The sequence below is a fragment of the Perognathus longimembris genome, chromosome 11, assembly GCF_023159225.1.
Source record: "Perognathus longimembris pacificus isolate PPM17 chromosome 11, ASM2315922v1, whole genome shotgun sequence".
NCBI lineage: Eukaryota > Metazoa > Chordata > Mammalia > Rodentia > Heteromyidae > Perognathus > Perognathus longimembris.
The window spans coordinates 38,761,629-39,019,462 of NC_063171.1; the positions used below are offsets into that span (position 1 = coordinate 38,761,629).

The window sequence follows — 257,834 nt, forward strand, 5'->3', positions numbered from 1 at the left end:
CACACAGGGAGATAGAACTGACTGCTGCTCTTCCCTGAAGACCCCCCTAAGTTCAATTCCGGCGCTCTTGTAAGGAAAGGAAAAGCTGATAGGCGACCTTGGCAGGATGTGCTAGCTGTGGCAGGCTTCCCCAGGGCTGAGGGTCCATGAAAGACTCTCACACACAGGAGAACCTAGGGAGGCAGCTACTGGCATCAGGAATCTGGAAAAGTTGGTGTCGTCTGCTTACACCACTTTGGTTTTGCATTAGAGTTTTCATTTTTCTTTGTTTTTCTTAGGTAGATGGTGCTAAAAAGCTCACCTAGGTAGCTGACTCTTAGAAGTGATCTGAGGTCTTACTTGCTGCACTTTCACTTAGCTGCATGACCTTAGGGAAATTACACAACTTCTCTGAGCCTCTACCTGGTGCTGGGTTTTATCATAGGTAAATTTCAGTCTCTCAGTGCCACACAAGGCACAGCTAATGTCTGGTAGTAGTGAGTTTTCTTCTTCTTTCCTTGCCAGATTCTCAGTCTACTCTGAGGTCTCAAATCCTCCAAACCAAGAAACCTCATCAGATCAATTGGGCACCAGGGTAAGCCATACAATTTATGTCATTTCCCCCAGGTAATGTTCTTCCACAGGAACCCCTCCCATCTATTCACATCCCACCCCATATTTCCAAGGTGAGGACGAAGAGCTCCTAATCTGACTGAGGATCGAGAATGAAGAATATCTGGATGGATGGATGCATGGATGGATGCATGGATGGATGCATGGGAAGGGAGTAAAGGCATCTGCTTGGGGGAGAAGAAAGGAGAAAGTAATTCTACAATGACAACTGTCTGTTTAGAAACTCCAGGAAGTATGGATCCACTTACTGTTCTGTTTACCTTAATTTCTAGAGACATCATAGCTCCGGCTGCTTCTATATCCTGATGCTTCTATACTCCACCCCACCCTCCCAATCTGTCAGGTTTCCAGCTGATCCTTTCTGATGCTGAACATTCCCTGGGATGGGCAGGGAAAACAAAGAGACCACGTGACCTCTCCTTACTGGGAATGGGGAAGTGGGAGGATCTATCACCTGAGTATCTGGGGTTCCTTGACTTTCTAACAGCAACCTTCTTTTGGAGTAGTAAGGATTCTTGTTACTACAAGTATGGTCTTCGGACCCTCTGCTACAGCAGCACTTAGAAGCTTGATAGACACAGAATCTCAGGGTCACCAAGTCCATCAGAATCTGCGTTTTGAAGAGGCATCAAATTGCTCTTAAGCACACTAAAGCTGAGATGTGCTGCCATGTACAATTCTTTTTAGGTGTTGTTGTTTTCTTTAAGGCAATTCAGTACATGAGAAAGTTCTATGGAAGCATGGTGGTTAAGTCATCGTGTGCCTTTGGTTGTCAGTTCCTCTCCCCGTGAGCCTCCTCCAGAATTGGGAGAGTTTACTCCAGACCAATATATCCTCTAGATCTGAGAGCCTAATAAATACTGGGTTCACCAGAGAGAGAATCCCAAAGCCCCAAACATATAAGTCTTCCTGCACTTCTGGGAGAGGACTCCCTTAGTCTCCATTAGGCAAATCTATCTCAACTGGAGCTCACACTAAGAGTTCTTTCCTGGCTTCTCCAGTTGAGAACCAACAAAATCCTCCTCTTCCTTATTCACAATCCATTAATTCAGCAAGTGTTTACAGAATACCTGTGAGTACAAGGCCCAGTGCAGGGATGAGATCCAGATGAGAGTAATGAGCAAGACAGTCAGGGTTCCTGACCTCCTGGAGCTCAAATTCTGAAGGGACGCACAGAAGTCAAACAATGGCACCAGTCATAACCTCCTCGCCATTCATTCATTCATTCATTCATTCATTTACTATTATATGTCAGGCTTTTGGGACTCATCAGTGAAAATAACACAGAGAAACCTACTGTTCTCAATGTGAAACGGTTCTAGATACTATTAAAGTATGAGTATGTGAATATGCCACCTCCTCCCCACTCAAGTTTTAGGAATAGCCAAGGATTCTTAGCATTTTTTTCCTCTCTTCTCATGTGGAAACATCCAATCCCACTAACCCCTAAGGAGAGATTGTACCCTCTGTCTAAATCCCCCTGCAAGGCAGGATGGAAGATTCTGTATCCCCTCCCTCTATATGTGGCTCAGACCCATCCCCAGTCCTGGGATGACAATGGAGAGGTCTCCAAAGAGGCTGAGCCCTACCCTGGGTATAGGGAAGCTTCCTGCCCAAGCATCCTTTTCCTCCCTTAACAATTCTCTTCCTTTCTTTTCTTTTCTTTTTTTTTTTTTTTTTGCCAGTCCTGGGTCTTGAACTCAAGGCCTGAGCACCATCCCTGGCTTCCTTTTAGCTCAGGGCTAGCACTCTACCACTTGAGCCACAGCACCATAGCACCACTTCCAGCCTTTTCTGTTTATGTGGTTCTGAAGAATCAACTTCATGCATGGTAGGCAAGCACTCTACCACTAAGCCACCTTCCCAGCCAATTCTCTCTTTCTTTGCTGACTTTCTCCATACCTTCTTTCCCTTGCTCTCAAGTGGTGTCTATTTCTGCCAAGACCCTGCCAGTCCTCTGTCACTTGGCCTGAACATGCACTGCAGCTGCTTGGCTGAGGGCATCCCAACCACCCCCGGCAACTACTGGATCTCAGGTGAGCCTCCTTGCCAGGTTCCCTCTCTCCCCTGCTCTTGAAGCTACCTTGGGTGGGGCCTTCCCAGTCACAGGGTAGCCCTGATATTCCCTTCCCTATCCCAGGTCTGGCCTTCCCTGACTGGGCCTACAAAGCCGAGTCATCCCCAGGCTCCCGGCAGATCCAGCTGTGGCATTTCATCCTGGAGCTGCTGCAGAAGGAAGAGTTTCGCCATGTCATTGCCTGGCAGCAGGGAGAATATGGGGAATTTGTCATCAAGGATCCAGATGAGGTGGCCCGCCTCTGGGGCCGCAGGAAATGCAAACCACAGATGAATTATGACAAGCTGAGCCGAGCCCTCAGGTGAGAGGAGGGAGCCAATGAGGCCATAGAAAGCAGAGTTCAATGAAAAGAAAGGGCTGTGGTTTCTGGCACTCCTGTTTAATTCCCACTCCTTCGAGGCTTGAGAAATATTCTCACATGTGGAAAGATGCCTAATGTCCTACAGGATTAGCTCCAGTCAGCCTTTCTGTCATAGGCATGGGGACTCTGGAACTGTTCCTTCTCCATTGGGTCTCTATTCTCAATCTCAATTTTGCAGGTACTACTACAATAAGAGGATCCTGCACAAGACCAAAGGCAAAAGGTTCACCTACAAGTTCAACTTTAGCAAGCTCATTGTGGTCAACTATCCTTTGTGGGAAGTCCGGGGACCACCTTCCTCGCACTTGCTGCTGGGGGCACCTGCCTTGTGTCGGCCAGCCCTGGTGCCCATGGGTGTGCAGAATGAGGTAGGCCTGAAAGTCGTCCCTAACCCCAGAGCTCCACTAGTAACAGCCCCTGTGCCCATAGGTCCCCAACTCTGCTCTCCACCTTGAGTATCACTAGCCTCCAATGTTCTTCTGCAGCCTAGGCCCTGAGCATCCCAGAACCGGGAATTTAATAGTCCATGGGGTACAGCATCTACCTGTAAGAAAGGGAGACTTCCGGACTAGGCATCATCTTCTAGGAAGGCAGGGAGTGGAGCCCCAGGGGAGTGTCCAGGGCATGCAAGATGGCAGCTAGAACACAGCAGTCACTTGTGTTTAACAACCAGCGTGAGAATATTTCATCATTTTAACAACTGGGTGTGTACTGGAGGAACAGATGCCAGGGAAAGCCCATCCACTCCACCCTTCTCCTCACTTTGCAGCTTCTGCACAGCATGCTGTTCACTCACCAGGCCATGGTGGAGCAGCTGGCTGGACAGCGGATTCCCCGGGAGCTACCAGAGGCCCTAGGGGAAAAAAAGGGGAGCAGCAGCAGCCATCGTAAGTGTTGAGGATGGGGGGTGGGGTAGACGGAGAGGGAATCTAACCAGCGGACAGGCTTCCTCTGGCTGAACACAAGACAAAACAGAAATGAGACAAAGGTTGTGTGTCACTCATTTTCATTCACCCAACATTTAGTGAGTGCCAGCTATTTGCAAGGGGGAGAGGCTCAGAGATGAAAGATGGCCCTTTCTCAAAAGAAGAGGAGAGAAATGCTAGGAACTGATGCTGAGTGGATATCTAGTAAGCACTGTTGCTGGGAAGGGAACAATGGAGGAATGGCGGCTTCTGTAGGAGGTGAAGAATGTGTGTAAAACAAAACAAAACACCAACACCACCACCAACAAAAAAACACTGTAGCAAATCTGGAAACACTTCTGGAAAACTAGCTAGTAGCTAGCTGGCTGTGGTCACAGGGAGTTATATGTGTAGGAGGGTTGAGAGATGGGGTTGCAAGGCAAACCCGTGCCCTGTCCCAGAAGGCTTCAGAAATCATTCTAAAGAGGTTGGATTTTATCCTATAGACAGGGGAGACCCAGAAAGGAGACACATTCTACTATCTTCATGTGATAAACTTTCTAGAAGGTACTCTGATTTACAGTGATTTAATTTAGGATATTTTTTGTTGAACAATGGTGCAAAAGCAGTAGATATTTGATGGAAACCATAATTAGGATTCTGAATTTTTATCTTTTCTGGGATCAGTAATAAAAGGAACATGACCTTGAGAGTAAACAACCAGTAGATAGGTGGTTCACATCTGTAATTCTAGGTATGCAGGAAGCTGAGATCTGAAGATCATGGTTTGAAGCTAGCCTGGGCAGAAAGGTCTATGATACCAGCAAAAGGCCAGAAGTAGAGGCGTGACTTAAGTGGCAGAATTCCAGTCTTGAGTAAAAAAGCTTAATGAGAGCAAGAAGCCCTGGGTTCAAGCCCCAGTACTGGAACACACACACACAGATATACAGACATACATACACAGACACACACACACCCCACCAATAATCTGCAGTGCTGCTAAGCTGTGACATTCTGTGGACTAAATATTAAATGTATTTTTATTTTCAGTATTTTTAACTTACAATGGGCTTAAAATACAAGTCAAGCACTACGATTGTGCTGAGTTGGAATTGGAGGCAGTAGGAGGCTATGTACATGTGTGTGTGTGTGCACATGCATGTGTATGTGAGTGTGCAAAAGCTGGGCTTAGATGGCTCACACTTCTAATCCTAGCTACTCAGAAGGCTGAAATCTGAGCATCAGGTTCAAAGCCAGCCCAGGCAGAAAAACTTGTGAGACTTTCATCTCAAATTAACCACCAATAAGCAATAGGTAGAGCTGTGGCTAAAGTGATAGACTACTAGTTTTGAGCAGAAAAAGCCAAGGGAGAACACAAAGATCTGAGTTCAATCCCCAGTGCTAGCACAAAAACAAAACTAAAAACAGGTAAGAAACAACGAGATAAGAAGCAAGACACACACTGGGGTAAAGGAGGCTTTTTTGAAGAGAGATGAGAAGACGAAGCTCATTTGGTCACTTGCTCATTCCTCTTTTTTTTTTCTGTTTAATTGCCTTCTGTTTAATGTGCTGGGCCCTGTCCTAGGAGCTGAGGACACCAATGCGAACAAGACCATCTTCACAGGGCTCATAGACATAGTGCAGGGACAGTTACTATTAGATATGCAATTATAACTACATTACCACACAGAGGGGAAGCTGAGGGTGCCAAGGGCAACAAGGAAGACTTCCTTGTCAAAGTGACGTGTGAGCTGACACCTAAAGTGCACAGCGATGTCAGCTGAGCTCAGAGGGAGCCAAGAAAGCATGGCAAGGAGAGAGAAAGAGCAGAGGGTGCAATGATCCTGCAACAGAAAGCAGGACCGTGGTGACACATAGTCATAGAGTGGGAGAAGAAGGTGGAAAGGGAGACTCCAGTTGGCTCTTGAAACAACAAAGTTAGATGATTTTGTGGAAAAGATCAGAAACACGTGGCCAACCAGGGCTCTTCTGCAGAGGCCCAAGAATCCCTCCACTCTCAACATTTCATGGAACAAAGACACTGGGCCTTCATTCCACCCCCTATGCAGCTGGGAGCCCAAACTCTATGTCCCCCAAGAGCACAGCTGAGTTGTGGGTGTAAGGCAGCCAGGGGACAGACTGGACTCACTGAGCTTCCAGTCTGTCAAACTGGAGCTACACCGTGCCTAAACGGCTTCTCTGTTCCTCCATCCTACTCACCCTTCTTGGCTGTGGGTGTGAAGCTTCCCACTTAGGGAAATGATGAGAGGAAATCAATTTTAAAGAGAGCCCCCAAACTGGAGGGGCCCCTTTGGACCTCTCACTCTCCCGAACAACATGAAAGGTTTAAGTCACCAGACAGTTGATAACAGCCACAAATCCTGCCTTAGGACTGGGATTCCAAAACACTGCCAGTCTTGACTCCACCCTTTCATAAAAGTGTGTGTTCCCAGGGAGGAGAAGGATGATGGGCAGAGGAGCATGGGTCCTCTAGAGCCAGAGCCAGGAAGCTGAATGTCCTGGTCTGTGTACTTGGCTGGGTGGCTGATTACAGCCCTGACCACAGAAGCTCCCTGGGGCTTTGAAACAACAGCCCCTGCCTTACAAGAAGGACATTGGCCCACAGAGTGTACTTTGGCAGGAGTTCCTGTGTGCTTTCTCATGGAGGACTGTTGTGATGATCTTCTCTCTTCATGGGACCTGAGTAGAGAAACAATGTTCCTATCAAAGCAACTGGATGTATTATGCAATAATTAATATGTTTTCCTAGTTTTTATTCACTAGTGCTCCGCCCAAGTGACCACATTGCATTGATTCTTGCTCTTAGTTAAATCATGTGGATTGAGATGGGCTTGTTGAAATGTAGAAAATCGTGTGAAGTTCTGTGGTCATCTTCAGACACCCCAGGCTGTGCATCCCTCCCACAGGAACCTGACAAATGGGAGAGAAAAGAAGGCAGATTTAGAAAGAATGGGAGGAGGGAAAGAGAGGAGGAGGAGGAGGAGGAGGAGAGCTGTGGGCCAGTATCAGACAAAGGAGGGAAGACAAGGCTTTCCCACCCATGGCCCTGGACCTCACAGCACTGAACTCTGCAGACCCCTTCGTACTGATCCTGCTGCTCGATTTTAGCCAGGAGAAGGGTCTTTATGGATGAGGAAATTGAGACTTACAATTCTGTTATCTGTGTGCTAATTCTGGGGCTTGAACTCAGGGCCTGAGTGCTGTCCCTGAGCTTCTTTTGTTCAAAACTAGCACTCTCCCACTTGAGCTAGAGTTCCGCTTCCAGCTTTTTTAGTGGCTAGTTAGAGATAAGAGTCTTACAAGCTTTCCTGCCAAGGCTGGCTTTGAACTCTGATCTTCAGATCTCAGCCTCTTGAGTAGCTAAGATTACAGGCATAAGCCATGGACACCCAGCTTGAGATGTACAAATTTAAGCAACAAACTCAAGACCACACAACCAGCTAGAAATTTGAGCCTTTGGCTAAAAGGGTGAGGAGAGTAAAGAATGGGTTCATTGAGCTTTGGCAAAGAAATATCCTGCATCCATTCTCTTGACATGTTTTCATTGAGCTCTTCATCTGTTCCAGACTGGCCTGAATCTGGGACATAATGAAATAGATGTAGTTTCTGCCCCTACCAGGATGAGGACACAGACATTAAAGAAAGGAGTGTACAGCTGAGAAAGTGCCCTAAAAAAAGGCACAGGGAGTGATGACAGGAGGTGATATAGGCTGGGAGTCTCTGAAGCATCCCCAAAGACAGACACAACATTTACAGTGAATCTGAAGAAAAGCCGAGGAAGAAGAGAAAAGCCAAGCAAGAAGTAGAAATAAGTGGGAAGTGGGAAGGATTGGGGGCATCTCCAAGAGATGGTGTACCCTCATGGCTTTTTCTCTTTTTCCTTCTCTAGGATTTGGCTCTGCCTCAGCACCATGTTGGCTTGGCTCTTGCTGCCATTTTGGAAGCCTCCAGAGTGAGCTGCCCAGTTTTGCCTCCCTCACTCCTGCTCTGCCACCCCCTGTCCCTCCTGACTGGATCCACCTCCCAGGGACCTTCTTCCCCTCTCTCACCTCAGAGCAGCAGCTCCCAGGGTTTTCTAAGCCAGGCACCCTGCTCACAGGTTCAGGCTGTCCCCCAGGGTCTCGGCATTTTCCAGGGCTCTCCCTACTGGCTGGGCTGGGTCAGGGTGCAGGTGAGAGGCTTCGGCTCCTGTCACTCAGGCCTGAAGGGTTAGAAGTAAAGCCTGACCTCATGGTGGGGGCAAAAGGGAGTCTGGATCCTAGGGAGGGCTTCTTTTCAGAGACCCATGGACAGAGAACTGGGGAGGAAAGCCGTGAGAACCCCAGAGTGGAGTGGCCCTTGGACCCTCCTTAATTGAAGAGAAAAATATGGGGGTCCCCAAACTCCTTCTCTCTTCTTGCTCTCCTTCCTTGTGGTGTTGTACCTTCTCCTATCTGGACACCATTTGAACCCAAAGAAGGATTTACAGAGCTAGGATTGGACCAAGGTAGAGCATTGTAGGGGTGGGGAAACAGAGGCAGGGGCCTTGTCTCCCAGATGTCTCATCAAATTTAGGAGGCATACTTGATCTCAACTTTTTTCAAGAGAAATGAGATCAAGGTTTCCATAATTTGGATCATCCCTTAACTTCCCCTTCCCCCTCACCATTTCTTTATTGTCAAAGTGCTGTACAGAGAGGTTACAGTTTCATATGTAAGGCAGTGAGTACTTGTTACCTCCTCCCTCATTTTCCCCCCTCTGCATCCCCCCCATGAGTTGTACAGTTGGTTTACACCATATAGTTTTGTAAGTATTGCTGTTGCATTGGTTTGCCTTTTTATCCTTGTCTCTCGATTTTGGTATTCCCTTTCCCTTCCCTAGTTCCAATACACGTATATACAATATCCAGGGTACCAAAATCAGTTACAGTGATATCAGGGGTAAAACCACAGGAAAGAAAGACAAAAGAAAAAGGGCATAATTTCACATGGTATGTTGAAAATAACAGCAACAATGATAAACCACTTGTCCCCATACCTTGGAGTTCATTTCACTTAGTACTATCTTATGTGTTCATATGGATATAGCTATTAAGCTATTGTGATATTCTGCTAGGATTATCCTAGATGTGTACTAATTATTCCCAATGAGAGAGACCATAGAGTCTATGTTTCTTTGGGTCTGGCTCACTTCACTTAGTTGATTTTTTTCCCCAAGTCTTTCCATTTTGTTACCAATGGGGCAATGTCATTCTTTCTGGTAGAGGCATAGAATTCCATGTGTATATGTACCACATTTTCTTGATCCACTCATCTACTGAGGGGCATCTGGGTTGGTTCCATATTTTAGCACTGACAAATTGTGCTGCAATGATCATAGTTATTCTGGTGGCTTTGGTGTGGTCTTGCTTGTAATCTTTTGGGTAGATGCCCCAAAGTGAGGCTGCTGGATCATAGGGAAGCTCTATGTTTAGCCTTTTGAGGAACCTCCATACTGCTTTCCAGAGTGTTTGAACAAGTTTACACTCCCACCAACAGTATAGTGTTCCATTTTGGACACATCCCCTCCAGCATCTGTTATTAGTTTTCTTTATTTTTTTATTAGTTTTTTTTTTAATGGACATTCTTACTGGGGTGAGGTAGAATCTCAGAGTTGTTTTGATTTGTATTTCTTTCATGGCCAGTGATATTGAGTACTTCTTCATGTGTCTCTTGGCCATTCTCATTTCCTCTTCAGGGACATCTCTTTTTAGGTCTTTAGTCCATTTGTTGAGTGGGCAGTTGGTTCCTTGAGGATTTGTTTTGGAAGAATTTAATTTTTTTTAGTTCTACATTTTATATATATATATATACATATATATATATATATATATATATATATATATATATAATCTGCCTTTAAGAAGGGAAAAGTCAAAGGTCTCTGCTGGGGAGAGAGGGGCTAGGGGTAGCTTTTCTCCTTAGTCTCAGATGACTCCTTTATTCTCTGGTCTCTTCTTCCCATCCAGGCTAAGGTTTCCAGTCCCTGTCCCATCCCAGGTTACTGACCCCTTGGGAGCTCCCATCCCAGGAAGGTACTTCCTTCAGTCTCCATTAATCCAAGACCCAGGCAGGTGGGTAGAGAGGGGCTGGCTTCCTCATCTCTGTAATATTCCCGCTGCTAACCACTAATAAAATGCCCTTGGCAATACCTCTTAGTTGACAGCCTCCCTCCACCCGTCCCCACCCTCAGCCCCCACCCTCTCCATTCCTCCAGCGCTTTGATCTCCTGCAGAGCAGAACACCATGGGAAAGTGTGGCTAGGAAGAGGCAGAGAGGGCTTGGTGAGGACTTGGGGTTTGAGTAGGACTGGAAAGCCAACCAGCCAATGCACTTCCTCCCACTGTCATCTCAGAAGGAAGCAGGGAAGGGGGGAGAATTCCCAGGAGACATAGGAAAACTGTGGTTTTTACAGAATGACCTTCAGGTCCCTGTGGAAGAGTTCTGGAGAATCCTAAAAGGGGAAATGAGAAAAGAGGCTGTGACAAGTGTCCTTTTTCCTCTGCCCCCTCCCCCCCCATCAATTATAACAATGACAAGCAAAGAAAACTTGAAACATGGGGAGAAACATGAGAAAGAGGGTCTTTAACTCAACTACCGACATACCAATGGCTTGCTGCACAAGCCAAAGCCTCTGAACCACATTGCTCTCTTGTCTCTAGGCTGCCAATTACGCAGCTAGTACTTGTCATTCCTCCTTTCTATGAAAGGGAGCATGAACTAGGATGGCACAGAGAATCTCTCTGCCCATTCTTTGTCCCTATCCCTCCAATTCCTTATTTGCTTTCGGTAGCTTCTCAGTCCTTGTAGCAGATGCATTGCCCATTAATTGAATGTGGAAAAGACCCAGGGTGGGTGAGGTGGGCCCTTACCCACAGACAGGTCAAGATGGGTAAAGAACCCAGCCTCTCATTTTGAAGCTGGACCAAGGAGAAAGGATTGATAAGTTTATCTTACTCCCTCAGTTGAGATGCCAAAAAAGAGACCCCAGATTCTCTTTCCCAGTCATTTCCACTCAGACTCACAGTGGAAACTACTCTCTATTTGTCCCCAAAGCCTCAGGCCCATTCTTAGGGGCTTTTGTATCACCCTGTTCAATTTGGGGAGACAAAGAACAAGTATTGTCTGTCTAGCACAAGGAAGTAGACAGAGCTGGCATGAGGCTTGGGATCTGTTCAGATAGCCAGCAAGGTCTCTACAATGAGGACCCTCACATCCTTGGCCTGACCCTTCCTTATCCTCTTCAGTGGTTTATGATGGCACACACACACACACACACACACACACACACACACACAGTCTTCAAGCAGTGAGAAATACTGTGATGTCTCTATTCTGAGATTTCCCTTTAGGATAGGTGAACCCAGCACAGCCCAAAGCACAGCCCAGAGGACTTGCATCCAGATGGTACTCTCTTTGTTTAGCTAATAGATTTGAGTAGAGCAGTCCTTCTCCACCTTGTGTCACTTTTGGCATTTGGGGGTGCATAATTCATCATTGTGAGGAGCTATTCTGTGCCACCCTGGGTATTTAGCAGCATCTGGGGCCTACACCAGTAGCACCCTCCCCCCAACCAATTGTGACAACACAAAATGTCTCCAGACATTGTTACATATCCCCCAGGGAAAGAAGAAAATGGCCCACAGTTGACAATCACTTAAGTAGGGAATGTCTTGAGCAAATCCAGATGTTCTGTCTGGCAAAAAATGTGCCAGCTTCCCTGAAAGAGAAATTGTAGTCTCTATATTACAAGAGTGCCCTCTGGTGGCCACAGTCAGTTTTTGGTGCCCAGAGCTCCGGACTAGGCTGAGTGGGTTAGAGCCCAGGAAGGGTTCTATATGAGGTGAGGAGGTGAGAACACCTTGGAGTCCTCTGAGAGAAGGAAGAGATGACCTGAAAGTATTCAGAGAACACTCCTATTTCAAACCCCCTACCAAATCATGAACAAGTCACCACAACACTGACCAATGTAATGCGACAATAGACTGCAGATTGTCAGGGTGGTACAGTCAAACCAGTAGTGAACCCCAGATATCACACACTCTGGCCATCAGGGACCACCAGCCTCACTCAGACATAGCATGTCATAGATGCTCTGCCAAGAGCTGTGGAGATCTGGAAAAGCCCGAACAGTCAGCTCACCCACACCCCGCTCCTGGGCAGATTCACTAATGGGATTCAGCAATTTTAAGGAGTCAGACTTCCAGGCTGCATGAATCTTATAGTGTTAGGAGCCAGAAGGAACCTTTTGAGATCATCAAGATCAACCCCTCTAATTTTACAATCCCAGAGAGAAGAATGGACTTGTTCCAAATCATACGTATAGAAGAGCCAAATTTAGAATATAAATTTCCTAATTATCACTTAATGTTCTTTCCATCTTACCATAATCACTTGCCTGGATAGTTTAAGAGGTATTTAAAATTCCATAGAAATAAGGTTTCTTATATGTGGAACGGGACATTTTAGAAGTTATTCTTATGATGGGGAGGAAGCATGCCTGTAGTAGGGCTTGAACTCAAGACCTCATGCTCTTCTTTAATTTCTCTGCTGAAGGCCGATACTCTATCACTTGAGCCACACTTCCACTTCCAGCTTTTGCTGGTAAGTTGGAGATAAGAATTATCTGAGTTGTCTGCTCAGGATAGCTTTAAACTATGATCCTCAGATCTCAGCCTTCTGAGTAGCTAGGATTACAGGTATGAGCCACCAGCATCTAGATTGCCTATGATTTTTACTATGATCATAGTAATAATAAATGTTTTCCTTCTTTTTGCTCTTTTGGCAGTACTAGAGATTGAACTACTTGACAGCCCCTTTTTGTGTTTGTCTCTTTCAAGATAACCAATTCCTGCTTTATAACTGGCTGGATTTCAACCCTCTTATTTGTGCTTTTCTTTGTCACTGGTATGACAGGCACATGCTGCTGTTCTCAGACACTGGTTGAGCTAGTCTCTTCAACTTTAATGTCCAGGCTAGTCTTGAAATGTGATTCCCCTATCTCTGCCTATCAACATGCTAAGATTAGGCTGGGAATATGGCTTAGTGGTAGAGTGCTTGCCTTGTATGCATGAAGCCCTGAGTTCAATTCCTCAGTACCTCATAAACAGAAAAAGCCAGAAATGGTGCTGTGGCTCAAATGGTTGGGTGCTAGCATTGAGCAAAAAGAGCTTAGGGACAGTGCCCAGGCTTCTGAGTTCAAGTCTCAGGACTGGTTAAAAAAAAAAAAAAAGCTAAGATTATATGCTTGAGCCACTGCACTACTTTCTGTGTGCATTTGGGTTCTTGATTACATGCTGCTGTCTTGGGCTGGCCTCTCATTATCCCATGAGCATCAATATTGTATCTCCATAAAGCTGGGTAGTGCCACACTCTCTTGTGACAAAGAAGGTGTTTGGTTAGTCGAACACTTGATTAGCAAATGGAAGAAGTCTTGGAGACTTAAAACCAAAGCAAAATATTTGCTACCCTGTGTTGTTGGCAGCAGTAATCCTCACCTGCTCCCTTTCATTCCCTAATCACTACCCTGACATAGAGCAGAGGAAAACGCAAGCATTTACATGTCTCATATATACACTTAATGTTAAAATGTGTTCTGCATTAGGGTAGTCTGTCTCTCTGTGAGCAATATAGAATGTGCTTGTGTGAAACTAGATAGCAAAGGTCAGTCAAGGCACCTGGCCTCTACACAATCAAGTGATACAACATGTGATGTAGCTAAGCACCCAGTGGCTTATATCTGTAATCCTAGCTACTCAGGAGACAGATCTGAGGATCACACTTCAAACCCAGCCCAGGCAGGAAAGTTAGTGAAACTCTTATATCCAGTTAATCAGCAAAAATATCAAAATGGTGCTGTGGCTTAAGTGGCTCACGTGGCTCTTGAGTGAGAAAGCCTAGGGACAGCTCCCAGGCCCTGTATTCTAGCCCCACAACTGGCACAATAAATAAATAAATAAAAATCAAAAGGCTGTGTTGAAACTGTCTTAAGAGTGAAGAGGATAGGGAAGAGTTACAGAAAGGAAGTTTGATCAGGAAACATTGTATTCATGTGTGAAGTGTCACAAATCTTTCTAACTAACTTATGTTTATAAAAGATAGTAGATGGCTGAGAATGTGGCTTTGTGGTAGAGTGCTTGCCTAAGCATGCACAAAGCCCTGGGTTTGATTCCTCAGTACCACATAAAGAGAAAAAGCCACAAGTAGTTCTGTGGCTCAAGTGGTAGAGTGCTAGCCTTGAGAGAAAAAAAAGCCAGGGACAGTGCTCAGGCCCTAAGTCCAAGCCCCAGGACTGGCAAAAAAAAATAGATACACACACACACACACACACACACACACACACACAGAGCTAGATAGAAGAACTAGAAGCCTGGCCCAAGTGGAAGAGCACTGGCCTAGCAAGCAGGAAGTCCTGAACTCAAGCCCCACTATCACTAAAAATATACATAAAATAAAATATTTTTAAATAAGCAAAGAAACAAAATACCAATCTGATCATACAACTTAAAGTTCTTCAGCAGCTCTCCTGAAAGAAAAGAAATTCTCTGTACCCCCAGCGATGATTCTTGACCTGCTCCGTTTCCGACCTGGACCGGTTCACCCCTCCTTAGGCAAACTGGTGTTCCCCCCGCTCCCGGGAGGTCACCATATTGATACCGAACTTAGTGCGGACACTCAATTGGCATAGCGCACTGCAGCCCAGAACTCCTGGACTCAAGCGATCCTCCGGGCTCAGCCTTCTGAGTAGCTGGGATTACAGACGCGCACCAGGCTCAGTCATGATTCTTTATTTGTATTATAATGCCATTTAAATAGTAATAAACATAAAACTAGGTATAAATATACATATTTACAGCACACAAAACCATAAAAGCAAAATAAATAGGAACAAAACTATAAAGCCAATCCACTCTAAAATAAAAACATTAATTTATTGCAACAGATGATGCTTGATAAAACTAAGGGCTTCTGCAAATGTGATCAGGGAAGTGCCAGTTCTGGCAAGGGGTCTCAGTGCTGGGCACTGTGTGTGACTCACTTCTCCCCTTTGGAACTTGTGCTCTCCCTTTACTCACTCAGCCTGCTGGGAAGACTTTTGTCTTCTCAAAGCAAAGGCATTATTTACATATTAAGTCCTCTTCTGTTCTCATTAGCAGAGACAATTAAAGCACCACTATTTTGTGCTAACTCATCAGGAACACAAAGGCAAATGCAGACACTGAAATCACTCAGCCAGATGCATTATAATAAAGTGCCACCCAAAACTTGAGTTTCTTATTTGTTATTTTATTTTATATTATCATTAAAAGTAGGATGTAATAGTTAAACCTTTCCCCATAAAGTCAATATGCTTCAGGGTAAGACCTAAAGAACCAAGTCCAGGCTCCACACAGCTGAGACCCAGAGGCTCACTACTGTAACACACACACACACACACACACACACACACACACACGTGCTCTGAAGCCACATCCCACCATCCACTAGACCCTTGGGTACCACCACACTGCCTGTTTCTCTGTGCTTTGAATGCCTGTTCATCCCTTTGACAAGGCCTCACTCCACCTTCCTCCCAGATTCTTCATTGTTAAGTTCTGCTGCCAAGTTCATCCTGACCCTTTAGGCCAGCCTTTCCTCTTTGCGGAGTCCTCAGAGCACTAATGACATCCTGTGGATAGGATCCTGAACTGTAGGCCACTACCGGAGAGGAACAACCCCATGGATCTCTGAAGATTCACAGAGCCTGATCGACTGCAGCATGAGAACAACGGCTACTGAACTGAGGTTCAGGCTGTGTAGTATGGAGGAGAGAAGCCCTCTCTGTGAGCTGGCCTGCTATGACCTCAGGCATGTCATTTTTCCACCTTGAGCCTCAGCTGTCCCCCAACTATTGTTGTGGGGTACATGGATCGACAGGCAATGAGACACTCCAATTAGAAAAAAAAAGTTAAAAGATTTTATTGAGAGAGAAAAAACTGGCGCACCAGGACTGCAGGTAGGGATCTCAAGATACAGTCCCAGGCCATCTCAGAAGGCTGCTTATATACTCCCAAAAACTATAGGAATTTTCCCTTTAGCTTAACTATAGGGGCTTGTTACTTCTCAGAGGTGTCAGTCACAACAGGTCAAGCCATCTTGATCTTCACTGGAAATCATCTGACAACCAGGTGGCAAAACAGGATGAAACTCTCCAGGAGGTGTTTACAGGTACGAGATCGATACAGAGCAAAACAAGTTCAAAGCAAGTTGGATAAATATAGGGGCCAGCTTCAGAAAAATTTTACATTGAACACTACAGAACAGTATTAGCAATACTTTATTGTTGAAAGCTAGCATCGCAACAAATTAATTATCTTCATTTCTTCACTATGAAACAGACATTATAGATATATTGGTCCAGGTGCAAATTTGCAAGAAAAATTTTATTTTGCAGCATTGTTTTAAAAACAAAATTTTCATACCAAGTGCTGGTGGTTCGTGCCTATAATCCTAGCTACTCAGGAGGCTGAGATCTGAGGATCGCCCACTGGGAGCCAGCCCAGGCATGAAAGTCGGTGAGACTCTTGTCTCCAATTAACTACCTAAAAACGGGAAGTAGAGCTGTGGCTCAAAGTAGTAGAGTGCTAGCCTTGAGGGAAAGAGCTCAGGGATAGTGCCCAGGCCTTGAGTTCAAGTCTCAAGACAAAAAAAAAAATTAGAAGCCACCTAAATACTCACCTGTAGTGTGCTATAGTGTGCTAGTTAGAGTGCATCCAACAATGGAACATTAGGCACACTCAAAAAGAAAAAGGGAGCTCAGGGCTGGGGATATGGCCTAGTGGCAAGAGTGCCTGCCTCGGATACACGAGGCCCTAGGTTCGATTCCCCAGCACCACATATACAGAAAACGGCCAGAAGCGGCGCTGTGGCTCAAGTGGCAGAGTGCTAGCCTTGAGCAAAAAGAAGCCAGGGACAGTGCTCAGGCCCTGAGTCCAAGGCCCAGGACTGGCCAAAAAAAAAAAACAAAAAAAAAAAAAAAAAAGAAAAAGGGAGCTCTTTACACATTGTATAGAATTACCCCTATGATCTTAGAGAAAAATGTAGAGGCAGCACAGTGTGTGGGAATGTCATCATCTGTCTAAAATGGGGAAACACCTATTTATATTAATATCACATATTAAAATTCTGAAAGGAGCTGGGGATGTAGCTCAGTAGCAAAGAGCTTTCCTAACTTCTGTGCAGTTGTAAGTTCAGTTCCCAAAGCTGAAAAAAAAAAAATCTGAGCTGGGAATATGGCCTAGTGGTAGAGTGCTTGCCTCACATACATGAAGCCTTGGGTTTGATTCCTCAGCACCACATAAAAAAAAAAAAAAAAAAAAAAGCCAGAAATGGTGCTGTGGCTCAAGTGGCAGAGTGCTAGCCTTGAGCAAAAAGAAGCCAGTGACAATGCTCAGGCCCTGAGTTTAAGCCCAAAGACTAGCAAAAAAGAAAAAGTCAGAAAAAATAAATAACAACTAACAATAGATTTTTTATATTTGGAAGAAGAAAATGGGTGGGTAGAGGACAGGTAAGAAGTATATTTTTCACTATATATGTTTCATAAGGTACAGTATTTAGAATTTTTAGGTTATAAGACTATAATTATAAGACCATAGTACTCTGTCTGTGTATGTGCACGCATGCACGTGCATGTGTGCTGTTCTTAGGGCTTGAAATCGGGGCCTGAGTGCTGTCCCTGCTGAAGGCTAGTGCTCTACCACTTGAGCCACAGCTTCACTTCTGGCTTTTTTTGCTGCTTAAATGAAGATAAGAATCTCACAGGGCTGGGGATATGGCCTAGTGGCAAGAGTGCTTGCCTTGTATACATGAGGCCCTGGGTTCAATTCCCCAGCACCACATATACAGAAAATGGTGCTGTGGCTCAGGTGGCAGAGTGCTAGCCTTGAGCAAAAAGAAGCCAGGGACAGTGCTCAGGCCCTGAGTCCAAGCCCCAGGACTGGCCAAAAAAAAAAAAGAATCTCACAGACTTGTCTGCTCTGGCTGGCTTTGAACCTCAATCCTCAGATCTCAGCCTCCCGTGTAACTAGGATTATAGGCATGATTCACCACAGCTTGGCAAGACCATATCACTTTCATGAAAGTTACATAAAGTTCAAAATAAATGGCAGCCAGGTACCAGTGGTTCATGCCTATAATCCTAGCTACTTAGGAGTCTGAGAATTGAGATTCAAAGCCAACCTGAGTAGTCAAACCTAAGAGATTCTGATCTCCAATTAATGAGCAAAAAACTAAGAGGGGATATGTGGCTCAAGTGGTAGATTACCAACATTGAGCAAAAAAAGCTAAGCAAGATCATAAAGCCCTAAGTTAAAGCCTCAGTATCAACACACACACACACACACACACACACACACACACACACACAGAAATGGCACCATTATCTGTCATAACTACATCACAGGATCAAGCAGGAAGTTCAAATAAACATTGCAAAAGCATGTGCTATTGTTATAAAGTGTACTCAATAAGGGCATCTTTATTTTGAAGTTGATTCTGTGGTAGTGTTAATTATTATTTATTTATTTTTGTCAGTTGTATAGCTTGAACTCAGGGCCTGGGTGTTGTTCCTAAGCCTCTGGGTGCTCAAGGCTAGCACTCTAACACTTGAGCCACAGCGCCACTTCTGGTTTTTGAATGGTTATTTGGAGATAGGAGTTTCATAGAGTCTTTTCTGCCCAGGCTGGCTTCAAACTAGGATCTTCAGATCTCAGCCTCCTGAGTAGCTAGGATTACAGGCATGAGCCACCAGCGCCCCACTGTTAATAATTTTAATGATAAACATGTCGTATATCTTCCCTTCTCCATCCCCACAGTCCCTCTAACACATAACCATTAGGAGTATTTCAAGCTTTGCTATTATTTTACATAAAAATAAAAAGAGGGAAGCTTGTGAGACTCTTACCTTCAATTGAACACCAAAATGCCAGAAGGGGAGCTGGCTCAAGTGATAGAGTGCTAACCTCGAGAGAAAAAGCTCAGAGACAAGCACCCAGGCCCTAGTTCAAGCCCCAGGACCAGTTCATAACAAATAAACAAATACAAGTAAGGAGATTGGAAGAAGAAAAGTGACAACTAGATTGATACATGATCTCACAACTGCTTTTGATATAGAAGTTCCTGCACTCAAACCCTGCCAGCAAAGAAACTTATAATATCACCCTATCCAAGTAAAGCCTCCTGCTTCCTCCCTTTTCTTACCAGGCTCCAGTCACACCCCCACTATCTCACAGACCCCTCATATAACCTGAGGCTCTTACACGATGGTCTCAAATACCTGTCATCTATTCCACACATTATTTTCTTCTTGTGCATAGAGTGCATGGTGGGTTTGGTGACCTTCTCTCATGCATCCTGACATTCTCACAGAAAGCTCAAGGCTGAAATCCAAACAGCAGTCTAGGAGCAAGCTCCATGCAGACATTAATGTTGACACATGAAAACTTGAAACAGCTCTAATCATACAGATAGTTCACCTCTGATGGCCTTCTTGCCTCTCATCTCTCTTCGCCTTTGTAAACTGTTTCCAAGAAACCAGAACTGGAGGGAGGAATGCCAAGGTTTGCTTTTGGAGAGTAGCCAGGAAATGTGCAAATGATAGCCCAGTAATTTCCTTAGGAAGGGTCTCCTATGAAAGGGAGTTGTGCGATAAGTCAGTTCAAGGCATGGCTGAAAAGACCTCAAAGGAATAAATACATGAGATCAAATATATTGAGTGCCTACCAAGTGCCAGGCACTGTGTTGGATAAATAGCATGTTAGATGCTGTTCTCCCAAAAGGAAAAAAAAGTCCAAATTGAAAACATTTGCTAACTACCAATGGTGTATATATACTCCTGTCACAGTCTAGCAGGCTACATGACCACAGTGGATGTAAAATTGGGAATAGATGTGCACAACTGGTTCTCATGAGCCAGTACAAGCACACACTGAACAAAATGTCCATAAACTAAAATTCATGAGCTCATAGGATAATAACTTTCATTGAATACTTACTATACACCAGACAAAATAAATGCCTGACGTCAACAGCTTAAAGAAAGAAGGATCTCCTTTAGTACATGGTTTCAGAGGATGCAGTTTGTGATTGTTTGGTCAGAACACCATGGCAAGGAGAAGTGTATGGCAGAGGAAGTTCTCCACCTTGTGAGGGACAGGAAGCAGAGACCAAGAAAGAGATCTGGGACCAGATGTAACCTTCAAAGGCACCCTCCCCTCCCCTCAGTGACCTGCTCTCTTCCTAGGACCTACCTCCTAAGGAATATAGCATCTCCTAAAGTATCACCGTCTGTTGGGAACCAAGTGTTTAACATGTGAGCCTGTGGGGGGCATTGTATACTCAATCCACAACATTCTGTCTCTGGCCCCAAAGGCTCCTGTCCATCACATCATACAACATGCATTTAGTCCATTTCCAATAGTTCTCATAGTCTTAACGGTTCCAACATTGTTCACAAGGCTTAGTTCAGTCTTCCCTGACTCAAGGTCAAACTCTCAGCTGTGAATCTCTGTAAAACAGAAAAATAAGGCTGGGCACCAGAGACTCACACCTGTAATCCTAACCACTTAGGAGGCTGAGATCTGAAGATTGCAGTTTTAAGCCAGCCCAGGTAGGAAAGTCCACAAGACAATTATCTCCAATCAACCATCAAAAAGCCAGAAATGGAGCTATAGCTTAACAGGTAGAGCACTAACTTTGAAGAAAAAAGCTCAGGGACAGCATCCAGATCCAGAGTTCTAGCCCCAGGACCAGCATGCATGCACACGCGTGTGTACACACACACACACACACACAGGTTACATACTTACAAGATACGACAGACTAAACCTTCCCATTACAAAAGAGAAGAATGGAGGAATAGCAAGGAAGGATCAGACCAAAGCAAGATTGAAATCTGGCAGAGCAAACATTAAATCTTGTAGCTCCATGCCCAACATCTGGGACATATGGTGTCCTGATGTGAACTCTAACAGGCTTGAAAGCCTGGCTGGCTTAACGGGTAGCCTGCAGCTTTCCTCGGCAGATCTCCAGGTCCCTGGCATCTCCAGCATCCTGGGATCTCCATTGCAGCAGGGGCTTTACACATCAGGCTCTCAGGGGTTGACCCTTACACACACTGCCAGCCTGACCTTCCAGCCTTCCTTCGAAATGTGGGTGGAAGCCTCATGACTTCACAACACGTGGAGTTTGCAGGCCTGAAAACCCAGCATCTTATAGAAGACGCCAGGGTCTGCTGCCAGCTCAAGTAGTAGCAAATCTTGAAAAGTGATTTCAAAAGCTTCTGAATGCCTGGGTGGTGGCACTCAGCAAAAGCAAGGCCAGGGAAACACTTTCCTTGCTGCCTTCAGTGAGCAAGTCACCCAGGAGGCATTCTCTTTGCAACAAGTCTTTCAAGTGAGCTTGTTCTTTAATACCCTGGAGGCTGATATGGGTGTGGTCTGGCCAATTCCTGAGATGCCTCCAAGGCATATTTCCCATTGTCCTAGATCCAAAGTAGTGGATTCTTCTGTAGAGTGCCACTTTCTTCATAAACCCTGCCTTCCTTATCTTCAGTCTTACAGTGGCTTTTCTGATCCAGCTGCAGGTATTTCAAGTCTTTGGACTTGGCTTTTGGCCACAGCCCAAATGCTAGCCAATCACCTTTACTTTCAGCCTCATGCAGTCTCAGGATATTATGGACAAAACCAAGAGAAGTTCTTTGTCAGAATGTAACACAAATCACCTCTAGTCTAATAAAGTCCTCATTTCCATCTAAAAACAGCGTGAGTTGAGCTTGCGCTGTCAGCACTCCCGTACGCACTTGAGTCTTCTGGGCTCCCACCAGAATCAGCCATTCACTATCACTTCCTAGAATTCCAGGACTTCCTTAGTCCACATCTCCAAACTTTTCAACAAACCAGTGGTGCCAAGGCTTAAGACCCACATGATCATATTTCATCACAGCAAAACCACACTCACGCTGTGACAAAATACCTGACTGACATAAACAACTTCTAGAAGGAGTGATTTTATTTTTGTTGTTGTGTTTGAGAGTTGACTCCATCTTGGTTAGGGAAACATGGTAGGAAATGTTGGGGGGAATAGAGCTGACTCTATCTTGATTATTAGGTCAACATGATCCCAAAATTCTGCTTCTGTAAATGGCTTGCTTAACTTGTTTGTTATTTGCTCTACCCCCATGTCAACCCCCTACATCTGTGCTAGCTTTTGCCTTTATAAACCCCAATTTGAGGACTGCTCAGGGTCCCGGTAGCAGCTCCCGAGTCTACATTGTGTCCCTTGCAGGTCAGCCCGCTTTTCAGTGGTGTAGTTTCAGCTCCCGCGACTGTGCTGCGTCCCTGGCTGGTCAGTTAGCTTTTTGCTTCCCCAATAAATCCATCTTTTTGCTTGAGATTGTCTGAGTGGAGGACTCTTGGAGGGATGAGGAAACCCCTCCCTCAAACCCCATAATATTTCTTACCCTGTAACAGTTGTTGTTGTTGTTTTTACCAGTATTGGGGCTTGGATTTAGGGCCTGAGCACTGTCCCTGGCTCAAGGCTAGCTAGCACTCTACCACTTTTGCCACAGCGCCACTTCTGGCTTTTTCTGTGGTGCTGAGGAATTGAACCCAGGGCTTCATGAATGCAAGATAAGCACTCTACCACGAAGCCACATTCCCAGCCCAGGGATTTTATTTTAGTTCTTGGTTTTAAAAGGCTTGATCCTTGATTGTTTGGTCAGAATCTCATCATGGCAGGAGCATGTGATGAAGAAGGTTCTTCACCTCATGGCAGACAGGGAGCAGAGATAGAGGAAGGGACTGGGGATCCACTATAAACATTAAAGGCAAACCATCAGTGACCTACTTCCTCCACCTAGGACCCACCTCCTAGAGTTTCTAGTTTCTATGACTAGCTGGGGGCCAAGTCAGCATATGAGCCAGAAGAAGGTATTTCATATGTAAATGATAACCATAACTATAAATCCTTTTGATCATAAAAATTACACAGGGTAAAAATATTGTAATCTGGCAATAAAATACCAAACCCCAAAATCTCAAATTGTGATTGAAGTGCCAGACTTTGAAGTCAGGCCCCATTTTACCACGTGAACCCCACTTTACCACGCGAACCTGAGATAAGCAGGCCCTGTGAGCAGACCCAGGACAAGCCCATTAGGGCCCAGTCGGTCTAGAACTCTAACCGCTGGGAATGCTTAACTCTGACCACCCCTAGAATGCCTCAAACCCTGAGCCAATCAAATTTGTACCTGTGTCCTAATCTTGCTTGCTTGAACACCTGATTGTTGTAACTTTGTTCTTGGCCTTTATAAGCCCTGTGTAATCGCAGCTCAAGGCTCCCTCCTAACCTCCACTGTGTCGGCCCCAGTTGCAGCTCGCTTAAATAAAGCCTTGCCTTGCTTTTGCATTTCGGAATGTCTGAGTCTCGGTGGTCTTCTTGGTGGTCGTCTCACGACTTAGCACAACAGTGATAAGTGCTGTGAAGCAAACAAACAGGGTTAGGATTGGTTAGGCATGTTTGCTAATCTTCATAGTATAAATACTCCCACCAGGCCCATCTCAAGCTGCCTATGTGACTTCAATTGGCTTTGAAACTGCCCTCGGTCTCATGAACAAATATGATCTAGCACAAGCCAGCTCTAGCATACCATTTAATACAAGAAGAGGAAATGGGACTGAATTTGAAGAGATCAGAGTTTGCGTGCGTGCTCTCTCCTTTTCTCTCCCTGGGTGGTAAGTGGTAAGAGACATAATGAAACGTGGATACTGGGTCTAACTGGCACCATCTTGGCATCTTGGTAGATGATTGGGATTTTCTGAAAACTCTAAGAGCTGAAACCCCACCCCCACCTCCAGGTGATAAGCATACCGGAATTCCTAGAGGCAGAGGCCTGGACTGGGACAATAGGTTACTGGACCTGCCAGACCTGTAACATGAACTTGTGAGACTTTTTGAACTCTTCAGGTGCCTGTGACCCTGCCCCCTGACCATGACCCTATTTAGGCCCCAGCACCTCAGCTGCTCTGGCCTCTTGTCTCCTGACTCTCCTCAGTCACTCAGGCATCCCTCTTCAACTCTCCATTAGGGTTGACCTGGTTTGTTGAGATTGTTTTTCTGCTCTTTCTTTACTCCCCTCGTGGCTCAGTTTTCTAACAGTATTAAGTATATTTGAGGTCCTACATTTTGGAGGGAACATGTGTCCACTCACAGTTGCCAGCTTTCTAATAAAGATTCCTGATTCAGTCTCTCAAAATGTGGTTTCTCTGTATCTCAGGATCAAATTCTGGTATAACAATAAAAGACAAGGAGAAAACTTCACAGGTGCAGGAAAAGATACTGCTAGATCATTCAGTGTCCCTGTGACTATGGGTAGGAGTTTGAAATTGATTCCATGGGCTGGAAATATGGCCTAGTGGCAAGAGTGCTTGCCTCATATACATGAAATTGATTCCATTATGTTATATGGTAAATTCTTGGAGAAACCACATTTTGAAGGATAAAATCTTGGAGACTTTATTAGAGCATTAGCAGTCTGCAGGCAGCCAGCTGTTACAAAGGCCTGCAGCCCACAAATACCTTTAATACTGTTAGAAAACAGGCTAGATAGGAAAGACAGAACAAAAACAATACCAACAAACCAATTCAGCTCCAGTGGAGAGCCAATTTGGGACCTCATGGTGACCGGAGACCAGCCAGGAGCCAGGACGCAGGACGCAAACACGGAGACATCGGGCATGACATAATAGTGCTGGAGCTGGTCTGACCCTAAATATGGTCAGGTCAGGGGGCAGGGTCACAGAAAGCTCCTAGTCCCAGGCACTTGACTGACAGGTTCAGTAACCTATAGGCTAAGTGCCCACTCCTGTCTCTAGGGATTCAGAAACACCCATCACCTGGGGGTGGGACTTCCCTTCCTCTAGGAATTCGGGCACACCCATCAAGACAAGATGCCAGGTAGTATAACTCAGCATGTGACCAATGGATGGCACTGGCCAGATATGACCTCCTTGCTACAATATACCAGAGAGGACTTAAATCTCAGTTCCAACACCTACTGGGTATGCAACTGTGGGAAAGTTTCTCCAGTCTTCAATATCTTCAGTATCTGCATCTTCTCACACTACTAATACATGAATCTTATATGCAGAGTTTCCTGCCTGGCTAGCTTCAAAGCATGATCCTCAGATCTTACTAGCTAGGACTACAGGCATGAGCCCTAGCACCCAGTTCATATATATAAAGTGTGTCAGGGTATTGTGAAGACACTTGCACATCCACGTTCATTGCTATTCACAATAGCCAACTTGTGGAAACAGCTCAGATGCCCTACAATATATAAGTGAATGGATCAAAAAATGTGGAACTTATACCCAGCAGAATTTTAAACTGTCATTAGAAAAATAATATTATATCATCTACAGGGAAATGGATGAACCTAGAATGAATCTTGTAAGTGAGGTAAGCCAAGCTCAGAGACACAAACAGCACATATTTTCTCATAGATGTGAAGGCTAGACCTAAAATATACTGGGACATGATAAATTACACAGTATACCAAGTATTCACATACAGTGAAACAAAAGGAAGATACTATTAGGGGAAGAATGCAAAGGTTCAATGCCTCTGTGCTTCTGGTCATATAAAATAATATTTAAGTGAACTCTAGGAAATGGAAACAAGGTTTTGTTTTGTTAGTTTATCTATCTTTAGAGGGGTAGGTAATGAGGGGACACAGAAATTAAGAGACAAAGGATAAACAAATGCAACAGTGGTACTCCATAGATGCTACACTGAAAATGAACTATATAACTTGTGGGTGGGGATGGTAGGGAAAACTGGGAGAAATGGAAGAGGTAACATTGTCCAAAAATAAATGCATTCATTTCCTGACTTATGAAATGGTACATCACCTCTGCACATCACATTTATAAAAACAACTAAAAAGAATACATGTTATGTCACAAAAGCTAAGGCATAACTTAAGAGTTGTAGTGAACCATGTATCAAGGGTCTTAAAGGAATCCAATGACCACCCTAATGTATCCACTGAACCTTGCAAGATGGAAGCCTGTGAGAAGGTTCAGAAATATAACAGGGAAGATATCTGGATTATAGACTAGGAGAATAAGTGAATAGTGAAGGTAAAGAACACAGAAAATTATTTCAAGGAATTTGCCAAAGGTGTGTTTTACAACTGAGAGATATTCAAGAACACCTGAGAGGACATATAATACAGAGGGGGATGTTGAAGTTATAAGCAACGAAATTATGGCTTTAAACACAATTAAATCCTCACTGAGACTTGAGGACAAAATGCAAGGTGGAGCCAGGCACCAGTGGCACATGCCCCTAATCGTAGCTACTCAGAAGGCTGAGATCTAAGGATCATGGTCCAAAGCCAGCCCAGGCTCTTAACTCCAATTAACCACCATTAAACTGGAAGTGGAACTGTGGTGATGTGCCAGACCGACGACCCACCCCCCCAGAAACCACCAGGAGCTGATCCAATGCAAGGACAAGAGAGTCATTTAATTCAGCTCAAGCCAGTCCCACAACTGTCCATGGCAGTGGCCATGCGGTTGTGAGCTCCGCCTTCTTGCTGAGCAGGGTTTTTATTGACAGTAGGGTAGGGAGACGGATAACCATAACAATGGCTTTGTGATTGGGTGGGGGCTCACAGGTTTACACTTGACTGGGTAAGCTCTGTCTCTGACTCATTGTCTAGGGGTGTGCTCCTAGGCCTCTGAGCAGGGGGGGCTCAGATAGTGGGAATGGAGTCAGCTTCTGTCCTCTTTTGTTGGCCAGATCTGACCCCCACATTACAGTGGCTCAAAGTGGTAGAGTGCTAGCCTTGAGCAAAAAAGCTCAGGGACAGCACCAAGGCCCTGAGTTCAAGCCCCACAGCTGACCCATAAAAAAAGCAAGGTGGAGAAGTGTGGAAATACAGAGTAACCTTAGGGATGGGAGTGGTCATTGAGCAGACGGTATAGCTCCATCTTTCAAAAACATTTTCATAAAGCCAGTAGCCAGTAGCTTCTATAAGAAAAAGGAAATACACCGCATCACAAGAAATAAAGCAGAGGTAATAAAGACACCATAACTGATAATAAATTTCATAGTTGAATGACTGTTCAACAGCCCCAGCAGCACAGATATAGTGTCAGAAAAGATGAACAAATGAATTTCTCTAGGGTTGAAGTTGATGAAGTAGTAGTTGTTAGGTCTGCCTGGGAGAGCAGCCCCCCGCCCCCCAACCTTCCTCTTCATGAAAGACAGCAAGCAGCCTTACCAGAAATTATCTGCCTGAAACCAGTAATCACCTGACTGTCAATCATCTGACTGTGAGTCAGCAAAGGACCAAAGATTCTGAGGTCACTTCCTTATTTGCTGAGGTCACTTTCAGAACCATCCCAGTCATGCCTTTTTTGGACAGTGAGAGGTTCCCCAGGTTCTGAGATCACTTCCACATCCTCTGTGGTCACACCCTTCCCCACCTTTCCTTATATAATCCCTCTCAACCACAGGTTCTCTCTCTTCCTCTTCTCTCTCTGCCCGCCTCCATCTCGTGTGAGCCACAGTTTGTTCTCCCCACAATAAACTCTTTTCTGCCTGAACCACATGATTTCCTTTCATTGAACCTTATAGTAGTGGATTAGGGAGTTGGGGAGTGTTGCTAAGAGCATTACTGAAGTGATGGGTTATAGATTAAGGCTGACAAACTTATGAAATTACAGGAGTGAAAGGAACACGGAGTTTAGTGAGAGAGCATAGGTACAGTAAGGGTAAGATCTGCCAAGGAAGTTAGAGGCAGGGATATTAGACAAAAGGAAAAAGCAGATGATCACTAAATCTATCATATGTTTAGTCAATGGAATAAATGAATGACTGAGTAAAAGGAACTGTACATAAGATCAAAGAACAAAACAATCTTAAACATTGGAGGTCCTTAAACATTGGACCTTAAGTTATCCAAGTCAGGTACCAGATCATAGATACAACCAGTTATTCCCTAAAAATCAATTCCCTAGCTGGTAGCTGGTGGCTCACACCTGTAATCCTGCTACTCTGGAGGCTGAGATCTGAGGATTCTGATTTGAAGGCAGCCCCAGCAGAAAAGTCCTGGTGAGACTCTGATCTCCAATTCACCACCATAAAACCCGAAATGGAGTTATGGCTCAAAGTGATACAGTGATAACCATGAGCAAAAGAGCTCAGGGACAGCACCTAGGCCCTGAGTTCAAGCCCCACGACCAACAACAAAAGTCAATTCCCTATATAATAAATGGGGCTAGATGACCATGTACATAGATGGTAAACTTACCGACAAGAAGGAAGAGTTATGGTCACCTCTTTAGGCTTCCATTTTTTTCTTCTGGAAAAATGAAAGATTGAGTTAATTCTCCCTTAACTGATCAATCTCACAGCACTAAAAGTCTACCAACTCCCATCCAGACATGATGACCTAGCATTGATCTTGACCTCCAGTGTGATACTCCCTCCATTTGCTGCCCTCATTGCAAGTATTTTCACATATCAATGTTTAGCTTTTCTTTACTCCTTAGCCATGTCCAAGTGCTCTCCCATATCATCATGGGCTGGGCTCTACCCTCTAAACTCCAGAGACTCTGATTTGTGCTTGCCTTGCTCTGTAAGCTAATGTAGGCCATCTAGCTTGACTCATCTTAGCAGATAGGGCGGTCAATCCACTTATCCTGTGCCTCAATAGACACAGCTCTCATCAGATACCTAGTTCTTGGCAGATCTCAGTTTCTTGCCACTAACACCACCATGAAGATGTATACACAGCTACCACTCACAAGGAAAAGTGTGCTGACAACAGCCTTTCATTCTGGTATCTGTGAAACCCAGGACTGCCTGTAGATTGCTGGAGCTTCTCTTTTCATTCAATGCCCTTTTACTCTAATTCACTCCATTTGATGTTTGCTCTTCCAACTTTATTACCCCACCCTACACATTCATTTGGAGCTTTCAATTCCAGCCCTTTCCTTCAGCCCATCTCACTATGACCCTTGAACCCCACCCCCTGCATCCTTAATGTCAACCTACTTTTCAGAAAAGGCCAGTCTCTCTCTCCCTCATGGAATCATTATATTCTTAGTTGAGAATCTCTCCCATCTGACTGCTGTGTTCTTGCCAGCTGTGACGATTAGTGAGGTATGAGAAGAGGCTGTCATCTGTGCTAGTTTCTCCCCGAAACTGCCAAGCATCTTGGGAACTACCAAGCAGGAAGCCTAGCAGTCAGCAAAAAACTGCAGTGGCAGATTCTGTGTAACATCCTCTCAAAATGCAGAGGGAAAAGGCATTATCTGTGTTAAGTCTTTATGTAGGATGTTGTTAATGCCACCAGTGAAACTCACTCAAGTAGATGCAGAGGTGGTAATCAGAATATCGTATCCATACCACTTATCTGTGGCTGCTAAAATTAAATGTGGTGTTTATCCTTTTTCTCCACCTGATAAAGAAAACAGAGTACAATCTCAAACAACTAAAATCAGAAATAAGAGTGGGGGGATATCTACTATACTGAAACAGAGGATTGTAAGAGAATACTATTGAAGCCTTGGATTGCAACAAATCAGCAAGATAAAATGGAAACATATAAATCACTAAAATGGACTAAAAATATCTGAATAGATCTATAACTAGTATGGCGATTGAATCAATAATAATCAGTCCCTCAGAATGGCCTACATTGATTGTACTCCTGTCCCGAGATATTTGTGTTGACCAGCTAATCCCAGCGTCTAATATGATAATATTCAGATAAGGCTTTTGCATGATAACTAGGATTAAATGGGGTTATAAATGTGGCATTCTCAGGAAAGCCTCAGTGCCTTTATAAGATGAAAACTAGAAAGACTAGAGTGTTCTCTTTAGTTCTTTTTTTCTGCCACATGAGGACACTATGTGAAGGTGGGAAGAGATCCCTCCCCAGAACCCAACAATGTGGCCCCCTGATTCTGGAGTTCTCAACCTCCAGAACTGTGAGAAATAAATGTCTGTCTTTTTTGTGTGCTAGTCAATTGTGTTTAAAATGTTTAACATTTAAAATGCTTAAATTTGAGGCTGAGATAGACAGGATTGTGTTCCTAAATAGCCTAGTCAGAAAAATCTTTGAGACTCCAATCTTCAAAGTAACCAACAGGGGCTGGGAATATGGGAATATGGCCTAGTGGCAAGAGTGCTTGCCTCGTATACATGAAGCCCTGGGTTCGATTCCCTAGCACCACATATATACAAAAGGCTGGAAGTGGCGTGGTGGCTCAAGAGGCAGAGTGCTAGCCTTGAGCAAAAAGAAGCCAGGGACAGTGCTCAGGCCCTGAGTCCAAGCCCCGGGACAAAGTAACCAACAAATAACTGGGCTAGGAAGCATGAAACCCTGGGTTTGGTTCCTCAGTACCAGATAAACAGAAAAAGCCAGAGTGGTACTGTGGCTCTAGAATGCTATCCTTGAGCAAAAGAAGCTCAGGCCCTGAGCCTCAAGCTCTAGAACTGGAAAAACAAACAAAAAAACCTGAGCTAGCAAAGTGGTTCAATTGGTAGAATGCCGGCCAACTAAGTATGCAAGCCGAGTAATTTCTATACTAGCAGTAAACAATTAGAAATATATAAATATATTAGAAATATATTCAATGACAATAATGAATCTAAAGGAACAACAACAACAAAAACCCAGATCAATTGCTGATGGCATTAGAGTGGAAAGGGAATCAGGGAAATCAAGTTGGGAGCAAAGAATTAGAAAGAAACAAAAGTGATTTTAAACATGTAATTTTTTTTTGTATGCTTGTTTGCCAGTCTGGGGGCTTGAACTCAGGACCTGAGCACTGTCCCTGGCTTCTTTTTGCTCAAGGTTAGCACTCTTCTACTTGAGCCACAGCGCCACTTCTGGCTTTTTCTATATATATAGTGCTAAGGAATCGAACCCAGGGCTTCATGCATGCCAGGCAAGTACTCTACCACTAGGCCATATTCCCAGCCCTAAACATTAATTTATTATATGTCATTATTTTTTAAAATTTAAAAGAACATTTTTCAGTATTGTTTTGGTTATTGTTTTGTGTGTAAGAGAGAGACAGAGAGCGGGTACTGGGACTTGAACTCAGGGCCTCATGCTCTTGTTTGGGTCTCTTGCTCAGGACTGGTACTCTACCGCAAAGCCAAATCTCCAGCTCGGCATTTTCCTGGTTAATTGGAGATGGAGTTTCACATTTTTCTGCCCAGGCTGGCTTTGAAAAGCAATCCTTCAAGTCTCAGCCTCTTGAATAATTAGGATTGCAGGTGTCAAACATCAGTGCCTTTGCCACCTTCTTATTATTTTTTGTACCAGTACTAGGACTTTTTCACTCAAAGGTTGTAGTCTACCACTTGAACTACATATACCTCCACTTCTGGCTTTTTGCTAGTTAATTGGTTAATTGGAGATAAGAGTCTTACAGACTTTTCTGCCCAGCCTTTTTTTTTTTTTTTTTTTTTGCCAGTCGTGGGGCTTGAACTCAGGGCTTGGACACTGTCCACCACTTCCAGCTTTTCCTGTTTATGTGGTACTAAGGAATCGAACCCAGTGCTTCATGAATGCTAGGCAAGCACCCTACCATTAAGCCACATTCCGAGCCCACATCTTAACCTTTTGAGTAGCTAGGATTATAGACATGAGCCACCTGGCTTTATTTTTTATTTGTTAAAGCAGCTTTTGGGTGTCACACCTTGTTTTGTTTCTCACATTCCATCCTAGGAACTTTCTTTTTTATTAGAAGGGGAAAAAAAGCAACAGAAAAAACATGCACACATACATAAGCAAGTTCCCCAAATCCTAGTCTTCAATCTAAAACTGTTTTTTTTTTCACACATTTTTCTTCACAATTTATCTTGGCACCTTCCCTGCTATTCAATTGGTCTCAGCTAGTAGTGGTGTAATGACAAAGCATTGGTTTCTAAGGTAACCAACCACAGACAAAAATGTACCAAGCTTGAGGATACAGGATACACCTGGGAGGAGACTCCACCCAAAAACAATGCAGATCTCTCCTCAATAGGAGTTAAGTGAGATATCCCTGTCCACTAAATGCCTTGAGATCTTCAAGAGGGATATGGCGATGTATCTCTGGGGAAAATAAGTCAAGGGACACCGAAAAGCAAAGAACTGAAAATAATAAGAGAAAATGTCCTGGACACTGCACCATTAGGAAAAGGACTCTCTAGGAGCTGAGGAACTGTGTCTACCTACCTCAGTTTCTCTTCAATTAGCCCTATACTTCCTCTACTTTTTGAGAAGGTTCTGCCTATGCACTGTTCTTTGGTTCTTTCTTCCCCAGTGTCTGGAATAATGCTTGTAAGGTAGTCAGTACAGCTGATAGTCAAGCACAGACCCTGTAACCAGACAGCCTGGGTTTCCAGCTCTGTGCAAGTAATTTTACTTGTCTGGGGCCTCCTCCCCACCTGAAAATGGGTGTGATGAGTGTATGGACTTCCAAAACTTACTGTGAGGATCAAATGGTTAATACTAGTCATTTGCTTGAAACAGTATTTTTTTTTTACAGTAAACACTATATATGTTGAGTATTATTAGTTAGTATTAAAATTTTATTGGGGACCATTCAACAAATTGAATGAACATAATCATCTAATCCAATGAAAGGATATCTGTAATGGACCTGTACACAGGTGTGTGTGTGTGTGTGTGTGTGTGTGTGTGTGTGTGTGTAATGGACTTTTTAAAAGAGATACTTGGGTATTAACTCAGGGTTTTGAGTTTGCTAGGCAAGTGGTCTACAAGTGAACCATGTTCCTTGGCCCTTTTTACCTTTTTTTTCTTTTTTTTTTGGTCAGTCTTGGGGCTTGAAATCCGGGTCTGGGTGCTGTCCCTGAGCTCTTTTGTTCAAGGTCAGGACTCTACCACTTTGAGCCAGCTCCACTTCCAGTTCTCTGGTGGTTGATTGGAGATAAGAGGCTTGTGGACTTTTCTGCCCAGGTTGGCTTTGAACCATGATCCTCAGATCTCAGCCTCCTGAGTAAATGGAATTATAGGCATGAGCCACAAGTGCCAACCCTTATGTTATTTTTCAAGTAGGGTCTTGAGTTTGTAACTGAGCTGTTCTGGGCTCTGATCCTCCTATTTATGCTTTACCTATGTATCTTGCATAGCTGGGATGATAGGTATATGCTGCCATGCTCATCTTTTCATTGACTGAGATAAAGGTTGGGTGGGAGGTAAGGACAGAGCTAACCTTGAATTGTGATCCTCCTGATCTTTGTCTCCAGAAAGTACCAAGGGGGCTGGGAATATGTCCTAGTGGTAGAGTGCTTGCCTCGCATACATGAAGTCCTGGGTTCGATGCTTCAGCACCACATATATAGAAAAAGCCAGAAGTGGCACTGTAGCTCAAGTGGTAGAGTGCTAGCCTTGAGCAAAAAAAAGCCAGGCACAGTGCTCAGGCCCTGAGCTCAAACCTGAGGAATGGCAAAAACAAAAACAAAAAAACCCCAGAAACTACCAAGGATTGTAGGCATGAGCCACCACTTTGTGACAGAGATTTTAGGATTGGTTATTCTGGCATTCTAGAAAAAAAAAATCTCAGAGGCATTCTAGAAAAAAACTCAGTTAAAAAATAAGCCAATAGGTACTGGGAATGTGGCCTAGTGGTAGAGTGTTTGCCTCATATACATGAAGCCCTGGGTTCGAGTCCTCAGCACCACATACACAGAAAAGGCCAGAAGTGGTACTGTGGTTCAAATGGTAGAGTGCTAGACTTGAGCAAAAAGAAGCAAGGGACAGTGCTCAGGCCCTGAGTTCAAGCCCAAGGACTGGCAATAAATAGATAGAATGATTAATAGATAGATAGATAGATAGACCAAACAATAAGATTTTCTCAGCCTTATAACTAAAGAATACCTTAGCCAGGCACTGATGGCGCATGCCTATAATCCTAACTACAAAGGAGGCTGAGATCTGAGGATCAAAGTTCCAAGCCAGCATTGGCAGCAAAAGTATAATCACCAGAAAGCTGGAAGTGGATCTGTGGCTCAAGTGGTGGAGCACTGGTCTTGAACACAAAATCTTAGGGACAGCACCCAGACCCTATGTTACAGCTCCAAGACCAGCACCAAAAACAACAACAAAACACACCTGAATTTATACCCTCTACATCAGCTTAGTTACTTGGTAGACTGAAGCAAGAGGATCACAAGTTTTTGTTTTTCCAGTCAGGGCCTGAGTACTGTACCTGGCTTCTTTTTGCTCAAGACTACCACTCTGCCACTTGAGCCACAGTGCCTCTTCCGGCTTTTTCTATATACATGGTGCTGAGGAATTGAACCCAGGGCTTCACGTATACGAGGCAAGCACTCTACCACTAGGCCATATTCCCAGCCACTAGCATCACAAGTTTGAAGCTATTCTGGACTACACAGGGAGACTCTGTTTGAAACAAAAACTAAAGCAAAGAAAAAAGAAGAAAAAGAAAAGATTTCTAATAAATAGTCGCATGATCTTTCCAGTGCTGATTTTATTTTGACAAACCTATCCCTTAACAGCACCCCCTGAAGGGCAATAATTGGAATTCAGGGTCCAATTTTTTTTTTTTTTTAAAGAAACTCTCAATTTGCTCTGGGGATGTTTGCCCAAGAATGAGAAGTTGTTTCTCTAGACTTCATAATGTGATCCCCTCAAAATTCTACATCACTACTCTGTTTATTCAATTAAATATTAATTTTCTACAATCCCAGCAAATAAAAGCTAACTATACTTAACCTTTTCCTTTACTTCTCACAGGGATGAATTCTAACCTCAATCTATCAATCAATAGGATTTGAAGCAAATTATCTAAAATTTCTCTGTGCCATAGTTTCCTTAACTGTAAATAAATCTAAACAGGGAATGTCCTACCTATCACACCAGATACAGGGAAAGGAATCATCTATTAATAGAGTTGTGTAGGAAAAGGGCAAAAGAACCATGTGAATTCAAATTATCACTTCCCAACATTAATCCTGATTTTCCTGCCCCACATTTTATAGTTTACAGAGAACATACCTGATCTTATTAAATCCTCACAACCTAAAGATGGCAAGTCACAAAGTTAGAAGGGGATACAGTCCAGAATCGATTAAGTTCTTCGGATTCTTAATACAGTGCTCTTTCCAATAATCAACAGCTTCCTCCAGATCCTTACAACCTAGTTTTGTATTGGATACAATCTACTTTATTTTGGCTTTCAAACTAAGATTTGCAGTTCATTTAAATGGCCAACTTGCTTCAATGACCTCTGTCTTTTAAAAGCTACTTTGTGGGCTGGGGATATGACCTAGTGGCAAGAGTGCCTGCCTCATATACATGAGGCCCTGGGTTCGATTCCCCAGCACCACATATACAGAAAATGGCCAGAAGTGCGCTGTGGCTCAAGCGGCAGAGTGCTAGCCTTGAGCAAAAAGAAGCCAGGGACAGTGCTCAGGCCCTGAGTCCAAGCCCCAGGACTGGCCAAAAAAAAAAAAAAAAAAAAGCTACTTTGTACTCCTCAATAGTATGCACGGAGATTCACTGGTAAGCATAAGGAAATGTACACAGAACAGTATTTAGCTATACCAAAAGTAATTATTTAAGCTTTTCTAATGCTAGTGACTTAGTGCACTCACTCAATCACTATGTCATAAGTCATCTGTCACATGAAATAGTAAGGAGTTTCCAAGAACCAAAGGTAACATCATAGTTGACATTTATTTTCTTCAGTATTATGCCATCCAATGAACAAAAGCAAGCCTGTTAATTGCCACAATGTTTATGTTTGTTTGTTTTTTCTTAGCGACAGGAAGAATGGCCATGAAAATCTTTGCTTTGCAGGCTAGAAGTCTCCTGGGAAAGGCCTGAGATATTGAACAAAAAAGAGATACACATTTTATTTCACAGTGTTCTTTGAGAATGTCTTTTACTTTCAAAATACAAAGCACCCCTGTAATCAGTCCCTTCAAGGTGAAGATGACAAGTTTATGAGAAAGGCACTGTTTTTCTAAGGAAAAACATTTTGTAAATGAATTACTAAAATATTTCCAATTTTGTGACTTTTTATGAAGAAAATCAGTGTTTCACTTATAAAAACTTTTGTCTGAATACTTGAAAAAACCAGGAAACTGAATATTTAAACCTGCTTTTAAAATCTAAATGGAGCTTATTAGTGAATTTAACACTTTTATAAAAATGTAACACCTTTCAATCATTCAAGAACTGATTGACTTTAGATGCAAATTTACTAGTGAATTTGGATTCAGAGCTTTGTATCATTGGTGAACAGGATTGGAAAATGGGCATTGTGATTTATTGAATGCAATCAAGGATATTCTACTTTTTTCCAGTTAAGGCAGACATTTTCACTTAAGAAAAGAAAAAGGTAATTTCTAAAGTGTATTTTATTTATTTATTTACTGGTGGTATTGGGGAAGGAACTCGGGCACTGGAGTGTGTTGCTGAACCTCACCTATAGCAGTTTTTTTATGTTATTTTGAGATAGAGTCTTGGTTTCTACCTAGGTATTCACCTATAGTGCCATCTGCTTATTTAGTCTAGAATGACAGGCCCAGGCCACTGAACTGGCTCCTGCTTGAGAAGAGTTCTGATGGACTCTTCTGCTCAATTTATGTAGTCAATGAGATCTCAGCCTCCGAGGTAGTTTCGATTATTGATTTAAAGTATCAGTAGCTGATTTAAAAATATACTTAGAGGCTGTGAATATGGCCTAATGGTAAAGTGCTTGCCTTGCATACATGAAGCTTGGGTTCGAGTCCTCAGTACCACATATATAGAAAAAGCCAGAGGTGGTGCTGTGGCTCAAGTGGTAGAGTACAAGCCTTGAGCAAAAAGAAGCCAGGGACAGTGCAGAGGTCCTGAGTTCAAGCCCCAGGACTGGCAAAAACAAAACAAAAAAATACATTTAACCTTTTAAAATTTCTACAGTAGGTAGTGTTTTATAGGGTATATGATGTTTTATGAAATGTAGTAAAATACATATACATAATTGTTTAAAAATATTACATATACTAATGCCAGGCATCAGTGACTCATACCTGCAATCCTAGCTACTCGAGAGGCTGAGATATAAGGAACACAGTTCAAAGTCAGCCTGGGAAGGAAAGTCCATGAGACTCTTATCTCCAATTAACTACCAAAAAACCTAAAAGTGGAGCTGTGGCTCAAACCGGTAGAGTGCTAACCTTGAGCAAAAAAGCTCACACACACACACACACACACACACACACACACTACATATACTAGGAAAATATTTTAAAATATTTGGTGACCACTAAGGTACTACCACAGAAATGCCAACATTTGGGAACATTCTCTGCCCAGATGGTATGGGAAGGGAGCACAATAAAACTAGAAGCAATTTGGCCTGTAGTGTCTCAGATGTGGGACAGAATGCATCTTTGGGGTTCTAACCTAGGGATTGGTGGAGAGGCATGGAGTTTGTGTTAGCTTTCTATCACAAACATTTGAGATAATCAACTCATAAAAAAAGAAGCTTACACACATAACTGTAACCCTTCTGTACAGCACCTTGACAATATAATAATAATAAAAAAATAAGACTTACTTTGGCTCTATTTAGAGGTTTCACTTCACAATTAACTGGCCCTATTCATCTGAGTCTATATCTAAACAGCACATTATACCAAAAAAATGTAAGGAAAAGCAAAGCCAGTCGCGCTCCAGTGGCTCAGGCCTATAATCTTAGCTACTCAGGAGTCTGAGATCTGAGGATCACAGTTCAAAGCCAGCCTGGGCAGGAAAATCTGTGAGACTCTTATCTCCAATTAACCACCGGAAAAGTGGCATTGTGGCTCAAGGCATAGAGGGCTAGCCTTGAGCAGAAGAGCTCAGGGATGGTGCCCAGGCCCAGAATTCAAGCCTCACCACTGACAAATAACAAACACTGGAGCAAAAGACAGAGGAAAAGACCGGGGTTGCCAACTCTCTTTGATGACTTAAAAGATCCTTCACTAGGAACCCTTCTTCTCCCTTTTGAAGCTGTCACCACTTTGAACACTCCCAAGCTGGGGACTAAGCCATTGACAGATATTTTGGCCTTCGGTTAACATTTACTATCCAAAACAACAGCAAAGTCCTATTTGCCTGGCTGTACTGGATAGGATGTATGGAAAGCTCTGGGTTTAGTAAGTCCTCAGTCAGTGCTTATCAGTGACTTTTCCCCTCCTTTTCTCTGCTTCGCACAAGTGGGGGCACTCAGGGCTTAGGAATGCACACGAGTACACTTACACGCACACACCTTCCCCCAAATGCGCATGAGTACACACACTTACATGCACACACCTTCCCCCAAATGCGCACGAGTACACACACACACACGCACACACACCTTCCCCCAAAGAACAGGAGGTGTGGAAGACAGCATACACGCAAAACACCCCGTGCCCGTGGTTAGCCTGTCTCTCTAGTTCAAAAGACAAAGTCCACTCCGCAGTCCTCAGGGAAGAGTTCCTTTTTTGAATCTTATTTTTAATCACAACCCGGGAGCCCCGACTCCTATCAGGTGGACACGCTGCGATTCTACGAGAGGGAGCGATGGGCACAGAACTCCCGTGGAAAGCCGCTGCCATCGCATTCGCCCACGGCCCGGTGTGGCACCCGTGCTAATCGAGGACGCATCTGGGGTGGGGGGGTGGCTGCGGCAAATTCTTGGAGACTACTAGAGAGGGAGAGCCACAAGGGAGAGGAGCCCCCCACCAACCCCCTGCCACCCAGCACCGCGGGCACCAAGGCAGGGTGGGTGGGAAGCCGTAAGGAACAAAGGTGGAGTCCAGGGCTGAAGTCGGGGTTGGGGGAAAAGGGCCCCAGGCTGCGGCGCGGGGTGGGACCAGGGTCGCCCGCAGGCCGCACGGAGACCAGCTAGGCCGCGCGGAGGTCCGGGCGAGGAGCGGCGACCAGGGTCGTCGGAGGCCGGGCGTGAGGCGAAGCCAGGGCCGGGCCGCGCCCGGCCGGGCCAGGGTGGGGGGTCGGGCGGCCGAGGGAAAGGCGGTCAGTCAGCCAACCCCGCCCACCCCGCTCTCGCTCGGCTGCGGCGGCGTGAGGGGAAAGGCCGGCGGGCGGGGGCCGGCGCGGCGCGGCAGCACGGCGCGGCGCGGCGAGGGGGAGGAGCCACCGACCACGCCCCCTCCGGAGCGAGGGAAGGAGAAAGGCTCTCGGGGAAGGAGCAGGGCGCCGAGCGGGGCAGGAGGGGGCGCCGGCCGGGCCTGCGCCCGAGCGAGCGGCGAGCCGAGGAGGGGGGGCGGGCGGCGGAAGGGGCCCGGAAGGAGGCGAACGGGGCCGCGACGCTGGGAGCCGGACGCCGCCGCCGCCGCGGTTTCTCAACCAGCGCCCGAACCCGAGTCCCAAGCGGCTGCGGAGGCCGGAGCGCGGCGGCCGGGCGGCCGGGCGGACGAGCGGGGCCGGGAGCCCAGGCCCGGCCGGCGGTCCCGCGCCGGGCGCGGTGGGTTTCTCCTGCCTGAGCTTGGGAAGGGGCGAGAAGGGAGGAAGGAGAGGCCGAGGCGTCCGGATTTTCTGGGAGCCGATGCGGAGGAAAAACCCACCCGAACTCCAGTCCACAATAATTGTCCACAAGGAATAAGGGAGCAGTTTTTGTTTTGTGTTTTGTTTTTTTTTCATTTTTGACCGGGAGCAAAAGAGAGAGAGGAGAGAGAGAGAGAGAAAGGGGGAGCGAGGGGAAGCGAAATCTCCGTTTCATGGAGGCTGAGGCGAGAGAACATTTCGGAGCCTGGATGTGGAGCTGCAGAGCAGCAGAAGTAACTCAGGAAATCGCCTTCCCGAAAAAGGCCGCACGTAGGCTGGGTCTGAGGGTCAGGCTGAGGTAGGTGCAGGGACCTGCAAGTTTAAAGGGGAGAGAGAGAGAGAAAGAGAGAGGGAGGGATATTTCCAGAGGTCCCCTCCGCTCTGTGGGGGCAGTGCTACCATTTTAAAATGGTTAAAAGCCTTTCAGGTGTTCTGTGATTTTTGTTGTTGTTGTTTGTGGGTGATTGGCTCATTCCAGAATTTGAGGCTCTTTAACGTAAAAACTTCCCTTTTAAAATTTTTATTTTTCAAAGAAAATCCACCGATTTTTATTCCCAGGGTTGGGAATGGTTGCACTGGACTAGTAAGGAGTGTTGCAGTGTACATACTATTGTATGGTTTTAATTTATTTTTTTTAATTGTATAAATCACCTGGAAGATTTTTTTTCCCCCAAGTGTCATTTCGGATTTATTCGTCTTATTTTTTTTTCTTCCCTTCCCTCAAATAATTCTGCTGTTGTCATTTTAAACATTGGAGATCAGAGAAAAATTTTCCCCCCACCTTTTGGAGCTTGAGGCTTCCTTGCCAACAGAAGGACAGCTGGGAAAACTGGATTAAAAGGATGGTTTTTATCTGTGTTTTGCAGTTAAGACTGATATTTTGAAGGCACATTCTTTATGTGGTTCATTTTTTTTTTCAGCCCACAGTGCTAAACTTGAAGAGATTTGTGGTTGGGATTTTGGTTTTTAAGAAGGTCATAGTTTTTCCTCTTTTCTTTTCGTGTTTTTTTAAGGGGGGGAGGGGAAAGGGGCCAAGAAAGGAGAACATGTTAGCTGGTAGAAGTAGAATGGAGTTGCAGTCACCCGGGTCCTGAGAACTGGAAGGAAAAAGGATCCAGTCTTCAAGTTGGGTGTCCCTCCTCTCACCTTTCTTAAAAATTGCGACAAGATTTAGTCCTGATCAAGACCTTGAGGCTTCAAGATTCTGGAACCCTGGAGACACCGCGAAACCATGAGTGTAAGGTTACCTCAGAGTATAGACAGGTAGGTTTGCCAATAATTTGGGTTTTCTGCACTTATTAAAGGAAAAGCTGGGAGGTGATGGAGGTGATGGTTTGCATCTTGATAAAGGGTGGGGGAAAAAAGAATTTGTGTGTTGTGGAAATTGGTGGGGTAGAGCATTGATCTCTGGGGACTGCTCTTGGCATGTATGTTTATGTTACCTCTGTGTGTGTCCCTGTTGAAAACATTCTTTCTGATTGGGAGTTTTTAAGCAACTAGCTGAAAAGCCAAGAGAAGGGAAGGGAGAGGGTAGTGAGTCCAGTGGCTTTTGATTTTTGTCTAGGCTAGAGTCTGCATTTGGGTTCCCAACTTGCCAACCTATGGATGGGTAGCCAAGGAGCCTGGTCATGTGAACTCCAGTGGTTGGCTAGGGATAGGCTTTAGGTGCTGGAGTTGTTGGGGGAAGGAGGGCCCTGGAAGGGGCGGAGGCCTCCTCCATGCTGGTTGTTGTGGAATGGTAGGGAATGGTAATAGGGTGGATTCCATTTCTAGAATGGGGAAAGATGTTCTTGGCCCAAGTGATGGGACTATGCAGATCTGAATTCTTACCAATGGTTGATAGAACCCCCAAATGCTTAGGTCCCATTGGAATATCCTCCCCTCTAAGCTTAGAGTTGAAACAGAGACCTGTCAACTGGCTAATGCTCTTGGTTTCATCTTCCAAGTGATTCTTAAGAAGTTTGACTTTGCAAAATACACTTTCTCTCTTCCTGGAGCCAGGAGTTGTTGTAGGTTCTTAGGTTTGATGAGCAGAGACCCTGGGGATGAGTCATCTGAGCATATATATTTCCTCCCAAGAATCTGCCTAGCCTTCTCTGTCACTGTTAACATTATAGTGTTAACATTATATATTCTTTCCTTGGAAGTATAAGTACAACTTTGTAAGGTTTCTCCCTTTTCCCTTCATCTCAGCCCTTCCCTCTCAAAGGCTCTTGAGGGAGGTGTGTTCTTTGGGTGTCCCATACTCACTGAGCTGGTGAAAGGTTGGAGGGTAGAATAAGCAAATGAAAGGACTGAGCCTGTGCAAAAAAATGATAAGGAAGACTGTTTTATTTGTGTGTGTGTGTGTGTGTGTGTGTGTGCGCGCATGCGTGCACACGCATGCCAGTTCTGGGGCTTGAACTCAGGGCCTGGGCACTGTCCCTGAGCTTCTTTTGCTTAAGGCTAGCACTCTACCACTTGAGCCACAGCTCTACTTCTGGCTTTTTTTGGTAGTTTATTGGAGATAAGAGTTTGACGGACTGCCAGTCTGGCTTCAAACCATAATCCTCATATCTCAGCCTCCTGAATAGCCAGGTTTACAAGCATGAACTCCTGTACCAAGCAGGAAGACTATCTTCCAAGAAGCAGTTGCTCGTACTGTCTTGGTTAACCTGTGGTAATTCATACTAATAATTTTGTTTTTACAGTGGAATCAGGCCCAAAATGCATATCATCTATCTCCTAAAAGCTAATCTGTATTGCCACACGGTCCCATTTATCCTATTTTTTCAGCAGTCCTTAGATGAAGAACTTTATTTGACAGTAGAGGAAAGGCAACTACCCACAAAGGATATATGGGTAGTCCCAATTCCCTTTTTCCTATTGGCCTCTCTGTCATTTGACCCTGGAGGGTGGTAACTGAGGTATGTCCGAACAAAGAGATAAAATGCTGTATACAGCTGTCCCAGCTGTCCTTTCCACCTCTTGCAGGTTAGGAATTAGTGCTCCTGCCTTTTTAAGGTTTGGTTGGTAAACTGTTTCTGGGAATTGAGGTGCGTGAGAAGAAGAAAACCGAGGTGTTGAGGAATGCAAGAAGGAAGAAGTAGTAAAGCTTATTGGGTTTAGGTGTATTGAGTGCTGTTCCTCTGAGTTTGGATATCCTCACAGAGATTGTCAGTATCTGTATAGTATGTTAAGGTTTTCCTAAGTGCTTTCATACACTATATCTTTTTTCCAGCCCTGGAGCTTGAACTCAGAGCCTGGGCACTCCCCCTGAGCTTCTTTTGCTCAAGGCTAGCACTCTACCACTTGAGCCACAGCACCACTTCTGGCTTTTTCTGTTTATGTGGTACTGAGGAATTGAACCCAGGGCTTCATGCATGCTAGGCAAGCACTCTACCACTAAGCTACATTCCCAGCCTTCAGTATGTCTTTTTTGAGCCTCACCATGTTTCTGTGAGGTAGACAAATCAAGTTGTCACTTCCATTTTGTGGAAGAGATAACTGAGGCTCAAAGTAGATTCCTGGCTTGCCAGTGCCATCATACCTAGTGTCAGAATTGGGACACAAACCCAGGTCTTCTGATTTGGAATGCCTGGCTGGCCCTTGTTATTGTTCCAACCTGTTTGACTAAGTTTATAGACTCATCCGGTAGAATGTGTTAGGCACCATTTTGCTCTTTGGCAGTAGAGTAGGCCTCTTCAGAGGCCAAGCATTCCCTCCCACTCCGTACCTTTAATTCTTGAAGTTAAAGAACCATGTTTTCCTAATGGGATATTGCAGATTTGAAGGTGGGAACATCTTTGTCCTTCTCTGACTGACTCCCTAGTAAGAGAGTCATTTATGGAACTCAAGTCCCCTTCTACCTATCTCCAACTAGCTGCACTGTATAGCTCATTCTGTTGAACCTTTTGACATTCCAGATCCAGCACCTTACGAATTTTAAATAATTCACTGCCTTATACCATAATGGAGGGACCAATGGAAGGAAATGCTGCAGACATGAAGTTAGAGACTCTTTTCTCTTTCAGCTTCTTAGTTTTCTGTGTAGAGAGGCTTGTATAGATGCTGTAACCAGAAAGTAAAAGTACACAGTCCTTATTCACAAAAAAACATGCAGTCTAGGCTGGGAATATGGCCTAGAGGCAAGAGTGCTTGCCTCACATACATGAAGCCCTGGATTCAATTCCCCAGCACCACATATATAGAAAACAGCCAGAAGTGGCGCTGTGGCTCAAGTGGTAGAGTGCTAGCCTTGAATGAAAAAAGAAGCCAGGACAGTGCTCAGGCTCTGAGTCCAAAGCCCAGGACTGGCAAAAAAAATTAAAAAATAAAAATAAATAATTAAAAAAAAGCAGCAGTCTTAAGTGGGTAACTGGGAAGGAAGCACAACAAACTACCTAACCATACATGGTGATACAGCCCTATAATCTGCTCAGGAGGCTAAGGCAGGGGGATCAAGAGTTTGAAGCCAGTCTGAGCTACATAGGGAATTCAAGGTCACTTTGGGCTACATAAAAAGATTCTTTCTCAAAAAGCAAAACAAAACAACTTCCAAAGACAAGTCTGCCAGTTTGGTGAAAGTAAAGACTGCATTTGGTTTACCTGTTTGATGTTCTTTTTTTTTTTTTTTTTTTTTTTTTTGCCAGTCCTGGGGCTTGGACTCAGGGCCTGAGTACTATCCCTGGGTTCTTTTTTTTTTTTTTTTTTGGCCAGTCCTGGGCCTTGGACTCAGGGCCTGAGCACTGTCCCTGGCTTCTTCCCGCTCAAGGCTAGCACTCTGCCACTTGAGCCACAGCGCAGCTTCTGGCCGTTTTCTGTATATGTGGTGCTGGGGAATCGAACCTAGGGCCTCGTGTATCTGAGGCAGGCACTCTTGCCACTAGGCTATATCCCCAGCCCCCCTGGGTTCTTTTTGCTCATGTCTAACACTCTACCACTTGAGCCATAGCGTCACTCTGGCCTTTTCTGTTTATGTGGTGCTGAGGAATTGAACCCAGGGTTTCATGCATGCAAGGCAAGTACTCTACTGCTAAGCCATATTCCCAGCCCCCTCTGATGTCCTGTGTACCCAGCTAGGTGTTTTTTGTGTGGTAGGTGCTGCAGAAATGTTTGACAAATGTTTGAATGAGTGAACATATCAGGAACTGTAAATTCTTCCATTTTAGGTGGTTTCAGCATTCATATGTTCATTTCTTTTATATATATATTTTATTATCAAACTGAATTACAGAGAGGTTACAGTTTCATACATTAGGCATTGGATACATTTCTTGTACTGTTTGTTACCTCGTCCCTCATTGCCCCCTCCCCCTGTTCATTTCTATATAATCAAAATTAGACCAATTAGAAAAGGTTCCCTAGGTGATGTGTATTTTCTAGAAGATAAAGGATGTAGTAGAAGACCATATGTTTGGAAACATTGTGGTTTAAAGATGACTGTGGAAATATCAATTTGGCAATCTTATATTTAATTTTCTCAATTGGCTAGTGATTCCTTTTTTTTTTTTTTTGCCAGTCTGGGGCTTGAACTCAGGGCCTGACCACTGTCCCTGAGCTTCTTTTGCTCAAGGCTAACACTCCACCACATGAGCCACAGTGCCACTTCTTGCTTTTTCTGTTTATGTGGTACTGAAGAATCAAGCCCAGGGCTTCATGGATTCTAGGCAAGCACTCTAGCACTAAGCCACATTCCCAGTTAGCTAGTGATATGTCCGTAGAATGCAGGAAGTAATTGCCAAGTGATCTTTGTCTTTTAGTGTTTTTCACTTGTTACTAAGAGATAAGATAGTATTGCTGTTCATGCTCCTTTCAGTTTTTGTCCGTGGACAGTTTATTGCCTCTTTATATTCTTTTCAAGACTTCATAAAAATGTTTGATACTATGAGCAGAGATTATGATATTTAATTATTTTACATTAATGATAATATTTTGCTAAGCCAGAAAACTGGCAAGTATTTCTGAGATGGCCCTGAGTTAGATAATTTGCATCCATGATAACAGCTTTTCTTTGCACAAAGTTAGCTCAAATGAGGACCAAATCAGAGAAGTATTGCATTTAAGCCTAGCATTCTTGGTTTGAACCCTGGTTTTCCCCTTCACTATGTGACCTTGGGCCAGTCACATGCCTCTTCTGGCTTCCTCATATGTAAAACAGTTGTATTTCATTATGTAAAGTACTTTCCAGTTCATACTTGTATGCTGTGTGCTATTTGAAGATTGTTTATTGCATATTCCTAACAGGAGTGTTGAGAGGAAGAAATCAGATGCAATAATATACTTCAAATTGTTTTCTAAACTATAAAACTCTCTATAAGGACTGGGAATATGGCTTAGTGGCAGAGTGCTTGCCTAGCATGCATGAAGTCCTGGGTTTGATACCTCAGTACCACATAAACAGAAAAAGCTGGAAGTGGTGCTGTGGCTCAAGTGGTAGAACACTAGCCCTGAGCAAAAGAAGCTCAGGGACAGTGCCCAGGCCCTGAGTTCAAGTTCCAGGATTGGCAAAAATAAATAAATAAAACCTCTATATAAGTTTGAGATGGTAAGCTCATGGATTTGGCCTTATGTACTACTTACTAAGCTAAGTAGACCAAAACAAAATACTGATTTTTTTTTAAGCCGGTCCTCAGGCTTGAACTCAAGACCTAGCCACCTCCCCTTTTTTACACTAAGACTAGGGCTCTATTAAGCCACAGTTCCACTTCCAGCTTTTTGTGATTTATTAGAGGAAAGAGTCATGGACTTTCCTGATGGGGCTGGCTTCAAAACGCAATCCTTAAATCTCATCCTTCTGAATACCTAAGATTATAGGCAAGAGCCACTGGTGCCTGGCCTGATTTTTTGTTTTCTTTTATTTGTTTTGTTTTGTTGCCAGTCCTGGGGCGTGGACTCAGGGCCTGAACACTGTCCCTGGCTTCTTTTGGCTCAAGGCTAGCACTCTACCACTTGACCCACAGCGCCACTTCTGGCTTTTATCTATATATGTGATGCTGAGGAATCGAACCCCAGGCTTCATGTATACGAGGCAAGCACTCTACCACTAGGCCATATTCCCAGACCCTGATTTTTTTTTTTTTTTTGGCCAGTCCTGGGGCTTGGACTCAGGGCCTGAGCACTGTCCCTGGCTTCTTCTTGCTCAAGGCTAGCACTCTGCCACTTGAGCCACAGCACCACTTCTGGCCATTTTCTGCATATGTGGTGCTGGGGAATTGAACCCAGGGCCTCATGTATACGAGGCAAGCACTCTTGCCACTAGGCCATATCCCCAGCCCCTGATTTTTTTTTTTTAATTAAGCAAAGTGAAGAAGCTTTCTTTATTCAGAAGAACACAAGATTACTAAAGAAGAATATGTATATATGTATATATATACATTTTTTTTTTTTTTTTGCCAGTCCTGGGGTTGAACTAAGGGCCTGAGCACTGTCCCTGGCTTCTTTTTGCTCAAGGCTAGCACTCTACCTCTTGAACCACAGCGCCACTTCCGGCTTTTTCTGTTTATGTGGTACTGAGGAATCGAACCCAGGCCTTCATGCATGGTAGGCAAGCACTCTACCACAAAGCCACATTCCCAGTCCTAGGAGGAATATTTTTATAGTGGCCATGGTTTGGTGATGTTACTAGAACACTGAATAGAGGAAAGTTGTTGAGTCTTTTCCAAGGAATTTTGATGAATGGGAAAGAGTTCATCTTCTATGACTCACTTTGAATGTTCAGTAATGGAGATAGAAAGGAATTATTTTGTTTATGTCCTTTCCCTCCTTTCCTGTCTGCTTTCATTCCTTCTTTTTGCTTCTTTTCAAGGGCTAGAGATAGAACCCAGGGTCTCTTGAATACTAAGCAAGTACTTTATGACTGAGCTACATCCTAACCCCAGAAAGGATTTGTTTTGTTTATCTCTAGCCATTCCTTGTTGTAGAAGCATAGGACTTTCCTAATTAAGAATAAATCCAGAACTAGTCAGATGCAGGTGACTTGCATCTGTTATCTTAGCTACTTAGGAGGCTGAGACCTGGAAGATTGAGGTTCAAAGCCAGTCCAGGCAGACCCTGCCCCTGAGACTCCATCTCTAATTGACCAGCAAAAAGCTGGGCTGAGCTCAAGTTGTAGCATCAGCCAAGCAAGCAAGTCAGTTGAGCAAATGGCCCCTGAGTTTAATCAGTCCAAATCCCTGTAAAGTATCTCTTTCTTCTTGAGTTTCTGGTCTTTATAGAGCTCTGGGACCAAGAAATCCCCAGGCATTTATCTGAGCTGCTTCGGTCAGAAGGTTGGCCTTCTAGAACCATGATAGAGATCTAGAGCTACAAATAGTAAGTACTCTGAAGTTCTGAGTCTTTTCCAAAATATGGCATTTGTTCACATCTAGGGATGTAAGATTAGAGATGACACTGGATTTACAGATGAAACATTTGGCGATTAATCATCATTATGAGCAGAAGCAGGCAAAGCTTAATTTTAGATACTCAGAAACATTACTGGTAGAGCACCCTTTAGTTAATACATTTGTGAAAGCTTTTTTTATAAAGTACTGCCAGGCAGAGCCCCTGTCCTTCTGTTTAGGAGCACACACAAAATATAAAAATGCATATGAGTTCATCAAAAATAAAAGAACCAAGCCAGGTACTGGTGGCTCACATCTGTATAATCCTAGCTACTCAAGAGGCTGAGATCTGAAGATCATAGTTCCAAGCCAGTCTGGGTAGGAAAGTCTGTGATTAACCACCAAAAAGCCAGAAGTAGAGCCCTGAACAAAAAAGCTCAGGGACAGCACCCAGGCTCTGAGTTCAAGTCCCAAGAGTAACACACACACACACACGCGCACTAATAGCTTGATCATGGTTCAGGGCCAATTCAGGTAGAAAAGTTCATGTAAGCCCATCTTAAGGAAATGCTAAGCAAAGTGTTGTTCACATGTACCTACCTATATAGGAAGCCTAACAGGTGGGTGGTTCATAATAAGCAAAAAATTAGTGCTGGAAGTTGGGCTTAGTGGTTAAGAGCACCTGCCTAGCCAAATATGAGGACCCTGAGTTCTAATGTCAGTACTACTGAAAAAAAATACAATAAAAATATTTTGTGAAGGGTACAAAGGAAATCAGTATAAAGATAAGGAGAGGGGCTGGGAATGTGGCTTAGCAGTAGAGTGCTTGCCTAGCATGCATGAAGCCCTGGGTTCAATTCCTCAGCACCACATAAACAGAAAAGGCCAGAAGTGGTGCTGTGGAAGTAGAGTGCTAGCCTTGAGCAAAAAGAAGCCAGGGACAGTGCTCAGTCCCTGAGTTCAAGCCCTAGGACTGGGAAAAAAAAAAAAAAAAAGTAAGGAGATTCTAGAAGCTTGTAATCTCTCCAGAATAGAGTTTGGTAACTGGAGTTTGGATAGTGTTCTTTTAAAGATCCAGGATTCTGATATAGGTGAAAGGGTTTTGTTGACTGTGAAATTCTGTGAAGTATAGGATGAATAATTTTAATCTATATGTACTGAATCTGCTTTCATATTTTCATAGCGACATTGCTGCTAAAAATCTGTTTATTGGTTTATTGTTTTAAAACTTACTTGAAAGATGTATCATGCAGCTTGGAAACTTTTCTTTGTGGACTCTATGCTCTTCCTTCTTTTCCTCATTACCATATTGGGGAAAGGCTCAGGCATAGACCTGCAAGTGGCATCTGAGGTCATTCCCTCACTCCTGGACAAATAGGACAAAGAAGCTGCTGATCTGGTCTCAAAAAAAAAAATAAATAAAATATGGCCAGGTTTGATCTGTGAAAGGTGATTATGAGTTTGAGGGAAGAAACCGGCATCCTAATTAGTAGATCTGGGTGCTGGGGCCAGCTTTGCTTTTAAGTAGGTCACGGACCTCAGTTTTCCTTTTTTATGTGTTCTGGTACTGGGGCTTGGACTCCAGGCCTTGCACTCTTCAGTAGCATTTATGCTTAAAGCTAGCACTTTTCCACTTGTGCCTCTTTTAAGCCCTCCATCCCAGCTTTTGGATGGTTAATTGGAGATAAAAAGTCTCTCAGATTTGTCTGCCTGGTCTGGCTTTGAACTGGGATCTTCAGATCTCAGCCTCTTGAGTAACTAGGATTATGGGCATGAGCCTAACCATTACCTAATTAGACTTCACTTTTCTTAGCTGGAAAAATGAGTGAGTTAGGATAGCCAGCCTCAAAGATTTGCTTCCCTTTTGCAATAATTTTTGAGTTTCTGAAAACAGAATGTTTTGTGTCATTTCTTTCAGTGAGCCAAGACTTCCTTTTAGGAATCATTTCTGGCCTTCTGGAAAACCAAGGAAAATGAAAGGAAATAGCTGTTTGATGAAAATGGAAAAGGAAAATGGCAGAACAGGGATGTGGAAATGTTAGACAGAAACTACGAGTCTGTGGCTCCTAATAGTATTGCAGTAGGATTTGGAAGTTATTATTATTTTTTTTTGGCCAGTCCTGGGGCTTGGACTCAGGGCCTGAGCATTGTCCCTGGCTTCTTTTTGCTCAAGGCTAGCACTCTGCCACTTGAGCCACAGCGTCACTTCTGGCCATTTTCTGTATATGTGGTGCTGGGGAATCGAATCCAGGGCTTCATGTATAGGAGGCAAGCACTCTAGCCACTAGGCCATATCCCCAGCCCCCTGGAAGTTATTTTTATGGTCTGAAAGAACACTCAGATTTGTGGTGCTAAGACATTCAGATAGATTTGAGGGGAAAATCATAGGAATTCAGTAGAACCTTAAGAAATCACCTTGCTCTTTCTTCTTGACTCCAGAGAGGTAATAAAGACAGGTTGGGAGCTTGTTCTGTTTTCAGTGATCTCTGTGGAAGGTGATTCCATAAATTCAGCAGTTGTAAAGCATTTTACTGCCTTAATTCTGGCTTTAGTGTGAGCCCTAGGGTCACTAACATCCCTCCATCTTTACTGAATTCATTAAGATTTTCTTCCTCCTAAGTATCATCCAACTAATACAAGGTTGTATGGAAAAAGGTCTTTTTTTTTTTTTTGGCCAGTCCTGGGGCTTGGACTCAGGGTCCGAGCACTGTCCCTGGCTTCTTTTTGCTCCTAGCACTCTGCCACTTGAGCCATAGTGCTACTTCTGTCCGTTTTCTATATATGTGGTGCTAGGGAATCGAACCGAGGGCTTCATGTATATGAGGCAAGCACTTTTACCACTAGGCCATATTCCCAGCCCGGCAAAAGGTCTTTGAAAAGTTGCGGTGGAGTTATTTCAGTCTTTATTCCTCGCTTCTTTCTCTTTAGTATTTGTGTGGAATATAAAGTGCTATGATGAGATGTATACTCACTTGTCATGACCTGGCCTCAAATCACAAAGCCTTCCAAGTGGTAACCTAAAATCTACAGCAGTTAGAAGTCAGTTGGTTGGACTGCAAATATTTATCAAATGGCTTCATGCTCAGCTCAGTTCCTAGAGTTCTGTTAGATAACATACAAGAATGTGGAGCTTCACATTCTTGTTGGGAATGTTGTTAATGAAACAACACGAACATTGTGCATAACTCAATCTTTTTGTGCTCAGTCTTTTTGTATACCAAAAAGGTCCTGTGCCTATACTCCTAGCATTTAAGATGTTGAGACAAGAAGAAGATAGGATCATGAGTTTGAGCCCAGCCTGAGCTATATAGTGAAACCCTAATTAAAAAAAAAAAAGTGGGCTGGGAATGTGGCTTAGTGGTAGAGTGCTTGCGTACCATGCATGAAGGCCTGGGTTCAATTCCTCTTTACCACATAGACGGAAAAGGCCAGAAGTGGCGCTGTGGCTCAAGAGGTAGAGTGCTATCCTTGAACTAAAAGAAGCCAGGGACAGTGCTCAGGCCCTGAGTTCAAGCCCTAGGACTGGCCAAAAAAAAAAAAAAAAAAATATATATATATATATATATATATATATTTCCAGAAAACTGGATAGCTGATGCTAGCGAGAATAGCTAAGTTAAGATTATTTAGGTGGAAGGGAAAGGAGGCGTTCTGGACAAGGAAAACAACATGGGGAAACTTTTGTACAACCAAACATGGTGTGGCTTGGAAATGGTAAGATTGTCGGTGTTTGTAGAGTCCAGAGAGGTGGTTGACAGGGTGCATAGCGTGGGGGGAGAAAGGTATTCACACTTTATGTGGTAGGGAAAGGGGAACCAGGGAAAGTGTATGTATTTGTATGGTGATAGAAAATTCAGATATTAGTTTATAGAGAAAACTTAGATATTACTGTGTAAATTGCAAGAGAGCTTGAGGTGAGGAAGGCCAGCTACTAGTTTTTTGTGGCTTTTTTTTCTTAGCAATCTTGGCAAAAGATGATCAGTTTCTGGATCACAGTGGTAATAGTAGGAACAGAGGACTCAAGGTTCAGAAGACATTTTGGAGCTGGGTGCTGGTAGCTCACCCCTGTAACCCTAGCTATTCAGGAGGCTGAGATCCTGAGGATGGTAGTTTGAAGCCAGCCCATTCAGTAAAGTCCATTAGACTGTTATCTCTAGTTAACCGCCAGAAAACTGGAAGTTGCACTGTTCCTCAAAGTGATAGAGTGCTAGCCTTAAGCAAAACAGCTCAGGGACAATGACCAAGCCCTGAGTTCAAGTCTCATGACCAGTTGGAAGAATTAGTGATGTGTTTTAGAGCTGAATCAAATGTGATACCTATCTTGAGACTAGCTAGCTGACTAGAAAGACTAGAAAGGCAGTGTTATTGATAGAATAAGTCCTCCATCAAAAGTCACTTGGTCTACTGGTACCCAGCAATTCACTGAATACAGCATATTGCTAAGACTCAGGATAGGCCATTTCTTTTTCTTTTCTTTTTTTGGTTGGTTTTGTGGCTTGAACTCAGTGCCTGGGTGCTATCCCTGAGCCCTTTTACTCAAGATGGGCACTCTACTATTTTGAGCCACAGTTCCACTTCTGGTGATTATTGGGAGATAAGAGTCTCACAGATTTTCCTGTCCTGGCTGGCTTTGAACCATGAGCCTCCTTAAGTAGCTAGGATTACAAGTGTGAGCTATCAGTGCCCAGCAGGTTAGGCCATTTCTATGGAATAGTTGGAGTTTTTCTGTGTAGCCTTTTAAAGACAGAGCAGGGGTGGCACAAGACACATACTACATGGATCACACAGTTCATTCTAGGAGATTTTTTAGGAAGTTTGAGGAGATTAGTATGTATTTAATGGATGCATACCCCATTCCCAATTTTCATGTCACTCCAGGGATGTAGAAACCATCCTAGTAGTATAATACAGAGATTGTTGTGTGAGCCCCTACTCAGCCACTAACAAGCTATGTGATCAGGATGATCTGTGTAAAAGCATTTTGCAAATTCTATAGTGCCAAACATATGGTGAGTGTTGTTAAGGCATTTGGTTTGGCAGGAACCCCAGATTGGTCTGAAATTTCCTCAGCTTCCACTGGAAGAACCACAGGCCCATGCTGATTCTCAAATGAAGACTGACAGGCCATGGCTGTAGAAGCATAATGAACAAACACAGGACAGTAGTTAAAAATCTAGTGCCTGAGGTCTTAACCCAGTGCAGATTCTGTTTTGCTTGAACCTCATGTCTTTCCTTCCTAGCTCCAGCTCCCCTAGTCTGTGATTCTTGAGTTCTTTCTTTAGTCCAGCCTACATCTCAATAATAATTTTATGTCTTTTTAACTGATCCCTACCACCCTGCTTTACGTAGATTAACTTTTTGTGTGTGTGCATGTGTGTGTGCCGGTTTTGGGACTTGAACACAGACCCTATATGCTTTCCCTGAGCTCTTGAGCCCCCTTCCTTCCTTCCTTCCTTCCTTCCTTCCTTCCTTCCTTCCTTCCTTCCTTCCTTCCTTCCTTCCTTCCCTCCCTCCCTCCCTCCCTCCCTCCCTCCCTCCCTCCCTGCCTCCCTTTTGTTATTATAAAGGTGATGTACCGAGGTGAGCTTTTTCATTCAAGGCTGGTGCTCTACCAGCTTGAGCCACAGCTCCACTTTTGCTTTTTTAGCAGTTAATTGGAGAAGGAGTTTCATGGACTTGACTGACTGATCTGGCTTTGAACCACGATCTTCAGTTCTCAGCCACCTGAGCAGCTAGGCATGCGCCACTTGAGTCTGGCTCAATTAATCTGTTTTCTGGGTCCTCATTCTTTCCATCCCTTTGTATCAATATTCTTTGTTTCCCTCACCCCAACCCCATTAGTCTTACATCCTTCAAGAAAAACTTTTTGATTGAGACCATCAACCCATCACATTTGTATTACTCAGCCTGCTTTGAATATTCATGCAGCAGTTCAGCTCTACTATCTTTGATTTGTATAAAAGAATTTGTGTAACATTTCTAGCAAAATATCTAGCATATAGTAGACTATTATATTTTTTCACTATGTGTGATTTATTTTTATTGGAAATACAAAGCACTATTAAAGAAAAGATTTAAATAAATTAAAAATTATTCCATATCCCTTACATTAATACAACAAATGTATTTCGCAAATTTGCCTTCCACATGTATAGCTGCTGCAGTCATAGTGGACACATGAGTTCATGTTTTGCTTCTTTAGCATATAGACACACCCATGTTTCTACATAGTCTTCAAAATTATTATTATTGTGCCAGTCATGGGGTCTTGGACTCAAGACTTCACGTTTTTACTTGATTTTTTGCTCAAAGCTGGTGTTTTACTACTTAAGCCATATCTCTATTCCAGCTTTTTGGTGGCTAATTGTCGAAATGAATTTCAGGGACTTTGCTGTTCAGACTGGCTTCGAATCATGATCCTCAAATCTCAGCCTCTTGAGTAGTTAGGATTACAGGCGTGAGCCAGTAGTGCCCAGCTTGCAAGTTATTATTTTCATGACAATATGCATCATTATTTTCATCAGCCCACTTTCTTTGATATGTATATTTTCTTCTCCATTCTTTTGCTATTACAAATGATTCAGACATAAACATTCTCATGCATTGACTTTTTCTTCTTTTACTTTAAAATATATATGTAGAATTTATGGGCCAAAGGGTACAATTGTTTTATGGCCTTGCTATATAGTACCATGTTGCATCCACAAAAAGTTGTATTTATTTTAAAATGCCCTCTGAAATATGTGTATTAAGTAGTGTCTAAAAAGTTTTAAACATCAGAAGTAGTTTTAAACTTCAGTATTTAAAGTGAAAAATACGAGTGTGGAACAGCTGGTCTCATGGAGAGAATGAAAAGTTCAGATGAGCCAACTGAAGCAACGCTTCCCAACTTCCCTCATGTCACAGCACACGTGAACAGTGACCCTGAAGGCACACAGAGAAAGATAGGTAAAGGTGTTCCCAACTCAGAGGCCCATCCAGCTTCTGGCTACCAGGATCCAGAACCATCTGAGGGCCACAGTGCCTGGGTCAGGGCCCTGTGCACAGTCAGGAAACACTAATCACTGGTAGCTTCAGTAACCAAGTGACAAAATCTAGCTATTGACAGAGCTGGGAAATGAACATAATTTCTTCTCATCAATGTGTTCTCATCATGATTGCTCTACATGCCTGTTGGCTCTAAATTTCAACTTTACATGCAGATGTATAACTATACTTGTTTTTTTGTTTGTTTGTTTTGCAAGTCCTGGGGCTTGGGCTCAGGATCTGAGCACTGTCGCTGCTAGCTTCTTTTTGCTCTACCTCTAGATCCACAGCACCACTTCCGGCTTTTTCTGTTTATGTGGTACTGAGGAATCAAACCCAGGGCTATGTGCATGCTAGGCAAGCTATAGTAGACTATAACTACATGGCAGTACTGTTCCATTCCTTGCATGTTTTATGTCTCTGTCTCTGTCTCTGTCTCTGTCTCTCTCTCTCTCTCTCTCTCTCTGTCTGTCTCTTTTGGTCTTATCCTGTTACTCAGCATTCGAGAGTGCATCTTCATTTTTTTGAATTGTCTTCTGGTGCTCGGTTTAGTCCTATTTATGAAAGGTATTTTCTTTTTGTGTATGGGGGGTTCTGGGGCTTGAACTTGGGGCCTCAGATTCTCACTTGGGCTTTTTTTGCCCAAGGATGGTGCTCTCTCAGTTAAGCCACAGCTACACTTTTGCCTTTTTGGTGGTTAATAGAAATAACAGTCGCAAGGACTTTACTACTTGGGCTGACTTCAAATTGTGATGCTCCAATCTCTGCTCAGATCTCAGGCTCCTGAGTAGCGGGGATTACAAGTGTGAGCCACCAGTGCCTGGCTTGAAATGTATTTTCTTTATACACGAGATAGTTCTGGGCTTGACTGTGGCACACACTCTCTCTCTCTCTCTCTCTCTCTCTCTCTCTCTCTCTCTCTCTCTCTCTCTCTCTCTCTCTCTCTCTCTCTCTCTCTCTCTCTCTCGGCAGGACCTCAGCACTCTACCACTTGAGTTATGCTCCCAACCCTTGTAGTTGACATGTAACCCTTGTAGCCTAACATGGCTGATTCCCTACGTGCCTAGCCAAGGGGGACATTCACTAAAGCAGATCTAAACTCTGCTGCCAGGAACTGAGACCATAAAATGCCTGTTCTCATTGGGTGCTAGTCTTGGGTGTTTGGAATATCTTCCAGGGACAAAGAAGCCCTATTGGGGTTGCTTTCAGCTCTTTAGAGTTCTAGGGATTTCCCATTGGCAGATTGGTTTCCGGCTGCCTTTTCCAGGAGAGGTCTGAGGGCACAGAGCCCACCCTGCTATTGTCCTGGCTGCCCTGAGCTGGTTCCCATTAATTTCCCAGAGCAAGGCTCTTAGAAACTTCTCTCCAAGAGACTCCCACTGAAGAGAAAGGCCACTGTTGTTCTAGGGAGGTGGCTGGAGAGAGTGTAGTGAATAGCTGTGTGAATGGGACCTTGTGTGAGACTAGAACTGTAGACCCTCATCTTTGAGCCCTGAGGACAGAGGGAAACACCACTGGGGTTTCAGTGTCTTTTCAGAATTCGGAGCATTCATGCCGTTCTTTCAAATAAGAAGGTTGATGTAATAGGTCTTCACATTCTGTGGTGCTAGATGCTCAGGATCCAGAATGAATATATTGTATACCATCCTTTCAAGTTGGTGATGATTTGTTGTAGGGAGACAGAAGTAAGCTGGAATTGCATAACAACCAAAGTTACTTCTGTAACATCACTCTGAGCACATGTGAGGAACATGGCAAGAGGTTTCCCTGGAGGAAGAAAACTTTGAGGATTCAAAATGAACCAGGCAGGAGAAAAGGAAAATCCAGTCCAGGTAGATATAAAAGCATGTGGAAAAAGAAGCCTGAAGGCAAGAAAAAGGATAGTGTTGTGGGAAGTGAAAGTAGCAACCATCTTACTGTGAGATCATAGAACAATTAATTAAATGAAATTGGAGGGCCTGAAGGTAATTCTCTGTTAGGGGTTTTGAACTTGATCCTAAGGACAATGGAAAATGACTGTGAGATTTTAAATAGGGGGTTACAGATTGGCTAGGCTTCTACAAAAACAAGAACACCTTGACTATAGTGTAAACATTGGATTAAAAGAAAAAAGGAATAAAGTACTGGGGATATGGCCTAGTGGCTAGAGTGCTTGCCTCCTATACATGAAGCCCTGGGTTCAATTCCCCAGCACCACATATATAGAAAACGGCCAGAAGTGGCACTGTGGCTCAAGTGGCAGAGTGCTAGTCTTGAGCAAAAAGAAGCCAGGGACAGTGCTCAGGCCCTGAGTCCAAGCCCCAGGACTGCCCCCCCCCCAAAAAAAAGGAATAAAGTCAAAGAAAGTCAGGGTAGATGAGGTGACTCACCCTACCTTGGATTTACAGAGAAGGATGTTGGGAATATTGTGGTTCAAGGCCAGCCCAGGCAAAAAATTGCCAAACTCAGTCAATAAGACTGGCACAGTGGGGTACATCTGTTGTTTTAGGTAGGCAGGAGGCCATAGGTAAGAGGATTGTTACTTGAGGTCTTCTCCTGGCAAAAACTAGGGACCCTACATAAAAAATAAGGCAAAAAAGAGCTAAACACTAATGGCTTATGCCCATAATACTAGTTACTCAGGAGGATCTCAGTTGAAAGCCAGCCCAGGCAAGAAAGTCCAAGAGACTCATTTCTCCAGATAACCACCAAAAAGGTGGGAAGTGGAGCTGTGGCTAAAGTGGTAGGTAGCCTTGAGCATAGAAGCTCAGGCACAGTGCCCAGACCCTGAGTTTAACTCCCAAGGCTGACACAGTGGTAGTAGTAGTAGTAGTAATGATAATAATGCAGAAAGGGCTAGAGGCATGGCTCATATGGTAGAGTACCTGCTTAGCAAGCACAAAGCCCTGAGTTTAAACCCACAAAAAACGTATGGAGAGAGTGAAAATGGATTGAGACACCATTGTAACATGATATAGCTTCTACAGAAAGAAATGTCCTTGAAGATGGACAGAAATGAGTGATTAGACATTTAATAGTTGTTTTATGGGGAGGGAAGGAAAGAGGGAATATGAAACAAGGATGTGGCTGCTAGGTAGTACTATTTATTGAAAAAGGATTGGTGAGGAGAACATGATTCATAAAGAAAGGAGACTTCTCAGTGTCCCTTTTGGACGTTTTGAAGTGTTTGTGGAGACCTAAGCAACTAGATAGAGGCCTGGAAGTCAGAAGAATGATCTGGGATAGAGAATTATTGTATTAGAGTTTGTCAGCACCTGGATAGGCAACGGGGCTTGGTTCAAGTTGTAGAACAATTGCCCAGTATTTATTAAGTATATATTAGATATTAAGCAGTATTGTAAGCACAAAAAATACACTGGGACTTGTTCATTTTGTTGGATCAAGACAAGAACAATGTAATTATAAAGCATCATTAGTAGTTGTTATGATCTAGAACGTAAAATCTGTATTCATAGCTGTCATGGAAAAGGCAGGAGACTTGATTAAGTAAAATAGTAGAGATTAGAGGCAAAGTCAGTTTTTTTTCTTTGATTTAGGGCTTGAACTCAGGGCCTGGGTGCTGGCCCTGAGCTCTTTGGCTCAAAGCTAACATTCTATCATGTTGGACCACAGCGCCACTTCCAGTTTTTGAGTGGTTAATTGAAGGTAAGAGTCTCATGGGGGACTTTTTTCTGCCCAGGCTGCCTTTGAACCATGATCCTCAGTTCTTAGCCTTCTGAGTAGCTAGAGTTACAGGCATGAGCCACCAGTGCCCGGCTGCAAAGTCAGTTTTTAAGTAAGGGAGGTTATTGATGGGGAGAGGATGGAGGCTTTAGGAGAGAGACATGAGGACAGCGATGACCTGGCTTCTCTGTATCCCTGTAGTACGGTTTATAATTGGTAAAGCATTTTTGCCATTATCTAACAGACATAGTCTGGGCAAAGATTTTTCAGTCCCATGGTATAGATGGAGAAACAAGCTCAGGGATGTTGTTGTGACTTGCCTAAGGTCTATAATGAAGTGACAGAATTGGGGATCTTAATTTTTTTTTTATTTAACCAGTCCTGGGCCTTGAACTCAGGGCCTGAGCACTGTCCCTGGCTTCTTTTTGCTCAAGGCTAGCACTCTGCCACTTGAGCCACAGTGCCACTTCTGGCCATTTTCTATATATGTGGTGCTTGGGAATCAAACCCAGGGCTCCATGTATATGAGGCAAGCACTCTTGCCACTAGGCCATATTCCCAGACTGATCTTAAATTTTTTTATGCCAACAAGCTGTAGCCTAATGCTATTTCTATTTTGTCCAAGGTTTAATGGCAAAAAAAAAAAATAGGTAAGTCTTATGAGGGAGCCACATATCTGAGTTGCCAGACAACAATTATAAAGGAAAACTCTAGGATAAAACAGGTAAACCAGGAATCATGTTTGGCTTTTTTTCTCTCTTTCCAATAAAATCTTCCATGTTCATGGCCACCTTAAGACATGAGGTTTGCGTTTGTCATTCAAGAAGGTACCTCTATTTTTGCCTCCTAGCTGGTTAATGATGGGGGAAGAGTGGCATTCTGAGGCCTGGTAAGCTTCAGTGAGGGAAGAAAAAATAAAATCTCAGCAATATAACTCATCCCTCCATCCCAGCAGTGTGGCATCTTTAGGCTGCTCAGGGGCCTTACCTTTATGTACACTGTAGTACCTGGTATTGTTCAGTGAGCCAGCGACACCCAGCCTTGATTTGCTGCTCTTAAATAACCCATAACATAGGGCTTTGAGAGACCTATGAGCTTGGTTACTTTGGAAAAGCCCATTCCCAATAAAGAAATTTGTGTTTCAGAAGAAGAGTACTGAAATAGTGTTTAATAGGGAGCACAGGATGGGCCAAAGGATAGAAAAGTGACTGAAGAAAAGAATCACCAAAGTGTTGACTTACTAAAGTCTTTTTTTTTTTCTGTAAAGAAGAGTACAGCTGAGGCTCTGTTGATGACCTCCCACTGCCTCCACATTAATACTTAAGTAATCTGGGCTCTTCATGGGAATCTGATTCATTTCATTTCTTGTCTTAGTGATCAGACCCTTGATGGTTTTATTAGGGTACTGTTGCAAGAACCAAGGTGTAAATCAGGCAAAGGGTACAACCCACTTAGTATAATAACCATTGCAGTACTGAGCATTATACATTTATACTTCATATTGTTGTATAGTATTCTGATCATACACTGTGAGGAAGAGCCTGGGAATAATGAGGAAGGCATCTCTCTCCAGGTACTTAGCTTTAATTTTCTCCGTCTTGTACTGTGTTTCCTGCCGTACATTGTTTTTTTTTGTTTGTTTGTTTGTTGTTGTTTTTTTCTTGCGGTACATTGTTTTGACAGCTCTTTCCAGCCTTTGGAATTATCCCCCCTTCTGATACAATATAGCTCCTCCATCTTTCCTACCAAGAATAAGGTGCCTTTTCTCCCCAGAAATAATTAACTGGGGAATCTGCTCACTTATGTAGCAGCCCAGTCTGTCATCATCCATCTCCTGGAGAGCCTTTTATATGAAAACTACAAGATTAGCAAATGAACTGGCTAGGGCAGAAATATTACCATTGTTAGGAACTCTTGTGTTTAGGAAGATATGGGGGGAGGGCTGATGAGTGAAGGGTGTGAGATGGCAGCATGAGTCCTAATGGAATCTGGGGTCCTTTTTTAGCTCTCTGCTAGACTTACACACTCTCTTGTCAACACAGATCATCATCTTAAGCATTTGCATCTGCCTCATATTATGTGGCCCTGGCTTTAGTACATGCTTTGTAGAGGATATTGGCTATCTCCCTGGCTTTAAGGTATCTAACGCCAATTAAGAAGAAGACCTCGGAACCTATTAGCAACATAATGCTTTACTGAAAGGGCTCTCAGCCCACATCTGTAGTGCTATCATCCACCTGGCAGTTAGGTAGAAATGAGGAATCTCCTCCTGATTTTGCTTTCAAGTCTTACCTAACAATTAATTGACTTTAAGAAGAAATGTCTATTGATTGCAGTTGATGATGTCAGCAGTGTATATAGCAGGCTTGGCACCTTCCATACCTACTGACAAGGTTTTGAGGATTAGTGCATTGGGCAGTTTAATTGCTACCGCACCTTCATGACTTCACATTCCACAGCCATTTATTTTGAATCATAATGATCCCTGGTGTTTGTGCAGCACTTCACAGTTTCAGAGTTGAGTGTTTTCATATGTATTTCTTTGTTTTTAGTAAATAGCTTTATTGAGATATAATTTACATGATGTAAAATGCAAAATTTGAAGTTGTAAAGTCATCATTCTTATCTAATTTTCAAACACCTTCAAAAGTAACCTTGGGCCATTAGAAATCACTTCCTATTCTTTTCTCTCCACAACTCCAGGCAGCCCCTTATCTACATTCTGTGTATATGGATTTGCCTATTTTGGACATTTAATGTAAATTGAATTGTGTGGCCTTTGTGTCTGACTTCTTTCATTATATTTTGAAGATTCATTGTGTTATAGCATATTTCATTCTTTATTGCCAATTAATATTCTGTTGTATAGCCAATGCACCTTTTGTTTATCCATTCATTGGTTGATGTATCTTGTGTTTTATATGTTTCCATTTGGAGGCTGTTATGTAGTACTTGAGAACATTTGTGTGCCAGTTTTGTGCAGATGTGTTTTTATTTCTGTTAGTTATATATCTTAGAGAGGAATTATTAGATCTTCAGTGTTTACCACTTTTTGGAACTACCAAAATGTTTTCCAAAGTCATCATCAATTTGTATTCCTACCAGCAGCCTAACTTCTCTACAGTTATTATGTCATTTTATTAGTCATCTTAGTGGATATATACAGCTATCTCTTTGTTGTTGTTGTTGTTGGTGGTGGTGGTGGTGGTGGTGTGTGTGTGTGTGCGGGTATGTGTTAGTATTGGGACTTGAGGGCTTTCCCATAGCTTTTTTGAACCACACCAACACTTCTGGCTTTTTTTGACTGGTTCTGCCTGTCCTGCCTTGAAACCATGTCCTTAAATCTCAGCCTCCTCAGTATCCAGAATAACAGGAGTGAGCTATTAGAGCCCCAGCTTCTCTGTGGTTTAGATTTGCACTTTTCTTTTTTTGCTCTGTGTGTGTATGCACGTGCATGTGTGCACGCCCACCCACACCCACGTACACTAGTCCTGGGGCTTGAACGCAGGGCCTAGGTTAGCTCTCTGAGCTTTTTTGCTCAAGGCTAGCACTCTGTCACTTGAGCCACAGCTTCATTTCTAGTTTTCTGGAGATTAATTGGAGATAAGAGCCTCAGACTTTCCTGCTTGAGCTGGCTTAGAACTTCGATCCTCAAATCTCAGCCTCTTGAGTAGCTAGAATTATAAGCATGAACCACCACCAGTGCTGACCTCTTTTATTGGTTAATAGGAGATAAGAGTCTCATGGAATCTCCTGCCATAGCTGGCTTTGAACCTCAAGTGTTCAGATCTCAGCCTCCTGAGTAGCTAGGATTACCTGTGAGTCACCAGCACTTGGCTTGATTTGCACAGGTTTTTGTTTGTGCTGGTCCTGGGGCTTGAACTCAGGGCCTGCGCACAATCCCTGAGCTCTTTGCCCAAAGCTAGTGCTCTACCACTTGAGATACAGTGCCATTTCTGGCTTTTTTTCTTTGCCTGGTTAATTGGAGATAAAAGTCTCATGGACTTTCCTGTCTAGGTGGCTTCTAGCTGTGATCCTCAAATCTCAGTTTCCTGAGTAGCTAGGATTATAGTCATGAGTCTATAAGTTTTCATTATTAATGATGTCAGATATATTGTTTTTGTTTTATTGAGGAATACAGCAACAAATTAAAACTTACCATGTCTAAGAAAACATTGCCTAACTCAAAGTCACAAAAATTTACTCCAGTATTTCTTCTAGAAGTCTTATGGTTTTACTTCATACAGTCTATTATCCATTTGGGGTTGATTTTTGTAGATAGTGTAAGGTGTTACTTCATACTTTTGCATTTAGATATCTGGTTATTCTAGCACTGTTCATTAGAAAGACAACCAATCTCAATTGTCTTCGCACCCTTGTTGAGAATCAGGGAATCGCAGTTTCATTCCATTGACTTATTTGTCTGTCATTTAGCCATTACCACATGATGGTTTTGTAGGTTTTGAAATTGGGGAATGCATATTCTTTTATTTCTTTACTGGTCCTGGGGCTTGAACTTAGGTCCTGGGCTTTGTCCCTGAGCCTCTCTGCTCAAGGCTAGCTATCTACCACTTGAGCCACCGCACCACTACGGGCTTTATCTGTTTATGTGGTACTGAGGAATGGAACCCAGAGGCTTCATGCGTGCTAGGCAATCACTCTACCGCTACGCCACATCCCCAACCCCAAATTCTTTACTTTTGAGAGTTTTATGTTATTTTCAAGATTGTCTTGGTTATTTACTTTTATTTCTGTTACTGAAGAGTCAGTTCAGCTATCTGCCTTCATCCTTTTGTCTGATGAGACAGTAATTCAGGCAAGGCGTTAAATGTAGTGAAAGTGATAAGAAAGTTTATTAGAAAAAGAATATGGCAGAAAAAGGCTATTTATTATGTGGCACTTCAGCTTCAGCCATTTAGGGGATACAGACTTGAGCCTTAGGTTAGAGGACAAAGGTTGGCATAACTTAGTGTCTAGGATTGTAGGCATGAGCCCCCAACGTCCAGCCTTATCTTAGTTTTTGTTCTTGAAGTCCTAGAGTTGTCACTGTCTTCACATGAGGGGAACAGTCTAGCTCTTTTGTAGAGATCCTCTTGCTCCACGCCACAGTCTTAAGCAATATAGGTAACTGTCCTCTTTTGAAGGTGTCTTCTTTTGGAGGTCCTTTGTCCTATAAGGCTCTGCTGTTTCTAGGGTAGTTTCATGTATGTTTTTTTGTGGGTTTTGGTGGTTTGTTTGGTTTTTTTTTTTTTTGCCAGTCCTGGGGCTTGGATTCAGGGCCTGAGCACTGTCCCTGGTTTCTTTTTGCTTAAGGCTAGCACTCTACCACTTGAGCCACAGCGCCATTTCTGGCTTTTTCTATATATGTGGTGCTGAGGAATCAAACCCAGGGCTTCATGTATATGAGGCGAGCACTTTACCACTAGGCCATATTCCCAGCCTGTTTCTAGGGTAGTTTCAGTACTTTGTCATAAAGATGTTATGATCAATCCTACCTTTTCTGGGACCCAACATGCAAAGTGATTGTAGAGAGAACAACAATACATTTCAGTAGACTGAAAGTGAGCCTTCTATAGGGTAAGAACAGGAGCCATTAACCTTTGGGGTTTGAGTAGTTACTGAAATTACCTGTAAGAAATTGCTGTCCCTGGTTGGTTTACAGGGCTGAGGTCACCTGTGAATAGAGAAGTTTTAGTTACAATACAGTGTCTTCCCTCAGAGACATCGTGATCTTACCTTCCACTTTAAGTGTGTTTTGTGTGTGTGTGTTTTGCATGTCACTCATGGCTAGCTACCTATTATTTCCATGTGAATTTTGGAGTCAGCCTGCCAACTTGAAGGAAATTATAGGCATTGCATTAAATCTGTAGATCAATTTCTGGAGTAATCCTAAACATTCATATCTTTTCACTTATTTAGGTCTTCTTTTAATGATGGTTTTTTAATTTTCAGTGAACAAGCTTAATATTTATTTGCATGTTTTCTGTCAAGTTTTTAAAGTTTTTTTTTTCCTTTTTAAAGATAGATCCTCCCTGGAATTTTTTGCACATTTTATTACTAATGTATAATATATAGTTGATGTATGTATGTTGATATTACCCTGCGACCTTGCTACTTTTGTTTATAGGTTTTAATAGGGTGTTTTATTCTCTATATGTGTATATATTCCTTAGGTTATTCTACTGCAAGATTGTGTCCTCTGTGTGTAGAGGTAAATTTTCCTTCTTCCTTTCCAATCTGAATAGCTTTGTATTTCTTTTTTCTTGACCAATTGCTCCTAGCTATATCCTCCAGTAAAATGTTGAATATAAGTGGTAAAAGCTGCAATCCTTATTTCATTCTTGATTTTAAAGCATTCATTTTTTTCACCAGCTAAGTATGCCATTTTATGTTTTTGTTTTGTTTTGTTGTTAGACTATCAGGAAGAGGAAACACTTTTCTATTCCCATTTTGATGAGGTTTTTCTTATAAAATGCTGTTGGGTTTTGTCAGCTACTTTTTTTTTTTTTTTTGCCAGTCCTGAGTATCTAAACAACCCTATTGAACCAGGGCAGAAAGTTCGTAGCTAATTTTCCATTCCGTGTTTGTTCCTCATGTAGTAGTATAAGAGGCACTGACATACATGCCCTTGCTCCAGGCCTTAAAGCTCTCCGTGATCAAACAACCCATCTTATAACTGTTTGCAGACTTAAACTCTACATTTAGTCTCTAGAATGTAAGCATAGCAGTAGATCTTCAAGCTACAAAGATGAACAAGACCATCCCTGCCCTTGAGAGCTCATAGAACTGCCTGTTTTCCAAAGTGGCAGCTCTGTTTAACATTCTAATTTCCTCTACTTCCTTACCAATATCTATTATTTTACATTATTTTGTGTTGGCCATCCTAGTGGATGTTAAATGGTATCTCACTGTTATTTTAACTTGCATTTTGTAATGATAAAATGGTATCTTTACAGGTGTTTACAATTTGTATATTTTGTTTTGAGAAATGTATGTTCGAATCTTTGGCTATGTTTTAGTTGTGTTTTTTAATTGATTTGTGAGAATTCTTTTTTTGTTGTTCTGTTGGTTGTGGGGCTTGAACTCAGGACCTGGGCACTGTCTCTGAGCCTGTTTGTGCTCAAGGCTAGTGTTCTACCACTTGAGCCACATTGCCACATCTGGTTTTTGAGTAGTTAATTGGAGATAACAGTCTCTGGGGACTTTTCTGCCGTAATTGGCTTCTAGCCAGTATCCTCAGATCTCAGCGTCCTGAGTAGCTAGAATTACAGGAATGAGCAATAGGTGCCTAGCTTCTTTATTATTATTATTATTATTAGCTTTTTTTTTTTTAGCAAATAACAATACAGGGATTTTCATTGTGTTTCTGTAGATATCGTGTACTTTGAACAAGTTCATCCCCTATATTAATGTTGCTTTAATATCTCCCCTCTAACACACACACACACACACACACACACATTTTCAAGCAGTGTGTAAGAGTTCTTTTATGTATTCTGGTTACAAGTTCCTTGTTAGATATATGATTTGCAGTTGTTTTCTCCTATTTTATGGGTTATCTTTTCAGTTTATTCATACTACTTGAAACATGATTTTTTTCTTAATCTTGATAAAGTCTAATTTTTCTGGGGTTTTTTCCCCTTTGGCACTTGTGCTTTTGATAGCATATGCAAGAAACCATTGTCAAATAAACACAAAATTTTACTTTTTTGTTGTCTTCTAGAATTTTACTTTTTAGTTAGTTGGTTTTGTTTTGTTTTTTTGCCAGTCCTGGGGCTTGAACTCAGGGCCTGGGCACTGTCCCTGAACACTTTTGCTCAAGGCTACCACTCTACCACTTGAGCCACAGTGCCACTTCTGGCTTTTTTGTTTATGTGGTACTGAGGAATCGAACTCAGGGCTTCATACATGCTAGGCAAGCACTCTACCACTAAGCCACATTCCCATCCCTAGAATTTTACTGGTTAGTAGTTTTATTTAGACCTATGATTCATTTTGAGTTAATTTGGGAACATGATATGATCATTCTTTTTTTTTTGGCCAGTCCTGGGGCTTGGACTCAGGGCCTGAGCACTGTCCCTGGCTTCTTTTTGCTCAAGGCTAGCACTCTGCCACGGGAGCCACAGCGCCACTTCTGGCCATTTTCTGTATATGTGGTGCTGGGGAATTGAACTCAGGGCCTCATGTATAGGAGGCAAGCACTCTTGCCACTAGGCCATATCCCCAGCCCTGATGATCATTCTTTTACATGTAGATATTCACATGTCCTGGCACCATTTATTGAAATGTCTATTTTTTCCCTATCAAACTGTCAAAGCAACCTTGTCAAAATGAATTGATCATATATGTGAGAGTATATTTTTGGATTCTCTGATTTATCCATATGTCTCTCCTTATGCCATTGCCATTTACTGTAGTTTTGTGCAATAGAATTTGAAATCAGGAATTATGAGTCCTCCAACTTGATTCTCTTCAACATTGTTTTAGCTATTCATTTTCATATTTTAGTGTCAAATTGTTAATCTCTGCCGTAAATAAACCAAAAACTCTAGGACTCTAATAGGGATTTAACTGAATATATAGATCCATTTGTACAACAATGTTATCTTAAGAATCTTAAATCTTTTACCCCATGAACATGAGTCTGTTTCCATTTGATTTATTTCAGTGATATTTTGTAATTTTCAATATGCAGATCTTATTCTTTTATAATTCCTATTTTTTTTCTTTTGTTCACTTCCCTTTATCTTTTCTCTTGCCATATTAGTCTTTGAATTCAGAGCCTTGATATTGCTAGGTAGGTAGTCTACTACAGAATCATACCTTCAACTTCCTATTTGTTTTTGCCAGTCCTAAGACTTGAACTCAGGGCTTGGGTGCTACTCCTGAGCCTCTTTGTGTTCAAGGCTAACACTCCACTTCTTGAGCCACAGTGACACTTTCAGCTTTTTCTGAGTAGTTTATTGGAAATGAATCTCATGGACTTTTTGCCTGGGCTGGCTTCGAACCATGATTCTCAGATCTCAACCTCCTGAGTAGCTAGGATTACAGGGTTGAGCCACTGGTGTCTGGTTCCTCCTGTGTATTTTATTTCCTTGCTTGCTAGCCTACTCGCTCTCTCTCATGTGTTCTCTCTCTCTCGTTCTCTCATTATCTCTCTTTCTCTTTGTTTGTCAGTCATGGGGCTTCTGGGCACTGCTCCTGAGCTCAAATTTTGCTCAAGGCTAGCCTACCACTTTGAGCTACAGTGCCACTTCCAGTTTTGTGATGGTTGATTGGCGATAAGCGTCTCATGGACTTTCCTGTCCAGACTGGCTTTGAACTGTGATCCTCCAATTCTTCTGAGTAGTAGTGGGCATGAGCCACTTGCACCTGGCTTGTATTTTATTCTTTTTTGTTGCCATTAAAACAAGACTTTTTCCCTTTCTTCTTTTCTTTTCTATGTTCGTTCTTTCTTTTTTTTTTGTAGTTCTGAGGATGGGCCCCAGCTCATTTTGCCTGATAGCTAAACACTGCCACTGAACCAAGGCTGTTTTCCCCAGCCCAGAAATCTTTTCTTAATTTCATTTTTGTGTTTTATTGCTAGTATATAAAAATGCATTTTTATCTGATGATTTTGTATCCTGTAAATGCTTAGTATTTTTAATCATTTTATATGGATTCCTTAAACTCTTCTAAATGCATGGTCATACCATTGGTGAAAAGTTTGATTTCTTTCTTTTCAATTTAGATATCTTTTTTTCTTTTTTCTTACCTAATTGTTCTGACTAGAGCATTCCATTCACTCAGTTCAATATTAATTAGAAGTGACAAGAGTGAACATTCTAATCTTGTTGCTTATGTTAGAGGCAAGACAATCAGTCTTTCCCCATTGAGTAAGTTAGCTGTGGATTTTCCTTTGTTGAGGAAAGGATGTGGTTTAACTTGATCAGTGCTCAAGGCAACAAGTTCATGGTGAAAGAAGGCAGGAGAAGTTGCAGTTGAAATTCAGCCAATGTATATTGAATGTTAGGTAGGGCCTTGGGTAGGGCCTTTCAATGGCTGAGAGCTAAAATTACAAGTCCTGGAAGTTAAATTTGTCTTCAGACTTTAAAGCCAGGTTAGCTAGGCACGGGTGGCTAATGCCTATCATCCTAACTACTCAGGAAGCAGAGATCTGAAAATCATGGTTTGAGGACAGCCCAAGCAGACAAAATTCAGGAGACTCTTATCTCCAGTTAACCAGAAAAAGCCAGAAGCTGAAGAGTACAGTGCCAACCCTGTGCACAGCGAGAGTATGAGACCAAGTTCAAGTGACAGTACCATATACACAAAACCATGTTAAGCAGACTCAGCCTCTGCACTGGCTGGCTGATGTGCAAACACAGACACATATATACACACACACACACAAAGCCAGGTTAGCCAGCCTCAGCCTCTGCTTAGTTGTGCCCATCAGTCTGTATGTGTTGATAAGGAGTTCTATATTTAGATCAAATTATTGTTTAGATGTAAGTTTAGAACCTAAGAAATAAAAGAAAACTGTTTATTCTGTGGATACCTTTTTTATTTTTTGCTGGTACTGGGCTTGAACTCAGGGCTTGGGCACTGTCCTTAGCTTTTTTACTTGAGGCTGATGTTGTACCACTTGAGCCACAGCTCCACTTTTGGCTTTTTAGTGGTTAATTGGACACAAAAGTCTGACAGACTTTACTGCCTGAGCTGGCGTCAAGCCATAATCCTCAGATTTCAGCCTCCTGAATAGCCAGGATTATAGGCATGAGCCAATGTGCCCAGCTAGTCTGGATAACTTTTTTTTTTCTTCCATTTTTGTTACAGGGCATTGTAATTGTTCAAAGGGGCTTCACTATGATACTTCACACATGTACCATACTGTAATCAGATTGACCTCTCATCTATTTCCCTCTTCTCTAACCCCTACCTCATATTATTCAGCAGCTTTCAGTGAGTTCAGTTTTGCCATCTTCATTCATAGGTTCAATGTATTTCAGTATTGCTCACTCTTTAACATCTCTAACATCTTTTCATCCCACCTCTTTCTAATCCCTTCAAGCATTCTCACAATTACAACCATGTTATACATATACATAAACACACATATTCGCACACCACATATACCTATGTTATCTGTATTTACATATATGTTTGCTAAGACTTGCTTAGTTCATTACAAGCACCTTTTGACATCTGTTTTTTGATAACTGTTCCTCAGTGAATTCTGTGCACAATTTGCTCTTTTGTGGACTTGGGCTAAACTTCTATTATTTGTGCATTACACAGACTTTTTTTTTAGCTTCTCAAAATTAAAGTAAGTTTCGTAAGAATATGCCTTTATCTTAAGATGTCACAGATATCCAGAACATTTCTTTGTAACAATCGTTAACTATTGGTTAACTATAAAAATCTCTGACCATTCAAGAACCATATTAAGTATGAATATTTTGTTCTTAATAAGCAGATTTTCATAGAGATGAAGGTCACCTAAAAGTCATTTGTTTTTAAATTTTTGTTGTTATTATAAAGGTGATATACAGAGGTGGTACAGCTACATTAGTTAGGTAATGAGTATATTTCTTTTTGGACAGTGTCACTCCTTCCCTCATTCTCTCCTAGTTTTTCCCTCCCATGTCCACCTACAAGTTGTATAGTTTAGTTATTTATTTTTATTTTTTTGCCAATCCTGGGTCTTGGACTCAGGGCCTGAGCACTGTCCCTGGCTTCTTTTTGCTCAAGGCTAGCACTCTGCCACCTGAGCCACAGCACCACTTCTGGCTTTTTTTCTTTATGTGGTACTGAGGAATGGAACCCAGGGCTTCATGTATGCAAGGCAAGCACTCTACCACTAGGCCATATTCCCAGCCCTGTGTAGTTTTTTGTTTTTTTTTTTGCCAGTCCTGGGCCTTGGACTCAGGGCCTGAGCACTGTCCCTGGCTTCTTTTTGCTCAAGGCTAGCACTCTGCCACTTGAGCCACAGTGCCACTTCTGGCTGTTTGCTATATATGTGGTGCTGGGGAATCGAACCCAGGGCTTCATGTATACCAGGCAAGCACTCTTTGCCACTAGGCTATATTCCCAGCCCCATGCAGTTTATTTTTTAACGTAGTGTCTACTTATGACCAATGCTGTATTTGTTCACCCTTTATCCCTCCATTTCTCTGCTCCCCCTTACCCTTCCAAAGACAGATAAATGAACAAACAAGACAAAAGGAAAAGAAAATAGATACAACAAAGAAAAAACCTCTTGTTTCCATTTCCTGGAGTTCATTTGGATAAATATTATTTTATAAGATCAGAGGCACATAGGCATCAGGCCTTTGTCAGGCGCAGTTTTTAAAAGGTATACAGGAATGTTAGTACTAAAATGCCCCTAGAATTAAGTTCAGTCTTACTTATCTATAGGTAATATACCTGGCAATTTGACCTTTCACTTCCTGTGGACTTCATCACCATTTTTATTTGTAACTCTTGGGTGCAATTTAAGGCTAACAATAGCTGGGAGAAAAGGCCTTTCAAGCAAAACCTAGCCTTGTTTTTCTTTCTTTCCCTACCCTATAAAGGAATGAAGCTGGGCTTAGGGGAGCAGTTTTCTTTGCATCCCTCTCAAAGAGGAGGCAAATGGCTCCCAGAAGACAATAAAATTCTCTTAGAAACCGAATAGAAACCCAGGCGCTGGTGTCTCATGTCTGTATTCAGGAGGCTGAGATTTGAGGATCTTGGTTCGAAGCCAGCCTGGGCAGAAAAGTCCCCATGAGATGAGTTTCCAATTAACCACTCAAAAACCGGAAGTGGCACTGTGGCTCAAGTGGTAGAGTGCTAGCTTGAGCACAAAGAGCTCAGGGGCAGCGCCCAGGCCCTGAGTGCAAGCCCCACAACTGACACAAAAAAAAAAAGAAAGAAAAGAAATTGAGTAGAAAGAGAGATGATGCTCAACCCAGCTTCTCCTATTCTCCTAGTGGAATTAGGATGCTCCCAACACAAACACACCCAAAGGCCTCCGTTTAACTTTAAGATTGAGCCCTGGAGTCTTAATTATTATTCTGTCACTAGGGGATTGTGAAAGGCTGACCTTGGTAGCTTGGGCTCTTATAAAAAACATTATAGGGGCTGGGGATATGGCCTAGTGGCAAGAGTGCCTGCCTCGGATACACGAGGCCCTAGGTTCGATTCCCCAGCACCACATATACAGAAAACGGCCAGAAGCGGCGCTGTGGCTCAAGTGGCAGAGTGCTAGCCTTGAGCGGGAAGAAGCCAGGGACAGTGCTCAGACCCTGAGTCCAAGGCCCAGGACTGGCAAAAAAAAAAAAAAACAAACAAACAAATAAAAAACATTATAGGCTGAGTGACCTAAAACAAGACATTTATTTCTCAAGTTCTAGAAGCCGGAGGTCTTAAGATGAGGGTGACAACACGGTCAAATTTTGATAAGGCCCTTTTCCTGGCTTGCAGATGGCTGCCTTCTCACCATGTGTTCACATTTCTCTAGCATCTCTTCTTTTCTTCTAAGGGCATTAATCTCATCATATGGGTCCTCCTCTCATGACTCTCATGATTTTACCATTACCTCCAGAAGGCCCCATCTTCAAATATTATCCCTCTGAGGGCTAGAGCTTCCACATATTATGAAAGGCTTTATTCCTCCCTTTCCTTGTCTGTGGAATGAGGATATTGAGATTCTCTAGCTGTTAACAGTTGCAGTTCTGTGCAAAGTAAATTTGCATTATTTTGTAGTTTGAGTATTTGAGTAATATAAACCAAATTATTTTTCTTTTTTGTTTTGGTCAGTCATGGGGCTTGAACTCAAGATCTGGGCACTGTCCCTAAGCTTTTTCACTCAAGGCTAGCACTCTGCCACTTTGAGCCACAGCATCACTTCTGGTTTTCTGGTGGATAATTGGTGGTAAGGATCTCACAGACCTTTCTGCCTGGGCTGGTTTTGAACTGGGATCCTCAGATCTCAGCCTCCTGAGTAGTTAGGATTACAGGCATGAGCCAAAATTTTTTTATCCATACATTCTCTCAGATAAATGAGAATTAAATAGGGTTCGATTTAAATAGAATTAAGTGTATTCTTTTATTTATTATGTGTTTCTTCACTTTTGAGCATCTGTTATGTTCCAGGAACTGTTAGACATCCTAAAACTATAATAACAGTAAGTAAAAATAGAAGTGTTTGCCTTCCTGGAGCTTATATTTTAAATAAATTAAATTAGAGGTTAAATCAAAATATACTGTATAGTAATGGCTAAAGAGATAAAACAGGAAATGTCAGAAATATGCAGATTGCAATTTTAGATAATATGATCAAAGAAAAGATCACTTCAAGTAGTATTTGCGTCAAGGAGGGGAAATTATGTTGAATTCTACATGGCCAGATTAGAAACTGAGATCCTGCTAAGGAAAAGGAAAGCACCTTAATCCAGAATCCTATACAAACTTGGTTCTTGCCCACAGATACTACCCACTTCCTTCTGCAGTAACCCCTCCTCACCAATCCATCATCCTGTGTTGTGCCAGACACTCTGCACTAATTAATGATTTCACAGTCCTTTTATAAATCTTAACCCAAGAACTGTAATAAGAAGTTCTATTTAATACCCCTGGTGCCAGAGTCTGAGAGAGTCTGGCTGGCTTAGAGTCTATATCAACTCCTAAGTTAGTGTGATATTTAAATAATTTTCTAACGCCCTTCTCTGTGTTTTTCGGTGTTTATTCTCTATTTCCTCTTGTTTCATCACATCTTTCCATGTAGTCCTGTAACCAAATCTTTATTCTCATTCTCTTGCTACTAGTCATCTCTTTCTTTTGTGAATTCCATGTTCCTCCCCTATTTCACTATGCGTTTTCATGTCATGTCTCTATTGTTTTATTGTTTCGTCTTTTTTAACGCTTCCCTTCTCCCTGTATTTTTCCTCCTCCCTTCTATCCTGTCATTCTATCTACGTTGTAACATGTGGAGAACTAGGGCAACACAGGCAAAAGCTCTGTTTATTTCCCCACAGAGAAAGTCATGCATTGGCATATCTGCTGCCTTTCTTGATTCTTAGCTGCCTGCCCATGCAAAATGTCTTGGGGAGAAATTCTGACCCAAGTCAGGATTTAAAGGACTGCTAATCTTGGCCAGCCTGGCCCTGTAAGAGCCTTATCTTCATTCAGTCTGTGGTGCTAAGTTTATGCATCTTCTAGCCCAATCCCTTGGCACATGTATACTGAGTGGATAATGGGAGTGACATTACATATCAGTCAAATCATTAAAGAAGCTGCCAGAAAATGATAAAACTTTTCATCATTCGTCCTAGAGAACTTCAGAATCTCCTGACTTTCCCTACTGTTACCAAGAAAGCAAAGTGTTAAATCTCTATCCATAGCATTCTTCTCTGTCAGGAGATATAAAGCGTGGAAAGGATTCATTTTTTTACCCTCCAAACCTGTTTTTCCTAATCCCCAGAGAGACACAGAAGAAAGATGCCACTCACCTCTACCCTGTGATTATAGTGCTTTTGATATGTTTCCTGGCTTCTTTCTTCCTTCTGCTTTCAGATCAGAAACTTCAGCATTGGAAGGACTCTTGCATTCATCTAATCAGATTCTTAACTCATATCATTGTGTATTCCATCTTGAATATCTACAGTTTCTCTCTGGCTATCTGGTCTCTTAGGTTTGTGATTTGTGTCAGAGCCATTTGTCATCTTGTTTGCAAAACAAATAGATTGAACACTGCTGTGTGTGTGTGTGTGTGTGTGTGTGTGTGTGTGTGTGTGTGTGTGTGTGTGTAAAATTGTGGAACTTGAATTCAGGGCCTGGGTGCTGTCCCTGTGCTTTTATGCTCAAGGCTAGTGCTCTACCACTTGAACCACAGCACCACTTCTGGTTTTTTGGTTGTTTCACGAGCTTTCATGCCCAGGCTGTCTTTGAACCCCAATCCTCAGATCTCAGCCTCCTGAGTAGCTAGGATTACACATGTAAGCTACCTCCACTTGACAAAAACCCTATATTTTATGTGGATGCTGTGTAGGGATGTTTGTGTTTGTTTGTGATGTGTACAGGACATACTTATTCCATCTAGCCAGCAGAGGAGAAGAAAACACAAAGGTATTTCAAAAGTAGAAGACACATTCTTTTCCTTTTTGGAGTTTATAGCCTAGTTAGATTATATTGATTTACTATGTTAAAAAAAGTGTCAAAACAAGTCTTTTTAAACATATAAAACAGGACTTTTTAGATGAATTCTGTTCATATTTCTGGTCATGCTGGATATAACTTGAAATCAATGGTTCGAGTAGGTGTATATTACGTTTTTTTCACCTTGATTTTGTAAGAAACTAAGCAGTAGTACAGAGAATATTTATGAGGACTGAGGTTTTGCTAGTCTTAGGGAAAGGTTAGTCAGGAGAGGCTAAATCAAGGAAGGCTTTGTGGTATTAATGTGCTTTGTTTTTAATTCTTAATATGTTTTAAGTCAAGTTTTGAAGAAATTGGGTCAGGATCAGCTTTGGAGATTTTCTCTGTTTTGTAAGCCACAATTCAGGGCATGGGGGGAAGCTCTCGAATGGCTTTGAGAAACTATCCTGAGAGCCTTCAGCTCTGGCCTCTGAACCATCACTGTTTGACAGTGACGTCCAGTTTCTATTTGGGATGGCACTCCATCCTCATCTTTTGTTTTTTTTTTTTGTTTTTGCCAGTCCTGGGGCTTGGACTCAGGGCCTGAGCACTGTCCCTGGCTTCTTTTTGCTCAAGGCTAGCACTCTGCCACTTGAGCCACAGCGCCACTTCTGGCCATTTTCTGTATATGTGGTGCTGGGGAATCGAACCCAGGGCCTCATGTATATGAGGCAGGCACTCTTGCCACTAGGCCATATCCCCAGCCCCCATCCTCATCTTTTGACCATCAACATTAATGACACCTCCTCAGAGTCCCTGGAGATGATCCAGGGAACTCAGAACCATTGAAGGACTTTTAATATATTTAAGCTGGGACAGGTAGAAATGGCACACCCCCTACAGTGCTGGAAACAATCGAAGCAGCTTTTTATTTTTATTTTTTTTGTCTGTCCTGGTGTTTGAACTCTGGGCCTGGGCACTGTCCCTGACCTTTTGTAGTCAAGGGTAGCACTCTACTACTTGAGTCACAGCTCCACTTTTGGCTTTTTGTTGTTGTTGTTAATTGGAGATAAGAGACTGATAGACTTTCTTGAACATGGGGTACTGTCCCTGAGCTCTTCTACTCAAGACTAGTGTTCTAGTACTTTGAGCTATAGCACCATTTCCAGTTTTCTGGTGGTTAATTGGATATAAGAGGCTCATGCTTTCCTACAGCTTTCTGTGTAGCTAGCTAGGATTACAGGCATGAGCAACCAGCACTTGGCAAGCTTTTGAGTATGTGTGTGTGTGTGTGTCTGTGTCTTGCCAGTCCTGAGGCTTAAACTCAGAGCTTGGACACTGTCTCTGATCTGCTTTTGCTCAAGGTAGCAATCTACCATTTGAGCCACAGTGCCACTTGTGGCTTTTTCTTTTTCTTTTTTTTCAGAATCAGTTGTCTCATTAATCAAGTTTCTCATCAGAATTTTCATATTAGGTGATTTTTGTGTGTGTGGCTTTTTCTTTTTTTGTGTGGTACTGAGCAATCGAACATAGAACCCAGGGCTTCATGCATACTAGGCAAGCACTCTACCAGTAAGCCACCTTCCCAGTCCTAACTTTCTCTCTTTTTTTTTTCAAATTTTTATTATCAAACTGATGTACAGAGAGGTTACAGTTTCATACTTTAGGCATTGGATACATTACTTGTACTGTTTGTTACCTCGTCCCTCGTACCCTCCCACCCTCCTCCCCCTTTCCCTTTCCCCCCATGAGGTGTTCAGTTCACTTACACCAAACAGTTTTGCAAGTATTGCTTTTGTAGTTGTTTTTATTTTTTTACCCTGTGTCTCTCTCTTTTTTTTTAAGCTTTCTTTTTCTCTCTCTCTTTTTTTAAAATGATTTACTTGAGGTTGAGGCAGTTATCAAGCTACCCTGAAAAAATCCACTTGACCCAAGAAATAAGCAGAAACACTGAAAGGAAGAGAAGAAGTACTACATGAAGTATTAATGTTCTGAAGTTTGAAATAGGGGACCATCAATCTCATCACTAGAAAAGCAGTATATTTAGAAATGAAGGCAAGGCCTGGCATTCCTTCCTGTGAGCCAAGTGAGGAGCCTGAGTTTGGGAAAGGCAAATTTCTTCCAGGACCCCTCTTAGAGATTTGTTCTTCTAAGTGTAATCTTTTCTATGTCCTATTTCCATCCAAGACCATTCCCTTTCTAGAGAGATTGAGATTGCTTTTTATTATTTTTATTTCACATTTGGGATTCTTACCACAGAACTCCTTCCCGTGTGGCAGTGTAAAGGACAGAGAGAGAGGAAGGGCCCACACAGGAATTCTCTTTCTGTGAGAATATTTTCTGCTCTTGCTGCCATTCAGCATTAGTTGTATCCATGAGATGGCTTCTTTTCTTACCCCACCCTTTTTCAGTTTCCTGGACATTGAGTAGGGGCTGTAAGACAGAAAGGATGGAAATTCCCATTGCATGTTGCTACTGTGCAGTAGTTGTGATGCGGTTTGGGTTGGAGGATGGGAGCAGTAGAGAGATGGAGTCAGCCCTGGAGGGACAGGCCAAGAGACTGCTGAGCTGATGGTATGGGCCTAATTACTCCTCTGCCTTGAGCTTGCCTGTAATTGTGGTTTCTGGGAGCCAGCACGTCCTGGAAATCTGCTAGAACAGCAGAGATTTGGGGTTTCCGCCTGGGATGGAGTTGAATTTTCCACTTGGAGTAGCTTGCCCAGCACTCATTTTGGTAGGGGGCAGGGTAAATCCCTAAAGCTCAAAAGGGGCAATTAGGAGTCTTAGGACTATAGGCTTTCCTTTGGAACTGAATGAGAGGTTGTATACTCTTGAAATTCTAGATAATTTTGAAAAATTCAGAGAGGCAGAAGTAGCAGGATCTTTTAGGAATTGTATGCTGAAAGTTAAGAGATCAGATTTGCCCCTAACCTTGGGCAAGGGACTTAATCTCTGTTTCTCCATCAGTCTGTTTTACAGGGATGTTTCTAAATAATGGGTAGGAAAATGTTAGACTAATGTAAGGGAGGAACTTAAACTCACTTCTCATGGTGATACTACCAAACATTTTGAGCATTTATTGTGTGTTAAACTCTAATAAATTCTACTATGTATTCATTTCAGTGAAATAGTTACTTTTGCTGCAGATGAAGTTGAAAACAACTAAGTGTTGGTATTAAGATTTTTATGCCAAAGTCTGAGCCTTTGGCCAGCATGTGTATAACTTAGTGTGTACTATGTTTTACACTTGTGCCAGGAAACAATCAGAGCCAGTCTGGCTTGATGTGGATTGGCTACTTAATGGGTTTAGAGTTAGGGTATCTGAGTTCCAGTCCTAGTTATAGATCTCGTCAACCTTTGGATCTCAGTCAGTTGAGTCCTTTATAGTCTCTGAACTTAAGTTTCTTAATTCATTAAGTATTTTCTGGGTTTTTCTGGTTCAAATGATCCTCAGTCTAACAGTTGCCTCCCAGCAGATACCCAGTAAATGTTAGCAGAATCTAAATTGATAGTGGAGGATATTTGCAGAGGATTGAGCCCAGGGCCTTATGCTTGCTTTGTGCATGCCACTGAGCAACATCTGTATCTCTTTTCTTCCCTTATTTTTAGACAGGATTTTACTATGTAGCCCAGACTGACCTCTGCAGGATTACAAGTGTATGCTACCTGAGATCTGAGGTTTCCAAACACTTGAAGTACAGTTAAAAGACAGATCTGTGGTAAATAAATAAAATGAATAGTGAAGGCTTTCTCTACCCCTGAACGCATTAGCGGAGCTGCATGGGTATATGTACCACCTCTATCTTACTTATTAGATGCATGAAACGAAGCAGGTCACTCAACCTTTCACATAGCCCAGTTTCCTCATCTATAAAATGACAGCATAAGTAGCCATAGGGTTGATAGAAGAGTTAACTAGATAAAAATGGCTAAGATTTGTTGAGCTCTTATTGAGTAACAGCCCCTGGCTTGAGCATTTTCTTTTGTTTTAAATACCTCAGTCCTTGCAATCCCCAAAGTGGTTACTGTTCCTACCCCCATTTGTGGATGAGGAAGCTGAGGCAAGATGTTTAAGTGTTCTGCCTGAGATTATGTAACTAATAGCTGGGACATTTACAACTGGGAGGCAGACTCAGGAGCCTATGCTCATAATCATACTGATTTATTCTTCTTTAAAGACATTCTCGCTGGGTACTGTTGGCTCCAACCCATAATCCTAGCTACTCAGGAGGCTGAGATCTGAGAATCACAGTTCAGAGCCAGCCTGGGCAGGAAAGTCTATGAGACTCTTATCTCCAAATAACCTCCAGAAAACCAGCAATGGTGCTGTGGCTCAAAGTGATAGAGAGCTAGCTTGAGTGAAAAAGTTCAGGGACAGCGCCTAGGCTCCGAGTTTAGGCATCATGACTGACCAGAAAGAAAAAAAAAGACATTCTAGCTCTTACCATTATCACTGTCATTGATGATAACTTGTGAGTAAGTCTCCAGTATTTATTGAATGTGTGTTCAGCACTGTGCTAGTTATTGTGAGCTTTGTCAGCAAACTATGTGATATAATTTCTTCTTTTAAGAAGTTTATTAGCTAGTTGGAGGGATGCATGATCAATATGGATAAAACATTGGAAACAACCAAGTGCTGAGTGGCTCAGTATGGACTCAAATATAGTAGAAATGAATTTAGTTACTGAAAAGGTCACTGGGGAAGTTAGAAAAGTTTACTGGCAAAGATAAAAATTGAATTTAGCCTTAGAAAACTGGACTGAAGGCCAAGGGTGCGCTATTTGGAGCACTCAAGTTTGGAAGTAGTTCAGATTTCAAGGTTGGTCATCATTCAACAAACTTTCATTGAGTATGTATTCACATACCTCATAACAACAATTCAGTAATCCATGGACTACATACACAATGGTAGCTCCAAAGATTTTATCTTCTAGTGATGTCATAACCACTTGTATAAGTACTCTGTGTATATGTGTTTAGACAACAATGAAATTGCTCGGTGACACATTTCTCAAAATGTATCCTCATGTTAAGTGACACATGTCTATCTATATATACTATGTGTCTCTCCTAGTAGAGACTTAAGATCTACATTGATTTGTCCAGTTGCCATTTTTTCTCTCCTCAATCCAGGTTTGTCTACTAGAGGTGAAGTTTTACAGATTGGCACTTTCCAAATTGAGAGTAGTCCCTTGTGGACACAATTAAAACAGAAAGTGATTCATTAGTGATGTTGTCATTGCTAATTAAAGAATACTGGAAAATTTTTAAAAAGAAAAAAAAGAAAGTGATTCGTACCTCAGAAATTCAGTACTGTGTATCCAGGTCCTTGGATTACAGAAACCATCTGGTTGATCCATCTCTTACTCTACCCATTACTTCGTAGCGCACACACATATGCAACCACGTTTTAGAACCAAGATTATACTCTAAACCCCACAAACCCCTAGTATACCTAATTTAACCTACTTTTTTTTTTTTTTTTGCCTGATAACAAAGTTAAATCACGTGCTGTAGAACAAATGCTTGCATTCTTTCTAATCTTCCAGGGGGATTATAAACACATCTCCTTGCACCAGTTAATTTTTGTTTTCTTAATACTCATTTCACTGTTCCTTTCAATATCAAAAGTATCATTCAGTAAGAAACACTATATGTAGAAACAGCAGCGTTTGCTGGAAGTAGCAGGACCCACTGCTCTAAACCCCTTGCATTCCCACAAAATGGCCTGGGATCTCCCCCAACAGAGAAGGCAGCAGCTGGTTTCCTCTTTATGTATATCATCTATTTCTGCAGACTTGAAGTGCCTGGCTAGACAGGGCCAATGGGTCATTCTTTTGGTTTGTGGCCTGCCATGTTACACCTTCTATCAGGCAGGCACATGTCTGAGTTGGTTGCTTGGGGTTGTCAGGCTGGGCACATATACACAAACAGTGGCTTATTCCAGTCAGATCTGAGGGATAGAATAAGGATCAGAGATGTTTGTAACAGATGCCTTGCTGATGAAACTGGTGTGGCTACTAGAGAGATTGTATAGTTGAGCCATGTTTGGTGGTAGCAACCCCAAGTTGAATGCCAAAGAAACACAAAATAGAAGAGCCTCTACTTGAGGGTAGGCATTTTTATAAGGACACACGAATGCATGAGTTTCCTTTAAAAGTAACATAGAGGCCAGGATATGTGATTGTAAATCCTAGTCTTACACTAAAAGACTGGGAGTGATAAGCATTAGAGTTAATTGAGAAAGGCTTCCTAAAGGAGGGGATTGTTATAGGCAATCTTTAGAGAATTAGAATAGGAATTTTAGGGAGCTCGCATACCTGCTGGGGAAGAACTTCTCTCACCAACCCACATTCTACTTCTGGCAGGACACCTTAAGTCACCAAGTAAAAATGGAGAAGGTGGGCCTGGGAATGTGCCTTAGTGGTAAAGTGCTTGGCTAACATCCATGAAGTCCTGAGTTTGATTCCTCAGTATCACATAAACAGAGAAAGCCAGAAGTGGCTCAAGTGGTAGAGCTCTAGTCTTGAGCAAAAGAAGCTCAGAGGCAGTGCCTGGCCCTGAGTTCAAGCCCCAGGACTGGCAACAGAATGGAGAGGATAGCATGGAGTATCCTCCTTCCCCACATCACTGTTGGTGGCCCAGGATGCAGTGGCTTTGTTTATATCTGTCTGCATTCAGGTAACTCAATAAAGGAAAGACTACAGGGTCCCTGAGGCAGAAAGAGGATTGCAGAGAAAAACAGTCATTTTACTTTAATCTCACATCACCTCCGCAAGTTACTATTATATGGTTTATCCTCAGCAGTTAAAACCATAAACTAATTATTTTTCAAATTCTAACTCAGTACTTTTCAATTTTGGTATGAATTTAGGAAAGGGGGAAAAGGCAAATCTTAGCCAGATGGCAAGGCTTTTTAAAGTGAAATGATGACATCATGGATTGGCCATTATTCTTAGTTATCTGTGTATGGCCTATCCTTTATTCATGCTAATAACAAAAAATTGAATCAAAAAGTAATTCCATTTATATTAGGCATAAAGCAATGTATGCCTTAATTTGAGGAAACCTGGTCTTTTGAAAGTGTTTAGGAAGGTAACCTTCAGAAAAAATGTTATATTTTTAGGAAAATGCTAGGAGAAAACAGAGTATACCTTTTAATGATTTTAGGATCCTTTAGGCTTTTAGGATAACAATTACTTCAGTACAAAGCATATTCTTCCCACCTTGTCCTTGTAAAAGCTGAGACTTAAAGGTGTCCAGTAGCACATCCAGCATCACACAGTGGTCCTGATGTGGCAAAGACCCAAAGCTATCTCTGCCTTTTAAATCCTGTTCCAGGGCTGGGAACATGGTTCATAGTAGGTTGTTCAAGGCCCCTCATGTAAAATTCAATACCATCAAAAAAGAAAAGAAATTCTCAGTCCATAGGTTGAGACCCCTTATATCCAACCCTCATAAGTTTTTGATCCTAAGACAGGCATTGATTCTCTCACTTGGCTTTTCTGCTCATGGCTGGTACTCTACCACTTGAGCCAAGCCTTCACTTCTAGCTTTTTGCTGGTTAATTGGAGATAAGGGTCTCAGATTTGTCTACTTGGGCTGACACTGATCCTCGGATCTCACCTCTTGAGTAGATAGGATTGTAGTCATGAGCCACCAGCCTTGTCTTCAGACATTCATTCTTTATGGGGGTTTTTGTTTATTTGTGGGGGTGTTTGTTTGTTTGTTTGTTTGGTGCCAGTGCTGGGACTTGAACTTCCTTTGGGTCTGGTCACTGTCTCTGAGCTTTTGTGCTTAAAGTTAGTGCTCTGCCACCTGAGCCACAACTCCACTTTGGCTTTTTTGGTGATTAATTGGAGATAAGAGTCTCATAGACTTTCTTGCCTAGGCTAGCTTTAAACAGTGATCCTCAAGTCTCAGCCTCTTGAGTAGCTAGGATTACAGGCATGAGCCATCAGTGCTCAGCGATGCTGGGTTTCTCAACTCCTTCTTTTTAACCTGCTGGAGATCTGGAAACTGTCTACTGAAGAGTTGATGAGATCACATTCTTACTTTGTCGGAGGGCTGTTCTAAACCCAACTAGGCTCTTTCGAGTGTACTCTTTCCCTCTCCTGAGGTTTCCAACCTCTGCACTCAGTTTCATCCAGCACCACCCCAGCACCCCTCTGCCTATGTGCTGGTCCCACAGGAAAAAAAAACAAAAAACAAAACAAAAAAAACCCAAACAGCCATGGCCTGTCTTTATTTTGTAAGGTCAGTCTTTCAAGGTCAAATTTAGTTTTACGTCATCACTTCCTGAGTGCAAAGAAACATCTGACATACTGAAGAAAATTCATGAAGAAGAAAGAATCATGCAATGTTAAAATAAGAAAGGATGAGCAGTAATCTATCCCAGATCCTCGTTGTAGAGATGACAAAGTACCATGGAAAGCACACTTGAGTTCACATCCTGATTCTGCTCTTTAATATCTGTGGACCTTAGGCAATTTATTTAACTTCTCTCAATCTCATTTTCCTCATCTGTGGAGGAAAATAGCAGTGTTACCTCACCAAGTCGTTGTAAAGATTAAATGAATGCCTGTAACATTAGATGCTTATTATGTATAATTTTCTTCTCTTTTTTCAAAAATATACAAAAAGGCAGAGTTGGTCTAGAACTCAGATGTCTAGACTGCATTACTACTCTTACTGCCATGGCTTGCTACCTTCCCTCCTGATGCAGCAGCCTTGGCAATCCCCAAACACAGGGCTTTGCCCACCATCCCTAGTCAGGTCTTGGATCTTCTTGGAACTTGCTTTGATTATGTTGTCTACTTTCACAGCTGTTCTCCTAGTCTCTATCCTTTTTTCCCCTTTCTGTAGTAAGATTTGTACTCAGAGCGTCACATTTGTTAGGCAGATGCTCTACCTCTTAAGTCATGCTCCCAGCTACCACACCCTTTTTCCAGATAGGGTCTCACTTTTGCATGGGACCAGCCTCTAAACAAGATCCTTCTGAATAGCTGGGAGTGTGTACCACCAAGCCCCAGTCTCTACCACCACACCTCATCTACCCTTCTGTGTTGAGATATTAATCTTTTCCTTGAAGGTTTGGTGGAGGATGTGTTGACAAAAATAAACAAATATGAACTAAATGTGATAGTCAACACTGAATCATCTCTTTGGAGATCTGTAAGCTGGGACATGTTTATTAGAAAACTCAAAACTTGTGTATTTTATGTTGCAAAGCAGGTTATTATTGTTTTGGCTTACTAATTATGTTAATCTTAGGGCCTATTATAACTGGTGTGTGTGTGTGTGTGTGTGTGTATGTATACACTGAACTTGAAATTAGAGTCTGGCTCTTGCTAGATAGACATTCTACCACTTAAGCCATATTCCCAACTCCATTCTTATCCCATGAATTCTTATGATAGACCTGAAGTATACATAGCTAGTAAGATTCACAAAAGGTAAATAATTGGCCCTCGCAGGTGATCATAGGATGCAAACTCATTCTCACTCCACATGATGCTCGTTAATATCAGTTATAATTTCTGGGTATATTCAAAATAATATTCAAAATCCATGTGATTCTGTGCTGATAGAGGCAGGGAGGTTAGTTGGGTATTGGATTTGGAGTGAAGAGAAAGACTGGTAATGCAGAGCAGTGTTGATTTATTCTCTGCTAATTACTGAAGATGGCTGCCACTCCACTCTTTCTCACTGTGAGACAGGTCAAATTGGTGTACTTCCACCTTTCAGGAGGTCACACTAAGCAAACAAGAGAGAATAGTTGTCAACCGTATCGAGGGTGCTTGGCATGTATATACCAGGTGCTGTGAGAGAAGAGTTCCTGGAGGAATGACTGAGTGAACTTCTAGCTTTCTTTGGCTAGAAGAGCCATATCATTAGAAAGATGAACAGATTTCTCTAAACAGGTAAGTTTATCTATGACTAAGAGACCAGGCCAATGCTACCCACTAGAAATAGGATACAAGTGACTATATAATTTAAAATTCGTCTAGAAGCCACAGGTAAAAATATTTTGAAGCCACGCACTAGTGGCTTAAGCCTATAATCCTAGCTACTCAGGAGGCTGAGATCGGAGAATTGTGGTTGGAAGCCAGCCCAGGCAAGAAAGTCCTTGAGACTCTTATCTCTAATTAACCCCCTCCCCCCAAGCAGAAGTAGTACTGTGGCTGAAGTGGTACAGCTCTAGCCTTGGGCAAAACAAACTCAGATATAGCTCCCAGGCCTTGGGTTCAAGTCCCAGGAACCACAAACATACACACCACACACACACTTGATATATTGCATCTAACCCAATATATTAGAAATACTACTATTTCTTTCCTTTTTTTTTTTTCCCCTAGTCCAGGGGCTTGAACTCAGGGCCTGCGCACTATCCCTGAGCTTCTTTTGCTCAAAGCTAGCACTCTACCATTTGAGCCACAATGCCACTTGCGGCTTTTCCGTTTATGTAGTACTGAGGAACTGAACCAGGGCTTTATGTTTGCTAGGCAAGCACTCTTCCACTAAGCCACATTCTCAGCCCACCTTTTTTTTTTTTTTAATAAATAAATTGGCAGTATTGCACTCATTTGTCCACCTTTTGTTTTGAGAATGGGAGAGCTGACACTTGAACATGAGCAAATCACAGCCTTGACTGCAGGGATATGTAGGCTAAGGAACAATGTTTGCCATTCTCAAACCATAGGGAAAATCTTAGCTAAAAGCAGAGTTCGGGGCTGGGAATATGGCCTAGAGAAAGAGTGCTTGCCTCGTATACATGAAGCCCTGGGTTCGATTCCTCAGCACCATATATATAGAAAAAGCCAGAAGTGCTCTGTGGTTCAAGTGGTAGAGTGCTAGCCTTGAGCTAAAGAAGCTCAGGGACAGTTCCTAGGCCCTGAGTTCAAGCCCCAGTACTGGCAAAAAAGAGCCTTCTTAAAGCTTCACGTTGGAGCTGGTGGCTCACACCTGTAATCCTAACTACACTGGAGGCTGAGATCTGAAGATTGAGGTTTGAAGTCCAGGCAGACAAATCCAAGAGACTCTTCTAATTAACCAACAGGGAAAAAAAGCTGAGAAATGTCTCAAGTGGTAGAGTGTCATCCTAAGGAAAGAAGCAAAAAGAGAGAACATGAAGTTCTGAGCTCAAGCCCCAGTACCTACACACACACATATACCTCTACCCTGGGATGGGAGATAAGGGAAACCAACAAGTAATACAGGTTGGGGTTTAAAGTATGGACTTTATCTGGAGCAAAGGTCTTGGCAGGATGGCTCTTTTCCTGGATTTTGAGGGGCTCAGCAATATTTCTTTGTCCCAAACTCAAGAAGATCTAGCTCAGATTATCTTTCTCTTGACCTATCACATATATGCATTACACATTTTTATATGCACATATTATAAACATGTATGCATATTATATGTGTTTATTAAGTGTACCATGTGTATATGAACATATGATATATATTATATACTATGCATGTTATTGCATAATTTTGTTTATTTCTTTTTTTTTTTGGTCCGTCATGGGGCTTGCACTCTGGGCTGGGCGCTGTCTCTGTGCTCTTCAGCTCAAGGCTAGTGCTCTACCACTTGAGCCACAGAGCCACTGCCAATGTGCATGTTTATATGTATGTATTATAAAAGAAAAAAAAGACAGTATCAATGTACCCTATAGCCACAGATCATATAATTAGAGTAGATCATATAATAGGAGCATAGACTTTGAAGTTGGACCAACATTATACACATGTTACTTTTATTTCACTTCTCTGAGCATCTGAAAATGGGAATAAACTCCAGCCTGTTATGTTACTGGTTGGTTTTCCTTATCCTCCAGGGTGGAACTTTAAGCAGTCTCCTGACACCCTAATTTCCCAGGATTCCTTGGCTGACTGCATAGACGGGATAACAGAGGTTGAATTAGAAAATCTGTCTTCAGTGGTACCATGTACAGAGTGTAGATTTGTGGAGAAATTACTGAGAGCCTAAAATATACCCCTCTCCCCCTAAATTTAAGTGGCACTTCAGCTGTGCTGCCAAATTTTGATGAGGGGAGAAAGATACCACTTTTTCCCCCCATGGTATTTGAACTCAAGGCCTGGGCGCTGTCCCTGAGCTTTTTCACTCAAGGCTAGCACTCTACCACTTTGAGCCACAGCGCTACTTCTGGATTTTCTGGTGGCTAATTGGATATAAGAGACTCATGGGCCTTTTCAGCCCAGGCTGGCTTAGAACCACAGTCCTTAGAGCTCAGCCTCCTGAGTAGCTAGGATTATAGGCATGAGCCACGGGTGCCAGGCTTTGAGATGCCACCTTTAAGTCTTTATTTCTTCTAATAACCTCTAGCCCTTGCCAAACTACTTTCCTCTTTCTTTTTTCTCCTTACTTGTGTGTCAGATTTGTGTGTGTTTTTTTCTAGTCCTGGGACTTGAACTTGGCCTGAACACTGTCCCTGAGCTTCTTTTGTTCAAGGTTAGCACTCTGCCACTTAAGCTACAATGCCACTTCTGCCTTTTTCTTTTTCTGTTTATGTGGTACTGTGGAATCAAACCCAGGGCTTCATGCATGGTAGGCAAACACTCTACCACTAAGCCACATTCCCAGCCCCTGTGTGTCAAAATTTAGGCTTCTGAAGTCTTCCTCCTAAATCTGTACTTGTCCTCCAATACCTAGCTGACCTGATAGTCTGCCCATTATTTCCATCCATCAGGCATTTTTCTCCTCTGGTTTGTTCCTGGGTTTTCCTTCTTTAACCTTTCAGAGAGAGAAAAAAGAAAGTATATCACTGTTCTGTTGCAGTCTCCTTGTTCATCATGGTACCTACTCCAGTCTGATTTCTTTTGTAGAGAAACTTTCAGTGGCTGACCATCATTATGCTCCTAACACTAGAAACATAGACTATTGTTTGATTTGCCTTTGGTTGTCTGGATCCCTTCGTGCCCCAGCTCACACGCACACAAAACTGCTGAAGTCAGTGAGAGCTGGCATAGGCCCTGGGTTTAATCTCCCAGCACCAAAACCCACGGAGTTGCCAAGTTAAAAATTAATCTTCTAGCCTTTTATAGGGATATAGGATGCTCAGTTCCTGCCAAAGTGAAAAAGAATAGTGCAAGACGGAAGCCAAAAATGTCAGGTAAAATGAGCTTGTCTCTGGAGATAGTGAGGAGGAATTCAGACCAAGCATGAGTAACTTAATGATACAGTTCGTGTCTAAAGACAGATGAGAGGCTGGGAACCTGGCTCAGGGGTAGAGTGCTTGCCTAGCATGCATGAAGTCCTGGGTTCAATTCTTCAATACCACATAAACAGCAACAAATAAATAGCAACACATAAGCAAATAAAAAGCCAGAAGTGGTGCTATAGCTCAAGAGGTAGAGTGCTAACCTTGAGCAGAAAGAAGCCAGGGACAGTGCTTAGGCCCTGAGTCCCAAGCCCCAGGACTGGGGGGAAAAAAGAGACGGATGAGAGGCTGGAATAAGAGCCATGACCCATTTTGAGAGTCTTTTTCTGCTGGTGATCATGAAGTGTTTATGTTCAAGTTCTGCAGGTTTTCCCCATCTCCTTGCTTATATCTCTATTGCTCACAGGGCCCTTCATCATTACTTCCCAACAGAACCCTCTCCTGTCATGGAAATTATCTACTCTGTACTGTCCAGTAGGGTAGCCTCTAGTAACATGTAGCTGTTATGTACTTGAACTGTGACTAGTACAACTGAGTTTTAAACTTCACTTTAAATTTTAAATAGATTAAAGAAATCTTAATACACGTAACTTGTGGCTTATTGTATGAGGTAACACAGATCTAGATTCTAATACATAATAGAACAACCTCTGTTACATGATGAATGAAGCCAAATCTTTACTTTGGAGGAATGGGAAGTGGATAAGAAATGATGGAATAGAGCAATTTGAGGTAAATCAAAAGTTGCATCTTCTGAAGTTTGCTTTCCTTTCTCCCCTCACCCCCTTTTTCAGTCATGGGGCTTGAACTCAGGGCCTGAGCACTATTACTGAGCTTTTTTGTTCAAGGCCAGTGCTCTACCACTCTGAGACACTTCTGATTTTTTAGTGCTTAATTGGAGATAAGAGTCTCATGGACTTTCCTGCCCAGGCTGGTTTCAAACCTTGATCCCCAGATCTCAACCTCCTGAGTAGCTAGGATTACAGGAATGAGCCACCAACACCCAACTTGAAGTTTACCTTCTTTTATGGCTTTTAGATGCAGTAATAGGGAAAAGAGTAGGACGAAGGACCAATGTAAACAAAACCAGAAACTAAAAACCATTGTAAGAGAAAGGAGAACAGTAGAGGGCAGGAATCAAAACTGAGTACCTGCTGTATAACACTGGAAACCTGAGCAACAAGATCATTTCCACCTTCACAGACCTTCCAGCCTTGTCCAGACAAGGATTTCCCATTGGGTATTTGTGCTTCCGGATGACTAGGTACTGGGAGCTGTGAAAGCCATCAGAGAGATGCTAACCTGACACTGGACTATCCTGTTAGATGTTATGGCTAATGGCCTAGTTTGGAAGAAGGACTACCTTTCTCTTGAGTACAATGAGAGACTAGATTTTGGTGGTGGTAGTGGTGGTGATGGGGCTTGAACTCAGCCTGGGCCCTGTCCCTGAACTCTTTTGCTCAAGGCTAGCACTCTACCTCTTGAGCCACAGCTCCACTTCTGGCTTTTGAGTGCTTAATTGAATATAAGAGTCTCTCAGACTTCGCTGCCCAGGCTGACTGAGCCCCAGTCCTCCGTGTCAGCCTCCTGAGTAGCTAGGTTTACTGGAGTGAGCCACCAATGCCTAGCTAAAATTAAAGATTTTTTTTCTTCTTTATTGTCAAAGTGAAGTATAGAGGGGTTACAGTTTCATATGTAAGGCAATAATTTTAAGTAGCAGTCCAGCACCAGTGGCGCATGCCTGTAATCCTAGCTACTCAAGAGGCTGGAACCTGAGGATTGTGATTCCAGGTTAGCCTGGGCAGGAAAGTCTATGATACTCTTATCTCCATTTAACCACCCAAAAGCTGGAAATGGAGCTGTGGCTCAAATGGTAGTGTGCTATCCTTGAGCAAAAGCTCAGGGACAACACCCAGGCCCTGAGTTAAAGGCCTGGGACAGGAGTGGCACCCACGCATGCGCGCGCGCGCACACACACACACTCAAAGATTTTAAACAGTACAATGGCCTGGTTAAATTTGCATTTTAGTAAACTCACTACTATATTGTGGTCTGTTTATACCCCTGGGTTTGTCTTAGCTTTGTTGTGGTTTTTCTTTTGAATCAGCCATCTCCAATGTCTTGTCTAGTTTATGTCATTTTGTCTTTCTTTGTTCCTCCTTTCCTGCATTGCTCCTTCCTGGGTCCTTTCTTCTTTCCTGGTCTCCTTCTGTCTCTGACCCAAAGTTCGGCCAGTAAAAAGCAGTCTCACCTGTCCAGGTAAGAGGGTAACCATTCTGAGTGGGAAGAAAAATCACTTTCTTTATATTTTAATTTGGTTTTTGAACAGGTTGTATCTCTCTATGGTTCAGAGAGAGTGTGTATATGTATTTCATGAGCGCTTGAACTCAAGGCCTAGTCCCGTCCCTGAGCTTTTTTTTTCCTCAAGGCTTGCACTCTACCACTTGAGCCATAGCTCCACTTCTGACTTTTTAGTGGTTAATTGGAGAAAAGAGTCAATGAATTTTCCTCCTCCAGTTGGCTTTGAACTGTGATCCTCAGATCTCAGCCTTCTGAGTAGCTAGGATTATAGTACAGAGGTGAGCCACCAGCACCCAGCAGTTCAGAATTTCCAAAATAAAAAAGAGAAAATAATGAGGTTTCATCCTCATGCTCTTGCCATCTGCTTTCTTCCTCAGAGGCAGCCAATGTTAGATTTTTTTGCTTCCAGTGATACATTATCTTTTTGCATACATAAGCAAATATAAAACATGTCTAAACAAATTATTTCTTCTCTTTGATATTTGTTTTTGTATATCAACATATTCCATATCATGCTTTTCCCCCTCAACATATCATGGAGATTTTTCCTTATTATATATAAAGTGCCTCCAAGTTGCTTTATATGGCCAGGCTGTGTCATTACATTGATATAAAATAATATATTCAGCCAGTCATCTTTTGTGTGTGTGTGTGTATATATATATATACACACACACAGATATATTTATATACACACATATAGTTTCCATTGCCTTTCCATTACAATTGTGGCTCCATCAGTAATCTTCTATTTAAGTAATTTTCTATAGTTAGAAATAGGATAGAAATTGCTTGTTTGTGAGAGGCAACAACTATGATTCAGGTACTGGCAACTTGTATACTTTTCTAAAAAAGGAGGGCCACAGCAGTGATTTAGGTTTTTTTCTCTTTCTGTAGAGGGTCCTAATTAAAGAAAAGATCAAGCAATGGATCTTTAGGTTGATGATCTGTGGTCCATTAAGGTTTTAGGGGCTTCAATAGTTTATAAGCAAGATGTCCCAGGCTAAGTATGGGAACCAGGCTGATTATAAGGCTGGTATATACTACACCAAACAGACCAGATGACTATTTTCCTATAGTACCCAAAAGATAAATGGAATTTTCAGAGGCTTGGGCTATTGCTGCCCCTGTTTTCTTTTTAAAAGCAGCAGGAAAAAAAAAAACTGTACAAGTTGCCAGTTATACTATAGATTAGTACTAAATACCCAGTTGTTATCCTGAAGATTGCCATTTTGGAATTTTGAGGGACAAAAAATGTAACTGAAATAGAGTTTGAGTCAGATACCAGTGGGTCACAGCTATAATCTTAGCTACTCAGGAGGCTGAGATCTGAAGGGTCAGGTTTAAAGCCATCCTGGGCAGACAAATCCAATTAACTAGCAGAATGCTGAAACAAGATTGGGCTCAAGTGGTAACATGCAGCTGACAGTAAAAAAAAAAAAAAAAAAAACGCCACGCAAGAGCTTAAGACCCTGAGCTCAAGCCCTAGTTCCAGCACAACCTATCAGTCAGTCAGTGAGTAAATAAAGTAAAGGAGTTTGTTTCTGCTACAGTCATTGCAGTGTTCTGCTATGTTCATGAAGGCTTCTGTATGTCTGACCCACTGTGTCCTTTCCTCCCTCCTTTTGCAAATCATCACCTAACACTAACTAGCTTTTTGCTTGTTTGTTTTTTCCCTGTCTTTTTCTTGCATTCATTTTCTCTGCTGCTCCGTTCTGTTCCATCAGCCCCATTGCAGCCTGGTAAGACCCAACAGATGTGTGTGTATGTGCATATCCCCTCCTTGCAGTTGTCTCCTTGTTGTCAGACTCTGAGAAGGACTATTTCCTTCATACTCTGCTAAGTATTAAAGTAATCATGCTTTCCCTGCCGGTCAGGATTCCAGATAGATGGTATTGCCAGCAGCATAGACTCAGCTAAGTACCTATCAGTTTTAACAGGCTGCAGGGCGGGCGGGTCAGTGTCTCATTGTCCAAGACTTAGGGCCCTTTTTAATAGAGCATCTTAAGACTGGTTCCTCCCTGCCCAGCTCACTGATGTGCTTTTCTTACTCCACAGGTTAAGTAGCCTGTCTTCTCTGGGAGATTCCACATCTGAACGCAAGTCCCCTTCCCACCATCGCCAGCCCTCTGACACCTCTGAGACAACAGGTAGAACTATCTTATCTTCTTGGGTGTCAACATAGATACAGAGGTGTATTATACTCATGCAGTGAGATCCATTGCCCCAAAAGTAAAAACCTTAACTTTATGTTGAACACATTATGTGGGTTAGACATTTTGTTACGAGTCCCATATCAGCTGCCTCCTTACACCAAACTAGAAAGTGGGTTTTATTATCCATATTTTACTGATGAAACTGAGGCCCAGAAGAGTTAGGAAACTTGCATAACTCCACACACTTGTTGACAGAATCAGGACTTAGAACTAGTTCTGTTTTAACTCTGGAATCGTGCTTGAGTCAGTACAGTATACAGTTGTTTGTGTACAGTGAGTGACAAATATTCACAGGGATGGAGACAGTTGATAGTCATAACCTTGGTTTCTTCTTTCCTAAGTTTTATATATGAGCAAATCAAAATTACACTGAAAGTCAATCTCAGCCAGAATAGCAGTCATCAATAAAATAAACAATCCTGTAATCCTAGCTACCCAGGAGGCTGAGATTGAGGATCTCAAAACCAGCTGGTTCAAAGCCAACCTGGGCAGAAAAGACTGTGAGAATCTTTATCTCCATTAACCACCAGAAAACCAGAAATGGTACTGTGGCTCAAAGTGGTAGAGTGCTAGCCTTGAGCTGAAAAGCTTAGGGATAGTGCCAGGCCCCAGGGGCCAGTGTTCAAGCCCCAGGGCCGCCAAAAAAAAAAAAAAAAAAAAAAAGGTGCAGGAGGAGAAAGTAATCTTCTTATATACTGTTGGTGGACATGTAAATTAGTGCTGCCACTATGGAAATGACTATGGAGGTTAAAAAAAAAAGGAAGAGAATTATCATGATTCTGCTATTATACCATTTCTGAGATGCAAAGGAATGTAATTCAGCATAGGATAGAATCATACAAGCATACCCATATCTGTAGTAACCTATTCACAAAGCCAGAATAGAGAACTAGCCTTAGGTATTCATCAACTGACGAGTAAATAAAATGTGGTATGTAGACATAATGGAGTATTAGTCATGAAGAATTAAGTTAGGCCGTTTTTTAGGAAAATAGATGGAACTGAAAATAATTGTGTTAAGTGAAATAAACCAGACTAGACCTTTAAAAAAAAGTTGATGTGGGTATTTAAAAAGAGGGACAGTGAAGTGGAGGGAGGTAAATATGATTGAAATGTCTTACATACGTGTATGGAAATAGAATAAGGAAACCTGTTAAAAAATTGTTCACAAAAAGAGAAGGGAGGGGGCTGGGGATATAGCCTAGTGGCAAGAGTGCCTGCCTCGGATACACGAGGCCCTAGGTTCGATTCCCCAGCACCACATATACAGAAAACGGCCAGAAGCGGCGCTGTGGCTCAAGTGGCGGAGTGCTAGCCTTGAGCGGGAAGAAGCCAGGGACAGTGCTCAGGCCCTGAGTCCAAGGCCCAGGACTGGCCAAAAAAAAAAAAAAAAAAAAAAGAGAAGAGAGGGTAACAGTAATACAGAGTGAATTTGACCAGAGTATATCGTATGCATGTATGGAAATATTACAGTAATATAGTACAGTTCTTTTTTCTTTTTTTTTTTTTTTGCCAGTCCTAGGCCTTGGACTCAGGGCCTAAGCACTGTCCCTGGCTTCTTTTTGCTCAAGGCTAGCACTCTGCCACTTGAGTCACAGCGCCACTTCTGGCCGTTTTCTATATGTGTGGTGCTGGGGAATCGAACCCAAGGCTTCATGTATACGAGGCAAGCACTCTTGCCACTAGGCCATATTCCCAGCCCTATAGTACAGTTCTTAAAAAGAAAGTTTACATATGAGTATTTATATGAAAAGGGATTTCTACTCACATTTATCCTCCCCTAGATTTGGCAAGAAACCCACCCTGAGTCCCCTTGCATGATTTATCCAGCTCTGCAAAAATAGTCAACAAGCATTTGTGTTCCACCTGCTTCATCCATTGGGTATAATGACATAAAATTTCCAGTTAGCCCAGTGGGGCTGCTTATCTGTAATATTAGTCTTCAGGACGGTAGCTAGATTTGGCCTTGTTCCTTCTTTGGTCAATATAAACTAGATAAACCAAAAGAGAGGGATCATTTCTCCTTTGGAATACAAAGTAGATCGTAGGTTTGTAACAATCATTGAGGATGTAGCATACTATTGAAATAGTGTGTTTAGATAGGATGAGTCAATCTGAGAAGGCTTCTTGAGGAAGAAACACACTAGGACTTTCCTAGGTTGGCCTTGGCTTATATGCACTAACCTTCCAGTGAGGCTGCTGGCCTGATCCTCCCCTCCCTCTCACCAGGTCTCGTTCAACGCTGCGTCATCATCCAAAAGGACCAGCATGGCTTTGGCTTCACAGTCAGTGGGGATCGCATTGTCCTGGTACAGTCTGTACGGCCTGGTGAGTGCTGCATTCCTCCTGTCTGCAGTGGTTCTTTAAAGGCATGTTGTATGTTGAAAGTGCTAGACTTGGAGAGTGTATGCTTTGGGGAGCCCGGGGGCAGTGGGGGGGGGCAGGAATGAATTACTTTAGGGCTAGTCCCCACAGATGTCTGGGGAAATTCTGAAATGCTGAGCCATTTCATAGCTGCTTCCTCAGTTGGAAAGTGGAAAATGAACTGAATAGCCCTTAGGTCATCAGGCAGATGCCTAATTGCCATCAAAGAGAATGCTTTGTACTAGGTTAATGTTGTCATGGAGGAATCAAAGGCTCTCTTCCTTTCTGCTTATCTTTACATTACCTGGCTATGGGTATACATGGTCACTTTCCTCTAGATTTACATATGGCCTGGGCACACAGGTCCAAATTGTCTTAAAACATATTTACAATCAATTGACTTCAAGTAATAAATTACCAAAGGATAAATTATGTTTGTTGGGCATTAGGTCAGATGAAACATTTGGAAATTTATTTGGGATTTGAGATAGTCATTTCCCTTCTCATTACTTTAGGAAGCCTTTTTAAGGAAAACAAGATTTCAGGAGTAGTCTAAAATACGAAAGTGAAAAACAGATCAGCAGAGTAAGAATTTGGTGAGAAGAGAGTGAAGAGTCATTTTCATGGACAAATCCATTATGTGACCAGCTATGTACAGCAGAGCTGTGAACAGTCATAGTTCTGTTATATGCCAAGTAATAGAATCATTATTCATGATCCTGTGAAGATGACAATCAGGAGAGAGAACAGCAGGTTCAGGAGAGCATAAAGCAGGTATTCCTAAAAGAGGTGAACTACAGTGTAGCAAATAGGATAGGGCCAGAGACATGGAGCATCATAGGCTTGGCATGTAGAATCTGGGAAAGGGCAGGGCTCAGGCTGTCATTTTACCCTAGGGATAAGCAGAGAAAGAAAAATATACTTAAAGTATATTTTATGGAAAAAGACAGGATATGTTTATAGGAAAAGTAAAGAGAATTTCAAATAAATGACCAAAATGAGATATATGGGTCATATAAGAATGAAAATAATTATGACTTCTTATATTTGGGTACTAACTTTTATCAGTGAGAGGTTTGTTTTTCCTATCCTAGGGTAAGGCTTGAAATTATAGTTTCATTCTTTGCTTTCCTTGTTTTTCAGGATTCCTGGACTAGGATGAGACAAAGCTAGTGGCACTGCCAATAACTTGTACTTTTTGCCTCTGTGGTCCATTAGATATAGAACGTCTGGGAACTCCTCCAATGAAGTGTGGATTCAGCCCCCCCTTAACTTTTCCCCCGCCACTTAGGCTGAGCAGAGTTAGACCCAGAGAGAAGAGAACAAAAAAATAACTTGCAATAAAATGTGGGCTGTGGAGTGTATGTGCGTGTGTTTGTGTTTGAGGAAGGAAAGCGGAAGAGATTTTATTTGATTGGCATTAAAATCACATGCAGTTCATGCTATCTTACCCACATACTAGATTACTCACAATTTCTCAAAGTATAGTCTGTGTTCTGTGTATATAATTACTGAGGCCATAGGATGATTGAAATCCTTGCTTCTGGGTCCAACCCCAGAAGTATTAAATCACTTACTACAAGAGGGCCAAGGATATACTTTTAAAAGTCATTTTAGCTATTGGAAGTACCTTATATTCACATATTCTAGCAAGCTATTTCTTCTCTGACTTTTCCTTCTAAATAACTATGTTTCAAGCTATTTGCAGATACTTTTCCATAAGTAGCTTTTTTTAGATGAGGAGAATCTTGAATCCTGTACTGAGAAGCAAATTGGAATGTAGTCATTGCTACATTTTGTTTCCTTTATATACTTTGAAACATCTAGATATGCTTTGCAGGAATTTTGTTTTGATCAGCTGAATATAGCTTACCAGATTTAATTGATCATCATGGGGAAAATTTACAAAATATTTTTATGCTTTTCACAAATCGTTTCAGCTGTAGATGTTTCTTGTGCTTCCTGAATATAAATTAGGTTAGGAACATAAACCATTTAAAACTACATAGTGGTGAAAAACACTGAAACCATCAAGAACCTGAAAAGATCAAAAACAGGATCTTTTAGGCACCTCTTATCTATCATCAGAAACCCTGAATCTGGGCCATTTTTAATGGAGAAACAATACATAATTTGCAACTCTTTTTTAAAAAGAAAATATGAATATCTTTTAAATATATTATTATTAAGGTGTTGTACAGAGGGGTTAATATCTTTAATGATATGAAACTTTAGGATATCTATGAAATTCTCATAGATAAGAACCACCATATTGAAAACTCTTAATCTCTTCGTCCTCTTGTCATCCTCTTCTCCCTTCTCCTTCTCTTTCCCTTCTTGTCTTGGGGCTTGAGCTCAGGCCCTGGATGTGCTGTTCCTCAGTTGTTTTGTGTCCCCCCCCCCCAGTCCTGGGGCTTGAACTCAGGGCCTGGACTCTGTCCCTGAGTCTCCTTGTGCTCAGGGCTAGCACTCTACCACCTGAGCCACAAAGCCACTTTTGTTGGCTTTCTCCCTGTGTATGGTACTAAGGAATCAAACCTAGGGCTTCATGCATACTAGGCAAGCACTCTGCCACTAAGTCACATTCCTAGCCTACGTTCCTGAGCTTTTTTGCTCAAGGCTAGCACTCTCCCATTTGAGCAAGTGCTCCACCTCCAGCTTTTTGGAGGCTAATTGGAGCTAGAGCCTCATGAGCTTTCCTGCCCAGAACCACTAACATTTTAGTCTCCTGAATGACTAGGATTATAAGCATGAGTCACTAGCTGCTGGCCTCCAAAATTTGTTGTAATAATTACTACTTTACTAATTATATTTAATCCAATAATCTTATTTTTTCCACTGGATAATAAGTTCTATTATCAGAATTTTGGAATGTAGCTAGATACATTTAAATAAAGTATACATATTCTTGCCAATTCTGCTTGCCTCCCATCTTGGCTGGCTGTCACACGTCTGGCCTCTGACCTAGATGGAAGAAATAGCAGCTGATGTGACCTTATACAGTCCTCTCTAGCTTAAAGGCCATTGTGTTTCTGGAGCAGAAGGAAGGTCCACCTACCAGTTAGCTGCTTCACACAGAGAAGTGAGATAAAATTTCAAAAGGGATGGCTGCCCAGGGGACCAAATGTAGATTTGGTAGACTTTGGGGGAAGTTCTGGGGTTCTACTGATTAGATCTTCTCCTTACAGGAGGTGCAGCTATGAAAGCTGGTGTGAAAGAGGGAGACCGGATTATCAAAGTAAGTAGTCCCAACACACACTTCACAAAAGAGGAGGCAGGTATAAAGGAGCATTTCTGCCCTTGACCTGTCCTACAGACTTCTATTTGGATACCAGTTGTCATTAAATCAGGTGTTGCTACCAAAGGAACATCATATAAGAAGATGAAGAAACTTAGGTCGGGTGTTTTAAAGTCTTATATTCATAGTCCATTTACAGGTTTTATTTTATCCCCATTTTGCAGATGACAAAATTTAAGGTTGAGAGGGAGGTGCCTTCAGATCTCAGTCTGATGGTCTTTCATACAATGCTGACTTCGGGTCCTTTGCTGTTTAAAACAACTGTGATTTGTCCTGCCTATTCAGGTCTATCTTTGCAACTTGGGGTCCATCGAAGCATCAAGGAAATCCTCTAGGCAGAGACACCTAGTCCTCTAGTAAGGAAGAAGCATATGGGCCAGTTGTGTGTAAGATAAATGGTTGGGAAATATACACCAAAATAAATAAAGTGACTAAAGAAATGAACAGTTGATGACACACATCCCTGAAAACTTAGAAGCTAATGGTAGAAATAAAACATAGCATGTGTGAACAGGAAAAAACTCAGAATGTGACTTTGAGAAAACATGTGACCAGAGCATTGGGAAATGGCTTCCTCAAGAGTGACATTGTAAACCTAAAAAAGAGCCCCTTTTCCAGCAGCATTTCTCAATATTATTTGTCCTTCCAACAGGTCAACGGTACCATGGTGACCAATAGTTCACACCTGGAGGTGGTGAAGCTTATCAAATGTGAGTTGGAGAGGGGTAACAAAATAAGTGACAAGTGGACTGAGGGAAGACAAGAGGGGATCTGCTGACCGAAGAGTCTTTAAAAGGAGACACTACTAGTCTCTCATCAGACATCTTAATTTTTTTTTTGGGGGGGGGGGCAGTCCTGGGCCGTGAACTCAGGGCCTGAGCTCTGTCCCTGGCTTCTTTTTTGCTCAAGGCTAGCACTCTGCCACTTGAGCCGCAGCGCCACTTCTGGCCATTTTCTGTATATGTGGTGCTGAGGAATCCAACCCAGGGCCTCATGTATAGGAGGCAAGCACTCTTGCCACTAGGCCATATTCCCAGCCCCAGACATCTTAATTTTTAACTCATTCACCTTTGCAACTCTGTTTAAACCATATTCTACCAATAACACATCTCACTTAAATATTATTCTATCTCCTTTCCCATTCACAGACATTTCTCTTCACCTGGTTTCTATTTCATGGGGAGGGGAACAAAATAACTGTAGCCAGGAAGACCCCCAAATTAGGTATGCACAGATAATCAAATAGAGGCAACAAATATTGAAGAAGGGGTTAAAAGACTTAGGAAGTTGGTGCACAGCTGTAATTCCAGAACTCAGGAGGCTGAGGCAGGAGGATCTCCAGTTCAAAGTCAGCCTGGGTTACATAGTAAGACCACCCCTTCCCCCTTAAAAATGGTCAGATAAGGTAACCCATGAGGAATGTTCCCAGATATTCAGGGGTAGATTTTGGTTGTGGTGGTTTCTACACGAAGAAAGGAGAAAAACTGGAGCTCTGCTGGTGCTCTGTAGAAATAGTTTAGGGCCTTAAAAGTGAGGATAAACTTAATCTATAGCACTATGAGCTTAATGAAAGGAGAAGGGGAAAAATGCTCCTTTAGAATGATGCTCAAGACAAGCTTCTCTTTGTTCTCTCCAGCTGGTGCCTATGTTGCACTGACCCTCCTGGGTTCTTCACCTTCATCTGTTAGTGTCTCTGGGCTCCAGCAGGACCCATCCCTGGCAGGAGCTCCTCGAATTACTCCTGTGATACCACCACCACCACCGCCTCCACCCCTGCCACCTCCACAACGCATCACAGGACCCAAACCTCTGCAGGTAACGGTTTTCTTGGCTCTTTCTCTTCACTTTAGGGTCCCTTTGAAGATCTCCCCAGTGGAGATTAAATTAGGTAGGGTTGTGATAAGCCGAAACAAACCAGAAGACATGAACACCACTAAAGAGATGAACAAAAGTGAAGCCTGTACAATAGGATGTTCCATGCCTTAATACCTTCCTCCCCTGTAAATACATGGGAAGATTTATCAGATAACATTCAATGTGTTTCCTAAATGTGTGCAAGACTCTCTAGAGGTCCTCTGAGAATGTTTCTCGATGGACAGAGTGCCTTTTCTAGGCATGGACATAGGCATCCATTAGAGACTATAGCCAGTTAAAGTTAGCACAGTGTGTTGTGAAGTCACAGATAGGGAACTGGCTTCCTAGAGAAAGAGGACTGACTACCTGAAGGAGTGGGATGTGAAGCGCAGTCCATAGAGGAAAGGAATCAGAAAAGAGTCAAAAGAGGACAGGATAGAGATAGATAAGCCATGGGAAGTAGGAGTTTCTGATTGTAAAGAAGACCAAGCCATTGTAAAGAAGACCAAGCCATCAAGTCTGTAGAGAAGTTAGAAATTTGTATCAAAGGTGATTACAGCCAGTTTATATGAAGTTCAGGAGTAAAGTCAAAATAAGACTTTATGTTTATTGCACTCCAGCAAGGTACTGAATGTTATACAAAATGTGCTTTTGACTCAGATTCTACTCTCGGATGTTTTCTTACCTAAGAATCAGCAAATCCCAAACAGTTAAGTCTCACTATTACTATATTTTTCCATTCCTAGGATCCTGAAGTTCAAAAACATGCTACCCAGATCCTCAGGAATATGCTGAGGCAGGAGGAAAAGGAATTACAGGTGAGGGGTGGAAGTGTGGCTTAGTGGTAGAGTGTTTGCCTTGTATGCATGAAGCCCTAGGTTCTGTTCCTCAGTACCACATAAACAGAAAAGACCGAAGTGGCTCTGTGGCTCAAGTGATGGAGTGCTAACCTTGAGCACAGAGAGCTCAGGGACAAAGCTCAGGTTCTGAGTTCAAGCTCCAGAGCTGACAAAAAAAAAAAAAATACAGGTGAGTAACTGTGGTAGACAGGCCATTGTCTTAGTGAAATAATACCATAATAGAACAATTTGCCAGAATATATGACTTAATTTAGAGACTATCTCCAATCATTGTACAACCTCAAAAGTAAAACTTGGGGCTGGGAAAATTCTGATGTAATATATTGACATAAACTAATCAGTACTAATAGTACTGATAGAAGGATAGATTATAAATTAAAAATTAATCCATACATCTATGGTCAATTGATTTTTCAACAAAGGTGCCAAGACAATTCAGTGGAGAAAGAATAGTCTTTTCAATACATGGTGCTGTGCTGTCACAACTGGATATCTACATGCAGAGAATGAATTTGGACCCTTATTCTACTCATGTAGCAAAATTTAACTCAAAATGGATCAAAGACTTACATGTAAGAGCTAAAATTACTTATGAAACTCTTAGAAGAAAGGAGATATACCTCTTTATCATGTTGGATTAGCAATAGTTTCTTTGATATGACACTAAACACATAATCTTTGAAGCCATCCCAAGTACACAATATGTGAGACTCTTGGCTTCAGTTAACCAGCAAAAAGCTAGAACTGGAAGCATAGCTTAAGTGGTAGAGTGCCAGTTATGAGTAAAAAGACTGAATGCTAAGCGTGAAGACTGAAGTTCAAGGCCAGTATGGGCATACAAAAAGTTAAATAAAAATAAAAGCACAACCTACAAATATTGGCTATCTTTTTTTTTTTTTGGCCAGTCCTGGGGCTTGGACTCAGGGCCTGAGCACTGTCCCTGGCTTCTTTTTGCTCAAGGCTAGCACTCTGCCACTTGAGCCACAGCGCCACTTCTGGCCATTTTCTGTATATGTGGTGCTGGGGAATTGAACCTAGGGCCTCACGTATACGAGGCAAGCACTCTTGCCCCTAGGCCATATCTCCAGCCCAAATATTGGCTATCTTAAGTTAAAACATTGTTCATGAAGAGACAATATCAAGAAATTAAGCCAGGCATCAGTGGCTCTTGCCTATAATCCTAGCTACTCGGGAGGCTAAGCTCTGACGATCAAGGTTCCAAGCCAGCCGAGACAGGAAAATCCATAAGACTCTTTATCTCTAGTAAACTACTCAAAAAGCCTTAAGTGGAGCTGTGGCTCAAGTCTTTTATTAGATGCTAGCCTTGAGCAAAAAAGCTCAGGGACAGAGCTCAGGCCCTGAGTTCAAGCCCCAGGACCGGCACAAAGGAAAAAAAATTGAAAGGACAGCCTATAGAATAGAAGAAAAATTTACAGATCACGTATGTGTTAAAGGTCCAATTACCAGAATACATAAAGGACTCTTACAACTCAGCAATAAAAAGACAACTCAATTAAAAATTAGGCAAGTGCTAGTCATGTAACTCAATGGTACAGTGTTTGTCTAGCATGTTAAGTCCTGTGTTTGACCCTCAGTCCCCTGAAAACAAAACTTTAGGATGTTCCTTAACACATTGTTTCTTAAAATTGATTTTTAGGGTATTTGTTACAAGCTTTATTCTAAACAAGCACTCATGATTATACATTAATAAAAACACAAAAATGTCGAATTTGAGTAAACAGTTCCCTACAGGAGGCATTTAAGTGGCCTGTAAACATACACCTGCAAGGATTATGCCCACCAAAATGACAAGATACATTTCTTATCATTAGAATGGCTATAGCCAAAATAATGGAAAATGACGAGTGCTGTTAAAGGAGGTAGAGAAATCTGAGAAACACTTGCTTATTTTGCCTACATAGTCACTTACCCATATCCACTCCTCATGGTAGGAATGTAAAAATACTGCAGTTATACTGGAAAATAGACATTTCTTCAAAATACTTAATGCAGATACGATATAACCCAGCATATCCACTTCTAGATATACTCCTAAAAGAATTAAGGCATATTTTCACACAAAAAGTTCCACATGATCGTTCATGCAGTCTTATTTGTTATAGCCAAAAATAGAAACAACCCAAAAGTCTATGAACTGCATAGATAAGCAAAAGGTGGCATGTCCACACAATAGGCTATTATTCAGCCATAAAAAGGAATAAAGAACTGATACATGCTATAACATGGAAGAACCCTGGAAACAGCCAAGAGCCAAGCACAAGTCTGTAAATTGACTCCTTTATGTGCAAGTATAAATATTGACTCTTATATAGTCACATTCTTGGTTATATAAAGTCAATTAGTGATGCTAGAGAGTGGAAGAAGGGAGAAATTAGCAGTCATTGATTACAGGTAATAGCTTTCTTATTGAGGTGATATAAATGTTCTGGAATTTGATCATAGGAATAGTTGCACAGCTGCAGAAATGAGCTTATATGAATTATATATTAATATATAATTATATACATACACATATATACATATGTACATATATGGGGGGGTTGATCTTGGGGCTTGAACTCAGTGCTGGGACCCTGTCCTTAAGCTTTTTTACTCAAGGCTAATGCTCTACCATTTGAGCCACAGCTCCATTTCTGAGTTTGTTTGGGTTTTTTTGAGGCAGTTAATTGGGATTAAGAATGTCACAGGCGGGCTGGGAATATAGCCTGGTGGCAAGAGTGATTGCCTCGTATACATGAAGCCCTGGGTTCGATTCCCCAGCACCACATATATAGAAAAGGCCAGAAGTGGCGCTGTGGCTCAAGTGGCAGAGTGCTAGCCTTGAGCAAAAAGAAGCCAGGGACAGTGCTCAGGCCCTGCCCTGAGTCCAAGGCCCAGGACTGGCAAAAAAAAAAAAAAAAAAAGAATGTCACAGGCTTTCCTGCCTGAGTCGGCCTAGAACCATGATCCTCAGATCTCAGCCTTCTGAGTAGCTAGGATTATAGCATGAGCTACTGCTGCCTGGCTCAATTAAAATAAAAAAAATTCTAAGTGTCATAATAGCCCAAAAAAAGGAATAATTATTTATTCAGTTATCAGAAGGCTTCATGAGGTGATGCCTGAGTTGGATTCAGTCTGCTGTGACTAGAACATTGAAACTAGCAGTGGGAGTGGTAGCTGGAAAGTAATTTGGTCATAAATATGAGGAGCTTGGAGTTTGTTCTGAAAGCATTGGGAATTCATCAAAGGACTTTGTGCAATGGACTAGCCACATTTTCAGATCAATGTTCTGGGCTGGCCTAGTAGTAAAGTACTCGCCTCGTATACATGAAGCCCTGGGTTCGATTCCTCAGCACCACATATATAGAAAAAGCCAGAAGTGGTGCTGTGGCTCAAGTGGTAGAGTGCTAGCCTTGAGCAAAAAGACGCCAAGGACAGTGCTCAGGCCCTGAGGTCAAGCCCTAGCACTAGCAAAATGTGTTAAGTAAAATGACATAAGGAAATGTAGAAGGCTGTTGTATATAAAAGATAAAGATTTAACAAGAACAGGAGTCACAATGAAAATGAAGGGATTACAAAAGAGGACCTTAAAGGCCCTATGGGTACCAGGTTAGATCTGATACCATTGATATGAGATATTCAGACCATGAGATACTCAAATAGACTATCTTCTGGGCATATGGATATGACAGGGCTGAAGTTAAGAGATCTTCAGTCTGAAGAGATGATCATTGACACTGGATCCTGAAGAGACAACTATGGCACCAGGACAGCGAGAAAAATGAGAGAAGAGAGAGCTGAGAACAGACTTGGAGCATAGGCACTTCTGTGGCACACTGTACCAACCTCTGATATTATAGCATTTGCTATTACATTTTATCTTTGAAAGAGTAGCTGTTTGAAATAATGGGGAAGACACTTAGCTATGAATGCTGGTGGATGACTAGAAGGCAAAGAATGGGATAGGGAAGAAGTTCTAAATGTAGGCTACTGTTTGGAAATACTTGGTGACAAAAGAAGAGAGTAAAAACAGGGCAGTGACTCAAAAAATAATCTTGAGTTTACGGAAAGGGTTTTGTTGTCAGAGAACTTGAACATTTTTGTAAAGGAAGGAGTCATTGAAAAAAGGAGACTTTGAGGATCAGTGAACCTCAGGACCAGGAAGTACCCAATATACCTGGAGGGACTCAATTTGTAAGTTATTTAGGCAGCTTCTTTTCTGAGACAGAAAAGCTGGAGATACTTTGAAGTGAATAAAGTTGAGAACATTCTTACCAGATGATATTATCTGCTGGAACTGAGGGCAGGGTTGGGGCTTGATAGGCGTGAAAAAGATAAAATATAACATATAAGGAATTTTCATAAGGTTTTCATCAGATAGCAGGAAATCTCAGATGAGCTTAGCTAACATATGTGCTCAACATCTTTATCTAACCAGCAAGATTTATCAAGTATTTTTGTGGTAAAATACTAATAGCTGCTATATTTTCAAGTGTGTAACTATGTCATATATTTGCTAAATATTTTACATAATCCCATTCAGATCTTATAACAATCCCATTAGGCATATACTGTCTTCTCCATTTTATTGATGAGGATGTACTTGAGTTTGTCCTAGTCTATACAGTGAGTAAGTGGAAGTACCACAATTCAAAGCCAGTCTCCCTCAGCTCCATGCTGTATGGAGTGCAAAACAATGGGTGGGGTGGTACCTGCTCTCTGGAAGCTTTGTGATGATGGGCAGGGAGACTGGCTATTCTAGTCAGGTGTCTTTCTACTCTCCTCCGGTTCTGTTGTTTGTTAGTTTCCTCTATAGTACTTTTTGTATACTGTTTAGACAGTCTGTTTAATATTTCACACTTAAATAGGAGTTGAGGAAGACTTCATTTAGGTATTAGGACTTAGGCCAAGCCTTAAGGTTAGAGTAGGGCAGGCTTTTGTGTTTTCTTTCTCCTGCTGTCTCATGTGTTCTGTTTCTTATTATCCATCTTTTTCTTATCCTAAATGGTGGTGAAATACTGTGCCTCTTCTAGCAGGCAGAGCTTCTCTCTATACTTTCTTTCGGAATAACTCCCTGTTTTCCTCCCCTGATGAGTCATCCATTCTCTACTAACCACCCTCTGCCTTTTCCCCTCCTCCTTTCCCTCCTCACCCCCTCCCTAGCATATCTGTGAGGTGTATAGCCGGAACCCTGCCAGCCTGCTGGAAGAGCAGATCGAAGGTGCCCGGCGACGAGTCACTCAGTTACAGCTGAAGATCCAGCAGGAGACTGGTGGCTTAGTGGTGAGTGATGGTAGGCTAGCTCTAGGAAAGGCACTATGCAGTGGACTGGAAGTAGACTGAAGGAGAAAGCAAGGACAGAAGGCTTCCTGAGTCATGGCAGGACCTCAGGGCTGAGCTAGCAAGTGTTAGTGTTTTACAAAAGAAAACATTAGTGATTATTTAACACCAAAGAGGTTCAGCATTATCCTGATAACAGGAATACTTTGTGAAGAAAAAGCCTGTTTCTTGCACGTCTAGAACTTCTGACTGCTATAGAAAGAACAAATACAAAATAAAGGAGATAATCCGTTTTAGTCTTCTAGCTATCCTAGCTATCCTTCTCTTCTGGGTAGTTTCTTCATAGTAAATGTATTTCTACCCTAATTTTTACTAATCTGGTAGCTTTTCCTACCACATTATCCTTTTTTTTTTTTTTTTTTTTTTTTGGCCAGTCCTGGGCCTTGAACTCAGGGCCTGAGCTCTGTCCCTGGCTTCTTTTTGCTCAAGGCTAGCAGTCTGCCACCTGAGCCACAGCGCCACTTCTGGCCATTTTCTGTATATGTGGTGCTGGGGAGCCCAGTGACTCATGTATACGAGACAAGCTCTCTTGCCACTAGGCCATATCCCCAGCCCCCACATTATCCTTTAAGTAATGGATCTTCTAAAAAAAAAATACAAGTACTTTTTTAAATCACTCATGTAAAGGATCCTTAGTTAGTCGAGAGGATGTACCATCAGCAGGTAGCCACACATTGTGGAAAATTCTAGGGAGGAGGGTTCTTTATGTGTTCTCTTCTGGGTCTACTACAGGCATCTTGTGTCTATCAAGACTCAGTTCTTTGGAGAAATATGAGTGGCTCTGAAGAAATAGTCTTTAGGAGAACAATATTTGCTCAAACCAACAGAAATTATATAAGTCGTATCTACTTTATTTTTTTTAGATCATAACATTAAAAATTTGGGAAATAAATTTAAAATGTTCATTTTCAAAGGAACATCTCATATTACATGGTGGATAGGAGTTCAGGTTGTGGATTTGGAATCTAGATTCAAAACCCAGCGATCGTTCCCAGCAGATTTAAGATTCTTGGGCAAGTTACTGAACCTCACTTTCCTCATTTACAAACTGGAGATCACAATAGAATACAATTCCTAGGGTATTGTCAGAATTGAAGCACATCCTTGGCACAGGGACTAGCGCATGTTTGCTGCTGCTGCTGGTGCTGCTGCTGCTGTGGCCACCATTAATATCCATGTGTTCATAAGATAGTGGATCTGAGACACTGAGCTTGGAATCTGGAGATCTGGGCTCCTACCATGGTTTTTTAGTTGACCTACTGTGTAGCTTGAACAAATAAAGACCTAAGCTTCTGTTTCCTCACTTATGAGAGTATTACTTGTCACTCGGTTACTGACAGATTAACCACAGTGTAAGAGAGTGCTTTGTACATAATAAAGTACTATCAGTGTTACTTCTGTGACAGTGTCTAGGGCAGTCAGCCCCAAGCTGACATCTGTTCTTCTCAGCAAATTCTAGAGGTAAATCCTACACAGCTTTCCTCAATGACTACTTGAGCTTTTTGCATTCTGTACTCCTTAAGAAGTTCTTTCCTGTATCTACCCCCAAATAGGGCAATAAAAGCTTTGAATTCCAGAGCAATAAATGAAGCCAGATTTTTGCATTTTACCAGTGGTTAAGTTCCCTTCTCACCATTAGGGGTCACTATTCTCTCAAATTGTATACTTGGAGCAGTATTTATTCTAATGCATTTTTAAGGCAACAAATCAGAAGTGACCAATAACTATTAAAAAAAAAATGGCTCTGATCGGTGGAGGGAAAGAGGAAAGGAAGAGGCTCACAGAATTTGCCCTCCCTCTGGGCCTTTCTCTTTTAGGACATACTTCCACTCTATGGTGACAGCAGCCAGAGACCATCAGAAGGTGAGTCCACATCACCTCTTTTTTCTCTGGCATATATTTCTATTCTAGCTTTTTATTTATTGCCATCTTCCGTGGGACAGATTCTGGGAAAGAAAATACATAGTATCTGTCCTTAGGGAAACAGAATAATGGGTCAGTGGATTCAGTTGAAATTATTAACTAGCTAGCAACACTGGACATAAGGACCAGGAAGATACTGGGTGACTATGATTAGACAACAGCCTGCCTAGTAGCACTTGACACTTGGGTGCTCAACTTGTGAGAAGGGATAGTGACTAAAAGGATTGGGGATAGGTAAGTTTAGGATTGAGAATAATTGTGAGATAGAACATCAGGAGGGTACATGTCCTGTGTATAGATGTAATGTAGATGAAAGGTAAACGTGGTAAGAGTGGATGGTAGTTGTGCTGGGAGAATCTAGTGGTGGTAACATGAAAGAGCTGAAGAAAAACTGGTAAGAAAAAGGAAGGCGTTGCTTCATTTTCCTGCTCTTTGTGCACACGTTACCAGAATAAAGGTTCTTCTTTCCCTTAGGCTTGAGCTCCTTCCTTTCTATCTAAATTCTTTTTTTCCCCCCTTAGGCCATTTCTCTCTGGATTCCCAGGAGGCAGACAGTGGCTTGGACTCTGGGACAGAACGCTTTCCCTCTGTCAGTGAAGTGAGTATCATCCAGAGGGAGTCCTAACTGTCCCTTCCCCTCAGTTCCTGAGACTTGCTGGCCACACCAAGGATTTAGTAACTATGCTGTGGGTTCCAAAAAAGAGAGTTCACATTTATCTTACATACTAGATTGTAAAATCTGACTTGTATTTTTATCATTGGTCATAGAACTTTGAAACTAAGGAAGCAGGACATAAAACATTTCTCAGTAGCTTGGAATAACACCTTCTTAGATTAATGAAACAAACCTCATCAAAAGTAGTAGTCTCTGGCCTGGGAACATGGCCTATTGGCAAGAGTGTTTGCCACTTATACATGAAGCCCTGGGTTCGATTCCTCAGCACCACATATATAGAAAAGGCCAGGAGTGGCGCTGTGACTCAAGTGGTAGAGTGCTAGCCTTGAGCAAAAAGAAGCCAGGGACAGTGCTCAGGCTGAGTCCAAGCCCCCCACGACTGGCAAAAAAAAAAAAAAGTAGTAGTAGTCTCCCCTGGGTGCTGCTGGTGGCTTACACCTGTATTCCTACCTACTTAGGAGGCTAAGGTGTGAGGATTGTGGTTTGAAGTCAGCCTGAGCAGGAAAGTTTGTGAGATTCTTCAAGTAAGCACCAAAAAAAAGCCAGAAATGGAATTGAGGTGGTAGAGCACTAGCCAGAGCAAGAGAAGCTCAGGGAGAGAGCCTAGGCCCTGAGCTCAAGCCCCAAGACAGACACACACAAAAAAAGAATGAGTAAAGAAAATGATGATGACATCAGCAAAGCATTTACTTAGCCAGATTATATGAATATGTAGTTGAAAACATTTAAGTGCTTAGTGTAGGCTGGAGGTTTGGCTTAAGTTGTAGAGCACCAAAAAAGTAAGGCTTTGAGATTAAATCTCAGCACCCCCAAAAACAAAAGGGAAAAAAAAGGCAGATGTTTAGCTAACAGTTGGAATTTTGTTTCCTGACTACCCCTGTCAGGTGGGAAGAAAAGAAGTAAAGTGGGGGGCTGGGGATATGGCCTAGTGGCAAGAGTGCTTGCCCCGTATACATACATGAGGCCCGGGGTTCAATTCCCCAGCACCACATATATAGAAAATGGCCAGAAGTGGCGCTGTGACTCAAGTGGCAGAGTGCTAGCCTTGAGCAAAAAGAAGCCAGGGACAGTGCTCAGGCCCTGAGTCTGAGTCCAAGGCCCAGGACTGGCCAAAAAAAAAATAAAAATAAGGTGGGATGGTAATGGAAATCCTAAATAAGCTATCACTCACATTAATACTAAATAATCTATCATTTATATTATTTGTTGTTGATGATGAAGAGTGTAGGCTTTGGATTGAGACTTCTTGTATTGAAGCCAGGGAATACATTTTGAACTCTTTGCCCTTTAACAAGCTTCATAATCTCTCTGAATCTTTGTTCTTTGTATGAAAAGTGGGACAGATAATATCTTCTTGAGTATTGTAAGGATTAAATAAGATATCTATATAATCAAGAGTATGGTATAATGGAAACATGATTTTCATTACTAAGTAAACTGACACCTGTGAGTCTTGTGGACAAGGTTCCTTCTCACAGGATTCTCTGTTCTTCTAGTCATTGATGAATCGGAACTCAGTACTGTCAGACCCTGGACTAGACAGCCCTCGCACCTCCCCTGTGATCATGGCCAGGATTGCCCAGCACCACAGGCGGCAGGGCTCTGATGCACCAGTCCCCCCATCCAGTGACCAGGTGAGTAATTGGAACCAATTTGCAATATTCCTTTCCCCTTTTCAGAACTACGGTCTAGAGGCTTATTGCCATTACACAGCTTTGAGTAGTCTGATCAAACTCTATTTTGGCAACACAACTTGGGATAGTCACTTTGAGAACAGCCACTAAGAGAACAAATAGAGAAGAAAGAACCTACTATGAATAGGAATGTGGAAGTCAGGTGAACTCGGTTTCTATGTGAAGACTCAGTGTGTGTATCTGTAGGGAACGTGGTAACTAAGAAGCAGACAGCTGGTCTTTTTTTTTAGTGGCTGATTTATATAGGAACCAGTGTCTCCAAAATACCAATCTTCAGTGTTCTTTTTCCTTTTCCTCAAATAAAACCTTACTAATTGGAACTCTAATATAGAAAACAAATGTTTCAGTGCTCCTGAGATCTTTCTCTTTTTTCTATGTCTTGGAAGTCATTTCGATAAATATTATTTTATATGATCAGAGACACAGAGGCATTGCAATGCCTTTGTCTTCCTCCCCTAAGAGTATCCTCCTTTGGTCTCACTATGTGTGAATGCCTGGACTGAGATCTTTTCCTAATCAACAATTCACTCATCTAACCCACCTATGTCTTCAAAGGTACTTCATGAAGCCTAAGGGTTCTGAAAATTCTGATTTGACAACCTCTCCTCTCAAGGGTAGAATGAAGTCCAGAGTGTATTTCAGGAAGACAGGTTTTGGCTCAAATCAAAAAACTCCCAAGACCACCTGCGCTGTCTAGCAATGGAATGACCTGCCTTGACAGCCAATGAATTGTGTGTCTTCATGCACATGGAAGCCCCTCCCTACTAGAAAATAATGGCATTTGCTATTATTACATTATTTAAAGTAGCACTTAAAATTGCCACCATGATTGGTTTTTTTCCCCCATAGCTAATTGCTAATGTAAACTAATTTTTCCCTTAAATTTATCTATTTTTAAAATTTAAATTTATTTTTAAGGAAATATATCACTACCTTAAAACCTATATTTCACACTATAAATGCATTGTAAATGGGAAATGAATACAAGTTGAAATGACTACAAGCTTAGAAATTTTGTGAAATTCTAGATAGTCATAGAACAGTGTAGATAGAAAGCCTCTGTTTACATTAAAAAGAGGAGGAGAAAAAAGAAGAGAAGCCTTCTTTGTAAGATTTCTTCTGGATGAATACTTGAGAAGCTAATAGTTATTTTCTGTAAGGAGCAGAAATAGTGGCTTAAGGATGAAGGAGGGGTGTCTTTCCATTTCCAGACTACATGCCCACTTCTACCTCTCATTTTGTAGATCCTAAGGACTAAGTTGGGTATGCTGAGGGTGATTGGGCATACATCCTGGTAGGAAGGTTCTTTACTTGGTTAACTGGGGCAGGGATGGAAGAAATGAGTTTAGAGTCCCTTTTCTCCTTTGAATTTTTTTACCCTCTAAAAACTAAACTATAACTTTGGTGTGGTAAGAACAAATACAGTTCCAATGTATTAATAATGCATATTAATATTAATAGTAATTAGTAATAGTGTTAGTAATAATACATATTAGTAAACCTATTCTGTCTATAACACTGTTAGTTGTGGGAGTGTAGAAGTATAGGGTACTTTTTTTTTTTTTTTTGCCAGTCCTGGCACTTGAACTCAGGACTTGGTTGCTGTTGCTGAGCCTCTTTGTGCTCAAGGCTAATGCTTTACCACTGGAGCCACAGCACCACTCTCAGCTTTTTCTGAGTAGTTTATTGGAGATAATAGTCTCACAGACTTTGCCCAGGATGGCTTTGAACCATGATCCTTAGATCTCAGCTTCCTGAGTAGCTAGGATTACAGGTATGAGCCACTGTTGCCTGGCTGTACTCTTATTTTCTGTGATACAATTCTATAATGTTTTATGTGGTACTGAGGAATCAAACCCAGGGCTTCATGCATGCTAGGCAAGCACTCTACCACTAAGCCACATTCCCAGCCCTTTAAAGACTTAAACAATCGTTCCCTCAGCTGCCCATGGCGGTACACACCTGTAGAACTCAGGAAATGGAGGCGGGGGATCAAGAGTTTGAAACTAACCTGGCCTACATAGTGAGACCTTGACTCAAACAAAAATAAAATTCTTCACCCAGACAAAAAAAAAAAAAAACTAATGTTTTTGGTTCTTTTCACCAAAGAGCCAAGTAGAGCCAAATGTTTTTGTCTAGTATATCAATCCTGGAACCCAAGGAGGCGAGAAACTTGCTACTATAGGAGAAGAGAATACTTGGGATATGTCTAAGAAGTACAAGTCCTGCCCATAAGCCTGACCCTGCATCTTTAATTATGTCAGTTAGTCTCTTTCAGTTACAAATGGAGTGTTAGGCTCTAGTCTCCAAAATACCTTCAGAAGAATCATTTCTTTGACTTAATCTTTCTAGTCATAAAGTCAGTGACTATCCACAAAAACAGAAAAGCAGAGGTGTGTTGTGAAGAAAATCTCTGGAGAAGAAAGTATATTAGACTGTGTGAAAGCACAAGTGAGCTAGTTGAGTTCCATAAACAGCCATTGTTGGGGAATCATTGGTAATGATTAAACTGAGGGGAAAATACAATCACGAGCAAAGCTTTGGAAGTAGCTGGGAATGTGACTCAAGTGGTAGAGCTCTTGCCTATCAAATAGTTCAAACTCTTAACACTGCCAAAAGCCAGGTGCCTGTGGCTCATGCCCGTAATCCTAGCTACTCAGGAGGCTGAGGTCTGAGGATCAAGGTTCAAAGCCAGCCTGGGCAAGAAAGTCCAGGGAACTCTTATCTCCAATTAACTACCAAAAAAGCCTTAAATGGAGCTGTGGCTCAAGTGGTAAGCCCCCAGGCCCTGATTTCAAACCCCAAGACCAACACAAAATAAATGGGGGCGGGGGGAGCATGGAGATTTTGAAAACTCGAGAAACCTTTAGGAGAACATTTTTAACCAGGAACCATCTGAAAAGTTAATGTAGTAAGAAGCCTCTTTCGGGGCTGGGGATATGGCCTAGTGGCAAGAGTGCCTGCCTCATATACATGAGGCCCTGGGTTCAATTCCCCAGCACCACATATACAGAAAATGGCCAGAAGTGGCGCTGTGACTCAAGTGGCAGAGTGCTAGCCTTGAGCAAAAAGAAGCCAGGGATAGTGCTCAGGCCCTGAGTCCAAGCCCCAGGACTGGCAAAAAAAAAAAAAAAAAAAAAAAAAGCCTCTTTCATAGGTGATCAATGGCAGTCACTTAGGATTAGGTTTTAATTAAAACTAGCATAAGGAAGCTGGGTGCTAGGGCTTATATGCCTGTAATCCTAGCTATTCAGGAAGCTCCAATTAATTAAAACAAAAAAACAAAAAAACAGAAGTAGAGCTGTGGCTCAAGTGGTAGAGTGCTAAGCCCTGAATTCAAGCTCAGCACTGGCTCCCAACACAAAAAAAATTAGCATAAGGAGGAAACAGAGAAGCAAACTAAGGGATTTGTGGGGGAGGGGCGGAGGTGTGTGTATGTGGGTGGGTACACACCAGTATACCAGTCCTAAGGCTTGAATTTAGGGCCTAGACACTGTCCCTGAGGTCCTGAGATTTTTTTGTTCAAAGCTAGTGCTCTTATCACTTGAACCACTTTCAGCTTTTTTTGGTAGTTAATTGGAGTTAAGAGGCTCATGGACTTTTCTGCCCAGGCTGACTTTGAACCTCTATCTCAGATCTCATAAGATTATAGGCATGAGCCACTGGCTCCCAGCTTAAGAGTTTTGGTTTTAATAGGTAATAGAGACCTACCATAGATTTTTTTTTTTTTTTTTTTTAGCAAAGATAATGATGCTAGGGGCATTTGAGAAAGATCAGCCTCCTCTCATTTTGTTTGTTTGTTTGTTTGTTTTTTGCCAGTCCTGGGCCTTGGACTCAGGGCCTGAGCACTGTCCCTGGCTTCTTTTTGCTCAAGGCTAGCACTCTGCCACTTGAGCCACAGCACCACTTCTGGCCATTTTCTGTATATGTGGTGCTGGGGAATTGAACCCAGGGCTTCATGTATATGTGGCAAGCACTCTTTGCCACTAGGCCATATCCCCAAGCCCCCTCCTCTCATTTTGTTCAAGGAGAAACAGGTCCATTCTTAGGCTCTCTGACAGTTACTAAACCACTGTTACTTGCTATGCAAACAACTCTTGAGCAGCACTGTGGCAGACAGCAGATTTAGAGGGTGTATATTTAGGGAGGACGGTGGCTGTTTGGCCTATTTAGGAAAAAGCAGAGCCCCCAACCCAACAGCACAGCAGGAGCCTCTTGTTTTGTTGCTGACATTCTCTCCCTAGATCTTTTGCAAACAGGAAGAGAGCATTACTTCCCATCTTCATATGTCATGTGACCAGGCTGTTAAGTCAGCTGTGCCCCACCCAGAAGCAATCGGCTTCCTGCAAGTGGAAATCCTTGCATCTGTGCTCTGAGATTTGGGGATGGTAGAGAAGTTCCAGTGTTTACCAGACCTATGTGGCTTTCTTCCATTGAGAAGGTTGAATCTCTGTCCTCTGTAACTTTTCATCTCTGCAACTTGCTTTTCTCCCCAGGCGGTAGATCAAAGCTTAAAGCCTTTAATTATTGGACCAGAGGAAGATTATGACCCCGGTTATTTCAACAACGAGGTAACGGTTTCCTGGTTTTCTCCTTTCTTCATCATTCTGTCATACAAGCTGCCCTTGACCAAAAGCAGTTTTTAACTCACACCAGCTGTGAGAAGTGTGTTGGGGAAGGAGCCTGACTGACCAAAGCCAGGAAGATGGAGAGCATGGGAGAAAAGCTGGAACAGACTGTGCTGCTGTCTCCTGCCTCCATGCCTTCCAGCCATTCTTATCCTTCTGCCTTCCAGAGTGACATCATCTTCCAGGATCTTGAAAAACTGAAGTCACATCCAGCTCACCTGGCAGTTTTTCTCCGCTATATCTTCTCTCAAGCAGACCCCAGTCCACTGGTAAGTCAGGAGCATTAATCTTGTTGGGTGCTTGCTCGTGCTCTGTCCTGTGCACCTGAACTCCAGATATCTAATGCTGCAAGTGAAGTCTGTAGACATAGTCACCTCAAGAACAGAGTTGAAAATAAAAGATGAAATCTGGGTAGAGAAGATTTTCCATTGTGTACAGCACAGCTTCCTTTGACACTCTTATGTCTTGACATTAACCTAGGGAGTATTGAGAAGAGCTGGACCAGACAAATTCATTTTCAGTCAGTTTAGGAAATCTTCTTAGAGAAGACAGGTCTTACAGGGTTTTGTTTGTTTGTTTATTGGAGGTTTGAGAACAATAGCCTTTGCAACTATTCGGTGTTATTATGAAATGCCAAAGGGCATTTCAAAATGCAAAAGTGTTAGCAAGAAGCAATGTGAAGGGATGGAGCCCACTTTGGCCTGGGGTAGTGGATGGAGTTGGCAGCCTTTCCATTTCTCTCATTCTATTCAGTTGAGCTGCTTAGAAATAAAGGGAGTTGGAAGAGAAAATCAATGTTGTATTACTTAGATAGAATAAGCCTCTTGCCAATGACTTGGACTACTGTTTTGTCTTTCTGGAGAAGATACCACATTAGAGGCCAGGATGAGCATCCATTTTTTTGGCAGGGATTCATTGAATACCCATTTGTTAAGCCTCAGTGCAGGTGTTTCACAAACAGTTCAGCAACAGATAGGGCATATCACAATGAGAAATAAAACATGAACCTGCAGGGAATGATGTACAAGTGGAGACGTGATTGGCCCTACAGGTGTGTATGTGGGAAAGGGACGGGATTATTATTTTACTTTAGGTTTCTGCAACGTCTGTCCTCAACACTGTCAACATTTTGGACTAGAGAATTATTTATTGTAGTAGACTTGTTCATTTTAGGATGTGCAGATACATCAGTGGACTCCACCCACTAGATGCCAAAGTATCCATTCCTCCAGTAGTTGTGACAACAAAAATACCTCCAGGAATTGCCAAATGTCCCTAAATCAGTAGTCACTCCTGGTTGAGACCCACTGCTGTAACTCAGTTTCTCCCCCTTCCTCCTAGCTTTTTTACTTGTGTGCAGAAGTATATCAGCAGACAAACTCCAAGGATTCCCGAAGCTTGGGAAAAGACATCTGGAATATTTTCCTAGAGAAAAATGCGGTAAGGCAATTATGGCTTGGACTACAATGTTATATTTGGACTACTCAAAAGACAGGAACAGCAAGCAAGACATTCAGGCCAAGCAGAGACGAGTTTGTAAAGAAACCTCAAGGCTAAAATGACATGAAAAACGTCAGTGAGAGCTATTGATCAATAGAGAGTTATGGGAGAGGAAAAGATAAACAGGACCTGAGAAGGAAGGTGGGTACTAGCAAGAAGGGATTGTACTAATGAGGGAGGAGGGGAGGATGAAAATGGTCAAAATAGGTTTGTCGGCACATATGAAATTAAGACAATGAGATCAAGATGTGTTATACTCATAACCTGACTTAGAATTGTCACTTCTTTCTACAACCTCTAATAATAAAGAAAAAGGAAAAAGAAGAATGAAACCTTTTGCAATTATACTAGGAAAAAGGGAGGGCAAAAAAAAATACTAGAGAGGGGGAGATTGATTGGAAGACATTGTATACATGTATGGAAATATCACAACAAAATCCCCCCTTGGATAACTAATGTATGCTAATAAAAAAAGGAGGGAACCTCTAGTGTGAGAGACTTAAGAATTCTAGAGTCTGTTCTTACCTGTCCTCTCAAAAAAGTCATCTCCTGGGCTGTGAATGTGGCTTAGTGGTAGCTCTGGGTTCGATTCCTCAGTACCACATAAACAGAAAAAGCCAGAAATGGCGCTGAGGCTCAAGTAGTAGAGTGCTAGCCTTGAGCAAAAGAAGCTCAGGGACAGTGTGCAGTCCGACTTGCCATTTCTCCCCCAAGGCAGGAGTCATTTGAAAGACCCCATTGTGATTGAGACAGGCGGACCTCATGTGTTTGGACATAGTTCCAGGGGTGTGTTCAGAATTGCTGGCAAGAGATTTCTGCCTACAAAGGGCAGTTCTCATCTTAACTTCCTAATATGATCAGCTAAACTAAAATGATTTTTTTTTCTAGCAGTAAACTAGTAGGGCTAATGAAATTGAGGGAACTTGATCTTCCTCAATATTTTATATATTTGCTCTCTTAAGTGGGCCTTAAGTCAGGAACTGAGAGTTGTTATGGAACCACCTTGGTATCCAGGTAGTAGGAGAAACTCATACAACAAAAGCCAGAACACCAACACAATGTGAGGACTAGGTAACATATGGCTAGTTTTCCCTGGGTGTAAGGAGAGAAGTTGATCAAATACCTAACAGAAGTTTCTGCCTTGCTGCTAAATTATCACTAGTTTACTTTTGGAACTCACTCATTCTATGCACCCTGATGGCCTTGAAAAAAGAGTGAAAAATCTGTGTCTGCTCTCAGGATATAGTCCCAACTTGGACTATAGCCTCGGATTCTGTTTCTCAAAACCATGGCCTAAAATTCAGGTACACAGTAGAGAGAGGTGAAAGACAGAGGGAAGTAGATGTAGGCAAGAAAGGAGAGAAGATAGTGTTGCCAAGACCTCTGCATCTGCACGTGTCCATTCCTCAGGAACCACCTCACCACTTTCCCCACTCTTCTGTATTGTAGCCTCTCAGAGTGAAGATCCCAGAGATGTTACAAGCTGAGATTGGTAAGTTGACTCGGCTACTATATCTTGCTAGAGCCCTTCTACTGAGTTCTCAGGATGCAGAAGGAACACAGACCTGTCCCTGGATAATTATCCTTCAGTAGGGGGAAAGATTCAGGGTGGTTTCTTCAAAACACTTCACAGTAGTTTCTGAACAAGCACAAACAGGATAGATCTTGCCTAGGAGCTCACTCTGCCACTGACTTCTGCCTTTGCCTCTTCCTAGAACTTGTTACAGAATGACTTGGATTCAGTGTTAGGAGACGTGGGCTAATTACTACTAACCTTCCAAGTGCCCTCTCTGGGTCTCAGGCTCATCTGTACAAAGTGGGAATTAGACTTTGATCAGGGATTCCCAGAATTCCTGAGGGAATTCAAAATACATATACCAAAGCCCCTCATCTCACCTGCAATCAGAATCTCTAGAGGTTTTCTTTTTTTGCTTCAGGGTTTTATTTGGTTAGATGGGGGCACTTGTTTCAGGGTTTAGTTTTGTTTTCTTAAGTTCTCCTGACATAATGTAGCAGCTGGCCCAGAGTGAGGCCCACGGACTAGATGAGGACATTTCTCTAATTCAAGAAGAATTGAGAGGAGGCAGTATAAAGAAGATAACATTCTGAGGAGTTATACACAGGCAGACTCTTAGAAGCTGGAAGTTGCAAGCTGTGTTTGGGAAGGGGCCATTTATAGCATGGATGACAGGAAAGAGAGCTTACATGCAGAGACAATAAAGTGAATGGAGCTTTTAGTCAAAAACAAAATGAGCTGGCTCTTTACACAGATTTGGCTTGATCTGAATGGAGTTAAATGCTGGGACAGAATGAGGGACATCTCTTGGTGTTCATGAAGGGCCTGCCTGTTTTATTCCTGTAATCTGAGCAGTAGAAGGAGAATGAGCCTCTCATAAGTCTGCATGGTTGATGTTTTGTCCAATGAGATGGGCTTCAAAATTTCTTCTAATGGAGCATAAGACATCCAGAAAATGTTTTTGTCCTTGACTTGGACACCAAGATTCCAATCCTGAATTCAAAAATGGCTTGAATGGAATCCAGGCCCCCACTTCTTTTATACTAATGGAGCATTAAGCTACCCTTTCCTCCCAGCATCACACAATGCTGAAGTTCCTTGAGAGACTCAGCAGAAGCAACCTCCTCCCCTGACAACTCATCCATTCTTCTTCTCTGGGCTTCCATTACAGACTTTCGCCTGCGGAACAGTGAGGACGCTCGGGGTGTTCTATGTGAAGCTCAGGAGGCAGCCATGCCAGAGATCCAGGAGCAGATTCACGACTACAGGTTAGCCAAGCCCTCCTACCGCCAACACCATTCCTTTATCCTCAAACCTCTTGGCCTTTCTCATTGTCTCTGTGATGTGTGTTGTCTTGCTCTTTGTATTTGTTCTGTCCCATGTGTATATTTGTCTCCTGCTTTGTGTTTCTGGTGTAGAACAAAGCGCACTCTGGGGCTAGGCAGCCTATATGGTGAGAATGACCTGCTAGACCTGGACGGGGACCCTCTGAGAGAGCGTCAAATAGCTGAAAAGCAACTGGCTGCCCTTGGAGATATCTTGTGAGTCTACAGTTCCACTCCCATCCCCTGAACATACCAAACAAGTTGACAGATGTGATGAGTCTGTTTTCTACTCTCTTGCATTTCTTGCCTGATTCTCCTTCCCCTAAAAGATGAGACTAGCCAAACCCTTCCACTTCCATTTCTCAGGCTAATGGCCCCTGCTATTCAAGAGTATTACAGGAGCCTTTTTCCCTTTTCCCTGCCTCAATGTCAGCACAGCCCTTCTAGTTCATTCCTAGGAATATAAGAAGGATCCTCTTTAAAGCTCCATAATAATTTCATTGCTGAAACAGCAAGCAAGAGGCTAGAAGGACATCATTATTATCATCATCATCATCATTACTCTGTTCTAGTTGAATCCCTCAAGGGAATAAAAGTTCTCACTTCTGCTGGCTTCAAAACTGTGACCAAGAGTATGACCTTTTATCATATTTCTTCCCCGTTCCTCATCAATCCTTCTCCCTCCTCTAGGAAAGTGATTACTCTCCTGCCAGTCTTCTCCCCAGCCATCAGTCTCTGTCTTACAGTCTGAGTCATTTTGTTCTTTCTTTTCTTCCAGGTCCAAATACGAGGAAGACAGAAGGTTAGTGAATCTGTGGTGTGGCTCATTTGCAACTTTCAATCTTGGAAAAGTAAGACTAAGCTATTCTGCTTTCCATGTCTGCCATCCACAGGGGAGTCCTGGCATTTGTAGGATAATGATTTATGCAAGTTTTATTCCCAGATACATGCTCAGGAACCACTGCCTAGGAGCGTGAGTCTTTGTCTCTGCGACAGGATGTCCTCCTAGCATTCCCAGACCAGCTTCTTCTTTTCTACCCAAATTAGTCCTGTGTTTTCTTACATGTCTTTTCCTCTGAAACCACTTCTAAAAGAAGCAGTGATGGTAAAACTGAGCGCCAGAGCCTTGAGCCTATAATCCTAGCTATGCAGGAAGACCAAGGTTCAAAGCCAGCCTGGGCAAGAAGGTCCATGAAACTCCAATTAACCACCAAAAATCTCCAGTTAACTACCACAAAGCTGGAAGTAACACTGTGGTTCAAGTAGTAGAGTGCTGACCTTGTGCAATAATACTCAGCAATAGCACCCAGGCCAAGTTCAAGGCCCAGAACCAGCACCTTAAAAAAAAAAAAAAAAAAGAAGGAGCAGCAGCAGCAGCAGTAATAATGGCAGCACCCACAGAGGGGAGCTGAGTGCAACACATCTTCTCTCCTAGCACGTATTATCTTTTTTTTTTTTTTTTTTTTTTGTCAGTCCTGGGCCTTGGACTCAGGGCCTGAGCACTGTCCCTGGCTTCTTCCCGCTCAAGGCTAGCACTCTGCCACTTGAGCCACAGCGTCGCTTCTGGCCGTTTTCTGTATATGTGGTGCTGCTAGGGCCTCGTGTATCCGAGGCTGGCACTCTTGCCGCTAGGCTATATCCCCAGCCCACGTATTATCATTTTTGTTTTGTAGCCTACATTGTTTATCAGCTTATGTTAAAATGAGTTTGAATTCTGAGTACTGTAGACACAGTAGGGGAGAAAAGATGGATTATAGTCTGTTTCAAGAGGACAGTAAAGCCAGAGCTAAAGCTTTATTGCATTGAATCCACAAAATGGATAATCTGTCTACTGAATTGTGGGCCAAATACATTTTTAAGCACAGAACTCTGGACAGTTTCATTTGTGGCAACTGGAAGCTGCTTGACAGCACTTTTCCATCGCCTGTTGTCAGGGAGTGGAGGATAGCAAAGGCAGTATGCCTTGATAGAGGTTAGTTAACCCTTTCTCTTCCCCAACTGAATTTTACCTGTATACCTGTGGATGTTAGCTGCAGACCTCATATAGTTTTCCTGGTGTACCCATGGCTTGACAAGCCTGAGAATTGTTTGCTCACATTGGTGTTCCCACCTAAGCAACCATCATACCCTCATGGGATAGATTGTGCTTTATTGCTCTTGGGAGATGTGCCAGCCAGTGTACAGCTTCAGACCAGCTTCTGCATTTCTCATAGCTTCTGCTATCCCATTTGCTTATTCTAGACCCCTTTTCAACTCTTAAATGGCTGAGTGGACTGTGTTTGGAGCAGGGTTTTGGCCCTCTACCGGCTGATAGGAACATACTTGAGCTTTCTTATTCATAACACTCTTTCTTTCTTGCAGTACTCCCATGGGCTTTGCTCTAAATACTTACATGAGCCATGCTGGGATCCGCCTTCGCGAGGTACGACCCTCCAATATTGCTGAAAAGACCCAGTCTGCTCCTGACAAGGACAAGTGGCTGCCTTTCTTCCCTAAGGCTAAGAAGGTAAAAGAGCTACTCTAGATCATAACTTCTTTTTTGGCAGTTCTCTGTGCTGAGATAGGCCAGGAAAGCCATTTTTTAGGTTTCTAGCTATATTCCTCTACCTTTGGATATGGAGTCAGTTAGAATCCCCAGATGAGAGCAGGCTTTGCCTTCCTTCAGACCTGACCAGAGTTGAATGAGCTCCTTGGAGAGCAAATATGAACCAACTTTCCAGTTGTTCGTTTAGGACCGATGTTGAGGACAAGAGTAAAGTGATAACAGCCATGTATAATGGGTATTAAGATCTCCAAAGTTCAGTGCCTTCTTTCTCAGCAGAGCAGCAATTCTAAGAAAGAAAAAGATGCCTTGGAGGACAAGAAGCGAAACCCCATTCTCAAGTACATTGGAAAGCCCAAAAGCTCTTCTCAGAGCAGTAAGTATTTGGGGAGCAACAGCCTTGGCTACTCCTTGGGCAGAGACCTCAGCCCTTCACATACCACTATGCTGGAGGAGCGGCTTCCTGTGTTAATGGGAGCCACACGCCTACATTTTAGAGTGCAGCTTTCTCTCTGTATTGCTGCTTTCTTTCCTTGCTGAATCCCTAATGCAGCCTCTTAGAGATAGGGGGTGACTATTTTAGAGACAAAAAGGTTATGCCTATCCCCAAGTCTTAGTCTGAAAACTCAGAGCCAGTTATAACTACTAAATATCCATGTAACATATAATATACCCCCTTCATTCTCATCCATGAGATTTGTCTGTGTTCCTATGGTCTTGTGTTTGGGGAACAAAGGTGAGCCCTTAGTGAGGGTGATTGGGGGCAGGTTTGGGACCCAGAGGTTTCCCTGGTGCTGTTAGTAACCTAAAATACAATTGGCTCTATCATTGATCTCTTAACTAGCTGTGCATCATGCCTCTGGAAACCAGTGTTGGCTCTTCCAGTCAGTATCTTAAGTCCAACCTGTCGTGGTAATTTGTGAAGGGCAGTGGTATCCCTTTCTGAAATCGCTGCACTGGGGGAGGGAAGAAGGAAGGGACTCTTCTAGATCCACTTTGATTTTTGCCACTACCTTTTCATTCCAGCTTGATACAATTTTTTATTTTAATTCTTGAGACATTGATTTGACTTTTCATGGTTTACTTTTGTTTTTGTTTGTTTTTCTTTTAGCATTTCATATTCCCTTGTCCCCTGTGGAAGGTAAAAGGACCATTTTCTTTGGATTTATCTTTGCATTAGCATCAAATTTCCATCTCCCAAATCTTGTCCCTTTTTCATCTCATCTTGTCCTATCCTGTTCTTTTTCTGCTCTTCATTTCTCTTATATGTTCATCCTTGTTGTTAAAGCTTCTCTGTGATACAAACCCCTGGAGGAACCTGTGCTTGTGCGAGCTTCATGACCTTCCTGTCTGTGTAGGTTCCAAAGGACAGGGGTCCTCTGTCCCCAGGCAAGACCTCCTGTTAGTACTGGCAGATACTAGCCTTCTAGCAGTTTCCCCATAGTTTGAAATCTTTTATCTTTAACTCTGTTGCCTTTCCACAGTTGTATCGGTCACTTTTCTGTATTATGACAGAGTACCTAATAGGTTGCAGATCTCAGAGTGGGGGGAAGGGGTAAGATAAGAATGCCACCTGTCCCTTGCTCTTTAATTCAGACTTTGCATGATTTTGTTTGGGGTTCTAAAAGTCTTCAGTACATCAGACAAGTGTGAATAGGTATCTAAAGACCAAACAACCACCAATGCTACAAAACCTCAGCATTGAGAGTTAGGATTATCAACTATCAACACTATTTTTCTGACTGCTAGCAACACAATTCACTTTATTTAGTTCCATTACCATCCATAAACTTTAGAAAGGGAAACAGAGGCTAGTAGTGAAACTTTGCTTTTTAAAAATGTCTTCTGAGCTAAGGATGTGGCTCAAGTGGTAGAAGGCCTGAGTTCAAACTCTGGTGCCACCAAATAAATAAATAATGAAGTATTCCTTCTACGTATTTCCCTTGTTACTCTGAGTAACATAGCAGATCTTGGGGCTATACCTATTTCTTGTCATAGCCAGTATTTAACCCTGTCCAGATCTGGGCATTTTCCAGGTAACTAGTAGGAGAGAAGTCAATGGCTTCCACCTTGTATAACTTCCAGTTGTAGGATGTTTCCAAACTCTCACATCATCCATCACTCAACCAGACAGGTTCAGGGCTATGGCTGCTGAGATTATTTGATTCTAACTTTCCAAATTGGAGTGGTGGTGACAGCCTAAACCTTAAACCCAATCCCTTATACTTTTGCAGAAAAATAATTGCTGCAGCCACCTGTCTCAAGAGTGGGATTGGAGACAGGGAGCAACCAGACAGTTTTTGTTCTCTTTGGCTTAGAAATTTTCCTGTGAAAGTCAGGTTTTGAAATAGGTCTGTAAACCAGTATATTTCAATATGAGAATCTATAAAGTCTGGCTGTGATCAGGCTTGGGCCCCTTAGGATATTTATACTGCCTTCCCTGTCCCACTGCTCTTAAGCAATTGCTCTTAGTGGCAATTGTAGCTCAAACTTTGCTGTAATCTCACAGGTTTCAAGCTGAGCTTTTCCCTAAAGACAAACTCTTCCACTTTTCTCTGCCTGCCAACTGTTGTACCCTGGGTCTAAGTCCTCCTCCTAAGTGACAGTCCTGTATGTCTTCACTCCCTCTTGCCCTCTCTGTCTCCTTGATCCAAGGATGACTCCCTTTGTGAGCTTAGAAAGGAGGCTAGGATTTGAATGCTAGAGTAACATGTTTCTCCACACTTCTTCCTAAGTGATTAATGTCAGGTTTTTTGGTTTGTTTTGTTTTTGTTGCCAGTCTTGGGGCATGGACTCAGGGCCTGAGCACTGTCCCTAGCTTCTTTTTGTTCAAGGCTAGCACTCTACCTCTTGAGCCACAGTGCTACTTCTGGCTTTTTTCTATATATGTGGTGCTGAGGAATCGAACCCAGGGCTTCATGTATACCAGGCGAGCACTTTTACCACTAGGCCATATTCCCAGCCCCTAATGTCAGGTTTTTTAATGATGGAGCACAGAGAAAAGATGGGGGAAGGTAGAACAAGCTAAAGAGTTAAGAGGAAGAAAGAAAAACAGAAACAATGAGCTCTAAAATAGAATGTTCGAAAAATGCCTGATAGGAGTTGGAAATATGACCTATTTCCATTTTTTTTAACTTGTCCTGTTGCTTAGAAAAAGCTTGGTCATAGTTTTCAGGCAGAAGAATGTGAGAGCCAGAAGAAAGCTTCATAGACAATGTCCTTTCATACCCTCTCATTTTGTATAGAAGGAAAGAGTAGCTCCAGGAAAGTTGAGTGACCACCCAGCGCCACGCTGCCTAGTCATAGGAGAGCCAAGACTAGAGCCACATCTCCTGCCTTTTTTTTTGGGGGGGGGGGGGGGGCAGTCCTGGGCCTTGGACTCAGGGCCTGAGCACTATCCCTGGCTTCTTTATGCTCAAGGCTAGGACTTCGCCACATGAGCCACAGCGCCACTTCTGGCCGTTTTCTATATATGTGGTACTGGGGAATCAAACCCAGGGCTTCATGCATACGAGGCAAGCACTCTTGCCACTAGGCCATATCCCCAGCCCCACATCTCCTGCCTTTTGGTCCCATACTGTCCTCATCCATGCTTGCTCACTGCTCTGTCTTCCGGGCTAGAGGGGAGTGAGGGCCCTGAGAAGTCATCTCAGAACAGAAAGCATAGTATCCTTCATTTTCTTTTTGCCTGCAGTCAAGCCAGGCAATGTGAGGAACATCATTCAGCACTTTGAGAACAGCCAACAGTATGATGCCCCAGAACCAGGGACGCAACGACTCTCAACAGGAAGTTTTCCTGAGGATCTGCTGGAGAGTGACAGGTAGCAGTAGCTGAATGGGGCATGCCAACTGCCCAAGAAATGTGGCATGGGCAGGGTTTAATTCCAGCTGCCTTACCCTCTCCACTGGACTATAAGGTTCTTCTATAGGGTTTCTTCTCTCTGTTCCCAACTTCCCCACCTTGGATAGCTTCAGAAAACACACCATCCATTGGTAATTAATCAATGAAAGAACAAACAGAGGTCCCACAGAAACTGGGCATAAAATTTAATTTAGTAAATACTAAAAGTTACTTTGGATTCACTACCTTACTGCTCGATAGCCTCCATTCCAAGATAGAGCTAGGTTATATTATGCAACAGCTAATCAAAAAACAATAAGCAACAAGATAGAGTGCTATAGAGAGAGGTAAAGGGAATTCCTGGGAAATGAAAGGCCCAGACAGGCAAAAGAAAGTCTTTGCTGCTTATAAAGAAGAGAACAAGAGAGGAGATTCTGCTGCTAGCACTTTAGAGATGAGCAATTCAGTTGTGACATGAGATGTTGTCTTCAGCAAAGAGATGTCGAGTTGAATGATTTAAAACAGACTTTTTCTTCCTTTTCAAAAAGAAAAAGTGTCTAGGCTTGGTGGTTCATGCCTGTAATCCCAGACTTCGGAAGCTGAGGCAAGAGGATTGTGAGTTCAATCAGTGTAGCCAGCTAGAACTACATAGTGTGCCACACAAAAAATAAAAAAGAAAAAAAAGAAAACTGAGACAGCATCTTTGCATCTCTTTCAGGTTCTAACTAGAATCTTTGACTAATATTTATACCTGCTCTAGGACTTACTTGCTTTTGACTGTAGCATGGCAGCAATTAAGTCATGTCTAAGTGTCTACAGCCCTCACTTAACAGTGAAAATTGTCTATAGTCAGAAATATGCATACAGATCCAAGTCAGCCTGTATATATATACGGAAATAGCCTTGTGTACAACCAAGTCTGAGAGCCACTGAGATGCAGGGCAGGCAGACACAGGCAAGTCAGTGGTAGCAGTGTGGATATTCATGCCATTTTGCATTTGAAATAACTTATCAACTAAATCCAATTCTTCTGCTTAAAAGCAGTGTTATTCCTTTCTGTTCATATTAAGCCATTATAAACTTAGTGCATGTTAAAAGATTTTTCCCATAGTGGAAATTGACATAAATTTGGGAGCAGAAAACATTGCAATTTTGAAGACTATTTACAAATTTGCATTCATGGCCACGCTAAGTAAATTTGCTAAAGACAAAAGCAGAAGGCTTATAAAGATTTCATTATTGTAAATTCATTTTCAATCTTGGAAGAATAGTATTAGCAAGACAGTTCTGATCCTAGACGCTCAGCAGGTATAAAAATGTCCCAGTTCTAGAAGTCAGTCCCTTAGGAATTTTTGGCCAGTTAGACTCTATGCCTCACTTCTTGAGGCATTGCTCCTTTCTGGGCACTTGCAGAAAGTGTTGTAGCTCTGCAGCTTCATGCCAAGTGAGGTTTGTGGTGCTAATATGACACATTGATGGCACTGGTATAAATGGTTTTTTAGCTAATCTGGGTTAGAATTGTTCCAACAAATTTCTGAGAGGCTGAGTTCAGTAGGAGATCAGTTGGTAGTGTGTTTTTAACCTTGCAGACAAACTGTCAGGCCCCAGGAGGTGAGTTCCATGTCGAATTCTCTGATGAATGGAGATCAAGGCAAGGCCCCTGGCTCCCTTGCTGTAGCAACCTGCTGTGCTATTAAGAGCTCTCCAGATACTTCCAGGCCTTCTCTAGTTCCAGAAGCAGAGCAGGATGTAGATTAGTAATAATATCAGCAAAAGGCGAGTCCAGCAGGGCCACAGCAGTCTCGGGCAGCATCCAGGGGCATCTAGGGGTCAGATGCCAGCTGTCTCATTGCTGATGCACTGCAGGACTCCACAGAGAGCAGCACTCAGTTGTCCACACTTCATCAGGCCCCGGAGATGCACAGTGCACAGTCAGACTCCAATCTACTTATAACCAAGGCTCTTGAAGCACTCACCCAAGCGCCCCTGCTTTCTGGAAGAGAGGGAGTTTGTATAGAGGCCAGTGTGACTTGTCCTTAAGAAGCTTCTGTGCCCAGATGTTCCAGCCACGTGGGGTTGGTGGAGTACTATTAGATGGGACAAGTAAAAATTGGCAAGGACATAGGATCCCAATGTCTCCTGTCCCTCTCTGCCAGTTCACGCTCAGAGATTCGCCTGGGCCGCTCTGAGAGCCTCAAGGGCCGAGAAGAGATGAAGCGGTCCCGGAAGGCCGAGAATGTGCCTCGTTCTCGAAGTGATGTTGATATGGATGCTGCGGCCGAGGCCACTCGCCTCCACCAGTCAGCCTCATCCTCTGCCTCCAGCCTCTCTACTAGGTGGGCAACCTCCAGTGGCTCCACCCACTGCTGTTGGGTCAAGAGTGGGATTCAGAATTGCTGAGAGTTAACATTCCCTCCACAGGTCTCTTGAGAACCCAACCCCTCCTTTCACCCCCAAAATGGGCCGCAGGTGAGTGGTAGACAAAGTAATACTTGTGTTTGGTATTTCTGTAGCCCATATGTGCTCAGACACGCTCCTACTTCAAGTGCCTGGCTAAGTGTAAACCTCCTCTTTATAAGTCCAGCACAAGCAAATTGGGTAGGAGTGGGAAAGACCAAAGCTGAGTTGACTTCCTCTACTGCAGTGGAGCTAAGCTGCCTGTTTTTCCCAGGAGTATTGAGTCCCCCAGCTTGGGGTTCTGCACAGATGTTCTCCTTCCCCACCTCCTGGAGGATGATCTGGGCCAGCTGTCTGACCTGGAACCAGAGCCCGATGCCCAAAATTGGCAGCACACAGTGGGCAAGGATGTGGTGGCAGGGCTGACCCAGAGGGAGATTGATCGGCAAGAGGTCATCAATGGTGAGAACCTGCCTGCTTCCCCCATCTCCATTTCTACGTTGTGGGAGCAGGCCCAGAGCACCTAAAGCATAAGAAGAGGTCAATAGAAATGGGTCCTGAGGGCAGAATTAGATCCACCTCAATTCTAGCCTAGGAGTGAGAGAAACCAACCCCATGTTCTCCCCCAAACTTGGTATGGGGACCAAGTAGTGACTCTAGATACTTCCTGATCTGTTTTCTCCCTGTCTTGTCACAACTACTGCTCAGAGCTGTTTGTGACCGAAGCTTCCCACCTGCGCACACTTCGGGTCTTAGACCTCATCTTCTACCAGCGAATGAAGAAAGAAAACCTAATGCCACGGGAGGAGCTGGCCCGGCTCTTCCCTAACCTGCCAGAACTCATAGAGATTCACAGTAAGAAGCTTGTGCCCTTGGAACTCCCTCTGCTAGCTCTAGCTCATGTCCCAGTTTGCCACTCCCCCGCCCCCAGCCTGGCTCCCACTGTGTAATATCCCCCATCAGTCCTCTGTTGAGAAAAACCCTCCAGCTCCCACTCCCAAACACAAAATTATGATTTGCAGACTTCCTCTCTGGCATTTGTGTCAAAGATCTCTTTGCTCCCAGTCACAGAGTCAGGTAATGTAGCTCAACCCTGGCATTTCTCTTTCATCGCTTCTCACCCTAGATTCCTGGTGTGAAGCCATGAAGAAGCTCCGGGAGGAGGGCCCCATCATCAAAGACATCAGTGACCTCATGCTGGCTCGAGTAGGTTCCAAACTTTTACCAGTGGCAAGGAGGAGATTGGACAAGGCGGGGTTCCATTACTCAAGGCTAGGGAATTTGACAGAGTCCAGGGTACTCTGGGAGCCAGTTCCTGGCAGGGGTTGTGATACCTGGACTGGTGTTATTCTGCCTCTTCAGTTTGACGGTCCTGCTCGAGAAGAACTCCAGCAAGTGGCTGCACAGTTCTGTTCCTACCAGTCAATAGCCCTAGAGCTGATCAAGACCAAGCAGCGCAAGGAGAGCCGATTCCAGCTCTTCATGCAGGTATTTAGTGCTGTACCTCAGTCCCCTCCACCGACTTCACCAAGGATCTCTGACCTCTGTCTTCTCTCTGCTGAAGAGGACACCCAGTGGTGCCCTCTGATCTACAGTCAGTAGCCAGAAGGCCTAACTTGGGTACCATTACTATTATGCACTTAGACTAATCTCAATTTCCTTGTCTGTAAAATAGGAATGCCTGCCCTTCTGTTTTGATTACCCCTGCCTTGTGTTGTTGTCTTCTTCCCACTTTCAAACCTTCCGTAAACACCAAAGGAAGAGCTGCCACCATTTCCGAGTTATTCATCTGGGATCAGGACCTATTTGGCATTTTCATACCCCTCTTTTCAGTTCCCAGTCAACAGATGACTTCTTCCTTTGTCTGTTCCTCCTGTGGTATAGGAAGCTGAGAGCCACCCTCAGTGCCGGCGACTACAGCTTAGAGACCTCATCATCTCTGAGATGCAGCGGCTCACCAAGTATCCCCTGCTCCTGGAGAACATCATCAAGCACACAGAGGGTAGGACTTGGGGAGAGGAGGGCATGGGGAGGGCCAGTTGTGGGGGACACCCAACCTCCTTTCAGATTCTCACTCTGGCATTCTTAATGCTCTATGATGAGAGCAAATCACTGAACCCTTATGTCCTGCTCCTGGTGAGTCTCAAAGAGGAAAATTATTATAAATGTGTTTTGGAAAATACACGGTCTTCAATAAGCAGGAAAAGTGCCAAAACAGTCCCCAACAACCATTGGCTTATATTGGGACCTTTGTGCAGATCTAGAAAAGATCCAGGTGAACCCATAGGCTGGACCTCAAGGATACCTTGGTTCCTCTGGATGATTGTAACGTCATACCAGGGGCGGTGCTAGATTTTAGCCTCCATTCATACCTGTTGGACACTTCTCTGTGGTACACTACATATGGTAAGATTAGAGGGATAAAAGACAAGCTAGACAAGGGGGTCAGGCTGTAGGCTGTCACTGTCCCAAGATCATGAGTGTCTTTTACTCCCTTGGATTTCACACATGGATCAGAATAGAGAGGTATTCTCATTGAGAACCTGTTTCAAACAGACATCATTCTTGCAGTTACCCACAGCAGAACTGTGAACTAGGAAGGAATTCTCAAAGCTGTGGTCTGTACAATAATGTCAGTATAGAATGCTTACTAAAAATTAACCCTGCCATGTGAGGTCTTATCTATACCCTGCTTGCTGGTTTGAGACAAGCTAGTCACAATGGACGTGGGAAGACAGATATGATCTGACTCTGTGATGTGCTTCTCAAGCAGAGCCCCTAACCATTGCCGCTGGTCTGTTTGGTAGGTGGCACATCTGAGCATGAGAAGCTATGCCGGGCCCGGGACCAGTGCCGGGAGATTCTCAAATTTGTGAATGAAGCAGTAAAGCAGACAGAGAACCGGCACCGATTAGAGAGCTACCAAAAACGTCTGGATGCCACTGCTCTGGAAAGGGCCAGCAATCCTCTGGCAGCAGAATTCAAGGTAGGAGACTATAGCACATGCATCCTTTCACATATACTTTTAGGGCACCTGTAGGAGCAGGATTCTAGTCAGGACCTAGAGCGTCTTAGAGACAAGGAATATGGACTGCCTGTGATAGGGTGATACGGTAGACTGGGGGAAAAACACCCTGTTATTGTCACCCGTCCTTGGTGGACAGTGTATATATTCCCACTAAGTAATAGATACTGGAATTCAGCTCTAGAGAATGGAATGAGATAGTACTTGGCGTGATGCAGAGATCATTTGGAGGAAATAAAGCTGAAAGGAAGACTAGGAAAAACGGCATGACCTCCTAGGAAGGTAGACACCATGTCTTAGAGGCTTGAAGAAGACACAGGTCTTGAGTCCTTGGTATATTCCCCAAAGGAGCACAAGACATGTGGTTTCCTTGTCATTCTTTTCTTTTTCTTTATCCCCCACAAGAACATAAGGGCAGCGTTTCCTGCAAATCACTGATTCCTAGCACCATAGGATAGTGTCTGTATACTTACAATTGAGTGATGGTGTCTCCTTAACAGAGCCTGGATCTTACAACCAGGAAGATGATCCATGAGGGACCTCTGACTTGGAGGATAAGCAAGGATAAGACCTTGGGTATGTACCAGGGGCCTGGGAACAAGAGAGGATCCATGGTGAGTGGGTTTCTCCAGAGCCTTTTCCTCTCTGTCACATAAGCCTGGAAGTTGTTGTTCTAAAAGGGTAATGGGATAGCTAGTAGGAAGTCACAATACAAATAAGAGTAGTAACACTGAGCTCCTTAAGCACAGCATGGGAAGGAAGGAACCAGAGAAAAAAGGAATTGGGATCATTATACTCCCAAGGCCTCCTAGTTCCTGGACACAGATATCTGAGAACCTCTGGTCACTGAGGAACGAATAAGTAGCAGAGCATGCCTGAAACCCCTCTTCTCCCCACAGACCTCCATGTGCTGTTGCTAGAGGACCTGCTAGTGCTCCTGCAGAGACAGGATGAGCGGCTGCTGCTTAAGTGCCACAGCAAGACAGCCGTGGGCTCCTCAGACAGCAAGCAGACCTTCAGCCCCGTTCTGAAGCTCAATGCTGTGCTCATCCGCTCTGTGGCCACAGGTACTTACGAGGAGACATCCTGACAAGCCCGGGACTCTAGGGCCAGGATCACTGCTAACTTCCATGCAGCCAGTGATGTGGACCATTCTGCGGTCTTACAGGACTTGTTCATCGTGTTCCTTTCCTCCTATCCTGACCCACTCTTAGCAGAAGATTGGGCAAGGTAAAGAATCTGATAGGGACTAAGATACAAATGGGCCACCCTGGAGCAGGAATGGTCAGCCCTCCAGGGCACTAAGGGGTAGGACTAGACACCTAGTTGATGCTGAGAATGTTGGAACAGGATTGGGAGAACTGGGCAGAAACACAAAACAGGCCTTCTTGCTGCAAGAGTGCCTCAGGCAGAACATGTTTGCAAATAATGCAGTACCTGCAACACAGCCAAGACCAGAGGTCAAAGGTAAGCAAGAAGAAGTGCATTATTCATAAGACAGGCTCAGCGACAGAACTTGGCAACCACATTCTGCAGCTTCATCTCCATCTGTAATGTGTAGGTGATATCTATCCCGCTCTTAGAGTCAAAAGAGATGATGGATATGAAAGATATAAACCCTATGCACCATACACAGGTCAGCTCTCAGTTATTAGACTAGCAGAGCAGTGAAAGTCGCCATCAAACTGCCTCACAAGTGATTCTGATAACTCATATTTATCTCATGCTATATTTTCATCTGTGTTGATAGTCAAGGCTTTGAGCTTGTCCTGGCCCAAACTATAGTCACAACTGCCACCTCCACTGCAAGCCCTCAACCTTTCTTTTCTCACCCAGATAAACGGGCATTCTTCATCATCTGTACCTCCGAACTGGGCCCTCCTCAAATTTATGAACTGGTCGCATTGACATCATCAGACAAGAACACGTGAGAATTGACTGAGGGGTCCAGGGTGGTGTGTATGAGGATTGTGAATAGTGAGGCCAGGGCTGGGCCCCAGAGCAGTCATGGTACAAGGAGCTGGGAAGGAAAGGGGAAGGCAAGACAGGCCCAGAGAAGCCATTAGAGGGTTGTCACTGCAGCCCTGTATCCAGACTTGAAACAAGTGTATTAAGTCCATGCCTCCTTCCAGGCCATCTACTTAACCCCTGTTCCCCAACAGCAGCCATGAGATAGCATAGCTCAGTAGGAGAAGACAGGTTGAGTCAGATGTTTTCTCTCTGACAAAGGAGTTTTCCATCTCCAGAATGTGATTAATACTACATCTTAGAGAGTTAGTTTGAGAGAGAAAACATAGAGTGCCTAGCCCAGGACTTAAGAAGAGGGTTGGTGTCTTTAACAGTTGGTAGCTGAAAGTCATATGAGCACAAGGGAGCAACTGAGGACTGAGGGAAGTGGCTCCCTGCCAGGCAAAGGGTCTCTAGGATGTGGGACTTTGAAGCTCTGGAACAGAGGGACCCACAGCCTTGTCTTCTAGCCTTGTTTGCCTAGCCTTGTTTTTACCACCAGTCTTCTCTTTTCCTGCTGAGCAACAGATGGATGGAACTCTTAGAAGAGGCCGTGCGGAACGCCACCAGGCACCCTGTGGCTACCCCAACACCCATTCACCCCCCACCTCCAGGCCCCCAGGAACCAGTCCATCAGGACCCCAGTCCCAGCAGGTGTGTGCTTAGCCCTGCAGTTCCCCAGCCATTCCCACTGTAAGCTGCTTGCTTCCTGCTGCTTCTAAGCTCTTCACTCCTAGAGTGGATAGCATCAGTAGTAAGCTGCCCCAAGCTCCAGCAGATGGAGAAATATATCCCTCTTTCTCTGCCTTCTGTCCCCTGACTGTAATGGAAACCATACTTGAAGTAGGGTCGCAGGTGTAGAACTGGGTTAGCACCCACGCTCTGTCCTGATCATCTGCCAGGCAGGTGATGAGACCCCACTCCTTCATTGCCTGTTCTACCTGGGGAATCCTGGGATTTCATGGTATCTTGACATTTTGGCTGGTAAAGTCAGGTCTGCCACCGAATGATCTGTTCTCACTATTGGTTGGTTTCTCCCCTCAGGGTAGGACTAGATGACTCAGAAGTATACCAAAGTAAGCGAGAACTTGAGGAGCCACCTGGAGGTAAGGGCCCTGTCTTGTGAGAGTTCAGCCTAGTCTATGGCAGGCACAAATAAGGCGAGGGTGTGGAGTGATGGGAAAGTCCATCAATCCAGAGGTGTGGGCTTTTGCTAAAATAGTAGAGAAGAAACAGGGGAGGAGGGAGTCTGTGAAGAAAGAACAAACTGACACCAGCTCACTTCACCAGACTCTTCTGCCTCCTTGAGTGGCAGGATTAGTGGGGGAGGAAGACAGAAGCTGTCTGGCTGACTCCAAGGGCCTTTCTATGCTTCAGCGAGATGCATGCAGAACACAGAAAACATTAGAGTGCATAGTACACTGGGTCTAAGATGGTCATATTGGGATGGGATGGAGGGGAAGAGTATGTGAAATAGCTTAGGCTCTTGGATTCAGGGGGAAATCTAAGGCTTCTTGGCTAGATTACTGCTCTACTTCCTTCTGTTTATAGTACTTTTCCTTCTAGCTTCCACACCTTCCAGTCTTTGTTGCAATGTCCCCTTTGCAGTAATACCCATAGAACTCACCATCTTCTAACAAATACTTTATTATTTCTCTGTGATCCTTCATTAGAAGTTGAGGTCCCCAAACAGATCAGGGGTCTTTGTTTTGTCTACTGATGTATGCCAAGAGCCTGAGACAGTAGCTGGCCATAGCAAGTGCTTGGTTAACCTCTGTAGAGCTTCCCAGGGTACCCTGTCCTCTTGGATTTACAGCTAGACATGGATGCACTCTATACATACCCTCGCCAATGCCCTGTCCCACCCTCCCCTCTCATCCAAAACAGGCACTGGACCCCAGCAGGGAACCCAAGGAAAGCCAGAGAAGCCTGAGCAGGAGGGCAGTCCAGAGAAAGAGGAGCTGCGAACCCCTTCTCACCCTTCCCTCTGCCCGTATGGAGAGAACATGGACATCAGGACAAGGGATCCTGTCCACCTGGCCCTCCCAGGCCCTCTGTTCATGGAAGGACTCGCTGATTCAGCCCTGGAAGATGGTGAGTGCTTTGATGCCCCTTTCATGAGCCCCTAGTCCCTTAGGAACATTTGATCAGTGTGGATTTAACCGACTCAAAGTTCTCCCTGGGTTGCATGGTTTTGTGCCAGTCCTGGCACTTGAACTCAGAGCCTGGACACTGTCCCTGAGCTTCTTTTGCTCAAACTCTATCACTTGAGCCACAGCGCCACTTATAGCTTTTTTGGTAGTTAATTGGAGATAAGAATCTCATGGGCTTTCTTGCCTGGGCTGGCTTCAAACTACCATCCTCAGATCTCAGCCTCTTGAGTAGCGAGGATTACAGGTAAGAGCCATCTGCTCCTGGCTCTCCCTAATTTCACTAGATGGTACGTCGGCTGGTGAGCTAGAGCTCTCCAGACCTGCTGTGGCTTTGGTAAATTGACTTGACCATGGTATGGCATGAGGGAAGAGTTCAGTCCTGTGCTAGGAAAGCCATCATTCTCTTTCCTCCTCCAGTGGAGAACCTGCGACACCTGATCCTCTGGAGCCTGCTTCCAGGTCACACCACGGAGACTCAGGCCGCAGGGGAGCCCGAGGACGACCTGACACCTACTCCTTCTGTCATCAGCATGACCTCTCACCCCTGGGACCCAGGCTCCCCAGGGCAAGCTCCTACTGGGGGTGAGAGGGACAGTGCCCAAGTTCCAGGGCCAGAGAGAAGCCATCCAGGACAGGAGGACGAAGCTTTCTGTTCTCTAGCACATCTTCCCCCAAGGACTAGGAATTCTGGTATCTGGGAGTCTCCCGAGCTGGATAGTTCAGCTGAACAGACTGCAAGTGCAGAAGCAGCAGGAAGTTACAAGGTTGTGAGAAAAGGTAAAATGTAGTGGCGTGTCCACAGGTGATAGAAGCACCACTTTTGTTAAGGTGGAGGCAAGTCTTCCATCCGGGCCCTTCCTTCTCCATCTTCATCCTGGGTATGTGAGCAAAGTATAGACTGGGTCCTGGGAGAATGAGGCAGATTGATACCATCGTGCATGAAAAGGCTTTGGAGTTACACAAGCAAGCTTCAGAACCCTAGCTCAGTACTTAAGTGTTTATGTGGCCTTAGACAAAATTTTGACCATCTCTAAACTTTCTTCTCTTAACATATGAAAACCCTGAAGTGGCATGTGGCTCAAAGTGGCAGAGCGAGCGAAAGAGCTCAGGGATAGCACCAGGTCCTGAGTTCAAGCCCTACCACACACAAAAAAAAATTTTAAAAAACATTGTTTACTGCCCAGCCAGCACAAACCAGCCTTCAGGGTTTTCTGTTCTTTACTAACCTTGCAGTCCTAAGGAAAAGATGTGGTTCTGCCTAGAAACCTCAGATGAAGCCTATAAAGGTAAGGGCAGATGACCACAGCCTGTCCCTCCAGACGTCAGTGAAGGAGAACAGAGAATGGATGAAGGGAAGGGCTTAGGACAAGCCAGGGGCACATGGAAGAGGAAAAGACTGAGTGCACTGGTAGAGGGTACCTTGTGTTAGGAAATACTGTGGACAGCTTTGTGACGAGACTGGTTCACAGAGACGCTAAGGCCCGCTTTGGTCAGAGCAGTGAGGCCAAGGACAGAATGAGCTGAAGAAGAAGGAGTGCTAGCTGAAGAGTGTTGGGGAAAGATGAAATGAAGCCTGGGTTGCATGAGGCTGAGGTGGGGCCCAAGAAGGCCTTTGCATACTCCCCTCATGCCTGCATTGTCCCCCTTCCATCTGCCATGGGCTGCCTCTGCTGGGTTTCTGGGAACTGACTGCTTCCTCCTCTCTTTCGGTGACTTGGTGGAAAGTTCTCTGCAGCTCCCTGGGATGTAATCACATAGAATTTTGTGTTCATTTTGTTCTTCCCTTTTTCTTGTTCTCTGTCTCCTTCCTTTTCCCTGTCCTTCTCTCTCTCTCTCTCTCTCTATCTATCTATCTATCTATCTATCTATCTATCCCTCCCTCCCTCCATCCCTCTCTCCCCCCTCACTCCCCCCTCACTCTTCCCCCACTCCCTTGTCTTCTGGTCTCCTCTGCCTGGTGGTGGTGGTGTCGGTGCAGCTGAGGTGTCAGGCAACAAACTTGTCCCTGGACTACCAGAGCGTGGCCAGTCAGAGTCTGAGCCACCTGAAGTGGAAAGCGGAACACAGGCTACGGGTAATCAACTTCTCCTTGGAACCAAAGCCAGGCCAAAGCTGGGCAAAAGGCCTGTAGGGAGCTGGGCCCAATGCTCACAAACACCCTGCATGCGCCATCAGCCATCTGGAATGGGTAGGGAATCAACCCTATTCTATAGGATGTGACCTTTTTGTCAGGAGCTGTATAATAAGCCCCTTTTAAAACATAGATGTGAGCAACCTGTGTTCTAGTTCTAGGACGAGGTAAAGAGGCCTGGCACCACTCTAGTAGCACTGTGGATATAGGCTACATGCTTCCCAGGTTCCTTAGTGTTTACCTGTGCTACTTACTGCCAATGCCAGTGCAGCTGCCCTTTAGGACCCTCCACATTTTTCTCCAGCTGTTTGACCTCCCTCTGATGGGTTGGGGGCTCTCAAGGATGGTTAACATGAGACAGTAGAGCGTGATCTGAAGCAGGGTGCTGCCTGCTTCTTTCTTCCCCTCCTGGGATGGGAGCTACTCCTTGTTTGCCCAGATAAGACACCCTGCCTTCCCTTTACTTCTACCACTGAGCATCTTCCCCTGGCATATAGCCACCTCAAAATGGGCCCAAGTATACCAAGTTGTTTCTAGAAGCTTCCCTGGCCCATTAGCATATGGGTCTGGAGAACAGTGAGGGAGTGAGATGTTCTTGTGTTTATCTCCTAATCTTTTTCTCTTGCCATGGGAACAGGAAACTGTTTTTATGTCAGCATGCCAGCAGAACCCCTGGACTCAAGCACTGACCCTACAGGGGCACCCACAGGCCCCCGACAACCTGACAGCCTCCCTACCTGGCACACAGAGCCTCCACCCCAGCTACGAGATGACAGTAGAGATCAAAGACACCCCAGTTGCTCTCCCCCAAACCTGGCCCTTAGAGACATGGGCATGATCTTCCGTACCATCGAGCAGCTCACCCTCAAACTCAATAGGCTCAAGGTAAGAGGCACAGGGCTTAGGTCCTGAAAGGCTTAACATCCACTTTGTTTCCTAAAGATGTGTGTCTTTATGGACCTGGCCTGCCCTCAGTCCACCCAGCCATGCATTTAAAACACAACCCCATGTCCAGGGGCTTATGAAGTATTTCCTCCTATGACTTCCAGGACATGGAGCTGGCCCACAGAGAGCTGCTCAAGTCCCTTGGGGGAGAGTCGTCTGGTGGTACCACGCCTGTGGGTAGTGTCCACACAGAAGCAGCCAGATGGACAGATAGCTCCCTCTCACCTCCAGCCAAGGAAGCCCTGGCCTTGGACTCCCAGAACAGCCATGAACTGGGAACCTGTCCTGAGGATGGTGAGTGGAGCCGACTCCTGCTTTGTGCCTCCATGGAGGAGGAAATGTCACCAGGCAGAGGGAGAGGAGCAGGGCATTCCCCCTGTAAGTATGACTGGCTCATTCCCTGAGCTTCAGAAGGAACTCTTATTTTTAGGGAAACATCGCAGAAGCTCCCCTAAAATTGAGAGCCAGACTGACCCCTCTTTTTTCCTTGTGCTGGAAGTATTACTAAACCAGGGAGGTCCAGTCTCACCTTTTGACCTGTTCCCATGAATAGTTGAGAAGGGGATTAGGCAGGCCAGGGACATTAGGCCACATCCTAATGCAGGAAAATAGAAGTACAAACCCACCTGATCAAGGGCTGGGGGGTATATGGAAGTTAACAGAACAGAAGCTCACTGGATAGCCTCACTCAGGCCTCATGAGAAATGCTGGTTTCTGAAGGAGTGCTCTATCACAGACAGTGCTGAAACAAGTCCTTGCGGACATTCTAGATAAAACTCAGGTACTGGCCAGCTTCTCACCCTCATTCTCCTCCCACAGGCTGTGACAGCCCCCCAGAAGACAGCACCACAGACAGAGCTGCGTCACCAGGACCCTAGCCATCCAAACTACACCCTGTGTGTCTCCTCTCTGTCAGGGGCTGGCTTGAAACAGGGCACAGCAGAGGGACACCCCAAATGTCCTCCCTGTGGAAGAAGCGGTTTGGAGAAACATGGAGCTGAGGTTTGGGAACAGACCTGCATGTTAATTGGTCTGCTCAGATTGGAGTCAAATTCCAGTCTCATCCTCTCCCTTTAACCCAGTCCTCCAAGGCCTCAGCGCCCTACGCATGCTGACCACATCTGAAGGGTCCTGCTCACACTCAGAGTGGCCCCCTCGCCCTACACAGCAGGCGCACGCAGTACAGGTGCTGTGTGCAGTACCCCCAGGTGTGCAGGCGATGGGAGGAGGCTTTGGTGTGTATGCACTTTCTTCCTCCTGCTCCACAGGCCCCAGACAGTGCTGGGTGCCGTCCCCGTCTTCGACACTTTGGTTTCCTATAAATATGTATGTATTGTATGTGCATCTTTGCTATTGTAAATAACTTGACCTTTTTCATTTCTGTCCCTGGAGTGCTGAAGGCAATGACAGGGAGACTGGCAAGAGAAGAGGGCTTCACTGAATCTCTAGTCAGCAACCCAGCTCCAGGGTCAGGGCCTGAATGCAGAGCCAGACCAGACTGTACCTGTCCCCTGGCAGGAAGGTCTTGAAGCCTCCAGTTCCACCTAGCTCCAGAGCTCCCTCTGTGGCGTGGGACTTGCTGTGGGCACAAGGAGACAGAACCCATGGGGAACTTCTTGCCCCGTCTTTGTCCACCCTTCCCCACCTACTCCCATCGAAAACCAATGTAGCAGGTATGGAACTGAAAGCAGACCCCAGGAGGTGCATAGGGAATTTGAGTGCTGGAATCCCTGAACTAACCCTAAGACCTTCCCAGGGGCCCAGCCGCTCATCCTCACTCCTCTCCCCACTGATGAATATACACACTGTGCTAGGTGTATATATACATATATATATAAATATATATATAATATATAAAATATAGATATGGAAATGACTGTTTTGCTGTTAAGATAATGTATACTCTTATTTTCTTCCTTTCATGGTTAAGATTTTTTTTAAAGAAAAGTTAAATATTCTTCATTTGTGGTGTGTGTGTTATTCTTGGGACTGCTTTGTTAAAAGACCTTATATAAGAGAGGTTAGAGCTGAGCACCAGTGGCTCACACCTGTAATCCTAACTACTCAGGAGGCTGAGATCTGAGAATCGCAGTTCTGAGTGAGCCAGGGCAGGGAAGTCCATGAGACTCATCTCCATTTAATCACCAGAAAACTGAAAGTAGAGCTGAGGCTCAAAGTGGTAGAGTGCTAGCTTTGAGCAAAAAAGCTCAGGCACAGTGCCCAGGCCCTGAGTTCAAGCCCTATGACTGATTTAAAAAAAAAAAAAAAAAAAGACTGGCTAGGACTAAGTATAAGGAACCAGAGGAAATGACCCTTAGCCCTGACACCAGACTCCCAGACTCTAGTTTTAACTGTATTCTTTCCCAAAGCTTCAGAGTGTTCTGTCTAAATGTGGGGCAGGTTACACAGCCACAGGCTGACAATACAAAAAACAAAGAACTCACTTTACGCTGGAGCCAGGGACCCAGAGACCAAGGGACCTAAGCAAACCAAGAACAGCTCCTCGCCATCCTCTCCCCTCCTTGCTTCTGCAGACACAGTCGCTTCACCCAGGACTTTGAGAGGTCCCCAGAGCTTTAGAGGACCTGGGCTTGGGGAAGCGGGGGTGGCTGATCCTAAGTACCTCAGTGTGCTCTGTGTTGGGAAAATAGAGACTCTAGACAGTGCAGAGGCAGCTGAGGCAGGAAGACCAGGAGGGTTGCCTCAGCTGCCGTGGGTAGGCAGAAGCCTCAGGGGATGTGAACCAGCTCAGTGTGTGCAGAGTGGAGAAAGGTTGGCCATCTCCACACCTTTTCTGGTGGGCCCCTCTATGCATTGGAGGTGGGCTTTGCAGAATCCAGGCCTGGAGGCAGGACTGAAGGGCAAAGACTGCAGCAGCCCCACACTCTGGGTATCCTCGATTTCACTTTAATGCTTGGCCTTTGCTATACAGATGTTGAGACACTTAGCATCTGGTCCAGAGGGTTTCAGAACAGTTAAACACCTGGGTGAAGATAAGCAGAAAGGGGAAGGGGGGGGGGACTGCTCTCAGTTCCTCACCCTACTTATTCATACACTATTCCACAGCTATGCCATGGGTGACTGGTTCCATCCCAGAACTGCCCTCTGCCTGAGACCAAAGCTGACATCTTGGTGGAGGGCGTGCCCTTTGGGGACACTGTGGGGGAGGAGTGACTTGCTGGGACAAGAACCTAGAGAGCAGAAGAGAGGAGCAGTGGCTGAAGAATGGTCCCAGAAGGGCTAAGATCACCCCCAGGAGAACCGTAGAGTGATTCAGACCATCACTCCCATGCCATTTCTAAACATGAACAAACTCGAGTCCAAATGTTCCAAATAGTGCTGAGACGGTTTTCAAAGAACAGTACAGCAGATTTTGTTACGGGTATGAATCTTGCGAGAGGGGTGGGAGAGAGGAGGAATCAGCCCACCCAGAGACAGAGGTGCTTCTGTGGCCAAGTCTCGGGGAAGACAGCAGGAGGGGGCTAGGTGGGGAAAGCAGTGGCCTCCTCCTCCTTCAGCTTGGACTTGATGGGGTCCCTTGGCAGCATCAGCTCCTGGATCATGGCGTATGTGGGACACTGCGGGTGGAAGTAGTTTTTCTGAAAGAGAAAAAACACCTTGTGGCAAAATAGGTTAGGGACTGGTAGGCCTAGAGAACCAGTCCTGCAAAAAGACAAATGGAGGCTGGGCACTGGTGGCTCATGCCTGTAATCCTAGCTACTCGGGAGACAGATCTGAGGATCTGAGCCTGCACAGGAAAGTATGTGAGACTCTATCTCAAATTAACCACCAAAACAGCAGGAAGTGGTGCTGTGGCCCTAGCATTAGGCAAAATATCTCAGGGACTGTGCCCAGGCCCTGAGTTCAAGCCCTGGGATTGGCTATGTGATGAAGACTCGGGGAAATGCCAGGCATCAAGAGCTTCTCAGGAAAGTCTACATCTCCAAAATCACCAGCAAAAGGTTGAGATAGGAGTATGATTTGAGGTAGTGTGCCTGCCTAGCAAGTGCTAGTTCTAAGCCAGGGACCAGCACACACAAAGCAGCGGTATGGAGTGGGGTGACTACAGACCATCCTTAGAAATGGAAGACAGCAGCTACCCACCAGAGTGGCACAAGAGAGAGGAGGACTTACCGCCAGAGACAGCCATAGCAATCCCATTGGGCCCTTGGATGAAGTCTTATGCTTAGAAAACTGTACTTGGTACCGAACTGCCGTGAGGAAGCCTTCCAGCCCCACCTCTGTGATACCGTTTCCTAATGGAAAGCACAAAGAAAGGTGGCTTCAGGTACCACACTCAGCAGCTTGGCTCTTATAGGTTCCCCACCCTTGAGTTGCCAGCCCAGGCCTCCTTTCTCCTAACAGATCCTGCACCTCCCACTCCCTCCAGTTTCCCCTTCTTATCTGACACCCCTTTCATGCCTCCCTTATGCATTACTATGCCCAGCCCACCTTCCTAATCCTGTACTTACTTCCCTAGCCCCAGGCAAGAGGCCCCTGACAACATGATGCCCAACAACCAGGTGTGGACCCCCTGGGCAGGATGAGGCCAAAGCAACCCTGGAGCAGGGAAGACTGACAAACTTACGAAGGAGGTTGAGGTGCAAAAGGACCTTGTTCCCAGGCATGAAGACCTTCCCATCTCTGTGTTCCACAGGCTCCAGGAGAGGGTTGACCATCTCAGTAGCTTCAGCAACCAGCTGCTAAGATAGAATGGTTGCTGTTGCAGCAGATAGGGGAGCTGGTCAACAGGCCAGTCATTCATTCAGCATTCATGTGTTGGCTGATGGCTATAGCCCAGGCTCTGTCCTAAGTGCTGGGGATGCAAAGGAAATAAGTCCATACCCTCAAGAAAAAGTATTGCAGGCAAAGAATGCCAGCTCTGGAGGCTTGAAACAGCATAGGTACAGGGGTTGGTTTTGGTTTTGTTTTTTTTGTGGTCCTGGGACTTGGACTCTGGGTCTGGGCACTGTCACTGAGCTTTTGCTCAAGGCTAGTGCTGTACCACTTGAGCCACAGCACTAGTAACAGCTTTTTCTGAGTAGTTTGTTGGAGACAACAATCTCACAAACTTTCCTGCCCAAGCTGGTTTCAAACCACAATCCTCAGATCTCAGCCTCCTGAGTAGCTAGGATAACAGGCGTGAGCCACTTGGTGCCTGGTGGGTGTAGGGTTTTTTCTCAGCATTTCTGACACCTGACACAATGAGAAGGGACTGGAGTGAGATGACACTTGAAGGCAGAATGGAAAACACTGGCAGTCTCAGTGAGAAACAGCAACTTCCCCAAGACAAGAAATGACTACAGTGGGAATTAAAAAGCAATCCTTCTTCTGACTTTCTTCTGTCAGAGCTTTTCTTGGGTACCAGGTGTGACTGCTAAAAGAGAGAGTTCCTTCCCTGCCTAGCAGTTGTGTGGCAGGGTTGGGGGATCTCTAAGAGACCGAGTCTAAGGATAAAGACGAGCAGCTGACAGTTTGGTGGGCTGAAGAGAAGTGGGAGCTAGGAAGTTGGGTGACCCAGGAAGGTGTGTAAAGCAAGCAGCAGGTTGGTTCAGAGAAAGAGGGAGGATCCAGAGGCAAAGGAGGAGCCTTGCATGAGGCATGGTATACAGTTGCCAGCATTTAAAAAGTGCCTTGGGGAACTGCTGAGAGGGGCAGAAACATGCTTTGCCATACAGTTGTACAGGCAGGAATGGTGGAGATGGTAAGGAGGAGGCCCCTGCTCAAGTCAGGGAGGAGGATGTGATCAACTTCACGCTATTCCTGTAGTAAGCCCAGGTCCGGGAGGAGTTTCAGGCCTGGCAGGTTGAGAGTGAAGGAAAGGTGGAAAAAGAGCCGCTGCCATTAGAAGGCAGGCTGAGAGACTGTTCTGAGAGGGAGGTGCGCCCGGGAAGGCCTGGAGTTCCTTCTTTTCCTCTTGTAGCTTACCTCTGACTCCAGAAAGATGCTGCGTTTCTCTTTACCCCCAGTCTTGACATTTTTCCCTTTGGCTAGCTTCTGCTCAGGGATGGTCACCTCTGGGGTCAGGAGAGAAACCAGAATGCACAGTGCAGGCCTCAGATGCCACTCAGGCTCCCCAGAGAGAATGGTAGGCAGGGAGGCTTGCTGGACTCCAAGAGCTTTCTTTGAGTTTGGGTACAATACAAACAGCTGCAAGAGACACCCCCACTCCCACCCCCAGCTAGGTAAGTAGATTCCTTTTCTGAGAAACAGGGCCACAAGGATCCAGTTCCTGGCAAATGAGCTGTGGAGGGCAGTGGATTACAGTGTCTGGACCAAGCAAGGCTTTCCACATTCCAACTGTAAGAAATAGGACCCAGAGAGAGCTCTTGGCTGAGAAGAGCCTCCAGCATCCTGCTGAGCGCTGTTCCTTCTTCCACGTGGAGGAGGTACCCAGCAAAGTGTTCATACTTACTCCCCTTGGCTGACTTCGTCGCGTCTTCTTTCTTAGCAGCTCCTGGTGTGGGTGATTGCCCGGACCCTGACTTCTCATCCTTCTTGACTACTTCCTGTGGAGCATAGGAGAAGAGTTGAAAAGTCCCACTTCCCAGGAGGAAGGGTGTGGGAAGGCTCTAAACCTGAAAAAGACCTTCAAAGGCCATATGACCTTCCTTCTAACCGCCCCCCCCCCCAACTCCCCGTGTACACCGTAGAGGCCTCTCCTGCTCCATCTACTGCCCAGGCTTTCTTACCCCCGCACACCTACCCCCGCTTTCTCCTTTTTCTTGGCCAAGCCCTTAGGTGTTTTTGCCGCCTGTGCCTTCTCTGACTTGTCCACCAATGCAACACTGCTGACACCCGTCATCTGAGGCTTCTCACGGGAGTCCCCATGTCTAGAGGTGGAGGGCTGTGCTCACAAACAGGAGAGGGTGGAGGAAGCAGTTAAAGCCCTTCCTCAGGGAAGAGACAGAGAGAAGCCTATGCCTGGGTAGCAGCTGAGCTGACAGCACCCTGTCTAAACTCTATGGGCCGCCTCTATACGGAAGAGCTGTTGGCAAGAGATAGAGGTATAAAGGGATGCACTGAGGGGCTCAGGCTCTCCTATTGAGGGAAACCACAGCTAGTTTTTATTAGTTGCAATTCTTGGGATTGAAAACCAGGGCCTTGCAAATTACCAGGCAAGCACTCTACCACTGAGCTACACAGAGAGACCATGTGCACACGAGCAAGCACACTAGCACTGGAGCTTGAATTCAGGAACTCAGCTCTCTGTAGGCTTTTTTACTTACAGCTGGTACTCTACCACTTGAGCTAGACCTCAAAGCCTAGCTCCCCCCACCCCCCCGGCCCGGTAAACTGGAAATAATCTCTCAAGATTTGTCTGCCTGGACTGGCCTCAAATGTTGATCCTCACATCTCAGCCTCCTAAGTGACTAGGATTGTAGGCATGAGACACTGGCACCTGGCTGGGCCCTTGGGTTTTTTGTTTTTGTTTTTTGGGCCATCTCTCTTAGTTGCCCAGACTGAACCTCCTTCTGCCACCTGAGTGCGGGGATATCAGGTGTATGCCAACATACCTGCCTGGCTGCTTTTACTGAGCTAGCTAAATACCAGGCACTATTCTAAATGCATTATATGAATTCGTTTAGGGCTCTCATTCCATGAAGAAAGTAACAAGCATCCCCCTTAACCGTTAAAAGTAATTGAGTCACAGAAGTTAAGTCACAAGCCCAGGTGGCTCTGCAAACTGGGGCCCCCCCACCTCCCCCCCCCAAGTAGGGGCTTGCTGGGGAAACGCTAGGTAGAGGTGTACAGATGTCAGCGTGGGACGGAGGTGGGCGGGGAGGAGATGGGAGGCCAGGCGAGGCCAGCGTGCTGAGAAGCAGCGGACCTGAGAAGCAGGCTCATCTCTCAACTGTCCTGGGACCAGGATGCGGCTCACCGATGGCGACCGCTCCTGCGATCCTTTCTCCAGCAGGAGGCGCCGGCGCTCCACCACCTCCGTGTGCGTGAGCTCAAAGGGGCGCAGGACCTGAGGCCGGGCCGGCAGCCGACATCAGACGCCCCGGGAGGCGCGTGGGGGGTAGGGGGGGGGCACGCACACTCCCCGGACCCTCCTGGCCAGCACTCTCACCTCCGCGAGCTTCAGGGCGCCCTTGTCCTGAATGCGGTTGTGCGCCAGGGACAGCCAGAGCAGTGAGCGGTTCAGCCGCAGGCCCTGCGGGGTGGAGGACGCGTGAACGCGCGCCGAGGAGCCGCCCTGCGCCCAGGACCCCGGCCCGGCCCAGCCCCGGCGGGGGCGCACGCCACGCACGTCCGCGATATAACCCGCGCCCTCGTCGCCGATGTGGTTGAAGCCCAGGTTCAGCGACACCAGGGTCCGGTTGCAGCTGTGCAGCGTGCTCAGCGCCTGGCCCAGGAGCTGCGCCCCGTGGTCGTCGATGTTGTTGTTCCTCAGAGACAAATGCGTGATCCTGGAGCAGCCGGAGAAGGGGGGTGGGGGGCACCACCGAAGAACTACTGGGCATTCACGGAAATCAGGGAGACCAGGGGACATGAAGGAGGCAGCCTAGGCAGAAGGGGAGGGCAAAGAATAGGAGGGGCCCTGGGGAGATGCTAAAGGAAGAGGGGCCCAGGCCCAGGGAAGGGGAGATGAGTGCAAAGAGTCTCACGTGCTGTCCGCAGCCATGAGCTTGTGATAGGACTGCTCTGGAATTGGGTTCCCCTCCAGAGATACCTTCCTAAGAGTGGGAGGGAAGCGAAGAACCAGGAGGCACAACTGAGGGTTCGGAAGAGGAAGTGTGACACCAGTATGGCTACTCCCCCCCAACAGGCTACTCCATAATGCTGACCTGTAATAAGATGGTCTCTAAAAGGGTCTTCAATGATCAGGACACAGTCCCTGTGTAATCCTTTCCCCTTCTTTGTGGCGCCATCCAGTGACTCACTTCTTACCAACAGCATAGGGCATTGTGAAGCTATGTCACTTCCAAGGTTAGTGACAAGGACTGTGACTCCACTAGGCACCTGTGGCTCAGGCCTGTAATCCTAGCTACACAGGAGGCTGAGATCTGAAGATGGTGCCAACCTGGGCAGAAAACCTCTGAGACGTTTATCTCCAATTAACCACCAAAAAGCTGGAAGTGGAGCAGTGGTTCAAATAATAGAGTACTAGCCTTGGGCAAAAAACTCAAGGACAGTGCCCAGGCCCTGAGTTCTAACCCCAGAACCTGCGTGTGTGTGTGTGTGTATACGTGTGCATGCACACACACACACATGGACTTGGCTTTTATCTTGAGTGTTTTCTGTCACATCCGCTGCCCTGTCATGAAGACACAGCCTATGGAGAAGTCCACCCAGTCACATAAGTGAGCCTGGAAGCAGGTTCTCAGTTTCCTTTCACCTTAAGAGGACCACAGTCCCAACCTAGAGCTTTACTTCAACCTCCAGACAGATCCTCTTTCCAAGTTACAACAAAAGTGAACCAATGGTTCAGAAATTCCTCAAACTAAATATTTTCTTCTACAATTGATATGCTTTTGCTCAGTCTTCCCTAACAAATTCATATCATTCTTTTTTCTACAAGCTAGATGGTTTCTAGTTCCCACAATGCAATGAAATGTGTTGCATAGTGTTTTCTACACAAGGAGTGCTGGATACTATGCCAAAGAAGACACAGTCCCTACCCTCTGGGTGTGTCTATTCCATCCACCAAATCCTACTGTGTAACAGAGGGGTACTTGCTGCCAAGCAAGATCAAGGGTGCCCAGGGAGCCTCAAGAAGGGGCAGACAGCTGGGAGCTGGTGGATCATGCTTGTAATCCTAGCTACTCAGAAGGCTGAGGTCTGGGGATCCAGGTTTGAAGCCAGCCTGGCCAGGAACATCTGTGAGATTCTTCAGTTTACCAGCAAAAAGCTGAAAGTAGAACTGTGGCTCAGTTGGTGGAATCAGCCTTATGTGGAAAAGTTAAGGACCAGCACTCAGGCTCTGAGTTCAAGTCCAGTAACAATATTTTAAAAAAAAGAAGAGGAAAAGCAGACAGCTCCTTTTGGGTCCTTTAGACTCCAAACTGTAGCTATTGTTAGCTACCTCACACCTGCCCCCTGCTCCCTGCGTCCTCTAAGGCTCGGTTCAGCACCACCTCCTCCAAGTAGCCTGGGTCTTTCTGCCCCAAACCTGTGGGTGGCTCTGTTTGCTCCCATGGTCCATTCTCAGCTTCCACAGTGAAGGGACACTACCCTGCAGGATTTATTCCTAGGTTCTCTCTCTCTCTCTCTCTCTCTCTCTCTCTCTCTCTCTCTCTCTCTCTCTCTCTCTCTCTCTCTCTCTCTCTCTGTGCAAGTTTTTACAGGGATAGTGGCTTACCAGTAGTGGGCCAAGAAAGAAGGGAGATGACCTCCAAGGAGAGATTAGTTTCTGGTGGACTGATAGAGAAGAAAGGTGATGCGCCCTCCTCATAGGCTGGGCCATCAGACCCGATGTTGTACAGATTGAACTGAAATGGCTTCTCAGGGTAAAAGGTACCTTGTCCGGCAGACTCTGGCAGAACCCTCTTTCCACAGAGTTGCCAGCCAAGCCTATAGGAGCTGGAACTCACCATTTCCTATACTCCCCTCCCCCAGCCAGGTTGCCCAGGCCTGAGGATCCTCTTCCTTCTGCTGACCTGAGTGTGGATGAACAGAGAGGCAGGATGGCGATGAAGGTAGCCAGGGTCTTGTCAGTGATCCCCACCTTCCACAAGCTGGATTTGGGGGAAGCACAGAACACCTGGAGGTCAGCTCCTACTCTAAATCCCAGCCATACCCTTCTGCCATTCTCCAACCCCCTCGATCCTCAGTGTCCCTTCCGCCCTCTCCCAAGTCACACAGGAGCCCGAGCCTCCACACAGGCCTACCGCCCACCCGGGGGCTCGCTCACTAGATGGCCTGTAGCTGGCTGACAGCGGGCAGGCATTTGGAGAAGATGCCGAGCATCCGATCATCAACCTTCCAACCTGCTAAGAGAGACAAAGATGCCTCAGCGGCTAGCTAGGGGCTGGGGCCTCCAGGAACAGCTGGGTGGGGACGGTGGGCCCTCACCGCGAATGTAGATCTCCTTCACCAGCTTGTTGTCATCCTGCTCCAGCTCTACCTGGATGGTGGGCCGGAAGAACACGTATTTGCTCTCCATGCTGTTGATGCTGCAGGATGCCGAGAGCCGCTCATCTAGAAGGCAGGGGTGGAGAGAGAGAGGCCGGAGAGAGAGGGCAGTTAGGTCCCAAGCCCCTCAGCCCACGGGTGTGGAGGTCTGCAGGATTGGAGTGCACGGTGGAGAGGAAGGCGGCTCCTTCTGCCCTCCTCAGCTGTGCTTTGGAAACATTCTGTGTCTCTCACACACACCCTACATCTTGGTCATTCATCTCTGCCCACCGTGCATGCAGGGGAGACTAGGGGTGGAGTGTGGCCCTGCCAGACACTCAGGGTCTCCACTGTCACTTACCAGGGTTGGGCTTTTCTGACAAAGAAGCTGAGGGAACACAGGCCGGGTGGGGCCGGGGCCGGATGACAACTTTGGGGAACTCAGTGTAGCCGGATCGTGTGCACAGTTCCGCGAAGTCTGTCTCCAGGACCCCGGTGCACTGGTACTCCTCTGCGGGGGGGGGGGGGGGGGTTGCAGGGTTGCGGGGGCGCGTGAGGGTGAGCACACGATGCCTGCCACCGCTGGGGCGCAGCAGAGCCCGAGGCGCCCCCCCCTCAGCCCCCCCTGCATTCCGACGCCAAACCCCCTGGTCCCTGCAGCCCAGGGAAGAAACAGCCTGGCAAAAAACCGATACTAGCCAGGCGCTGGTGGCCCAGGCCTGTAATCCTAGCTACTCAGGTGGCTGAGATCTGAAGATCGCGGTTCAAAGCCAGCCCCAGCAGGAAAGTCAGTGAGACTATTATCCCCAATTAGCCACTAGAAGCCTGGAAGTGGCGCTGTGGCTCACAGTGGTTGAGTGGTAGCCTTGAGCAAAAAAGTGATGGCGCCCAGGCCCTGAGTTCAAGTCTCATAACGGACAAAACAATAACAAAAACTAACGCTGAACACGCTTGAGAAAACAGAAGGAAAGCAAGAAGTCAAAGAGAGGGCATGGAGGGAAGGCAACACAGAGAGACCCTTGATGCATTGGTTCTCCCACTCCCTTTGGGGTCCTCCGCTTCCCACTGGATGTCCCTCCCCAGCCTGGCCTCTGCCCTTGTCCCCCTTCCTGTGCCACTCGAAAGAAGCCCTGCTATGAATGCTCTCTCACTTCCTGTCTTATTTACATACAAAGATCTAGCAAGGTGGCAGACTTATTCAGCAAGCACTTAAAGCCCTGTGCAGGTGGCTCACACCTGAAACCCTAGCTACTCAGGAGGCTGAGATCTGAGGGTCAAAGTTCAAAGCCAGCTTGGGCATAAACAGCTGTGAGACTCTTATCTCCAATTAACTACCAAAATGCCAGGAGCAGAATGGTGGCCCAAATGGTAGAATGCCTAACCTGGACAAAAAAAAAAAAAAATGCCCAGACCCTGAGTTCAAGGCCCAGTACCACCCCCCAAAATAAAACAAGCTGTCCTGGAGACTTTAGACAGTTGGAGTATTGCATAGCAAGGGACCTGAAGCCCTGAGTAGTACTACAACAAAAGTAAGAGCTTCTTTCCTCTCCCACACTCCTTCCTCACTAACAGCCTCAACTCATAGATTTTTTTTTTTTTTTTTAGCCAGTCCTGGGCCTTGGACTCAGGGCCTGAGCACTGTCCTTGGCTTCTCTTTGCTCAAGGCTAGCACTCTGCCACTTGAGCCACAGCACCCCTTTCTGGCTGTTTTCTATATATGTGGTGCTGGGGAATCAAACCCAGTGCTTCATGTATACGAGGCAAGCACTCTTGCCACAAGGCCATATTCCCAGCCAACTCATAGCTTCTTGAGAAGCAGAAGCCATCGCATCAACACACCTTCCCCTCTCAACCTCACGTCTGGGCCCCACACTTGCCAGAGCACCTACTAGCGCCATAGTGACATCCATGTTGCTCTATCCAGGGTACTGGTGCAGCTATCACTAGAATTCTCCCCTACTTCTCTTGTAAGGCCACTGCAGCTCCCCCAGCCACAGTGTTCTCCTCCACAACCTGAGCCTCAGATCTCTGCTCTGTTCAAATTCTTCCTCCCTAGGGCATCTCCATCATGCCATACCAGAACATGAGCAGCTCCCAAAGCCACTTCTCTCCTCCTCCCTTCAGCACTTCAGCTGCCTCGCTGCCTTCGCCCTCCGCAGGCCTGAGATTCATGGTCCTCTTGCCAGCTTTCCCGGCACCACCCACCCAGCACCCAGCCCAGAAACTGGGAATTATGGTTCCTTACACACCACCCTCTCCAATCTTCCAATTTGTCCACCTCCCAGATTACCTAACCTCCCACCCATATGCACCTCATTTCACCACCATGCATGATGAACCCTGCCAGATCACACTTCCTGCTAAAATAGTTGTGTAGCTCATCTCCCTGCTCTCTCCTCACACCTTCCATACAGGAATCATAATAGCATTTCTTTTTTCTTCCCTGATGTGGGGAGGGGTAGGTGTGCACACACAACAGTACCAGGGCTTGAATTCAGGGCTTTCGGCACTCAGCTCTTTTGTTTATGGCTGTCTCTCTACCATGCCTCCACTTTCAGCTCTTTATTAATTAATCAGAAATAAGAAACTCTGGAGGCAGGGGGTAAGGGGGGCCTAGGAACGTGGCCTAGTGTAGAATACTTGCCTAGCATGCATGAAGCCCTGGGTTTGATTCCCCAGCACCACATAAACAGAAAAGGCCAGAAGTGGCACTGTGACTCAAGTGGTAGAGTGCTAGCCTTGAGCAAAAGAAAGCCAGGGACAGTGCCCAGGCTCTGAGTTCAAGCCCCAGGACTGGCAAAAAAAAAAAAAAGAAAAGAAAAGAAAGGAAGGAAGGAAGGAAGGAAGGAAGGAAGGAAGGAAGAAAGAAAGGAAAGAAGGAAGGAAGGAAGAAAGGAAGAAGAAAAAAAGAATCTCTGGGATTTGTCTACCAGGATGGCTCCAAACCTGGATCATCAGATCTCAGCTTTCTAAGTCACCAGGGATTTCAGTGTGCTCTGGACACCTGCCTTCTTTTTCTTTTCTTCAGACAGGGTGAAGCCAGGCACTGGTGGCTGACACCTATAATCCTAGCTACTTAGGAGGCTGAGATCTGAACATCACTGTTCAAAGCTCACCTGGGCAGAAAAGTCCCCATGAGACTCATAACTCTAATAAACTACTCAAAAACCAGAAGTGGGGCCATGGCACAAGTGGTAGAGCAGTAGCCTTAAGCACAAAAAGTCTCAGGGACAGTGCCCAGGCCCTGAGTTCAAGCCCCAGGACCAGCAAAAAAAAAAAAAAAAAAAAAAGACAGGGTGATTCTGTATAACCCAGACTGGCCTTGAACTTGAGATTCTCCTGTATAGCCTTCTGGGATTACAGGCCTGTATCATGAGCACATCCTAGAATGCACCACATTTTATTCTCTCAGTTCTTCCTTCTGGGTGATGCTTTTTCTTCCGCTATCATAATATCCCCACTCCCAGCCAATATTTTTAAGCAAGATGGCACCTGGCAAAGGCGGGCAGGTGGCGCCTTTGCCCATTGTTTTATCTCCATCCAGGGACAGCAACTTCCCGGCCCTCTCTGATGGCAAAGCTGTCGTGTTTGGCTCAAGAAGCCATCCAACAAATTCTCCTCGACGCTTAACTAGTTCTGGCTGAGGCTCTAACACTTGCAACAGAGTCCTTACTTAAATGATGAAGGTGCAGGGGACTATGCTGGAGACTGCATTCCGAGTGTGGTTGGGACCCGCCAGCCGCAGCCCGGAGGCTGGGTCCCTCCACCCCGCCGCCAGCCCAGCCGTACCAGGATTTTTGGACTCCTCCTCGCCTACCGGCTGCAGGACGGTCCCTGGTTTCTCCTTGGCCCCGCGCTCCCCCTTCTTAGTCGTCGATCCAGACGACTTCTGGGTCCCCGGCCGTGGGGGCCGGGGTGAGGTCCCCAGCGTGCTCGCCTCGCTGGACATGCTAACGCCCCCGGAGCCTTCGCGGGGTCAGCAAAGCCCCCCACGGGACCCTGTGGCTCACCCTGAGGATGGCTGGATCAGGGTCTCTCTCGTGTGAACCCACGGGCTTGACCAGCCTGCGGCGGCCTGGCCAGCGCGTCCCTCTCCTAGACAACCGCGCCTGGGTGGGCAGCCCGCGAGGACAGCAAACGCAGCGCTCGAGGGAGCGCGCCGCCGCGGCGAGCCAAGTGGGCGGGAAGCCGGGTGGGCGGGGCCGGCCGAGGCAGAGGGGCGGGGCTAGAGGAGGGAAGGGCGGGGCCAGAGTGGTAACTGCGGGCAGATGGCAGGTAAGCCCTGAAAAACCAGGCGCTGGTGGCTCACACCTGTAATCCTAGCTACTCAGGAGGCTGAGATCTGAGGGTCGCGGTTCAAAGCCAGCCCAGGCAAGAAAGTCCATGAGACTCTGATCTCCAATTAACCACCAGAAAACCTGCAGTGGAGCTGTGACTCAAAGAGGTACAGCGATATAGCCTTGAGCAAGAAGAAGCCAGCAACAGTGCTCAGGCCCTGAGCTCAAGCCCCAGGACTGGCAAAACAACAACAACAACAACAACAAAAAGAAAACCAGGCCCTGGCTGGGTCTACACAGTGAGGGCCTAAGTGAACCAGTAACCCTGGGGAGCTGGTATGTGTGTGTGTGTGAGAGAGAGAGAGAGAGAGAAAAAGAGAGAGAGAGAGAGACTAAACAGGGGACGAAGTTGGGAGTATGGGCTAAGAATCCTGGCAGCCAGAGGACACTAGAAAGGGAAAGTCCAGGTAGGAGCTGGTTTTCTCTCCAGTGTCCACCTGGTAGAAGGGGCCCAGCCAGGCCTCATGGGTGTGATGCTGGGTTTCCTTTAGAATAGCCCTCTGAGGGCTATTCAAAATCCAACTGGGCTCTTGAATGTACTGTCTCTCCCTCTCCTGAGGCTTCCAGCCTCTGCACTCAGTTCCACCTTCCACCCATCACCACCCCAGCACCCTCTGCCAGTGCGCTGGTCCCACAGGAAAAAAAAAAAACCCTTTGGGGAAGCCTCCCACCTAGGTAGTCTATTCACACTCAGAGCTCACATTTGGCCCTCTGTCTTGACATAACCCCACTGCCAATGGTACATTAATTCACTCAACCACTTAACCTTTTGGGGATCATTTATTGAGTGCCTACCATGTGCCAAGGGGAATCCATAGTGAGCATAATAAACATAAGTCCAAGCCAGGGACCAGTGGCTCATGCCTGTAATCCTAGCTAATCAGGAGGCTGAGATCTGAGGATCGTGGTTCAAAGCCAGCCTGAGCAGCAAAGTCCTAGAGACTCCTATTGCCAACTAAGCTCCCAAAAGCCAGAAGTGGAACTGTGGCTTGGGTAAGTGGCAGAGCACTAACCTTGAGCAAAAAAGTTCATGGGACAATGCACAGGCCCTGAGTTCAAGCCCCAGGACTGGCACCAAAAAAATAAAATAAAATAAACATGAGTCCTGCCTTCAGGGAGCTTACAGTCTAGTAGGGAGTCAGATATTAATGCAATAACATGTCAGGAAATAGGACACTGGAGTAGAATCTGACAACCAGTGGGCCTTCTGTAGGTACGTGGAAAATCAACAGTGCTGCCACTGATGCTAAGCAGGAGAGAAGTGCAGAGTAGAGTGCTGGATGAGGAACAAGCGGGAATGAGCGGTGATAGGAAGGACAAGCCCTGCAGATGTGCATGTCCCTGGGGTAGGAAGAAGAGTAGCAGACAGGCTGGACACTGGTGGCTCACACCTGTAATTCTAGCAACTCAGCAGGCTGAAATCTGAGGATTCAGATTACAAGCCAGCTTCTTATCTCCAATCAACCACCACAAAGCTGAAAGTAGAGCTGTGGCTCCAGTGGTAGAGCTCTAGCCCTGAGTGAAAAAGCTAAAGGAGAGTGCCTAGGCCCTGAGCTCAAGCACTAGTATCAGCACAAAAAAAAAAAAGAAGAAGAAAAGGAAAGAAGTAGAAGCGGTGGAGGAGGAGGAGTAACAAATAGCAGCAACTGGATGCCAAGGGTGACAAGTGGAGTGACAGGAGCTGAAGATGGAGGTCCAGATGGGCCAGGCAGCCAAGCATTGGAGAACTTCATAAGTTTTGACTGGTCCAAGAACATGGGGAGGAAGACATGAAGACCTGAGGGCAGGGACCAGCCCAACTCCCCTACTGTATTCTGAGCTAGCAGCAGCAGCAGCAACAGGAATTATCAAAGGAATACCAGGAGGCCAGTGAGGGGACCTACTGCTACAGCCAATTAGGTTACTTCTTGGCTAAAGGCAGTGTGCCTGAGGGCAGGACCTGTGCCTAATAACCCTCTGAAGCCAGATATGCACAGGCCAGCCTGGGCATGCGCAATCAAGGTACCCAATATACATTTCAAAAGTATCAGTCTGAAATCAGAGTTGTTCAACACACCAGCTTATGCACACAGGACCCTGGGGGCCCCAGGGAGCAGTGGGTTCAGGAAAAGGGATCCAAGCACCCTGCAACCAGTGTCTTCCCTTGTGGAACCTGGGAGGGAGGCTCCCTTCTCTCCCTTGACTTTCTTCATTAATATGCTCATGTTCACGGCCTTCGGTCCACTCCCTGCTCCTGGCAGGGTACACAAGGCTCTGTCCTCAGCCTCGGGCAGCAAGGGTCAGGTGGGCTGGCCTCTGCCACACCATCCTGGCTTCTCAACGGTCTTGGAGCTGACGTGGGGGTGATGGAGGGTGCCGTACTGGAGGCAAGTCATAGTGTGCAGGGATGTGGCTGTTCTTGGGTGAGTCGTAGTGGCCAGGCGGGAGGCCTGGAGGGAGGGGGGGCTGGCCCAGAGAATCTTGATCTGGAGACAGAGGAGACGGCATGAAAGGAAATTGACTCAGTCTTCAACCTCCCACTGTTCCTCCCCATCAGGCCTCTTTGGCCTGCAGATGGTGGGTTTCTGGCCACCTGGCTGTGTAGCTCTGAACAGAAGCCTAGGTTCCTAGCAGCCAGGGGGAGAGTCCACGTTAGCTGGCGCACCTCACCTAGGGTGTTTGGACACTGTCACCTGATTTGTTTCTCACTTTTCTGAGTACCACCTTCACCATCTCAACTCCTCAGCGCTAAAGGCAAGCATACCACCCTGCAGTCGAGGAAAACGGGTTCTACAGAGGAGCGTGACTTCTCCCCAAAGCTCACCCCAAAGGCCTTGTTCTTGCCACCAAATCATGCCACCTCCTGTCCCTTTCCTCTTCCCACCTCCCTCATCCCAGTTCTCTCTGGCCTCTGCCCAGGGGAGGGGGAGGGCTCACCGTGGGTCAGGGGGCTGGGCTGCTCGTAGGTGCCACTGTCTCTCTGCTGCAGCCTCGAGCTGTGCCTCGAGCTGCCTGGGAGTGGAGGAGGCTGCCTGGGCGGAGACCCTGATGGAGGGCCTTTCATCTCCACATAGCTGCTCTCTCGGAGCCCACCACCACCCGGTGGGCTGGGCAGGTCCCGGATGGTGGCATAGGGGTTCTCACTGCTCAGAGAAGCCATGCTGGCCCCCAGCCCCTCTTTAGAAATAGGCCCTAAGGATTGAGGAAGGAAGTTAGGTTTAGTGGAGACCCTGGCTTCTTTACCCAGCTCAGCCCCTCTACCCATACCTTTATTACAGAATGGGCCAGGGCCATTACCATGGCTATAGCTGTAGCTGCGATCTGGGAGGCTGCCACCTGAGGAGGGAAAGGCAACAAACACATAGAGTCTGGTGTCCTCTGAGTCTGAGCCCCTTCACCCTTCCACCAGAACACACTGGGATGGGGCATCGGGCTGGGTTATACACTCCACCTTCTCCCAAGCTCTTGGCCTCCAGGCACCTACCCCTGTCCGAAGGCCCAGAAGGGGGCTCCCGGCGGTGCTTCCAGTCAGCGGGCAGAGTGGCAAGGTTGTCGTGCCCATAGGCTCCGCTTGACCTCTCAGGTGTCTGGAGGCTGGCAAAGAGCTGGCTGCCTGGAACCTTAGGGGGACAGTGTCACAGAGAGAGCACACTCCAGGAAAGGGCTTTCCAGAGAACCAGAACAGTGCCCAACCCTTCGCGGCACATCCCCTCCCTAGCACTGACCTTGTTAGGGGGTGGGGGGTTGGGAGAGCACTGAGACAGGGTGTGGTAGCTGGGGTTGGAGTAGTAGTGACTGTAGCTTGGAGGGACATCTGTAAGACAGATATAGGCACGAGACATCTTAGAAACAGGCTCCCTGTAATCCTAGCTACTCAGGAGGCTGAAGTCTGATGATCATGGTTGGAAGCCAGCCTGGTCAGGAAAATCTGTGAGACTCATCTCCGACTAACCAGCAAAGATCCAGAAGTGGAACTGTGGTTCAGGTGGTAAAACACCAGCCTTGAGCAAAAGAGCTCGGGGCAGCTCTGAGTCCCCAGCACTGGCACCACAAAAGGAAAGGAAAGGAGAGAGGGAGAGAGGGAGGGAGGGAGAAAAGGAGGGAAGGAGGGAGGGAGGGATGGAGGGAGGGAGGGAAGGAAGGAATGAAGAAGAAAAGAGATGATCTAGGGCCCCTGAAAAAGCTGCACTGTCATAGGGGATCAGTTAGTCTTCCTGACCTTCTTTTCCCTCCTTCTTCCTGGCTTCCCATCTGCCCCTGTAATTAGTTCTGGCCAAGTACCCCACTGCCCATCACTCATTGGTGCCCCATGACTCCATGCCAGCTCACCTGGCATGACATATTCAGAGCCATCTAGCCGTCCAGTGCTGTAGGCCACTGCCAAGTGTTGATGTTCCTTGCCCTTTTGCCAATGGCGGTAACCAATAAACAGCGCTACCAGGGCTACCACAAGAGACCCCAGTACCGCAATGCCAATCACTGCACCCAGCGAGTTATAGGCCACTGGAGAAGTAGGCATCATGGTAAAGGGCTCCAGGCTTCCTGTGTGAGATGGGGTAGGGATTCAGGTAGGGATTTGGGCTCTGTTGATGCTCTTGGGTGCATGCATGGGAGAAACATGCACTAGGGGAGGCAGGAATGGCATGAAAGGACGGTCCTAGAGACATTGGGGATGGAAGGGTCCAAGGACTCACCAATCCTGCAGGGTGCTCCACTGTACCCCGGGGGACATACACAGGCCCCTGTCTCTGGGTGGCACTTCTCTCCAGGACCACACTGGCAAGACTGGGAACAGTTGGCACCGAACATCCCTGATGGACAGCCTGGGGAGAGAGTCAAGGAGATGAGCAGAGAACACGTGGACCAGAAAGCTATAGTCTCCCCTTGGGCCAGGGCTGAGGGCACAGGCATGGAGTTCTCCTTCTGTGGGTACCTTCCATGCAGTGGCGTCCTGTCCAGCCTGGGGTGCAGATACAGCTCCCATCCTGGGGGTGGCAGGTCCCACCATGGTGGCACTGGCAGAGCTGGGCACAGTTGGCCCCCCAGTGGCCCAAAGGGCATGCTACAGGAAACAAGGGGTCTGTTGGGCAGGGAAGGATGGTTTCCTCCTGGGTGAACTCCCAGTACTCAGCATTAATGAGGTTTTTAGCCAGCCTTGTCTCTGACAGGACACTAAGGCTTTGAACAGTATCTACACACCAAGACTCACAAATACTTGTCTCTAGCCCTATGTCTCCAAGCAGCTCCAGACCCTGGTGCCCATCGCCCCTCAATGCTCCCCCTTGCCTCTCCAAACGCCCTATCAAAGTAACCAAAAGCCTTCTGCCCTGATTGCTTAGCTCTGGCCTTGTTGCTTAAACACAAGAGACATAACATCCATCCTACTCAATACTTTTTTTTTTTTTTTGAGACAAGATCACAGGCTGGCGGCAATCCTGCAAATTTTTGCAAAGCCAAACCTGCAATCCTCTAACCTCAGCATCCCAAATGCTAAGTGTTATAGGTATGTACAACCATGCCTGTAACTTTGCGCAAACCTTTTCCACAATCTTCATATATTTAAATGTAAATACATGATCTTTGTATATTTACATTCAAATGAATAAAGAGAAGTTGCAAATGTTATGTATATTTATATGTACACACAGACACACACACACACACACAATGGAGCTTAGGATAGGCTCCCATAAAAATACTGCTTTCCCAGCTTCCTCCTGCCAAAGGGCAGGGAATTCTTCCCCTCTTACTGCATCCCCTCTGCTGCATCCTCAGCACCTAGAACCAGTACCCCAAGTGCAGGTGCTGTCCAGTATTTGTTTATATTGCCCACACAGGAGAGTCCAGACCCTTTATGCCAAGGAGCCATCCCCTGCTCAGCCCGGGCTCTCAGCGAGCTCTGGCACTCAAGCAAACCACGCACGTTGGGAGCAGTCAGGGCCTATCCAGCCATCCAGGCAGTAACAGGTCCCATTCGACGGGTGGCAGGAGGAGTGGTTGTTGCATTTGCAGGGTACACAGCGTTTTCCGTAGCGGCCAGGCTGGCAGGCTGGGGAAGAGAGCGCATGTAACTAAGGCAGGGGCTCAACTGGCCCTTAGCTCCACTCTCTCCATCCCTTTTTCCCACTGCACTAACTGTCCTGAAGGTGAAAGTGTGAGGGAGAGACTGACGCAGGTAGAGTGGGGCTTCTGGAGTCTGACACTGCACTGTGCCCTGTGGGGCAGGAGGAATATTGGGGAGGGGAAGGAAGCCTCACATCTCTGGCAGGAAGGGCCTCGGAAGCCGGGTACACACACGCAGTTGCCATTCTCAGGGATGCAGGTGCCCCCATTCTTGCAAGTACAGGTGTTGCTACAGTTGGCTCCCCAGAATCCCTCAGGGCAGGGCAGGTGGCAGCGGGTGCCTGTGGGGAAGAGCATAGGATGAGGCTGGTCTGGGCCCCTCTGGTTTCAGACCCAGCTCCCAAGGCCACAGTAGGCCTAGGACCTGAACACTTTGACTGCTCACCCATCCAGCCAGCCTGGCATTGGCAATGTCCACGAACAGGGTCACAGCTGTCAGCATGGTCACAGTCACAAGGGCTGGCACAACCTTTGCCGAACTGTCCCTTCTTGGGTTGGGAATGGAGAGTAAGGTGGAGTAGTCAGCTGGGGAAGCCACGCCCTCCTCCTCCCCCCAGACAAGCAGGCTGTGAGCACTCACCGGACAGGGTAGCTGGCAGTGGGCACCATGCCACCCAGGAGTGCAGGTACACACTCCAGTTTGGGGACTACAGACTCCCTCGTTGACACACTGGCAGCTGGCGTTGCAACCAAAGCCCCAAGTTCCAGGTGGGCAGGGCACAGAGCAGTTACCACGCTGCCAACCTGAGGGGAAGAGCCTGTAAGTAGGCATGGGGACCCAGCTCCCCTCCTGAGCAAGCACACACAGGGTGCTGACTATGCCAGGCTCTCTGCTATGAGCTGGGAGTGCAAGCGAGTGCTCAGGGCACCATGGGCGAGTTTAGCATGTGAGCTATTAGGTGCTGAACAGAAGGCTGAAAGAGCTGGGTACCAGTGACTCACGCCTATAATCTTTGCTACTAGGGAGGCTGAGATCTGAGAAGCAAAGTTTAAAGCCAGCCCAGGCAGAAACGTCTGTGAGATTCTCATTCTCTCTCTCCCCCCCTCCCCGCCCCCAGTCTCAGGGCTTGAACTCAGGGTTTAGGCACTGTCCCTGAGCTTCTTTTTTTGCTCAAGGCTAGCAGTCTACCACTTGAGCCACAGCGCCACTTCTGGCCTTTTCTGTTTTTTTGTTTTGTTTTTTGTTATTTGGTTTTTTTTTGGCCAGTCCTGGGCCTTGGACTCAGGGCCTGAGCACTGTCCCTGGCTTCTTCCCGCTCAAGGCTAGCACTCTGCCACTTGAGCCACAGCGCCACTTCTGGCCGTTTTCTGTATATGTGGTGCTGGGGAATCGAACCTAGGGCCTCGTGTATCCGAGGCAGGCACTCTTGCCACTAGGCTATATCCCCAGCCCTGGCCTTTTCTGTTTTATGTGGTACTGAGGAATCAAACCCAGGGCTTCATGCATGCTAGGCAAGCACTCTACCACTCAGCCATATTCCCAGCTCCTGTGAAATTATTATCTCCAATTAACTAGCAAAAAATGGAAGTGGAGCTATGGCTCAAGTGGTAAAGCACCAGCCTTGAGTGAAAACACCAAGTGAGAAGGTGAAGTGCTGAGTTCAAGCACCAGCACTAACACACACACGCACACATGCACACACACGTGCATGCTAAATGATTTTCAGTGATATACCACCCCATGGGTTTCTATTATTTCTTCTGTAAAATGAAGGAAATTAGCAAAACACCCAAATCTTTACCACGGCCAGATCAGGTAAACTTTAGTTATCCAAGACAAACAATGGAGAATGAATACTGAGGACTGGCAACTTGGTGTTTGTTAAATTTAATAGGGCTTGATATATGACTGTTAAGGTGGGAGGAGGGGGAGACAGTAGAGACCAGGTCTGTGAAACCAAAAACTTCTTGTCAAATGGTATTTCCCACAGGTTTGGTTCAGCGACCCTACACTATGTAACTAAAACCAAACAACTACTCAACATAAAAAGGTCAAAAATTGACCTCTCAGTGGATCACAATAGCTCAAAAGCTATGTATGTACGTTCATATAAGACTATTGTCGACATATTGTCTATTGTCGACATTACATTTAAAGCCCTAGGTGAATTTTCTTTGGCATAGGCCATGTGGCTATTGTATATGCTCTTGGTACATTGTATATTGTATATATGTCTACCGACCTAGGGAAGGGAAAGAAAAACAGGATGTAAGATATCACAAGTAATGTACACGCTGCCCTACTATGTAACTGTACCCTTTTTGCACAACACCTTGTCAAAAAAACTTTTCTTTAATTAATAAATAAATTACAAAAAAATTTAATAGGGCTAGCCAAATACAATGCATCTGTATCAGAATTCAGCCTAAATATCAAAAAGACATCTGCACATCCATGTTTATTGCTGCACAATTCACAATAGCCAAAATATGGAAACAACCCAGATGCCCCTCTACAGATGAATGGATCCAAAAAATGTGGTACCTATACACAATGGAATACTACATAGCGATTAGAAATGATAAAATATTGGTATTCTCAGGGAAATGGTCAGAACTTGAACAAATAATGCTGAGTGAGACAAGCCTAGAACACAGAGAACAAAGGGGCATGATCTCCTTGATATATGACTGTTAAGGTGGTGGTGGGGGAGGGGGGACAGTAGAGACCAGGTCTGCGAAACAAAAAACTTCTTGTCAAATGGTATTTCCACACGTTTGGGTCAGCAACCTTACATTATGTATCTAAAACCAAACAACTACTAAACATAAAAAGGTCTAAAATAGACATCTCAGTGGACCACAATAGCTCAATAGCTATGTATATATGACCATATAAGACAAGGAAAAGCAAACTCTACTGTTGACATTATATTTAAAGTTCTAGGTGAATTTCCGTTGGCGTACGCCATGTGGCTACTGTATATGATTTTGGTACACTGGGTATTGTATATATGCCTACCTGATCTAGGGAAGGGAAAGAAAAACGAGGGTGTAAGATATCACAAGAAATGTACTCACTGCCCTATTATGTAACTGTATCCTTTTGCACAACACCTTGTCAACAAAATTTAATTAATAAAAAAAAAAAAGAATTCAGCCTAAGGTTGCCAAATTGCCACCCTTTGGTAGATACCCTTTTGAGGCCTTACTGGCACTACCACTGGGTTCCTATAGGCCTGGGTGTGAGAAATGTTCACTCAGGAGGTACATGGTGGCCTATGCCTTTAAAGACAAGTATGATTTGTGTGTGTGTGTGTGTGTGTGTGTGTGTGTTAGTGAGCTTGAAGAAAAAAAGCAAAGAAGATATTCCAGGAAGGAAATAGCCTGGATACTTTCCCACAGTCCAGCTGTTGCATAGTAAACTCTGCCTTCCCTTCCCTGGCAGCCTTTTGCAAGCGCTGGGCCCCGCCCCCCCAGAGGCCCCGCCCCGCCCGGAGGCCCCTCCCCTCCCCTCGGCCCCGCCCCCACGCGTCCCGCGGGAAGACCTCCTTCCCTCACCTTCCTTGCAGACGCACGCGCCGTCGATGGGGGAGCAGGCGATGGCATTTTCGCACGAGCAGCGGGCTGAGCAGTTGACCCCGTAAGTGTCGGGGGGACAGAGGCTAGCGCAGTGAGGACCCTGAAAGCGGGTGGCAGGCCAGTGAGAGGGGTGGTGGGGGAGCGCCCTCCCCCCGGCTCCTCCCCCTCCCGGGCCGCGCCCTCCTCCCGCCCCGTCGCGGGGCGCGCCTCACCGTGTAGCCGGGCGGGCACCGGCAGAGGCCGCTGTCGGCCAGGCAGACGCCGCCGTGCAGGCAGAGGCAGTACTCCTGGCAGCCGGGCCCGTGCGTGTCCTGCGGGCAGCTCTCGTTGCAGTGGAGGCCGGCCCAGCCCGGCCGGCACGAGCACTCGCCGTGCATCGGGTGGCAGCTGTGGGCGAGGCGGGGGCGCCGCGGGGCCTGAGCCGGGGACTCCTCCCTCCGCAGGGTGGGAGCGGGGCATCCAAATTAGGGAGCCCCGTCGGGGGTGTGTGGGGGGGGGAGGGCAAGGGGAGGTACCCAGGCCCCTGGCCCCCGGAACCCCTGCGTTCCCCCTTTGGTGACACGTGTGCACCCCTCGGGTAGACTCTCGGTGGGTGCGCTCCACCCAAGGGCTTCTCCCCCTGGCTACCTGAGCCCCCGCGCGTGTCCGCCGCCCACCTGAGGCTGTGCTCCGCGTCGCAGGTGCAGGGCGTCTGGCAGTTGAGGCCGTAGAGGCCGTCGGGGCAGAGGCGCTCGGCGCAGCGGTCTCCGGTGAAGCCGTGTTCGCACAGACACGCGCCGTTGGCGGGGAAGCAGCGGGCGCCCAGGGCACAATCGCAGATCTCGGCACAGTCTTGCCCGAAGCGGCCCACCGGGCACTCCTCACGGCATCTGGGCGCGGTGAGGGGTGAGCCTGCTTGCGGCCGATCTCCTCCAGGACCGACCCTCACCTCCCTGAGCCTCCGCTCTGCCCCTCCTCCTCCCGCCTCTGTGCCTCTGCGTGGCTCACCTATCCCCGGTGAAACCTGGGGCGCAGTGACACTGCCCAGAGAATCTGTCGCAGAGGCCGCCGTTGTGGCAGTGACATTCCTGGGAGCAGTTGGGTCCGTAGAAGCCCTCTGGGCAGGGCAGGGAACAAATGGTGCCCTGTGGGGATGAGAGGTCGACACAGCCCCCATCTAGGCCCCTCCTCATGACCATTGGACTCTGTGACACCCATTTCAACCCAGAGCCCTCAGACCTCTCCTGGGTCCCCAGAGCCCGCCCCATAAGGACACCCTCCCCTGAATCCTGACTAGAGTGTACCCAGAATTTTTCCTAGACTCCCACCCTGTACCCACAGGCTCCATTCTTCATACCATCCAGCCTGGAGGGCAGCTGCAGGAGCCTTGGGAGAGCAGGAAGACACCCCCATTTTGACAAGGAGAAGTGCTGGGGCAAAATAAGCCAACAGTGCCCGGTAGACAGGTCACATCACAACTGCAGGAAAAGGAGACAGGGCCGAGGTGTGAACAAGCAGTACCTCTGTCCCCTCTCTTTCTTCCAAGGGCTGGCCACGGGCACACAGGTTCCTCCATTCACACCTGTGCCGCACACTGTGCTTCTACACTCCCCTCCTCACTTTCACCTAGTCTCCTCTGACACCCGGCGCTTGTCTCTCAACTCCACCCCACATTTGGGACCCTGTCTGAGTTCCCACATCTGCCTGCCTGTATCTGTGTGACCCTGTAATCTGCTAGTTTGCTAGTGTCTTGTCCTTCCTCCCCTTATTCACCTGGGCCCCGTTCTTCCTGGGGGGCAGGAGCAGGCCCCAGTCTGGGGATCACAGGGGGCCCCATGACACTGGCAGCTGAATTGGCAGGCGGGCCCGTACTGCCCAGGGGAGCAGGGCTGAAGGCAGTTTGGAGGCTGCAGGCCAGCGGGGCAAGCACACACTCCACTCTTGGGGTCACAGGAGCTGCTGTTGCCACAGAGGCAGGGCTTGTCACACGTCAGCCCCCACATTCCTGGGGCGCACTCTGGGATGAGAACAGAAGGTCCAGTCACTTGCTAGCCCCCTTAGGGTGTGTCTGTCCTGTAGCACCTCCGGTATCCATCCCCTCTACCACACCTCTGGAGAAGGCAACCAGCTACAAAGGATTCTGGGTAACTGCTCTGGGGTCTTGCACTCTGGTAGGGAGGCCCCTGAGTTGGCAGCCACTCACCACTGGAGCAGTCGCTGCCCCGCCAGCCTGGCACACACTGGCACTCATTGGGCGCCACACACCGGCCATGGACACATTCCTGGGCACAGAGTGCTGGGGTAAAGATGGGGTGAGTGAGAGGACGCTTCCAGCGCTGCCCTCCCCCCCACAACTTTTGTCTCTGACCCATAGTTCTCCATATGCCAGTTCTGTTTTGAGATGACAAAGACTTAGATCCAGGCATGGGAGGTCTGAACTTGACAGGATCACAGAGTTCTGACTCCCTAGCTCCTATGTGTGAAATGTTCTGTGCAGCTTGTTGGAAAAATGGGATTGTCAGGTTGGAGCTGGACACAGGTGAGGGTTGAGGTGGGATTGGGCCAGGCTGGGAGGGAAAGTCTAGGGGGGCTGGTGATGGGTCAGAACTGAAGGGAGAGAAGGGCAGGAATACAGGGGGAGCAGCAGAAACTAGACAGTAACAAGTCACAATCAGACAGCAATAGAGAGACAGAAAGAGACCCAGACACCAAGCTCAGGGACAGAGATGCAGAGATAGACACAGAGAGAACCCAGAGAGACAGGACAAGAGCCATGGGGCAGACAGAGATGGAGGCAGGCTCTGCTCAGGGACATGGAGAGATGGTTGTGCAGTGTGAAATGCTGGCCAGTTCCTGGGAACCCCAGCTCCTTGGCTACTTCAACACCTGGCTCCCAATTCTGTGTCTCGCCAGAGTTGCTAAGTGAATGGCCTCCACAGCAAGGCAAGGCCAGCCTCCATTTCTGCCCCATCCGCTGGCCCCTGTGGCCTACTTCTCTACCTGCTAGACAAGGAGCAGAGGAGTGGCCTCACCCTTCAGTGAAGGATTCGGCAAGGTGGGTTAAGCCCCTTCCCGTTCCATGTCTGTCCTGCCCAAAGCAGCACTCACGGACACAGGCCCCGCTGCTCTCATAGAAGCCCTGGCAGCACTGCAGTCGAGGGCGGTAGTCCATCTTCACCACCTGACGGTACACAGTCCGATAGACAACCCTAGGGAGCACAGAGCTGCCCTCAGTGCTCCTGGCTATCCACCCTCAGCGCAGAGCAGCACTGTGGAGGCCAGTGTCAAACACCCTGGGCTGGGAGGGCCTGAAAAGCATAGATTCCCTCCTTACCCCCACCAAGCAATACACACACGCATGCAGGACAGCACACACACACACACACACACACACACACACACACCATGTGTATACATGTGTATACATGTGGTATATACCACAGACACATATACACATTCATATACATCCCATGGTGTACATGTATGTGCATACTATTGGGCACGTGCACACACACACACACACACATTTGTGAGTGCCTTGAGGCCAGATATTTCCTGTGGGTTTTAAAGGTCCTCAGAAGAGAACAGGGTACAGGGGCCAGGGCAGGCAGTGCACCTACCTGCCCATGAGGGGCAGGCACTCACGTGGGCCGGGGGCAGGCCTGAGGGCCCTCCCAGGGCCTGTCGCAGGACTCCTTGGGGAGCAGGCTGACGGGACGGGTGTGGGACTCCTTGGTGGTGGTAGTGAAGCTGCAAGGTGGGAACAAGGTCAAGGTAGAGGGCAAGGTGACCCCAAGCTGGCACAGAGATGAAGTGGGAAGCAGATCAGGGCTAGGCCACAGTGGGAAACCAACACCTCCAAATCTGGGCTTGCTCCCCTAAACTTAGGATAAAACCTTCATTCTGCCCCACCTCTCAAGCCTAGAGGTCCTCCCAGAATGGGAATGTTCTGGGGACACTGCCCAGCAGAGCTCTTTTCTCGCCCTGTGGACCAGAGCTTTCCATCTTCTCCTTTTGCTCCCTTCCTGGGAAGATGGAGCTAAGTGACAACTGAGTAATTGTGAGGCGCTGAAGACCCCATTTCCCAGCCCTGCACCCTTATGCCCCCCTGGCCACCCCCTGTGCCTGCTCCACAACAAAGGGCTCCACCCTATGCTCTATCCTGCAACTGATCTCCCATAAGGATTTGGGATCAGGGATGGGGAAAGGGCAGAGTCAGAGGAGGACAGAACCTAGGACATAGGCAGAGATGGGGAAGGAATGAGAAGCAGCCCGCACAGGGCTGACAGAAAGAGTGACCAGAAGGTGGCCAACTAAGGAAGGACCTGGGAGGAGGACAAGGCAGGGCTCTCACCTTTCCCAGAAGGTGCAGGCGTTGGGATCATTGGAGTTGAGTGTTCTGGCCAGCCTCAAGCCTAGGGCCAGGAGAAGGAGGAGGGAAGACAGAGGTGGCAACATTTCGGAGGCCTGCAACAGGACCAGGGGCAGAGCAGATGAGTGGTGCTGTATGCAGCAGCCAGAACGGGGTCTGCGGCAACCCAAGCGGCAGGCATGCAGAAGAGCCCAGCCTGCTCACCCTTCTGCTCCTCCAGCTCCATGCTGCCTGGTCTTCAGCACCCCTACATCTTATTCCGGGGTGGGAGCTACACGTCGATGCTACAGGATCTCAGCTGCTAGTTTGCTTGGACACCCTAACCCTGGTTTTTCCTGGAGTACTCATCTCTCAAGTAGCTGACTGCTCTACCCTCTCTTCTGAATTCCCTTCAAGCACCGCTTGCCCATACGCCAGGGTCCAGTGCCTGTTTCCTGACCATGCCCTCCAGAGACAAAGACTCTAGGACCTTTACCTCTGAATCTCCAGTCCCTAGCCCAGAGTTCACTCACGACACTTGGTTTTTGTTTTTGGTCAGTGGTGAGGCTCGAACTCAGCCTAGGTGCTGTCCCTGAGCGCTTTCTGCTCAAGGCTGGCGCTCTACCACTTTGAGCCACAGCGCCACTTCCAGTTTTCTGATGATAAGAGTCTCACAAACTTTCCTGCCCCGGCTTGCTTTGAACTGCGATCCTCAGAGTTCAGCCTCCTGTGTAGCTAGGATGACAGGCATGAGTCATCAGTGCCCGGCTCCAAAGACACTTTGATACTGCAACCAAGGTGGGAAGCCACTGGGGCTCAGAAAGAACTTAACAACAGGGTGGCTCCTTCAGCCAAAATTGCTCTGAGGAAATGGTATCATGGGATTCCCGCTGTACGGGGTGGGAATAGGGCTGGGTGCAGACCACCTAACTGCCACTGGTTCCCTCCAGCCAGCTCATTCTGGGCTCAGGAGGGAGAACTGTGTGTACCATCCCCAACTTCATGCACCCTAGTGTTACATTGGGAGCTTGAAATGGAAAGAACACCATAAAAAATGTGTAAACACTACACACGCAGCACGGCCAAACCGCCCACCAGTTGTGAAACATCTTCCATCACACCATTACATCCAACTTTAAGTGTCACCACTCACGTGTAGGAGGTCCCTGTCCCCGCTAGGAAGCAGGGAGAGTCCCGTGGGCCTCTGAAAGCTGTCAGCCAGCAGGAAAATGGGTTCCCCTAGCCTGGCCCAGCAGGTGGGGAGAGGGTCAGGACCAAGGATGAGTTGTTCTCTCCTGGGCTCTGGGGAGGCTGGGTGCTGGAGGCTGGCCCCCATACCCCATGCTTTCTGATTCTGCATTTCATGTTCTTAAATTTCGCACAGGCTCCCTGCTCTAGCCTCCCTGAGGCACCCACATCTGCTTGCAATTTGTCCTCAAGAAGAGAGAAAGGTCGTGGTTGTTGGCCCCTCACCCCCTTGAGTATCTCTGGAATGCTTGCAGCCAGCCCCACCCCATGCCCCCCACCCACACACTGGTCCAGCTTCCCCCTCATTTCCGCTCAGGAGGCCCCCTCTTTCCCAGCCTCTTTCCCTGAGATAGGCCGCCCACTGCAGTGTCCCCCATCCCCCCCATATATACACCTTTAACCCTTCGGCAGCCAAATCTCACCATCATCTAGAAAGGGCTCCTCCATGATCCAGCTCCTCTCCTCTCTCCCACAGCTAACTTCTACCCACTCCCTCCAGTCATGCAGGGCCACCTGCACCCCACCACAGCTCCTATGGACCCCACTCGACTTCTAGCCTTGTGATCCTCCACCCAGTCCCCAAGTAACTCACCAGGTGGGACCAAGGGAACTCAGGTCAGCCGGGGGCTGGCACAGGGCTGAAAGGCCAGAGGGCTTTCTGGGGGATCCCAGCGCTCAGGATCTGGAGTCTGAAAACAGGAAACAGACTGGCTGGGATGGAGGTGCAGAGAGCACGGAGCCCCACCCTCCCTGACTAACCCTGAAGGCAGTAGATGGGACACAGGAGAGGTCCCAAAGTCAGAGAGACTATATTCCGGTCCTTGGGCTACTGATCTGGCCCTGTGGCCTACTCTTGGAGGTTCAGGATTCAGCCCTGTGACCTGGGAACTGAGGACACTCAAAGGTGCCCCTCAGATGTGCCCCAGTGTCCTCAATCTACTTCTCACCCAGCTCCACTGCCAGAATCAGTTCCTCACAGTGTGCCCTCCCACCCTGCCCTGCTCTCTGCCCACCTCCAGAGCTTGCTCTATCTAGCCTTCTGCTCACTGCTGCTCCCCCTGCCCCGTATGCCTGACATCCAAGACCTTGGGCAGGACCTCAAGTCCCCAATCTATCTCTACCCCTCCATGTTCCCAGCTCTGGCCCTGACAGGAGGCCAAATCTGAACTCTGTCTGAAGGCAAGGCTGTCAGCCCTGTCCCGGGGGAAGCCTCCCCCTAACCTAGCTACTGTGGTCATGGTGCCACCCCACCATGGACAAAGCCTACGACAGGAGGGACTTGAGTTAAGGTACAGGTAGGATAAGCTGCAGGACTCACGCCTGCATCTGTCCACAGGCCCTAAGATCACCTCCTAGCCACCAACTGTTAGAAGACACTGTTCACCTGGGAACTCTGGGATGGACTTGTGGAAGGCCAAAGAGGGGGCTGCATGGGGACGAGATGACTCTGGCTGGCCAACGTTTAGCAGGCTGGAGACTGGGTTCCAACTTATTTCAAGCTACCTTGGGGTAGGGCAGCAGTGCGGAGGAGGCAGCAGCTGCTCAATCCAGAGGGCTGGGAGCCAAGGGAGACCAGTGAGTAGGCACTGGGGAGAAGTGAAGTGAGGGGGGTCCTGGGAGGGAATAGGGTTTGGCCTGACCACCCCTATCCAGATCAGGAGCACACAGCCTCCCAAGCTTGGACTCCCACGCTTGTTTTTCTTTGAATTTTTGTCCCCAAGAGGCTAGGGCATCAGGGACCCTGTCCCATGCTCCCCGAACAATCTTCCAGTCCCAGAAACATTGGGCCCATGTGACTACATCCCAAGGGGTTTTAGTCCATCAGTATCTGCCTTCCTGTCCTTCTCTGCCCTGGGGTCCCACAGTTCCCTTGGAGCTCCCAGCAGTTCCCCAACATCTCTTCAACCCCTATCTTCCACAAAACCTCTGGTTGGAGAAGCCCAAACAACCTTTCACAAGAATAAAAATGTGAGTTGGGCACTGGTGGCTCACACCTGGAATCCCAGGTACTCAGTAGGAGGCTGAGATCTGAGGACCACTGTTTGGGTCAGCCTGGGCAGGAAAGCCTATGACACTCTTATCTCTGATAAACTACTCAGAAAAAGCCATAAGTGGCGCTGTGGCTCAAACGGTAGCCTTGAGCACAAAGAGGCTTAGGGACAGCACTCAGGCCAGGAGTTCAAGCCCCAGGACTGGCAAAAAAAAAAAAAAAAAGTATAAAAATGTGACTGTTGATATCTATTGTTCTGTGTGTTGGGAGAGAAAGAGTACTGAACGATTTGCATAGGTCATCTCCTTTAAAGCCCCCATCAAGCCCTGCAGTGGGTACTAGAGAACACTTTACAGATAAGGAAACAGGAGGCACAGCAAGCCAGCAAACGTAGGAAACCTTCCCAAGGCCACACAGCCAGTCATGTCAGAAGAGGATCCACACTCAGACAGCTGCCAAGAGGCCCCCCAATGATTCCAGTCTTTCCCGAGCCCAGAAGGAAAGCCCAGCGGCTTTGTGTGGCTTTTTTAACAGCCTGAGTTATGGGAGTGAGGAGCTGTCAGGGGGTTGGCCAGAAGGGGAGGGAATGGTGGGCTGCCTGATCAGAGGCGTGGGAATTGCAACGTGTACATAAGACTGAGCTGAGTCTCACTCCACCTCCACACGCAAATCAGCTGGGCCTTGGCCAGCCCTGGGGCTCCTCTTCCCTCCCTTCCCGCCTGCCTGGGCCCAACATTCCTGCCTCTCCTCTTCCCAGCCCACACAGAGCCCAGCCCAGATCCCAGTCCTGCTCTTCCCAAACCTCTCTATTCTCAATACATCCCAGCCCCTGGGAGGAGAAAATGAGTCTGGGGCCTCTGGGAGCTGGCAGAATTCTGGGTCAATGGGAGAGGGCCTACCTCTACAGAAAGCAGCAACACTGGGGCTGATGGGAGTGAGACAGCAGGAGGGACTTTAAGGACAGTTCCTGCATCTGCCACCCAACTCCAGCTCCCAGCTCTGTGGGATGGAAAGGGTGTCAGTGCTCCTCCACCTGGGCTACTGTGCAGGTTAAATGGGGGTGCCATAGATCATGTGCTTTGAGCCATCCCCTCTAAGGTTAGCTGTCCTCAGGATCACGCCGCCACCCCCCCTCTTACCCAGCACCCCACAGGGCCCCTTCCCTCATGAGAAGCATCATGGCTTCTCAGTATTAATTCCACGGCTTCTCAGTATTAATTCCAGGAAAAACTGTGGGTTTTTTATTTTTCTGAAGAACCCCCAGGATGATCCGGGAATGGGGCCGAAAATGCTGACAGAGAGAAAGGAAGTAGGGATGGGAGGGGGCCAGGCTCTTCCCCACCCCACCACTCCACCCCCGAACCTGATCCCCCCAGAATGATGGGCTGCCAGCCAGGTACATCTTCAAGCCAGAGGCGGTTGACAAGGCAAGATGCCTGGCTTCTGCTACCCCAGCTCTCCGCCCAGCCCCAGCTCCTGCTCCCCTCCCCCTCCATTCTCCCTTCCTCTCTTCCCCCCTCCCTTCCCCACTCCCTTCCCCTTTTCATCTTGTGGTACAAGGTTCTAGTCCTGTCTGTCACTGTGGCCTTTGTTCCATCGCTTGATCCTTCTGAGCCTCCATCTCCCCATCTGTAAAGTGGGAGTCCCCCTCAAATCTTCCAGGATTCAGTGAGGTTCCAGCAAGCACTCTGGATCAGAACCTTGTGCTAAAGCCTGCTTTCTCCCTCTTCCTTTTTGACTCTTTCTGTTTCTCTCTCCCCCCTTCCCTCCCCCTTTTCTTTTCTTTCTTTCAACAGGATCCTGCTAAGTTGCCCAGTCTGGCCTCACACTGAAAATCTTCCTGCCTCCGCACTGAATAGCTGAGATACAGAGACATGCCACTGCTGGGCAGTGTTTCCCTTGTGCTGCACCCAAAGCAAAGCTGCCTTCTTTCCCTTCCTTCGCCAGTTTCTCAGGTTTGATCTTTCTACCTCTCTCCTTCCTCTTTATCGATGAAGGAGAGCTTCTGTTGCTGTGCACAGGTGGGAATTCTGCTCACTGCACAAAGCCATTCGCCTTCGAAAGAGGAGTGGAAAACTGGGTGCTGGTGCCTCACACCTGTAATCCTAGCTACTCAGGAGGCTGAGATCTGAGGATCGCAGTTCAAAGCTAGCCTGGGCAAGAAAGGCTGTGAGACTCTTATCTCCAATTAACTACCAGAAAACCAGAAGTGGAGTCTAGCCTTGCACAAAAAGAGCTCAAGGATAGCACCCAGGCCCTGGGTTCAAGGCCCATAACCAACAACAAAAAAGGAGTGGTAGCTGAGCTCCAGCCATGAACCACTCACCAGACTGTACATTTTAGCTTGGTGCTGTCTCTCTGTCTTTTCCTGTCTGTTTCTCTGTGCCCTTTCCTAACCTGTCTTTGCCATGAAAGACAAAAGTCACTTCACTCTCCCCCACCGGGCAGTGAGGTCTGTCCAAAGACCCTATCTCTCCCTCCCCATACAGGGACCTCCACCAAGAGCCAAGGCTGCCCTGTTCCACACCATAGGGCACACACGCATGCATCCTGACACATGCACACAGACAGCCCCTCCTACATCCAGAGAAGCCGGGCCCTCGGCACGCCAGGCATGTCAGCCGGATAGAGGGACAGGAAGCCGGAGCGCGCAGCAGAGGCCGGGCGGGAAGGGGCAGGGGTGAGGAACCGGCCTTGTGCACTGTGTGGCTCAGGAAACAGAAGTGAGAGGGTCTGCAGTCGGCCCTGTTTACTCTTCAGGAAATAGGGACACTGCAGGGACTCTGACTCACGGAACAGCTACTGTGCGCCTGCTGGAGGTGGGCACCAGCGCCAGTCCCAGCCCTCACCACTGCCCATCTCACAGACGAGGCTGTGGGGAGTCTTGGCAAAATGGCTCGTCCAAGGGCTGTCTTGGCACTACAATCTACACCAAAGACAAGGCTGCACAGACTAGAGAACAACCCCCACCCCACCCCCAACACCCGTGGCTGGCTCTGCCTCCCAACCACCCCCTCATCTCTACCTTCAGAAAGCATCATTCTGCACTGGCTACTCTAGGGCTCCGCAGCCTTCTGTGGCTCCCTACCACAAGAGAGAGCAGAGACCAGCTCCACCTCATGGCCTACGCCTGTGTGAGACGTGTGCAGGACAGCCCACTGCCCCTACACGCCCCTCAACCAGACAGCCACCTTGGCCCAGGCCCCTTGAATATTGAGGGCCTCCCCAACCTTCAAGGCCAGTCTCTCCCAGTGCTCAAGCCTCCCCATCTCCCCACTGTGCTGCAGGCTCTGAGGTCACCAGGGACCCCTTGGCCCAAAGGACATCTGAATCCTCTCCCCTACCTCTGCCCAGGAGGCTGATTCCAGTTGGGACACAGAGACATCTCCAGAGGCCTGACCCAGCCAGAGGCTCAGCGGCCTGACTCTGGGGACCAAGTAGAACAAAGCCCACATACTCCAAGTGATGAGCTGATGAACACACACACACACACACACACACACCTGGGATGGCTGCCCCCCAAAGGCTGGGGCTTGTCCAATCTCACTCCTCTAATGCTCTATTCATACGCTGTTTCCTCCTGACTCCCTTTCTATGAACTACGGTGCTGTTTTGGTTCCCCCTCCCTGCCCCCAGTCCTGGGGCTTGAACTCAGGGCCTGAACACTGTTCCTGGCTTCTTTTGCTCAAAGCTAGCACTCTACCACTTGAGCCACAGCGCCACTTCTGGCTTTTTTCTGTTTATGTGGTGCTGAGGAATCGAACCCAGGGCTTCATGCATGCTAGACAAGTGCTCTACCACTAGGCCACATCCCCAGCCCGTACGGTGCTGTATTTGTGTTTGTTTTGTGGTACTAGGGATTGAACCCAGGACCTCACACATGGCAGGCAAGTACTCTACCACTGAGCTACACCCCAGCCTGGCCATGAGACTTATTCAGCTGTGTGTGCCACTGTTCTGGACCCCCAGGGGCTGGGACCCTTCTTAATCAGTCCCTAGCACCCACCTAGGGGACCTGCAGTGGCCAGGCAGTAACTATGCCTTTGTGTGGAGGAGATGATGGGACACACCATGAACTAAGTCCAGTCAGCCTGCACCTTCTCAGGAGGGAAGGGGAAGCAGCTCTGGCTTTCCCTCAGCTCATGAGAGAGCAGAACACTCCCTCTCACAGGACCCTGAAAACAATGCTGTGTGTCACTGGAGAGGAGGTGGGAGGTGGCATTCAGTAAGAATTCCCAGCTGGGCACTGGTGGCTCACACCTGTAATCCTAGCTGCTCAGGAGGCTGAGATCTGAGCACCACTGTTTAAAGCCAGCCCAAGCAGGAAAGTACATGAGACTCTTATCTCTAACTAACCACCAAAAAGACAAGAAATGTATGCTTTATCTGACTTAGGTAACTGTAACCTCTCTGGACATCACCTTTAAAATAATAATATTTTTAAAGCCAGAAGTGCAACTGTGGTTTAAGTGGTAGAGCACCAACCTTATGGGACAAAAAGCGAAGTAAAAGAATGAACATACAGCAGTGGTACTCACTAGACACTATGTTGATAATGAACTATATATATATAACTTATAGGTAGGAATGGGAAAGAAAAACTAGGATAGAGCAAGGGAAGGGGTAACATTGTTCAAAAAGAAATGTACTCATTACCTGACTTATGTAACCCCTCTACATATCCCCTTCCTAATAACAATAAAAATTTAAATTAAAAAAAAAAAAAGCCAATCAGCCAGGCAGTGGCTCACAACTGTAATCCTAGCTCCTCAGGAGGCTGAGTAGCTAGGCTGCGTCAGCTCCAGAGCTGACCTCACGCAGGAATTCCTCGGGGGCCTCATAGTTCCTAGGCTGAGTGTGCCAGGACTGAGTCACCTGGCGGGTCGGGGGTGTGGCACAGGCTGAGTCCTCTTCCTGTGACCAGGGTCTCACCCCTCCACCATCCAGGCAGAGGGTGTAGGGCCCCAGATGTGGCTCCCTGGGGGTTTGGATGGGAGCAGAAGCCCAGGGCAAGGGGCCCCCAGGGCCTGTGGGTGAGCCACCTGTGGCTCTGCACCATTGGTTACCACCTTGTTAAATGTGTAAATGAGGACTGTGAGCCAGAGGCCTTCTCAGCAGTTCTATACAGCAGATGCCTGCCATTTTATACTTAATCCGGAAAGGTTAAGTCATTTGTCCTGGGTCACAAAACCAAGCAGGTCCCCCCTGGACCCCCACTAGCGTGTGTGCTGCCCTTGCCTTTCTGCCCCTGGGGCTACCCAGCAACTAGTGACTTCTGGACTTTTCTGTTGTGTGTGTTCTATCTCTAGGCCTCTGCTTGGGCTTTCTAAGTCCACTTTTTGTGTCCTGTATTTATTGTTTGGCTGAGTCTGTGCCTCTGTCCACCGGCTTCAGTATTTATGTCTTGTCTGTGTCTTTTCTCAGCCTTCTCCTCCCCTTCCTGCTGCTTCTAGCAGCTTAGATGCCAAGGGTCACCACTCTGCCTGGAGCTAGGGTTCTCTAAGGGATGATGGGTCTCAGGAGTGCTCCTTCTCCAGTGGCTCCTTGGAGGAGCAGCTAGGAAGGAGGTACGGGTGCCGGAGGCGCTATATCTCTCTTCAGTTCTCCCTGCTGGTGGATAGGGCTGCCTGGAGAGGGAGTTTCCTCTTCTGGGAAAGTCTGATAGGGAATGTTGGCTTAGAACAGGGCAGAGGAGCAAACACCAGGCCTCCTGTTGCATCTCCCATTGGAGAGAAAGGAGTGGGCTGCCCAGCCCCCATTCTGTCAAGAGGGCAGCCCCCATGGAGGGAGATATGGCGCCGTCCTTGAGGAAGGTCTCAGAAGTGGGAGAGCAAAGTAGGGGAAAGACACCAGAGGGCATGGAGGGCTGCCAAACCCTGGCTTGCACGCACACAGCCATCATACCCTGCAGCGGGTGGGGTTCAGAGAACAGCCCCCCACCCCACAGGCCCAACTTAGGCCAGAGTTGAAAGTTGATCCCATGTCCAATCCTGCCTGGAGCTTAGGCCTCGCTGAGCCTGGGAACCATAGACCAACACAAGCTGTTCCTGTCCCCCAGGGACCGGGGTCACAGCCCAGCCGGGAAGAGGCCACTCCTAAAAGGCCAGATCAGGGGGAGTCTGGGGCTGGAAGCTGGAAATGGGGAGAGGTGGGGCATTGCCTTGCTGAGACTCTTGGGCCCACATGAGGCATTCATCTTTAAGCAGCCTGGCCGCCAGCGCTCTCAGGGGCCTTTCTGATGTCCCAGACAAGGCTCACTTCCTAGTCTTCCTTCATGGCAAAAGACCTCGTCCCTTCCGGGCACCCCATCCTGCTTCGCCCTGGTGGGGATGGAAGCACTATGAGGGACAAGCACTGAGCAGGCTCTGCTCCGAGAACAGACATGTTGTTGCTCATGAAAGCCTCACAACCACCCCGTACTGTAGGTAAGCACTGCGCTGTATTATCTCCCTTTGGAAAGGAGAAACTGAGGCACAGAGGTTCAGTCTTCACTAAGACTGGCCTTGGGCCCAATGTCCTCCTCTCCACCTGCACTTTGCTAGAGCCAAGGAGAGGACATGGTACTGCTCCCAGTGTGCACTGAGCCCCGCCAGCCAGAGGGGGTCCAGCACCCCAGGATTCCACACACCCTGTGAGGTGGGGTGGGAACCTCTGATCACTCCCCCCCTCCCCCTTTGGCTTCTCTCGGCCTTGCCCCCTACCTTCTCCAGGTCTGCCCCTCCTCCCTTCTATCCCCCTAGGGGGTCTAGGGCTTTAGACCCACCTCAGGTCCAGCCCCCCTTCCCAGGGAACGGGTCAGCTCCAAGGCCCAGTGCCCCGGACTCCGTGGCGGGTCACTCACCTGCCTCTCCCCCTGCCTGGTCGGGGGGCGCGGGGTGGAGGGGAGGAGGACCGGCCAGGGTCCCGGCCAGCAACCCCAGCCGACTGCGACTGCGGGAGGGGCGGGAGCGCAGCCGTGCTTCGCAGCCCGGGGAGAGGGGCGGGCGGGCGGGCGGGCGGGCGGGGGAGGGGGGCAGGAAGGGGGTGGGGACTCGGGCCTGAGCCAAGGCAGGAAGTTTTGACAAGGAAACCGGGAGCCAGGGGAGGGGCGTGCAGAGTGGCCTAGGAGGGAAAACTGCTAGGGGTGGGATCAGAGAGGGGGCCAGGAGGGGAGGGGAGAGGAGGGCAGGTAGCCAGGCCCCCTTTCCCTACCCCACGGCTGTCCGCTAGCTTAACGCCTCGTGCCTCAGTTTCCCTCTTGGCAAAGTCAGTGCTCTTGGACACTGATCTTATCAGAGACCCACCCCGGGGAGGGGCCCCTGCTCTCCTCCTGACGCCCCAAGTCGCTTGGCCGCTGGGTGTGACCCTGGGAAGCCGTCTCCACCCCAGCCCGCCCCCTCGGTGCTGGGCCCTGGCCCTGATGTCCAGCTCCGCGCTGACCGGGTCCCGCCACCGCCACCTAGTGGCCAGCGGCGACGGCGGCCTACCACCAGCCCGCAGCCTTTCTGCGTCTGGCTGGTAACGGGTGTTGCCTTTCCTCCCCGTAACCCTTCCAGTGTAACTGGAGATTGGTCCTTGTGCGCGGGTCCCTTGACTGGTAAGTGCCCGAAGCAAGATTTGAACCCAGAGCTGACGTCTAATTAGACAGGGCTCATGCTCCAAACCAACACCATCTGCCACAGAAAAACCTACCCTAGTTCAAAGTGCAAAGGGGGAGCATTCCCCCTAGGTGGCTTTTAAAAGTCAACCCGGAGAAGCAATGGTATTCACTGGACACCATGTTGAAAATGAACTATACAACTTGTGAGTGGGGATGGAAGGGAACAACTGGGAAAGAGGGGGGGGGGGCTGGGAATATGGCCTAGTGGCAAGAGTGCTTACCTCGCATACATGAAGCCCTGGGTTCAAATCCCCAGCACCACATATATAGAAAACGGCCAGAAGTGGCACTGTGGCTCAAGTGGCAGAGTGCTAGCCTTGAGTGAAAAGAAGCCAGGGACAGTGCTCAGGTCCTGAGTCCAAGGCCCAGGACTGGCAAAAAAAAAAAAAAAAAGAGGGAGGGAATGGGTGACATTGTTCAACAAGAAATGAACTCTTTGCTTGACTTATGCAACTGTAACCCCTCTGTACATCACCTTCATAATAGCAATTTTTAAAAAGTCAACTTGGGAACTGGAGGGTGTGGCTCAATAGTAGAGCCTTTGCCTAGCATGCTTGAGGCCCTGAGTTCAATCCCCATCATGAGCAAAACAAAACAAAAAACATAACCAGGCACTGGTGGCTCATACTGGTAGTCCTAGCTACTTGGGAGCCTGAGATCTGAGGATCAGAGTTCGAAGCCAGCTTAGGCAGAAAAGTCTGTGAGACTCTTACCTCCAATAAACTACTCATAAAAAGCAGGAAATGGCACTGTGGTTCAAGTAGGATAGTGCTAGATTTGAGAAAAAGAATCTCAGGGACAGGGCTGGGAATATGGCCTAGTGGCAAGAGAGCTTGCCTTGTATACATGAAGCCCTGGGTTCGATTCCCCAGCACCACATATACAGAAAATGGCCAGAAGTGGCGCTGTGGCTCAAGTGGCAGAGTGCTAGCCTTGAGCAAAAGGAAGCCAGGGACAGTGCTCAGACCCTGAGTTCAAGGCCCAGGACTGGCACAAAATAAAAAAGAAAAAAACTTCATGTAGATACAATTGAGGTACACTGAAATGCACCAACCTAAAGTGTATGGTTTAGCTGGGTGCTGGTGGCTCACACCTGTAGGCTCACATCCTAGCTACTCAGGAGACTGAGATCTGAAAATTATGGTTCTAAACTCAGCCCCAGCAGAAAAGTTTGCATGAGACTCTTATATCTCATTAACCACTCAAAAACCAGAAGTGGATTCATGCCAACTGGCAAAAAAAATACCCACAAAACATGGAAGTGGAGCTTTGGGAAAACGAGCTCAGGGGCACAATCTCATCAATCAATCATGTACAGTCTGATGAGCATGGGAGCTGGAGGCATGGGTCAAATGGTAGAGTGCCAGTCATAAATAAACAAGCCCATGAATATGAGTTGAAAAAATATATTCTCCTGGTAAAAGTTGTAACATAAATTTGCTGGTATGGGGGCTTGAACTCAGGGCCTCAAACTTGCTCAAAGCTGATGTGCTACACTTGAGCCATGCCATGGGCTGGCTTTTTGCTGGCTAATTAGAGATGAAGTCTCTCAAGATTTTCTGTCTAGGCTGGTTTTGAACCTTTTTAGCCACCAGTGCCTGGCTAACCATTTTTAAGTCAATAGTTCAATGTCATTAAGTGTGCCACATTGTATACAATACCACTATCCATTTCCAGAACTATTCATCATCCTAACTGAAATTCTGTATCCAGTAAATGATAACTCACAATTCCTCCCTCCCTTGCCCCTTGGTAACCATTGTTCTGCTTTCTGACTACACCAGGTACCTTTACATTTAATCAGACAGTATTTATCCTTTTGCATCTGGATCATTTCACCTAACATAATATTTGATGTGTTTTGACAAGCATGCTCAACAGCGTAAAAGCATTTTCTAAATGTCCATAATCCTCAGAGTTTGCATGTTTCCTTTGCAGGTAATTCCCCTAAACTGTATCCCGCCCCCTCCCCCCCACAACCCAAGCCCCCCCCAATCTCTGATCTGCTTTCTGTCACTGTAGATCTGGGTGTTTTTTTTTTCTAGAATTTTCATATAACTGGAACCACACAATAGGTGCTTACTTATGCTCACCTTCCCCCGCCCCTTATCATAAAGCTTTCTGTATGTAGTTCATTATTCTTAATCTGGAGCAGTATTCCATTGTGTGGATGTATCTTATCCTTATACCACTTTACAGCCCTGAGCCTTCTCCAGTTTAAGACAGCTGCAAGTTAAGTTATTGTGATATTTGTATTATGTGTCTTGTGTGAATATCCGTTTGCATTGAGTTTCATAGCTACTGGGAATGGTGCTTCGTATTTTTTACATATTCTAGTTTCCAGTTTGTTGATTATAATATGTGATGAAAAAACTTTATCTGGACAATTTCCCTCCGAGAGTTAATGGGTGCTGTTGTTGCTTTGAAAGGAGATATGGGCAGGCAAACAGGATGGTGCTGATGGCTTTGAGGAAGAAACTATCCCGGACCTCAGTGCTACTGGAAATTTCCAGCAGGGGGCAGCAGAAGCCGAGATACAGTTCATGGGCATGTAGCCAAGGATCAGAGCTGGAGTATATTCATAGCCTAAGCCTTTTTGAAGGGTCAAATAAGGAGGGTGAAGCGAGAGCGGGGCATGAACACGCGCTCTTCCCTTCCTCCACTGGGTTCCTTCTTCTCATCCTTGAACAATCTGCTCTAATGCCCTTCCCCCCCCCCCCCCACAGTTCATGAAAGCTTAAGATTTAAACTAAAACACACAGAGACAAGTTTTTCAAAGACTTGTTTTTCAAAGAGCTGGCCAAAATCATCTTTGTGCTTCCAGGGTCTGATACAAATGAAGGACTCAGTAAACACTGGAGTGAATAGAAGGCACCAGAGGCAATTCTCTTCTACCTCCCTAAATTCCAGCCTATAGCTAGAATAGAAGTCCCCTGCAGCTCACCAGAAAGGTAGAAGGGGGCCCATACTTTTGTTCAACAAGCACCATTTTGTGATTACCTCATCCTCAGGACAGAGAAAAATGATGGTGATGGTGATGGTGATATAACAACCTCTTTTATCGAATGAACTATTCTAAGACCTTTACATTCAAGCCCTCATTTAGGAGATAATTTAAAATTACTTGTCCTGAAAAATCTTACAGGCTAGTCTGGTGAGAGCAACTTATACCTGTAATCCTAGCTAAACAGGCTGAGATCAGGAGGATCCTGGCTTAAGGCCAACCCAGGCCGAAAAGTACACTAGATTCCATCTCAGTGGAGCACAGTTGGATGCGGTGGCTCAAATTTGTCATTATGACAACTCTGGGAAGCCAAAAATAGGTGGATAGGGTCCAGACTGCTGCCCAGGCAGGAAGCAAGACCCTATCTTAAGAATAACTAGCAAGTGGCTGGGGATATGGCCTAGTGGCAAGAGTGCTTGCCTTCCATACATGAAGCCCTGCATTCAATTCCCCAGCACCACATATATAGAAAACGGCCAGAAGTGGCGCTGTGGCTCAAGTGGCAGAGTGCTAGCCTTGAGCAAAAAGAAGCCAGGGACAGTGTTCAAGCTCTGAGTCCAAGGCCCAGGACTGGCAAAAAAAAAAAAAAAAAAAAAAACTAGCAAAACACAGGAGCTGGGAATGTGGCTTTGCGGTAGAGTGCTTGCCTCACATGCATGAAGCTCTGGGTTCCATCCCTCAGTACCACATAAACAGAAAAGGCTAGAAGTGGTGCTGTGCCTCAAGTGGCAGAGTGCTAGCCTTGAGAAAAAAGAAGCCAGGGACAGTGCTCAGGCTGAGTTCAAGCCCCAGTGTGGGGTGGGGGGGGAACAGGACTGAAAGTATAGCTCATGTGGCACAGTGCCAGCCTATCAAGCATGAGGCCCTGAGCTCAAACCTCAGGATGAAAAAGAAAAACCCCACAGGGGGAGGAGCAATTATTCTCTTTATTGAATAAATATTTATTGAGCACTTAGTATTTGTAGACGTTGGGGCTACAGCTGTGAAAGAAGCAGACATGAATTTTTGCGTAGGGCTGGGAGAGTGGCCCAGTGGTAGAGTACTTACCTAGTAGCATGCACAAGGCCCTAGTTCAAACCTCAAAAAAAAAAAAAATCTGCCTACACATGCAAAGTTAAGGAATAAAGCTGAGAATGTGGTATGGCTCAGAAGTAGAGCACATGCTTAGTGTATACAAGGCCCAGAACCACTTTAAACCCCCAGAATCACTTAAAAAAAAAAAAAAAGCTGAGTGGTTTACACCTGCTATCCTAGCTACTCAGGAGACCGAAGTCTGATGACCCTAGTTCAAAGGTAGCCAGGGTAGAAAAGTCCAGAAGACTCTTATCCCCAATTAACTACCAAAATGCCAGAGTAGAAACATGGCGCAAGTGACAGAGCACCAGCCATGAGTGAAAAAGCCAAGTGAAAGCCCAAAGCCCCGAATTCAAACCCTGCTAGCAACACAGAAGAAGCAAAAGCAAGTCAGGGAGGGAACAGGATGCATTGGGGCATGGTCTTTAGCTCAATAGTACAGCATGTGTCTGGTGCATGCAAGACCTTGGGTTCTAGCTCCAGCAACCCTGGAAGACTTCACTGGAAAGGTAACCTCCAGGGAACACCTGAAAGGAGGTAAAGGAGGAATCCATGCAGATTTCTAGAAAAAAGCATTCTGGGAAGCAACAAGCGCTGAGGCCTGAGCAGATGTCACGTTCAAAGAATAACTCTCTACGGAGGTGGATCTAGGTGCATCATGAAGGGGCCTTCATGAAGGTGTAGTGGGGGTCATTTCTTCCTGCAGGGCCTTTTAGACTGTGATAAGGCTGTCAGATTCTGCTTTATGTGGGATGAGAAGCCACTAGAGGAGTTTGATCAGAGGAAGAACATGATCCAGCTTACGTTTTTCAAAGAATTATTGTTGTAAGGAGTGATGTTGTCCAAAACAAGAAATATACTTTTTAACTGACTTATATAACTATAACCCCTCTGTGTATCACCTTTATAATAACAATAAAACATTTAAAAAGCTAATCAAGCAAAGAGGGTGGTGGGGATCAGGAACTGCAGTCAGGGCGCGGGGACCAGGCAGGCTCAAAACACCATAGCCATGGCTACAGGGGGAAGCCAGGGGCAGATGTAGAGGGCAAAAGGTCTTTGGAGAAGTCCAAGGGATGGCTGCCTTCGGGGACTTTTTACCGTGTATCCTGACTCCTGAAGCCAGGCTGGTCTCACTGTCTGCCACGGGCGCAGCTCCACTCAGTAGGTTGACCTTGAACTCATCAGCACGCCACTCCGACTCCTGGCAGCCCCTCAGCGATGGGCTAGCCAGAATGGCGCACACACACACACACACACACACACACACACATACCCCATGCTGGGCAGCCTGGACTAGACTGCCTTCTGACTGCTCCACCTTCCTGGACAGCCAAGCTTGTCATGAATGATGGTGACAAGCTTGAGCTCTCATAGGCCATGCCTAGCTGACCCTTACCTCACCCTCCTGGGCCGGGGGGGGGGGGGGCAGGGAATGCCAGACACACATGCCAAGACCCCCAGCTGCCTCCCTTGCAGCCTGGCCTCCACCCCACTAGGTTGAACTCCTGGGTCTGTACCCCTGGGTGGTCCTGGGTCTGAATCTGCCCACAGGGCCCCAGGCCTCCCCCCCTCCCCCCCCCCATCCCCTACCACTGTGGGCCACTGCATGTCCATCAGCCTGCCTGGCACTCAGACTCCACTCTAGCTGTAATCACAGCTCAGCCTGGACCACCCCTCCCCTCACCACTCCTGTGAATAATCGGGGCTGATTTAGGGGCTATCAAGGGAGTGGGGGGGGCGGCTAATGGAGCTCGTGGGGGGCCGCCCTGGTGATGAGGGGAAGGTTGAGAGGCAATTAGCTGGGCTGACAGCCTGGGAATCACCTTAATGTGCCTGCCTGCAGGAAGGGCTGTGAGGGGCTGGTGGGGAGGGGGTGGCCTGCCCCACCCCCACCTCCAGAAATGGACTTGGTAGAGGGGGTCTGCTCCTCCCTTAGCAGGAGGTTTCAGGATACAGCAGGAGGGACCTCAAGAAAAATTAGGGGAAGGGACCGGGAGTAGGAGGGCCAGATGGGGTGGGGTGCTATGGGAAGAGTCAGGAGCACCTAGCTCCCCATCACCTTACCTCCAGTACTCCTGTGTGTGTACACACACGTACACACACACACACACACACACACACACACACATACACACACAGCTGAATCCTATCCCTCGCTGGGGACCCACTCCTGATTAATACCAACATTAGCCCTGAACATTCACCCCCACCCCCACCCCGGTCTCCCTGTCATTAATTACCTCCTCTCCCAGCCCAGCAGGCTCCTCTAGGGCAAAAGAACCAGAGCTTCTGACCCCCTGCCCAGAGAAGCCACCCCTGCCCCTTCCTGTCTCCAAGGGGGAGGGAGGAAGAGAGGGGAAGAGGGAGGGAAGGGAGGAAGTTTGATGTGTGCTCCAGCCATCCCCATGCCCAGCCCAGCCGGGCTGCTCTCCCACACCTCCCTGCTGGGGCTGTCACCCCTGAGTCTTCTGCAGTCTGAGCTCCCCCCATCCCCCCCACCCTTGCCCCTATGGTTCGCCAGAGAACATTCTGTTCACAGAATGCTGCTGCTGGGGAGGCAGGTAGAGCACCCCAGGACAGCAAGTGCTTGGGGGGGTGGGGGCTGGAGCTGATGGGTGATGCGCTGGGAGTCTATGACTCTTAGGAGTGGGGATCACTATCTCTCCCCCTTGTGAACTCTCATGCACGTGCATGTGCGTGCACACACACAAACACACACGCACCTCTACCTTAAAGCAAGTGCAGAGAGCTACTAAAACCCAGCCTAGAGCACCCAGCCCTGACCCCCCCGCTTAGTCCCTCTTCCCCCTGACTCCCCAGAGCCCTTAGCCCCCAAATTGCATCTCCATGTGCCCTCACCTGGGCAGACCTGGACAGGCCAACTCCCACGCTAGGATATAAGGTAGAGGCTCTATGAGGTTTTTCTGCCTGCTTCCAAACACTCCCCCCACCCCACCCCCTGAGTACCCCATTATAAGACCAAGTGAGCTGGGAGACCTGACAATCGATAGCCGTCAAAGATGAAGACGCTAATAACTTTATCCCCTCTTGTCCTCCAACTCTCGCCTACATTAGCCCTGACCACAGGCCCCAGACAGCTGAGACCTGCCGTGGGCAGGCCTGGCGTTGAGTAACCCCTTCAGATCCAGGTGGGAAGCAAGAGGGTAGACAGCAGGGAGGACTTCCTGGCAGTGAGGAATGGGAGGCCACAGGGATGAGGGATAGAAAGCCCTGCAAGTATATTTTCCATTCCCATATCAACAGCACAAGTCTGTGAGGATCTGTGACCCTGGGGTGGGGAGTGGGGGACAGGGATGGGTTTTAAGGTCTTTATGGAATCCCTCCTGAGAGCTGTCCAGTGAAGGTGAGCCAGAGAGACGTTCTCACAGAGAAATTCAGGCTGGGAATACGTCCTAGTGGTAAAGTGCTTGCCTCCTATACATGAAGCCCTGGGTTCGATTCCCCAGCACCACATATATAGAAAACGGCCAGAAGTGGCGCTGTGGCTCAAGTGGTAGAGTGCTAGCCTTGAGCAAAAAAGAAGCCAGTGACAGTGCTCAGGCCCTGAGTCCAAGGCCCAGGACTGACAAAAACAAAAACAAACAAACAGAAATTCAGGGCCTCAGAGGGCTGAGTGGCAGGGACAGTGGGAGGGGGCGGCTCTGGCCCTCTCTCCCCACAGCACCCTGAGCTCCATTCTCATGTGCAGTGCGGAGTCTCAGAGCTCACCGTTCCCCACCACCACCACCACCCTCACACACACCTCACCTGCTCAGCTCCCCACTCTCCGAAGCAACTACAGCTCAGGGCCTGAGGGGGTCCTCACTACCCGAGGCAGAGAGGAGGAGGGGACCTTTGTCGGAGGTGGCACTGGTGGCTCACACCTGTAATCCTAGCTACTTAGAAGGCTGAGATCTGAGGGCCACAGTATGAAGCTACCCTGGGCAGGAAAGTTGAGACTCTTATATGCATTAAAAAAAAAAAACAAAGCCCGGGGGAGGAGGGAAGGGGGTATGAGGGACAGGGTAACAAACAGTACAAGAAATGTATCCAATGCCTAACGTATGAAACTGTAACCTCTCTGTGTATCAGTTTGATAATAAAAATTTGAAGAAGAAAAAAAAAAAAAAAGCCCGAAGCAGTACTGTAGCTCAAATGGTAGAGTGCTAGGCCTTGAACAAAAAAAGCTCAGGGACAGTGCCCAGGCCCTGAGTTCAAGCCCCAGATCCAGCAAAAGAACCAGGAACATTTTCAAAGTTATCTGCCACACAGGCCAGGTCCTACCCCTAAGAGCTTTACCCATTGGACTTGCTTAAACCTCAGAAGAGCCTTGATAGGTTAGGGTTCATTGCGCCATCTTATAGAAGAGAATGCTAAAGGCCCAGAAAGATTAAGTTGCCCAAGTCACACAGCTAGTCACCAGGTTCCAGAATCTAAAAGCATCATCACCAGGGAATACAGCCCTGTAAGGAGAGGAAGCGGGGCTCAGTGGCATGGGAGGTGGGGTGCAGCCTTCTGCTCCAAGTGCTGGACTGGAGACAGAGCTCTGAGAAAATCAAGTTGCCTGCTTCTTTTTTTTTGGCCAGTCCTGGGCCTTGGACTCAGGGCCTGAGCACTGTCCCTGGCTTCTTCCCGCTCAAGGCTAGCACTCTGCCACTTGAGCCACAGCGCCGCTTCTGGCCGTTTTCTGTATATGTGGTGCTGGGGAATCGAACCTAGGGCCTCGTGTATCCGAGGCAGGCACTCTTGCCACTAGGCTATATCCCCAGCCCCGAGCCTGCTTCTTAATATTGGGGCTGTCTGGGCTCTCCTCCATGTTGGCCATGCAGGTGTGGCTCAGAGTTGCCTTGCTGTCTTTCCTGCCCTCTCAGTGTCTGTCTGGCCTACTGTGAATCTCTTCCTACCACCACCAGCCCTTGATGCTATCTGTCAGAGCTGGGGTGTTCTGATAGCGGGTAGAGAATGATGCTGAAGCAATGAAGCTACCTTGCTCCCTACTTGGGGTGCCTAGGTGGCCCGGCACAGTCAGGATCCTGGGGACCTGGCTCCTCTGTGGAGGAAGCCCCTCAGAATAGCCTGTCCAGACCCTTCAGGCATGAGGCAAGACAGGCTCTGTCCAGCGGGGACTGAGAGCCCCCAGGGCCTAGGCACTCCGGAATGCCCTTGGTGGCCTAGAGTCCCAGGCGGGCACGGGGCGGGGGTGAAGGGTGTCTCCCCAGGCAGCTCGGCTTGCCCGTTCCTGGAAGCTGAATGTGAACAGATGATCTGTGCTGCTCTCCTGTCGGGAAGCCAGCCTGGGGAGCAGGGCAGGAAGGAGACAGACGTGGGGGGAGAAGCTCCCAGCTCTTCAGAGACCCCATCCCAGAGCCCCACGGACCCCTTTTTTCTAGACTAGAGCTGAACAAGGCTCACTTAAAGTGTGTGTGTGTGTTTGTGTGTACTTCTTTCAATCCTGAGTACTTCTGGACACCACCCCCCCCAAGCCTTTATGAGCCTCTATTTACCATTGGGAACAGTCTTCCTGAGAAGGAAGGGTGGAGGGAGGGGCCTAAGCCAGGTCTAGGGGACCCAGATGCCCCATCACACAGCCTCAGGTCCAAGTTCTGCTCCCAGCCCCCCCCACCCACCCTGGGGTTCTCAGGGGCCCTATTCCATCGATCCCCTGCAGCTATCCATCTCAGCTGGTGCTCAGCCCCTGGGGGTGCAGGGTGGTGGGGAAGCTAATGGACTTGGCACAGCTAGGAGGTAATTAACAGGGAGGGGGCAGGGGCCACCACAGGGTGGAAGGCACTAGGAATGGCACCGGAAACCAATGGTGACGGGAAGGGGACACTGTGACTGGGCTGTGTGTGGTGGGCCAGGGTCCCTGGCAAGGTGCACATCTGCAAGTCCATCATGAAGGGGACCAGGGCCTTCCATCACCAGCCAGCAAGGTGGGGGAGGCCACGCCTGAGCCCCAGCACAAGGCCCCAGGTCCCTGTGGCCTGAAGGGATTGGCATGTGGCTCCTGTTCCTGGATCAATGAAGGAACACTCTCCAGTTCTTTCTCCCAACTCTCCTGGAATTTTCCCTGTATCCCAACCTTTCTCCCAGAAGCTTTTCCAGCACTGTCTCCTGCCAGGTTTAGGAGCCCCTGACGCTCATATTCTTGACCTTGGAAACGTTTCAGATGCCCGGGCAGGTTGTCACCTGACCTCCAGTACGTCAGCAACGGCCCTGATCCTGCCCAATATGCACGAACCCTCCCTCCCCCCCCTCCATCTCTCCCCACAGAGCTTCTCTGTTGGAAGGGGTCCCTCCTCCTCACTCAGATGAGTGTCTCAGGGGCAAAGACAGTGAGGCCCTCAGGAAGCCAGCCCTCCAGGACCCACAGTGGGCTATGCAACACTCAGCCATCTCGGTGTCACTCCCTCTGTGTCCTTTGCTGCATGCCTGGGTCTTTATCTCTCTCCCTCTCTCCTTCCCCTCTACCTCCATGGCTCCATCTGTGAAACTCCCTCCAGGCTGTGTCTGGAGCCCTGTCCCCCTCTCTCCCTACCTCTGTGCCTGGCCTCACCTGTTGGGCTTGATCATCCCACTGTCTGCATCACCACACTCCCATTCCCTTCTTCCCAGGGTGGTTCAGTGCTCCCTACCCCAGGACGGGAGTGGAAAGTGGGGGGTCTGCAAACTTGGCCCTTTGGAACCAACTCCCCCACCCCCACCCCTGGGTTATATTTCCATTAGCAGTAACCAGCCTGGACAAGAGGCAGGCACACCGCTGGGCTGGGCCTGGGGAGTGATAAGACCAGATTGGATCACAGGGTGAGGGAGGAAACAGACACCCAGGGCCATGAGAAGCTGCAAGTAGCCTGGGGAGCTGTAGGAGCGTGTGCTATTGCAGGAGCTGGGCAGGTGATTGGAAGTGATGGGGCTGGCAATGGGAGAGCTGCTCTTCCCTGGCTATGGACTAGAGCACAGCCTTTGGGGTGGGGAAGACAGATGGAGGCAAGGCTCCGGTCCCCTGATAAGATGGGCCTGGGAAAACCTGAGTGTGATGGAAACTTCAGACCACTCAGTTAAGGTCATTCTGGGGCTCAACAGTCAGGGGTGTCCCCTTGGGCAGAATGGGACAGGAAACAGCCACCTTGCCCAGTCCTGGCTCACTGCAAAGCATCAGAGCATAGATGAGGGGAAGGAACAGGAGTTTTTTTTTTTTTGTTTTGTTTTTGCCAGTCCTGGGCCTTGGACTCAGGGCCTGAGCACTGTCCCTGGCTTCTTTTTGCTCAAGGCTAGCACACTGCCACTTGAGCCACAGCGCCCCTTCTGGCTTTTTCTGTATATGTGGTGCTGAGGAATCAAACCCAGGGCTTCATGTATATAAGGCAAGCACTTTACTAGGCCATATTCCCAGCCCAGGAACAGGAGTCTTGCTTCCTTCTGTACTTCCCCTCCAGCCACGTGCTCGCTCATGTCAAGGCTGTTCCATGGGAGAATTCATTTGGAGGATAGTTTCTTCCTTTTTCTTTTCTTTCTTTTTTTTGGTCTGAGATGAGGACTTGAACTCAGTTCCTGATGCTTTTTCTCATTGTCTAGTGCTCTACCAAGTGAGCCATGCCCCTAACCCCTTCATTGGATAGTTTTTTTTACAAGAGTGAATAAAGGAATTTGGCCCACGCGTGTCACAGGTCTCGCATGGGTTTTCCCACGCATGCCACAGGTCTCAAGTGGGCTGCCCCACGCGTGTCACAGGTCTCGAGTGGGTAGCCCACGCGTGTCACAGGTCTTGCATTGGTTTACCCACGTGCATCGCAGGTCTCGAGGGGGCCAACCCACGTGTGTCATGAGTCTCACATGGGCTGGCCCACATGTGTGGGAGGTCACCCGTGGGTTCACCCACACGTGTTGGGGCTCTCCCGTGAGCTGGCCCACACGTGTCGAGGCTGTCCGGTGGGAGAGTTCACTTGGAGGATAGTTTCTTCCTTTTTCTTTTCTTTCTTTTTTTGTGTCTGAGATGGGGACTTGTCTAGTGTTCTACCAAGTGAGCCATGCCTCCAACCCCTTCATTTGATAGTTGCTTCTGACAGGCGTGAATAGAGGAGTGGAGAAAAGAAAGGAGTCAAGTTCATGGGCATCAAGTCCAAATTCTTACAGCAGCCAGGCAGAGAATGTGCTTGTGGAGGTGTGGGGGGAACGAGGGGCGGATGAGGTCATTGAATTAGTGATTGTGTGTACCCCAGGAGTAAAATGACAAACCAAAAAGCTGTGCCAGTGAAATGAAACGGTTCGAAGGCCAGATGCTCCCTGCAAGAAGCCAGTGCAAGAATTGGTTCTAGAGCTCAGAGGAAATTTTCCTTTAAAAAATTAAAGAATGTATCTGCTGAAGTGGCTCATGCCTGTAATCTTATCTACTGAGAAGGCTGAGACCTGAAGTTCACAGTTCAAAGCCAGCCTGGGCACACAGGACAAGGAACACACACACACACACACACACACACACACACACACACACACACACACCACTGCTATCATCCTGCCCTGCCCTGCCCTGGTCCACCCCCCCTGCTCCACCTGCCTGTGGCAGGAACAGCTTCCTGAGCTTGAAGCACAGAGGCAGTGGGGAGAAGGACCTAGAGGTCTGGGAGGGTCCACCCAGTGAGCAGGTGACTGCAGCCACTCCGTGGGTGACTGTTGCATGAAGCAGGAAGGCAGAGCTAGGGTTGAGGAGGACCCCAGAGAGAATTTCCCCCTACCTGAGTCCCAACGCCCCAATCCCAGAGTGACGTCACCTCAGGAATCAGCAAGAGACACAGCCAGGGATAATAAATATAATTGCTATGATGGAACCTGGCCTAGAGAAGCAGGAACATAGTCCGTCCCCAGCCCCCCCCCCCCACCTGTCCCCTCCACATGCTGAGGGCGAGTGAGATGCTTTGCAATCACCCTGGGGCTACTGGGAGCTAAGGAGGTAGCTGAGGTCAGGCCAGGAATATTCCAGTTTCTGCCCCAGCCCCTAGCCCAGGACGTCCAGGTAGACAGGCGGTGCCTGAGCCAGGGCTTGGAGCCGGGCATGCACATCCTTGATACTGTGGCGCTGCTGGGGTTCCCGCTGCCAGCAGCCCCGCATAATGGCGTAGACCTCTGGTGGGCAGGCACGTGGCCTCTCCAACTCCCGTCCCTGCGTGATGCACTCGATCGCCTGCACAGAGCAAAGGACACACACTAGGCAGGAGCAGAAGAGGGAGCTCAGCCTCACTCTGCCCGGCCACACGTCTGCCCTTCCCCCGCATCTCACAGCTGGTCTGGACCCTGTGGCCACCAGTACTCTCAATGTACCCAGCACACCCCAAGATGCCTTTCTGCCCTGATATGGAGAAGTTAGAACTTGGGTGAGACAGCTTCCAGAAGGCTGGAGTCAGACCCAAACAGGTGCCCGGTGGAATGAGGAAGAGGAGACCGCGGGACATTTGTCCAAGTCCAGCTTCATGTGAAGGGGCCTCCATGAGAGCGGGAGGGGCCTCTGCCTCAGCTCCAGAAGGAAAAAAGAAAGTGAGGCAAAATGGGCACTGGTGGCTCACTGGTGGCCTGTAATCCTAGCGACTCAGAAGGCTGAGATCTGAGGATTGTGGTTCGAAGCCAGCCTGGGCAGGAAAGCCCATGAGACTCTTATCTCCAATTAACCACCAGAAAACTGGAAGTAAAGCTGTAGATCAAAGTGACAGAACTCTGGACTTGAGTGAAAAAGCTCAGGGACAGAGCCCAGACCCTGAGTTCAAGCCCCACAATTGACAAAAAAAAAAAAAAGCCAGGCTTTATTTTAAAGTTCAAAGTGCTTCTACTTCCTTCTCCCTTCTATGGATAGCTGTTCTGTGGCCATCAAGCTCCCCTGAAAAGAAACTGTAGCACAGAAGATTAAAGTGAGAGTCCAAGAAGGACCACTAGAGCTGCTAAAGGGATTCAAAGATGAAACAGTAGCAGAGAGGTGATTGGAGAAGGAGCCCGGCGCCTATTCCCCCTTCTTTCCCCTCCCCATTAGAGGACTTGGTTATGGGCAGCACTAATTCCATTCCTCCTCTCAGTGCTTGAGAAAATTAAAATCTATAACCCTCTCCCCCACCCCACCAGCCTCCAGGGAACAGACTGCATTAGGAGGAGAAATGGAAACTGACAGCTGCAAGCCAAGGAGGGGGCTGGGGAGCGGCTCTGGGAGACGGAACACCTGGGGCCTGCTCTGACTGCTGGCCAGCCGGGAGAGCAGGAGGAAGGGGCAAGACTGACCTTCTGAGAGTCCAACCTTCAGCCTTGCTGTTGCAGCTGCAGGCCATCTTTCCCACGCCCCTCCCTCCCACCCTTGGTAACATCTAGTAGCTCAATAAAACACTGCCAGGAATTGGGGCCTAGACTCCATTTACAACGTGCTTTGAGATTCACCCAGCAGCTAGCTGGGCCTGAACTTAACATCGTCAGTGAGGGAAGGATTGGGAGAAGAAAAAAGGGGAGCTGGGTGCTAGTGGCTCACAACCTGTATAATCCTGTCAGTCAGAAGGCTGAGATCTGAGGATTGCAGTTCAAAGCCAGCCTGGACAGCAAAGTCCATGAGGCTCTTATCTCCAGTGAGCCACCAGAAAACCAAAATTGGTGTTGTGGTTCAAAGTGGTAGAGTGCTAGCCTTGAGCAACAAAGCTCAGGGACAGCACCCGGGGCACTGAGTTCAAGCCCCACAACCACCACCTGCCCCCTAAAAAGAGGGGGGAGAAGGGAGAGGGGGATGAGAGGAGAAAAAGGGAGGGGAGGGAAGGAGAAGGGAAGGGGGGAGGCAGGGAGGGGAAAGGGAACAGGAGTTCCCTGTAGAAGGGTCCCACCTCCCGCCCCACAGCGGAAGGAAAGGCTGGAGGTGGCCTGGTGAGGCTGGGGCAGGGCTGACCTCGGTGTTGGAGAGCTGGTACCACGGCTGCTTGCCATAGGTGAAGATCTCCCAGAGCACCACGCCGAAGCTCCACACGTCGCTCTCGGTGGTGAACTTGCGGTACAGGATGCTCTCAGGCGGCATCCAGCGGATGGGCAGCATGGTGCGGCCTCCCACCTGCGGGGGTGAGCAGGTGTCTCATCACCTCCGGGGGGGCGCTCTCCCGGAGCCTCCCCAGGCCGGGCCCAGCCCAGCCCAGGGGTGCTGTTTCTGTCCCTCCTGGGGCATTCAAACCCAGATCCCAAATCAGGCACCAGGGCCTTATGCCTGTGATCCTAGATACCCAGGAAGCTGAGATCTGAGGATCGCGGTTCAAAGCCAGCCAGGGGTCGGAAAGTCTATGAGACTCTTATCTCCAATTAACGCAAAAGCTGAAGTGGAGCTGTGGCTCAAGTGGTAAGAGTGCTAGCTTCAGCACAAAGCAGCTCAGGGACAGTGCCCAGGCCCTAAGTCCAAGCAACACAAAATAAAACAACCACAAAACAAAACCCAGATCCCAGAGGGTCTCAGAGGAAGAGGCGGGCATGGTCTTAGGGGACTGTCTTTCAGGGTGTCTGTGGGAAGAGCTGGGGGACCCTTACACGGTAGTAGTCAGTGCTGTAGATGTCTCTGCTCATGCCGAAATCCCCGATCTTGACCACTAGTCCTTGGCCCACCAGACAGTTGCGAGTGGCCAAGTCCCGGTGCACAAAGTGCAGACTGGCTAGGTACACCATTCCTGCTGCCACCTGGCTAGCTACTGCCAGCAGCTGCCCGAGACCCAGGGGGCCTGGAGCCACGTCCTCCCCACCAGCCAGCAGCTTGGCATCTGGCCCATGGGATCTGAGTGGGAAAGAGAGAGAGAAGGGGATAGGCTGAGCAGGCACACACACACACACACGGAGTCATGCACACAAGTGTGTGCACACATACATGCACTCAAAACCCAGCTGAGGAAGGGAATCCCCAGAGCTGGGCATGGTGGAGGAGACTTGAGAAGAAATGAAGAAGGGAAAGAAAGAGACCAGCTGTCTGGGGGTTGGGATGGGGGTGCCACAACCAGGGCTTCCATCAAAAAGAACCTATACCTACACCTTCCTCTCAGACAGCACCTTAAAACTCCAGCCAGGACAGGAAGCCACTGCTCCCTAGCGCCCCCCCCCCACCTTGCAATAAGCATTCAGTCTTCCAGACTCATTTAGGAGCTATCACACTTCCCTTCCTCTCTCAAAGCTCCACTCACAGCCTTTCTCCCATACCCAGGGGCCCATTTGGTGGCAACTCCCTGGCCTGCACCACCCAAGACCAGCACCAAGCCTGCGCTGTGTCTGATGAGCAAGAAGATGGGCTTCTTCCTGGCCTTCCCTTGGTTCTAACTGTCAACCCACCTCCCCTCCTCTCGTGGCTAACCTCACCAGCCTTCTAGTAACCCCCAGAGTCTCTTAGGGTTAGCTCAGACTAGGAGTCTGTCCTTGCTGAGTTCTGTAAGTATGACCCCTCACTCCCCAAGGGCACACTGGGCAGTACAGAGACCACACCTTTTTGTTCTCATCCACAGCCTCAGCCCCATGTGAGCTCTCCTCCTGGCTGAGAAAGTGGAGTCAGAGAGAAAAGGTACTTGACAAAGAAGGCTCAGGGAGTAAGTGGCCTCTGCCTCCCAACACTGATTCACTTTCTGATGAACTCTGGCCCACTCTCACAGGGGACGATCTCCAGGACAAAGGTTCAGTGAGGAAAGCATCTGACCATCACAGCCAGAGCCGGGCTGACAGAGACAAGTCACTTCCCCATCCCACGGATCATTTAGGAAACAGGCACATTTCTTAACATGCTGAAAATTCCCAGCACAAATAAACATATCAGACTTGTTTTGCCCAAAGGCAAAGAAATGAATTGTGTGTAAGTTCCTTCCAGTATGTTATCTTATGTGTTCGGAGACTATGAGACATTAATATGTATATCACTGTACAAAAATGCATATGTAGGGCTGGGGATATAGCCTAGTGGCAAGAGTGCCTGCCTTGGATACACGAGGCCCTAGGTTCGATTCCCCAGCACCACATATACAGAAAATGGCCAGAAGCGGCGCTGTGGCTCAAGTGGCAGAGTGCTAGCCTTGAGCGGGAAGAAGCCAGGGACAGTGCTCAGGCCCTGAGTCCAAGGCCCAGGACTGGCAAAAAAAAAAAAAAAATGCATATGTACAAGCGTGGAGAAAGTACCTGATGATAATGTAGTCACCCACAGGGCCAGTTCCTACAGGCCAGACTTCCACAGAAGAATGCACACAAGCACAAACACACATACATCCTGGTCCACAACAACCTCTTGACTAACACTGTCAGTTGCAGGGACTGTCCCCCACAGGCACACGCCTGTCTCCTCTCCTGTTTTCCTGGATGCAAGAATAGTGTCTTCCTGATCTTCGTGTCAGTTTCAGAGAAAGCAGGGACACCCTTGGAGGGAAGGGATGCCAGGCTCAGAGCTAGGGGCCGAGGGTCAGCACCAGGGCCATCTGGCCATACCGGAGAAAGCGATTGAGGTCCCCATGCCGCATATACTCGAAGACCATGAGCAGCGGGCGGCCCTCGGTGCAGACGCCAAAGAAACGCACAATGTGCTGGTGCTGGAGCATGGTGAGCAGCTCAGCCTCGCGCTGGAAGTCTTGCCGAGCGTTCTCAGACACCTCCTTCAGTGCCTGGGGACAGGGGCAGGGCCAGGACTGAGGAGGATGCTCGCTTCTCTCTATCCAGGGAGCCCTCGGCCCTGCCTCAAGTCTCCTCAGACTTTCTGCTCAGGCATCCTGCTACCATGGTAGCTAGGATGGTCCTGACACGATGGCACTCAGGGAGGTGGCAGAGGGCTCACCTTGACAGCCACCAGCATCTTGTCCTGCTCAGGCAGCAGGTTGTGGCACTCAGCGAGGAAGACCTTCCCAAAGGCGCCCTCACCCAGTTCCCACTTGAGCACGATGTCCCGCCGTTTGATGTGATGGACACCTGGGAGGGGCTTGAGGTGAGAGGCAGCCCTCGTCTTGGGTGGGGGTGGGGGCAGTGGTAAGGGCAGGACTGGCTAGTGCTGTACAAGATATCCAGCCAAGGGACGGGCTGGGGGCTGGACTCCCAGCCCTTCCCCAAGCCCCATGTCCTGATATGAGGCTACATCTGTCCAGAGAGGTCATGATATGGGGACAGTGGTACTGGGCAGGGGATACTCTCTGCTTGAGGAAGATATATCATAGCTGAGATCAAGGCTGGGACAGGCAGGCAGGCAAGGGAAAGGGGGAGGGAAGGAAGGGAGGGAGGCAAGGATTACTAAGACCAAGGTCAGCATATGGATTTCTAAACACACACACAAACACACACTCGCCCTTGCCCTTGACACAGTGTAGCCCCTCACAGGCATCACTGAAGTACTGTGGGTTCTCGATGATGTGGCCTTGGAGCCCAGAGCCTTTGCCCTCAGTCGGGGAAAGCGAACTGCCACCCAATGTCATGAAATGTAGTGACATGGCCAGCCCATCCTCTGGAGCCAGCACAGCGGGACCTAGGGAGAGACACATGGAGGAGGTCAGAGTTTAGGCACCCATCTTGGCTCTTGTCCATGCTTGTCTGCAAACGGCCAGGGCATCCCCCATACCTTCTAATTTGCAAGAGAGGGACAGAGAAATTAGGGAGCAAGACAGCAGGAGTGGGGGGAAGGGGAGGTAGCAGGGCCTCTCTTGGACTGGCTCTTATCCAACCCCTGGCCTCATGGGCAGCAAAGAACCCCCCCCTACAGTCCCCCCCCTCACAGTCCCCTACAGACCTCCCAGACCCACTTAATGTTTGACTACAATCCAGGCACCAATTAACAGCTGCTACCTCTGAAACTACCCCCACACTAGCCCAATACACACACACACACACACACACACACACACACACACACCCTAAAACACCATGTGAGCACAAGCCTCCCCTATACAGTCAAGAAAAGCCAATAGCAGACAGCTAGTAGGACAGACAGACAGGTAGCAACTCACGGTTGATCCCAAACTTGCTCCTCTGTCCACATTTGTTGAGCACAAGGAGCAGGGCAGAAAGAAACAGGCAGGCAAAGACAGCCAGGCCCACAGCCACCGAGACCTAGAGGTGGGGTCAGATAGAGGTTTCTGCCCCTCAGAACTCCCCACAGCAAACCATCTCTCTATCCTGCAGGGGAGCCCAGAGCCAGGACCCCCCAGTCTGCCACCTGCTCCTCCTGGACACCCCAGCCTGCCTGTGAGGGCATTGGACAGAGCTTAGACCAGATTGAGTGACCGCCTTGCTCTGCCCAGAAATAACCCACCAATGAGCCTTCCCATCCCAAAGCGACACTCCCATGCTCACCCCAAAAGGTGTTTCATCCTTTTTCTCTACTGGATCTCTAGACGTGCTGTTAGTGTCTGTGGAGACACAGGGCAGGAAGATCGAGCCTCTTCTAGAAGCTTCCTTCCCTGGTCCCAAGCTAGTTTCTCAGCTGTCCCCTTAGCCCCAACCTCAGCTCCAAGGACCAGATATAACCTGCCCTCCATCCCGGGCTACTCACCCACTGGCGAGAAGGAGACTGCAGCAGGAGGGAGGAGAGAGAGCAATCAGATGGAGGAGGAAAGCCAGGCACTCCCTGTCCCTCTGGGACTCACCCCTTCAGAGGGTGGGAGGACTAGAGAGACTGCTGAACCCCTGGCCCTTTCCCAGCTGGACTCTGACCCTCTAGTGCATGGCTCTCTCAAAGGATAGAATAGCTCAGGGTTCAGAAGTCCTGGCTGTGGGGAAATGGAAGGAGGCCAGCACAGAGCTGGACACCAGTTCCTTTCTGTCTAGGACCAAGCACTCCAACTTCCTAGGGTCAGGGTCAGAGAAAGAAGGGGACCAGTCCTCCCTGGACACCTTGATCTCCACCCCAGGTGCCACCCAGGAGTGGGAGGAAGGGACAGGGCTCAGGATGGTTCTCGCACCAGGAATGGGGTCCTCAGGGTTGAACTCAAAAGGGTTGTCCATGAAGGCGGCCATGACATAGGCAGACGCTTGGCCATAAGGGTTGACAGCCACCAGGGTGTAGTTCCCATTGTTGACGTGAGTGGGCTGGTTGAGGCGAAGGCAGCCATGCTGCATCGTCTCGTTGGTCAAGGCTGACTCCAGGAAAAGGGTGTAGATGAAGCTGGTCTCATTGAGCGTGGAGCCATTGAAGAGCCAGCGGAGGGAGGGCGCCGGCTGCCCATCCACAGAGAAGGGGATACACCATTGGTGCTGCCTCACAGCCATACCTAGGTGCACACTGGCAGGGACTGCGGGCAGAGGACAGCTGTGAGTCAGGGGATAACTGGAGGGAAGGGGACGGGAGGGGCAAGGAGGTCAGTGCAAGAAAAGCAGGTCGGCAGGCTTCAAGACACTTACAAGCAGTGACATTTGTAAGAGAGTTGATGGTAAATCTTAAATAAATCTGGCAGCGGGTGTACAAAATTCAGAGGCTTAACGAATGCTAAGTGGCAGGCCCACAGTAAATTATAGCCCAAGAGAAAGTGGAGAACAGAACCAGCTTATGGCAATTAAACATGGAGTCCTTTGGATACAGGATCTGGAAAAGTTAAGTGTAATCAAGCTTAAGAAGATGAGATGGAGACCTAAACAAACAAACAAGTGAAAGGTATATATTCTATAAAGAACTGGGTTGGATTTTGTTTGTTTGTTTTGTCTTTTGCCAGTCCTGGGGCTTGAATTTAGGGCTTGGGCACAATCCATGAGCTTCCTTTTCTCAAGGCTAGCACTCTACCACTTGAGTTACAGAGCTACTTCTGGCTTTTTCTCTTTATGTGGTTCTGAGGGATTGAACCTAGGGCTTTGTGCATGCTAGGCAAGTAAGTACTCTACCACTAAGCCACATTGCCATCCCCGATGTTGGTTATTTTTAAGGTAGAATCTCACAAACTTTTCAACATAGGTTGGCCTGGAGCCATGATTTTCCTGCTCTCAGCCTCTAACATAGCTAGGATTACAGGGATAAGCCTTATGTACCCTGCTTATTTTTTGAGATAGGATCTTTGTTTATGGCTGTATAGACCTGGATCAAGATTCTTCTACTAGGCTGGGAATGTGGCTTAGCGGTAGAGTACTTGCCTAGCATGCATGAAGCCCTGGGTTCGATTCCTCAGCACCATGTAAACAGAAAAAGGTGGAAGTGGTGCTGTGGTTCAAGTGGTAGAGTGCTAGCCTTGATTTAAAAAAAAAAAAAAAAAAAAAAGAAGCCTTGAACTTTGAGTTCAATCCTCAGGATTGGCAAAAAAAATAAAAATTAAAAATTCTCTTACTTATGTTTCTCCACATAGGTGAAGAAGACAGGCGAGCACCACTGTGCCCAGCCATTGGTTAAGATGGAATCATGAGACGGAGCTCTGGGCTGTCCTCAAACTTGGATTTCCCAATTTCTACCTCCCAAGTAGCTAGGTTTAGAGTTGGGGCCATCATACCCAACAGATATTCTGTCTTATAGTGTACTTCTTCTTTTGCTGTGAAATAGACATAAAAATGTGCATAAAGCATACACACACTAGCTGGGAATGTGGATTAGTGGTACAGTGCTTGCCTAACATACATGAAGCCCTGGGTTCAATGAATTTCTCAGTATCACATAAACAGAAAAGGCCACCAGAATGGCGCTGTGGCACAAGTGGTACTAGAGTGCCTTGAGCACAGAAAGGCTCACGGACAGTGAGTTCAAACCCCAGGACTGTCAAGAAATAAATAACCAGTGGCTGGGGATATGGCCTAGTGGCGAGAGAGCTTGCCTTGTATACATGAGGCCCTGGGTTCGATTCCCCAGCACCACATATACAGAAAACGGCCAGAAGTGGTGCTGTGGCTCAAGTGGCAGAGTGCTAGCCTTGAGCAAAAAGGAAGCCAGAGACAGTACTCAGGCCCTGAGTCCAAGGCCTAGGACTGGCAAAAAAAAAAAAAAAAAAAAAGAAAGAAAAGAAAAGAAAAAAGAAATAAATAACCAGCATAAAATAAGGCTAAAGGCATGGCTTAAGTGGTAGAACTCCAACCCAACAAATTTGAGACTCTGAATTCAAAACTTAGTACTGACAAAGATAGATAGAAAAAAAGAAAGAAAGAAAGAAAGAAAGAAAGGAAGGAAGGAGGCAGGGAGGGAGGAAGGGAGGGAGGGAGGAAGGGAGGGAGGGAGGGAGGAAGAAAGAGGGGTGGGAATATGGCCTAGTGGTAAAGTGCTCACCTCATATACATGAAGCCCTGGGTTCGATTCCTCAGCACCACATATATACAGAAAGGCCAGAAGTGGCACTGTGGCTCAAGTGGTAGAGTGCTAGCCTTGAGCAAAAAGAATCCAGGGATAGTGCTCAGGCCATAAGTCCAAGCCCCATGACTAGCAACGAAAGGAAAGAAAGAAAGAGAGAGAGAGAGAGAGAGAGAAAGAAAGAAAGAAAGAAAGAAAGAAAGAAAGAAAGAAAGAAAGAAAGAAAGAAAGAAAGAAAAGAAAGAAAGAAAGAAAGAAAGAAAGAAAGAAAGAAAGAAAGAAAGAAAGAAAAAGAAAGAAAGAAAGAAAGAAAGAAAAGAGAAACACTCTGAAGACCTAATATAAGATAATTTGCTGGAAGTGGTGCTATGGCTCAAAGTGGCAGTGCAAACCCTGAGCAAAAAGAACTCAGGGACAGTGCCCAAGGCCCTAAGTTAAAGGCCCATGATTGACAAAAAAAAAAAAAAAAAAAAGATAATTTGCTGGCAGATTTTGTATAGATAACAAGCCTGAAGCGGAACTCTTCGGAAGAGGAATTTCCCTTTTTCAAAACTCGAATGCAACTCTTGGATTTTGATGGTCTTTCCTGGAAGCTCAAGCCCTAACTCGTTCTACCCACAAACACTGGTTGGCAGCACGTGCCAAGCCTAGCTGGAAACTCAATTGTGGGTGTTAGCAGTGACTTGTTTTAAAGTGGTCATACCCAAACCTAGAATAAAACCCTAAATGAAACAGAAGAACATATGAACAAATCAGGTGGTGGAGCAACGGCCCTGGGGGCGACATGGGACGCGCATGAGCGCAGTGGGGACACGCCAGGCAGCTGGCGCTGAAGGCCTCAGGTAGCAAAGCGTGGGCAGAGTGCCAAAAAGAAATCTATCTCCATCCCACTGGCCTTGGTGAGCCCTCAGGACATCCCCCAAAGGATCGGGTTTTCATGGGAATCTGGAAGCAGCTGGGAGGGAGCAGCTGTGGGGCTGTCTACCCACCCTTCTCTCCAGCCTCCACCCACCAGCCTCCTTCTAGGAAAGAAGGCAGGGGAGGGGGTGCAGGAGCCTTCATGTCGTGAAGACTTACAGGAGACGTTGACCTGGACAGAGAGCTCAGTCCGGCCGACATCGTTTTCTGCCCAGCATGTCACATTCTTCCTGTTGAGGTCACTGCTGACATTGGCCAGCTTCAGCTGCAGGGAAGGCAGATCTCCAGATGTCTGGATCAGGGAAGAAAGGGAAACTAAGAAGGCTTTCGGTGGCCCGGGGCTAGAGGCCAGAGCCTGGGGGGGTGAGGGGGTGGGGATGCCTGCATGCGTGAGTGTGTGTGTGTACAAACGTGAGTGCATGCATGTGGGGGGTGCGTGGGGGAGTGCCTGAGGGAGGAGGGCACTAACTCCAGATGGGGACGAGAGGAGGGCTGGGGAAGGGAATAGAAAGGGGGAAAGGGTGGAAGGGGATATGGAAGAGAATGGCTTGCTCCTTTACAGCTTGTTTGTAGACTATCTCCTGGGTCACTTATTTAGTGATTCAAGAAAACCAAGGCATGGACTATAACCTGGAAACAAGCACAAAATAGCCCCAAAGCAAAACCACCAAGGACACCCATCTGAGGAGCTACTCCAAAGTATCATATTCACACACAGACTACTAAAGAACCAAGTAGAACCTTGCCTCCCAGTCAATTGTTTTACACAGTTCTAACACACATAGGCCCCGCCCAAAGAAAGTCAGAAACAAAGAGATAAGGTAACGCTCAATGACACATGCCTATAATCATAGCTACTCAAGAGGATGGTAGTTTGGCCCACAACAGCTGAGGCAAAAAGTTATTAAGATCTCCATCTCAACCAACAAGCCAGGGCTGGGAATGTGGCTTAGTAGTAGAGTGCTTGCCTAACATGCATGAAGCCCTGGGTTCGATTCCTCAGCACCCCATAAACAGAAAATGGCCAGAAGCGGTGCTGTGGCTCAAGTGGTAGAGTGCTAGCCTTGAGCAAAAGGAAGCCAGGGACAGTACTCAGGCCCTGAGTTCAAGCCCCAGGCCTGGCAAAAAAAACAAAATCAACCAATAAGCCAGGAATGGTGGTTTATGTCCATGGTCATAGCTACTCTGGAGACATAAGGGGAAGGTTCTCAGTCCCTACTGGAAATATAGCTAGAGCAAAAATGGTTTGGTATGGTTCAAGTGGCACAGCACCTCCCTAGAAGCACAAGGGGGCCTGAATTCAAGTACTCATACCACCAAAAGGAAAGAAGAAAGAGAGATGGGGGGGGGGCACTAGGCAACGGGTAGCACTACTGCCTTTGGCAGATAGGCAGATAGACAGTAAGGGAGGTTTAGAGAGGGAGGTGACTCCATTCTGACTCATCATGGAAGAGATCACAGATGTGATTCAGATTCTCTTCCTAAGAAACCACGGCTGCATTGCATGTAAATTATATGATCTTACAACTTGGGGGTTTGTTCTACAAGAAGACTGGAAACCCTTAGGTATTTTTAAAGCTCTTTTCATAACATGGTTTAAAAATGCTCTAATGGGAGCTGGGAATATGGCCTACTGGCAAGAGTGCTTGCCTCTAATACAGGCAAGCCTGTGGTTCGATTCCCCAGTACCATATAAGTAGAAACGGCCAGAAGTGGGGCTGTGGCTCAAGTGGCAGAGTGCTAGCCTTGAGCAAAAAAAAAAAAGAAGAAGCCAGGGACAATGCTCAGGCCCTGAGTCCAAGGCCCAGGACTGGCAAAATAAATAAATAATAAAAATAAAAATGCTCTAATGGATAAATGTCATTTATCTGGAACTTTCATAAACGTGGAGACCCCTTAGTACATGCAAGAGGAGGAGTTTCTCTGAGCCTCCCCTGGGAATATTCCAGAAGAGCTCCCTGGCCTTCCACTTGGGCTCCCTCAGCTGCTCCTCTCCTCCAATCACCCTAGGGGCTGGTTCCTAACTATTCCTCCCCTAGAAGGCCAGGTTATCCTCACTCTCCAAACTAAGGAGACCAGCCTCTTTTCCCTCCGTGTCATGCCCTTACAGGGTGACTTCTCTATAGGAAGCTGGATTAGCAAATGTAAATTTTCCCCAAGAGAGAACAAAAGTTTGGAATTTCCCAAACAGGCAGCTGGTGCAAGATATCTCCACACCAAACCAGAGCCTTCGCCTCCATTCCTTTCCACTATTCACTGGCAGCAGCCTTGAACTCCAGCGTAGTAGAACTACTCAGGGCCATGGTCCCTCCACTGTGTCTGGAACCCCTGGCTCAGGGCTCCTGGGATCCCTCATTTCACATCCTCAGCAATTCTGGGTTTGACTTCTCCTCCCAAAGCCAAGCCAGACTGAACACCACTCCCTCCCCCCACTGATCTACCCTCTGGGCTCTGTGTCTGCTCCAGGTGCAGCCAGCTTTAAGGGTGGGCACAGCTCCATGTCAGAGCTTAGTGGGCTTGGGAACAAGGCCTCCAGTAGTCAGCTTGGCTATGCGGAGCTGCCCACAGCCAGCCTGTGGACAGAGGCAGAGCCTGGGAAGGTGCCCAGAGACAGGTCTGGATAACAGATAGCGGCCAGAGAATGCCCAGAGGCAGATAGGACATCAGAAGGCCATCATGTCCACCTCCTCAGTATGCTGATAAGAAAAACAAAGTGCAGGCAGTTAAGGGATTATTTTCTTCCCTAAAGTCACTAAGAAGTAATTAGAGCTGGAACCAGACCTGGGCAGACTTTACTAATGTGTTCATCACACACCCAAGAGAAGGCTCCTTGCAGCATGTCCAGGAAAGGACTCCAAAGGCCCCTAGGGACAGGCCCTAGATGCAGGGCCACAGATATGGTACCTCTTCCTGGACCTCAGCTTCCTGATCTAGAAAGGTGGGCCCCAGTGGCTCTTCTCTGTAATCCTAGCTACTTAGGAGGCTGAGGTCTTAGGATTAGAGTTCAAAACGAGCCCAGGCAAGAATGATCATGAGATTCTTACTTCCAATTGACTATGAAAATGCTGGAAGTGGAGCTGTAGCTCAAATGGTAGGTAGAGTACTAGCCTTCAGCAAAAAACGCTAAGGGGCAGTACCTAGACTGTGAGTTCAAGCCCCAGTACTGACACAAAGGGAAAAAGAAAGAGCATATGGGAAGGATGGTGCCTTCCAGCTCCAGCATGAATGGTGACCTGCTCCCTCCTACTGCAACCTTCTCTCTGTTCCAGAAAAGGGCCCTCCTGAAGGACACAGTAGATCTAGCAGAGATGGGCCAGTGCCCTCCCTGCAGTTTCCTTGCGTGTCCTGAGCTGCCCTGCTCTCACTCTTTTGGGCCCCTTGTTTGTTTGTTTGTTTCTCTTTCCCCATCTTCATCCCCTGCATCCTGTCTCTTGTAGACAGGGGAAGAGCATGCATGGCGTCTCACCATCACTGTGGCTGTGCCCTCTAGCTCAGTGAGGATCCAGCCAGCATCGTGCAGCCCCTGCCCAGTCACGTGGCACTGCAGCAGGACATCGTCCCCCACTTCCACAGAGGTGTTCGGCACTTGGACCTTCAGCATGGGCACACCTGGCACCAGGATGCCACAGGGGTGTTAGAGTGTGTTAGTCATTGCCCCAGAACCCCCTTGCCCACTTCTTCCCCTACCCTCCCGCCATGCCCCCAGGCAGGTAGCCTTCTTTGTCCACCCCTGGCTACTTCTCCAGCACCTACCACAGCTGGTGTTGTGCCCAAGGGCCAGGGATCTGGTACACTGCAGCCTTTGGGCATGCAGTCTGCCCAGCCCCTCCTCTTCCCAGCGCTGAAGCCAGTGCAGACCACAGGAACATCGTAGAGGGTTCCCGACAGGTCTCTGGTACACATGGGAGCACAACAAGAGAGTCAGGGAGAGACTGATGTGGGGACTGAGGAGCCAGAGAGATGCAATGCATGGGTCAGATGGCAAGGATGGGGATGGCAATGGGGCAGGGCTACACAGGACAGGCACCTGTCACAGACCCAGTCCTAAACCCTGAGCCACTCAGAGAAATAAATATGCAAAGCCAGGCACCAGTGGCTCATGTCTGTAATCCTAACTACTCAGGAAGCTGAGTTCTGAGGATCGTGGTTTGAAACCAGCTCAGGTAGGAAAGTCCATGAGACTCTTATCTCCAGCTAACCACCAGAAAGCTGGAGTAGAGCTATAGCTCAAGTAGTACAGTACAAGCCTTAAGCTGGATAGTTAAGGGACAGTGCCAAAGCCCTGAGTGCAAGCCCTAGTGCTGGCATGCACAGGAAGAAAGAAGAAAGAAAAGAAAGAAAGAAAGAAGAATGAAAGAAGAAAAGAAAAGAAAGAAAAGAAAGAAGAAAGAGAAGAAAGAAAGAAAGAAAGAAGAAGAATGAAGGAAGGAGGAAGGAAGGAAGGAAGGAAGGAGGAAGGAAGGAAGTAGGAAGAAGAAAGAAAGAAAGAAAGAAAGAAAGAAAGAAAGAAAGAAAGAAGAAAGAAAGAAAGAAAGAAAGGGAGGGAGGGAGGAAGGAAGGAAGGAGGAGGGGGGAAAAGGGGAGAGAGGGAGGAGGGAGAGAAGGAAGAAGGGAAAGGTGGGAAGGAGGGAGAGAAGGAAGGAGGAGAGGAGAGAGAGAGGAGTGAGAGGAGAGGAGGAGGAGATGAAAGGAGAGGAGAGGGAGAGAGAGGCAGCCAGCGATTGCCATGTCCTGGCTCCCAGCAAGGGCCCTCAGCATGATGAGCAGAAGGAAAGGGAGGGCAGGCCCTCAGGCAGTGAAATAGGCTTGAATGTGCACACTAGGCCACTGCCAACCCCCCAACCCCAAGTGTGAGTTGCCCTGAGCATGAGGCGATGTGCTGTGCCAGATACACAAACACCCAGTGGGCCCATGGTCAGCTCGTCTGGGACCTCAGCACCATGCCAGCACCTAGCCTCTGGCCACACAGGCTCAGCCATCCAGGCTAGGTCTTCCCAACCCAGCCCTGCCTTGAACATGCAGCCAGCAGCCCTTCAGCCTGTGGTGGGCAGTGTCTGCTTTGATGGGGGTGCATGCACAGAAGCCCAAGCGTGCACGGGGCCACACGTGCCACGCAGGCCGCCCTTGCCCAGGGAGCCCCCACACTCACATCTCCTGTAGGGGGAGACCCTGCACCGTTTTCCAGGACAGGGACTCCAGAGCATTGAAAGACAGATTCCTGTGAAAGCAACAGAGCCCCTGAGCCACCGACCTCACCCTGACCCAGCGCCAGGGAGGAGCCAGGAGGAAGTTCACATCCACGGGCTCCCTTCCCACGAGAGCAAGGGTGGAAGGGTGGAGGGAGAGGAGGAACGGGGAAGGGCTGCGAGGAGACTAGCAGATGGCCCTGTATTTAGAGTCAGGTTCAGGCAGGTAAACCTTTTTGAGTCCGCTCCTCTCTCTCCCTGGGACAACAAGGGTTAACCTCACTTAACCCCCTCCCCAGACCCCAGGGAAGGGATCTAAAGAACAGCCGGTCCCCCTCCCCCCTCCTCCAGCCCCAGCTGGCAAAGTGCTGAGGCCACAGCTGGGGGAGGGGCTCCATCTGTACTCCCCCCTCCCCCCCCTCAGAGGGAAAGGGCCAAGCTCCCACACTACTTTGCCCCCTGCAGGACAGACTACAAGGACGTCAAAATACTTCTTCAGGTCCCCTCCTCCTCCTTCCTGTTGCTCCACAGAGCTGAGGAAGTCCAGGCAGAAATAAAAAGACCCCAGAACCATAGCTCCCTAGTTAGAGCGATGAGGTAAATGAGCCCACATAGGAGTGACTGCACCCAGCTGTTGCTCCCTGGATGCTTGTGGTGGGGGGGGGGGGGTGCCCTGCTTGAAACTGTGAGGGCTGGGTTGGAAAGGCACCTCCATGCAAGGACCAGAAACACTGCCACTTGGGAGACACTTTAGAGCTGGGTGTGATTTCACTTGTCCTGTCACTTGCAGCTGTGTGGTCTCAGCACCTCCCCCCCACCAAAAAAAAAAAAAGCCTCTCTAATTCTCATCTATAAAAATAGGTTATACCAACATCTGGTACCAGGTTGATTGTAAAGAGACCCTGACATAAGAATTGTGAAATATCACCTAACACACAGTTGGTTTTTGGTTTCTGGGTTTTTTTTTTTGTTTGTTTTGTTTTGTTTTGCCCATCCTGGGGTTTGGACTCACGGTCTGGGCACTGTCCCTGGCTTCTTTTTCTCAAGGCTAGCACTCTGCCACTTGAGCTACAGCGCCACTTCTGGCTCTTCCGACTTTTTATGTTATAAGCTGCTGAGGAATCGAACCCAGGGCTACGTGCATGCTAGCCAAGCACTCTACCGCTAAGCCACATTCCCAGCCCATGAGCACACACTTTTTAACCCAGTCTGTAGTCGGTGAGGTAACAGTGTTTCAAGCAAACAAAACTTGTTAAAAATCACTGAGCGCAGCCCAAAGCGTAGAGGACTCAGCACAAACGACAGGCCCCTCCATCTCTCTACCAGGGCTTCTTCCGTGGAAGAAGAAGAGCTGAAGCTCGGCAGCCCAGCAGGGGTTTCCAGGGACTCTGAGAGTGTCTCCTGTCCACTCCACACTCTGTCCTCAACAGGACAGGTAGCTGTGACTTCTGGGAAGAGAGAGTGTGAGGAGCAGCAGGTATGGCCACCCCCATTCCCACGCTGGCTCCGGCCTGGTGCTTTCCAATTAGGAGGGCTAAAAGATGACATTCTGGCCAGAACCCAGGAGTCCTGCTCCCATCCCTTGCTCCTGGAACTGTGCATTTGAACTCCAGGACGATACACATGAGATAAGTCCCTGAAGTATGGAGACAGGAGGGACTTTGGAGGGAGCACTATCCAGGGAATAGAGAGACACATCCCTGACCTCCTTGAGAACAGTCCCCTGGGGAAGGCCAAGTCCATTAGCAGTTCAAGTCTTAGGGTCTTCCCCACCTCCCCACCACCCAGCCCGGCCACTCACAGGCGACTGAGTCGAGGAGTGAAACGGAAGGCATCTGGAGCCACAAAACGAAGGCCACTCTTCACGATGGTGCTGCAGTGGGCAAAGGAGGATTCTGAGTCCCTGTCCTCTGCAGTAACTCCAGCCCCAAGTCCCCAGTGCCACTGGGTCCTGCGGCTGTCCTTGCCTCCTTAGCTCCTATAACCACCCTGCCCCCCTCAGACCCCTGAACTTCCTGACCTCCCAGGCTCCCAGTTCTCAGCCTTGCAGCTCCTCCCAGACCTTATGACTCTTGAGCCCACCCTCTGCCCAGACCCAACCCGCACATTCTCAGCCCCTCACAGGTTTCTCAGCTCCCCCAGGCCCTGAAGGTCACTGAGCTCCAGGCTCTGCAGATTCTGCTGGTTCTCCACGTAGCTGTAAAGGGAGAAGAGGATCAGCTAGCACTCAGGCCCACACGGAGTCGTCCCCCACCCCCCACCAAGCCCACCATCTCCTTCACAACTTTTCTTTTCTTTTTTTCTGCCTGTCCTGGGGCTTGAACTCAGGGCCTCAGCACCATCCCTGGGATTCTTTAGCTCAAGGCTAGTGCTCTACTATTTGAGCCACAGTACCACTTCTGGCTTTTTTTTTTTTTTTTTTGAGTAGTCTATTGGAGAAAAGACTCTCACAGACTTCTTTATGTGGGCTGGCTTCGAACCATAATCCTCAGATCTCAGCCTCCTGAGGAGCTAGGATAACAGGCATGAGCCACCAGCACATGGCTTCCTTCTCAGTTATACATGTGCATGCCTGCACATACATGTGCCATTCACACACATACCTGCACATGCACAATAAGTGTATGCACACATGTATACATATGCACAAGTCCTCACAAGTCACACCTGCACATGCATCCTCACACTTGTGCATTTGCACATTCCCACACACCTCTTGCACTACTTACCCACCAAGCATGCGCATACACACAGAGGCAAAAGCACATGCACAGAGGTGCTCTTGTTTGTGTGTGTTCACACATGCATAGGTGCCCACAGATGCATGCTCATATGCTCACACACAGGCAAAGCACAACGATACCTCTCTCTCTCTCTACACACACACACACACAAACATGGGTGAGAATGTGCATGCATCTGTTCATAAAACACACTAGACCGTTCTCAGCTTGCACAAGCTTAACAGTGGGCACTGGCTTCCACAAAGAGTGCCCCTCCCCACTGCCACTGTGCCACAGCGCAGAAGATCCCTGTGGCCCTGTGAATGTGTGCTCTGAAACACACCTGCTCAGGGGCCACATCTGGGCTCACTCACACAAGCACACACAAACACACTCACAGGAACACACCCCAGCCTGTCTGCCCACTCAAAGCATCTGGCCCCTCCCCACACTCAAGCAGCAACCCCTAATCACTGCCCCCCATGCCTTTGCAGAGCAAGCAAGAAGCATAGAGGCTATCAGTCAAGAAACACCCCCCCCCACTACCCCACAAGGGAGGCAGAAAGGGAAGAGGGGCAGGGAGAGTGTGAGGGGGAGGGAAAGAAGGAGGGTGGGAGGGAGGAAGGAGGCCAGGGACTGGCTGCCTACACAGTGCTTGCTGTGGGAAGACTGAGTGGGGTGGGGGAAGGAGAGCCAAAAAAACAAAGAGTGAAACAGAGACAGGGAGAAAAAGAAACTGACAGGATGAGAACTCAGAGAGAGAGACAGGGAGAGAGGTAAGGCAAGAAGAAAGATAAGGAAAAGGAGATAGATAAGGACAGAGAAAGCAAGATAGAGAGACCATGGAAAGGAAGAAAGAAAAGCCAGCAGGCAGTGGGGATGGCGATGGCGGCCTGCTGCCCGCCTTGCTTCTAGATCTGGCATGTTCCTAAGAATTCACTCCCCTGGGCTGGCATGTTGTGTGCTCCTCTCCTTGCCCCCATCCATGCATGCTAGGGACCTGACATCTTGCCAGCTCTTAAAACTCTCCCTCTCTCCCCTTGGGTTTTCCCTACATAAGGAAAGGAAACCAGGACCAATATAAGTGACCCCTCGCTGCCCTCCTTCAGCCCTGGCCCCATAGGACAGCCAGGTGTCAGGTCCTCAGTCTCAAGGCCTTAGGGAATCGCATCGAGTGACTTTGAGGGAGGTCCCTGTTCTGATTACCCTTGAGCCCTCAGCCCAGAAGGTTTCAAGCTGTAGGGACTCAGGAAGATGGTAAGAAGGTGAGGCTAGCAGGTGTGTGCGAGCTGTCAGGCAGCATACTCAAAGCTGTCTCATTCGTTTGGATTCATAATTAATCTGTCTGTTCAAGTCCATTATCTCCTTGTTAGCTCTGCAGGGGAGGGAGGGGGAGGGAGAGGACTGCGGGAGATTGGGGAGGGGGAGAATCAGGCTGCTGCCCCACCCTGTGGGACATCTCAACTCATCGCCTTTAGTGTCTTCAGGTCCTCAGTACTGTCCACTCCCCCAGTCCCTAGGCCAGACTCACTTGATGCTTAGAAATTAACTGGGGAATGAGAACATTGATGGGCATGGTCAGCAGCCTGGGTCCTAGTTTGAAACCCAGGGTGATGAATGGGCAGAACCACAGATGACAGCTGGCTCTCCTGCCCACTTCTCATGTGAAAATCTAGGCACAAACCAAGGCAAGGAAGGCCATCTCTTCTCTTTCTTGTCTCCCCAGGGCCATTAGAAAGAGATATTCAGTACCTTCCCGTTAATTACCCTAAGATGTTCGAGTAACTCAGTGCCAATTATTACAGGCTGCTCCAGTAACTTCCAGCCCCCAACTTGGACTCTTTCTAGCCTGTTACTGCATGAGGCTAGGGTTCCTGATCCACCTCTTATAGCCTAGAGCACAGAAAGGGGATTTTTCTCTCCTCTTCTAGAAGTCTTGCTGGCCCCAACAGCCACACAGAATACTCTGGTATTTTCTAGCCATCAAGTAATACTTGAGTACTTCTACGCCAGTTATTGCAGTGGCTAAAGTGTACTGAAGTATTTTGTAAGTAAATTTTTTTTTTTTTTTTTTTTTTTTTTTGCAGAATGTCAGAGTAATGCAGAATGCTGGAGGCACTTTCCAGCTTTGGACCTGGAGGTGGGAAGCACCTCTCAGAAATAGCCCTGACTCCCCAATTCAGGCAGGGAGACCAGGGTACAAAGGGTGAGGGGGGTGGGGGAAGAGAAGATGAGGGAGTCCATTTCATCGCACACATTCAAATCAGGGAGACCTGGAGGCAAAGAAGGGTGGAAATGGGGCTAGGATAGCTCAACTACCAAGGTGGGGCTCCTCACCACCTCCCACCAATTCCAGCTCAATTTCATGGGAAAAGCTGCTCCAGCCTGGTCATGACACATTGGAGGCTAATGTCTCGGTAGGAAAGGGAAAAGACAGTAAAGGTGCCACATTGAGGGGTTCTCCTAGTTAATCATCCCTTCCACTCTAGAAGAGGAGAGAGAGAGAGGAGAGGAGAGGAGAGGAGAAGAGAGAGAGAGAGAGAGAGAGAGAGAGAGAGAGAGAGAGAGAGAGAGAGAGAGAGAGAGAGAGAGAGAGATACTTCTGGATGGCTGGACTGTCTCAGATCTGGTTGACAGCAATTCACCCTCGCTCTGCCTCAAACCAGTGATCTAGCCACCCTGAGCTCCACAGAAGCTCCCAGGCGGTGACAGCGGGACATGCCCAGGGTACCACCAAAGATGCGCGATGCCAGCCTTGCCGCGCCCACCCCGCCTGACCCAGCAAGCCGGCAGCGAGTGCGCGCCCTCGGGGCAGGGCTGTGCCCTCCTGTCCCCGCGTCCTCTCGCCCGATGGACACTCACAGATCTGTCAGATTCTTGGCGCCCAGCAGTTGGAGGCTACTCAGGTTCCCAGCCCGGGTGCAACGCAGCCCCGAGGGACCAAAGGGGCAGCAGACCTCGGGGCAGGATGCAGCGCCTGCAGATGCCAGCATCAGCCAAGCCAGCAGTCTGCCCGGCACGGTAGCCCGGCGAGGCCAGCCGAGCTGCCCGCACCGCCGGCCTCGCAGCATCGCGGCGGCGCGCGCCTCGCTCGGGCCGGGTGGCCGACGGTCCGTGCGCTCCCAGCTGCGCCGGCCGCCGGGCCTCCAGCGACATGTGCGCAGGGCGGCGGTGTTAAAGACCCAGCCGCCAGGAAAGGGCGGAGCCAGCGGTCCCCGCCCGGCCCCGCCCCGCCCCACCCCGCCGGCCGCGGCCCCGCCCCAACTCCAGACCCCAGCTCTACCCCTTCCCTTTCAAGGGCCCCCCCCCCCTCTGCCCCTCCCCGGTGCCAGCTTTCTGCCCGACTATCCCCGCACCTCCGAGAGTCATGAAAGGGCCGCAGCAGAACGCCTCGGGAGTGTCTTTAGGGGGCTCGGGGAGCTGGGAAGTTGATACGTTATTTTTTTTTTTTCCCCCAAAGTAAAACAGCTGCATTTTTAGTTTGGGGGCGGTGGGGGTGGGGGGAGGGGAGATGATTGAGCCGGGAAAAGGTTGAGAGTCCCGGTCATCCTACCCAGTCCCTGGCCTCGCCACGCACGCACTCGCCAGCGGGGATGTGCGGGACACTTGGGATAAACTAGGCGGAACACTTTGAACCTTAAGCAAGAGAAGGAAGAGGACCCCTCGAAAGAGCCAGAAGCAGAACCTGGGGAGGAAAACCAGAGCAGAGGCTCAGAAGACGTGATCTAAGAACAGCCTGAGCCCCGGGAGCCGAGCCCCCGCCGTCCAGAGGAGACCACCGGGCGGCGCTAGAAGCCTGCGCGCCGCGGTGTCCGCGCCGGGCCCGGGGCGGGCGGGCGGGCGGGCGGGGGCGTGGTCCGTACCCCAGCGGCGCAGCGCCTCCGTTCCCAGGGTCCTCTCTCTCCGACACTGGCCAGCCAGCCCGGGGCGGGGAGCGTCAGGTAGAGCGGAGCTGCCATCGATCGCCATCCTGACAAGGGCATCGATTTCTGGCGCGGAGAAATTAATAGATCTTCTCTTAGCTCTTCGGACTCAGGAGCCGCCCGCGGGTGGAGCGAGGGACCCGGGCGGCCCTCGGAGGCCGCGCACCTTTTGGGAAGCCCGGGGATCTCCAGCCTCCTTCCCTCCTTCCCGTTCCCCCCTCCCCCCCCCCACCCCCCGCCCCGGGCACCAGAGGGAGGGCAGGTGCCAGCCTTTCCCACGCGCGGGCCTGACAAAAGTCCCTGGGAGTCTCTAGCGGAGGAGAGGGAAGAGGGGTCCCTCAGGAGGGTCTCCCCCGAGCGAGCAAAAGGAGACCTTCTAGGGAGATTCGCGGTTCTCCTTCTGCCAGCGCCCCAACATGAATGGTCCCCTCCTCCCCCACCCCCACCCCCAACAAAAAGCCAAAGCAGGGGAGAAAGCCACCAACCACCAGCCTGAATTCAGAGAGGTGACCGGACAAAGGCGAATCCCCTTCTCACCGGGATGGTGGACCGAATAGAGGGAGCTGGCGGGGTCTGAGCCTCGCGCTAAGGGGCCACGGAACCAGGTGGCCTCGGGAAACCGAGAGGGGTCTCCAGAGGCGACGGGAAACACTGTCTACATTCTCGCTGGGTTTCAACCAGCAGGTTCGCCTGGGTCCACACTACTGGAAAGTCACCCCGCAGGTGCCAAGGCACCTGTTGTTGGCCGAATGTGGAGCCGGCCACTGCTCCCCAGGTGATCCCGGCGCTGGCCCTTCCCTCTGCGGTACAACGCCCCAGATCTACCGCGGCGCCTGGGGTGGGGCGTGAGGGTGGCCGAGGACCCACCCCAGCCAAGCAAGGTTAAGGAAGCTCAGCTCTCGGCTTACCCTCCCCCCCACCCCTCCCCATATTTTGGCCTTATTTCCCCCAACAAGGCCTGTTTCCCCTCCCCTCCCCTCCCCTTCCCTCCTCAGTTATCAGGCTAAATATTTTGGCTTGACAGGGTGGGCGGAGGGAACTAAGAGGTCCCAGCAAACCGAATCCGTTTGGAACTGGGGGGCGGGGAGGACCCGCGCTGGGCGCGGCCCCCCGTGAACCCGCCCCGGAAGATCCCGCCGGGAGCGCAGCGGGCTGGCGCCTAGGAGGCAGCGGACCCCTGGGATCCGGGAGACGCTCCCCAGTCCAGTCGGGTATTCCCCCGGGCTGTCCTGGGGGCTTCCGCTCCCTCCCCTCCCCTCCCCTCCCTGGGGTTTGCGGGCCTCCGGGACTGCCTTTTGCCCTGAACCCTGGGTCCATTTCTCTGGAGGCTCTTCTCGTTTCTGCGTGTCGGCCCTTGTCTCTCGCTCTGTCTCTGGTCTTACACTGAGGCTGTCTCCAGCTGCCCACACTGGCTCTGTGTCTTTGTGATCCTCATTTCTTTTCTGTCCCCTGCTGACTCAGTGTGGGATTCCTAATCTCCCTACCTGGGCCTTTCCCCTCCTCTCCAAAGCCTAGATCTCGGTAATCTCTAATTGTCTCTCAGACCCTTCTTCCTGGAGCCCACCTGGAGAGAGCCAGTACTGGATGCCAGCCAGGCCTGGGACCATGGCAGTACCCAGTCTGTGGCCCTGGGGAACATGGCTGCTTATGATCCTCTTCTCCTTGGAATTTGGCCTGAGCACGCTAGAGGGTGAGTCCCCAGCACTGTCTCTCCCCATCTTCCTCCCATGTGACTGGGATACCAACTAGCTGAGCCTTCAGCCAGAAACACTTCTACTTTTTGTTCACTACATCGTAAAGACTGAGGTTAAGCTCTTTAGACTTCCCATTAGGAAGAACAGTTAGTTTATTCTTGCCCACATAAAGGTGTGGGTTTCCCTCCTCCACTACCTCAACGCCCTAGGAAGTGAGGACTTGAAAACCAGGGGCTGAATAGATGTACTCAACCTAATCCTGCCTGTGAAATCATAGCCTCCTGTAAAGTCTAAATGAGAATCGGTGAAGTCTCAATGAGAACCTCTCAGTGAGGCTGTGGGAGTGTTAGAGGTCATTTCTAGGGCCACTGAATGGAAAGGAACAAGGCTGGGGCCAGTAGCTAGGAATCAGGCGTCATTAAGTAATTGAATATATTGTGTAGACACAAAACAGAAATTAAATCTAGAATGTGTTCTGTTCCATGTTCCACCCTTAGGCCTCAGCTACTGGGCAGGAGGACTGGTTTGAGGGAGAACTTGCTTTTCCTCCGAGCTTAAGTGCTTCTCCTCAGATAGATATGGGAGGTGAGGATGGGACCATATAAGCCAAATAGTCCTCATGAGATGGGGAGGGGGGCTTGGGGAGAAGCAAAAGGGATGGAGTGGATAGAGTCAGAGGGGAAGGATTCAGGCATGCCCTTGCCTGATTCTGTGTTCCATCCAGACAAAGGGAGCGCAGGAATCCAACACTCTGTGCCTACCTGAGGGGTCTTATAATGTCCTTCAAATTGGGGGCTTCCAGGGGCAGGACAGAGTCTCCCCTTCCTACATAGACAGAGAAGTGATACACATGGGCTGGGGTGGGGGTGGAGCTTCTGAAGAGTGCCAGTTACAGGGGCTCTGCCTGCAAAAGCACAGTGCCCACCCCACTGGACCCCCTTCCCGGCCCTTCCCTCGCTGGGCTAGGACACACTACCGAGGATGCCAGCCAGGAGCACAGTTGCCAGGATATAGAAGCATGTCCCTGGGGGGAAGGAGTTAGTATTTGGTCAAGGGACCCAGATGTTGGTTCCCAGTTTAGCTTTGCCTAGAGCTGAGTCCTAGGGGGAAGGCAGGGGTTAATTTGCCAAGGTCTTAGATTTGTTTTTCCAAATGACTCTCATCAGGGGAGCCCTAGAGAGGATGAGGCATGATGGGAAGAGGGCGCCTAAGAGAACCCCCCATCTGCTTCGCAGAGCCTGATTGGCCTTCATGGAGGGGGATAGAAGTGTTTTCTCATTCTCTCCCTCTCCTTTGTGAGTCTCTGTACCTGCCTTGGTCACACACACACACACACACACACACACACACACACACACACACAGCTTGCTGGGTAGAGTCTGACTTAGGACAATTCAGGACAATGGGAAAGACAGGCTTACCTCCCAACACTGGTCTTCCCAAGCTATTAGGGAATGAACCTGGATGGTATAATCTGGCTCTGTGTGTGTGTGTGTGTGTGTGTGTGTGTGTGTGTGTGTGTTTTATGTTGCTAGAGGGCCAGGTGGAAAAGGAGAGAACAGACAGAGGCTGAAGAGATTGGACCTGAAAGTCAGCCTGAAGGATTCAGACTTGCATCTTCTTCATGAGGAACCTACAAGAGCCCCTTAGGAGCAAATGTAGCAGGGCATCCAGCCCCTACAGGGAAGTCATCCTAAAGTCTTGGGGAGAGAAAAACAAGTGAGCAGGGGCACCCTAGGTCTTAAGGAAATTGGACACAGCTGAGTCCCCAAGGGGAGTAGATTTGGGATCCAAATGTCCCTGATCCACAGTTCCCAAGTACCTAGTGGGTTTGGCTCTTGATTGGACACTATGGAAGATGCAAAGTGGACTGGGAGGGGCCCCACCCTCCTTGGAAGGGGTGGTGGAGATATATGCAGCAGTGCTGGGGACAAAGCCAACGGTGTTCTTGCAACCAGTGCTGCTGGACTAAGTGTACTTGCACCCAAAGGGAAAGTTACTCAGTACTAGAAGGTTATGGAAGAAAGGCCCAGCTCTTAAGGTTTGCACCAAGGCTCAGGACCTTCTGAGGCTGGACAAATGAGTGACCACCTTATCTACAAGCACCCCCCCCCAAAAAATTGGGGAGACTGAAATGTGAGCCTTTGGCAATGGGGTGCCACAGTTTCCCTCTGAGACTAAACAATGCAGAGATCAGCCAGCTAGCTCCCTTAGGCTAGGGAGAGAAGTAGAGTGCCTGAATCTCAGTGCTCAGTGTCCTGGGTGCCAGGCATTATACTAGATACTAGAACACAGCATTCTACAAAGACTGTTGCCCTACGGCACCTACTTACAACAAACAAAATAAAATTATACACCAGGTAGTATTAGGAGTTCTAAGGAAAATTAAGTAGGTGGGGAGTAGGTAGTTTCATGGTTTTAAACAAAATGGTGATAGAAGGCCACACTGAAAAGTGATTTAAGGAAATGAGGGTAGAGAGAGGGGTAAGACTTCTAGCCAGAGGGAAAAGAAGGTACAAAGAACCCTGAGCCAGGAATTAGGCTGGCTTGTTTGCAGGCCAGTGAAGAGGTCAAAGTGGTTGAAGAATGAAAGAAAAGGGACAAAATTAAGAGTGGTAGCTGGACACCAGTGGCTCACACCTGTGTTCTTAGCTACTCAAGAGACTGAGATCTGAGGATCTTGGTTTGAAGCTAACCCCAGGCAGACAAATCCTATCTCTAATTATCAGACAAAAGAAAAAAAAAATCCAGAAGTGGATGTGTAGCTCAAGTGGTAGAGCTCCAGCCTTGAGTGAAAAAGCTAAGCAAAAATACCAAACTCTGAGTTCAAGTCCCAGCCAGTACTGTCACACATAAGAAATCAGATTACAGGGGGGCTGGGGATATGGCCTAGTGGCAAGAGTGCTTGCCTCGTATACATGAGGTCCTGGGTTCAATTCCCCAGCACCACATATACAGAAACTGGCCAGAAGTGGCGCTGTGGCTCAAGTGGCAGAGTGCTAGCCTTGAGCAAAAAGGAGCCAGGGACAGTGCTCAGGCCCTGAGTCCAAGCCCCAGCACTGGCAAAAAAAAAAAAAAAAAGAAAGAAAGAAAGAAAGAAAAGAAATCAGATTACAGGGTCCAAATTGCCTAAGACCTCCTAGGCTATGGTAAAGGCTGATTTCTCCTCCCTCCTCCCATGGGTGGCCTAATGCCAGGTGCTGCCTCTCCCCCAAAGCCAACAGGACAAGATGGGGGCAGCACTTGACCTGGGCTGTCCTTACTCACTGATGCACGCCACTTGTGCCTACAGTGTGCCCCAGCCTGGACATCCGCTCAGAAGTGGCAGAGCTGAAGCGGCTGGAGAGCTGCAGCGTGGTGGAGGGCCACCTGCAGATCCTGCTCATGTTCACGGCCACAGGGGAGGACTTCCGCGGCCTCAGCTTCCCACGTCTCACTCAGGTCACTGACTACCTGCTGCTCTTCCGTGTCTATGGCTTAGAGAGCCTGCGTGACCTCTTCCCCAACCTAGCCGTGATCCGAGGTGCCCGCCTCTTCCTGGGCTACGCGCTGGTCATCTATGAAATGCCACACTTGCGAGACGTGGGACTGCCAGCTCTGGGGGCTGTGCTGCGTGGGGCCGTGCGTGTGGAGAAGAACCAGGAGCTTTGCCACCTCTCCACCATTGATTGGGGTCTGCTGCAGCCTGCCCCAGGTGCCAACCACATTGTGGGCAACAAGCTGGGCGAGGAGTGTGCTGACGTGTGCCCTGGAGTACTGGGTGCAGCTGGAGAGCCTTGTGCCAGGACCACCTTCAATGGGCACACTGACTACAGGTGCTGGACCTCCAGCCACTGCCAGAGAGGTGGGCACTGCTATAGAATATAACTGGGGGCCAACAGGAGGAAGGCAAAAGGAGGCTTAGTAGCCTCATGATAGGGCATTGATTCTGTTTTGTGTTTTGTGTTGGTCATGGGGCTTGAACTCGGGGCCTGGGCACTGTCCCTGGGCTTCTTTTTTTCTTTTTTCTCTCAAGGCTAGTGCTCTACCACTTTGAGCCACAGCTCCACTTCTGGCTTTTATTTTTTTTGCCAGTCCTGGGGCTTGAACTTAGGGCCTGAGCACTGTCCCTGGCTTCTTTATGCTCAAGGCTACAGTGCCACTTCTGGCCTTTTCTATATATGTGGTGCTGAGGGATCAAACCCAGGGTTTCATGCATGCTAGGCGAGCACTTTACCACTAGGCCACATTCCCAGCCCCAAGGCACTGATTTTTTAGTCTTCATTCATCTTATGAGGCAGGTACTGATGTTTTTCCCATTTCATGGAAAAGGAAACTGGGAAAGTCAAATCATTGTTATAGTATATGGCAGCCAAGGAGTAATCACAAGACAGCATCAGGTGATCATAGAGTAGGTAAAGGACAGGTAAAGGTGGGTATGGGGAGACAGTAGGCACACGTAGACACAAAGCAATGGAAGAAACAGTTTGGGACCATGGGTACTTAGCCATTTTGATGGCCTGGGTTCAAGTCTCAGCTCTGCATCTTACTGACTGTGTTCATTTGATGTACTGTGCCTCAGTGTTCTCTTCTGTAGATGATCACAATGTCAATAGGAAGTGACCTGGCACAGGGCAGGGGTTCTGTATTCTCAGTTAAAGCAATTTCATCGCAGGTAAAACCAGGGTAACGTGGAGGTGGGCACCAAGGGCAAAAAGACCCAGACAGGTGAGAGCAGACATGTGAGAAGTAGGATCTTCTTTAGGAATGAAGACACATGGAAACAGAAGGGAGTAGGGGAACAAGGGAGGACAAGAAAATCTTTCAGAAGGTAGGAGCTGATCTAGGTCCTCCAGCCTACTAGGAGTCCTTTCCACGGGCCTCTGTCCCAGAAGTCAACTCCCTGTCACCGCCCCCCCACCTCACTGCTTCGGAGAGTAACTGGATCCCCGCTGTATCTGTGGGGCCCACCTCCCTGGTGCTGTCCTGTTGGCTGTAAACACAGCTGTGGCAGGTCCTCTCAGACCTCTGGTGTACAGTGTCAACAGGCTCTGGCTGACCCCTATTCCACACACAGCTGCCATACACGTCTAGCTGCCCTGGCAGCACTCAGGCATGGCTGCTAGGGTGGCTTCCCGCCCAGGGCAGGGAGGGGAAGAAGGAGGCCCTTTGGGCAGGGGCACAGGTAAAATGCCCAGGAGTGGCCCTGCCTCCACATGCTCCCAGGCTCACTTTGCCCTGGGCCTATGTGCTCAGGGAAAGCCAGCTGACTCACCCTGGCACCCTGTCCAATGATGTAGGCCTAGACAGGACAGCAGGCTGGAGAGCAGCAACCCGATGGGCAAGGTCACTGGTCAGTCCTGAGTCCGGACATCCCTACTGAGGCACTGTGGGAGGTGAAGCTACAGAAAGGAGCCGCAGTCCTTCCTCAAGAGCCCCCTGTCTGAGGGAAACGAAAGTGGGCAGCCACTGACATCTCAGTGGGAGGGATCTGGCTGCACACTGAGTGTTCCAGGAGGGACATTGGGACCAGGATCAGGGACACACGTAAAACCTAATGCAGCCCTCTGCCCGCAGTGTGTCCCTGCTCCCACGGGTTGGCCTGCACAACGGGGGGTGAGTGCTGCCACTCCGAATGTCTTGGTGGTTGTAGTCGGCCAGAAGACCCTCGTGCCTGCGTAGCTTGCCGCCACCTCTACTTCCAGGGCTCTTGCCACGGGGCCTGCCCTCCAGGCACCTACCAGTATGAATCCTGGCGCTGTGTCACAGCAGAGCACTGCGCCAACCTGCACTCTCTGCCCGGCCGTGCCTCCACCTTTGGCATCCACCAGGGTAGCTGCCTGGCCCAGTGCCCCCCAGGATTCACCCGTAATGGTAGCAGGTGAGCAGAGGGTGGGGAAACACCCTTGGGGCAGAGAGGAGGGACTGAAGCCACCCATCCAAGTCCAAGGCTCATGCTCTCTGCTTGCCCTCTGCTAGCATATTCTGCCACAAGTGTGAGGGCTTGTGCCCCAAAGAGTGCAAGGTGGGCACCAAGACCATCGACTCCATCCAGGCAGCACAGGACCTGGTGGGCTGCACCCACGTGGAGGGAAGTCTCATCCTCAACTTGCGCCAGGGCTGTCAGTATCCACTCCAGAGACACAACCCTCTCCTTGGCCACACTCTCCATCCCAGCCACTCCCCTGGCATGACAGGCTGATCACCACTTCACCCTAAGTTCCATCCCTGAGTTCCATCTTCCCTGCCTGCCCCCCCCCCCACCTCTCCAGGCTCCTACCCTGAGAACTTATCATGTTTCCTGCCTCCATGTTTCCCCCATCCTCAGACAACCTGGAACTGGAGCTGCAACACAGCCTGGGCCTGGTAGAGACCATCACAGGCTTCCTCAAAATCAAGCACTCCTTTGCTCTTGTGTCTCTGGGCTTTTTCAAGAACCTCAAACTAATCCGCGGAGACACCATGGTAGATGGGTAAGAATCAGGCTTCTGACCAGCTCCTTTTCTCCATCATTCCCTGAGAGAGTGTAAAGAATGGGCTCTGGAACCATCTACTAGCTGTGTGACTGGACAGGATACCTAACCTCTTGTTCCTTAGATTTTTTTTTCATCTGTAAAATAGGGCTTAAGCTAACTCTACTTCCTTCTTAGGATTGTTGTGAATGGCACTAAGTCCTTACATGTAATGCACTTACAACAATGCCTGGAACACTGGTGTATACAATAAAAATCAAGGTCATATGTAAGTCTATGAGGACTGGCTGTAACTGTTATCTGATCCTCTCAGCTGCAGAGTGGAACTGGCTGGTCTTGATGCCCATCCTACCACCTACCAGTCAAGGCCTACCCATAATAGAGGCATGTTGGGCTGGGAATATGGCCTAGTGGTAAAGTGCTCGCCTCGAATACATGAAGCTCTGGGTTCAATTCCTCAGCACCACATATATAGAAAAAGCTGGAAGTGGTGCTGTGGCTCAAGTGGTAAAGAGCTAGCCTTGAGCAAAAAGAAGCCAGGGACAGTGCTCAGGACTGGCAAAAAAAAAATAGAGGCATGTTTTTCAAAACAAAATGACTGCTTCAAATGACCGTCAGTAAGTTTCCTGTGTAGCTTCTCCCGTCTCCTTGCACATTGTCATGTACTCCTAGCTGACAAGGATGAGTGTCACTCCTCCTGTGTCCCCCAAGCCAGCGCAAAGTCTGGCACAAAGCAGGAGGTTAGTTACAGCACAATGGTGGAAGGAAGGAGGTGTTGACACCATTTCACTGATGGGGACACCAGAGAGAGTGGGTGACTTGCTGGACATCATACTCCTCATCAGTGGACAGGGAGAGGGTGTCTGAGTCCCTCATTCCCATGTGCTGGGCATGAGTGATCTGCACGGGGGCCAGCACAGCCCCTCCAAGAGGAGCCCATCACCCACCCCCTTTCCCATGCCCTTCCCCTGGCCTACCCCAGGAACTACACCCTGTACGTGCTGGACAACCAGAACCTACAACAGCTGGGGTCCTGGGTGACCGCAGGGCTCACCATTCCCGTGGGCAAGATCTACTTTGCCTTCAATCCACACCTCTGCTTGGAACACATTTACCGATTGGAAGAGGTGACTGGGACTCGAGGCCGGCAAAACAAGGCTGAGATCAACCCCCGCACTAATGGAGACCGTGCTGCCTGTAAGGCTCAAAACCCCAACCTCAGAGCAAGCCAGCACAGTCACAGTGTGACTCATCTGGGTGCTCACAGATACATTCACACTTAGAAAAACATACCAAACCCATGTTACCCAGGGGAGGGGGACACTTGAAGAAGCTAGCTTCTTCAGAGGTGGCTCTGGGGACAGGAAGCTACACAGTCCAGGTGGGAGCTTAAGCATGTCAAGTGGAAGCAGGTGTTCACTTGTCTCATTCAGGCCAGACCCGTACCCTTCGCTTTGTGTTCAACTTGACGGAGGCCGACCGCATCCTGCTGCGCTGGGAGCGCTATGAGCCGCTGGAGGCCCGTGACCTGCTCAGCTTCATCGTGTACTACAAGGAGTCGTAAGTAGTAGGGGCAGGGCTGAGACCGTCAGGGGTCACAATCATCAGCTCAGGACCAGTAAAGGAAGAACCCAAATTCTTCAAGACTCAGGTAGGTGAAGGGCAGAAGCCAGTGTGATTGTGCCAAGTCAGGAAGCTAGGACTCCCAAGTAGCACAGGGTTGCAGGGCCCACATCTGGCTATCTCTCCTTACGTGTGTGTGTGTGTGTATGTGTGCTCTTTCATGCCTCAGTTTCCCCTCACCAAGTGAAATGAAGAGGACAGTCAGGGCTTGTAAAAAGCCCAGGAGAGCATTCTTCTGGGAAGGCTTGGCTAATTAAAACTTTCATTCACTATGTTAGTGTTCTATACTGACCACATGCTCCTGCCCAGTGGCGGTTTGGGGAGTGCCCACTAATTTGGCCAGTTTTATGAGCATCTCTGCCAGCATTTCATTAAGGCCTGAGGGAGAGAGGGAGCAGGGATCACCAGGGAACAGTTGCTATTCTTTGGAGAGCATGAACTGACCCTAACAAGAGGGATGGTGATTAGACCACAAGAAGGACTTCTCCAGACAGCTAGGAATCAAAGAGAGATTTTTCTTTATAGGTGAGAAATGGATTTCGGATGGCAGGCTGGGAAGGCAGAAGTGAAGGGCACTCTCAACAGTAGGCAGAAGATGCCCCCCGCCCCAAGCTTGGGAGCACTTCCTGTGAGCTCAAATTGAGAGGTCTTAGTTGACCCCTAACTCAAGACCTGGGAGGAGGGAGGAAGGCAGTCAGTGGTGTACGGCCTACTCAGATAGCCTAGGCTCTCCCAGGCCTCAACAGTAGGAAAAAGAAGTATAGCTCAGGGAGCTTGTCAAGTTTGCTAAATATATACTGCCTTACCGCTTCTGATTTGGTTAGTCCTACGTAGCATCCATGAACTTGACTTGCTAAAGCTCTCAGCCTGCCTCATCTCTCCGATGCCAACTGTTGAGAAGCTGTTTTAAGGGTTACTAAGATTTAACCATTAATATCCATTCAGTATCATCCCACCCGTGCTCCTGGATTATCCTGCTCTGGGTCCCAGGAAAGGTCTGCAAATCTGTCTGGGCCTAGTTCACTGTCTCCAGCCCCTATGGTCCCCCTCAAGTTCTGTGCCTGGCTCAGGATGAATTTCACCCCCTCTGCCTCCCTCAAAGAAACTGATAGCATCTGTGTGATGTCCCATAGTCTTCCCACAATCCACCTTGGTGTGGGCTCCACTTTTCATCTTCCCCAGGAACCAGCTCACCGCCACTTAAAGCCTGCCTCTGCCTTGGCTCCCAGGCAGCCAGCACAGATTGCCACAGTTCATTTCCTTGAGGCAGTGGATCCTGGCTTTGGGAAATCAGGACGTATCTGAGTTATTGAAAGCTAGGCCTCCAAACCTTATGTAAGGGTCTGGGTTAACATTACCTCTGAGAAGGGGATGGTCGCTTAGTTCTTCCTTCAGGAGATCCCACTTCAGATGATTAGAATAACCTCATTACTTGTTATCCCTAGAAAGGGAACTCCTTCACACCCACTTCCTAGTTTTATTTATATAATACTTTTTCTGTTCACCAAGATTAAAACTCAATACTTCCTATAAGGAAGAGATTTTCATCACAAATTTGGCTAGCAGTAGATATCATAGGCCTACAGGATATGCTATTAGCTGAAATTACTGTTTTCCCCTCATGCATAATAAATGAATGGCAACAACAGTCTTGAGGGTTCAGAAAGACAGGAGATGCTAAAGCTTAAAGATGGGGCTGAGCCACTCCTCAGCTCTGGCCATGGGGTATTCAGTCCATTCCAGAATGCCACCGAGCATGTGGGTCCAGATGCCTGTGGAACACAGAGCTGGAACCTACTGGATGTAGAGCTGCCCTTAAGCCGCACCCAAGAACCAGGGGTGACTCTAGCCCCCCTCAAGCCCTGGACACAGTATGCAGTGTTTGTGCGGGCCATCACACTGACCACTGCTGAGGACAGTCCCCATCAAGGAGCCCAGAGCCCCATTGTCTACCTGAGAACCCTGCCTGCAGGTAAGCTGAAGCATTTGAAGGGGGCCACATTTAGATTCCTGCATCCTAATGAGAATGCTGGAGCCCAGAAACAGAAGTTGGGAGGTCAGATACTTAAGTCTTAGAAAGAATGGGGTAGGAGGTATGCGTTGGCCCAGAGCAGGTGAGGGTAAAGACAGCAGGCTGATTTCTAGGGAGGGAAGGTCGAAGGTCACCTATTCCTCAGAAGGGGCTGGGGAGGGTGGACCCACATAGAGAAGGGCTCCTTGCCAGAACCCTAGCCCCTGAGTTGTACCCTCCTCACACCTCCAGCGCCCACCGTGCCCCAAGACGTCATCTCCACATCCAACTCTTCCTCCCACCTCCTGGTGCGCTGGAAGCCACCGAACCAGCGCAACGGAAACCTCACCTACTACCTAGTGCTGTGGCAGCGGCTGGCAGAGGATGGAGACCTCTACCTCAATGACTACTGCCACCGTGGTGCGTAGGGAGGAAACCCAGACCCCAGGGATTGGTGCCGCCAGGCCGGAGTCGGTGGGTGTCGGGACGGAGCGGGGGAAGGGGGAAAGGTAAAACACCTCTCTGTTTCCTTCCAGGCTTGCGTCTGCCCACCAGCAACCACGACCCTCGCTTCGACCGCGAAGATGGAGTCCTTGAAGCCGAGACTGAGCCTGGCTGCTGCCCTTGCCAACACTCCCCTCCCAGGCAGGTCCTGCCCCCGCTGGAGGCGCAAGAGGCCTCGTTCCAGAAGAAGTTCGAAAACTTTCTACACAATGCCATCACGATTCCCAAGTGCGACCCGGAGCCGCCGGAGCCCTGCGAGAGGAGATGGGCGGGGTCTGGGAGGGAGGGGTCTGTGCGGGAAGGGTTTGTGGGTGGAGCCTTGACTGAGGGCGGGGCCTTGGTTGTGGACGGGACCTGGAGGGTCTGTGGGATAGTTTGTGGGCGTGGCCTTGCTTTGTGTGGGCGTGGCCTAGTGGGTCTGTGAGAGAGCTTTGTGGGCGGGCATTGTTCTTGTGGGCGGGGCCTTGTCCGGCGGGACCGGGAGCCTTGGTGTGTGGACGGGGCCTGGAGGGTGTGTGGCAGGCGCTTTGTGGGCGGGGCTTGCTCGTGTGGGCGGGGCCTTGCTGGGTTGGGTTTGGACTAGGGGCGCAGGGCACTGGGGTGCTTTTTCAGGCGGGCCTGATAGGGGTCCCCCTGGCCTCCTCAGGTCCCCATGGAAAGTGACGTCCATCAACAAGAGCCCCCAAAGGTGAGGCCGGATGGGACCAGGCACTGAGGGGTGAGGATCCCGGGATGGAGCTCTGGCTCTGACTTGTGCTTTACACAGGGACTCAGCGCGGCACCGCCGGGCCTCTGAGCCCCTCAGACTAGGGAGCAATAGCTCGGACTTTGAAATCCAAGAGGACAAAGTTCCCCGGGAGCGAGCGGTGCTGAGTGACTTGCGCCACTTCTCGGAGTATCGGATCGACATCCACGCCTGCAACCACGCGGCACACACCGTGGGCTGCAGCGCCGCCACCTTCGTCTTTGCACGCACCATGCCCCACAGTGAGTAGCTCACAGACACGCTTTCTACCCCCACCACTGACCCAAAGCCCTCGGTCCAATCAAAGCTCTAACTGGCGGGTTTGATCTCCAGTTTGCCCCTAATCAATGCCTGACTTTACTGACACCACCTAGTTCCCATAATCCCACAGCCTCAGAAACCTCCCAGGTTAGCCCAGTTTAGCTTGGGTGTGAACTTGAGAGAGCAACGGCTGGTCCCCTTCTGCAGGAGAAGCCGATGATATCCCAGGGAAAGTGGCCTGGAAAGCCGCCAGCAAGAACAGTGTCCTCTTGCGATGGATTGAGCCACCAGACCCCAATGGACTCATCCTCAAGTATGAAATTAAGTACCGCCGCCTGGGAGAGGTAAGTACCTTAGGACACCTCCTATCCCACCCCTCATTGTGGGCCTCCATCCTCATTCCAGTCAGCCGTTCTGTGCTTCCCTCAGGAGGCCACAGTGCTGTGTGTGTCCCGACTTCGATATGCCAAAGTTGGTGGGGTCCATCTGGCTCTGCTGCCCCCCGGAAACTACTCTGCTCGAGTTCGGGCCACCTCTCTGGCTGGCAATGGCTCCTGGACAGAGAGCATCGCCTTCTACATTCCTGGCCCAGGTATAGACACTTGCAACTTGGAAGAGCCTCACCTGACCCTCCAGCCTTCCACAGGCTCCTCCACGCCAGCCCTGCACCATTCTTGTCTCCTAGTATTTGAAGAGAAGCATTGCCTACTCTTAGCCTGTTCAATCTTTGACCCTACCCTCTGCTTCTCTCTGACCACCAGAGGAGGAAGATTCTGGGGGGCTGCACGTTCTCCTCACTGTCACCCCCGTGGGGCTCATGCTGCTCATCATTCTTGCTGCCCTCGGTTTCTTCTATGGCAAGAAGAGGTGATGATAAGTTCCTGGTTCCCACCGCTGCTCTCTCCCTGAGACCTCATCCTCTGGTCAGTGCAGTCCAAGGTAGATCAGACAACAAAAAGGACTTCCTGAGAGGCAGAACTCTTCCCCTTGGGAATGGCATGGAAGAGAGATGCCTCTTAGCAAGGGTTTTCCTTGGTTCCCACATCCTGGGAACCTCCTCAATCCAACTTGTTGGTCTCCACACTCTGAGCTCAACCAGACAGAGTGAATCTGGTCCTGCTAGGGGAGACTTTCAAACATATGCCAAAGCACTTGGTGTCAAACCTGTCTGCAGCTGAATCTGAGAGGGTGGAGACAGAACCTTGATTCACCGGGTCCTAGAGATTACCTGAGGGGCAGGAGCCCTTCTATTTCTGTGTTGCCCATTTACAATCTGACAGATCCCAGGACTAAGACCAAGAACACCTTGGGAAGTTCTTACAGCTCCTCAGGAGTCCCCCAGGGCTAGGGTTACTTAGTAGCCCTTCTTGAGACAATCCTCTTCTTTAACATCTAGCATTGTCCATTTCTTCTTGAGGACCTTTCTAGTCTGACCACTTGTCTCCCATTGCAGAAATGGCACCCTGTATACCTCTGTGAATCCGGAGTACTTCAGCGCCTCTGAGAGTAGGTCTGGAGGTGGATGGACAGGTGGTGCGGGAAGGTAGACAAGAACAGAGAGGTAACCTAGACAAGGGATGGGAAAACAGGTTGTAAGATATCACAAGAAATGTACACAATGCCCTACTATGTAACTGCACCCTCTTTGCACAGCACCTTGTAAAAAAAAAAAAATTTATGTTCAATTGATAATAAAAAAAAATAAAATAAAAAAAAAAGAATAAAACAGTAAAAACCCACTTATAAAAAAAAAAAAAAAAAAAAAAAGAACAGAGAGGTAGACTTCCAGCAGACCTTGGAGAAGGGAGCTTTGGGACCAGAGTGCTTCAGAAGAGGAGGCAAGAAGAGGGTAGAGGCATGAGAAAGAGTGCCATCCTTGTCTCTCAACCCCCAAACTCTTTCAGTGTATGTCCCCGATGAGTGGGAAGTGCCTCGAGAGCAGATCTCCATAATCCGAGAGCTGGGCCAAGGCTCTTTTGGGATGGTCTATGAGGGACTGGCACGAGGACTGGAGGCTGGGGAGGAAGCCACACCAGTGGCCCTGAAGACGGTGAATGAGCTGGCCAGTGCACGGGAACGCATTGAGTTTCTCAAGGAAGCTTCCGTCATGAAGGCATTCAAGTGTCACCATGTGGTAAGGAAGGTCAAGGGCATTGTCAGGGTAAGATTTAGGGTAAAGGTCATATGGGAAGAAGGAAAGGATCAGAGATGAGATCAGGGTATCAAGGTCAGCGCTGGAACTGTGGTTAGGGTCTTAATTGGGGCAGTAGTCGTGGTTAGTGTGAAAGTTAAACAGGGTATAGGTCATAGGGTTAAATAGGGTCATGACTAGAGCTGAAATCAGTCATGGCTGAGGATCAACATTGACTGTCCAGGATCATGATTGGAATCAAGATCAGAGTTGGGCCAAGTTCATGACTGTGATGACAGTTATCTATGATCAAGGTTATAAACTAAGGTCAGGTTCATGGTTAGGTCAGGATTAGGATTACAGTCATGGCTGCAGAAAGGGTCAAGGTGGCTCTGAGTCAGGTAATGGTCAAGAAGTCAAGGTTTTGGTCAGGTAGGTCAAAGGGAAGTGGGTAGAACTACAACCAAGCTCTCTGTCCAACCTAGGTACGTCTCCTGGGTGTGGTGTCTCAGGGGCAGCCAACTCTTGTCATCATGGAGCTAATGACCCGTGGGGACCTCAAGAGCCACCTCCGATCTTTGAGGCCCGAGGCAGAGGTGGGAAGCAGGGAAACCATGGGCCAAGAAGCAGGGGAGTTGGAGAAGACTTGGGCACATGGGGAAGGGAATCAGTCCCTGTGCCAGGACAACCTTTAGGCTCCTTCTTCACCAGTCTCCTCTCTTGGCTTCAGAACAACCCTGGGCTCCCACAACCAGCCCTGGGAGAGATGATGCAGATGGCTGGTGAGATTGCAGATGGTATGGCCTACCTTGCTGCCAAGAAGTTTGTGCACCGAGACCTGGCAGCCCGCAACTGCATGGTGTCCCAAGACTTCACCGTCAAAATTGGGGGTACAGAGGGTACCAGGAAAATGAGGGCAGCCTGGAGAGTAGAGAGACTCCCCTAAGATGAAACCTGAGCCTAGCCTCTAGATCTGTCCCTAATAGCCTGTGAGAACTTTGCCAAGTCCACCTCCCCCCTCATATCTTAGTCTCCTTGTCTAGGTTCAGAGGGCTTTAGATAGGATGAGCTCTGGAGCCCTTTGAACCCTCACATTCCTGGATGCTTGGTGACTCTGGAGATAGAGAAGGTTGGAAGAGACATTCCTGTGGGGTAGGCGGTGGTGTGTGAGTCCTCCTCTTCTTCCTCCCTCCCTTTTTCTAGACTTTGGGATGACACGGGATGTGTATGAGACAGACTATTACCGCAAGGGTGGGAAGGGGCTGCTGCCCGTGCGTTGGATGGCCCCTGAGTCCCTCAAAGATGGAATCTTCACCACACACTCGGATGTCTGGTGAGGCTTGATTGGGGCAGAGGGTGCCAGGGATTGGAGGTGGCATCTGGGGAGGGACCTATGACCCTTCCTTCCTTGGGGGGGGGGGGCTAGTACACTGAGCTGCCTAGTGGATGCTGGGCTCAGGCTGTCCCACGCATCCTCTAGGTCCTTTGGTGTGGTACTCTGGGAGATCGTGACCTTGGCTGAACAGCCCTACCAGGGCCTGTCCAATGAGCAGGTGCTCAAGTTCGTCATGGATGGTGGGGTCCTGGAGGAGCTAGAGAGCTGTCCCCTTCAGCTGTGAGTCATCTCTCATGCCTCTCCTGCACCTTTGTTTTGTTCAAGCATACCCCTGAGATTCTGGTCCACCTTCTCTGATGTTTCTACCTCATTCATCTCCAGCTATGGGCCCCCAATTCTAAATTCCAACTACACTCTCCATTTACTCCCCTCTGACCCTCCCAGACACAATGCCCCATCACACACACACACACACACACACACACACACACACTGACTGACCCTCCCAGTGCTGATGGGGCTGAAGACCGAGGCTTCAGGACCCTCTGACCCTCCCCTGCACACTCACCAGGCAGGAGCTGATGTGTCGCTGCTGGCAGCAGAGCCCGCGTCTACGCCCTACCTTCATCCACATCCTGGACAGCATACAGGAAGAGCTGCAACCCTCCTTCCGTCTCCTCTCCTTCTATCACAGCCCGGAGTGCCATCGGGGCCGGGCCTCCTTGCTGTCTACCGATGTGGAGCCTGACTCCCCCCAAGCCCCTAAAGACACACCAGATTGCAGCCCCCAAAATGGCGGTCCAGGACACTGAAGATCCGGCCTCACCACCCTCCATCAGCCAATTGGCTTCTCATGGTCAAATAGAACCTGACCTTTGTGACCATGAGATGTCTATATGTCCAGGCTCTACCCCTTGTCCCATTCAAGCAGGGCAGGAGTGGCCACAACTGGAGCAGAGAGTAGAGGCTGGAAAGGAAGGGGGCATCTGAGCAGATTCACACAAGGAAGTTCCTCAGGAGTCTGAGCTCATGAGAAGGCTATACCCAGGGCCATATCTGTGGCATCCTTAGACAGTGCCCTTAGAGTAACAGACCTACTCAGAGTAAGAGAAGGCTGTGCATCCTGGAGACAGGACCAGAAGGAACACAGTCTCTGAAGCTGTGGATTGCCTGTAGGCATCTACAGATGTCAATGTATTGAATACCAGATGAGCAATCAGCAGCAGACCTGGAGCCCTCTCCACCCAAAAGCGGATTGCCCACTATACCAACTTTCCACCTGGCCACACTTCAGAGGGTACAGAGAAAAGCCGTGGCTCTGGGCAAGCAAGTTCTGGCCTGGGCCTAGTGGCCCTGCCTCACTTCTTCCTCTTTCCTCCCCCACCCCAGGGACCCCCGAGCTTGGTGCTCCTCCTTCCTATTCCCTAGGGGCATCCCTTGGTACACAGTCTCCCCTCCCCTTTTTCCAGTCTTCCCCCTCAAGATTCGCCTTGGATCATTAAGTCCTTAAGAGCCTTGTCTTCCTTCCTCTCCTTGCTGACCCCATCCCTCACCACCCCACCTCTCACGGGAAGTCTAGAGAAGGCACAATAAATGTGGAGGTCTGTTTGTACCCTGGTCCCTAGCAGCCCATTATCTCTCCATCTATATGGCATTGACACTGAATGAACTTCCTCCTTCCTCCTTTGGGACTTGAGGTGGTGACCCTAAGGCAGCAATACAGGATAAATTCACTACTGTCAAACACCACCTCCATGAGGACCCCAGCAGCCCGGGGTTGCTATGGCAGTGAAGTGTTGCTATTATCTCCCTCTCAGAGCCAGAAGTGCTTGAGCCCCTCAGGGAACCTTCGTTTCTGGTCTTCTAACAGAACTAGCCAGTCCCTTGTACTTCATCTTTATTTTGTCTTTTGCTATGTCTGACTACTGGGCAGGCATCTCCTTCCCCCAAGTCAAGTTGCAGGACAGATTTTAAGTGGACAGAACTTGGGATGGTGAGGAATCCTGGTGCTATCACCTATCTCAGCTAAATGTCCCTCAACCAAGGCAGAGGACACATGCCAAAGCAGAGTTGTGTCTGGCTCCCTATGGTTATTTGGGGAAGCCAGAATTTCTCTGCTTCTGTCCTGTGAGCAAATTTGCCTTTGAGAAGTGTTGAGGTTGTACAGGAAGTCAATATCCTGGCTTTATGTCAATGCTAGGGCATTTGAAAGGGGAGAGGTGCAGAAGAATGGTATTAAACCTTGGAAAAGGGGTGGCAGCTGGTCATGGCTCAGGAATTTTAATTTTGTGTGTGTGTGTGTGTGTGTGTGTGTGTGTGTGTGTGTGTACACTGGGAATGGAACCTAGGGCTTCTTGCATGCCAAGCACACACCATACCACAGTGCTGCACCCCTTGCTTCCCCAAGATTTTTTAGTTTCCTGAATCCAGGTCCTCAGGACCATGGCAGCCATCCTCCCACACTGTCACATATACTGAGCATACTTGCTCACTCCAGCAAACCACAAAACCATCAGGAAGGACCTTCAGGGAGCAAGCATGAATCTCAGGGGTCCATCTATAACACATCACTACTCTGAAAGGGTCAGAGAGGGCAACAAGGGCCACCTGTGCGGAGCCACACCCCTTCTCTGCCCTGGGCCTGCACTGTACTGCTGGCTGAAGCAACGCTGACCCCTAACGGTTCTCAGCAGAACTGCAGCTGCCAGAAAGCCGCGAGGGAAGGTGGTTCTAACCCCATCCCCACTGCTGTTGCTGGTGTCCGGGTGTCCAGGGAAAAGGGAGTGGGAAGACTCCATCAAAAGACTTGGACTGCATGCACGTGTGCGCACGCACACACACACACAGCACATCACAGCACACAGTCATACCTGCACATGCACAGAAATAGATCAAACCCCAATCTCTAGTGCTATATCTCACATGCTTAGGAAATGCTGAATGGGGGAACTGCAGGCTGGGAAAGCTGAAGAGAACAGCTTCATCGATGTGCTATCTGGGTTCTTCCTTCGAGTGTGTGAGGTGGTGGCTGATCTTCAGAGTACGTTGTAGGAAAGCTAGAAGATAATCTTTATTGCCATCCATGTCCCAGAAAAGAACGAATTGAACAAGCTAGCAAGAGAGCTGGACTATAGAACGGACTTCCCCTGTATACATAGAAGCTTTGTGGAGAGAAGGTCTCCCCTCAGAGGCAGTGGGAAACAGACGGTAGATGGATCTGGGAGGGAAGGATATGCTCCTTTCCACAGGGGAAACACCTAGAAGCATCTTCTTGACTTTCTTCTCTATTCCAGATTCAGACAGAAGTTAACATTAAAGTAGCCTGCAGCTGGCTAGTAGTTGAAGTACGGAATAGAGACAGCATAAAGAAATTGAAGTCTTATGGCAGGTCCCTCGCCTGAGCAAAATGGTTCTGGGAGCTATGTCTCACTGACCACCTCCTCTAGGCTTGTGAACAACTGATGTGTCTTTGTAGGGGTAGGAAAACATTGGAGACCTCCAGGGAGAGAAGGGGAGAGACCCAGGGAGTGGGTAGAGGCCACCTGAGATCAGCAGAGCTGTGCCCTAAGCCAGGTCTTGGTGGCAGCAGAAGCAAGTTGGGGCATCCACAGCCCCTCTTCCAGCCAATGTGGTTCCTGCTGTCATTGCTTGGGAGGAAGAGAGGGGCACATGAAAGAGAGCAGGTGCTCTTGGGTGGGGGGAGGGTCTCCTGCCTTCTGACACACACACACACACACACACACACACACACACACACACAGTTGCTTTAAACTCCTGGGGAGCTTAGAGGGCATGGCAAAGGCCTTAGCTGCCCAGCCATGGGACAATGCTGGGAGAAAATTGGTCCTCCCTGGGCCTAGCTTAGACATGCTGCAGGGACTCTTCTCCCAGTCTCCGAGTGGTTTATCATCTCCAACTTCCTGCTGGGGATAAGGTACATGGCCATCAACCCACAGCCAAGGCCTTCTTCCTTCCAGTCAGAGGTTCTTATGCATAACCTTTCAGAGGGATACTGCCTGCCCCCTACACACCCAATGGAAAGTTTTGGGTTCCTTTTACCTCATCAAGACTGACTCCCCTTCATAACTTTATCTTTGTCCAGGCATCACAACACTTGAATCATCGGCAAGAAATTGAGCCATTCTAGGTTACACTGAATGACCAGTAGGGTGGCATCAGCCTCCACTTGAGAGAGGAGGAGGGGCATTGAGCATGTGCCAAATCAGGAAGCCAGGTGTGTTGGGGAGATGGCTTGGATGGCTTCAAACTAAGAATCAGATGGCACTTAGGTGTACACTCCGAGCTGAGGGTACCTGGTCAACCTAGGGTACGCAGCAAGAGCTGAGATCAAGTTCTCAAGTTCTTCCAATGTGTCACAGCAGCCAGACACCGCTGGCTCAGGCCTGTAATCCTAAACTATTTGAGAGGCTGACATAGTGAGGATCACAGTTTGAATCTAGCCTGGGTCAAAAAGTTTTCAAGACTTCTCATCTGATAGCTGCGTGCGGCGGCATGTGCCTGTCCCCATAGCTACAACAGGAAGCCTGAAATCAGTGGATAGTCCGGGCATGCCCAGGGCAGGAAGCAAGATGATCTCAATTAAAATAATAATAATAAATGAGCCCGGGAACTAAGGAGAGACTTCTCAGAAGAAGAAATAAGAATGGCAAAGAAGTGTATGAAGAAATGCTCATCATCCCTAGCCATAAAAGAAATGCAAATCAAAACAGCCCTGAGATTCCATCTCACCCCAGTTTAGATTGCCCAACATTGTGAATCCGAACAACAGCAAATGTTGTCAGGGATGGGCTTGGGGGGAAGGAGCCCTAACTCAGGCTGGAAATGTGGCTTGGTGGTAGAAGGCTTGACTAGCATGCACAAAGCCCTGGGTTCAATTCCTCAGTACTTCATAAACAGAAAAAGCCAGAGTGGTGCTGTGGCTCAAGTGGTAGAGTGCTAGCCTTGAGCAAAAGAAGGTCAGAGACAGTGCCCAGACCCTGAGTCAAGCCCCAGGATTGGCAAAAAATAAAATTAAATAAAAATAAAGCAAGAAAAGGAACCCTACTATACTGTTGGTGGGAATATAAATTAGTACAACCACTCTGGACAGCAGTCTGGAGGTTCCTCAAAAAACTATGACTCACCCATACCACTCCTTGGCATCCACCCAGAGCACCATGATCCAGGATATGATAAGGATACCTGCATGTCCATGTTCATTGTCTCACTCTCACTAGTCACAACAGCCAAGATATGGAAACATCCCAGATGCCCCACTATAGATGAGTGAATCAAAAAAAAATGCTGTACCTATATACAATGGAATTTTACACAGCCATTAGAAAGAATAAAATAATGTCTATTTTCAGGGAAATGGCTAGAACTCGAACAAATCATGTTAAGAGAGGTTAGCCAAGCTCAGAGAGACAAGTGGCGCATGTTTTCTCTCATATGCAGAAGCTAGATCTAAAATACATCGGAACATAATAAATTATGCAGGTCTCTAGGCATTCATACACAGTGAGACCAAAGGAGGATGTGCTTAGGAGAGGAACAGGAAGGTGCAATACTCATGTGCATCTGACCATACAAAATGATATTTATCAAATGAACTCCAGGATATGGAAACAAAAGGGTTCTTTATTTCTTTTTTTGCTGTTTTTGTTTTTATGCTTGTTTATTTATGTCTTTGGGAGTATAAGAGGAGGCACAGAAATGGAGGGACAAAGGGTGAACAAATGTAGCAGTGGTACTCACTGGAAACTACATTGGAAATGAACTGTAAGACTTGTGGGGGAGGATGGGAAGGGAAAAACTGGGAGAGAACAAGAAGGGGGTGACATTGTCCAAAAATAAATGTACTCTTAGCTTGGTGCCAGGGGCTCACAACTACAATCCTAGCTACTCAGGAAGCAGAGATCTGAGAATCATGGTTCAAAGACAGCCCAAGAGACTCTTATCTCCAACTACTCAGAAAAAGCCAGAAATGCCACTGTAGCTTAAGTGATAGACTGCTAGCCTTGAGCACAAAGAGACTCAGGGACAGTGCCCAGCCTTGAGCTCAAGCCCAGGGCCGGCAAAGAAGGAAGGAAAGGAGGGAGGGAGGACGGGAGGGAAGATGGGAGGGAGGGAGGGAGGGAGGAAGGGAGGGAGGGAGGGAAGGAGGGAGGGAGGAAAGAAGGAAGGAAGGAAGGAAGGAAGGAAGGAAGGAAGGAAGGAAGGAAGGAAGGAAGGAAGGAAGGAAAGAAGGAAGGAAGGGTACTCTTTACCTGACTTTTGTAACTGTAACCCCTCTGTATATCACCTTTATAATAACAATTTAAGAAAAAGAATGCAAGGGGCTGGGAATGTGGCTTAATGATAGAGGGCTTGGCTAGCATGCACGAAGCCCTGGGTTTGCTTCCTTAGTACCATATAAACAGAAAAAGCCAGAAGTCATACTGTGGCTCAAATGGTAGATGGCTAGCCTTGAACACAGAGAGGCTCAGGGAGTTCAAGCTCCAGGACCAGGGGAAAAGTGCTTCTTCACACACACACACACACACACACACACACACACACACACACACGTACATATACACATATATATGCATACATATATACAATAATTCCAAAGATATGGAAACAAAGGATGTTTTCTTAATTTGTTTTTTTTCTGAGTTTCTATATTCTTTACCTTATATACAGTGTATTCACATGCACATCTGGGGGGTGGGGCACAGATCTGAGGAAAAAGGGTGACAAAGTCACTGGCTGCAGTGGACATTGATGAAAGTGAACTATGCGACTCGTGGGTGGAGATGGGAGGGAGGGAATAGGAGAATGAGGGAATTACCTGATATATGTAAATGTAACCCTGCTGTATATCACCACTAAAATACGATAAAATTTTTAAAATTAAAAAAAAAAATAACCAGTGCAAAGTGGGTACCAGTGACTCATGCCTGTAATCCTAGCTACTCTGGAGGATTGGGATTTGAAACTAGCTCAGAGAGAAAAGTCCATGAGATTCTGTCTCCAAAGAAACCAGTAAAAAGCCAGTCTGGAAGTGTGCCTCAAATGATAGCGTAGCAGCCGTCCAAGCTAGCTAAGTGAATGCAAGGCCGAGTTCTCTGAACACCAGTAGTAGCAAAAACAAAATAATCAGTGTGAATATCGGAGCCATGCTGGAGGCCTGACTCAATAGTAAAGTGCCTGCTTAGTAAGCATGAGGCTCTGAGTTCAGACCCCAGGATGTTGTTGCTGTTGAAAAGAGATCCATGGGGTGAGTATTCAGAGTGAGTGTGGTGGGGGTAGGGGTGACTATCGGGCCTGCACGTCTGCATTCCCCTAACCCTGAGATATTTGTCTAATACCTCCTAAGCCAGGACACGCAGTCCCTGCCAGGAACTTTGCTGACTGAGGAGGTATTCCAGCCCCAGCTGGAATATGGCCCTCATTCCACCAGGAAAGACAGGGCATTGGAACAATGTGGCCTCCCTCACTACAAACAAGAGCAGGAGGCACGGGACAGGCTGGGCAATGATGGGGACCAGAGTCCTATGACAAAAGCAGTGGGGGATAACTCACACGTGCAAGGCTTTCCTCCCCATCTCCTGCTACCTTTCCTTCCCCCATAACTGGCCTTCCATATGTGGCCTTCCACAGAACAGGATGGGAGTGTGAGAGAGGTTCCGAGCAGAGAGAAACACAAAGAGGGAATGCCTGTCATCCTAGCTACTCAGGAGGCTGAGATCTAAGGATCCTCATTGAAAGCCAGGCTGGTCCAGGAGCCGGAAATGGTGCTGTGGCTCAACGTGGTAGAGTGCTAGCTAGCCTTGAGTAAAAAAGACTCAGGGACAGCACCCAGGCCAAGTTCAAGCCCCACAATGGACAAAAAAAAAAAAAAAAAAGCCAAGTGAGAGTATGAGGCCCTGATTACAAGTCCCAGTACCCCCTCCCCCCAACACACACACAGGAGAGAGAGAGAGAGAGAGAGAGAGAGAGAGAGAGAGAGAGAGAGAGAGAGAGAATAGACAGGAGCCTGGCTCTGCTCAAGTTTTATACACACAGGACTATCTCAAACATATTCTCCAAGAACATTTTTTTTGTCCATAGTCTGGCGTGAGATAAAGTCTATATTCTCAAATGTAGGAGTAGCAACATGTTTCTGTAACCCCATGATGTGTCACAGCTGGGGATACATAAAACAGGCAGAGAGAGCAAAGACATTTTCCAGAGATTCCCAGCAATTCAGGGTTTACCCTGAGGAAAGCTGTCATCTCTGTACTTAACAGAGTTTTCCAATCCATAGAACACAGGGAAGGTCCCAGTGCCCGGGGATCAGCCTCTACCTAGGGTGTCTCCAAGATCCCTAAGTCTTGGTTTCCCCAGCCTTCATCTCTCCCACACCCCTAGTTTGGTTTGTCTCCTTTTCCCTGCCTTCTCCCACCTTCCACTCAACTTTTCCTCCAAAACCGAGTGTAGACTATCATACACTTATGGGGAGGAGGGTATCTGTCTGTCTGTCTGTGCCAACACTAGGGCTTGAACTCAAGCTGTGTCCTTTAGCCTTTTTGCTCAAGGCTGTCACTCTACCACTTGAGCCACACCTTGACTTCTGATTTCTTTTTTGTACCAATACTGAGACTTGAACTCAGGGCTTGGTTGCTATCCCCAAGCTTTTTTGCTCAAGGCTAGTGTGTTACCACTTGAGCCACAGGTCCACTTCTGGCTTTTTGTTGGGGGGGGGTGTTAATTGGAGATAAGAGTCTCACAGATTTTCCTGCCCAGGCTGGCTTTGAGCAACAATTCTCAGGTCCCAGCTAGGACTGCAGGTTTGAGCCACCATTGCCATTTGTCTCTGGAGCCTCTTCTGCTGCCCGTTCTCATGCCTCCCCTCCTGCAATCTCCTCTGAGACAAATGACTGTTCCTCCTGGTGTCCCTCCCCCACCTCCATGCTTCTAGCTTAGCTGCTTGCCTAAAGCATCTGGGTTTGCCCCTCTATGTATCTCTCTGCCCTCCTGCCTCATTTATCTTTGTATCCCTCGAAACTATCCACAGTCACAGACATTATAGGTTTCAATAGATGCTGGACGAAGTAATGATAACAAACCAGCTAGGAGCAGAGAGTGGAGGAAAAGAGGAAAGAAAATCCATCTTGAGATCCAACCCTGAATTGGATGTTAGTGGAGCATACTCACTAGTGTACTGGAGCCGTGACTGGTGATTTGTTTTCCAATTCTCAGTTCACTCATCTATCAAACGAGAGTCCATCACACACCTCGTCAGCTGGACCCAAGACATCGGTAGGGCTGCCGGCCTACCTCTTCCTGGTAGTGGTCAGGCTGATGTGCCGACCACACCAGAGGACGTCAGTCCCTGGGCTGCACCAGCAGGTCTGCAGTTCAGACTGCAATGACTCCATGTAGCACGGGGTCTACACTTTGGACCATGCTAGAGAAGGGCAAGTGGGACCCCTTATGTCCTCCATACCCTCTAGTCCTTGAGCTCCAGCCCTTAGTGTCTTCTGTAAGACCTGGAATTCCTGAAAACACTTCCTACCCTGGTCCTCCATGCTTTGGCTCCTTTGATACCCTCAGTATGTGGTAAGGGCAGACCACCTGGAGCTGCCTGGATTCTCCGAGGTCCCTTGAGATCACCAGGGTCTTCTACATTTCTCCACTAGTCTCCTTCCCCATTGCCTTCAGGAGGTTCTGGAATCTCACTTTCGGGTCATAAGGAACCTCTCTGTAGGCTCTCCAGATTCTTAGGATCCCTAGATCTCTTTGTGACTCCTCTCTGTCCCCTCTAGGCACTGCCGGTTTCAGTATCTGTGGTCCAGTTGCTTCTGCTGCTGCAGAATCCCTACCTCTGTCCTCGTACCAGTGCTGCCCCCCCAACCAGGTCTTTCCTCTGCCTTATTGTAATTGGCCCCAACAGCAAATCTGGCCTGACAGGAAAATCACCACAGCAAGGTAGAGCAGAAACAGTGGGAAGGCATACTGATCAGACACAGAGTGTTCTTACCACGGCTCCAGGAGACCCCTGCCTCCCAGTCTACACCAGGACACTTGGTTAGTTGGAGATAAAAGTTACTTGAATTTGTCTGTTTGGGTTGGCTTTGAACCTGGACCCTCAGATCTCATCCTCTTGAGTAGCTAGCATTACAGATATAAGTCACTGAATACCTACAGCATTTACTCTTGTTACCTACTAGTATTTAGTAAGAAATAAAAAGCATTGAAAAGGCTGGGGGCCAATACCTCAGGTCTTTAATCCTAGCTACTCAGGAGGCTGAATCTGAGGTTTGTGTTCAAGGCCATGCCAGGCAGGAAAGTCTGAGAGACTCTTATCTCCAATTAACCACTTAAAAAGGCCAGAAGTAGAGCTGTGGCTCAAGTGGTAGAGTGCTATACTTAAGCAAAAAAGCTCAGGGACTATGCTCAGGTCCTGAGTTCAAGTCCCAGGACACACACACACACACACACACCACTGAAAAAGTAATATGCAATGAGTGCTTTACCCAGATGTGAACTCCAACAGAATAAAGGTGAGTTTTTAATTTACTTTTGTATGCCTTACCCCCAGCATGTTCTCCCACAGTGTGGGCATAGAATCTATGCTGACGAGACAAATACAGTATGGGAAGGCTTTGGTTCCGCAGAGGCCTAGAACCAATCAGAGAAAAGCATTACGTGGAATCGAAAACATCACTGCTGCTTTCAGTGGTGTCGTGGGGGTGTTAGGATAGTTCATGATGTTGGCAAAGCATGTTGTACTGTACCAAAAGCCACATGCAGACACTATGGTTGTACAGTCTGTTCTGGGTTGAAAGGGTAGGGGTTGGGCTGCTTGGGTTAGGAAAACATCCTAGGTTCTGATTTCTTAAAAGCTTCAGCCTGATGTGGTTACTGTATATGATTTTGGTACACTGGATACTGTATATATGCTTACCTGAACTAGGGAAGAGAAAGAAAAATGAGGGAGGGTGTAACAAATATGACAAGAAATGTAAAAAAAAAAAAAAAAAAAGCTTCAGCCTGCTCTTTCCAGGGAAATTCCATTGCAGTAATCACTCGGTCCTTCTCCCCTCTGCTCTCCTCTACTATGTTTAACATGAAATCATTCTGCGGGAAAGCAGCTATGCAGAACCACCCATCTGTAGGAGGCAGTTATCCCCAACTCCTTGTGTGCTGTCTTGGCCAAGATTTGAGATTGAAGGCATACTACCTGGTTCTAATCCCCACTTCCTCCTATGTGACCTTGAGCAAGTTGCTTAACCTCCCTGAGTCCTAGATTCTCTGCGATAGCATAATAACAGCAGCCGTTGAGAATGGGCCATTCTAAAGTATGTGAGTCTGTGACTGTTCTGCACGTAGCCCAGTGCTTGCTCATGGCAAACACTCGGGGTATAGTGGCTAGATCTCCTCTGCCTCCATCGCCCAGAAGCTCCAAAATGAAAGAGCCAGGTTCACGGTGTGACTGTAGCTAAGTCTCTTGACTTTGATCTGTTTTCTCATCTGTATCTCAGTGCTAGATAATCCCCAAAGAAGGCAAGACAGTTATTTACCAAACAATAACTGATTGTGCAAGGTAAGGTACAATGAAATACATTTGTCTTGTTCCTCAAAGTATAGGGTCAAACCAAAACCATGCAGAACATCACCTGTGGAATTTCCTGTGTGCACTCCCCTTGCTATGTGGGGCACAGGCCTCTGGTTCCTTTGATCACCTGGTTCCCAAAGCCCCAGCCTCAAGCTTGCAACAAAGGGCAGAGTGGTGTCCATTGTGTTTCCTAGCACTGAAAGAAAGGCACAGCTTTACTTGGCTTCTCTGGATTTTGGAGGCAAGGTGTACTGGACTTGAGAATATTGCTTCAATGCAGTTTGCGGGGCAAGCAGAAGGCTGCGGGTTCAAGAGAGTCTCACAGCAGTTCCAAGCTGTGATGCAAGTTTCCTTGCCTCTCAGGCCATGTGATCCTGCCTGTCCAGTGGAGCTAAAAATAACTGCACTGGAGAAAAGTGGTGTGCGGAGTTTTTGGCAAGCCTCAGTGAAGAACTGTAGCACATGCTCTAGGGTCCTGGAACAAGGTCATGTCCTCTCTGACAAAGAATGCCCTTAAGAACAGCTACTAGGACCGGGAATGTGGCTTAGTGGTAGAGTGCTTGCCTAGCATACATGAAGCCCCGGGTTCAATTCTTCAGTACCACATATATAGAAAAAGCCGGAAGTGGTGCTGTGGCTTGAGCAAAAGAAGCTCAGGGACAGTGCCCAGGCCCTGAGTTCAAGCCCCAGGACTGGAAAAATAAAGAAATAAAGAAATGAAAGGAACGAAGGAACGAAGGATAGCTACTATTAACTGGACATGATAGCTCATGCCTTTAATCCCAGCAACTAGAGAAGTGAAAACTGGGAGGGTTGCAGTTTGCCTTCAGCCCAGGGGAAAATGTCAGCAAGATCCCATTTCATTGGGAGAAAGCCTAGGTACTGTCCCTGAGCTTCTTTTGCTCAAGGCTAGAACTATACCACTTGAGCTACAGTGCCATTTCCAGCTTTTTGGTAGTTTATTGGAGATTAGACTCTCATGAACTTTCCTGCCTGGGCTGGCTCAAACCTCAGATCTCAGCCTCCTGGAGTAGCTAGGATTACAGGCATGAGTCACAAGTACCTGACAATTCCTTTTCTTTTCTTTCTTTCTTTCTTTCCAGTCCTGGAGCTTGAGCTCAAGACAGAACACTCTCCCTGAGCTTTCTCAGTCAAGGCTGGCACTGTTCTATTTGAGTCACATCTCCATATTCAGGCTTTTAGTTGGTTAATTAGAGATATGGGTCTCAAGGACTTTTGTACCCAGGCTGACTGAATTGCAGTCCTCCTATCTCAGCCTCCTGAGTAGCTAAGATTACGGGCGTGAGCCACCAACATCCAACTACCATCAACTTTTTTTTTTTTTTGGCCAGTCCTGGGGCTTGGACTCAGGGCCTGAGCACTGTCCCTCGCTTCTTTTTTTTTTTTGCTCAAGGCTAGCACTCTGCCACTTTGAGCCACAGCACCACTTCTGGCCATTTTTTTTCTGTATATGTGGTGCTGGGGAATCGAACCCAGGGCCTCATGTATAAGAGGCAGGCACTCTTGCCACTAGGCCATATCCCCAGCCCCTACCATCAACTTTTGAGACACCGAAAGACCCTGGCCAAGGTACTTGACGTCTCTGAGTTTTAGTTTACCCTTCTAGGAAATGAGGACAATGTGTCAGTCTCCTTCCCAGCCAGTTTTAAAGATCAAATGAGAGAGAAAATGGGACGTGTGTGTGTGTGTGTGTGTGTGTGTGTGTGTGTGTGTGTGTGTGTGTTGGTACTGGGCGCCATCCTCTTTAGGGAGGTGCTTCACTACAGATCCACATCTCTAGCCCTATTTTGCTATTTTGAGATAGGGTCTTGCTTTTTGCCCTGCTGCTGGACTATGATCCACTTATTTGACACTTCTTATCCAAGCTGGGATTACAGGCATATACTACAATACTCAGCTTCTTCTGTTGAGATGAAATCCCTTTGGACTTTTCTGCCTAGACTGCCCTGGAACCATGATCCTCTCAATCATAGCCTCCCAGTCCTAGCTAGATGCCAGCCATACACCACCCTGCCTCAGAACTGATCTTCTCATGTGGCTGAGGGTGTTGGGAGTTTAGAACACCATACTGGCATTCCCTTATCAACAATAACTGCCAACAGTGCAGATGCAGATACTAATCTGCTTAGTTGGAGGAAGTTTTCCCTTCCTCTAAGATTGCCTGTTTTAGCTCCACCTCGCTGTTATCTGCTTGTGGGTGAAGGGCAGGCCCTCTTCTCTCTTAACTCACCTCACAAATCTCATATGACCTCAAAAGGTCCTTCCAGAAATCCGACCCACATCCTTCCGGTTGCCACCCAACACCTTCCTTCTTCATGTCTTCTCCAAGCATAATCCTGAGTATGAGTCTTTGGGGAGCCTTAGGTAACTCACAGAGCTTATCTGGGATGAATGAGTAGAAGAATCTAGAGGGAGAAAGGTCAGAGAGTGGGAAGGACTTTCCAACATTGAACCAGAGTGACACAAATACTCACCACCACCCTACCACCATCACCTTCAACTGCCTGGCTTCCGGGGGTGGGACGATAATTTTACAGCTTTCCATGACGTGGGACTGTTGCTGGAGCTAAGGTTGTGGGTGAAGTGACATTTCCTGTCCCTGGGGGCCGGGGTGAGAGGAGAAATGGGCTGCTGAGGGTGTATATCTTTCCAGGGCCCACACACCCTGCCCTGGGGCCCTTCTTAGGCTGCCCCCATGGAGTTTCCCCTGGCCCAGATATGCCCTCAAGGTAAGTATGAAGTTCGAGAATGTGAGTGGGGGACCGGGGGACCTCCAGACCCCTACTACACCCATTCCTGAGATCCCACTTCAGGGGTGAGGAACCTACCCTAAGGCAGGGCTTGAAGGCTGACTGACAAGCCATCTACCTCCCCTGCTCCCTCGCTGTGTCTCCATGGCTTCTCATTCTGAAGACAGTGGTGGCCCGGTGCTGAGTCTGAGAAAGAGGAAGCCATGAGAGGGCTAGAGAAGTTGGCAGACAGAAGCTCCCGAGCCTGGCCTGAAGATCTCTGCCTCTCTGTGGGATTTTTTTTTGGTGGGGGGTCTCCTTGCTGACACCCCATCTCCCTGACAACCCCTCTGGGACGCTTCGGTTTCTTATCCCTCCATTCTGAGAGCCCTCGGCATCAGCCCTCCTGCCTTTCTCCTGTTGTTTGACTGTTCCTCTCCCCCACCAGAGGAATACCAGGGCCACTCTGAGCCTATAGGTGGGGAGAGGTGGGGGGGAGGGGGGCAGTCCCTCTCTAAGAGGCTCCAGAACCCCCTTTGTGCTAACAGGGAGTCATGAACCCCTCTCCCCAACCTCCGGCACCTTCCAGCCCATGGATTTGACCTGCAGAAGCTTCCAGGGCCTGAGCTCACCCCCTGAGCCCAGAGGGCACACCTGGAAGGCCGAAGAGGCTCCGCGCAGCCTCAGGGCCCCCACTGCTCACACTGAGGTAGGTAGGAATGTGAAGGGTGGGGTACGGCTCCCTCCTGCACTCCCAACCCTCCCATGGGGAAAGATGTGCATAGGGACACAGGTCACAATCACAGAAAGCACGGGTGTTCATGACACAGAGGTGGGGAGAGGGGAGAGGGCCTCCTCCTGCTGCTAGGATGCGCACTAGCTCCTGTGATCCAGGGAGCTCAGGCTGAGCCCATAGGTGAGCAGGGCCCAGTATACTGAGTCCCAGAGGGTACCCATGTCAGTGCCTCTGTCTGTCCAGTGTATGCCAGGCCCCATCTCAGCCACTCACCCACCTCAGTATCCAGAACCTTCCCTAGAACCAGCTCAGACAGCCTGTCATAAGGGAAACCTTTGTCACATGGCCTGTGGGTGGCTTCCTGCATCTCCTTTCCCTCCCTCTGGCTAGGGAATGACTTTCTGCACATCTGGAACTCCTTGGTCCTTGTTCGCCCCCCTCTGCTCCTCCACTTAGCAGCTCACTGCCCCTGCCTTGAAGGCCCTCATGGCCCAGAGAGCCAGAGAGAGGAGAGGCCCTGGAAAACATACAGCTGGAGCTGAGGAAGGGCTATAAGTTAGCGACCTTGGGAAGACCTTTCTGGGTCATTCTGCCCTAAAATAGGCCAAGGGGATAGGCATGAGGGTAGGAAGGTGACAGCTGGCTCAGAGTCAGAAGCCCACTGATTACAGCTGTTTCTGCCACCTTGATCTCTCTCTCCTCTGCCCAGGCATCTGCCCAGACCACAGCAGCTGCCTCCATCCTGGGAGATGCTGGGAGGCCTGAAAAGGTATCTGGGGAAGAAAGCAGCCCTTCCCTGCAGGCGGAGACCCGAGCTTGGTTCCAGAAGACCCAGGCCCCCCAGCTCCTGCAGCAAGGGGCAGCCCCAGCCTGGTTCCATGGCTTCATCACTCGGAGGTGAGCCACAGCGGGGGATACAGGCCACAGAGCACTGGAGCAGGTCCTGCAGTCCCTGCAGACTCCTGCAGCCAGGCAGGCGTCTGTCTCCAATGCCTGGGCCTGTCACAAAAGATCACTGAGAAGGCTCCATCCAATTCAGCTCTATCTGTGCCTCACTATCCCCTCTCCAGGCTTCCTTATCTTACTGCCTCAGGCCTCTAGAGCCTAGGCCCTGACTCTCTTTCTCTCCTTCTCTTACTCTAATTTGTGTGTGTGTGTGTGTGTGTGTGTATGTGTGTGTGTGTGTGTGTGTGTGTGTGTGTGTTCCAGTATTTAGGCTTGAACTCAGGGCCTAGGTACTGTCCCTTTACTTTTTTACTCAAGGCTAGCATTCTGCCACTTGAGCCACAGCTCCACGTACAGCTTTTTGGTGATTAATTGGAAATAAGAGTCTCATGTACTTTCCTGCCCTGGCCGGAAGGAGCCACCACCAGCACCCTCTTCTTCCATCTCTCTCCAGTCTACTCCTCTTTCCCCTGAACCTTTCCCATCCTCCCTCCTCCTCCATTTCTCAGCCCCACATCTCTCCTCTTTCCTCAGCTCCTCAGTCTATTTGTGTCATCAGAAATCTAGAAGCCTCATTACCATCCCTGTGGCTGTAGGCACAGCCCCTCCAGGCTGTCCAGCCAGGATAAGGTTGCACGAAGATGCAGGCCTTCCTGGAGGTCTTCCGAGTGGGACTTCCAGCCCCTGTGCACATCTGGGACAGGGGCTAGAAGTGGGAGAACAAGGCCCCTTCTCTTCTCTCTCCAGCTCTGTGTGTTTGCTTGGGAATGGGGACGCCTAGTGAGAGCCAGGAAGGCAGAAAGGGGGCGGGGGAGATGGAAGAGCCAGAGCAAGGTCCCACCGTGTCTCTCCATCATGCACAGGGAGGCAGAGAGGCTGCTGGAGTCCCAGCCTCAGGGATGCTACTTGGTGCGGTTTAGCGAGAGCGCTGTGACCTTCGTGCTGACCTACAGGTGAGGGCTGAGGGTTGGTTGAGGGGCGGGGCTTCTGACCCCATCCTTCCCACGCGAGCGGCTGGGAAGTCTTCCCTCTCCACCTTGGGAGACCCTGGCACGGGATGGGTAGGGTCATGCTTTGGCCTGACAGAGGGGTAAGTACCTGATTCGCAATGGCGCCCTTTAGGAGCCAGACTTGTTGCCGCCACTTTCTGCTGGCCCAGCTGCGGGACGGGCGCCACGTGGTGCTGGGCGAGGACAGTGCCCACGCGCGGCTGCAGGACCTGCTGAGCCATTACACCACGCGCCCGCTCATCCCCTATGGGGAGACGCTTACCCAGCCCCTCGCCCGCCAGGTACACCCCCACCCCCACCTACGAAACCTCAGGTTCGGGGCCACCCCCTTCCCTGCTCGGAGCCCGTGCCCAAGGTGACCTAGCCACATCTCCCTTGCCCGTGCACTGCACCTTTTCCGGAAAGGTAGGGTTGGAAGAGGAACTCAGCCCAGCCCCACAGCCTGCAGGCCAGGAAAAGGCTGGACACACCGTCCTGTTTCCAAGGTAGACATCATTTACTGAGTATGCGACCCAGCGTGACTGGAAGGTAGGCCCTGGGAGACCTATGGGTCTTACTTTGCAGTCGCTAAGACAATCAAGTAATGGAGAGGATGATGCCCGGGGAACAGGGTGCTATTTATCCTAGCAACAAGCCTTGTCAGGGAGGGCTTCCATGAAGTAGGTTTCTGTGTGTGTGTGTGTGTGTGTGTGTGTGTGTGTGTGTGTGTGTGTGTGTGTGTGTGTGTGTGTACTGAGGGCTTAAATTCAGGGCCTCATGCTTTGCTTGAATTTTTCACTCAAAGCTGGCACTCTACCTACCACTTGAGCATACCACCACTTCTTATTTCTTTGCTGGTTAACTGGAGATAAGAGTCTTTTGGTTTGTCTACCCAAGCTGGCTTTGAACTAGAATCCTCAGATCTCAGGCTCCCGAGTAGCTAGGCTTACAAGTGTGAGCCACTGGTGCCTGGCTAAATTCAGGTAGTTCTCTGAAGGGCTACTTTGCATGGTTCTTAGAAGTGAGAAAATAACAGTGAACAAAATTACCCCAAATAACCGCTGACTCTGCTTTTGTTTTTAACAACCATAAACACAAATGGGAGACTAGCCTAGCCCTCGCATTCTAGATGAAATTAAATTCAACATTAAACATAGCCTGTGACCTGAGCTTCCTCTCTCCTTTATCCCCTGGCCTCCTTGCCATCTGTCACCTTTTCCTCACTTCAAGAACCCAGTCCAGGCCAAATTTATGTCTTATCTCCTCTTTCTCATCATCCTCTTGGACCATTGTTTGTCTTTAGGGAGACACCTGCCCACCCCACCCCACCCCCGCCTCCACCCCATCTCTCAGGCCTCCTCCTTTCCAAGCAGACTCCTGACCCGGCTGGGCTTTCCCTAAGGAGTGAAGAACCAAATTCTGGATGCAAAAGCCAGGACCCAATCCCCCAGCACAACCCATTCATCAAACAGGAGCAGGACTCAGCCCTAGTGCACAAAGAGGGCAGCCTGGAGCCTAAGGAGGTACTATGTTGAACTAGAGGGTCTGAGGGAGGGGACAAGGACCGAGGAGAGGAGGGGGGCAGGCTACAAAAAAGGGGGGAGAAGCCAGCAAGGGAGGAATGGTGCCACCAAGGCAGAGGAGAGGCCTAGGTGATAGTGGGGAAGGCTTTGACCTTGGCTTAGTTGCTCTCTCTGATATTCTCCTGGCCTTCTCATCTAGCCTTTCCAGCCACCCAGGCCTAAGCCTCCCATCCCTGCCAAACCTCAGCCACCCCACAAAGTCTATGCAAGCCCCAAGCGGCGACCCTGCCCAGCCCTACCCCCTAAGCCCACCAACCCTATCTACCATGAGCCTGATGAACCGATAGCTTTCTATGCCATGGGGTGGGGCAGCCCCGGAGAAGCCCCCAGCAACATCTATGCCGAGGTGGAAGGACCACCAGAGACTGTGTCCATCAAGCATCCTGTTCTCCGGAAGTGCCAGTCCAGGCCCGTCCCAGGACACCAGGTAAAACAGGGTTTTAGGAAAAGGTGAGTCAAGAAGGACTTCCTGGAAAAAAAAAAAAAAAGGACTTCCTGAAAGCTAGAGCCAGGTGGGTGAAGAGTGTTCAGATAGGATGCTAGATCGGGATGAAGGTTGGAGCCTGGTGATCGATGACAGCAGCCTTTGTCCAGATCCAGAGATTGCGCTCTCTCCTCTCCCTGGACCCAGGCCTCCTCCTTACACGCACTTCTCAGAGGAAATGGAGACCAGGGTGGGAGTCTGCATTTGGGCCTCTCTCTCCCTCCACCTTGGCCCTGCCCTCCTAGAGAAGAAAAGCACTTGGGGTTCCATGTGCCATCTCAGGGTTAGGACCAGATAACTCACATCCCTGTCTCCTTCTGCACACTTAACTCCCTCATATCCCCCAAACTATCATGTTTAGGCACACACTGAGGGTGTGGTATTGTCATGAAAGGTGTTACACTCACAAATGCTCTCTCTGCTTCTGTCCCCCCATCCCCAGGCCCTTCCCCATGTTCTCTACCTGTGATGACTCCAGGGTCCCCCGCCCCGCAGGCCATATCTCCATCCAAAACTCTCCAGCACACCCCCCCCCCCAAGCATCCTACAGCCACTCAAACCCCACACAGCCAACACCATGGTCACCCTTGCCTCACCTAAACTTCTCCTTCCAGCCACCCAGCTATCCAAGCTAAAATCACAGGGCTTCCTCAATACCTCTTCACTCTCCCTCCACATACATCTCTAACTTCTGCAGGATCTCTTCCTAAGTTCCTCACTCCCACAAGTTCCAGCCTCCCTCATTTCTAGTCAGGACTTTGCCAAGAGCCTCATTTGTATGTGTGCCAGAGGATGGGCCCCGGGGCTTGAACTCAAAACCCTGAGTTCTTGCTTGGCTTTGTCACTCAAAGATGGCACTTTACCCTTCGAGTCACAGCTCCACTTCTGTAATTTCTTCTGGTTAGTTGGAAATAAGAGTCTCATAGGCTTTTCTTCCTAGGCTGGCTTCAAACTTCAATCCTCATATCTCAGCCTCCTGAGTAGCTAGGGTTACATGAGCCACCAGCAGCCGGCAGAGCCTCTTGGCCAAGTCTACTAAGCAACAGTCTGATCCATTCTGCCCTCCCCCCCGCCCGAAAACTAAAATGGCTTTTCTGAAAAGCTGCCTGACCACTTAGGTCCTCCACATTTTGGTGAAAGAGCCTGCTACCTCCACCCTGGAACTATTCACATTTCTCCAAACTCACCTAGCAGCTTCAAACTTCCTGGGCTTGCACCCACCAATCTCTCTGCTTCTTGCAACTTCCTGCAAGCCCATCCTCCTGCTGCCCCACAATCTTATAAACATCCTTCCAGACATGCTTGCCTTTCTCCTCTAGACCTTCTCTTCTCCTTGACCTGACCTGACCTCATCTGCTTACAGACACTTGTTTTGCTGGTGAGACTCCCGATTTTTCCTATCTCCTTCCAGGTCCGCATTTCCCTAGCATGAGTTTGTGAGGGCAGAACTGGGACTTATTCAGCTGTTTACAAAGCACACATAGGTACTCAGGGAATGTTCGTTGAATGATTTCTCATCCAACCCTTTCTCAAGGGCTTTAGACTTCCTCAATGGCAGTTAAAGACTGTTAAGACCAGATGTTTTCTCTTGTCTCTTGAGAGACCTAGAGTAGGAGTATGACCTAGGTGTGTTCTCTCTGCAGAATCCAGGCGACCTACAGCTGCATTCTGAGAACTCTGTTTCTGGACAAAGTCCTCCCTTGCCCCAGCAGCCCCCAGTCCCATGGAGGCACATGCTTCCCCCCATTCTGCCTAGACAGATGTTTCAGGACAGAGGACAGATGTGACTCCCCCTTCAGCCTCCTTCTTCAGTAAGTGGAAAGTCTGAGCTTGAAACATCAGGTCCACAGACCTCCATACAGACCTAGATGCCCTTCTCAGGGAATGTGGATGAAACAACCACAGGTGATCAAAGCTGGGAAGGACCTCAGCCCTCATCAATTGCAAGGATGGCAAAGAGGTGTCATCTTGCATGCCAACTCTAATCCATTGGTTGTGGCTGCCTAGAGGGTTGCATTGGAAAGGATGTTAAGGTCACATCTGAACTCAGCAGAAAAGAGCATCGTGATTGATTAGTGATGTCTGCTGTGGATGCTGAAGAGAGAAGGAGCAGTTTTTCATTTGCTCTTACTGATCAAGTTCAACTTCCTCACTGGGCAGATAAGGAAATAAGGGCAGAGAGGGATAGTGACTTAGCCAAGGTCAAAGACTAGAACCCAGGCTTCCCTTTGTTCCTTGCTCAGTTTCTTATGGCACATGCTCTAACTCTTCTCCACAGGATGTGACAAGAGATTTCCTCAGATAGAAAGCATCCCTGCTTTCCACATGGGGCCTGGATGCCAGTCCCCTCCTTTGGATACTAGCTTGGCCCTGAACATCGAAAGGTCTGGCTTCCACTAAGAAGCCTGAAGGTCAGAGGAGCAAATGTGGAGCCTGCCTCATCTTAGGAACAAGGGCTAGATGCTTGCCAATCCTCTGAGATGGTAAGAATTATGCTAGAAGGACCTGCTGGCTCTCGCTGTTCTGGTTTCTCCTCCTGGAGTCTAATTTCCTTGGCCTTCTGAGTCTCTGAGTCTGGGCCCTGGTCCAATGCTGCTGTTGTCTGAGGAATGGTTTGGTGAGCACAGATGTTAGAACTTATTTTGTTGATTGTCTGGCTAATAAATCATCACCAACAACCTCCCCTCCACCGAGATCCAGGTTGTCCAGCCTCCTTTTGTCTGACTGTTTCTCTCTGACTTTCTCTGTGGTTCAGAGGTTCAGAGGGGTGAGAACAGGGGGTCCTGGGGGCTGGAAGATACCCGATTGAGGGTTATACCTGTGTGGGCTGAGGGCTGAGAGATACCAGGGCAAGGGACAGGGAACTCTGTTTGGAAAGCATTCCTTTCCTAGTTGGGTGGCTGAGTGGACATTCAAGGCAGAGGGGCAGCTGCATCATTTGGAGGTACCCAGAAAGACACACAAGGAGGAAAATGGTTCAGGGGCAGCCCCTCCACCTCCTCTCTACCCTCTCTGACAAGCACAAGACTTGGAGGGAGGGGGCCTTATAAGCCTACATATGAAACCCTTTGAGTATGGCACCTCTAAAACAGCTTCAAGCCTCTCCTCTTCCTACCCTCTTGGACTTTTAGGCTCTTTTAGGAACTTCAGAGACCCTTCATAACCAGGCTTATTTGCGGGGGGGGGGGTGGTCATGGGGCTTGAACTCACTCAGGACCCCATTCTTTCCCTTGCTCCTCTTGTTCTGTTTCCACCCTTCTCTACCCAGACCCATTCAGGGCCAGTGTCCTGCCCCACTTGCTTTTCAACCACTGGACGCACCAATCCTGAGTCTCACCTCAGACTGGAGTCTTTGGAGGCCTGGTCCTCTGGGCTCAGAGCAGAGCTGGCAGGGAGTAGCTTAGGCAAAGTCATTCATGCAACAGTTTAGTTAAGGCAACCCATGCCTGTGTCTGCTTCCACAAGTCGCTCTGCCTGAAGCCCAGGGCCCGTCCGGCAGATTCTCGCCAACCACCTTCTGGAGGCCTGGGCATTGCCATCATCACACCACCCCCAGCCTGGCACTGTGGCTGGGCCAGCTCCAATGACTAGCCATTTCACTCCTTTCCACTCCAATGATGATCAGCTTAAGGAGAAATATGATGCTGAGTCAACAGACTTGGGGTTCTATTTCCTTTGTCTATAGGTCTAGACCCCTCCTGAGCAAGAGGGGAGGAAGGCAGCAAGGAGCAGATGGCTCTGCTGAGTCAGGGAGGCTAAAATCGCAATGGAGTCTCAGATGAGACTCAGGAGTTGTTTCAAGGTGGATTCCTTGTGGCAGTGGAAGGGTACACTGTGGTTTGTTGTATACAGCAAGGGATGATGGGATCAGGTGAGAAACTAAAGGACTTCTCCATACTTCCAGATATAACAGAATGGCCAAGTGTGGAGAGGAGCAGAGAACAGGATAGGGTGGGGTCTAGGACCCTCTATCATTCTTCCTTTCCATGGGGCGGCAGCAGGATCCAGGGAATATGGCCGTCAAGGGGCCTGAGTTGCCATTTAGGCAGTGTGCTAGCTAGCTGTGCAGCCTTTTGGTCGGGGAGCCCTTTTCTGTGCTACTGTCTCCACATTCTTTATAAACAAAGAGCTCATGCCTGATTTGCATACTGGGTTCCTGAACAGAGGAGACTATTCCAACTCGGGGCTTTGACAAGCAGGCCTGCTAGAGCCAAAAGGAACTTCAAAGACCTTTCATAACCAGTTTTTGTTTGTTTGTTTGTTTGTTTTGGGGGGAAGGGGTGGTCATGAGGCTTGAACTCAGGGCCTGGGCACTGTCCCTGAACTGTTTTGGTCAAGGCTAGTGCTCTACCACTTTGAGCAACAGCTCCACTTCCAGGTTGGGAGTGGTTAACTGGAGATTAGAGTTTCACAGGCTTTCCTGCCTGGGCTGGCTTTGAACTGCAATCTTCTGATCTCAGTCTCCTGAGTTGCTAGGATTACAGAGTAAGCCACAAGCACCTAGCTTCATAACCAATTTTTTACTTAGCTAGAGGAAACTGAGATCTAGGGAGGAGAGGTGCTGGGGAGCTGGAGGCAGTCAGGGCCAGGGTCCAGGTGCTGAGATCCCCATCCAGTGTTTTGATACCAAGAGACTCCTAGTAGACCACAGGATGAGGTCCCAGGCCTGCTCAAAACTCCAGCTCCTGGGGCTGGGGATATAGCCTAGTGGCAAGAGTGCCTGCCTCGGATACACGAGGCCCTAGGTTCGATTCCCCAGCACCACATATACAGAAAATGGCCAGAAGAAGCGGCGCTGTGGCTCAAGTGGCAGAGTGCTAGCCTTGAGCGGGAAGAAGCCAGGGACAGTGCTCAGGCCCTGAGTCCAAGGCCCACGACTGGCCAAAAAAAAAAAAAAAAAACTCCAGCTCCTGCCTGGCCTTGAAGTCCAAGGCAGTGAGCTGTGGGCATATTTCAGAGGTAGAGTGCTGGCCTAGCATGCACAGGTTCCATCTCTAGCACTGAAGGGGGGGGGGGGGGGGGCGGATAAAAGTCAAGGCAGCAAACCCTACCTAGAAGCATCCACCGCACCCTGACTTCACTACCAAGCTGAGGCCTGGGGCTGCTGTGAAACTTTAGGATGGAGTGGTTGAGTAACTTGAAGAGAGCAGGCTGGGCAATCAGGCTAAGACTTCCCTGACTCAAGCCTGGAGAGGGTACTCTCAGCTGACTCCGTCTTCCCATGGTCAACCTCCTTCTTCCTTCAAGCAGTCCCTTTCCGGCTCAGTCCACTCTTAGATCTATATGCAGGATGGTCGCTCACCCCAGATTAGATCCCCTCAGAGTGGAAGGCTTTGCCATGAGCTTCAAGCATTGCTCCTGCCACATGGTCTAGCTCCTCCCCCAGGCCTGGCTCCTTGGGTACTAGGGCTCTCCACATGTTTTTCCTGCTCCTTCCCTTTGCATCCCATTGGCTCCTCCAGTGAATATGAGACAGTCTCAAGAAGGCTGAAGTTTAAAGGCAACCTGGCCTCAGTGAAAGCCCCATCTTAGCACACAGGCTGGACAGAACAGCATGTACCTGTGGTTACAGCTTTGTGATGGGTGTCACATAGAAGAATCTTGATCTGAAGTAGGACCTGGGAGAGAGAGAGAGAGAGAGAGAGAGAGAGAGAGAGAGAGAGAGAGAGAGAGAGAGAGAGCACTTTTCTGAAAAATAACTAAAGCAAAAGGCTCAATTTAGAATGCCTGCCTAGCAAGTATAAGGACCCAAGTTCAGATCCCAGTACCTTAAAAAAAAAAAAAAGTCAACCTGTGATTAGGGTCTGTGGGGAATGGAAAGCTGTGAACTCCCAAACCTCATCTGCCCTCATTCCACCAGTTGTCACCTTAGCTACCCCTGAAAACAAACTGAACATGGGTGGGCTAGGAATATGGCTTAGTGGTAGAGTGCTTGACTCGCATACATGAAGCACTGGGTTCGATTCCCCAGCACCACACATATAGAAAACGGCCAGAGGTGGCGCTGTGCCTCAAGTGGTAGAGTGCTAACCTTGAGCAAAAAGAAGCCAGGGACAGTGCTCAGGCCCTGAGTTGAAGCCCCAGGACTGGCAAAAAACAAACTGAACATGGGGTGGACAGAAATAACAGGCAGCATGCAATTAGGGTGTTTCAGCATCCTCACCACTGTCCCCAGCCAGAGTCTAGGCTCACCCCTCAATAGGTTGGGGCTGTGTGTGTGTGTGTGTGTGTGTGTGTGTGTGTGTGTGTGCGTCCACGTGTGCATGCGCATGCTATTGGGGCTTGAACTTAGGGCCCAGGTGCTCTCCTTTAGCTTTTTCCACTGAAGGCTGGCACTCTACCACTTGAGCCACACCTCCAGTTCCAGCTTTTTACTGCCTAAATAAAGATAAGAGTATTATGGGTCTGTCTGCCTGGGCTGGCTTCAAACCATGATCTTCAGATCTCAGTCTCCTAACTAGCTAGAATTTCAGACGCTGTGTCACCAGCACCTAGCAGACCGAGGTTTCTGACAGCAAGCCCAGCACCCCTATTGGGTGACAAGAAGGCTGAACCTTCCACCGGGGCAGTGCGCAGAGGCATGAAATGCCCTCATTGTGACACGTTCCCATCTTGGTTTGGTTTATAAGGCTGATGTTCCTAAGACTTCAGCTTCCTCAGCAATACTCTATGCCCAGGCTTTGCGCTGGTCCTTCTGACCTCCCACCTGGGTATCTAGATCCATTTCCTCCTTTGGCTGCCGCTGCCATGCCAGTATTAGCCAAATACCATTCTATTGCTTCTCATCCCTCCCTCCTTTATCCCTCACTAATCAGAATGAGTATCTCCAATAAAGCCCCCCAGTAAAATTACTCCATTTTCTGACCTGGTAATATTTCCTTTAGTGGCCAAGAAATTCCAGCCACTAAATAAAATGTCATCTCTGATAAGACTAAAAAGTGACTGCTTATTAAAAAAAAAAAATGTGGCTTAAGACTACTTGAGAACTGAAGGGGGATGCAAGAGGATTCAGATAGTCTAATTCTACCCACCTTACCCCTCCTGATCACAGTGCTTCAAAAATGATAACTTCTAAATGAGAGCTACAGGGCTGGGAATATGGCCTAATCGGAAAGCACTCGCCTTGTATACATGAAGCCCTGGGTTCGATTCCTCAGCACCACATATATAGAAAAAAGCAGGAAGTGGTGCTGTGGCTCAAGAGGTAGAGTGCTAGCCGTGAGCAAAAAGAAGCCAGGACAGTGCTCAGGCCCTGAGTCCACGCCCCAGGACTGGCAACAAAAACAAAACAAATAAACAAAAATAAATGAGAGCTACAGAATGGAAGAGGGTGGGAGCTCACTTGGGGATCATGAATCTTCTGGGTCCTGCTGAACTCACCCCATCACCTAAGGCACTGTGTAGGGGCAGATCTCAGCTTTCAGCCCTGGCCTTGGGGGACAGTGGGAGTGTGGCCAGAACTGATGCTCCTTACTAAAGGCTGGCTGGATGCACAGATTTGGACAACCACAGCCTAGCCCGAGTGTCCCCCTGGGATGCAGGAGCCCTGTCTGGCTCCAACACAAAGTAGGTCAGATTTCAGATAAGCGGGTGATTTTCCTGTAAGTGATGAAACCCTCCAATGTACTTAATGAGAAACAGACTCCATAACTTACCCAGCACACAACCAGAAGCAGCAGGGTGGGATGCTTCATGCTGCCTCATCCTTCTTAGCCCCAAGTTCTCCCCAAACCTCTTCAAACTGCTGGTGGCCTTGGGACACCTGTTACCAGGACTGGTGAACATTAATTCTCTTCTGTTCCCTGCAGCAGTGGGTACAGGCATCTGATGCCACCTGCATCCCAAGGCTCTTAGGCAATAGCTCCTTCAGCCCTTTCCTACAGGAAACAATGGCAGCTAAGCCCTCCTGCATATGCTTGCACACTTAGTGACCATCCTTAAACAATGCCCTCAGGGAGGAATCATGCTTTCTGCCCTGATACGCTAAGCAACACACTGTTCTTCCAGTTAACTGGAGTCTGCAGACACTGACACTTCCCCTCCCAAACAAAATTTAGGAGTCCAGAAGTCACCAGGGAGATCTGTTTAGCTCTCACCTTTTGACAGGTATTTGTGCTATTCTACTTCCTGCTGGATGTTATTTTATGTTTAACAAGGCTTTTGTGGGGGCTGGGAACATGGCCTAGTTGGTAAAGTGCTCACCTCATATACATGAAGCCCTGGATTCAATTCCTCACCACCACATATACAGAAAAAGCCGGAAGTAGCGCTGTGGCTCAAGTGGTAGAGAGCTAGTCTTGAGCAAAAAGAGAAGACAGGGACAGTGGTCAGGTCCTGAG

The 257,834-nt window shown here is 47.5% G+C and overlaps 7 protein-coding genes and 1 long non-coding RNA gene across 21 annotated transcripts; 4 read left to right on the forward strand and 4 right to left on the reverse strand.

Moving 5' to 3' along the window:
* The first annotated feature begins 2,587 nt into the window (after positions 1-2,587).
* Etv3l (ETS variant transcription factor 3 like) lies at positions 2,588-8,329 on the forward strand. Its single transcript, XM_048357616.1, has 5 exons — positions 2,588-2,648; positions 2,753-2,990; positions 3,229-3,418; positions 3,820-3,937; positions 7,866-8,329. The coding sequence occupies exons 1-5, from the start codon at positions 2,588-2,590 to the stop codon at positions 8,327-8,329; spliced, it is 1,071 nt and encodes a 356-aa protein (XP_048213573.1).
* Positions 8,330-39,336: 31,007 nt separating this feature from the next.
* On the forward strand, positions 39,337-140,367 carry Arhgef11 (Rho guanine nucleotide exchange factor 11). Of its 9 annotated transcripts, none has more exons than XM_048357953.1 (41): positions 39,337-40,870; positions 92,238-92,329; positions 94,625-94,723; positions 97,948-97,997; positions 98,710-98,767; positions 99,694-99,872; positions 100,658-100,729; positions 105,935-106,054; positions 107,929-107,974; positions 108,556-108,632; positions 110,207-110,344; positions 114,901-114,975; positions 115,200-115,301; positions 116,374-116,472; positions 117,982-118,024; positions 119,220-119,316; positions 119,467-119,589; positions 120,152-120,175; positions 121,735-121,879; positions 122,192-122,291; positions 123,027-123,056; positions 125,610-125,736; positions 127,913-128,092; positions 128,178-128,225; positions 128,428-128,615; positions 128,862-129,008; positions 129,280-129,359; positions 129,516-129,641; positions 130,038-130,155; positions 130,961-131,139; positions 131,679-131,754; positions 132,078-132,245; positions 133,015-133,105; positions 133,714-133,839; positions 134,230-134,291; positions 135,073-135,279; positions 135,756-136,115; positions 137,317-137,412; positions 138,107-138,354; positions 138,519-138,708; positions 139,234-140,367. In XM_048357953.1, the coding sequence occupies exons 1-41, from the start codon at positions 40,839-40,841 to the stop codon at positions 139,290-139,292; spliced, it is 4,677 nt and encodes a 1,558-aa protein (XP_048213910.1). In that variant the 5' UTR covers positions 39,337-40,838; the 3' UTR covers positions 139,293-140,367. The 9 variants fall into 9 exon arrangements, with proteins under 9 accessions (XP_048213910.1, XP_048213911.1, XP_048213913.1 ...); XM_048357954.1 differs by having other exon boundaries at positions 122,195-122,291; positions 139,234-140,366; XM_048357956.1 differs by lacking the exon at positions 123,027-123,056 and having other exon boundaries at positions 122,195-122,291; positions 139,234-140,366.
* Positions 103,815-105,928, reverse strand: LOC125360012. The gene is made up of 2 exons (XR_007212637.1): positions 104,240-105,928; positions 103,815-104,065 (listed from the first exon to the last, which is right to left on the reverse strand). It is a non-coding gene; the product is annotated as an uncharacterized LOC125360012 (long non-coding RNA).
* Positions 140,368-141,178: 811 nt separating the features above from the next.
* Positions 141,179-153,506, reverse strand: Lrrc71 (leucine rich repeat containing 71). Of its 2 annotated transcripts, XM_048357806.1 has the most exons (15): positions 153,262-153,506; positions 149,834-149,983; positions 149,434-149,559; positions 149,273-149,348; positions 149,019-149,096; positions 147,027-147,095; positions 146,669-146,828; positions 146,489-146,572; positions 146,297-146,386; positions 145,121-145,261; positions 144,830-144,923; positions 144,343-144,431; positions 143,003-143,117; positions 142,549-142,670; positions 141,179-142,013 (listed from the first exon to the last, which is right to left on the reverse strand). In XM_048357806.1, the coding sequence occupies exons 1-15, from the start codon at positions 153,419-153,421 to the stop codon at positions 141,897-141,899; spliced, it is 1,671 nt and encodes a 556-aa protein (XP_048213763.1). In that variant the 5' UTR covers positions 153,422-153,506; the 3' UTR covers positions 141,179-141,896. The 2 variants fall into 2 exon arrangements, with proteins under 2 accessions (XP_048213763.1, XP_048213762.1); XM_048357805.1 differs by lacking the exon at positions 141,179-142,013 and having other exon boundaries at positions 142,353-142,670.
* Positions 153,507-155,411: 1,905 nt separating this feature from the next.
* On the reverse strand, positions 155,412-175,207 carry Pear1 (platelet endothelial aggregation receptor 1). Of its 3 annotated transcripts, none has more exons than XM_048357335.1 (24): positions 175,008-175,207; positions 169,604-169,700; positions 167,767-167,879; positions 167,058-167,162; positions 166,521-166,621; positions 165,616-165,708; positions 165,186-165,429; positions 164,770-164,890; positions 164,421-164,557; positions 164,090-164,302; positions 163,646-163,820; positions 163,413-163,533; positions 160,492-160,655; positions 160,297-160,399; positions 160,046-160,192; positions 159,712-159,837; positions 158,722-158,850; positions 158,483-158,611; positions 158,118-158,330; positions 157,514-157,602; positions 157,273-157,408; positions 157,056-157,124; positions 156,726-156,980; positions 155,412-156,274 (listed from the first exon to the last, which is right to left on the reverse strand). In XM_048357335.1, exons 3-24 carry the CDS (start codon positions 167,868-167,870, stop codon positions 156,126-156,128), a joined length of 3,123 nt encoding a protein of 1,040 aa, XP_048213292.1. In that variant the 5' UTR covers positions 167,871-167,879; positions 169,604-169,700; positions 175,008-175,207; the 3' UTR covers positions 155,412-156,125. The 3 variants fall into 3 exon arrangements, with proteins under 3 accessions (XP_048213292.1, XP_048213294.1, XP_048213293.1); XM_048357337.1 differs by having other exon boundaries at positions 167,033-167,162; XM_048357336.1 differs by having other exon boundaries at positions 175,072-175,184.
* Positions 175,208-191,521: 16,314 nt separating this feature from the next.
* On the reverse strand, positions 191,522-212,897 carry Ntrk1 (neurotrophic receptor tyrosine kinase 1). Its single transcript, XM_048358210.1, has 17 exons — positions 212,699-212,897; positions 209,141-209,163; positions 208,820-208,891; positions 206,982-207,050; positions 205,586-205,724; positions 205,299-205,441; positions 201,992-202,124; positions 198,621-198,950; positions 198,212-198,229; positions 198,013-198,068; positions 197,667-197,769; positions 197,042-197,188; positions 196,511-196,641; positions 196,168-196,340; positions 194,248-194,488; positions 193,625-193,783; positions 191,522-191,899 (listed from the first exon to the last, which is right to left on the reverse strand). Exons 1-17 carry the CDS (start codon positions 212,895-212,897, stop codon positions 191,714-191,716), a joined length of 2,322 nt encoding a protein of 773 aa, XP_048214167.1. The 3' UTR covers positions 191,522-191,713.
* A 2,040-nt stretch (positions 212,898-214,937) lies between these two features.
* Positions 214,938-232,673, forward strand: Insrr (insulin receptor related receptor). Of its 3 annotated transcripts, none has more exons than XM_048357052.1 (22): positions 214,938-215,354; positions 218,651-219,202; positions 220,915-221,218; positions 221,317-221,459; positions 221,666-221,810; positions 222,793-223,007; positions 223,244-223,370; positions 225,167-225,405; positions 225,697-225,864; positions 225,981-226,176; positions 226,595-226,636; positions 226,715-226,935; positions 227,162-227,298; positions 227,384-227,546; positions 227,716-227,821; positions 228,408-228,472; positions 228,859-229,088; positions 229,571-229,681; positions 229,816-229,975; positions 230,289-230,418; positions 230,566-230,700; positions 230,993-232,673. In XM_048357052.1, the coding sequence occupies exons 1-22, from the start codon at positions 215,249-215,251 to the stop codon at positions 231,231-231,233; spliced, it is 3,936 nt and encodes a 1,311-aa protein (XP_048213009.1). In that variant the 5' UTR covers positions 214,938-215,248; the 3' UTR covers positions 231,234-232,673. The 3 variants fall into 3 exon arrangements, with proteins under 3 accessions (XP_048213009.1, XP_048213011.1, XP_048213010.1); XM_048357054.1 differs by having other exon boundaries at positions 230,566-230,638; XM_048357053.1 differs by having other exon boundaries at positions 228,408-228,460.
* A 12,013-nt stretch (positions 232,674-244,686) lies between these two features.
* On the forward strand, positions 244,687-257,323 carry Sh2d2a (SH2 domain containing 2A). The gene is made up of 8 exons (XM_048358211.1): positions 244,687-244,758; positions 245,307-245,467; positions 246,204-246,391; positions 247,303-247,392; positions 247,562-247,730; positions 248,802-248,953; positions 249,150-249,461; positions 257,209-257,323. The coding sequence occupies exons 1-8, from the start codon at positions 244,725-244,727 to the stop codon at positions 257,321-257,323; spliced, it is 1,221 nt and encodes a 406-aa protein (XP_048214168.1). The 5' UTR covers positions 244,687-244,724.
* Positions 257,324-257,834: the final 511 nt, after the last annotated feature.

What these genes read in the sequence shown, in the direction of transcription:
- Etv3l (XM_048357616.1), top strand. Translation starts at nt 2,588, where the DNA reads ATGCACTGCAGCTGCTTGGCTGAGGGCATCCCAACCACCCCCGGCAAC. An exon ending in CGGCAACTACTGGATCTCAG is followed by an intron (nt 2,649 to 2,752) that starts GTGAGCCTCCTT and finishes TCCCTATCCCAG; the next exon opens with GTCTGGCCTTCCCTGACTGG. An exon ending in AAGCTGAGCCGAGCCCTCAG is followed by an intron (nt 2,991 to 3,228) that starts GTGAGAGGAGGG and finishes TCAATTTTGCAG; the next exon opens with GTACTACTACAATAAGAGGA.
- Arhgef11 (XM_048357953.1), top strand. Translation starts at nt 40,839, where the DNA reads ATGAGTGTAAGGTTACCTCAGAGTATAGACAG. An exon ending in GATTCCAGCTCTTCATGCAG is followed by an intron (nt 129,642 to 130,037) that starts GTATTTAGTGCT and finishes CCTGTGGTATAG; the next exon opens with GAAGCTGAGAGCCACCCTCA. An exon ending in TGATTCAGCCCTGGAAGATG is followed by an intron (nt 135,280 to 135,755) that starts GTGAGTGCTTTG and finishes TTCCTCCTCCAG; the next exon opens with TGGAGAACCTGCGACACCTG.
- Lrrc71 (XM_048357805.1), bottom strand. Translation starts at nt 153,421, where the DNA reads ATGTCCAGCGAGGCGAGCACGCTGGGGACCTCACCCCGGCCCCCACGG. An exon ending in CTCATGGCTGCGGACAGCAC is followed by an intron (nt 146,829 to 147,026) that starts GTGAGACTCTTT and finishes CGGCTGCTCCAG; the next exon opens with GATCACGCATTTGTCTCTGA. An exon ending in CGCAGGAGCGGTCGCCATCG is followed by an intron (nt 145,262 to 146,296) that starts GTGAGCCGCATC and finishes TTGTGAGCACAG; the next exon opens with CCCTCCACCTCTAGACATGG.
- Pear1 (XM_048357335.1), bottom strand. Translation starts at nt 167,870, where the DNA reads ATGTTGCCACCTCTGTCTTCCCTCCTCCTTCTCCTGGCCCTAGGCTTG. An exon ending in GCTGCCCTCCAGGCTGGATG is followed by an intron (nt 164,558 to 164,769) that starts GTATGAAGAATG and finishes TCATCCCCACAG; the next exon opens with GGCACCATTTGTTCCCTGCC. An exon ending in ACCCCCCACCCCCTAACAAG is followed by an intron (nt 157,409 to 157,513) that starts GTCAGTGCTAGG and finishes TGTCCCCCTAAG; the next exon opens with GTTCCAGGCAGCCAGCTCTT.
- Ntrk1 (XM_048358210.1), bottom strand. Translation starts at nt 212,897, where the DNA reads ATGTCGCTGGAGGCCCGGCGGCCGGCGCAGCTGGGAGCGCACGGACCG. An exon ending in GCGCTGCATCCTGCCCCGAG is followed by an intron (nt 209,164 to 212,698) that starts GTCTGCTGCCCC and finishes AGTGACCTTCAG; the next exon opens with GGCCTGGGGGAGCTGAGAAA. An exon ending in GGTCTCCCCCTACAGGAGAT is followed by an intron (nt 205,725 to 206,981) that starts GTGAGTGTGGGG and finishes CATGTGTACCAG; the next exon opens with AGACCTGTCGGGAACCCTCT.
- Insrr (XM_048357052.1), top strand. Translation starts at nt 215,249, where the DNA reads ATGCCAGCCAGGCCTGGGACCATGGCAGTACCCAGTCTGTGGCCCTGG. An exon ending in TTCACCCGTAATGGTAGCAG is followed by an intron (nt 221,219 to 221,316) that starts GTGAGCAGAGGG and finishes GCCCTCTGCTAG; the next exon opens with CATATTCTGCCACAAGTGTG. An exon ending in CTTCTACATTCCTGGCCCAG is followed by an intron (nt 227,547 to 227,715) that starts GTATAGACACTT and finishes TCTGACCACCAG; the next exon opens with AGGAGGAAGATTCTGGGGGG.
- Sh2d2a (XM_048358211.1), top strand. Translation starts at nt 244,725, where the DNA reads ATGGAGTTTCCCCTGGCCCAGATATGCCCTCAAG. An exon ending in CCCCCACTGCTCACACTGAG is followed by an intron (nt 245,468 to 246,203) that starts GTAGGTAGGAAT and finishes TCCTCTGCCCAG; the next exon opens with GCATCTGCCCAGACCACAGC. An exon ending in CATGGCTTCATCACTCGGAG is followed by an intron (nt 246,392 to 247,302) that starts GTGAGCCACAGC and finishes CATCATGCACAG; the next exon opens with GGAGGCAGAGAGGCTGCTGG.